Below are 236,849 nucleotides of genomic sequence, written 5' to 3'. Positions count from 1 at the left end.
ACAGATCTTCTCAAGTATTACAAAATTATCTTCAACAAGGTAATGGATAAAGTGATATTTTGTTTGTATATGCTTCAACTTTGAATGAAAAGTCGAATTTTTAGTAAGAAAAATTGCATTCTGACTGTCACTATGTAGAATGTTTATCTCCTGCTTCTTACCTAATTCATATAAGAAGTCGTGTAGTCAAATCATCTCCTTTCCAGGTTCAATTGCTACAAAATACTCAACTTACAAAGTAACAATCTTTTATAAATTTGAAACCCAAGATATAGTTGTACCACCTAAAGTAAATATAAACCCTGCAGTACTCTTTCTATAATCAATATCACCAGTAAAATCAGCATCTATATAACCCTGCATGTAGTGATTCAAAAAAATTAATTAATTAATTAATTAAAAATAAAATAAAATAATAATAATTAAATAATATAATATAATATAATAACTTCAGGAGAAGTTACTTTCAGAATAGAGAAGCTGCTCGCCCCTTTACGTTTTCTAACTCTCGCTCCTCCGTCTCCTTCTCTCTCTCTCTTCTCATCTCTTGGCGGATATTTAACTGATCGGGAAACAGAAGATAATGTTAGGTTCCTAACTCCGCCACCGACATTTCTACCTAAGCATATTTGTCGTCAGAGTGGCGTAGGCCCCATCCTGGAGAAAGGTAACCTTTTCCTATTTTCTCAATTTTTCCTTAAATCTACCGCTAAATCAACAATCGAATACCACTACAGGGTCCTAGTCGCAATCGTCATCATTTTGATTGGAGTAAATTTTCAATTTGGGTTTCCTAGGCACCACTCCAAAGCGAGAGTGAGGTTTGGGGAATTAAGTAAATTGGTTATGTTTGAGGGTATAATTATTTATTTGGAATTTATGGACCTATAAAAATTAAAATAGTATTTTATTTAAGGTTGATTTAATGGAACTAGAATTTTTATTTCAGGACTCGGGTGAGCATCGTAAATATCTTTTCGAGGTCCCTATTAGCGTAGTTCAAGAAACCAGGTAAAGGAGAAAATATATTCAATTAGATTTTTGTGAATTAATTGTAAAATGAAATATGTTATGAATATATGTGTATATGTTTTTGTATGAGTTTAAAATGTCAACCGTTTAAATTATGCTTTTTGAGCCTAGGACTGTTTTATTATATATGTATATATGAAATTAAACTGATGAAAGTGAAAGATATTTTCAAGACAATTATGTAAGAAATGAAAAATATATTTTCAGCATATAAATGTTAAATGTAAGTTGACTTATTTTACAGGAAATATATATGAATTTTATTGCTAAATAGAGTGGCATGAGTAAATAGGAATTTTGTGTGGAAATATGCTATATGTATGAGATGTAGAATATACAGGAAATGAACTGAATATGAAAATGTTACATGAAATATGCTGCATGTGAGTGTTAATGCAATTATGTAAAACAGCTGAAAGATGTTGGGTAAAACAGTTGAAAAATGTTGGATAAAACAACTGAAAGATACTGGGTAAAACAACTGAAAGATGTTAGGTAAAATAGCTGAAAGATACGGGGTATGTTATGAAATGAAATGAAAATGGAAATGAATAAAACGAAAATGAAATGTGAAATGTGAACAATATAAAATGAGAAAAAGTCCTGTAAAGTGAAACGCTACGAAATGACAAAGTTCAGAACATGAACAGATGATAATTACAAAGAAATGACAGACATAATAATGTATTATGATATTATCAGTATTTATACTAGTAGAACATGTTACGTTTGGGCGGGGCAAACTTTTTACCCGAGGGTTTGCTGAGAAAGGCGAGTACCCTGGTAAGTATCAAATGTAGCGGTAGGCTGCATAACGTACTAGGGCAAAGGGAAACTACTTGTATAGGCGAGTAGATTTCCCTATTCTCGAGGGCCTTCGCTAGTAAAATTTTGTATAAAATGTGTGAGTATGAGATTATTCTATCACTTAAGGGCTTACTGAGTAAGGTGAGTGCCCTAGTATGCTTCAGCCGTGACCTTTGGGTTGCCTAATGTATCAAAGCAGAGGGGTGCTACTTGTATGGGTGGATAATCACCCCTATCCTTAGGTAATCTTGTGGGTAAAATACCTTACATGTGTTTGAATAGGATTAGAAAATGATTTCAAAAATTATGTTAATGATTTACAAATGATGAATAATATGTTTTATACAAACCTTATGCTAACCACATACTGTTTTAATATATTGTTTCTTCTCTTACTGAGATGTGTCTCACTCGAATATGAACTTATCTTTTTCAGGACCTCCACGAGATCGAGCTTAGAGAGCTCGAGCTATTATAGTTTTTTTTAGAAAAAGGATATTATAATTTTGATGATATTTTGGGATGTATATATTTTATATTTTATGTTTTAAGTCTTTTAAGAAAATGATGGTTGTGAATACTGGAAGTTGTAGATTATGTTTTTATAGATATATGTATATGTGGATATAAGTGGATGTATGGTTTGTTTTGAATGTAGTTAAATGTAGAAAACTCTAGTATTATATTTGTTGGAAGATCATAATTATGTTTTTCTCTGCGTATTTATTAATGGAATATCAGGTACAGGAAGTGAATAACGTGGCACTCGAGTCCCACAAGGCAGGTTCGGGGCCCCACGAGGCACGGTCTATTCAGGTTTAACACACCAGATCGGGTTTTTGGGTTCGGGGTGTTACACTGCAGTTTCAAACTTGCACCTGTGAAACAAACACATGTATCTAATGAACCCCTCAGATATCTCAGAATTCACTTCACTGCCTCCCAATTCTGCTTTCCTGGCGTACTCATGAATCTGTTCACAACTCCCACTGTATGTGCAATGTATGGCCTTATACACACCATAACATACATCAAGCTGTGAATAGCCGAGACATATGGCACCTTGCTCATATGGTCCCTTTCTTCTTCTGTCGTCAGTGACTATTCTTTGCTTTGTTTGAAATGACTACCCAAGGGTGTGCTCACTGGTTTAGCTTCATTCATGTTGAACCTGCTGAGAATTTTCTTCACATACTCTGATTGCAAAAGTTTCAATGTACCATTAGCCTTGTCTCTAATGATTCTCATACCAAGGATCTGCTTTGCAGCTCCCAAATCCTTCATTGCAAACTATTTTAACAATTACTTCTTTAGATTACTAATATCCTCAATGTTAGTGTAACAACCTCCTTATAAAATAAATTCTCTACTATTTTAAATTAAAACAATTTCCTACACAGCGGAAAGCAAATAACATGAAATACAACTTTATATATATACAATACCAAAGTGTCTAAATATTCCACAAATATTACATATTTCACTGTACTCTCAAGAACTATGCTTACTAATACCAAGGCTAACAAAATTGAACCCCAAAATGCTCACGCTCAAAAAGGGCAGACTAACAACTCCTCTATCTGCGAGCCTGCTCCGCTCGCCCAACTGGCTCACTTGAAAAAAAATTCAACACTAGGATGAGCCAAAGCTCAGTAAGACAAAACATGCTATCACTAGTGTGTGGCTACTAAGATGTGGATCTGTAAAAATTAATCCGAGTTAAGAGTAGTACAAATAACTAAAATTGAAAATGCTGATACTACATAACATATTATAAAACCTTTAATTACATAATTTAACATGTCAAACTATATGAAATTACTTTTCATAATAATACTACTATTTCGGAAAATTTGATAATACTATAATATCTGAGATTACTTCCCTGGATAGTTGTATGTCATGATTTAACCCCTCATGACAGGATTGTGCAGCCCGAAGGTTAGATCTATCCTGGTTGGCCTACCAGGGTAAACCACTCTGCTCCTCAGTCAGATCGGCCCTCCTCAACCCATATCTGATGCAGAGCCTGTCCACAACTAGGCACGATCGACCTCATACCACTTACTATCTGAGTTAAGTGGTTGCACTCTGAATTGAATATCTGTATATCTATAGCTACGATACCGTGCTTTGCTATCTGATCCATCAGGGTCTGATACTATATAATACGTTTTTATATACAACTAACTGTTTTACCATGATTCTGTAATAACTATACAAACCATGATGCTGTAATAATCTGTAACTATATCAACTATATTTTTTTGAGATAACTATAAATCTACCTGTTATGGTGCTGTAAAACTATAAAATCATGGTATTCTGAAAGATACTATAAACGCATTTCACTGTCTGTATATTGTGTAAAACATATTCCTAAAAATACTTTATAAACATGTTTCTATACTGTATTCATACTCTCATGCCACACAATAATTTAAAACACTTTAACCTCAATAATAAATTGCACAAATTTCTGCTCTGAATAATAATCTGGTAAAAACATAAACTTCACACTGAAATCATACTAGGTTTTCCTAGCATAGCATATTTCCCTTACCAAACTGTCGAAAAGCCCCTATCGTATACTGGTCCTACACCTGCATGGCTTCCTATTCCACACCCTGAAAATCACATTTGTCATAATAGAATATCAATATTTCTTGGCCTACATCATTTCTTACAACTTCCATAAGGTCAAAAACTGAATAAAAGGCCTTACCCTGATTCTAAGGAGAAATTCGACTCAATCCCACCGACGATCCGCCCTAGAAAACTTGAAGAGAACTCTGCCAAGAGCGTCGTGGTGGCCTCAGATCGTCGATCCGGCGACTAACGAGGCCGAAATTGAAAAAAGTTGGAAAAAGAATCGTATAAGAGAGAAAAAGGGAAACGCGACGCTGAATTTCTGCGTTTAACTGTTTAACCGAGGTTTTGCACTATTTATACTGTGGTATTCGTCGACGAGCCACGTCACCTTGTCAACGAGTCCTGTAGAAAGTTCATCGACAAACCTACCCCTCATCGACGAATTTCAGACTTCCCAATAATCCTCTCTCGGTATATTCTCATCAACGAGACGGGACCTCGTCGACGAGATTCTAAAGAACCCTTGTCAACGAAACCCCTGTGTTCATCGACGAGTGCTTGGAAAATTTCTAGAGTTATTATATCCAAAATGTAATGTTGTCGATGAATGCGAAGCTTTCGTCAACGAAGTCTGCTGCCTCCTTTTGTTCCTGTTTCCATTTCCCTCCCTCTTTATTATTTAAATAACATTATTCTTCGGGTCGTTATAGTTAGACCCTGCAACGAGCATAACATCTACAGACAGTAGTAAAATGATGTAAGAATTGCCAAAGAACTTAACATAGCAACAGTGATCAACTTCACATCTCTTGAACCCAAATCTATGCATAAAACTGTCAAATTTCTTGTACCACTGTCGTGGAGCTTGTTTTAGGCCATACAAGCTCTTTTTCAGTTTGCAGACTAAATTCTCTTGTCCCTGAACAATGAACCATTCTTGTTGAATCATGAAATGTCTTCCTCCAATTCACCATGAAGGAATGTCGTCTTCACATCTAACTGCTCAAAATGTAGGTTTTCTACAGCCACCATTCCTAGTACTAGTCTAATTGTTGACATGTTTACAACTGGAGAAAATATTGTTGACTATACGAGTCCAATCTTGTTTTGATAATGACAAATCACTTGATATTTGATCTGTGCATTGAGTTTGTGAACAGGACTTACACTAAGCATGCACTGAAAGTTAACAAATCTTGACAAGATCCATGGAACTCAAAGAGTACGGGAATCAAGATGCAAGTGGCGAAATTCAAGAATATCTTGGGAAAGGGTATTTAGAACTCATGTATTAACATTTTCATATGATTTAATTTGAGGCTCATTATAACTTATAATGATTTTAGGATTCATGCATTTCATGTACATCATTAGAAAACTCTCATGGACCTTGAAATGTTTTCAAAATCATGAAAAATATATTTTATGAAATACCCAAGAAAAGGAGCCAAACAGATTTTATAGTTAGAAATGAAAATTTGAGAAAATGGGGATTTCAGTCGCCTGAACTCAAACCTCAGTAGCTTGAAGAATTTGTTCGGTTGCCTGAAGATTAAGTTCAGTCGCCTGAAGAATTAAATGGAGAAGACAGAACCTGGCCGAGGCTCTTTGGTAGCCTGACCTTGGAACCTCAGGCGCCTGAAGTTGACACTTCAGGAGCCAGAAGTCAAGTTCAGTTGCTTGAACTCGCGGGAAAGCCTAAAAATCAGTTTTTTATTAAAAAGACATGCAAAGTATCTTATTGATCCAATGGCTGAGATTAATTCTAAGGGTAATATAATATATATTATGAATATCTAAACCCTAGAACACAAGCTAAGAGACACAACAAGAAAGATATACATATCATTGCAAGACTTGAACCCTAGAGCCGATTTTCTGCACTTCAATCTTCTTCCATCTTCGTTGGGAAAATCTCTACTGAAATCAAAAGGGCATTCATTCATCCAACTAAACTTTAATCCAGTATTAAGGTTTGATCTGTCAAGTTATTACTTTTCAAGAACCTCTCATCTCTTTACGTGTTTATCATTAGAAAGAGGTTTTGATCTTGAGTGTGTATTCACATATAAAAACTGATTTTTGAAAAGATCATGTTTTGAGAAAAACTTGTTAGCTTGGTTGATTGATTTGCGATTCAAGAAGTACATAAACACATATTCATATATATTGTTCATTTGGCTTCTTATTGAAAAACCTACTTTGATTAAAATATTGGAACTTAAAGGAAAACTTTGTGATTTTTGATTGAGTTGTATTCAAGTCAAATTTTTGTTAAATAGCTCACTTCAAATATACTTGTGCATCTTTACAAAGTGAATCAAGAACCCTAGTGGACTCCAAAGCATTCCAAATATATTTTCACTTGGGAGTTTTGATTAAATACGAATTTGTGTGTTGACGCATATCATACATCAAACGATTGTATCGTTTTTCATACATTCTTAAGTTTCAAGTTATATCATATGTTAATGTACTAGGAAATTGAATTGTACTCACAAGCTTTTGTTAGAAGCATTGTTTTGAGTGTTATTTTCAGATTTCATTGTAAACGCAGTTCGGGTTGTGAACCGAGTGTGAGGAGGAAGCTGTACCTCTTGTGAGCAGTGGATAAGGAGGGAGTTGTACCTCTTGTAAGCAGCGGTTTGTAAGGGAAGCTCCGTCTCACTTTAAGGAGCAGGGTTTTTAGTGAATCCTTGAGTGGTTGCTCAAGGCGAAGACGTAGGCCAAGTCGGCTGAACCTCGTAAAATCGCGTTTGTCTTCTCTCTTCCTTTTACTCTTTATTTTCCGCAATATATTTAAATTGAGTATATTGCATGCATAGATAGGATTGCCACACTCACACATAATTAAGCAACTACAAGTAGTTGGTAAACTTATAAGAAGTGTGTAAAAGGAAATTAAGTGGATTATTTTTTTTTAATATCCAATTCACCCCCCCTCTTGGGATTACACCTTAATCAACAAATATTTCTGAGTAGTCAATGCCCTTCTTCTGCTGGAACTTTTTGACGACTAATTTGGCCTTATAACGCTTGCTACCATCATGCTCATTCTTTATTCTGTATACCCACTTGTTGTGCAAAGTCTTCTACCCTACTAGTAATTCAGTCAGTTCCCATGTCTGATTCCTCAACAACGAATCCATCTCATCCTTTATGGCTAACTCCCGCTTTCTTGAATTTTTATCCTGCAAGGCTTCATCATAACACTCTCACTCACCACTATCAGTCAAAAGGAGATAATTTAGAGCAGTTGAATAATGTTGTGGATGTTTTATGGTCCTGAAAGATCTACAGACTTCAGCTGCAGGTATACTCTGATCTACCTGTGATTCTACATTCTCTTTATCCTCTTCACCCCTTTTCTGGATAGTACTTTCAGTCAATTTATCTAAGTTGACAAAACCAGATTTCTTTTGATCTATCTCTGTGACATCTAACACTACAGTTGACTTGTCCTTGTATATAACCTGTTCATTAAATATCACATTTCTACTTTTGATGATTTTTCTATTTTGTTCATTCCAAAAACGATATCCAAATTTCTCATCACCATAGCCAATGAAAAAACATATTTTAGACTTTGCATCAAGTTTACTATGAGCATCGGAATCAATATGAACATAAGAAACACAACCAAAAACTTTTAAATGAGAAAACTTTACTTCTTTATTGCTCTAAACCTTTTCAGGAAGTCTGAACTTCATGGGAACTAAAGGACTTCGGTTTATCAAGTAAGTTGCAGTACTAACAGCATCAACTCAGTAAGTTTTTGGTAGTTTAGTATACAACCTCATACTCCTAGCATGCTCATTGAGAGTTCTATTCATGCGCTCAACCACACCATTTTTTTGTGGTGTCGAAGGAATGGTCTTTTCCATATTGATTCTATGTGCAGCACAATACTCACTAAACCCTCCATCTATGTACTCTCCTCCATTGTCTGACCTTAAACATCTTACTTTCAAACCTGTTTCTATCTCAACCATAGCCTTCCACTTCTTAAAATTCTTAAATACATCAGATTATTTTTCAGAAAATAAACTCATGCCTTTCTTCTTGAGTCATTATTGAAAGTGATGTAATACCTTGAACCTCAAAGGGATGCAACTGGAGAATGCCCCACAAATCAGTGTGTATTAACTCTAAATTTTCAGCCTTCGGTGTCCTACCAGTTTTCAAGAAGCTCACATTTTTCTACTTTCCTAAGATGCAACTTTCACACATGTCAAAATCAATGGACTTCAATTTTGGTAGTTTCCATTTTGACAGCAGCATCTTCATCCCTTTCTCACTCATTTGACCAAGTCTGCAGTATCATAAGCTTGTATCAGTACTTGCTTCAACAACTGCATTTGTGTCTCTAGGACTTTAGGTCATATATAGAGTACCAGTCTTTTTTCCACGAGCTAATACTCTAGCTCCCTTTGTAACCTTCCAAGTACCACCAACAAACAACATTGCATGCCCTTCATCATCAAGTTGTCCAACAGAAATCAGATTCCACCTTTGGTCAGGAATATGTCGAACCTTCTCTAGTAACCAAACAGACCCATTGGGCAACAATATTCGGACGTTTCTCATACCCACAACATCCAAGGTTATACCATCAGCCAAATACACCTTACCAAAATCACATGTAACATAGTTCTATATGATTTCTTAGTGTGGAGTGGTGTGAAACGAAGCTCCTGAGTCCAAAACCCAATCATCAAGTGGATTGTCTACTGCAAGAAGTAATGCATCTTGTACCTCTTCTGTTATAGCATTAGCAAAATCATCTTCATTCTTCTTCTTAGGACTTTTGCATTACCTCCTAAAGTGACATGTTTTCCCACAGTTGCAGCATTGTACTTCTTGGTCTGATCTAGATTTACTTATGCTCTGATTATAATTTTTGGATTTTGATATGCCCCGATTTGAATTTCTATCATTACCTTTGCCTCTTTACTTAAGGTTTAGGGCATAACCAGATCCTAAGGTTTCACCTGCATCTTTTCTGCGAATCTCCTTAGCCAGAATTAACTCTTGTATGTCATTGTACTTTAGTTTTTCTTTTCTTGTAGAATTGCTTACTATCACCCTCATTGCCTCCCAACTGTTTGGCAAGGAAGCCAAAACGATCAGTACACGGATCTCATCATTAAAATCAATTTCTATAGACGACAATTGATTTGTGATAGTGTTAAACTCATTCAGATGTTGTGCTACTGATGCATTCTCTGTCATTTTCAAATTGAACAATTTCTTCATTAGATGTACCTTGTTGTTTACTGACAACTTTTTATATATACCACACAAAGCCTTTATCAGATCTGTTGTGCTCTTACCCTTTACAACATTGTGTGCGACATACCTAAATAGAGTTAATTTGATAACTCCAGTACCTATTTGTCAAGAAGAGTCCATTCCTCATCCTTCATAGTCGCAGGTTTTTCCCCTAGAAGCGGCAGATGCAACTTCTTCCCATAAAGATAACCCTCGGTTTGCATTTTCTAGAATCCAAAGTTTGTGCCATCAAACTTTTCTATTTTAGGCGTCTTTCCTGCTTCCTCTGCCATTGCTCCCACTCAAACCTAACCCTAGACTTTGATAGCAGCTGTAGGGGAATTAGCACGAAATTCCTAAAAAACTTGTGAGAAACAAAATAGAGAAAAACACACACCGAAAGAAAAAAAGAATCACACGCACAAGATAGTATTTACGTGGTTTGGCAATTTTGCCTACGTTCACAGAGTTATGGGGATTCATTATTATCATGGAAAAATATAGAGTGCAGTCGTACAGTTTTTATGTAACGACATGTTTATCTTAACATATAATAAAACATAATAAATAAAATAGTCAACCCGAACACGTAGGTAGCAGGGACACCTGTCATACACAGCGGAACCTAGGCAGCAGTAAATGTAAATCATCAACCTCATTACCACAAAATACATAATACCAGAGTTAACTGTAATCCCAAAGCACTGTATTTATATACAATCACCAAAAATTTCCAAACATATACTCATGTCTAGGGACCTACAATATGAATTTCCTGCCCTAGATCAGAACTTACCCTCTTATCGAGGTAGTATCACTCTATCTCAATGGCAGCCTCGATCCGCTGGTCTTTCTTGGTTCCCTGAAAATCATTTAATGTTCAGGGGTGAGACACTTCTCAGTAAGAGAAAATAAACTAAATACAGTTGTGTTGCAACATGAATACTTAATAATATTATAGATATACAGTACACACTCCATACCAGAAAACATTCATCATTTAATAATTGCAAAAACGTATAGTTTCATATTTCTACTACATCATACTAATCATAACTGTATGGTGTAACTAATAATACTAAAAACATACCCAGGATGAATAGCTAGCTAATGTCATGTATTATCCCCCTTGACGGGTTGTGCTGCCTGAAAGCGGAACCCGACAATGGCTGGCCAACTACTGCCGAGTCAAAAATGTTTGTAAGTACGATGAGCCCGCCACACTCTAGTCCGGACTGCTAAGTAGACATCTATAACTCTACACTGAAAGTCATATCGACTATCCAACTCCCACCCCCTCGTGGGGTGGTTAGCACCAATCTAAACATAGATATCTGATCTATAAGATATGGTACCGTGCTCCTGAAACTGAGCTAAACTAACATCCAAGTTTTGATAACATATAGTACATGATAATATAGCACTTAACATAAATAGATTGATAGCATATCTATAATTTCATAAATACAGCCTTGCGCCGAACATTTCATAAATACGGCCTCGTGCCGAAATCATACGCAAAACACGGTCTCGCGCCGGCTATCAATCACAGGCCTTGCGCCAAATATCTCATACATATCATTCGAAATAAATAAATCATTTATCATGTACTTTAAAATCATAATGTACTGTATTCTTTCATAATCTCTGAAAAACATACTTCATCCATAACATTGTCATATCATAATACTTCTCACGTAAAGTAATATTCATGCCACACATTTGCTGTATAAAACCATACATTATATTTTAAAATCATAATTTCTGACATCTCATATATATATATATATACATTTCAACATAATAGCAGTATTTTCCCCAAATGTGCATTTCCTTCATAATATACAGATAAAATACATGTTTTCCCGAAAATAAATTTACCGACAAATAAGAATAATTTGCATGGAAAATAACTGCTTTAATTTATTTCCTTACTTGATACTGAAAGAAACTTCCTAAAATTTTCGATCCTGCACTCGTAGGATTCCTCGTTCAACTCTCTGAAAACAATAACTCGCAGAACTAAATTTCAGCTTTCACGTGAATATCATTTCCTATAATTACAGTAAAACCAAATTTGGCATAAAAAGTCTTACCTCAACTCAGGGATGAATTTCAACTCGCTTCCACCAACGATCCGCTCCGGCAGATTTGGAGAGAACTTCCCCAGGAGCGTCGTGGTGACCTCAGATCGTCGATCTGGGGAACGACAGAGCCGAAATCGAAGAGAGAGGAGAGAGAAACCGAAGGAAGAGAGAGAGAGAGAGAGAGAGAGAGAGTGAGTGATTTTTTTCTTAATTTTATGCGTTTAAATCCGGGTTTTTGCTATTTATAGGGTCGGATTCGTCGACGAGACACGTCACCTAGTCAATGAGTCCTGTAGAAAATTCGTCGACGAACTTACACCCTCGTCGACAAATTTTAGACTTCCAAAATCTTCTCTTGATTATTACTCTCAAAGTGCGATGTCATCGACGAAGTCGACTGCCTCCTTCTGTTACTGTTTCTATTTTCCTTTCTCTCTATTTAAATACCATTATTATTATTATTCGGGTCATTACATTTTCCTCTCTCTCTAAAATTGCATAAAAAAAAAAACCCTAATCACCACAAAAACAATGATTTCTATATATATCTTGCGCACAAGATTCACAATGGGTTACAAAATGGGCCTACAAAATTTTTCCACCCATGGACTAAGTCTCAGTAAAAAATCTCCCATTAAAAAACCACGCAACATTATTTCGGTTTGGGTCATCTGGATCAAACACAACTAGACTCCACAAAGCCCAACATTTAATACCCACTCTCCCTCCTCCCCCCTCCCCACCCCTTTTTTGGCAGCCAGTGGCATTCCCTCACCTGGCCTTAGAAATAATTGTAAGCAGCGGTTACCATTTTCAGTGGGATTCCCTCACCAGACCTAAGTGCATCTAGGGCTAAACAATATGTTACATTTATTTTTGGACCTACGAAAGTAGCACAGGATTCAACTAGAACCCTTGGGAGCTAGTATGTTTCAAATCCTCCATTTATTTGCAAGTTTTTCTCAACTCATCATGAGTTTTTTGGACGTGCTTCTTTGCCAATTTGACATTAGGGTTGGCTGAGGTGTAACATCAATTTGTTACGTGCAAGAGCCCCGAATGAGTTTCCCACCTTGAGTTTCAAATTGTGGCATCGGCATGATCTCCATTTTAGGTTTCGGATTTTGTTCGAGAAAATGAAAAAGAAAAATAAAGACAAAGTAGAAATTAGGTTTCATTGTATATTCTCTCCCTACTAAAGATAGAAAATTTTCTTTCTTCCGTTTCCCAAATTTGAAATAGAACTCAGAAAAGTTGGGTAGCAGCATACTGTTTTGTTTAGCTCGTGAGAAAACAAAATAGTTAACAAGCAGACAATTGAAATTACAAAACACGCGGAGCAGGTAAAAACCCAGGAAAGTGCAGTGGATGCCAATTCTTATATGTAGGGAATCCAATGAAAACTACACGCCAAAATTATATTATTATATGAAATGCTATTTTGCTCCTCTGGCAATCAACTTGTGCCAAACTCCCTGCTATGAAGTTTCCAAGTTATCACCTTTTCTACAGTCAAGCAGAAACACCAGGGCCTTCTCTTTTTTACAAACATACGTACATACCTACATACATACATACATGCATGCATGCATGCATATGTACATACCTACATGCATACATTATTCTTATAAAAAATTGTATTGAAGGGGAAAATTGATGATCAGCTGTCCCGAGTTCAATATGATGAGCTGTCGCCATTAAAATAACAAAGGATTGCATTTACGATTGGTTATTCATTGAATTGTAATGCGATTGTCGCTGAAACACAAATTCGATCCAATGACTCTACAATCGTGTAATACATTTATTAAGAAATTTGTTTCAAAATTGTACAGAAAGAAAATGACGTTTTGTAGTCTACAACAGCCCAACCCAGCTTGCACCTTCAAAAAGGTCTTTCGCCAAATTACTATAGCAAAATGCATTGAACTTGAAGGTTGAAGATGGCCTCATGCGGCAGACATGATGCAATCTATTGCTTGCTTGCAAATGCCAGTCATTGTGGCCTCAGGCCCATAAACCTGCAAAATATTCATTTACATAGTCAATAAGCAATTGAATCCACAAACAAGAGCATTGTAATTTAACTCAAAATTATCAACGTATTACAAAATTATCAACGTATTAATTACATTTCTCGAAAAAACCTATTAATTTTAGTCATTTTAAATACTTTCAGTCATCTTAGAATTTTTCATCAAACACTTAAACCCATATTTTTTCTTTCTAACAGCTCCTTTTTTCATAGGAACACCAAACAATTTTTACAACAATCTCAATCAAATCCTTTTCATCAGCTCTTTTCTAGAAGGTCCTTTTAAAAAGCTACATAGGGGCCAAACTAAGCCGAGTAGCTTAAAAGCTATAAGCTTTAAAAATTAAAACGCTACAACCTTTAACATTTGTAAATGCTAATCCTCTACCACAGCCTTTCTTTCTGGGTCAATAAATAGTTCAGAGCAAGAAACAGCTCTATATTCTCACTTCTGCCAGATTTAATCAAATTCAAGCGGCCAAAACTTTTTTTTAGCAGACTTCTATGAGATTTCAGATTGCTTAGCAATTAGCGGACTTCCACAAGGAATCCTAAATACTGAGAGAATTCAATTCAGAAAGCCCGGCAAATGTGGTTTCAGATCCAGAGAATGAACTGTCATCTATTAGTTACCTCAAGGGGAACTCCCAATTCCTCACCCAAGCCACGCATCTTTTCCAAACCAGTCTGATAGTTGGGTCCTCCTCTTCTGACATAGATGTGCATCCTAGATGCTTTTAAGTTGGGTTCCTGTAACCCGAAGTAACAGTTTTGAAAGTGGAGATGAGAGACTAAACCATCAAAGTGCAATTGGTATATTTCATGTCTACCATACCTTCTCCCGCAAAGCCTGAATAATCCCATTGAATGTGGCAGCAACATCAGTAAAATTAGCAATCCCCCCTCCAATAAGAAGGGCTCTCTTACGACCATCAGGATTGGCAGTAGCACACTGCAAAGGCAGAATATTCGATACAAAATTCAAATTATAATGTTGTTAGCTTGACCAAGGACAAAGCAGGAGCTCAAAGAAAAATAAAATAAATAAAACAAACAAAAAAAAAACAAAACAGAAAACAAAAATAAAAATTAAAACAAACTCTTTGATTTCTTACATCAATAACAACTCTGGCATACTGCAAGACTTCTTCTTCATTTGGAGCTCCACTATACTCTGCATAATTACCAAGCTCTGATGCATAGCCCAAATCTCCAACCTACTTAGAAAGAGATACAAATTACACAGATTTATAATAAAATGTCTTCTGCGTTTTTAACAGTAAATGTTAGTACCATATTCCAGACACTACGTCATCAATGATGAATGCATATATATAGTATGTCAGTGCACTTACTGTATCAGCATATATAACACTAGCACCACCTCCAGCAACCATTGTCCAGATGCGTCCTTTAGGGTTCAAAACAGTGAACTTCAATGAAGCACTTGTCTAAAATATACACAAGAATATGATAAGAGCTGTTGCCTTCTGTTGTACATAGACCCAAAATCCCAAGATTGATCTCAAGCATAGGAAAGAACTTACCAAACAAAACACATATAGAGGAAACAACTTTTACACTGGGGGTATTGGAGCTCAATCTGGTATTATCTAAAAGTAAAAGTGTAAGCTTTATAAACTAACTTCAAGAACCCCAACACTGAAGTCCAGTGTATGTTTTGTTCTTGTTGTGTTTTTGTGACTCCTATACTTGATGGAGTGCATAAACAAAGAAAGAAAACATATTTGAAATCACTTGTGTAGATGAACAGCAGTAAACCAACAACTGATTGGCCAAATCAATCAACTGATTAATCCAGAATGCAGACAATTACATTCTGTCTGAATTAGTCAACTGATTTGCTCGGGCAATGAGGCAGATTTCAAAATTTGAATGTGAGCGTTAATATGGTTGGGTATTTGGAGGGAAGGCTCTGAAGTGTTTATAAATATACCATTTTGGGTATATTCTGAGTGTGGAAGATCATTGTATTGTATTGTATTGTGTTCTTTGACATTCTCATAGTGAAAAACTTTTCCGATTGCTCCTGTGGATGTAGGTTTTGCCAAACCACGTAAATCTTTGCATTGTTAAGTTTTGCCTTCAGATATACTGCATGTATGTGCTCCATATTCGTTCTTTATTATTTGCTGCTTTTAAATTCCATTGTACAATTCCTAGATCATACATAACAGTTCTTTCACTTTAACAGATGATATTTAGTAGGATGACAAGAAGGATATTTAAGTCTTCCTCACAATCATGGAGTCTCAGCAACACGAATCAATTTTGTCCACTCAGATCCATTTAGGGCTAGTTCCATTGTTGGATTCAATTGTATAATATAAAGGCACGGCATCTGATGTTCAGCTCTACCAGAACTTGCTTAAAGAGGGGAGAGAAGGTGGAGGGGTGTCTGTGCGTGTCTGTGCATCCAGGGGAAGGGGGGGGGGGGGAAGGATGACTACCATAGACTGCTTACAATTTCCACTTAAAGAAAAATAATGAATTCATTTCTGAAAGCCGCAAGAACCTTGGAGAGTGCTCCCATGTCATAGCATTGTATGATAAAGATGTGTGGCATGTGTTCACAAGGGTCAAGAAAGAAATATTGTCTCTTTGCATGTCATAGTAGGATTAGAGTTATTTTAACCATGATTAACACTTAATAATAACAATTACCAGCCATAGATGATATAATGAAAACAAACATGAGTTATTAAACTACCTTCTCATCCAGTGAGTGAATGAAGCTTTCAGTAGGACTCAAAACTCTTCCAAAAGGTAGTGGAAACTCAATATTACCCCACCTGAAAGTATAGCAATAGTAATGAAATGAGAAACCAAACAATGTACATTCAAACTGAACAATTATTTTGCCTTTATATCTATGTTGATCAGCTATGTACTTCTTAAAGTTCTTGAAGGCAGCAGTATCATCCAATTCTCCCCTCATATCCAATGGATATGGCTCGCCATTCACCAGTGTAAATGGATTCATCTCTAGGAAACTGAAATCAAGATCTGTAAAGGCAATATATAACATTTTCTTAACTAAGCTGCTTTGATAAACTAAAAAATCATAATAAAATCGAAGTGATTAATAAAAAAATTATGGCATGACCATCCCTTTCACTTTTTTTTTTTTGGGAAAATGAAAAAAAAAATAAAATAAAATTCTAATTTTTTTCTACCCTCTGAACATCCTCCATTGAATATTTAAAACAACTACTTAAATCTGTTAGATTGCCACTTTACTTAAAAGCTTAATGGTATTAGAGCCGGTTTCTAGGAGATCTTGGGTTCTAGTCTTGTCGCCCGCATTTATTTTGTGGTATTTAAAAAAAAAATTATTGTGTTCCCTATAATAGGTGTTATTTATCACGTGCTATCAGGCTGCACGTGTGAGGGAGCGTTAAAGCTTTAAGCTTTTAGGTAAAGTGGTAATCTAACAAAATCAACCATGCATAAATTAATTGCAGTACCGTGAAATACAGTGAACACTCCTTGTATAAAGTCACCAATTTTTGCTCGAACCTGAATGAGAACAAAAGTGAAATTAGAAAAATCAGAGAAGTAGCCAAACTAAGAACAGTGCCACAGTTGAGACAGAAAGCAATCAAAGTTTATAGGATACCAAAATCCTGAAGTATGAGGGGGCAGTAACATGCCAAAATGAAATCAATATGTGGGATAGGACAAAAAATGTTTCCTTCTTGATATAAAGTGTGCATTGAAGCAACTATGAATTGATCACAAGCTACAAGGATGCAACTTAAATGACATAATTCATGGAAATACCAGAAGGTACAACAAGTTCAAGAACAATGAGACTCCTTGTTATCAAAAGTATTGTATTAGCAAAAAGAACATTCTCTTGTCTATTTATGATTTTTTTCTTACTATATATGCTCTTCATAGTTTGATTTTCCTTTTTATTATTTATAAGAATTCATTTGATTCAATTGGAAGCATGTCAATTTTGTGCCGAAGGATATATGGATGAGCTATTTTGTTTTTACATCAGAAAAAAAACACACAAAACCTGTCTTGCAATCATAAAGATCAAGATCTTTTTGGGAGTAAAGAAGCTAAAAATAACTGGAAATTAACAAATAAAAATATAACTTACCTCTAGGGGAAGTGTAGCAGTCAGGGAAGCACATTCTTCCTGGGTCATTGGTTTTTCAGTTGGAAGGAATATAGTCTTAACCTGTGTAAATCAAATATTTGAAAAAATGCCCCTTTATCCCAAGAAAATGTAAACAAATACGCTGTCAAACAAAATGAGTTCAAAACGGATAGCAAAAACAAAAAACAAAACAAAACAAGCATTCCAAAAAATGTACAAACAATGACATTTGTATTTTATGTATAAACACAACAAATTTGCTTTATTAACGTACCTTATCCCAATTCTCTTCAATTTCAATGCCGCCACACTCTGAGAAGCTAATGGTGCTACCAAGCCTTTCAGAGACTATAGAAAGGTAATATTCTTGGTCATGTGGAATGAATGGCTCTACAATGAATGTTGTTATTGGTGCCTTGCAACTACCCATCTCCACCTAAAAAAGATCCAGTTTATGTGTGAATGGACAAGTCTGATTATATTAAAAAAAAAAAAAAAAAAAGAGTTCTTCAATGCACCTCGACACCAAAGCGTGCTTTCACAAATTCAGAAACTTGAGCTAGATCCAAATTCAAAGCCACCAAGCCACTCTTTCCACGCTTCCCAAACAACATATCGGGTTTCACAACCAATCTTGTGGATGAAAGCCATGGTTCTTTGTTCGTTAACTCTGTGAAGTCTGTTGACTCCGTCACCTAAGCAACACAAAGAAACTTTCCTTCTTCAGATCAAACCACATGTTCTATTAAAAGGATAAGACTAACATTTTGAGAATCATTACTGAATAAGAAATTTGAGAATGCAACTAAAAATGAATGTTCAATAAAAGAGGAGGATCAATGCTGAGGAAATGCTACTAAAAATGAATGTGCAATAAAAAAGAGGATCGAAACTGCAATCCCCTCCAAAAAAGGCATATTTCTTTTAGATATTAAAAAAGCAAACTCACTCACAACTATAGATTCATTACTGTGATTTTAGACATTAACAATTCATTTGATGGCAGAGAAAGCAACAATAATAGAAGTAACTATCTTAATTAGGATCCAAAGGTTGTGCATAAATGTTGTGCATAATTACCTCACAAATAGTTCCCCTAAATTCAATATCTAAAGCAAGTTCATCCTAACCTAACTAGGTCAGAAATAGGAGCCATTAAAAATTTTATAAATCAAATGAAGCACATAATAATTATTAAAACTATTGGGAGATATCCCAACCCTCCCAAAAATCTTTAAAACACATGTGGTAATAATTCCATATTGATCCAAACCAATCATAGCTTCTGTTTTTAATAAGATTCCGGCTAGAAGGATACAAGTACAGTACTGTAATGTCTTTCTCCATGGGTAATACACACAGTCGCCCCTCCAAAAAAATCATTAAAAAAATCCCTCGCATTTAACGTTTTCCACAACAATATTGGAAGAGTTAAAATGTAGAATCCCAGGAGATACAAAATTGGAAACCTGAGAAAGCAACAGCCTTAATTCATTCAACTGAGCTCACTCAATGCAATGATTTTCTCCTGAGCAGTTTTCATTGTTAAAGTTCAGAACATCTAAACTACATCTCCGCACAAAATTCCAAAATTTTTCATCGCTTTCTTTCATTTTCCCAAATTTGATCCGCAGCCATACAGACAGCAGATAATTAACACACCATAGACCACATTTGGTACGCAGGAATCAACTGTGCTTCAACATTTGTAACTCGCATAATTTTTAGCGAACATTACCACTAAATTCAGACGAGCATTCCCGAAATTTTGGATTGAAGGACCCAAGGGAGTAAGAAAATGTCAATCCAGATGGAAGAACTGGGATTTCATTCTTCAAAATAACAAATATCATCCTTCTACCACAATGACCGTGTAAATTTAAAACATCTTACTCCTCCCAATGATATCGACTCCTGTTTAAATCATCCAATAAGTGCATGGACGGAGAAACAACGAGAATGGAGATAGGAGTAGAACCTGAGCAGAGCAGATGCGGAGGTCGATCGCGGCGAGTCTCTTGAGGTGCTCCTTGAGAAGCCGCTTGGAATCGTATTCTCTGATCTTCTTCCGCGCCATCTGAATTGCACCGAGATTAATCGACGGAAGGCTTCGCAACCGCGATGGCCCGAGGAGGGATTTATAGAGAACAGAGATCTCTGAGGAGGAGGAGGAGAAGGTGACTTGGGAGTGACGTTCAGCAGTTGGCTCACCAGACGATCCGAACCAATCCAAGAGACGAAAGAAACTTGAATGCGGGCAGGTGGGTCAGCGGCGGTTGGGACGCCCAGGATTTATTGAAACTAATTTGGGATGCACTGGATCACCACGTCAGCCGCACAAGTGGTGGTCGTCAACCAATGCCAATTCTAACATGTGGACAGATGGGCCCATTGGAAAAGGTCGCTCCCCTATAAAATTTAAAATCTTGAATTATAAGATTAAGGTGTGAAAACGAGTCGAAATCCGACGATGACAGTAACCCGACCGTTTAAATCGGGTATGAGTTTAATACAAGTTAACTCGTTTAAAAACATATCAATCCTGACCCGACCCATTTTATTAAATGGGTTAAATGGATTCGAGTTGGGTCACCCAATTTATGACCCGTTTAAAAATAAAATAAAAGAGTATTTTTTTTTTAAAGAAAATATGTCATTTTATATTAAATGTTTAAAACTTTTTGAAATAAAAAAATTATATTTTTTAAACCAGTGACTTGTTTATTAAAAGAATGAGTTTTGATTTATACAGTAGTCATTTGTTAATAAACAGGTCAATCTGAACCCAAACATATTTAATCCCGACTTGTTTATGACTCATCTGAATCCGGTTCATTAACCCGTTTGCCATCCTTATCTAAGATGTTACGGTAATATATGAACTTATTAGTTAATGAGGGTTTGATCCATATGATTGTGACGTAATCCCTTTTATTTAGCCGTAATGTTTCCATCGAATTTGGATGAAATTTGCCTAACAAAAAAGAAAAAAACATTGAAATAGAATTTATAGGCTAGTTACAAAAAACAAAAAAGTATCCTTGAATTTTTAGTTGACAATTTTTTTCCTTAATTGTGTAAAATGGTTTAATCCTTTGTTTTTTAAAAATTTTAAATAGTTACAAAAATATAACCTTATTTATTTTTTACTTTTTCAATATTATTACAAGAAATTTATAAAACAATTAAAGGATAACTTATAATTTTGATACTAGCACGTGCTTTTCACGAAGTCAATTTTAATAACTTTTTAAAATTTAAAATTTAAAATTTAAATTTTGAATCAAAATATCATATGATGATATTTCGAAATATTCGCAAAATTACTGCATCTATAAATGGATTTTTTTTTTGTTCATACATGAACATTTTCATAAGTATAGACATCTCAAATGATTATATGAAATTAAACAAATATATGCAATTCAAAATTAATTTTAAAATTTTATATTAAACATCTTACAAATATATAAAATATTTATAAGAGCATTGGTTATATGCATAAAACTTTTATAATCAGTTGAAAATCTAGGCCTAGCAAAACGGGTGGGCCAGCTGGGTTTGGGCGGGTCACCAACGGGCCGGGTCATAAATGGGTCGATGTTAAATAGATCATGCACATACCAACCCTAACCCGCCTGGTTTAATTAATGGGCGGGTAATGGGTCATCCATTTAAAAATATATAATTTACTTTTTAAAATTTTATATAAAATGACAATTAAAAAAAAATATTGCATTATATGTATTAATTTCTAAATAAAATAACATAAAATGTAAAAAATAATAAATACATTTTTTTAAAAATGTAAAAAAAAAAAAAAACACAAGGAGTCAAGTGGTCTGTCCATCTATGGAGTTGGGGATGACTGACAGTTGCTGTGGTCCGTGGAGCCTGGAGGAGACGACGACTCGAGCTACTTTAGGTGTGGAGTGGATCGTTCGCAGACTCACAGCACCGGCAGGTCCGGCAAGTAGCAGCGCACTAGAGGAAAAGAGAGGAGACTCGGGAGAGGACAAGTCGGGGCTGTCTTGCACGTTGCAGCGCACCAGATCCAGAGGAGAGGAGAGGAGACTCATGAGAGGATAGGTCGGGGTCGTCCGGCACGTTGCAGCGCACTAGATCCAGAGGAGAGGAGAGGAGAGTTAGGAGTTAAGAAAGAAGAGGAATCGAGGATTGAGAATGAGATTTGAGATAGTGAGAGTTGAGACGTCAAAGGTGATGAGAGGCTGAGAGCTTGAGAGCCACGGCGCGGGTTAGAGCCCTTAGGGTTTTTTTGTGTTGACTGAGAGTGTGAGACTCTGAGAATTGCTGAAGCCTGAAGGCATGTGCGACATGTGTGAGTGAGTCGTGACTGTGAAGCTGGCAGCCTGACATTATGCATTAAGGATCCAAAATAATGGGTCACCCGGCACAGCCCAAACTCAGAGAACCCATTTATAAACACGTTAACCTGTGACCCGCCCAAATATTAAAAGGATTAACTTCTTTAAACCTGAATCCATTTTAAACGGGCGGATCCGAGTGACTCGACTGGTCATGACCTGTTTTGCCAGGCCTATGAAAATCTAATCAAATAATTATAATTACACTTTATATTTAATATAATGTAAATATTGATATTCTTAACCAACATGTGCAAGTAAGGATTAAAACATATTCACATAATAAAATGATTGGTATTTTATAATCGCTCCATAAATTTGTGATTTAACTTTTGTAATATCTAATAATAATTAAATTAACCATTTATCTTAATTGAATTTATTATTAGTTTTTATCCATTATTTTTCAATTTATAATAATTTTATACTTAAGGGTTTATATGCAATACTAAGAGTACTTATGGGTTTATACATAAAAGAGTCTCTAAATTAATTAAAATTTCCATACTAAATGAATTAATATGAAAACTAAATTAAAATATTAATATTTTAAAAATCCTCATAAATAAAATGACTAATTTTTAAAACCTTCTCATAAATTTATAATTTAATTTTTGTGACCTCTTGTAACAATTAAATTAATATTTGTATAACTATTAATAATAATTGAGTTTATCGATTTATTTTTGTTCACTATACTATTATAATTTTGTAATTTATTTTTTAAATATGTAATGCAATAATTTAATTAATATATTTCATAATATCTATTACAATTGAATTAATGATTTTAGTGATCACTAATAGATGGATTAAATTTTTAATTAAAATTTTAATTTAACTTTTTAACGACTATTAATAACAAATTAATAATTTAATAATATTTGAATCAATTATTTCTATAACCAGTTTTAATAAATGAATTAATTTATGAGATAATACATAAAATAATTAATACTTCAAAAAATTTTCTATAAATAAAATACTTTGTATGTTTTAGAAATTATCTATAATAGTATCTTGAAAATTTTCAAATATGTTTATAGTTTAATTTTTGTAACAACATATAATAATTGAATTAATATCTTACTGACTATTAATTAACATTAATTGCATAATTAAATACTTAAGTCATTTATCTTAAGAAATGAATTATAACAAACTATTATTAAGATAAACACCAAGCAACTTTTGTTTTTCAAAGAGAACGTCATCTTATATATGACACAAAATTGTCCAACGTGCGTGCTCTATTGAAAGACCTAAATGCTATTAATTAAGAGAACAACATAACAAAATATAAAATAAATATAACTAGTCTAACTTAATGATCATTTAAAATTATTGATAGTAAAGTATTTTTCTTAAAATTTAAAATATATTTATCTAAAATTAGTCTTACTTATTATAAATAATTTATACAAAAAATTATTTTATAAAAATATATTTTAAATAAATACTTATTTAAATGTGAATGAAATACTATTTATTAATAAAAATGCTCATAAAAAATATTTATTTATTTATTTTTACTATTGTTAAAATTTCAACTTGAGGTATCATAAAATTACTGAAATTTTACCAACTGTAATGTCTTTTCGACAGGACGCTTCCCGCCATTTATCAATGAAGGCAAATCAGTGCTTCTTTTCCCGCTCGTTATAGATGCCACGTCAGAAGATAAAGGGCAATAATTGAATTTCACCGTACAATGCTACATTCCCTATTCACCCATCGGCATCTTCGTCATCCATTCAGCGGGAGCGCAGGACGTTTCAGTAATTTCACTATGCAAAAGCGGTGGCATTTTAAGTAATTTTCTCCGATGACGCGGGTTATTCCAAACCCGTCGGACATATATAAATCCTCGTCGAAGCGCCTCCTAATCGAATAAGCCGACTCCCTCCCTCCTCGCTTCGGCCATCTCCTCTCTCTCGCTCACTCTCCTCTCTCAATCTCTCTCGTTTAATCACCGATTTCTTCATCCAATCTTCAATCTCTCGTGGCTTTCTTTTTGAAGTTCAATCTTCAATCTAGAAAATCAGCTTTTCTTCGAAAATCTCCTGTTTTCCGTTCCATGCTCTCTCCGGAGCTCTTTTCATTTCGTCCGCTTTTGAAACCCTAACCCTAGATTTCTCGCCCCCTAGCATTTGTCATCGCCGTATGCGCGAGACCTGACACTAGCTGGCTTCGAAATTTTCGCATTTTCAACCTGAAGGTCGTCCAGAGCCTGTTTTGGAGCAGTAAGAAATGTTAATTTTCGCTTCGGTTTGATTGATTCTGGCAGTTCGTTGTGGTTTTGAATGTTCAGGAAACCCTAATTTAGCCTCGGTTTTTATTTTTATTTGAGTTGTAGTCTGAAATGTTTAGGGGTTTTGGTTTGTTTTTTTTTTTAAAGTTTTGATTTGTTTGATTTTGGCATTTTGTTGTGGCTGTTGAAGCTCAGGAAACCCTAATTTAGCTTCGAATTCGATTTTTTTTTTTTAAATTTTGAATATGAAATATTGGGTGTTTTACTCGGGAAAATGAACTGATTGTTTGTGCTTATTGTTTTAGATGATGCAGTGGCGTGAAACCTAACCCTAACTTCTGAAATCCACACCGGTAATTGGGCAACTTGTTTGCATATTTATCAAACTACAGTGAATGATTTTTTTCTATTAACATTTCTCATTAATCGTAATGCATATGCAGAATTAAATAAAAATAAAATAAAAATGGAAAACATAAATACAAAATAAAATAAAATTATTTTAATAAGAAAAAAAAATAATATTTAAAAAGGATGATAAATTGATAATAATTTAAATTCATTACACTATGACTTCAAATTAGTTAATGTGGCGTTCTTTCCGCTTGAAGAGGTTCACCATTTTTTTTATTAGTAGATGTTAGTCTGTTGAGGCATGACTTTCTTAGCTTCGGATTCTTCATTATTTTCTTCTACTGAAATATAAATTAGTCTTGTTCCTTGGAAGCATGCAAGGGGGAAGTGAAAATACTTTATAATGGATTCTTTCTGTAAGCATTTTAGTTGTTTTTTTTAATAATTATTTTCTTTTGTTTAATTGGAAAATCAAACTGAAGGTAACTCTAATACAAAGAAATAAAGGAAATGAATGAAAAAAATTGACTAATTTCTTCTGCAATAGTAGAGAGAGATTTTCAAGCTTTTGTTATGGCATGTAGAATTATTAAATTCTCTCCTAATTGGATTTTTTCCTGTGCAGAGTGGTTTAAGAACCAATAAACTCTCAATGGCAGAACGTCGGAACGGAGGCACCCAACCTGCAAATGGGAAATCTGCTGGCACAAGTCCTGCATATGCTATTGATCTGAATAATTTCAGCAAACGCTTAAAGTCTTTATATTCACATTGGAATGGGAACAGGTCTGATTTATGGGGTGCTTCTGATGTGCTTGCAATAGCGACGCCTCCTGTTTCAGATGATCTGCGCTACCTAAAATCCTCTGCGTTGAATATTTGGCTTCTTGGGTATGAGTTCCCAGAGACAATAATGGTTTTTATGAACAAGCAGATTCATTTTTTATGTAGTCAGAAAAAGGCCTCTTTGCTTGAAGTCTTAAAAAAACCTGCTCTAGAGGCCGTGGGTGCAGAGGTCATTATGCATGTGAAGGCTAAGACTGTTGATGGAACTACTGAAATGGATGCTATATTCCGCTCTATTCGTGCTCTGGCAAAGTCAGATGGTCTTGATACCCCTGTTGTTGGACACATAATTAGAGAGGCTCCAGAAGGGAATCTTTTGGAGACATGGGCTGAGAGACTGAAGAGTTCAAATTTCCAGCTTGCTGATATAACAAATGGTTTGTCCGACCTGTTTGCTGCCAAGGACAGTAGTGAGCTTACAAATGTGAAGAAAGCTGCATTCTTAACTGGTTCTGTGATGAAAAATTTTGTGGTTCCTAGGCTTGAGAATGTTATTGATGAAGAAAAGAAAGTCACCCATTCTTCTTTAATGGATGACACAGAGAAGGCCATATTGGAGCCAACCAAAGTTAAGGTGAAACTGAAGGCAGAAAATGTTGATATCTGTTACCCTCCAATCTTTCAAAGTGGAGGTACTTTTGATCTCAGGCCTAGTGCTTCCAGCAATGATGAGCATCTGTACTATGATTCTGCTAGTGTGATATTATGTGCAATTGGTTCCAGATATAACAGCTACTGCTCCAATCTTGCCAGGACTTTCCTAATTGATGCCACTACGGTTCAGAGCAAGGCTTATGAGGTTTTACTCCAGGCACATGAAGCAGCAATTAGTGCTTTGAGGCCTGGTAGGAAGGCCAGTGATGTGTATCAAGCAGCCCTTTCTGTAGTTGAGAAGGATGCTCCTGAATTCGTGGCTAACTTGACAAAATCTGCTGGGACAGGCATTGGTCTTGAGTTCCGTGAGTCGGGGTTGAATCTTAATGCCAAGAATGATCGAGTGTTGAAAGCAGGCATGGTTTTTAATGTTTCGTTGGGTTTCCAGAACTTGCAGGCCCAAACCAGTAGTTCAAAAAGCAAGAATTTTTCTCTGTTGTTAGCGGACACTGTTATTGTTGGTGAAAAGCCTGAAGTGGTGACTTCAATGAGCACTAAGGATGTGAAAGACGTGGCTTACTCATTTAATGAGGATGAAGAAGAGGAGGAAGAGCCAAAAGTGAAGGCCGAGGCCAATGGCGCAGGAGCTTTTCAATCTAAGGCAACACTCAGGTCAGACAACCAGGAGATATCAAAAGAGGAGCTCCGTAGGCAGCACCAGGCAGAACTTGCTCGCCAGAAGAATGAAGAAACTGCTCGGCGACTTGCTGGTGAGGGGTCTGGAGCGGGTGACAATCGTGCTGCTGTGAAGACTTCAAGTGATCTTGTCGCCTATAAGAGTGTCAATGATCTGCCCCCTCCCAGAGGTCTTATGATTCAAATCGATCAGAAAAATGAGGCCATCCTTCTGCCAATTTATGGGAGCATGGTACCTTTCCATGTTGCTACTGTTAGGACTGTCTCGAGCCAGCAGGATACCAATCGAAATTGCTATATCAGAATAATCTTCAATGTTCCTGGGACCCCCTTTAATCCTCACGATGCCAACTCTTTGAAGTATCAGGGGTCTATTTATCTGAAGGAGGTATCTTTCCGTTCCAAAGATCCCAGGCACATAAGTGAAGTAGTTCAACTCATTAAGACACTCCGTCGAAATGTTATGGCGAGGGAGTCAGAGAGAGCAGAGAGGGCAACTTTGGTTACCCAAGAGAAACTTCAACTTGCAGGGGCCAAATTCAAGCCATTAAGGTTGCCTGACCTTTGGATCCGTCCTGCTTTTGGTGGCCGTGGAAGGAAGCTGCCTGGTACACTAGAAGCTCACATAAATGGGTTTAGGTATTCTACCAATAGACAGGAGGAGCGTGTGGACGTTATGTATGGGAACATCAAGCATGCATTTTTCCAGCCTGCAGAGAAGGAGATGATAACTCTTCTCCACTTCCATCTGCACAATCACATAATGGTTGGAAATAAGAAAACCAAGGACATTCAGTTCTATGTTGAGGTTATGGATGTGGTCCAGACATTAGGAGGTGGAAAGAGATCCGCCTATGATCCGGATGAGATTGAAGAAGAACAAAGGGAGAGGGACAGGAAGAATAAAATCAACATGGATTTTCAGAACTTTGTGAATCGAGTGAATGATCTCTGGGGGCAAAACCAATTCAAAGGACTTGACCTCGAGTTTGATCAGCCTTTGAGAGAGCTTGGTTTTCATGGGGTCCCCTATAAAGCCTCCGCATTCATTGTCCCAACTTCCAGTTGCCTGGTTGAGCTGGTAGAGACCCCTTTCCTAGTGATTACTCTAAGTGAGATTGAGATTGTAAACCTTGAGAGAGTTGGCCTTGGACAGAAGAACTTTGACATGACTATTGTGTTCAAAGACTTCAAGCGGGATGTGTTTCGGATCGATTCGATCCCTTCCACGGCCCTTGATGGGATAAAGGAATGGCTCGACACAACAGACATCAAGTACTATGAGAGCAGGCTTAATCTCAATTGGCGGCAGATACTCAAGACAATTACTGATGACCCGCAGAGCTTCATAGATGATGGGGGGTGGGAGTTTTTGAACATGGATGCTTCTGATTCAGACTCAGACAACACAGAGGATTCGGATCAGGGTTACGAGCCTTCGGATGTGCAGTCGGAGTCGGAGTCTGAAGATGATGCCTCCGACAGTGAATCACTGGTGGAGTCTGAAGATGAGGAGGAGGAGGTTTCTGAGGAAGACTCAGAGGAAGAGAAAGGGAAGACATGGGAAGAGCTGGAGAGGGAAGCAAGCAATGCGGACAGGGAAAAAGGAGCTGAGTCGGATAGTGAGGAGGAGAGGAACAGAAGGAAGAAAGCTTATGGGAAGGGGCGAGGTCCTCCTAGCAGCAGCAGCAGGGGCAGCAGCCTCCCAAAGCGGCCAAAGTTTAGGTAGAGATTGCTGGTTTTTGGTTAGAATATGTTTCTGTGGGGTAGCATTTTACCACAACATCTGCTGTGGTTGCAATAGTTGACTTAGGTATGATGGATGAACTGTTTGTTTTTCTATTGAAAAGTTAAAAAAAATGGTGGCCTCTCTTTGTCCAGGATTTTGGGCAGAGCGAAGGAGAGCTCCTTTAGATGATATGGTAATTTCTCTTGTAAATGGTAGTGTACTAATTTTGTGAAAGAATTTTTTTTTTTTTGGGTTGTTTCTTTCTGTCTTTTAGCTCATTTTATGTTGCGAATTGAAAATTGAGTATGGGTAATGGTAGGCTAGCATAGCATAAGGGCAAAATCTAAAGCTGTTTTGTCTTGCCACATTTCAATGACGGCTAGGATTTCATCTTTTAAATTATGACGTCCAGTGTGGATAAATTGTTAAAGTATTATGTGAATTAATGTCCAAGAGTAGCAGGTTGAGTATAGACTACCAATCTACCATATATAGATTAGTTAAGAGTGTGTGTTTTTTTATATCTTCTTCTATGAAGATAATGAACCCACCTACTTGAGAAAATGTTTGGTATATTAAAGGCATGTACCTGAATTTAAAAATCTGACAATTTTATTCTAGTCTTAACCCTAAGAATTATTCTTTTCTTTAAAATTGGGAAAAAAAATAATAGCCCAAGTGGGTTGAGCCTGGTGCTTAGACCTCTTCACGGGGAGTAGGGGAAAAGAATGAGTCCTATTATTTATATGGTATGAATGTCCCATTCAAATTTTGTTGTATGTTTTTTTTTTTAAAAATTTAGTTGAGACATTTGTTTTTAAATTTAAAACCAATTAACGCAGAGTCTTTATTTGAATAAAACTAAGGAGCCTATGATTTTTTCTTTTGAATTTTTATAACAAAATGACTAATTTATTTAGTTCTAAAATATTAAATGTTATAAACATTATTTGACTATAATTCATGTGTATGATAATATCATTTTTTCTCAATATTCCTGTGTCAAGATTTGATATTCAATTAACTAGGGATTATAATATTTTAAGAAAGTGCATATACATATAAAGATTTAATTAATAATATTTTAATACTTCATAAGTATAAGACTTTAAATTTAGTTTTTCATCAAACTCTCATGTCTATATTAATCATTAATCCTAGTTTAATCAGTCTAACCTACATAATTAATATTGACTAAAATAATTAATTCTCAGTAAACTATAAATTGTACACTTATTTGATTGACTTTACGATTTTGATAGTCATATGTGTAAGATGAACGGTTAAATTAACCTATTTAGTTTAATTTTGTGAAATAGTAAGAGACGGTTTATACATTAAAAAACTTAAGAGTTTAAGAGCGTGTTTGTGCATCGAGAAGGTATTAACATTTTTGTGACACTTGTTATATTAATTACACATCGTCTCAATTTTAACTAAAAATAATTTATTTAAATTAAATTATATAACGAGTCAAATCTGACTAGCTGGTAGGTATATTTGACTCCAATATACCTCTATCAATAGTTAATATTCACACGAAAATTACTAAAATATTTTTCTATAACTTATGGTAAAGCTCATGATTTATCAAAATTATTTTGATTTTACTTTTGAGGATTTCTTAAGTAGTTTTTTTCGAGAATTTTCTAAATAATATAATATTAAAATACTAATTGTATTCAATTTTATTGGGAAAAATATATATAGAACAGACCGCATGCTTCAGCTTTCTCTGTCCTTCTCCTCTCTCGGTCTCTTCCTCTACGCTTCGTCTTGTGCTCTCTAGGGTTCGCAGAATTCTGGGCTCAATGAGTCCGGAACTGTGATTGCCAGACGCGGGGGGTTCAATTCGGCATTCGTAGGAGTTTCGAAAGCAGAGGATAAGGTCGTACGGTACTAACAGTGGCCTTGCGACGGTGGGGCTTCGGCGATTGGTTTTCGCCAGAGCAATTTTCGGTGAGTGAGGGGTGCGGTTACAGGTGAGACCTCGGTGTGTTCTCTGTTTTCGTGTTCTTTTCGTCTGGGGAATTTTCTGATGGTCGGCTTAGTCGTAGGGATTTGGAGTGATTGAGGACCTTTGGGTTGAAATGGTGGAGAATGATGAACATTGAGCTGGTAATGGGGGGTTTCTATAACGTGAAGGTTCGATGTTTGATGGAGTTTTGTGTGTTTGATTGAGGACCTCGGTTTGTTTTCTGTTTGTGTGTTGTTAAGTTTGTGTTCATGTGAAGGTGTTTGTCATTGCTTGTGTTCATATGATATGAGTGAACGTGAACGGTGAATTCATTTGTCAATGTTCGTGCCGTTCGTGCAGTGATTGTATGAATGTTTGCAAATAGACGGAGAAATGAGAAGCATTATAGCCGTAGGGATGATCGAATGGTGGCGTATACCTGTTGGACCGATTGTGTGACTCTCTGCTTGTCAACTCTGCCCCGTCTTCTCCTCCCTTAGCAGGGGCCAGCCTTGTGATTTTTCTTTTGCTTTTTGATTTTCTTGTGTTGAATTCAGTTTCCTTCTGATAATCAAGATATTTAATAAACAGGTAAAGGAATTCAATGTGTTGAAGGTTAACATTTTTGTGAAACCCTAGAGGTAAAATATATATATTTTTCAAAACAATTTATTAAACTTAATTAGGACAGGAGAATTCATTTCAGCACTATATATTCTCCAATGATGAAGTTGAGCAAATTGGACCAAGAAGATTTTTATAGCACACTCAAGTTATCTATTCAGACCCCTTTATATTATAAAAGGGCCCGACGACTCGATTTAAATTATTTCTCTTTGATTCTATGAATAAACAAGAGTAAATCTTCAAAGCTTTAGTATTAGAAATCATACTTACGGTATTTAGTGATTGAACTTAAATCCATATTTGAATTTTATCAGATATTTAACATTCGTTTTCATAATTTAATTTGTTCCTGTCTTTATGTTTACTTCTATTTGCAAACATTTTAAGTTCTTTCCATAATGCTGTTGTTAGTTGCAACTTAAGAAAGAAAATTTTAGAAGACAACATGTTGGGCTTCTGAGATTAGGGGTGAGCAAACGGTCGGTTCGGCCAAATTTGGTTAATTAACCGAATTAACCGAAATTTTCGGTTAATGAATGTTGTTAACCGAACCGACCGAACCGCTGGGCCTCACCGAACCGAACCCGACCGAATTATCTTTTCGGGTAATTCGGTTAACCGAATTTAACCGAATTAATTAATTAATTGAAGTTTGGAATAGCAAATAAATTATATTTTGTCATGTAATTGGAATAGAAAAGAATTCTTAAAATTCATTGTCATATGAATCATTGTAAGGAAATAGTTCAAGGTAAGAATGCAAAGATGGCATTCATGGCCCTATCCTCTGTCAGAGTTTAAAAACAAATTTTGCCCCAGGTGAAATGTCAACAAGAAAAGTAAGACAGCAGCAGAACTTGAAGTGGGCAAATGAAGTATCAGCAGAAGAGTTTCAGGTTGGAAGAGTAATTTCGTCGAACAGTTGCCAGTCAATGTATCGCTGTTATGTGAAAAAGAAAAGAGCTAACAACAAGAAATAGAAGGAAACCAACAGCACAAAAACAAGTGCATGAAGATTACGAATTAGGAGGTGGTGGGTAAATGGGTACTTTACAAATTCTGGTTTATCAATAATCTTGGCAGCAACTTTGGAGGCATCTTTGAGAATGTCGGAGGCAACCAGAGCGTCTACTAGGATGTTGGTGTAAAGATTCAAAGTGGGCATTATCTTCTTTCCGTTATTTTCAACCGCTCCCCTTCGGTACGCCATTAATGCCATCTCCAGTTTTGAATTTCAATCCGATCCTCTCATGGCCACCCACATCCCTTACTCTTCGTTACCCAGTTCAGTTTCAGACTCCAAGTTTGTTTCTCTGTCGCACTTCACCTGCAACCACAGAAGGCACAAATCTAAGGAGGAAGGAGCTGCCGCCTGCTGCCTTTAACAAATTAATAGATACTAATTTATATTTAAAATTTAATTAATTATTAAATTGGTTAATCGGTTAACCGAATTAACATTTCCTATTCACCAAACCGAAACCCGATTCACCGAACTTTAATGAAACATAACCGAACCGACCGAATTGATTTTTTTAACCGAACCGAACCGACCAATTTCGGTCGGTTAATTCGGGTTTCCCCGAATTATGCTCACCCCTATCTGAGATCAGCTTGAAATTATGTACTAAATAATCCTAATATTACATATATTTTTAAGGAGGCAATTGAAAAATTTACTGTAGCAGTCTGCTTTCTTCTAACAAAAATAAAACAAAGGCGAGCAAAGAAATAAAAGAAAAACATTTACATCAAAGCCCCTCTCCTATCCCTTCAACATTCCTCGAAAGAAACCAAAAGAATGATTCCAAAAGAAGCATTGATTACTAATAATATATTATTGTTAATTAGGAAATAATAATGATGAATTATGTAAGTTAGAAAAAATTAATTAAAAAGTTTAATTTAATTAATTATTAACATCATAGTATTTATTTTGTATTATAATGTATAAATTATTTTTTGCAATAGAGTAATATGATTTATATGGTAGCAGTAGTAATATAGATTCATGCACTTCTTATAACAAATTTGAGTATTAAGCACTATTAATTTTATCTAAATTCATACAAATTTAAATCAAAATCTAAAATTTACATTCTGGAATACAACTTTGAGTAAATGTTTTAAAAATTTGTAAAAATATATATTTTTTAATTTTAAATACCATTTTTTATGTCTTTATATCAATTTAAAAACAACACTTTTTATGCTATATTTAAGGCCGCGGGAATGAGGATGTGGAATTAAAAGAATTTTAGGAGGGTGAAAATGGATGGGAAAAGGAAAAAAATAGTGCAAACACATAGAAATAAAAAAAGTAAATCGATATTAGCATTTTGAATGAAATGAAATAATACAAAAGCTCTTTTAATTACTTTGCTTCTTAAAACAAATATTGAGGTTATCCCAAAATAATACAAAATGAGAATAAATAAATTATAAATATATGTTTATATGTTTATAAGTGTGTATGCAAAACTTATTTTTAGACACTACCAAATAGTAATTATGACTTTCAACACTTCTCTATTACGGTATTTATTAACAGAACACTTCTAATTGAGCACTTTTCCATAAGCGGTTCCAAACAATTCCTTATTCAGTGTAGGTTTTATTTCTCAATGTTGTGTGTAATTTAGCTGATTGTTAATTTAATTTTCAGATTTTAATCTAAGCATCAACCATATCACACCTAGCATCAAGAAAAATATGTGTTCACCTTCCCAATATTCAGTAAAGTCAACCATAAATTCAGCAAAATGTAAATAAGCCAATTACCCAATTCCAAGAACACAGCTCAAAAATTAAAATTTATCTTCAGAGACATTATATTAAATCAGTAAAAATAAATATAGGTACACAAAGATTTATTCTTTCTTGTCTTACTGATCTTCTCTGAAAATCAGCCCAACCTGCGAAGAACCTCGGTTTCTCCCTATATTCCTCCCTGAAATCCTCCCAAGAAACTAAATCTGAACTTTTACCTTGCCTTACCCTTGTGCGAACCTCCGTTGGAGATTGGAGATCCCCCCAACGCCGAACGCCCTCCTGCCGTCTCCTTCTCTCTCGCGACCCTCGCTCTCCCGCGCGGCTGAAGAAACCCTCGGCTGGGAAGACTCTCACGGCTGGTAATGAAAAAACCTCACGGCTCTGCAGGAGTCTCTCGCTGCTGGAGAAAAGAAAGCGTCTCCTCTGCTCGGGTGAAGAAGACTCGCGGTTCTGCCAGGGAAGACGACTCGGCTCCGCTGCACTTTTTCTTTCTTCCAATAAGCTGAAAACTGAGGTGTGAAGAATGGAAGAACCCCCGCCCCCTCCTGTGTTTTTTATTTATTTATTTACAACACATAAGTATCAAATTACAACAACCCCCCCCCAACAGCAGCTGTTGGATCTGAAAAGAACGGACGGCCTGGATCTCTTCAAGCCTTGACACTCCAACACTGAACAAAGCAAATCGTAATCTCTGCTTCAGAAGCTCTTCTCCAATGGCGAACAAGGATCACGCAGCATCTGTCAAAGATGCCGTTCACAAGCTGCAACTTGCCCTCCTTAAGGGCATCCAAAACGAAGACCACCTCTTCTCTGCTGGAACCTTATTGTCTCGCGGTGACTACCAAGATGTTGTCACTGAGCGTTCAATCACTAACCTTTGTGGATACCCTCTGTGTGCCAATCCCTTGCCCTCCATCCGCCCTCGAAAGGGCCGGTACCGGATTTCTCTGAAGGAGCACAAAGTTTATGACCTCCATGAAACCTATTTGTACTGCTCTTCCGCTTGTGTTGTCAATAGTCGTGCATTTGCTGCGAGTTTGCAGGAAGAGAGGTGCTCTGTAGTGAATCCATTGAAAATAGATGAGGTTTTGAGGTTGTTTGGGGATTTAAGCTTGGAATTTGAGGAGGGTTTGGGACAGAATGGGAAATTAGGGTTTTCTGATTTGACTATTCAGGAAAAACCTGAAGCAGAAGTTGGGGAAGTGTCTTTGCAAGACTGGGTTGGTCCATCAAATGCAATTGAAGGCTACGTTCCACAGATAGATCGTGCTACCAAGCCTGAATGTTCAAAAAATTGCAATAAAGGTGAGCACTTCCAATATTCAACTTTTACTTGCAATCATCGAATTAACTTATGTACTTGTACCTGCATAATCTGATTTAATAGTTTTTGTTTTGACACATAAATATTAGAATTGTGAACAATTTACATGCGCATTGATGTTACCCTCTTTCATCAAATTAAAGTAAAATATGTCTGTGGTTAAAGCTTGAATAACAAATTTCAGAGTCTAAATCTAATCGTACCAAGGAAGAGGGCATGGTATTTAATGAGATGGACTTCATGAGTGCTATAATCAGTGAAGATGAGTATAGCATTTCGAAAACAGCAGGTCAAGCAAAGACTGTTTCCAATACAAATGTAAAAGAATCAAAAGGAAAATCAGTTAAAAAAGACGTAGGAGGTCAGTTCACAATATTGGAGACGACGTCTGTTCCCTTACAAAATGAAGCAAAACAAGGGAGGCATGAATTTGCCACTAAAGAGGTGCTTAGCATTGCAGAAGTGTCTTCAGGAGCTTGCCAGAACAGTTCCAATGTGAATTCTGTGCAAGCAAGAAAGGATATTTGTGCTGAATCAGTGAACCAATCAAGTGGAATGCTGAAATCCTCTTTAAAATCTTTGGGTGTGAAGAAACCAGCTCGCACGGTCACTTGGGCTGATGAGAAAACTGATAGTGTAGGCAATGGAGATCTTTGTGAGGTCCAGGAAATGGAATTTACTAAAGAAGGTGCTGAGAGATCAAACAGTTCTGACATGGGAGGAGATGATGATTCATTTCGGTTTGCATCAGCAGAAGCATGTGCAACAGCATTGAGCCAGGCAGCTGAAGCAGCTGCATCTGGAGAATCAAATGGCACTGATGCAGGTGCATTTGTAGTTTTATTTTGGTTTGGATAGCTCAGTAAAGTGTTTTTTTTTTCTTTTTTGATTTTGATTTTTTGGTTTAGTTTTTCATTGAATATGTTTTTGTTATATGTGGTTTTCAGCATCCGAAGCTGGGATTATTATACTGCCATGCCCGCATGATGCAGACGAGGGTGAATGCGAGGAGGAAACTGATGTACTTGAACCAGAGCCAACTCCTTCAAACTGGCCTAGAAAACCAGGAATTACACCAGATGATTTATTTGACCCCGAAGATTCCTGGTATGATAGTCCGCCAGAGGGATTTTGTTTGACTGTGAGTGTCTTGGTTCCCGTATATTCAGTTATTTGCTTTCCTGAATCATTTTATAGAGTTATGCTTGAGTACATGTGGTGTTTGATGTTTCTTAGTTATCACCATTTGCAATGATGTGGATGGCACTCTTTGCATGGATAACGTCCTCGTCTCTTGCTTACATTTATGGAGGGGATGAAAGTACCCATGAAGACTTTTTATTGGTAAATGGGAGGGAATATCCTAGGAAGATTGTTTTATCTGATGGCCGTTCTTCAGAAATCAAGCAAACTCTTGCTGGTTGTCTTGCTCGGGCTTTGCCTGGACTTGTTGCTGATCTCAGGCTGCCTACGCCACTGTCCAGTCTGGAGAAAGGATTGGTACTAGCTCTGATCTGGTCATTTTGTTTGTATTGATGCATTATTAATAAAAGCATTTGACTGAGCTTGTGTGTTATAGTTTCATTAAGAAATATTGATGCTTAAATTTACATTAGGATTTAGTTATATGGTGATAGTTTTTCTTCACTAGTTTAATTAATACTGTGATAGTTCGACTTCACAAATAAATTTTTCGCATATTGACAAACTATAATTTGTAATAATGCCATTTACGTTGACAAAGTCGCTATTCCATGGATTGCATAACATTTCCTCTCCCTGTGCAAGCTTGACATATGATTTGTCATTATGTCCATTTTATAATATCGCTCCATGTAAAATTATGTTATAGCAGAAGGAAAATTGTAAATGTAGTGACTGTAAGTTATTTTCAGGCTTGTGGATTACCATAGCACAGTTTCATTTCTCATGATGCTTCTCAAAGCTCTTCTTAGTCTTGGTTGATAACCTTTAGTTGTGTTGCTTGCATACCGATATCTCACACCACGATTTTTTGGGTGTCTGTTGTGCTCAATTTCTTGCATGTTTATATTCCGTTAAGTGTCCCTAAATTCCATAATATCAATTTGACTCTAGTCTTTTGAACTAAATTCTTTATGGGCCCATGATGCGGGAGCCTTTGCATATTTGACATCGTACCCAGATGCTGACATGACACATTGCTTCAGATGACCTAGCCTGGCCTTGCCCATTTTTTTCTATACCTGAGTGGTACAAGTACAGCACATCGCTTGTAGTGGATGCCCAATGCATAATAGATTCATATTTTAGAGATCTAACAAGTTTTATGCTAGCTGTCAGCTACCTAATGTAACTCTTTTACCAAGCTTGGGACTGGTTGTGTGAAAAGATTTAGGATATTGAGTGCATCACAAGCGGAGTTTTTGATGACAGTCTATATGTCTGTTAAATGCAGCCATCTTGCAAAGGGAAAAGGGGTGGTTAATAGGGTTCTCCTAAAGATATTGTTATATGGAATTCTATGAGAAAAGGTTACAGAAGATGGCTTAGGAGTGGAAATGATGCAGGGCAAATATTAAGATTTAGATATAAAGAGAGAATTAGAAGAATGCAGGATGTAAAGAGAGAATTAGAAGAATGCAGGATGTAAAGAGAGAATTAGAAGAATGCAGGAACCTAAAGAAGAGAGAGAGAGAGAGAGTGGGGGGGGGGGGAACTACAATAGTTTGAATTCAAATCAATAATTGTACATCAACTTGCACAGCTAACACTTAAACCACTACTACAACTAGCACATATTTACAAATATGACCTAGTTAAAAACATAATTACAAAAGACTATAGGAAGTCATTAAAAGAAAGAAAAAAAAGAGGTCCTCTGTACACATTTCGTAAACCTTCTTAAGGGCGGCCTAGGGGATGTGGATGGTCCTCCATCATTCTCCCCTGAGTTAAAAGGAACTTTGCTCCACAAAGTGGGACTACAAATTTGACTCTAGCAAGTCAGGAGCGTTGTCACAAACATCATCCTTGGCAAGCCATGTAGCACCAAACTTTGGACGACCTCTCCATTGAACCAAGTAGCAATGAAATCTGTAAGGAGATGTCACAAACTCATCATCCAAGATAGACTCCATTGTTAACTGTGCTCTAGACAGAAGGAGGTTGAGGAGTTGTAGTACTTGCATGAGCATCAAATGGCAAACTAAGAGGCTTAAAAGTGCCTTAGTAAGATGTCAAAATCCTCTACATTAGAAATTGGACTAATTGTCATATGCGTAGGTAAATCAAGTAAATATGTAGGTCCAAGTTTCTTAAGGATGAGGAGAGGACCAATGGCACGAGCATTCAATTCTTATACGAGCCATGACACTATCACTTACATTAAACTCTCTAGCTCTACGATGCACATCTGTAGCAAGTTTATAATCCATATTACTGGTAGCAAGTTTTTTGCCTAACCTCAGTATACAACTCATGAATGTGATGAGCAAAAGACTCAACAAGCTTAGAAATACGGGCATATATTTTGGAGAGGGGCTTTTGTGTAATTTTTATATTATTTTGTCTTTTTGCTCTATTTAGGAGATTTTCTTATCCCCCCTTTAGTGTAACTCCTTGTCCTTTTCTTCAATATATCTTCTTTTTTCCTATCTAAGAAAATGAAACATGGGCATATGGTGGCAAACAAGCAAGATAAATGGGTGCATGGACCAAATATACACTCAAAAGGACTTTTACTCATGGACTTTTTCATAGAATTATTATAAGTACACTCAACAGTTGGTAGCACCACGTGCCAATTGCCTTGTTTTATTTCTCCCACCATACGCATTTGTAGATCACTAAGACTACGATTCACAACCACAACTTGACCATCAGTTTGGAGGCAGCAAGCAAAAGAAAACAGCAAATCCTGCTCATTTTCCAAAGTGTCTTCTAAAAGTAGCTAGAGAACTTAATATCCCTATCAGACACTATGGAGGTTGACAATCCATGCAATATGGTGACCTCCCTAAAGAACAATTTAGCTACATGAGATGAATTAGAAGTCTAATTACATGGGATGAAATGTGCCATCTTGGAGAAATAGTCAACAACAAGAAATATAAATCATCTCCCTTGGTTGTTTTGGGGAGTCCAAGAACAAAATCATACTTAGGTCTCTCCAAGGCATGTATGGCAATGGCATTGGGGTATGCCAGTGTTGTCTCTTAGATTTGACTAACTCACAGGTACGACACTAGGACACTATCCTAGCAACATCCCTCCTTAAGGGAGGCCAATAAACCATATCCTGAACTAAGGCGATGGTTTTATCACTCCCCAAGTGGCCAGCTAACTCTCTGACATGTTATTCCCAAACTAAAAGATCTCTAAAAGGAGTATGGGGAAAGCATCACCTAGTACCTCTATCCCTCATGGGTGACGAAATTTACAAAATCTCTATATGGCCCTCACTCATCTCCCGAAGATAAGCCTGAAATTAGGACAAGTGGACTATGCGTCCTTCAAATGATTAAACACAATTACACTTTATTCCCAACACCGAACAATGCTTAGGAACAAAAGTGTACTCGTTAAGGCACTCCACCAAGCAACATGCTTCGCATTCAACATCTTCTGCTTGCTTAGATATTGCAAAGCTAGGTGGTTGGAAAAGAGTAAAAACTCTTGGGTAACAAATAGTATCTCCATTGTTAAAGGGATCTCACTACAACATAAAACTCTCTATCACATCTGCTATATCTCTGTTTGGCATTTGAGAGTTTTTCATTGAAAAGTGCTATTGGATGTCCTTTCTGACTTAATACCCTATCTATACCTATCCCAAAGGCATCACAAGCCACCTCAAGAACACTTCTTAAGTTTGGATGCCTAAGTACAAGTGCTTTAGTCATCTTCTGTTTGACCTCTCTAAAAGCTCTAGTAGTTGATGGGTTCAATGAAACTCTCCTTTCTTCAAACACTCCGTGATAGGAGCCATGATGGTGCCAAAATGCCCTATGAATTGCCTACAGAAAGTAGTGAGGCCATGAAAACTATGAACTTTAGAAATGGTTCTAGGCTTAGGCCGCTCTCTAATGGCTTTAACTTTTTCCAGATTAGTGCCTATTCTTTGTGCGGAGATCATAAAACCAAGCAAGAGCACACTAGACTGTAAGAAGCTACACTTCTTGAGGTTAGCAAACAACTTTGCTTCCATCAAGGTGACAAAGAACTTATGAAGATGTATCAAGTGCTCCTCAGTTTTATTGTAGACTAGTGTATCATCAAAGTAGACCACTAGGAACTTTCATATGAATGGTTGCAAAACATGCGTCATAACCCTCATATAAATGTTGGGGCATTGGAGAGTCCAAGAGGCATGACCAACCAATCAAATAAACCATCCTAGTATTAAAAGCTGTTTTCCACTTATATCTTGGTCTAATTCTAATTTGGTGATACCCATTGCACGTCAATCTTGGAGTACCAACTAGAGCTAGCTAACATGTCAAGCATATCCTAAAGTCTTGGGATAGGGAACCTATACTTAATGGTGATTTTGTTGATGGCTGTGCTACCCACTCACACTCTCCAAGATCCATTCTTTTTCGGAGTAAGAAGAGCTAGTACAACACATGGACTAAGGCTGTCTCACAAAGTCGTCACGAAGTTCTCCTACTTGCCTATTCAATTCAACACGCTATTTAGGGTTCATTCTATAAGGTGGTAAGTTAGGTAATTGTGAACCTGGAATGAGATCTATGGCATGCTGATGTCGTGCATAGGTGGTAGCTCACTAGGTAACTCATTGGGCACAATGTCAGAGAACTCAACTAGCAACTCCCCTACCTCAAGTGGGTACTAACACGGCCTACCTTGTTCCTTAAGATCCTTGGGAGTGGTCTTGCAGGGGTCAAAATGATTGTCTTCTCTTTGTGCCTAAAAAACATTAAGTGCTTTTCTTACCATGATTGGTTACATCATGATCAAATAACCATAGTTGCTCTAACAGGACATGGGCCACATCCATTGGGAGTACATCATTATAGATCCTATCCTTATAATCTCTCTTTTAGATGGGTACAAGACATCTCTTGGTAATTGCTAGATTTGTTTTTTTTACCCAATTCACCTTAAAGGATGAGAGTGTGGCTCTCCCTTAAGGATCAATCTTCCTAGAGTTGCTGTGGAGATCACATTCATGCTACTACCCTATCAATAACTAACTTACACGTCCTATCTCCACAACGAATGATAGTGTGGGAAATAATGGTCCGTTTCCACTTCTTATTGTCCATGGCTATGGATAAGACACACCTAACCATATTAACATGGGGATCCTCCTCCCCAAAAGCGTCAACAAGCTCACCCTAATCTCTTGAGTACTCAATGACATCTACAACTTGATCCTCACGATTAGCCAGATCATTAGTTTCACGCTCTAAAGCTAATGCTCGTTGGGGACAATGGTCACAATATGACCTCTAGCATGGCAATGATGACACTACACAAATGAGGTACTAGCATACTAGGTCCACCACAGCGAACAACATAATGTGACTCTATTTGCTTTGTAGAGTTCTCTCTTGAGGTAGATTAAGGGATGGTAAGCCTAGGTTGAGGAAAGGGTTTGGAATGACGTGACTCACTTACCTGATATGAAGACCTACGGGAGAGCTCTTGAAGTACTTTTACATGGGAGGAGCTTTTTGATAAGCTTTCTCTAAAGAATTTGGAGAGAACAACTCAACCTCTCGCCTAACATCCTCCTTAAGATCATTCACAAACCTAGCCATAGTGTGAGGTGTGATTTTAACAATATAACTCCTAAGCATTAGCTCCTCAAATCGATCAATGTGGCTGGCTAAAGTAGTGGTCTGTTTATGGTTCAAAAACTCACTGAGGGATGTACTTTTCTTTCATTTGTTGTCTTATCACTTCCCATAAAGTAATATGAGGTTCACCCAACCATTCTAGGGTTTGTTCCGCAGTTTGCCTATACTTTGTTGATTCTACAAGTTTCATCTTGGCAAATCAAACTTTGTCCTTACCCCATATAACGGTACCAATTAAAGAAATCCTCCATCTTTGAAAGGAGCTCGGGTTTAATTTCCCATCATAGGCCCACACATCTACCTCGACCTTTTTGTAACATCACCAAGGGGAATGTGGAGCATGCCTAGGGTTAGGTTGATACCCTATGTGGACGCTCCATTTTATCTGGCCATTATATTGTAAAACTTTAGAGGTTTTAAAATTTTATTCTTTATTTTTAGTTCTTTTTAGCCATTAGTTAGAGGTGCCATCAAAGGCCTTCACCTAATCGGATCCCTCATTTTGACTCTCTCAACCTCACTCTGTTGAAGTGAAATTTCATTCATGGGGCTTTTTGTACAAATTGTTTTTTTTTTACATTCATTCATCCATGTGCATCACAGGTACAATATTCAAAGGGAAGAAGAAAATACAAAAAGAAAGATTGAGCTTCATTCTTGGAGCTGCTTGCAATGGACCTTCTTCCTCAGCTGCATGCACAGAAGAACTTTAATGTTAGGGTTACATATCAAGGCATTTTAGGCCCATTTTGGGCCAATTTTGTGATTTAAAACCATTGTGGGTCCATTGCTTATATTGCAACCTAATTAGGCTAATTGGTGATTTGAGACCCACTATGGGCCTGATTTTGAAATAGAAGCTCTTTGTGGGTTTATTTGGGGTGGTTAAGGCCCATTGTGAGCCTTTCTTTTGAATTGGAGCCCATTTCGGGGCTGGAGGTAGTCAAAGGTCCATTGTGAACCTTCACTTAAAGTCCCTTTCATTCCCCCATGGCTGCTCTTAGGAAACAGCTGTGTCATCTCCTTTCCCATAATTTGCGTTTTCCTATTTGGCGCTTTCCATGGGCACCCATAATCTGCACTTTCTAGGGAGCTAGTTCTCATGCTAGCTGGCTATAAATACGGCTTTGAGGAGGCTTTGGAGATTTTGGGAAAAATCATTGATAGAGAGAATAAGATTCCAGTAGAAAAGACATTAAAAGGAAGAGGCTTTGGGAACTTTGGGCAGGAATCATTGAGAGTAAGAGCAACAAAGAAGATATTCAGATTGGAGTGAAGAAGAGAAGTAGAGAGCAAATTGAAGACAGAAGAAGGGAGCAATGCAGAGTTCTTAAAGCAGAATTCAGGGGGCTGCAGAGAGAAGCTCAGTAGGTAAAAATAGTGAAAAAAAAAGAGAGGACCTAAAAAAGTAAGTAGCCCATAGGTCCCATACCTTTAGTTCTCTCTTATTTCAATAAGTACATAAATTTTTCTGATGGTTTGATTGGATGAGTGCTGTAGGATATTGAGAGTTAGGGTTTGTTGCATGATTGGGTGAGGATTTTTGAAACAAATTAAGGGGCAGTGTGAAAATGTCTATTTGAAAAATTTGCAATTGGGTTTAACAGTTTGAAACCGCCCATTCAATAATGTTTTAAACATTGCTAGTCTATAATTTGTTTAGACTCAAAACTCAAAACAAGAATCATTATTTCAGTCTCTCATACCCCAAAATTTGTCCCCAAAATACCCCAAATAGAACCCTAAAAGCGACCCAAATACTCGGGTCAGACCACCCATGACCCGAGTCAAAGGCCCCCAAAACCCAATTCAGGCTTACCTAAATGCTTGGGTCCAATGACATGCACCCAAGTCAAATCAATTTGTTGACCCGATTCAACTTAACCTTGACCTGAGCTAATTGACCCCCACCCGTCAACCCTACCTTGAACTCAAATCAAACCTACTTAAAACCTTGACACAATAACCCTAACCCAAGCCCAAGCCTTGACCAAACTCAAAACTAAATCAAACCCAATTTAAACTTGGCCCAACTCAAACCTTGTCCATCCTAATCTGAACTAGCCCATATCCCTCGGCCCAAAACCTAAGTCAGCCCAAATTGAAATCCAAAACTTGATCAAGCCCAAAAACCAACCTAAGCTCATTGACCTAACTAAACCCACCTCCAACCCAATCCACTTAGGCCCAAACACAAGCCTAAGCTCTATCCTTGACCAAACCCAAACTAAACCCAACCCAGGTTAATTTAACTTACCCCAGCCCAACCCAATCAAACCCATAATCCAAACCCAAGCCTAAAAATCTAAAACTTGCCCAAGTCAACCCAAAACTCCTCGGCCCAAACCAGACTCTAGCCTAACCCATCTTGAGTCAAACACCTAGGTCAACCCAACCCCTGTTTTTACTATTTGGCCCGTAGGAAAACTCAAGAAATCCCAAAAAATCAAAGAAAATGGAGAAAAGAGGAGAAAATGAGAGGGAGAGACAATTGGTCCATCACTAAAGTAAAAAGATGAGGACTCAAAGCAGATCCTTGATGCACACCTATGGTGATTGGAAATTCTCTAGTTTCTCCATCGATAGTCCTTACACTAGTCATTACTCCATCATACATATCCTTAATGACATCGGTATACCTACTACATACACCTTTTTTTTTTCTTTCTAAAATTCACCATAGAACTTCCCTAAGTATCCTATCATATGTTTTCTCAAGGTCAATAAAAATCATATGCAATTCTCTCTTCTTTTCCCTAAACTTTTCCATTAATCTTCTTAAAAGATAAATAGCTTCTGTGGTAGATCTCCTAGGCATAAAATCAAATTGATTTTCTGAGACCTTCATTTCTAACCTTTATCTTTGTTCAACTACCCTTTCCTATAGTTTCATCGTATGACTCATAAGTTTTATTTCACGATAGTTAGTACAATTTTAAATATCTCCTTTATTTTTGTATATAGGTATTAAAGTGCTTTTCCCCCATTCATATGACATTTTCTTAGTTTTGACAATTGTATTAAATAAATTAGTTAACCATATAATTCCGTTATCGCCTAAGCATTCCCAAACTTCAATTGGGATGTTATCTAGTCTCATAGCTTTCCCATTTTTCATCTTTTTTAGTGCGAACTTAACTTCGTTAACTCTAATTTTGCGAATAAATCTCATATTTTTAGTCTTTTCCTTATTTGACTATTCTAAGTTTAAGCCTTCTATTTGGTTTTCATTAAACAACTTACTAAAGTAACTTCGCCATCTTTCTTTAATGTCTTCATCTTTAACCAAGACAATATCATCCTCACATTTTATACATTTTACATTTCCTAAGTCCTTACTCTTCATTTTTCTAACTTTAGCAAGTTTAAATATATCTCTTTCCCCTTCTTTTGTACCTAATCTATCATACAAACTATTAAATGATCTATATTTAGCTTCCCTAACGGCCTTTTTTGCATCTTTTCTTGCCTCCTTATATTTTTCAAAGTTATCTCTGTTTCTACATTTTTGCCACGTTTTATACCAAATTCCTTTTGTCTTTATCATTTTTTGTACATCTTTATCCCACCACCTACTCTCTTTGCTATTCGAGAATCTTCCATTTGACTCACCTAAAATATCTTTTGCTATCTTTTTAATAGAGCTAACTAATCTATTCCAAAGAGTATTTGTATCTATCCCATCCTTTATGGTTCAATCCCCATCTTTAATCATTTTATCTTTAAATTTTATTATATTTTCTCCTTTTAGGTTCTACCATCTAGTTCTCTTATACTGGTTTATTTTATCCTTCTTTTTCCATTTTTTTAATACATATATCTAACACTAAGACTCTATGTTGTGTGGTTAGACTTTCACCTGGAATAACTTTACAATCCTTGCATGATAAACGATCTACCCTCCTAGTTAAAAAAAAATCTATTTGACTTCTATTTTGTCCACTTTTAAAGGTTATTTAGTGTTCTTCTCTCTTCTTAAAGCAAGTATTCATTATACTAAAATCACATGACATAGCGAAGTCTAAGATCATCTCCCCAGACTCATTTTTGTCTCCATATCCATATCCTCTATGTATCCTCTCATAATTTTTATTATCTCTTCCAATGTGTCTATTCTGATCTCATCCTATAAATATTTTCTCAGTCCTTGGTATGTCTTGTATGATACTATCCATATCTTCCCAAAATTGTCTCTTAAGACTTTTTGCTAAACCGACTTGAGGAGCATAAGCACTAATGATATTTATTATCTCTTGTCCTAATACCATCTTGATTTTTATCATTCTATCTCCTACTCTAGTTACATCCACAACGCTATCTTTCAAGTTTTTTTTTATAATAATGCCTAAATTTTCATGCTTTTACCCGTAAGTGTCCCTATATTCCAAGTTGCTAATCTAATTCTAGTTTCCTGAACTAATGTCTTTACCTGCCCATGTCCAGAATGATGCAGGAACCCTCGCATATTTGACACCATACTCGGGCGCTGACACGGTGCATTGCTTCGGGGTGACGACCTAGCCCACCCTCGCACACTTTTCGCTACACCCGAGTGGTTCAAGTGCAACGCGTCGCTCGTTGGGGACGCCTCAGTAAATATTCGATAAGGATTCATATCATAGTGATCTGACGAATTTTACGTTGGCTGTCAACTACCTAACGCAACCCTCCTCCTTTACCCGGGCTTGGGACCGGCTGTGTGTGAAAAAATTAGGACATTAAGTGCATCACAGGCGGAGTTATTTTGATGTAGAACAAATATTAAGATTTAGATATTGGGAGAGAAGAAGAAGAATAAGAACAAGAAGAAGAATGCAGGAACCAGGAGAGAGAAACAGAGGTAAAAAACTGCAGTGGTATGAATTCAAAGCAATAATTGTACATCAACCTGCATTTCCAGCACTTAAACCACTACTACAACGAACACATATTTACGCACTTATACCACTACAACTAACACATATTTACAAATCAGGCCCAACTAAACATAATTTCAAAAGACTACAGGAAGTCATTAAAAGAAATACAAAGAGGTCCTCATAGTCCATTTTGAATATTTCCTAAACCTTCTTAAACCTATGCCTAGAATGCGTGTGCCGAGTGGGTGGCCTAGGTAATGTGGATAGTCCTCCATCAGGAAGCTTTAGGAATATTCTATGAAACATGTCTGACAAAGCACCCCAAATATCTTTGCTTCCAAATGCTGATGAAATGATGTTACGGAGCTGAGGGAAATTTGAGGACGATAAGCCCGGAGAGGTTACCCGGTTGTAACTGGATTGAGGGAGAGAAGCAAGTGCATGTGTTAGGTGGAGGAAGTGTCTGCCACCCAGTGCATACAATGATTGTGCCTAGCCACCTTGTGCAGAGCATGGTGGCTGCCTCTGTGATGATAAACAGAATTTGATTGATTTATTTTGCTATACTGGGGCGTACTGCTGAGCTTTCTTTATTCTGTAACCATGGTGCTTTAACTTGGATGATGTTTTGGTTGTGTTTTGGCAATCTGAATTCGCCGACTGTAAATGCAGTTGACTTGCTTAACTCAGGCCTTGCTTTTGGTTTTCATGTTATCTTCAGTACTATGGGAGAGTATTATTAAAGTGCTACGAAATCGAGAGAGTAGTTCTGGCATATGTACTTTACCTTATAATATACTATCATCACATGCTATTATACATAATTGTTTACAATATTATGTAATATTTTGATATCAATGGCTTAAGCGGGTAATTGTATGGATCACTTTGACCCAATTTGGAGACCAAAGTTTATTTGTAGCAAGCCTATGTGTATTTAGGGCCTTTGTTTGCAATAGATATGTATTTTTAGGAGTTTATTTGTAATTTCATGTATTTTGGGGATTTAAGTGTGATCTCTTGTATGATGGACCAATTGACTAAGAGTATTCAAAAGGAGGTTCCATGATGTATGTTGTTTGCAGATGATATTGTATTAATTGACGAAACTAGGGACGGAGTAGAGGCTGAGTTAGAATTATGGAGAGAAGCTTTGGAATCTAGAGGCTTTAGGATAAGTAGAAATAAAACAAAATATATGAAATGTAATTTTAGTAATGATAGGAGGAATATTGAAGATAAAGTTAAACTTGATGATGAAGAAATAAATAGCACTTGTAGATTTCGATACCTTGGATCTATTATGCTAGCTGAAGGAGAAATTGAAGATAATGTAATGCATAAAGTTAAAGCAGGTTAGTTAAAATGGAGAAGTGCTTCAAGTGTGCTATGTGATCGTAGAATACCCTTAAAATTGAAAAGGACGTTTTTATAGGACAGCTATAAGACCAGTTATGCTATATGGATCGGAATGTTGGGCGACGAAGAAACAAAATATCCAAAAAGTAAAAGTTACCGAGATGAGAATGCTTAGATGGATGAGTGGTATAACATTAAAAGATAAATTAAGGAATGAACATATTCGTGATAAGTTAGGTGTAACTCTTATAGAAGATAAGATAAGGGAGGGACGACTCCGATGGTATGGACACTTGCAATGTAGGCCTTATAGTGCACCTGTGAGGAAGAGTGATTTAGTTATTGTGAGGGGCAGTAGAAGGGGTAGGGGTAGACCTAAAATAACTTGGGAGGAGATAGTGAGTAAGAATTTAATATCCTTAAATCTATTAAAAGAAATGGTCCATGATCAGATAAATTGGCGGAAAAGGATTCATATAGTCGATCCTACTTAGTGGGACTAAGGCTTGGTTTTGTTGTTGTTGTTGAAGTGTGATCTCTTGTGCTTGAGGCTTTCTTGTAAGTAGGGCCAGAAACCTTATAAGAGTTAGTTTTATGAATTGAATGGAGAAGTGAGTGTTCATCTCCTTCTCCCTCTCCTCTTCTTCCTGCTTCCTTCGCTCTTTTTCCTCTTCCTCCCCTCTTTCTTTATCACCCTATTTCCCCCTTGGGCAGTACCCTTACTGCTGTTCTGTTCATCTCCCTTGCTGCTGCTACTGTATTGACGATATTGTAGTATTATAATAATTCCTTCATGAAGTATGAAAAAATTGCATATTTTTCATCTATTTTTTTACACTGGCTAAGTATATTTTGGAATCATATTGAAAGACTTGGTAGGATTCCCATGTTGAACCAAATACAGACATGGATATCCTGTGTAGATTCTCCAGGTATCCTATAATGCAAAACCAAACAAAAGTGTTCTCATAGACAAATATATGGCTTCGAAGAATCGTGGGGATGTTCCAGAGAGACAGCTGCGATTCCATGAACAAGCACATTTTAAGTTTTTATTGCTTTATACACATTGTTGGCTCGCAACCTCAACCTAACGACTTAAGCTTTGAGGAAAAGTGGTTTCAGAGTTGGTTACCAGGAGGTCCTGAGTTCTAGTAGTCTTGTTGCTTGCATTTATTATGTGGTGTTCAAAAAATTTTTATGTTCACCGTAATGGGGTGTTATCTATTCTCTGTGTATCTCTTCACTTGCTGTTGGGCTGCGCGTGCAGGGGAGTGTTAAAGCTTGATATACATTGTTGGTCCACAACCTGACAGCTTAACCTTTTAGGTAAAGTAGTATTCTAACATAAGTGACTTCTGCTATTTACTCTTTTGACTTTGCTTTTGGCTATTCAAACCAAGTAACTGGCTTGCTAGTTTTGGCTTTTCATCACCAACCATGTATGATTTGAACAAATTCTATATTCCAGTTGATTTATTTAGCATTTCATTTATGTCAGTTGCTAGTTTACCAAGTTCATTGTAACATTGCAAAAAATATATTTGTTACATTTTGTGTTTGTGCGCACAGGCACGCTCACTAACAGGTTTTTATGCAGGGGCACTTGCTGGATACAATGTCTTTTATGGATGCAGTTCCATCATTCCAAGTGAAACAGTGGCAAGTGATTGACCTTCTGTTTATTGAAGCGCTTTCTGTTTGTAGGATCCCTTCACTTACCCCACACTTGACAGATAGGAGGTTGTTGCTTCATAAGGTGAGATGCCAAATTTTATTGAATTTTCTCTTTCTATATTTTTCTTTATTTTATCTATGGTGGATGTAATATTCAAATGCATCAATCTTCGTAGGCCCTAAGATAATTTCATTGATCCTGAGATCTGTTTATTTGGATTTTGGGCAGTCAGTTTGTTGAATGTCCAAAATTATGTCAAAGTAATGTGTTCAGTGGTTATTTTTTTTTATTTTTTGTGCTTGGGAATGTCGGTGAAATGTCCATTTCAAGATGTCCTTGATGTGCATGAGAAGATTCTTAAATTTAAGAGGAATCTATTTATTACTTTTTTGTTGCCTAACTTCTGCAAAAGAAAACACACTTTTGGAAGGAACCAAGTATCATGCGAAATGACTTTGGGGTGTCTGGCAGAAAGTTGGGCTATTTATTACTTTTTTGTTGCCTAACTTCTGCATAAGAAAACACACATTTGGAAGGAACCAAGTATCTTGCAAAATGATTTTGGGGTGACTGGCTGAAAGTTGGGCTATGCAATACCCAATTTGAAAACTTCAGTTTTCTAAAAACAACGACAGGTAGCTAACACATCAAACTCTGATATCGTGCAGTGTGCTTTTTTCAATGAGACATGAACAATAAATTTGTTACTGTGGAACCTAATCGCATTCCTGATATTTGCTGCATTTTCTCTCTCTGACCATCTTAATGCCCCATCTGCTTTTGCGCTAAACAGGTTCTTGATGGCGCCCAAATAGGCGTGGAAGATTACGAGGTTATGAGGGATCTCATCATCCCCCTTGGCCGATCGCCTCAGCTTTCTTCACAGATGGGAGGTTAATGAAACAGAAATCTCTGTTTCCCGATCAGGATTTCCTGAAATCAATAAATGTCTTCCAAATATTTGAAACTGTACAGAAATCTTTTTATCATAAATTATTCAATATGGTATAAAAATTGCTGTTGCCTTTGGCCTTATGTTATTGAATCTGGAGACCATTAGACACAGATTGCCATGGTGGACCAGATTTTTGCTCCCACTCTTTGATCTGTCCTAAATATTCTGTACACAAACAATTAAACATCTTCATGGGATATGTAGACTCCACTCTAGGGCATTGTGTCTAGTCTTTGTGGATGTATTTTAAGATTTTTCATATGGAAGCTTATCATTTTTAAGTTGAGGTAAAAATGCTACTCGTGCTGTTGTAGTGGAGGTTCATGCTTTATTCTTTTAGTGAAAATTTGTTCATAGGAGTTTCTTGAATCTAAGAGCATTGTCAAATCATGTAGAATATTGTTATTTAGAAGGTATTCTAACTTAAAGTTCGTTCAGGAAGAAGTTTTTGGGGCTTTACCCCCCCCCCCCCCCCCCCCACCACCAAAAAGTCGATTTTTCAATCCTGTGCGTTTCGCCAGTACAATTCTTGCGGATATTTTTAGATTTTTCATATTAGAGTTGCTTGTAGTTTCAAGTAGAGTTTTGATGGTGGAGAATTGGGCTTCCAATGGATGAGAAAAGAGTATAGTGGAGAAGTTATTACATTAATCTAATCCCCTGTATGGTTTGCGAATTAAACTAGGAATGAAATCAGATTTTAGGAATGGAGTAGCATTCTTTGGTTTGCTTTGGTTTGGTTTACAGAATCAGATCTGCACCGGAATAGTAATTCTATCACTGGGGGAAATTGTGATTCCTATCCAAATGGACTGGAATGGTTTCACTGTCCCTGGAATCAACCCTTGTGCCATGTCCGCCCATCTTTATTTCCTCTTCTTCCCCTCTCGCCATCAATGTGGGCGTTGAAAAGAAATGCCTTTGCAGCAGTAAGTATTTAAAACAGATGGTGGCATTGCCATTGCCTGCGTTCATCCCTCTCTGATCATGGTTGGCTCTATAGCCAACTTCTCGTCCAGTACCCATCTGGACTCCCATCCTCCTCCCCGTCCGTTGCAAACCTTCAATCCTCAGTCATGGTAAAAAACTTGTGATATTTCATTAATTCATTTAAGATGAAATAAATAGGATTAATTTCATGTTATGATTCATAAAAGTTTTTGCTTGATCATTGGTTTACATATAAAGATCTTACATTTCTATTTTAAGCTTCTAATGTCGTGTCTCGAGCATATTCAATTCTACAAAACAAACTTACACAATGCTTCGTTTTATGGAATATATTTATTCCTTCAAGATAAAGTGAAATATGACGGAAATAAAATTTAAAAATAATTATTTCATGTCATAGATTTATAAAATTTGTTGTATTGTCATTTTACATTGAGTTTTGTATGCTGTCAAAACTTTATATTACAAATATTTTATTAGTAAAAATAATTATACCTAATTAGACTACGAGTGTCTCAAATTGGCTCCACAAATTTTCAATAAACTCCCAACGAATCATCTTTCCTAGTTTTTAATATTATTTTTATAAGACCTTTACACGATGAGTGATGTAAATGGGTTGATAAGTTTACTAACATTAAACAAGCTTTAGTCATCTTGGACTCGAACGAACCATATATGCTAAACCAATCAAACTCGATTATGTAGATGGATGTGGAGTTGGATAAGATTAAAGGAAATGATGAATTGACTTAATTACATGAAGTATTGTCCAAAGCCTACCTGTTACTACTGCTGGCTATAATATAATTTCAGAGAGAGAGAGAGAAAGAGAGAGAGAGAGAGAGCATGGAATAGAACTAAATGCCAAAACCTTGAATTGAACTAATTCCATTAGTTTGACAAATTTATCTTAACATGAAATAAAAACTATTAGTTGCTGAATGATTGCTTCAGTTATAGTATGCGAGCTCTAGTGATTAAATAATTAATTAGGCAAAGGAAACTCTTTTCTCATGAAATTTCATAAAAAGATAGAAATTTCTTGTAAGATTTAAAAAATGTTATAGATCTCTCCTGATATGTCAAAAATTTCACATATCTTTTATGAAATTTGCCAAAAGAACACAGACTTCTATTGAAAAAAATTTACCTTTTTCAAAATATAAGAAAATATTTGTGTCTTTTTAGTAAATTTCAAGAAAGGTCTTTAAAATTCTTGAAACCTAAGGGAAAGTTTCTGAAAATTTTAAAACTTCAAAGTTATCTTTTTGTAAAACCTCAGGGGAGGTCAGCGTATTTTATCCTAATTAATTTTAAAAAGTGTTTCTACTCAATAAAATGTAAATATGACAATTTTTTTTTTCATTTTCAACTTTATGTTAAGTCTGTAATTAAATTTTCATTAATAAAAAAATAAACTCAATGTGTGTGTGTGTGTGTGAGAGAGAGAGATTAATTATATCATATATTATGATGCTTTTTTATAAGTTATTATAATTCATATATATCGATTCAATTCACTTAGTTTAATTATGGATTTTGAAAATTCAACATGAAAATCGAATTGATAATGTTCATTCGAAACTATACACCCTAAAATTGAACTAAACAACGACTAACCAAGTTTTGATTCGATTTGATTTGGATTATTGGTTGTTTTTGGCTCTCTAAATGCCAAAATGTTAACCTAATTTTTTTTTTTTCAATCTCTCTTTCATTTTGGGTAAGCCTATTTTTCAAAACGATTATCCAAAAAAATAAAACAAAGGGTGAGTCTCCTATTAGGCAGGCCCCTGACATTTACCTAATTCCGACACTGACCTTGAACTCGTAAAACCATGTGCTGTGCCCCACAGGTTTTGGGTCTTGCCTCCTTCGAGGGCCCTATTGTCATTTCATCTTATTGATTTTTATCACCTGGGGTTAGGCTTGGGCTCGTCTTTAGGCGGCAGTGGCCGAAAGGAGCGCTCGAATATTCGCATCCACTGTGATTCGGGCGCACTTTTGACCATCCAATTGAAAAATCACATAGTTACTTTAAATAAATTAGTAGAATTGACTTATTTTCATTCTTAAAACATTAAAAAAATAATTTTTATTTTTTTGTATTGCAATAGATTATTATTTTAAGGTATAAAAATCATTTTTCTCACTCGAATTAAGATTCTCGCATCCCTTTTAATGTTTTTCTGTTAAAATTTTAAAGCTCATAGCTTAAATTTACTATTAAAAAATATTTTCTATTATATCTTTTGAATATTGATTTTATTTTCATTTTCGATGCAATCTTGATCCTCATGTTTTTTAGATATTAAAAATGGCTTAAGAGTGTTTTAAAGTGGGCTAAGCTCTTTTAAATTCATATATATATATATATATATATATATAATAGATTGAATGGATTGAGGGAGAGAGGGTCCTTCCTGATGTAAATAAGTTAGAGCTAATCAATTCTTTCACTGGCCGATAAAAAGGAAAGAATTTTTTTTTTGCACAAAAGCCTAATAGTGAAAACAAAAATGTGTTCCACTTATAACTATTCCGTCTTTTATAGATGGTAGATATCATAACTATCATAATCAATTTAGTTTCATTTTTCTTTTTTAGTATAGTCCTACAAAACCTAATCCTACTAGCCAAATGTATTCCAAAAGATATTAAAGGTACTAAATTCTTCAATTACTAATACGTGGTGCTTCAACTTTTGTTTAATGGTTTGAGTGACCCAATTCATGAATGAACAGGTATTTGAGTAATTGTTCATATTTGTGCAGGTTTGAATTGACTATAGTTCATACGAGTATCCGAATCTTTTTTTTTTTTTCCTTTTTCTTTCTACATATTTACTTAGTATATATAATAAAAAACACTAACCCGATGCTTGGAAATTTCTTAAATTTGGATAAGATGTAATATAAAGTTGTATTAAAATTTATCTAAATTCATTAAAATCCAAACTCAAGGTACAAAATTCATACTCTCAAACACTACCTAAATTGGAATATTTTTTTTTCCTATTAATGCATTCTTAATTGGGTTATTATGAGCTATTTGTTTTTGGCTTGCAAACGTATGATTGTGAACAATAAATATGAAAATGTGCATTTTGAAATCACAAAGTTCATATTTGCTTCAAATTATTAAAATAAAACATTGTTTCATCCACTCGATCGTTATAATTTTTTGACTTAAAATGGTTGTTGTAACATTCAAAAACTTTTCTAGTTAATAATAACACTATGGTATGAAAAGTTATTTTATTTTTTTAGTCTTTTAATTAAGTCATAAAAATTTATGAAAAAGGGTAGCTGGGGATGAAAGGCAAAAAGGGCGTAACATTACTTAATTGCTATATTTTATTAGTAATTGTATTTAAAGATGCTTTCATTGTACTTTAAATGCCGTTAGCATCAAATGATCATACCCATATTTTATTCTTTATTAAGATCAATAATTAGCGACACAAAAGTCTTATTAAATGGTTAGCAATACTCACTATCCACACAGAAAAAAAAAAAAAACATTAGTTGCATTTCACTAAATACACACCTAACTTGGTAAGTAAATCATTTTTTTCTCTTTATTTTTCATTTGAGTGGAGAAGAATTCTTTCACCCTTTGCCTTTTGGTTAGGAAGTTTGGTTACTATACAATATTAAATTAGGTTAGAATTTATTTTGATTTATAAAACACAAATTTAATGCTTAAAACTCATAATTCAACCACAACGTAGAAACATGCAAATCAAATAGAAGAAAAAGATAGATTTTTTAAAAAAAGAAAAGAGTCATTTTAAATGCTTTAGAAAAATGATAGTAATACCTCATTAATTGACATAGTGTTTTTCAAGATATTGCTAACTTTTTTCATTTTTTTATTTAAAAGATAAAGAAGAGTCAGAGTATTGTCCCTCTTTTTCTATGTATTAATGGGAAAAACATAATCTGTTTATGACATTTTAAATCTTTTCAAAAGAATAATCCTAAATAAGAAAATACACACCCTTTTGACCATCAAACGAAACAACAAAATCATCATCCATAAAAAAAAGAGCAATAGTTGCATTCACTAAATACGCACCTAAGTAGAAGGTAAATTAATTTTTGTTTTCATTTGAGTGGATGTTTCACCTTTGTAAGGATGTTTGGTTCTAAACAAACTTTAAATTTTAATCTGTGTGAATTTAGACAATATATAATATAAAATTAAATTAAATTTTATTTGAACTTACAAAATTCAAATTCAGTACCTAATATTCATCACTCAAAACACAACTTTTGAAATATGTAAAACAACTAAAAGGGAAAGATGATTAAATAAAAGAGTCATTTTGAATGTTTTAGAAAAACTCAGTAAGATCGTAGTAAAAACATAACCGACGTATCGTTTATTCAATATTTTCAAAAAAATAATTGTGAAGAAAAGTCAACTTGATTGGATGAGTTTCAACTACTTGAATGACTATTTCATTTCTTAAATTATTTTTAAAAATTCTTCTTAAAGATCGACAAATTCTATATTAACCTAACCTTTCAGTTCTTTTCGAAAAAACCCATAAATTTGAAATCGAAGAAAGGTACTTTTCCCCTTCCTACGTAATGACGAGATTTATATCAAATTGTTGGTTTTTACTTTTGTCATTTTAAGTTTTCAATTTTATTTTCTTATAAATCTTAGCTATCTAAGAAAAGGAAATATACCCTACACAAAAAATAAGTCAAGGCTATAGCTATCTAAAAGGAAAAAAAAAAAAAAAAAGAATTAAGGAAAACAAAGTTTGTGGTGTGGCATTTGCAAATCATTGCCCTTCACCTCATACATAGATTTTCTTCCCTACCATAATAAAATGAGGGACAAAAACCAAAGTTCTTTTGAATGGTCAAAAAGTTGGACACAGCATTCACAACATTTTCAAAAAACAAATAAAATAAAAGCCAAAAACAACAAATTCAATACTCATACACAACCCCCAACGCATCATACCACCACACAACGCACAAAAAAGGAAAAAAAAAGAGAGAGAGTTAACAAAAACAAGCCATAGGTGAAAAAAATAGGAGAGAAATGGATCTCTGGTTCCCTCTCTCTCTCGCTCCTGCTCTTATCTGAGCCACCGGTCGTCGTCGCCGCGGTCGGAAGCCTCGCCGAGGAGCGTTTTGATCTGTACGCTTATTCCTTCCTCTGTTTTGATTCTCATTTCTTTATGGGTTTTGAATATAGTTGCTGCGAATTTTTGTTGTAATTTGTTTTATGTGGGTTTGTTTGAATTGGGTCGTGGGTTTTTCTGGGTTTGTCGGTTTGGATCCGTGGATTTGGTGGTGTTTTTGTTGTTTCTTTTTCTGGGCATTTTTTTGTTGTTGTGTTGATTCTTTTCCAAAAAAAAAAAAATGAAGTGAGATCTGTGTCCTCATTCCTTTTTTTTTTTTTGGGAAGTCTTTAATTCTTAAATCTTTATTTTTTCTTGTTTAATTTTGTTTCTTTATTTGTATGCGAGTCGCTGTTCTGGGGGCGAGAAGATTTGTATTAAATTTTGTACTTCCGTTTTTTTTCGTGTGTGTTTGGTAGATGAAGATATCTTCTGGGTCGATGCCAAAACAACTGATCTGTTGATCTCTCTCTCTCTCTCTCTCTCCCGCTCACTTTCTCACTGGGAGCCGGCCACAGAGAAAGCAGAGACTTATTTTGCTTTAATTTCTTGATCTTGTTTTTGGTTTTTTGCTTCATGGGTTGTTGGAATTGTGGTATTTTATTGAAGCATTTAGTATGTGTTGGGGACTAGTGAGGCGCATCAGGCAAATTATGAACAGATATTTTTAAAGTTATTTTCTGATTATGTTCGTTGTTAAATAAAATTTTGTACTTATTGAATATGGAGAAAAAGTGTTTTTCCGCGGGATTAAGAATGAGGGTAATGCTTTCACCAGTTGAGTGCGTTGTCACAGCGGAATTATCTTGTTACTAACAGTGAAAATTTTGGTTCGGTTGACACTTGCTGGTGCCTGAAAGCTATTGCTACTCCTTAGCACCTCATGTTTGTCTTACATGGGTATAGCTTGCCCTAGGGGTAAAATTTATTGCTTTTAGGAGGTGGATATAAGTCACCGTGAATTTTGGGGATTTATTTTGATCTTCAGGTCTGTTGAGTTGTCATTTTTTGATAATGTACTAAAGGGTTGTGAAGACATTGCACAATGAGGATCTTCAGGGTTGTGTTAATGAGTAAGCTTATTGACAATGAGGAAGTTTTAAAGACTGGTAGGTTCAAAAACAAGTAGGTTACTGGAGTTATTCACAAGTTTACCCAGCACCGTGTATTTGAAGTTAGTTAAATAGAGGTATCCATTTATGGGTCAATGCTTTTGCAGTGAGCCATTGAGTCTGTGGTATTATGCTGCATGAATTGGCAGTTGGATGTTGTGACAACCTTCTTTATTATCAGTGCTGTCAGCCTGACAGCTAGAACAAGATCTCATTAGACAAGTAACCTTTCGTTGGCCCCTATCAATTGTATGCTTCTGTTTGTTGTGGATTCTTGGTCTTTTGAGTCCCATATTTCAAATAGTGTTGTATGTGTTGCATTTCACGGGGTTTGGCGTACATGCACATTTTTTTAAATGTAATTTCTGATGCAGTCATTGAGGATTTTTAACTGCTAGAGGGAATGAGCAAAGGAATATTGTTAGGCCAGTTTTATTAATAGTTTTAAGCTGATTTTAATTGTATTGTTTTGATTCATTGAGTAGATGATAAATTCTGCTGAGGTAAACGAGTAAGCAGGGACATTTTTTTTCTATAAAATGGCTTCAGTGGGTCTGGCGCCTACTTCTGGTTTGAGAGAACCCAGTGCTCATAACGTTGGAGTTGATAGGTTGCCTGAAGAGATGAATGACATGAAAATTAGGGATGATAAGGTACGATGGCTGAAGTTTAGCACCTGGGTTTCTTTGTTAAATCATCCCTTCTTTCTGTGTTTTGTGTATTTATTATCAATGATTTTAGACCAGAAACTCATGGACCTTCTCCATTTTCTAGGAGATGGAAGCAACAATTGTTGATGGCAACGGGACAGAGACAGGTCATATAATAGTGACAACCATTGGTGGTAGAAATGGCCAGCCTAAGCAGGTAAATATGCTGGATGTTGACTTCTCTATTGACTCTTTTTCATCTTGTTTCATGTGAGAAGGTTCTTAGATTATTTACGAAGTTCTGAGACTGCTTGACTTGTGTGATTGTCATTCTATGATTGGTCTTGTGAGTTTATTATATAGTGTCAATTGACATGCATTGAAAAAAAGAAGTATTATGGGGTGGTACCTTAGTAATTTTATAGTGGTGCCACTCGTTTTTTGCATCAGTGTGGAGATCCGTTTGGATTCTTTATTAGCGAATGCATTATATATTTGGGCTGATGAAAGAGAGTTCTTGAGCTCACTGATCCAGATCATTTAATTGATTTATTTTTTTCTTAGTTTTTTTTTTTGGTTTGGATCAGTAAAGGTTTATTATGTTGATAAAAAATGGATATGTACAGAAACTCTGAGCATACCCGAGAGGAAAGGAAGCTAAAAACTTCCATCCAATAGAATCAAAACAAATACATCTAACTTGGGCATTCACAGGGGCACAAGGCCATCAAAACTAATCATAAGGAATAAAACCACAAAATCCATTAACTCATAATAAGCCTAATAGGGGAATCTTTAAAAATTTCAAGCCACCACCAGAAAGAAAATCATGTTGATGAAGCAAACCGGGAAGCAGCAAAATGCAGTAACATCAAATCAACAATCAGAGCATATGAGCAAATAGCCAACTCTTCAAAAACTCGAGCCACCACCAGAAAGAAAAGCCATGTTGTTGAAGAACTTTACCAATCTCGAACCACCACCAGAAAGAAAACCATTTTGATGAAGAATGTCAAACCGAAAAGCAGCAAAATCAATATCATCAAATTGGCAAACAGAGCAAACCATCAAATAGCAAGCTCTTCAAAAACCTCACTGCACTTCAAAGAAGCTCAAGCCACCATCGGGGCGGGGGGGGGAAAGCACAAGAGAGGTCCAGATGGAGACGTCCAATACGTTTCTCCTGGAAGGATAAAGTTTCACAAATTAATGTAGTAACGCTGCCTTATCATAGGTTGTATATGTGCATTAATCTCTGTTTGATCACGAAAGTTCTAGTTCTTCCCTAATTTCATGATGTTATCCCCTTATCCTCAGATGTCATCAGGTTTAATTTAATTTTCTCTTCTTGTTGTTCTAATAGACAATAAGCTACATGGCTGAGCGTGTTGTTGGACATGGATCATTTGGAGTTGTTTTCCAGGTAAATTCGTATTCATTTTTTTTTTGGTAGTGTTTTTATCTCCTGACTTGGATATAATCACAAACTTCTGCCATTAATAAGATTCCTTATTTTGCTGACTTTTGAATTTTAATTTAGGCAAAGTGCTTAGAGACGGGTGAAACTGTGGCTATAAAGAAGGTTCTTCAGGACAAGCGATACAAAAATCGTGAATTGCAAACCATGCGTCTTCTTGACCACCCGAATGTTGTGTCTTTGAAGCATTGTTTCTTTTCAACGACTGAAAAGGATGAACTTTATCTTAATCTCGTGCTTGAGTATGTTCCTGAAACTGTACATCGTGTGATTAAACACTACAATAAGTTGAACCAGAGGATGCCGCTGATTTTTGTGAAGCTTTACACATACCAGGTATGTTTCCATTTTAGATTTGGATGTTGCTTTATTAGATCTCATTATCTTTTTAATGCCAGCAATGTTTTGAAAAATCTACTAAAAACTTTTAATGAATGCAAAATCCACATTCGTTGACCTGAAGATGCTTCATACATGCAGCAGCTGAGCTAGGATCTTTCCTAGTGGGGGCAATCACATGTACTTTAAATTTTTAGTATATTAATAATTTTTTTTAAAAAATATTTATTTTCACACTCCACAACATTAATTTTACTATAATATTTGATTAATCAAAACAAATAAATACCATATGATATTGTCATTAGAAAAATTCCAAAACAAGTAGTATAAGTGTATAGAATTTAACATTTTTTTTAAGTACAAAAATTTAAAATTATAATGAATTTATGACTAGAATATTCGCGAATCTACTGCCTCTGGTGCTATGCTGGATGGTCTTCTAGCTAGTAGGCCTACAAAACACAAATATATGATTTTTATTTAATTTTTAATTACTTATACTTATATTGATCTCTATTTTTATAATTTAGTTAAATTTTTTGCTGTATCTCATATTTTTAATCTCTAATCTGTCATGAATTATTGTAATTGTTGGGAAAATGTGATCAAAGTAAAATGTAAATTATTTTACTGAAATTATAATTTTATAAGAATATTTCTAAAATTTTGGAAACTTTTAACACAACAAAAAATGCTATAGATAGTAGTTGGTTAGTGATGATATATTTGTATATTCATTGTTTGTCGTTATGAGACACCTAATATTTTCCTACATTATCCTTGGCTTTATTATTCAACCAATATTTATGCAAACATATTTTAGGAAATGAAAAGTAAATATTAAAGTGGAAAAGACATTAATGGAGGCTCCTTAATCATGTGAGATATTAAATGGGGCTGCATGTAGTAGAATAAACAAAGAGAAAACTAGATAGCCAAAAAGGAACTCATGTATTTGATCCCTTTTTTATTTTAATTTCTTTTAAAAAAAAAATATTAACTACAATGTATTTTCTGATGTGTGTTTGATCCATTCTTTCCCAAGCTGCTATTGCATTAAACATGGCAGCTTGCTATGGATATTATGTATGTCTTTCGAGTCTGAAAGATATGCGGACCCATTTATTATTGTTAAGTTATTCTTCACTGATCTTTTATACGGTGGGCTTTCCTTGTTTTATACAATCTGAAAGACAAATAATATTTATTGACGCCTTTTCATTTTAAAATGTCTAAATTTATTATAAATTCTGGAAATATTGATTATACAGAAACAATGGCAAAGCACTAATATCAACAATTTGGGGCTGTGTACATGAGATCTTTTTCTGCCCCCAGGTGGAACTATTGTTGTTGAGCCAAAATTTTTGATAAATATGTTCCTTTACTGCTGTACTCTGCTTTCTTCCTGGTTTTTCTCGGCCTTAAAGCACTCTCTGCCTCACTTAATTGGCTTGTCATTATTGGGCATTGTATTGGTCTTTAATACATATGCCCGAACCATCTTTCCTAGCTTTCTTTAATTTAATCTTTAAAGAACTGGTGCTGTCTTGTTATCTTACATAATTATCTTGGTTCCTCATCTCTGTTTGCTGTTTTAATGCTGCTCGTCTATTTCAATGTTTTGGATACTGTGTTTTTTTGGTAAACAAAATGTTTGATTGCCCCAGAGGGCAACTATAGACCATTCTTGACCCACTCAAGTGCATGAGCTCCCCAATGGAATTGCAGTAGGGATGCAGTTCGACTCATAATCCCTTGGCTTAATATTTCTGAGATATGAATTGTGATGTTCTTTCAAAGAAGAAAGTGTTAATAAGATATTTAGTTAGTAAACACACCCCCCCCCCCGGGCGGGGCGCGGGCGGGGGGGTTAGTATGAAGAGAATCAGGATAAGCTCCTTTAGAAGCATAGATATTTTGTTTAATCCTGCTGGGTGCAAATGATTCATTATGGCCATTACTGGGCTTTTGCTGTCTTGTTTACCTGATGTCATGGTGGGTGTATTGCCAGCACAAGCTAGCAGGTTAATTTATAGTAACCCCTTCTGTCACAATAATAAAAAAAAGATTATAAATACTGGGTCTGTAAGAGCAGGTATAGTTCAAAGTTGAGGGTGGCCATCATAATCTTTGCAAAATGTTCAGGTGTGTCGGTGCTAGTTGTGAAACCTCATGGAAGACAGTTGTAATTTTCCATTTCTCCTCCTATGGAAAGTTGAATCGTAGCCACCCTTTTGCGGTGATATGAGATGAGCAACTACCATAAGCACATGCTTATGGCCGCTGCTTAAATTTTCTTGTTTTTTACTGGTTGAAAAACAATGGTTGTTTTGTGAAGTATTTTTGCAGAGACTCTAACTTCTTGATGTTTTTGCAGATTTTTAGAGCATTGTCCTACATTCATCGCAGTATTGGAGTGTGTCATCGGGACATCAAGCCTCAAAATCTTTTGGTATGTTTACCATCATATCACTGGCTTGGTGAATTATACTCTGCAATCCTTTTAAGTCATGCTTCTTGATTCCTGTTTATAAAGATTGCTACAAACTGGAGTATAGTTGGGCTTGAACTGTAATTAGAACTCACCTTTTTCAGTTGGTGGTGAATCCACATTGATTAAAGAGTGAGAATTGTAACAGTTTCATATAGTACTTGGAAATTCCTGTGGGATCTCACGAGTGTTTGGGACCTTATTTAAAGTCGAGTTAATTGGGGCCTTGGTCATTGTAAGGCTAGATATGCCTTTATTCTAAGGAGTTACTGTTGGCAGTTAAATTTACTATTCTTTGTAGTAGTAGTTGTTTCTGTATTGTAAGAAGTCCTTTTAATCATATTTAGTGATAGTGAGCTTTCAAAAGCAAATAGTACTCAATTTAATTTTTTTTTTCCAAACTGATCTTTGGGGGTATTTCTGGCGTAGATATAGAAACTAGCATTTAATAGTGTTTTGTTCCTTAAAACTAATTGCTATTTATCGCCAAGAAGAAAAGGTGTCTTGATTTCTGTTGTTTGAAATAAACTTGTAATTTGTCTTCGTTGATGCTGGAGATTTTGTTTCTCCTGTATTGGAAGATAATATTTGTGCCTTATTTGTGTGTTCAGGTGAATCCGCATACTCACCAGCTTAAGCTATGTGATTTTGGAAGTGCAAAAGTCTTGGTACATTTTTTTTTCTTCATTCCCTTGTTTCTAGAATCAGTTTTGCATTTTGGTTGGAATATCTGGCAATTTTTATTTCTTCTGATTCTTGACAGGTAAGAGGAGAGCCAAATATTTCTTATATCTGCTCTAGGTATTATAGAGCACCTGAGCTTATATTTGGGGCAACTGAGTATACTACAGCTATTGACATCTGGTCTGCTGGTTGTGTTCTTGCTGAGCTTCTTCTGGGGCAGGTAGGCTGTTGCTGCATCCGATGTTTGTAATGCTTTCTGGAAGTTGTATATTCTAAAAGTACATATTCTTTTTCTTTCAGCCCCTGTTTCCTGGTGAGAGTGGAGTTGACCAGCTTGTTGAGATTATCAAGGTGACTGTAGTCCCTGTATAGTTAGGGTTCATAAATTGTGCTGTATATGTAATGATTGGATAAAATTCATATTTTTTTGACGGGAAAATGATAATCTGGATAGAAGAAAACTCTCATCTTTAAATTTGTGATCTAAGCCATTAAGGGCTTCATGATATCCAGTTTGGAATGTTACGCTTTAGAAGGAGCTTGGTAAAATGTTATGATTATTCAACTTGGTTGATATTTAATTAGTTGATTCCTTTTCCTGTTGTGGATGGAATAATTGTGAGCCATAAATGGCTTAAGGGTTTTTTTTTTTTTTAATCTTCTGATTTGAGTATTCATTCAATTTCATCCCCCTCGACTCCCCATACTTTGTGTGGTTTGCAGGTCTTGGGTACTCCTACAAGGGAGGAAATAAAATGTATGAACCCTAACTATACAGAGTTCAAATTCCCACAAATCAAAGCACATCCCTGGCACAAGGTAGTAGGAATCAGAGAATGTGAATAAGGCATTGTGTTTTGTGTCACCTTATGATGCTTAAATTCCTAGTCATTTCTCTTTTATCAGATATTTCACAAACGCATGCCTCCAGAAGCAGTTGATCTGGTTTCAAGACTATTGCAATACTCTCCTAATCTACGATGCACAGCTGTGAGTACCATTCATAAAATCATGTTTCTAATGGTGTCTTTTTTCATAGTTTGTAGTTTTTTTTTCCCCCTGTTTAAGATTCTCGTTCATTTTCCTTTTTCACATCTCTCATTTGTAGCTTTGAACTTGTGAATGATATGTTAACTTCCAATTCAGTTGGATGCCTTGATCCATCCTTTCTTTGACGAGCTACGTGACCCAAATACACGCCTACCGAATGGACGTTTCCTCCCTCCACTTTTCAACTTTAAGCCACATGGTACGTGATCATTCTAATGAGATTTTTCTCTTCTAGCAATGACCTTTTTCATATTACAAAATTCTCATTGATTGTTATTGATGGGCTGGTCAGAGTTAAAGGGTGTGCCGGTGGAGATTTTGGTGAGATTGATTCCTGCGCATGCAAGAAAGCAATGCCCTTTCCTTGGGTTGTGATATGGTATAAAAAGCACGATATATCCAGCTGCAAAGTGTCCTTGTATGGAAGTCATGTTTCTTCCTCTACTTCAGCTGCTCCTTTCCGTCATGTTTCTTTGTATTACCTTGTGTACAAGCAGATGTAGGAAAATGCGACTTAATCTTGCCCAAGCCTCAACGGGCGTCTCACTCGCCTTCTCCCTATATTGCAATACGTTGTAACACTACATTACATAGAAGACAAATATCTCCATGATCTTTTGCATGAATCTAAATGATCTATTTGTATTTGGATTTCAGTCGTGTTTAATTTTAAGGCCAGAGTGGCGCCCCTTCCTACTTCCACAGGACCCGAAGAAAAGTTGGTGGTAAGTTTTTTCTGGACTGCCCTCATGTTTTACTCCCATACCTACTTGTAATTATCATGACTCAAGAAAAAAATTTCGGGCAACAGGATTTTTACATGGGATTCACGATGTGTCAATCCCATTGTATCACCATGGTGTTCCTGCTAATGGGATTTGCTTTTTTCATATTATGGGCCCAGTTGCGCCGAATGTAGGACCATTTGTTCAAAGACACTGATGTTGTGCAACGGGGCTGGTGCACTGTAAATTTTAGGTAGTGCCTTTCACTGCATGCAAGTATATTTTTTTTTTCTCTGAAGGACTGCTGATGTGTTCGATGGTGATGGTTGGTTTGGCGAATCGATTACCTTCGTGACATAAGATACTTTCCATATATATTCCTCATGCTTGATCAGTCATAAGGAAGATCTTGTAGCTCTCCAGAAAGCAGCCCCCTGGATGGTAGGTTGAGTCCTCTTGGGTGGATGGTTTTGTCTCATGTTTTTCAGCAGGCTGCATGTTGGCTGCTAAAAAATTGATTGGTTGCATAGGTTCTTGGTTGGGTGTTTGCTAAGGCATTTTTGGAACTTGCATTGGAAATGAGTGGGAAGTTAGAAATTTCAGTCTAGTTATTTTCATTATCAAGGGATGGGGTGGTTTACTCCTTATTCTTTTATATTTATGCTATACTATAAAAAAAAAATAGGTCATTTTTTAAATATAATGTTCATTTTGCTAACACGCGTTGGGTTTTTCAATCCAAAATTTTAAATATGACAGTTTCGTTTACTTTGGGGAGTCATATTTTTGTCATAGCACTTCTGGTTGTAAATTTGTGGACATCCGAACGAAATATGAAATTGTTAACGTAGAGCCTTAACAATATGATCATTTTAGTCTCCGTTTGGAACGTTTTAAAATAAAAGTATGTATTATGGGAAGTACTTAAAACTTATTTCAACAGTGCAGGTTCTTTTAATATGGTAAATTGCTAAAACAGAGCCTGCACATGTTGCAAGAGATCCATTGAAGCTAGTGACTTTTCCCCTTTGTAGGATATTTGGCAACCCTGCCAAACCAATTCAACCCTCTTATCTTTTGTTGGATGGAGAAAAGTACATGATTAGGATTTAGAATGTGTTTTTTGGTTCTTTGCTCATCCCATATATTGAATATTGAAGCCCAAGTTGATATTAATTGGACTAAAGACTCAAATCAAGTAATCATTCTTCTAATCAAATAAAAAGGCCAATTTTTCCATCATGGTTTCACCTATTTTTTATCAACTAGTAAGTCTATCATGTGCCTTACGCGTGATTGCATGTGAATATTATTATTATTATTATTAAATATTTTAATAATTTTTAATTTGACTTAGAATTTACGAATATTAACATATGAATATTCAAAATTATTTATGAAAAATTATATTTTGTTTAATATAATACAAAAACATACATAAGGTACCATTATGACATGATATAGTTTTAGGTGCGGAATATTAAATTTAAAATTTATACATCATTACAGATAAAAAAAATTGAATAAAAATTATTTTTTATATTTTTTATTTTATAAAATATCTTAAGATACGACTTCTTCTAATGAAAGTAATTATTAATTTTTTGCAATTTTTAAAATTGTGATTTGATATTAAAAATGTTTATTATTATTACTTTTGTTTATTAATGACTTTACTTTTTAATTTAAAATACATTATTTGGGAGTATTTCTTGGCCTAAAATTTATTTCTAAAATTAATGTATGAAAAGTCTTTTTGAGAATGGTTATTATTTATCTATTCTTTTTTGTATTCATGAAAAGTTCACTTTGTTATTTGCTTTATGATAGTTATGTAATTTTTTATATAACTAATTGTGACTAACCATTATTGCTAATCTATTATAAGAATAAGTATTCCACAAACCAAACATAACCTTAGATTCTAAAGTTTTTATCCATGATTCCAACTTAGACTCTATTTCATGTTTTGTTTCATTCATCAAGACAACATTATGTGCAAACAATATAAATGACTGAATTGGCCCCACGGGCATGGCACAGTGGAAAGAAGCTGGCAATCAAATAGGAGCATCAGGAGTTCGATTCTTGGTTGATGCACCCCGATTGATGCCTTTCTGCCAAGTATCTTGGGTTGTGTCCTGGGTTTTGAGTAGGCCAAACGTTCAATCGGCTGATGGAAACCGTGACTGCATTCGGATTAACCCGAGTGCTGGACTAGGGGGGAAGGCCACTGCCCCATGGGCTTGGTGCCGCACCTAAGGGTTCGAAGGGTTCGTCGGTGGCCGGAGTTCCCACGAAAAATTTAAAAAAAATATAAATGATTGAACTACGTTCATGATAATCCTAATATGCTCATTAATTAATCAATAAAGACTTAAAGTAGCAACTTGATGTACATTTACTGTGATTTGAAATTTCCATTCTAATGATAAATATGAATGTCAATAATATTTTTAAAATTGTCAATTATGCTCATTTTTGGTCACATAAAAATTACTTTATAAATAAAAAATTAACTTAAGAAGTTTTAGTACTAGTGAAGGTTGCCTTTGGCCTAATGAGTTTTTGGCCTTGAATTCAGATTTATCTAAATTTGGATGAAGTTTAGTATAATTTTATATTAAGTTTTATCTAGTAAGACCTTAATAATAGTCCCAAAAAACATCATTGATACTATAAATATATATCTCATGTATAAAGCAATATTTTTACTCTTATCATTTTAACTTTCAAAGTGAAAAGCAAAAAAATAAAATAAAAAAATAAATACAATATTTGATTGGAAAATGCTAAATGACGCAAGTGTGTGATGACACGATCCCATATGATAGGGAATTAGTGGGCGCAACAGTGTGGGACCCACACTATTGTGCCTATGCTCTGTCACATGGACCCTTGTCATCATGGACTTGTCTCACATAATATAAATGTATTTGATTGTAAAAATTAAGGTCTTATTTTGTATTATATTTTATCCAAAGTCGCACAAATATAAATTCAAAGTCCCAATCCTATGTTCTCAAATACAAAATAAGAGATAAATTTACTATTTAATATATATATATATATATATATATATATATATATACAAGTTACCCATGATACTTCTTGAAATGTCACACAAAATTTATTTATCTAAAATTATAAATCTACAAGACCCAAACCATAATCCAAATATCAAATTACTAAATATGAGACAAATTTCAAGAATATGATAAAATTTGCCATCCAAAGATGACTTAAATGATAAACTCAAAATTTTCTTTAATTAAATAATTCGGAGGTTATGACTTTTTATTTGAAATAATATTTTTATATTTACCTAAAGGGGGCGAATCTATTATTACAATGGATTAGTTGACTGAAAAATCTTCACATAATCTTTTTTTAAAATAAATAAATAAATAAATAAAAGTTAATGGGTATAAGTATAATGTATTTTTATTTTTTCCCAATTTTAAAATCCTCAGTTGAAGAACACCCCATTGTCTGAGAGGGAGAGTGAGAGAGAGAGAGAGAGAGAGAGAGAGAGAGAGATGCCACTGGGAAAATACTACTGCGACTACTGCGATAAGCAGTTCCAAGACACCCCCTCCGCTAGAAAGCGCCATCTCCAGGGCCTTCAGCACCAGAGATCCAAAGCCCTCTGGTTCGATTCCTTCAAAGGTCTCTCTCGCTCTTTCTCTCTTTCATATATTTTTTTTTCTTGGCTTCTGTGTGAATCATTTGACAAATAGATCATCTTGGCTTTTGAATGCGAGAAAAGTACATTAGTACAATACCCAAAACGAAAATATTGTAAAATACTTCAAATTTTTTGGTATTAGCTCTTAGCTTTTGAATGCGAGAGAAGTGCCCTCAAAGGAGTTGGCTAATACTGGGCATTGGGCTATTAGCTAAGGTTAAGTTTAGATCCCTCCCGGATTGCTTCTTAATAATTAAATGAAATGATATGAAGATGTAATCCAAATTGTATATGAATAATTTTGAAAAAGTCAATTCATGTAAAAAAAATTATTATTTTACTCAATATGAAATAGAGTAGGAATATGTATTACTATGGTGAAATTTGAAAAGAATTATTTCTTATCTAGTCTATATTATGAATTCTTAAAAAAATTTCCATTGTCTTTTGCTTTTTATGGTTGCTAATTCCATTGTTTGCTATGCTTATTTTTCTATTTTAGTTATATTAGGAATTTATCTGTACTATTAATAAAAGGAAGCTGAGGTTTTTAAAATTTGTTTTATTTTTTCATGTTATTCCAAAAGCCCTTCTTTCTTAACATAGTTATGATTAAAATAAAATTTTTAAATAATGAGTAGATTAGTAAGCTAATAATCTATACATAACTCCTTGAATATAAATACTTTTATTTTATTTTGTGGTCACACTACTTTCAAAACAGGTGGATAATCACTAATACAAAGTGGATTCTTCATTTTACAGTTACTATTGACTTCATATCTTGAAAATACGTCTATAACTGCTCCTCTTTCTCTACTAAGAAAAATAGAAATCAATAAGGTTACAATTGTATAATGAAATCTAATTATCTTTTAAAATTAAAAAACTAAGGAATTTGGGAGTCAACTAGTTAGTTGTCTGTTGTTTATTTTTGGTCTAATTTTTCATGTTCCTAAAATATCTTTATAACTAATCATCATCTGTACTAAATATAAGAGTATTATAATAGGAGTCGCAATACAACTATTTTTAAACCTGAAAAATAGAAAATTTGTGAGATGTGAAGAATGCACATGGAGCGTGCCCACAGTTGGTTACAATAGAGATTTATGATGTACGACTTTAATTGAATTACTCAAGACTTGCTTTTTTTTTCCCCCCCTTTAGATAACAGAAAATTGATTAATGAAATAGTAAGGAAAATTACAGTGTAGGGAGGATAAGGCATAATGAAAGAATAAAGAAAATTACAATGTAGGGAGAATCGTGAACATTCTGCAGACCTGCTCAAACCTCACCAAAACAGGAAAACAAGTTGTTCAGCAAAAACCTCGCCATGGTTTTAAATAAAGGCCGCGACCATTACGTAAAGGTTTTTTGGGTTACCGATACCGTTACACACCGCGAAATCGGTGGGAAGAAAAATCACGGCCGTAGCGGCCGTTACGGACCGCAACCGTTACGTAAAGGCCACTACAGCCGTTACGTAATAGCTACAGGACTGTTACACCAAAAAAATATTTTATTTTTTACTTTTTCTCCTCACTTTTTCTCTCTCTTTCATATATCATTCTCAATATACCAAGTGGCAAGAGGGGGAAAAGATTATAATGAGGATGACAATGATACAAAATTTACTTTTTCTTTAAATACTCACAATAGATGCATTAATTAACAATTTCAAAATACTAACTTGTTAGGAATTTTTTTTTAATAGTATTAGTAATGTGATATTTATGTTCTTTATTTTTCAACTTCAACCTTCTTTCTTTTCTAGCTATTTTATATTTATATTATTCGTATGTCTTATGTGTCTAATAGACTAATGGAGTGTATAATGTATTTTATTTTATTAATTCATTTAGCACACATAAGAATTTATCACAGATAAGAACAATGAGAAGTATAAATACGCGCACACACGTAATTTTCTATCAATGATGGTTTAAAACAAATGTAAACTTGTTGCCCTTACCAAATAACTTAGTTACTCGAACTAAAGGGTCCAAAATACACTAAAACCCTTTCTAAGATTGGCCAAAAGCTTAAAACATGCAAGTATGCTAATATGCACAAGGTTGTGCGTGCTTCAAAAAAATTCACGACCGTTACACCCGCTTCCCGTTATGTAACATCCGCTACTCCTGCTTCCCGTTACACCTGTTACCGTTACGTTACGCTACCCGCTACCGCGATTTAAAACCATGAACCTCGCCTAACAATGAAGAAAAAGATGACAATTAGTTTTGTTTTCTTGACTACAGATCACTTAAATTTGCCAATAATTTCTCGTCTTTCTTATCTCACACACATCTAAATTCATTCCTGTTTCTCTTCCTCTCTGTCTCCCTTGCTCCCTCCTTTCCTCTCTTCTTCCCTTTCCCCCCTCTATTCTCTCCTTTTCTCACTCTCTTCTTTTTTTTCGAGGGCTAGCCCTCAATTTGGAGATATTGTGTTTGATTCTTTGCAGGGTCAAATTTTTATTTTGGGTTGTTGCATTTAGATGTCCTAAAGGTAGCTAAAAACGTTATGCTTGGCACTTACTTACATTATAAAAAATAAAAATAAAACTGTTATTCAGAATGTATATTTTTTGGATTTTTCCATTCCCTGGTCGATTTCCTTATTGATGTACCTTCTATTACAGATCCATATCAGACTTACCCAGAGAGCTTTACCAAAGGAGTTTGTAATCGATTTATCCGAACGGTACTTCCTATTGCTAGTTTTTTTGTTAATTTTGTAATTTGAATCTGGTATTGCTACAACATGAATGTGTACTTCTCCTTTATGCTTTTTATTATTTATTTATTTATTTATTTATTCTAGGCGTGTCTATGATATGTGGCATTTCGCTTCTTTAGCAGTACTTGATTTTCTTCGTGACCAAAAATCATAGAAGTTTTTCTTTTAGAGACAACTAAGGGCTTGTTTAGTTGTGAAAAATAATTTTTATTTTATATTTTAAATTTTCTAAAGAATCACAAAAATGCCACCTTGTTTTCTAGTTTTTCGATGGACTACTTGAAAAACAATAAAAAGATGTTTTCTAAGATTCTCTTATAAAATGTTACAAACTTATAAAAATAAGGAAGCATTTTTGTAGCTATATAGAAATCTAGCAACAACATGAAAACTGTTTGCGACAAGTAAATAAGCCCTATAGTACTTCCAAACAATGGCATATGTAATTTTTAAAACCCACCATTCTCTTACTAGTTAGCTTGTGAATTTGGGATAGATATAACTTGATAATCATGCACATAGATTTTTGTTGGTTGTTCAATTCAATATTTTGGTGAGTCATTGAGTCCTCACGTGGGCAAGTCAACAATTTGATGCCTTTTTATATGTAATGACACTTGAGTGCTCATGCAACTTGATATACATGGATGAGCACCAACTTGACCTAAAAGTATCCATGTATACAAGCCACTCGTCCTCAGCTTGGTTTTCTGATGTCAAACAATTTGCAAGTGGAATTTCTCAAGAATCTCGACAATATGATGGCCGCCCTTTTATATGTACAATGAACTTGGCTATCAATTTTACGCAACTTGTGAATAGCCTAAACTTGTTTTGTCTATAGCTTGTTTGTGCTTATTTACTAGCCTATGCAAGCCAAGCTTGAGCTCAAATCCTAATTTTTGTTGGACCTTTTGAGGCAATTATGGCTTTGAATTAAAGCAGGTTGAATAATTTGGCCTTGGCTACGTGATTCTAAACACTAAATATAAATTATCATGATAATTTTGGTGTTCCATAATTTCAAAATTGTAAAATTTAATTAATGTCCTCCTTCTTTAGTCAAATGTGTTCACATGCTAACAAGGTATAGCTAGCATTGTCGATCTATGAACATTTCTAGACATCTTCCTTTTACTTCTGTTCCTTTTCTTTCATCTTCTTCTTGAAGGTGATGTGTCTGTGAAATAGGTTGGACTTGTATCAAGGAGATCTTAAGACCACCTCATCAACCCCTCATTCCCCCCTTACAAATTTTGTAAATGCTTCTAAATTCATACTTGGTCGGACCAAGCTAAGTCAACTTGCTTGGATTTTGTGAATCCAACTTTTTGTGATGTTGGCCTCATTTGCATTAATCCTAGGCTTGAGGTAAACTCTATTAGTGCATGCCTAAAGTCAATCAGCCAAACACTTGGTTTGAGGTGAATGGTTGTGTCTTGTAGAGCAATTAGTTGATCATTTGTCCATGGCACTAATGAATGTAATTGTTTTGTGATGTACCATCTAAGCTTCGAGCATCATTGTTTATAAACTCATCTCCTATGGAACTATGGGGTTATTCATTGGCTTAGTATGTATTTTTATTAGGTTTATTAGGCATTGAACTACCTTCTTAATAGTTGCGGTTCCTAATCCAAACCAATAATATATTGGTTCTTGCACTTAAGTTAAGTTGCTCTAATTCAAATTGGTGGCCTGTCAATTAATTGCTAATTGTTGGTGGATAGTCTAGTCACAGTGTTCCTAATCTTGACCTAAAAGATTGCTTGTGCTTTTTATACAATTTTGACCTGAAAGAGAGGGCCTTAAGTGTGATTGCTGTGATCCAACGACTTGGATTACCCTTTTCACTTATTGTTATTGTCATGCTTTGAAGGGATTTTGTCAATATGGAGATTCTTGTAAATACTTACATCCGAAACAGAACTTACAAAATGCGAATACTGAACCCATGAGAGGTAAATTGATTCTATTAATTTCTTAAATTTTATTTGATAAAAAATTCTTATCTTCCTTATTGTTCGATATCATGAACTAATTTCTTTTGATTTTGTTATATCGCCCAAGAATTGAATGAATGCAAATCTCTTAGGGGACATTTTTAGTGCCATCTTTTAACGTTCATAGGAATGTGTCATGGGCCGAACACTTCATACCTTGTGAAGGGTTGTGCGGCATTAGTTAAAGCACTCTTGTTTAACTAGTCAGCTGATTTATACTAGCAGTTGGATGAAAAGAAAATGGAAGTAGTAAGCAATTCATGTGAACAAATGACGAGTACACGGTATGCATTGAAGCAGTGTAATTCATTAACAAAACCTCCATAGACAATGTGTTTTTAGTGAGGGAGACAAATAGGCTAAACACATTTACAAATGCTAGTTAGTTTTACAAATCTGATGAATCCACACCTTTCCCTAAAGAGCTTTATATGTTTTTTTTCCTTTGAAATTAGAAAACATCAAATTAATCGAGTCATGATCTCACTTTAACTAAGGCATAAACATACTCAAAGCATAAAACTTATATTACTATTTTGATGCTAAGTACTCTTCAACTTCGTCCACGAACTACTTCATGTCTTCCATTGACATCCAGCTGATTTCTTTATCTTTGAGGCCTTTCCACTTCACTAAGAACTCATGTTGCTTCTTCCTTGATTATTTGAACTCTTTGTCTGCAAGAATGATTTCAACTTCTCTTCTTTTAGGTTGCGCTGCCTTCAATGGTGCTGTGGTTGACCGACTTTTATTTGGATCTTCAGTGTCAGCGTTGAATGACTTGTAGCAATTGATGTGAAACACATGATGCACTTTTATCCAAGCTTGATGATCAGCCTGACTTTAGCGAAGATAGGATTGGTCTTTTGCATGTGCGGCAGTTTCCCATTTCGACCTTATAGTGACTTGATTTGTTCTGGATGGTGCTTGAGAAGCACCAAGTCACTCACGTTGAAGTGCAACAATTTTCTTTGTTGATATATCCACTTCTTTATTTGTTTGGTAGCTTTGTCTTCATTTTTTGGTGAATATGTATCCTCTCAATCTCTTTCCTCTGCACGACTTTTCCACAGTGTGAGCTGACAGAAGTTGTTGACCTGTAACAAGCAAAAAAGGAATCTTGTTGGTTGTGAGCTCTTTAGGCATTGAAATAGAACTAAACTACGTTACATAGCTGCACCCAATTCTTCTAATTGGCGGTGACGAAATGGCGCTAGTACTCCTCTAGTAGCCTATTGAATCTCTTCATTTGATTATCTATATGCGAGTGGTAGCTCAAAGAGATGTCAAATTGTGAATCGATGATTCTAAAAGATTATGTCCAAAATTTGCTTGTGGATCTTGAGTCTTGGTCATTGACAATGTCTTAGGAAGATCCTAATATTTGACCGAATGTTTAAAAAACAATTCTTCGGTGCAGGTATAAATGTTCCATACTTCGCAGGAAAAAATGTACCATACTTCGAAAATCTAATTATAGCCATGATTATAGTCTTATAGACCCAGCTTCTTCATCTCTCGACTGGTTGGTGATGAAGTCATGCGAGACACTCTGCCACAGTCTCATTGGTATTGAAAGGGGCTCCAATAGCCTTGCAATCTTCTTTTGCTCCACCTTGTCTTGCTGACAAGTGAGATAAGTTCGGGTATACTTGACTACCTCATCATGCATGTGTGGTCAATAATACCTCTGCTTCAATAATGCCAAAGTTCGATGCCATCCTAGATGGCTTGCCCACATGGTGTGACATGACACTCTCTTTGTAGTGTGTTCTTCATATCCCCAACTCGAGGTAGAAGGATTCAACTACCATTTACCATCCATCTTCTAATCAAAATTAGTGTTCTTTGTCTTTTCCACCAATTTCATGGGGTTTTGGGCAATTGGATCTTTGACAAGCTTCTCCTTAATACGCTCCCGCATTGTGATGGTAACCTTACTTATTGTTAAGAGTCTAAGGCCGTAAGCTTAGCCTTTTTGCTCAGTGCATTTGCGACTTAGTTCATATGCCCTGCCTTGTGTTGGAATTCTTTGCAACGAGCTTGTTTAGGTGATAACTTTGGTTGTGTAAAGAAGTGATTGACAATTGAGTTATCTGTTTCCTCAACGAACTTCGACCCAAGTAGGTAATGCCACCACGGCGAAGGCAATGTATTATTGCTAGCATCTCTTTCTCTTAAGTTGTGTACTTCCACTTTGCTTCACTAAGCTTACAACTCTTATATGCAACAGGATGTCCATCCTGTAACAAGACTCCACTAAGGGCATAGTCTGATGCATCCGTCTGTGCCTCAAAGGACTTCATGCTGTCTTGAAGAGCAAGTATCCAATCTCGTGTCATAACTTCCTTTAAGTTGTCAACACTTTCATAGATGCTCTTCATGTTCCTATAGTGTAGAACTATAGACAACAATTTCATTTAGGTATACTATAACAAACTTGTTGGGGTACTCATAAAATATTTGGTTCATCAATGTGCAGAATGTCATTGGCGCATTCGTCAACCTAGAGGGCTTCACCAAGAATTCATATGCCTTGTACTTTGTCATGCAAGTGGTCTTTGGCTCATCACCATATGCTATCCTCATTTTATGGTAGCTTGACCACAAGTAAAGTTTGGTGAAGTACTTGGCCTAATTTAGCGGATCAAACAATTCAACAATTAGTGGAATGGGATACTTGTTGTGCACATTACCTTGTTGAGTGTGTGGTAGTCTACAAACATTCGCATGCTCCTATTATGTTTCCTCTTAAACAACACAAGTGCTCTAAACGGTGTATTGGAAGGACGCATATAGCCCACTTCCAACAACTCATCAAGTTGCTTCCTTAACTCTGCTAATGCTGGAGGCACCATCCAATATGACCCTTTAGAAGGCGGCTTCCCCCTTAGTAACAACTCAATCTCATGCTCCACACCTCATCTTAGAGGCAAATTGTGAAGTAGCTTGTCTGACATCACAACTTTATACTCATCTAACAAAACTTGGATGGCAGTAGGCACTTGCTCTTAACCCACTTCTTCATCTACCAACAGTGTAGCAAGAAATGTGTGTTCACCCCTGCTCAAACCCTTCTTGAGTTGCATGGTTGAGAGGAACTTTTCATAGTCTCCTTTTTTTTGCAATGGCTTGCACTATGCAAGGGTGGTCTACATTAGACAAAGGGAATTAGCAAACAGCATTAGTACTGCCTTGGTCTCCCTCAAGATTTCCATTCCAATTATCTCTTGGAAATCATCCATTTGAACGACTATGAAATTCGCATGTCTCATCCATTGTCCAAGTTTCATAGTCACTTGCTTGGCTACTCCTAGAGTAGGCTGAGCTGCAGAGTTAATTGCTTGTATGCGCCCGGAGTCCTTCTCCAAATACAAACTTAGTTTCAGGGTGTTTTCTTGTAAATCATTTTATTCATTTTTTTATTGTACCTTTATTTCCTTGCCCTTGTTAATCATGTTTGGAAAGTAAGGTTCTCTCCTAGTTAAGGATTTTGTTTTAATAGTCATTCTTAAATCTTAATAGAATCAATGTCAACAATATGCCTAAGATTGTTGTGTTGGGCTTTATCTTCATATGTACGTCATTTTATCATCTTTTCTTGCATTGTTTAGAAGCTTGGGTGATGCAGGGTCAGCATAAAGGTTTTGCAGCCATGGGGAGAAAGATGAAGAAATTGAAGAGAAGAAAGAAGGAAGAGAGGAGATACAAAGGGAAATCTCATGTTCACTTCAAATTCAAATTCAACAACCAACTTCTACATGGCTTTAACACACTATTTATAAGAAAGCCTCTAGTACATGAAATCACATACCCTAAAACTAAAATTACAAACTCTCTTAAAATACAAAAATATTACAAACCAACCCCCAAATACACATAATTCTATACTACTTAAACTAAACACACAATTAACTACTAACTAAAGCCAATTATCCCTTGACCAATTCTTATTAATTATAGTCCAACAGGGATCTTCCCAAGGTCTTACTTTTGTCCTACATCAAATCTCCACCAATTAGAAAAAAATTGTCCTTGAATTTTGAAATGCTAGAGGATCAGAAGTAAGAAGCAAACTTGGACTCTTCGAAAGCTGACGCTTGAGCCATATTCCACACTTCATTTACAATGCCATAGAGTTGAACTGAGAATCGGCATAAATGAACTCATTAGGGATGACAAACTATATAATAAGAATATCTGAATGACTTTGGATGCCTTCAAACACATACATTTTCTTCCTTCTTGTATCTTTTGTTGTGTCTTCAAGTTGAGTAACTCTAGAAATTCTTTGTTTTGGTTGGTTGCTAGAGCAGGCTTCAAGATGATCTTCTTACCACTATAGTGGAAGACTTATGTGTTCCCATGTCCTTGAGTCACACCCAAATCATCTAACCAAGGAGAACCAACAAATACATGGCCAATGTACATAGATATAATATCACACCAAACATTAGCAAAATATTCACCCATTTGGATAAGTTTGAATCTATCAAAAGAAATGGTCCATGATCGCATAAATTGGCGGAAAAGGGTTCATATAGCCGACCCCACTTAGTGGGACTAAGGCTTGGTTTTGTTGTTGTTGTTGGATAAGAACCAAACATCTTTTGCCAACATATAAAATAGAGTTATCAACTGAAGATATCTCATAAGGCTCTAGGTGAGGTTTTGGATGAAGTTGCATACAAGTGGCTCCATTTCTAGAAACCGCGTTCATAGGGCATCTTCAGTCAATGATGATTTTGCAAATATTTCCTCCAAACTTGAGAAAGGTGTGAAAAAACTTGAAATTATGTCCAAGGTACAATAAAGAGCATTCCTTTTTCCAATAATTTGTCACCATATTGCTGGATTTATATATGTATATATATGGCATCTATATGTAACCAAAAGTCATTAACACAAATTAGCCACAATTATCAATCTATTCATGTAAAATCACAAGTTTAACTCTCAATTTTCAAGAACTATCTTCAATTTACCTTTGATCTTGAGTATCGTGCTGAAATGAAGCAAATTCACAAAAATGCAGCAATAAAATTTTTGATGGTGGCAACATCATTTTCTCACTTTTTGTATCAAATTATCAAGCTTGCAAGATATCAGGTCCACACTCAAAATATCACACTGTATATCAAAATATCACAGAAGAAACCCAAAAATATCGTGGCTGGGGCAATTTCTCGCAAGTCTGGCAACTGCAGGGTAAATCAAAAGACAATCTCTTTTCAGAAAACTTCTAGTATTCTGTTCCAAACAAATTTCCCATAAAACATCTCAAAGAGCACACTTCCACAACCTGCTAACATCCTTAGCCGTTCTACAACCAACAAAATAAATACTGAAAGCTCTTACACTGATATCGGACATGCACATTTCACAAACCCCAAGCAAATGGAAAAATCTAGAAGCAAATGGGAGACATTCTCTGACCTGCTCGCACACAAAAAACACGTACCTGGAGACAAATTCTTAGACGTCCTCCTAACTTTGCAGCAGGTTGCTGATGTTAACTAGACCACCGGCCAAACAAGCCACTTTATGTTAGTAGGCACATTAGCCTCCCTTATGCAACAATAAAGAGGAAAAAAACATACAGCCTTAATCAAGTAAGGGAAAAAAAGACTTGATCTATCCATGGAGCGTCCAACCACCACTTCTCAGTCCTAGAGATATGACTACCCTCGTGTACAATGAGCAAAGAAGAAAGCTCCTTCAGCTCCTTATCATTTATTTCCCTTCTAAAATGAAAAGCCAGAGAAAAACAGCCACCAATATTATTTTGAAAGGAGGAATCATGCCATTATGACAAGAAGAACGACGATACAAATAAGCAAAGTAATGAGACGACAATGCAGCACTCCCTGCCTCCAAAAAGGGAATACAGTTACCTGTAGTCCTTTACCAATTGAACCTTTGTTAGAGAAATAAAGAAAGGTTAAACATGTGATATGAACCTCCAAGGACTCTTAGATGACCATCTAAGACCCAAATTTAAGATCTCTCCAATTTTCTTGTAAGCCAAACTTACTTTCATTGACTTTGTGCCTTTGGTAATTTGCCTCCACGGGAAACCACCACAACCATTTGTCGTGTTTTAGTCACTAAATTACCAGGACCCAACCCTCCCTCCTTGTTAGAATTGCGCACCACCTCCCAGTCAACTAAATGCTCCTCTCCTCTCCTGTACGCCCAACCAACTAAAATCCCCCATAATCCTCTCAAGCTTTTGAACTACCCTACAAGGAATCCTAAATAAAAATAAAAAATACGAAGGGATTGTGGACAAGCCAGCTTGTATGAGGGTGATACAGCCCCTAGAGAAAATAAAGCACCTTACACCCACCCAATCTCTAAGCTACTTTAGAGACCACATGATCCCATAAAGCTAAAGAGTGAGGCTACCCTCACAAAGGGACTTCTAAATAAGTCAAAGGACAATCTAAGACACTTACCTAGCTAAGGAGATTAGCTCCAAAGTGCTACTAAGATTAACAGCCCCAATTCCACTCTTACCCTAATTAATTTTAGGGTAAAAGACGCTTATCTTCTTTGAGGCTTGGCAAAGAGATAGGGACCTCCCCAGAGGTTCCAAAAATTATATTGACCTCCTTTGAAGTTTCAAAAATGTCACTGGCCACCCCTATGATTTGCCAAAAAAAGACATAAACCTCCCCTCAAAAGATTTTTTTTTTTGTAAAATATTAGGGGAGGTTTGTATCTTTTTGACCATCTTCAGTCTTTAGGTGAGGTCCTTGGAATTCTTGAAAACTCAAGGGAGGTCCCTGGGATTTTTAAAACCTCAGGGGAGACCTTGTCTTTTTGACAAACCTCAGGGGAGGTCAGTGTCTTTTTTTGCCCTTAATTGTAAGATTAGAGACCTTCTAAAAAATCTGTAAAATAGGAGAATGTTGACAAAAGGCTCTACACAATCATATAAAAATATTCATCGTTAGCAAACTACAAATGAGAAACATCTGCTCATCCCTCCCACTTTAATACCCTTGACTAGCCCCAATCCACAGCCCTATCTATCTTCCTAGCCAACTCATTCACCACAGGGACAAACAAAAATAGGGATAGAGGATCTCCTTGCCTTACCCTCTATAAGACCTAAACCAATTTTTTGGCTGTTTATTTATAATCATTGAAGAACAAGCATTAGATAAACACCCACTCATCCAATTCTTCTACCTATCTCCAAGTCCTTTCCTTCTTAACATCTTGTCTAAAAACTCCCAACAATTAACAAAGCCTATCATATGCTGTCTCAAAGACCAACTTGAACACAATGTCTTTATTACTATGACGAACACCCTCTACCACCTCATTAGCAACTAATATAGCATCCACAGTTTGCCTCCCTTTGGCAAAAGCACTCCAAGCAAGAGAAATAGTGTCACTAAGTGCGAAACTCAACTTGTTATCAATAACCTTACAATGATCTTATGTGCACTAGATATAAGCTAATAGGTTGAATATCTGACACCTTAGTCGACCTACCCTTTTTTTTTGGGCACTAATGTGGTAAAGGTAGAATTTACGCTCACTCTCAACTTTCCATTTTTGTGAAACTCGTGAAAAACCCTCATTAACTCCTCCTAACCACATCACAAAGCACCTCCAAATTCCATTTCTTTAGGGGTCATTTGGCATCATTGTTGAAAATTATAAAAACGAAAACTAAAAATCAGTAACAAAAATTAAAAACCAAAAACCAACAACTTGATTTGTTAATATTTATAAAGCTGAAAGAAATTAAAACTTGATTGAACAAATTCTAATTTTTGTCTTTGAATAAAATAGCAATTTAAAAAATAATAAAATATAAATTTTAAAATTATAATAAAAATTGAAATCATTATAGTTACTTTTGCTTATTTATTATGTTTTTAAATTCAGTTTACAAGAATAGTATTATTGTGCATGACAATTGAAAAATAATAAAAATATTTTTAAATGGCTTTTGGTTTATAAAATTTTATGAGTACTTTTTTATTTTTATTTTTTAAATTCACTTCATTTAATTTTAATTTTAGTTAAAAATTATGTGTAAAAAAATAAATGATTTAATCCACAAAAGTTAATTTTTGGATATTAAAGTATTGTGGCAATAGAAAAACTGAAAACCATAAAATCAGGTGCTGAAAACTGACAATAGAAACACAAAACTAGCAATGTAAACAAACACATTTTTCTATTCTGTTTTTCACTATATATAAACAAAAAACCAAAAAGATACGAACCCGTAGGCAATTTTAAGCGACTTCAACCTCTTCATGGACCTGACCAGAGTAGTAATTCCTAAAAAAAAAGGGAATTTTTCATAAAAGACTGGAAAAATGGATAGATAAGTGATGTATTTTGAAACAAAATGAAGTAGGGCCCCACCTAACTCTAGAAAAACAAGGGGAAAATGATCAGAAATTAGCCTAACGGGTACCTTCTGGGGTTCCTACTGACCTGGTTAACATTGCTATCCTAGTCTTAATTGATTGTCTAGAATCCTGTCCCAAATAGTTCGAGAGAGCAAAATAAATAAAAATAAATAAATGATCACTGTATTCCTTTTGATCCCCTTGTATTTGATTTGACAAGAAACTCTACCATATGCTTTGTTAGTCCCCTTAATATTTTATTTGATTGTATTGGTTTTATATGTTTCCCTTGGCCTTCGTTTGAGGAAAATTTATGCTATATTCTTAGTTGACCCATATCCTGAACTGATTAGGTTTGATACTTCCCACAGCACCGTCTCCAATGTGTTTTGAAGCTCATGACTTAAAAAGAAAAAAGAAAATAAAAATTATATGTTGTGACCAGTTGGAGAACTATTTGAAATAATCTGTTTTGCCTTTTTTTGGGTGTTCAATGATGATATTAACGTTCGGCTTTGAACAAAGAAATGTGATGATTCAATTTTGAAATCTAATGCGGTTCAGTTTTCAGGGACTAGTGTCACAGATAATATCCAGTCACCAGTTCCCGGAAATCAGTTGGTTGGTGGATCAGGCAAGTTTAAAATAGTTTGTCATTGCTGCTGTTAGTGGTCTTGTGGAGTATGTGGGATATAAAGCCATTGTTACATTTTATGTATGTATATACTTGTGTATATGTGTGCATGTGTGCATATATGCATCCGTAAATACTCAATTTTGCATTTACTTCAATTTTTTTCCAACTCCTTATCTTTCCTCATTCTGAAACACAGGCAATGTGGTCAGAGAGAGCATTGGGATATCATGGGGTAATCTTCCTCCCTCACTGAAACCTCCTCCAGAGGGTGGATATCCGCCTCTTCCCTTTTTGGATTGGGGATAGGTATGTTATATTTTCCAGGGCAGGTCATCTTGTTCCTGTTACCTTCTGCATGGTTGGCATATGCACATTGCATATTAGGGTTTGGGATGTCATAGACAAATGAAGGGTATCACTTATGACAATTGGAACATGTAACTGTTTCAGTTGCATGCACTGAGTGGATGTTACATTTCTTTGTTCTAACAAATGCTATCTTTGTTCTATGCATGCTGAGCTATATTGGCTGCTTGTTTTTCTGATATATTCTTCTGAATCTGGTGGTTGAAGGTCATTAGCCGAAAATAGGCCTAATAAATTCCTTGCAGTAGTGGAGTAACTAGAACAGAAAACAATAATTTGAGAAGCCATACATTACTCTTTTTTTTTCTGGGTTGAAGCCGTACATGGTACAATAATTTGAGAAGCTATTTCTTTTTTTCAGGTTGAAGCTATAGATGATTGGAGGCATCAAACACCACAGAATCCTTCATTTTATTTTATTTTTTCAATCTTGAACAATGAGTCATCAGAGCAATCACAAGAAGCAGAATTCAAAGAGGATTTCAATCACATGCATTTTAATCCATTGGAGCATCTGATCAAACAAAACTTCAATCAATATTCAGATTGGTGCACAATAGATCTTGAATGTTAACATGCCCCTGGAGCTATTCAACCTACTCACTGAGAGCTAAGAGCATTGTTATTATTGTTTTATATGCATGTGCACATTACAAGAATGTTTGCAATATCAGTATCTTGTTTAGGAGTGTTTTTACAATCTTATTGAAATAACATTAGTATACCATTATACTCATGTTATGCCCAACACTATAATCTTTATATTCTTAGGAATCCTGATGAGCAAACCAAGCAAAAGATACTAATCTTACTCTCAGCTTAAGATAATCAAAAGTAAAGAAAGTGGCTCCCGAAGGGCATTCACTGTAACCTGAGCCAAATGCCTCCTTGCACTTTTATCAGAATCTCAGAGTGCTGTCACCTGCACCCAAACCAAGGTCTGTAGGTTTCAGCAGTTGGCTCTTTCAGTCCCATTAATATGCTCTTCAATTTAAAGTGGTAATAACATTGGAAGGCATGTGTTTCATGATTTTTGATGGTCTTCTCTCACCCTGTCAGGTGCCAAACTCGACCCCTACCTTTTATTGAAATGTTTTTGTTGAAATATTCTGAACTCGGCTCTTTTAGCTTTGTTAAGTATTGTCAATCTTGGCATTGGCAATTCCCATGCCCAACTTTCAAACAGAACACCACCCAACGCATTCATCAAGCATTTGGACAATGGTATTCAATTTAAAACATCGTGAGGCAGATTAGGGGCTTTATGTCGGCTGTATTTCGGGAATATTCGCATGGACATTGTTCGGTCAATTACTTTGTTTAGGTATCCCTTGGATGTTAATCCTACTGTGGATTCATACCTAGGGGCATGGGGAAGCCAAGCTCCCAATCAGAAGATTAAATCAAAACTAGACAATAGTTAGATACAGATCAACTTGGGCATACCCAGGGGTCAAGAGGCCAACTCAATCAAATGAGTACAATCCAAATTTATCATAAATGGCTCTATAAGTGTAACTCTGAATCACTTTAAACAGCTCCTCTAGTTCAATTGATTTGCTTTCAAACTTTCTTTTGTTCCTAAAATGCCAAAGGAAGTACACAATAACAACCAAGCAAATCTTCTTTCCAATAGATTTAATTTTCGTGCCCTTTGCATCCTTATGCAACTACTTCAGAGCAGCTTTTAGGGATGACATAACTCTAGTGAACCCCATCCAGTGTCGGACATGTTCCCACACAATTGTGAAAAATTTACATCTAAAAAGATATGGTCAATAGTCTCAATATTAGTTCTACAAAATACACTGGTCAACTCGTTCAATAAGCAGTTTATTGCTTGTAAAAAGTTTCCCTTTTATTACCAGCCACAATGATGGGGATCAATATTCCTCAAGCATAACATTCGCTAAGATGGTGTCACATGGATGCATTCGCTAGGATGAAGGCAGCTGTGCACCTATACAAGAAAATGCATAACTTCATCTATAGAGGCCCAAAAAACTCGATTCCAATTGGGCTAGAAAGAAGACTCCCATACCTTTCTTTTTTTGGGTATAGGGAAAACCATGAAGTTCAAATTGTGCAAGGCTTGGCAGCTCAATAACAGTAGGTATTCGTCTAGAAATTCTGCATCACATGGACAGCTGCACACCTTCACCAAATATGTCATAACTTTCTCAAGAAAAGTTCAAATGGAGTGGTTCAAAGTGTGTTGCAAAGAGGACTTCCATATCTTTAATTTGGTATATGTTAGGTGAGCTAATTCAAAGTATGGAACGTCCAGAAGGCCGAAGAATGAGACTATTTGTTTTGAGAATTTTACATTTTTGACTTTTTGGTTTCACTTTATCATTTTCCATTCAAAGTTTGTTATATTTTATTTACTTATGGTTGGAGGGTTGTTCCAACATTTTATATATAGCTGGACATGTAAGTTATTAAGGACATCAAGCATTTTGAATTGAATCAAGATTTATTGCCTTGTGCTTAAGCTTTAAGCTTGTTCCCTCTTTGTGAGTGAGTGGTGAGAGACCACATCCCTTCTCCTTTAAAGATTGAGTTGTGAGAGGCCACGAGATTATCATTATCCGTTTTCCATATTACCATTCTAGTAGCTGCTTTGTGAGATTATTACTTCAACAGTCAAGCAGATCAATCACAACCCCAAGAAGCGCCGAAAATCACCATTCGGGATATCGAGCAAGGTTTGAGTGTGTTGTGTTCATCATTCCGAATAATTTCAGTAAGCTCATTTCAATCACTTTCAAAATAAATCCTAGATAGCCAATATGATATTTACCTTTCATTAGCCTCTTCAAAATATTCATTACATATCTTTGAATAATCTCTGCAGACAAACTCTTCAAAGTCCAAAAGATTTTCATACTTGAATGCTTGATTGTGTCTTATTCTAAGGATATATAATGTGCATGTTTAGGCTTAATTCTAAGGCTTGAATTTACCATCTTTCAAGTAATTATCTTATCATACTTGATTAGGTCCTTAAGGACAAGTCTACATGAATCCTATAACTTTTTGAATTTTCCACAACCTGTAGTTTTCGCATATAATTTATATTGGTAATTGTGGTTAATTAAATTCTCATCTTAAAGTGTATCTGGTGTGTGCATTTGTGAGAGGGTCTTTGGTAGGACTAGGGTTCCTAGAATTGTCCTACATCATATTGGTATTAGAGCCTAGGTTTGGCTAGGTTGGCTAGTTTACATAGCTCGACTAGTAGATTGACCCTCCTTTTCATTTTGGCTGAATGCCCCATTGGGTGTTCCTTGTGTTGGCCTAATACCCATTAGATGGCAACTAGGTCTGGAAATGCATACCGAGGTCATAGATCTAATTATGAACGAGATAACATCCTTGATGACCTCCAAGAACAAGTCCTTAGATTGAATAGGGACCTAGAAGAGGCCTTAACTAGAATTGAGAGGTTGGAAACACAAAACCCACAAGACCCACCTCAAGGAAGCATAGAGCAACCCTTAGAACAAGAAAATGAAGGCCAAAAGAGGCCTCCATCTAGGGAACAACCTCTATCCCCGAGGATTCGACCTCACTCTCCAAGAGGACGACCTCCTCCTCCACCAAGACGACCTCCTCCCAGAGCTAATTTTGGGAGACCCCAACATCGTGATCCTTATGACCCATACTGGGATGATGAAAAATATTACTTGGATGAATTTCAAGGTCGAAGACCACACCGTAAGGACCGACATGATCCTTATGAGGACATGACTAGGAAGGTGAAGATAGAAGCCCCTACATTTGATGGTCAAATGAATCCCAAACTTTTTCAAGATTGGTTAGCTAAGATGGATGCCTACTTTGAGTGGTACAGGATGATTGACCCTCATCGGGTCAAATTCGCTAAGATGTGATTAATTGGACAAGCGAAACTCCATTGGATGAATGTGGAGAGGCAAGAGGCTTGCCTACGTCATAGGCCCATTAAGCATTGGGATTTGATGAAAGATAGACTCACTGAAAAGTATGTGCCTATTAGCTACCAAGAGCGCCTTATGGATCAACTCTACAGCTTGCATCAGGGTAATATGACTGTTTCTGAGTATATGACTCAATTCGATGAGTTGTCTATTAGGTGTGGAATTGATGAGACAAAGAGCCAACAAATTGCTAGGTTCCACACTGGGTTAAGGCCTGAATTAAGGAGAGAGATGTTTCCCTATCATATAACATCTCTTGAACAAGCATTTAATCTAGCTCATGACTTTGAGCAAATGAACAAAGGGCAAATGGGAAGGCGGTATGGCAACCCCTCAAATGAAACCTATCCTAGGAAAATCCAGGGCACTGATAAGTCTAAACAAGCATCTGCAGGACAAGTCACTTCTCGTGGGAGCAACCCCACAGTCCAACAACTAGTGGACAAAGGGAAAGCCCCGATAACGGGATCCTCTTACCAAAATTCTGGCACAGAAGTATGTTTCAAGTGTCCCAAAAAGGGACACTTTGTCAGGCAATGCCCTAATAGGAATTTAGTAATTGAGAGAGAAGTAGAAGAGAAAGAGGAAGAAGATGATGCACCATATGATGCTGCAAATGAAGCGGGTGAAGATGTGCTAAGTAGTGAGGATGATGAGAATGTGCAACTAAATGTGATGAGATGCCTTATGGTAATGCCTAGGGGAGAGGAAGATTGGCGTCGTACTTCTATTTTCTACACTTATATCAAGTGTGGGAGTAAAAGCTGCAAGATGATCATAGATGGTGGGAGCTGTATGAATGTGATTTCAAAGTTAGTAGCTGAAAAGTTGAGGTTAAAAACAGAGCCTCATCTCAACCCATATAATGTTGCATGGGTCAATGCAACCACCATGCCAGTAAGCCATAGGTGTTTAGTCCCCATTAAAATTGGAGAGTATGAGGACCAAATTTGGTGTGACGTGCTCCCCATGAACGTTGCTCATATTCTATTTGGAAGACCTTGGCTATTTGACATGGATGTCTCACATAATGGGCGTGCCAACACCTACTCTTTTAAGTGTAATGGCAAAAGAATCATTCTCAGTCCACTTGAGCCCAAGAGTGAGAAAAGCAAGAAGAAAGAGGAGACAAAAGGAAAACAAGTTGGTCGATCCTTACATATTCTAAACAAGAAGGACTTTGAGTTTGAGAGTCAAGAAACTCAGGTCGTTTATGTGGTTGTTGCCAAGGAAGCTAAGCAGAAGAGTCTTGAGCAAGAGACACCTCCAGAAGTGTTCCCTATACTTTCTGAGTTTGAAGATGTCATTTCTGAGTCACCGAGTGAGTTGCCTCCGATGAGAGATATTCAAAATGCTATTGATCTTGTTCCTAGTTCATCTCTACCCAATTTGCCACATTATAGAATGAACCAAAAGGAACATGACGAACTAAAGAGGCAAGTAGATGAACTAAGGGAAAAGGGTTTTATTCAGGAGAGCATGAGTCCATGTGCATGTCCTACCCTTCTCACTCCCAAAAAGGATGGCACCTGGAGGATGTGCATTAATAGTGGAGCTATCAACAAGATCACCGTCAAGTATCGATTTCCCATACCTAGACTTGACGACATGTTTGATCAGATGGTGGGATCCAAAATATTTTCCAAGATAGATCTTAAAAGTGGATACCATCAGATTAGAATCCGACCAGGGGATGAGTGGAAAACTGCTTTCAAGACAAAGGATGGGTTATATGAGTGGTTAGTGATGCCCTTCGGCTTAACTAACGCACCAAGCACTTTCATGAGAGTTATGACCCAACTTTTAAGACCTTTCATTGGGCACTTCCTAATAGTCTACTTTGATGATATCTTGATCTATAGTCAGACTAGGGAGGATCACCTTCTCCACTTGAGAAGCGTCTTTGAGGTCCTAAGAGAACATAAATTGTATGCAAACCTAAAGAAGTGTGTCTTTATGACCACACAAGTCATCTTCTTAGGGTTTGTACTCTCTGATAAGGGAGTTTCTGTTGACCCTGAAAAGGTCAAAGCCATCAAGGATTGGCCCACTCCTAAAAACATTCATGAGGCAAGGAGTTTTCATGGGTTAGCCACATTCTATAGAAGGTTCATTAGAAACTTCAGCACTATCATGGCTCCTATTACAAACTCTCTCAAGAAAGGTGATTTTTCATGGTCAAAATCTGCAACTAAAGCTTTTTTGGATATTAAGGATATGATGACTAGAGCACCGGTGTTACGTCTCCCCAATTTTCAAAAACTATTTGAGGTTGCATGTGATGCATCAAGAGTTGGCATAGGAGGAGTGCTTAGTCAGGAAGGTCACCCAATTGCCTTCTTCAGTGAGAAGTTGAATGAGGCAAAACAGAGATATTCCACTTATGACAAAGAGTTTTATGCTGTAGTGCAGTCATTGCGACATTGGAGATATTACCTTCTTCCCTAGGAGTTTGTCTTATACTCTGACCACCAGGCCCTTAGGCATTTGCATACTCAAAGGAAGTTGGGGCATAGACACATAAAATGGGTTGAGTACATACAACAGTTCACCTTTGTGCTCAAATACCAAGCTGGTGTCGAGAACAAAGCAGCTGATGCTTTGAGTCAGGTCGTAGCCACATTGCAGACACTTCATATTAAGGTTATTGGCTTCGAAAGCATCAAGCATGAATACCCTTAGTGTCATGACTTTTCTGGTATATTCTCTGATCTGCTTCAGGGTACTTCTATTACTCACCCTGATTTTGTCATTCATGATGGGTTCCTCTTCAAGGGAACGAGATTGTGCATCCCATCCACGTCTCTACGTGACCAGTTGATTGAAGAGTTACATGCGGGGGGCGCCGCAAGTCATTTTGGTAGGGACAAGACAATTGCTATGGTAAAAGATAGGTTTTATTGGCCTAGTATCAAGAGGGATGTTGCCAGAATTGTTTCCCACTGCCGCACATGTCAGACAGCTAAGGGCAGGAAACAAAACACTGGGTTATACACTCCATTACCAGTACCACACGTACCTTGGCTACACATTAGCATGAACTTTGTGCTAGGACTCCCTAGGACTGTGAGGGGAAATGATTCATTATTTGTTGTTGTGGATAGATTTTCCAAGATGTCACATTTTATTCCATGCAACAAAACACATGATGCATCTAAAATTGCCACCATATTTTTTCGAGAGGCAGTGAGACTTCATGGTCTTCCTAAGACTATTGTTTCTGATAGAGATGTTAAATTTGTTAGCTACTTCTGGAAAACTTTGTGGGCAATGCTAGGTACCAAGCTCAAGTTCTCAAGTGCATACCATCCCCAGACCGATGGACAAACTGAAGTGGTAAATAGGAGCCTTGGTGACCTACTGCGCTGCTTGGTTAGAGAGCATATCACCACATGGGATTTATGTCTTCCTATGGCAAAGTTTGCATTCAATAGCTCAGTGAATAGGACCACAGGACTTAGCCCTTTTCAGATCGTCATTGGTTATAGTCCTAGGAAGCCTATAGACCTCATTCCATTGCCACCAGAGTCTAGAGTTAGCGAGTCAGCTGATACTTTTGCAAAACACATACATGACTTACATTCTAAGATCAGAATGAAAATTAATTTGAGCAATGAGCATTATAAATCTATTAGTGACATACATCGCAGGTTGCAGGAATTTTCAAAAGGTGATATGGTTATGGTTCAAATTCGTCCCGAACGAATTCCTTCAGGAAGGGTAAGAAAGCTTCATGCTAAAAAGATGGGACCATTTAAAGTCCTAAAGAAAATAAGCTCTAATGCATACATGTTAGATGTTCCTCTTGATTATGGCATAAGCAATGTATTTAATGTTGAGGATCTAATCCCTTTTCTTGAAGCCAATTCTTTTTCAGAGCCTAGTCATACTAACCCTGCAGGTGATCTTTCCCCATTTATAGACATAGATACTATGAAAGAGCCAAAATTGCCTTTGCCACCACCATTAATTCCACCCAAAAAACCTGAGCAAATTGAAAATATTTTGGATGATAAAACAACACACGCACGGGCTGGATCATATAAAAAATTCTTTTTCAAATGGAAATGCAAGCCCCTATCAGAACGAAGTTGGATCTTAAAGGAAGAAGTTCTGCCCCTCAACCCAGAATTATACGCTGAGTATCTTCAACAAAATTCTTCGGGGCAGAATTCTTCTCAGCCAAGGAGAGATGATGGGGATCAACATTCCCTAAGCATAACATTCACTAAGATGGTGTCACGTGGATGTATTCGTTAGGATGAAGGCAACTGCGCACCTGTACAATAAAATGCATAACTTCATCTACAGAGGCCCAAAAAACCCGATTCCAATTGGGCTGGAAAGAAGACTCTCATATCTTTCTTTCTTTGGGTATGGGGAAAACCATGAAGTTCAAATTGTGCACAGCTTGGCAGCCCAATAACAGTAAGTATTCGTCCAGAAATTCTGCATCACATGGACAGCTGCACACCTTCACCAAATATGTCATAAATTTCTCAAGAAAAGTCCAAATGGAGTGGTTCAAAGTGTATTGCAAAGAAAACTTCCATATCTTTAATTTGGTATATGTTAGGTGAGCTAATTCAAAGTATGGAACGTCTAGAAGGCCAAAGAATGAGACTATTTGTTTTGAAAATTCTACATTTTTGACTTTTTGGTTTCACTTTATCATTTTCCATTCAAAGTTTGTTATATTTTATTTACTTATGGTTGGAGGGTTGTTCCAACATCTCTATATATAGCTGGGCATGTAAGTTATTAAGGATATCAAGCATTTTGAATTGAATCAAGATTTATTGCCTTGTGCTTAAGTTTTAAGCTTGTTCCCTCTTTGTGAGTGAGTAGTGAGAGACCACATCCCTTCTCCTTTGGAGATTGAGTGGTGAGAGGCCACGAGATTATCATTATCCGTTTTCCATATTACCATTCTAGTAGCTGCTTTGTGAGATTATTACTTCAACAGTCAAGCAGATCAATCACAACCCCAAGAAGCGCCGAGAATCACCATTCAGGATATCGAGCAAGGTTTGAGTGTGTTGTGTTCATCATTCCGAATAATTTCAGTAAGCTCATTTCAATCACTTTCAAAATAAATCCTAGATAGCCAATATGATATTTACCTTTCATTAGCCTCTTCAAAATATTCATTACATATCTTTGAATAATCTCTGCAGACAAACTCTTCAAAGTCCAAAAGATTTTCATACTTGAATGCTTGATTGTGTCTTATTCTAAGGATATATAATGTGCATGTTTAGGCTTAATTCTAAGGCTTGAATTTACCATCTTTCAAGTAATTATCTTATCATACTTGATTAGGTCCTTAAGGACAAGTCTACATGAATCCTATAACTTTTTGAATTTTCCACAACCTGTAGTTTTCGCATATAATTTATATTGGTAATTGTGGTTAATTAAATTCTCATCTTAAAGTGTATCTGGTGTGTGCATTTGTGAGAGGGTCTTTGGTAGGACTAGGGTTCCTAGAATTGTCCTACATCACACAATGTCAAAGCATATTTAGGCAAGCTACCACATTTCCAAACCTTTTTTGCGCCATGTGACTTTGTTTCCCTTGTTTCTCCATTAATTGTAAATTTCTAAAGAACTAATCTGTCATCTACAACCCACTAATTAAACAAACTGTCTACAGTTACATGACCCTCGCATCTTCTCAAGATCCGTTTTTTAATCTCAATAATCCTCTTGAATAAAGGGGAGTCATCATGTCATATTACTCTTATCCATCCTTGTGTTTCTTCATTCTCCTTTCAAAATTCTGATGTGAATGGCTCATAGATTAGCAAAATTGATTAGAGATTTTTAGTGGTTGGGAGTAGGTGAGCAAGATAGAGATTATTGGGTGAGGTGTGGCAACTGTGAATAGATTTGAAAGGGTGTCAAGGTTTGGATTTAGGTAATTTGGTGTTTAAAATCATCTCCTTGGTGGGGGTGGTTGTCCTTTATTCTTTAATTTGTGAAGGTAGAGTTCTTTATAAGATAATGACTTTACTTGGACAATAATACTTTAGAAAATCAATACTAATGATTCGCTTAAAGCGAAGGCTTCCTTCATGGATGAGAAAGCATGCTCACATTTGTTTTTGCATTGCCCCTTCACTTTGGATTCTTTGAATGATTTGTTTGGTATTCTTTTGGCAAAAGCTAGGTTTGACCCAATACTTTGTATGTATGTGCGCCCCAATCATCTGAACAAAACATGGTCACATAGAAGCTTAATAATTGTGCATGATTGAGTTTGGGTTCAAGACCTAATAGATGAGGGTTTCATCAAGTCTTTTTTTTTTCCCTCTGTGAAAGCTAATAATGAAATTCATTTTTCCCAACTAGTATAGCTGAGACTGAGGTTCCTAAATTACTTAAACTCAATTAAAGTATGGTAGGTTGAGATTCCTGCCATTGACCCAATGATGCATGACATGTACCCCATGATGATGGGGTGCATATTACATTACTATATATTTTTTTCCTTGCTAGGCATCACATTACTAACTGTTGCATGTGTAAGTTTTAGATACATGCTCATGAGATATTCCCTCCCTCATAAAGCTGTGGGGCCCACTACGGGACCCCACAAGTGGGCTCCACTGCGGTTTGTGGCCCTTATATGGGAGGTCGGGATTCAAATTTTTTTGAAAAACAAAAAAAAAAAGAGTTAGTGACTAGGGGCAAGTTGTAAATTTTGACTTGACACTTGTCAATAGTCAAAATTAAAGAGGTAAAAACCACATTTATAGTAAATTTGTTTTCAGTTACGAGTTATGATTGATCGTGTCCTTGCTCATGTACGAGCAAAATTCTTCCATGTGCTGAATAATGTATCGGACACATCATCAATGCGTTACATATATTTTTGTAAGTATGATTTACCAAACTAATGATGGTAATTTACATGGTACATATTTTCTTGACCTAAGCAAAAAATTCTCTATGCATAAAAGGTGTCCTATGTCCTATGCCATAGTTGAGAAAATCAACTCTAAATGAGTCACTATACCTATCACCAGCAAGCTCTACACAACTCCAAGGAGCCAAGACTATGTCACTGAAAATACCCTATATATATATGACCTTTTAAAACCAAAGCAATCATTTATTTGATTTGTAGAATGTCTTTTTAAAAAAAATGAAATAAGATGAAAATGTTAGAAATTATATAAGAATATAATAATTTAAGGAGAAAAAAAGAATTAAACACGTAAAAGCTTTTGTTATTTCATCAATAATTTGGGAATAATTATTTCTTGTCTAATATATAATATAAATTAATGAAATTTTTTTTCATTGTTATTTATTTTGTAATGACAACATATTTTCTTTATTAAATTTTTATAACATCTCTCTTTTGTTCTTAGCAGTAGACATACAAACCAAACATATCTCAAAATTATTGGACATTGTAATAAATTAAATATATCCAAATTCTCACAACATTTACTATTTGTTTGAAACATAAGAATGAAATACGAGTAAGTAAACAAATAGAATCAGTTAATCAATCAATTATTTTGTTCAAATTTCATTTCTTTCTCACCTATCTTGCAAATCAGTCTTAACGTCATCAAGGCATGATGTTTGAATCTACTTTATAATTTCCTTATTCTCAAATTTTCACCTTCCCCTTTTGTTGGTTACTTCAAAGGCATGACAAAAATTGACAATTTTTTTTTTAACTAAAAATGCATGATCTTTCATATCAAACTTATTCCCTTTGGCTTTGGGGGTGACGCTTTAGCTGCACAGCTCAAATTAAAATGCATGGGCATGGGTGCAAATAAATCTCAATTTCTTTGTACTCTTTCCTCTTCCTAATCAAAACTTTCAAGAGATAAAAGAAAACGACAGTTTTCTATTTCGAAAAAAATAATAAGAAGAAAGAAGGAAAGAAAGGCTTAAATGAAGCATCTGGCCTTGGCAACACCTGATGATCAAAACTATGTCAAGCACTCAGTTATAAGAACTCCCAATATAATTATACATCACCTTTTGTGCTGAGATCAGTCCAATTTTATGTCTACAATATAGGAGCCAACTGCAGTATGCAAGAGTTAATATCACCAAATATGAGAAAGGCTTAAGAAAGCAGAAGCAAACTGCAGATTTTATTCACAAAGCAACATGGATGATTGCTTGGAAACTTCAAACATGGCTCAAAACCTTCCTAGGAACATGAGTAGAAATACATGAGACGTGCAAAACATTCGTTTATCATTCACTAGCAAGTTCATCGAAGTATCTGAATCAACAAGGAACCTCTCCCCTTCGCGTACATGGCCAACAGCAATCAACACTCATAAGCTTTCCCGCATAAAGATGTGACTGAAGGATGGGCGAATGCTAATTCAAAGATGCAAGCGCCTCCAACAAGGAAGCTGCAAATTGCATTTGTGTTTCCTCGTCGATGGTCAAGAAGAGGGGCACATGCACAAAAAGCGATTTGATTCCATTCTGCTCTGCAAAGCGGAGGGAATGATAGTACACATAATTGCATACAAACCGACCTGCATCATCGGAATTCATCACCTCGAAACCCACCTTCACCAAGGCCTTGGTAATCTCCTCAACAGGAAGAGAAGTCTACATACAATTAGAACAGGAAATCCTTTTAGAATGGGCGAAACTGTGGAAAGAAACTAGTAGCATACTAAAACAATATACAGCCTTTCTTTGGCTCCCAGAGAGTTTAATTTTGATTTGTTGTTGAAGCTTTCCAAAAATCATAGGACAACAAAATTTCAGAGAAGTTGCATTATTTTTCAACATGCAAGTGTCACTCACCTGAGAATGTAAAAAAATTCAGATATGGTTACTGAAATTTTGGAATTTTAAGAATTATTACAGACTAGGAGCAGGACTGAAAACTCGGCAACATTTCTCTGTCATCATAAACCAGTGGGTAGCATGAGTGAACCGCCTAGCTGGAAAAGGCGTATATTATCTTCACAGTGTCAAGCATGTACAGGAAAAACACTTAACATGCAAACAAACCATATTCACAAATAGTTACTAGAGAGCCCACCAAAATTATGAGGAAGTCACAAAATTGGTTGAGAATAGAGATCCAGGTCTCAGAAAATAAATACCCATGTATGTCCCACATGCATTTTTATTTTTTTATTTTTTTAGGGTAAGTAAATTCACCCACACACTTAATACCGCACATGCACACAAACCCTTTGAGGATCAAACCCTATTACGAATCAGCGGACCACAACCCATATCTCAACCATGGAACCCAACCAATGAGGCTTTGAGCACGCTTGAAAGGAGAAAGGAACTGAAGATTGTCTGCATCTCCAGGAATGCCCAATGACTGCCTTTGGAAGACACTTCAAACCTGATTTCAGGGTACTCTAAGCTTGAATGGCCTTAGTTTGCAGATATATTAAATAATGCATACTTTGCTTGTGCAAAAGCCACAGGGATAGCGGAAATGTGACAGTTTTTTTTATCAAAGCAAAAGCATGACAGTATGCCTCAAGAAGTATCAAAACATAGCGTTCAAAACCACATTAAATAAAATCCATGAAAGAAACAAAGTGCTTATCCTGGTCAGTCCCTGCCGCTGAAGGTTGGCTGAGCTGACTTGATTGATCAATAGATTCAAAATGCAGCAGCTATGGGAACTGAAAACACTCTCAGACAAATTACACAAGTTGGCACCAAGAAGGGGAAGTGTTTGATGTGCTTTAATTTACAGTGGAAAGTTGAGGGCTTAACGAAGCTAAAAAAAACTCTTCACTTCCACTTGTTAGTTGGAACTTTGTTATTTCTCATTCACACTCTGCCTACTTCAATTATGTCTATGTTTGATCATGAAGAAGTCGAAATAAAAGAGAACCTGCTGAAAATTTTTCATTTACCAGCAGATGCACCTTCCTATAGGAGGACATAGTCTGTAGACCATAGAGCAAATGAGGAAAGAGATCGCAAAATGGAACAGCAGATGGACAGAAGAAACTCCATGTCCATATAGAATTGCAATTAGGTAAGCAAAGAGCGAGTGGGATGTTTTGAAACAGCGTATTATCTTCACACCCACACACACTTCCCTTCAAGCTGAACCCATAAAGCACATTTGCACAAAATTCCAGACTGGTACCTAGCTATCTTTCATAATTAAAAGAAAGAAAAATTTTTCCTAATGCCTTCTAAATTTAGGTGGCAAATTTTTACACCAAGGAAGAAAAACAAAATAACATAGAGAACAAAAAGACCACTGCAAGCTAAGCTATTACAATTGAGCCTATGATATATACTGCATCTTAGTGGTGTGAACAAATAAGTATACACTCCACAAGTGGTCTCAGGCACCACATTTACTGCACATTGATTGATCATTAAACCTTACAGTTCACAATTACAGTTCCATCAAATCCATATAACTGTAAACAAATAACGGTGTTGAATGTAGTGTCCATAAAAAAATTAACTTGGGAAAAATATGGAAGAAAATAAAAGACCCACGAAATAAAATTTACCTCTCGTGTTCGTGAAATTCCACCATCTGCAGGAATAATGGGGACTTTCTACAAACAATAAAACAAGGAAATAAACAGTAGTATGGAAAATTGAGCCAAAATGAAATCACATGTGCAAAAGGAAAGAATGAAGGGGCTGTATGCCTATATCTAACCTGTGGTTTCCATCCCATCTCGTCAGGACAGCGAAATGTAGCTTCATTGACAGCTTGATGCTCAATTGCAAACCTTGTTGCACCACTATTAACTCCAAAGTGCAGCTGAAGAGATGTCATCAGGAAGTGCACAAAAATGCATGAACATGGAAATATGATCAGTTTAATTGGGCTGAACAACTTTTAAATTTTGAGAAACAGAGATTAAAATAGATCTTAAAAATTATTCGAACTTTGGTCTACAATCTACATCGGACTTTAGGCATCTATGAAGGTTTTGAATGAGGCTCATTAACAAAGAGATAAATAACTAAAGTCCAGTGGGCATAATCTAGGATGGAGATTTGAAATATAACTGTAATAAAGAATCTTATAGTCTAATAAATCATCTGATCTGTGGTTCATAGGTAACATTAAGGCATTTTACTTAAGATTTTCTACAAGCTAAGATAAATAACGCTGGCATAGATGGAGTAGATCTGCAAAGGTAGCTTTCTACAAAATATAAAGTGTACTGAGTACTAGCTGCTGCACCAAAAGCTATAGCTTAGGGTGAGAGTTTTAGCCAAATCTCTTAAACTACAATAGTCCAACTGTCACAGTTCAACTGTGACTTGACCGACAACCCAGCCCTCCACCACGCAGGTCAATTGCGGCAACTCCTAGGGCAACAAAAAGGAACCTGCTTTTGTGCACTTACAAAATTAAGCATCTTTATAGACACAATGCACACTTTTATGGGTAGGGGGTGATAAGGGGAAACAATTATATGGTTGGAAAGTGATTGTGGAAACATGTGAGCAACTAACCCATATAATTTTTCCCAAATTTGATGATTCAGAATCCTTCTTGCTCACAGCGGATTGCAGCGTCTGGTATAGAGAAACAACAGCACCCTGTCCCGCAGTCTCTAGAATGCTGCAACTCCCAAGAATCAGGCCTTTTGGCAAACCCTTTTTCTTCGTGTATTCTTTCAGATTACCAACAATTGTCTCGGTTGGGTTTTCTGAAACCCCATGAAATTTCTTAAATCCTGTCACATGGATCGTCAATGGAGGAGGGCCTTCAGACCCCATTTATTTACCCAATTGAGATGAGATTGACAGCGTATTACAGCATCAAAATAAGTACTAGCATCTCAAAGCCTGCATCAAACACCCGGAAACAAATGAAGCCGTCACAAAACTGCAAAACATATAAAAGAATGATGGAATTGGAAGCTATTATATCGAAGTACACAAGAACTCGCTCCCCGTATTTATAAAATATGGGTGTCATAAAATTATTTCAATGATCTCTTAAGTAACAAAGATTACTAGCTACTCCCCGAAGGAGATGAAGCTGGAGATGAACACTCATGCTTGTAGATGCTAATATATCGATACTATTCCCCGGAAATTTTCAACATTTTTTATTCCATCACTTGCTGAGATGGTGCATCAAGGCAATAAAAATAAGATTTTTTCAAGAGAAAAATATGAAGAATTAAGAGCAACAAGACACAGTAGAAATGACTAAACATGAATAAGAATAGAATACTGAAGGTGAGAAATCTTGAGAAACAAAAACACAAAGAGCAGAAGAACAGACAAGAACCCAATTTCTAAAACACCCTGAAGAATAAAATTAAGATGATGAATATCTAATCCAAACACGCACACGCACACACAAAAATGCACATATCCAAACAGATAAAACATTCTCAACAAGAAGAAAGAAGAATGAACGCATTAATCACAACATCAGAGTCAAAGCATCACATGGGACCAAATCAAAACTCAGAAAACCCAACTGAGATTAAAGGGTTTATCAAACACCCAAATGACCATAGACGTCAAAAACCCAGAAATCGACTGAGAAATTGTCAGTCGCGACTTAAAATCGAAGCATGTAGCATAAAAATTAAGAAGAAGAAAGGCCGTACCTCGCCAGTAATTATCGCGAGACAACAAAAAGAAAAGTGATGGCTTGACAACCAGTCTTCATCCGCTCAAACTGATTAACAGAGGACTAAAATGATAAGATTCCGTATTAGGAGAGGAAAAAAATAAATGGAACGTGCAAGTGGTGGGTCACTTTCCGACGACTAAATTTGCAAAAATCATAGATAGAATATGTATATGTTTCTCTGTTTTTTGCTTTTTCTTTTGGGTACAATTCCACCAAACACAGATGTATGGAGGCTTTTCTAATACTGCATACAGATCTGTCACGGACATAAGTTGGGTGAACAGTTCATGGATGGCCTTGATTTGATCTTATCTGATGGTGGTCCCCGTCCATGAATTGACCACATCAATTTTGATAAAATATAAAATAAAATCATAATTTTTTTCTTAAATTCTAAGTTTAAGATATAAAATGTATGTTATTAAATATAAAATTAATTAATTGAAATTGTTCAAAATGTAATTAATCTCATAAGGTAGAATGAGAAGAAGGAGATGAATTTTTATCTATTTTTGTTTAATATATGTTTTATATATTCCAAAAGATATATGAAATGTGTGGATACTTTTACTAATAAAATTACTAAAAAATTATTTATTTTCAAATTATTTTTACATAAATATAAAATATAATAATATATCAAGCACATGTAATGAAAATATAATTATGTTCTTAGATGAACCAAATCACCAAAATTATTAAATTATTCAATTTTAAATTGTAATCTTACTTTATTAAGTACAATCACTAATTACATATCTAAATCTTATTTCACAAGTTGTTATTATTATTATTATTATTATTATTATTATTATTATTACTTTAGTAATTGAAATATTATTAAAAAAAAATAATTTTCCTTGAAATTGGCATGACATGATTAAAGGGTGGGATTCTCTTTGAGGGCCACTAGCCGACCATTAATGAGGCCATAGGCCTAAAAAGTGATTAGGTATTAGATAAAGAAAGTGATTAGGCACATTGAATTTACAATGTGAGAAAATTAAGAGCTATAATTGTCTCTTTGTGAGACGCGTATCGTTCTAGATGAGTTTGAATTCTAATTGGGTAATATTAATTTGATTCAAAATAGTTTTACTCATGGTAGGCCTATAATGATTATGTATTTATATAAAAGATACATTGAGCAAATCATTAGTCTTGTCTAATTTCCTCTTTATGTTAATTTATGATCTTTCGTGATCAATAGTACGATTTAGTTCGATTAGACTGAAATTGAACTTTTAGGACATGGGCACTCACATAAAACTATGATTAAGATATTCGACACTCACATAAAACTATGATTAAGATATTCTTTAGCAGAGCTTTAAAAAAGTAAATTAGGAAAAAAAAAACAAAACTTATAGTTCCTATCATAGTCAATAAAAGTATTTTTCTTTTTAGAAAAAAGTGCTTATTTGGAAAATTACTTATCTAAAAGTATTTTAATATTGATTATTGTGAGTATTTTTTAGATACACACTTTTAAAATATATATATATATATATATATATATATATGAAATTACTTATTTTTCTTTAAAAAAATAATTTGAATCTTTTTTTTTTTTTTTAAATATGTGCTTATTTTTAAGCATGAAGTAAGTATTACTTATTATTGTGCAAATCAATATGCAGCAGAAACAAACAATCTCACAATGCAACACTTAATAGTGAAATGTATAGAAAACACAATCACACATATTATAATGAAAGCAATAAAACAATGACACGAATAATTACGTGGTTCGACAATACATTTACAGGAGCAAATGACAATGAATGTTTCACTATCTTGTGTCTAAAGACACTGAGTTACATCATGCAACATGTATAACTTTTCGAGATTTTTCTTCCAAAACCCAACCTGTCAAACTTCCGAATTCAAAATTTGAAAAACAGAATTAGTAACCAAGCCAAATCGTCGACAGTTTTAGACATTCCGTCGACAATTTGAAGCCAAGAACAAACAGTCGATATAACAACACCAAAAATAGTCGACTGTTTCTATGCATCTGGTAAAATCATTGACAGTTTCCTTTTGTATGTCAGTTTCAGTGTTTTCTATCATATTTTCCTTTTGTACATATGTTCCACTCAATATATGAGCTACATATCACAACACTTATTGATACAATTACTTAATTTTAAGTATTTTTTCATAGTAAGACCTAATTTTCTATGACATTTAAATGGGGGCTAAATGAGTGTTTGTGCAAAAAGGAAAAAAAAATTGTTGTTTAACATGTCCCCCAAGCACTTATTAAGAAAAGTGTAGGTAAAAAAACATTTTTTAGGTAAATTTGAGGAGCAAACAAAGATTGCTTTTGCCACTTAAGAGTACCTACTTCATGCATAGTGGCAATTTTGTAATATTACTAACAAATTTAATAATAATATATTACTTTATATGTATTATAATATATTATAACTAATTAGAGAATAGTAATGATGAATTACATTAGCTAAAAAATTATTACTTAAGAATGTTAGTTTAAGTATAATATCGCTATTAACACAAATTAATAACCATATTTTAGTTTATTATGTACAATAACAATGAAATATATTATTTACCACTTTCAATTTAATTAAAAGTATTATTAATGAACTATTAATCATATACTATTTTACTACGTAACATAACTGTAAAGGAATAAACAAACACACGGAAAATTTCCAAAACACAAAACCTGTGAGAAACAAGATGGGGACAAGCACACGCCAAAGAAAATAATCACATGTACGCACAAGACAATATTGACGTGATTTGACAATTTTGTCTACGTCCATGGAGTTGCAGAGATTTCACTATTATCACAAAAGTATACAGAGTGCAGCAATTACAGAGTCTCTCACTCTTAACAAGGAAGAAACAACGTGCTCACTCTCTAAACACCAAAGCGAACACCTTTGGATCGTGCACACAAGAGCTCACAACACTCTCCACGCTGCTGCACACTTCCACGCCGCTCATCGCACATAGACGAACATTAGAAATATATATCTTAGGTTTTACAAGATCATGACTTTAGAAATAGGAACTTTATGCCGAAATCTCGCACAAAAGATTGTCATGTTCCTCATGGTCGTGACCTGGTCAAGCCTCGAGGAAAATCATGAATTTTGAACTTCAGCATCCTCGACCTAGTCACACCATTAAGTCTTGCTGGTCGAGATGATGGTCGAGCCTCTCAGGATCTCGTCCTTCACAGGGCTATGCACAGGGCTAGTCTCCCTCTTCCGACCTCACGTCAGGAATGCAAAAGATAATCAAATTTGTGTACAAACAAATATGCTTCTTACACTAAATAGATATGTACCACTATGCTCAATCAATTAATGCACTCACATATGATAAGATATTAAGTTCAAGCGAGATTTTGTTAACCAAAGTGTTAACTCTCAACACTATGTATGTCAATGTGTATACGTGAGAGTGAGACAAGCAATATGCTTGTGATGTGAATAGTAAAACAGTCTCTACAACCCTAAACAGATATCACAATAATATTTCTCAAATGTAAAGCACAATAGATATTAGGGTTTAAGTTTGCTAAAAATATTTTTGTCAAAGCACAAAGTAAGCTTATGAACATTGCAATGAGGATGCAAGATCTTAAGCCTAGTAAGAGTTTTTCCCAATATAATATTTATGAGTGAAATATTATAGGAAAAATCTTAAGCTACTCTCCAAAAATCAATACACAATCAAATATAAATGAGGGAGAGTTTAAGCTTATAAGATGAATATGAAACACAAGCATATGCTACTACTTTGCCTTGCTACATAAGCACACATCCCAGACCCTTCAAAAACGCGTCGCTATAGATCACAAAACCATCATCCCCAGAAGGAATGGTCAACACTGGAGCAGTGACTAGTCGGTACTTCAACTCCTGAAAACACTACTTGTAATCACTGGTCCACTCAAACTTCACTCCCTTCCTGGTCAATCAAGCCAGAGGCGTAGACAGTTTAGAAAAACCTTCCATGAACCGACTATAATAATCCTCTAGTCCTAGAAAACTCTGAACCTCCTGCACACTCTTCGACCTTACCCAGTCGACCACCACTTCAACCTTGCTAGGATCAACTGATATACCGTTACTAGTCACCACATGGCCTAAGAATGCAATCTGATCCAACTAGAATTCACACTTCTTCAGTTTAGCATACAACTTCTTCTCCCGAATAATCTGTAATATTAACCTCAGATGATTTTCATGCTCTTCCGAACTCCTCGAATATACCAAAATATTGTCAATGAATACCAACACGAACCAGTCCAAGTACTCATGGAAAACCCTATTCATAAGATCCATAAATACTGTTGGAGCATTCGTCAACCCAAAAGGCATGACTAAGAACTTGTAGTGGCCATATCTGATTCAGAAAGTAGTCTTCGCAACATCCTCAGATCTGACCCTCACCTGAAGATACCCTGACTGTAGGTCGATCTTCGAAAAGACCCGCATCTCCTGCAACTGGTCAAAGAGATCATTGATATGAGGCACTCGCCCTTGTGCCATCTGTGGCATCTGGTACAACGACCACTAACCTGGTCTCTTTGTGACCCCTAACGCTCGGTATTCTGACGGTAACCCGAGCCCTTGCTCTTCTTCTTCCATGATCCCTGACGAGATCCTGATTGAGAACCAAAAGGTACTGTCCTCTTCTTTGATTCCTGATCCGCCTCATCTTCTCTGATACCAGTCTCAATCACCGTGGTTTTATACACCAAAATCGGGAACTCGCGAATCTGAAGCATACCTACTAATCTGTGGATATCCTTCCTCAGGCTCTTCTCGAATCTCCGAGTCTTCTCATACTTGGTTGAGATCAAACACAGTGCGAATCGGGATAGCTCTATATGTCGAGCCGCATGTGTAATACCCCAACCCTGAAGGGTTTGGGATATTTACTTTTTTCTATTGATTTAGAGCGGAAGTAAATAAATTCAATTATTATTAAACCAGAGCACTAATTATCCATATTACAATCATTTATTTCAAAAGAAGAAAATTACACAAAATAAATATCTCACATCATAATAATATTTCTAATCATTCTTTATTTTTCTAACCACACCCGCATGCTCGCTAAGCTTGATTTTCGACATGCCTTTCAGAGTTATCTGAAATAGAAATATGATTGGGGTGAGACGACGCTCAGTAAGTAAATAAGATTATTATTAGTGTGTGGCCAAAATGAGCTTTTAAAAAATTTCGTAGAATAATATTTAATACTATAACTTCAAAATTGCTTCTAGAATAAATATAAATTTAAAAATTTCTGCATAAAACTTTTACCATTAACTATAACAGTAAAATTTAATAACCATATACTGTGACCGTTAAATTAAACTTTTAACTTTAAAACAACATAAATATTTAACTATATACATACATATATTTTTCCTTATACGTTTCATTTAAATCGTCATTTAGGCACAATAATGACCCTTTTCATATAAACTTATATTTTTCCTTCAACTCATTAATAACTCTATACACGTAATTAAATATGTATAAACATATATTGTAAAAATCACCCTTAGGCCTGTTTGCCTGAAGTTATGTTTACCCTCATGACTAGGTTGTGCGGTCCGAAGACTAAACTTAGCTGGTTGGCCGACCAAACTAAATCAACGTACGTAAACATTAAGTGAGATTTTCCTTATTAAATTCTGGTCTAGAACCAGGTGTGCACTCAAGAGAAATCCACTAACATAAATAACCACTCTGTAAACAGTGTGCATACACTCTGATCCGTATAAACTTTAAGTTGCAGTACCAAGTATCTGTAACTTTGAACTTGCTTTGCCATAAGGGGTTTTAAAACCATCTTATTATAATTTATGCAATTTAAAATAATCTTTTGAAAATCTCATCTTTATTTATATTTTCATAAAAAATGCAACATAAAAATAAATTTATGCCACACAATTTTTGTGTTAAAAATATATATAATTTTTTTTTAATAAAAAGAAATGCTGAAAATTTACTTAGAATATTTCTTAACTCAAAAATAGATGCACGTATATTAAATATAGAACTAATATAATTGAATATGCGTAAAAATAAACTCATGAAAATTTTGTGGAACTAACTAACATAATTGAAATTTACTTATAAAATAAACTCGAGAATGAATTTTAAATAAAAAAAAAAACTAACATAATCAAATTTACTTACCTTCTTCTTTTATTTTGTGCTACGAACACAATAACTATCTCTAAGAAATGAGATCGGAAAAAGTGGGTGAGTGAGAACTTACTCAAAAATTCTATTTCCACCACAAATTCTTTTACTCACTAATCCTTCTCTTCCTTGGAAAATTGTTGTGAAAAATGAAGATTGAGAACTTCCTATTTATAGGAAAATTTTGAGGAAGAAATAAAATTTATAAAAGTGTGGGGAGATTGGTGAAATTATAATTTTTTAAAATTAAAGAATGAGCAAGAGATGGGTAAGGTATGGGTTCAGTATGGGATGGGGATGGAGGTCATATGAGAGTGCTTGTCACCACTCTCATTAAATAAATTTTTAATTAATTACTTACCTAATTAATTAATTAATTAATTTATTTATTTATTATTATTTTAATCATTATTATTATCATTGTTATTACTTTTAAACTATTTATAGTATTTATTTATTTTATTATTTATTTTTGAAAAAGAATTAAATTTGAATTTTGAAAACTCATGTGGGCCCCACACAACTTCGAGACTCAAATGGATCTGTAACTACCCAAAAAAATAAAAAAATTATTATTATTAATTAATTTATTATTATTAAAAATTTTAATTAAATTAAGAAATTTGAGGATTGTGGATATATATATATATGTATATTTAATTATTTATATATATATATATATATATATATATATATATATATATAAAAGTATATGATAAGGTTAAAGAAAGGAAAAAAAAAACTTAGTGTTTAAGTTTTCTGCTGGAACAAAGGGAAAGAAAAAAAAAAATAAAATTTCACACCCTGAATAAGAAAGGAAAGAAAGAGAGAGAGAAGAAAAAAATTAAATATATTCTCTCACGCTCTCTACTCCTCTTCTTTCTACGATTTTACGGCGAATTCTCGCCCAATTAGAAATTTGAGAATACCACCGAACTCCATTTTCCGCCACCGACATATCTACCGAAGTTGATTTGTCGTAAGAATAGCGTGAGCATATCTCTTGGGGTAAGCCAAATTTTTATTTTTACCTCAATTTTTCTTAAATTTTAAGTCAAATGGGCGATCAGACACCACCACGAGAATCTAGGGATGATTCTCTACAAGTCTCGAATTTCTCGTGGGGTCGTTGTAGAAATAACCCAAAATTAGGATAAATAGGTTATTTAGAAATTAATTGGTATTTAATTATTATAAATTAGGAAATATTAAAATAATGTTTTATTGGGGTTGATTTGATTGAATCAGGGTTCGGGTGAGCGTCGCGGGTATAAGTTTGGGAGCCCTGCAAGCGTAATTCAAAGAATCAAGTAAGGGGGAATAAAATTATATCAGTATTTTATTAAAGTGAACCAATTATTTATGAGCATACGAAATTTATTATTTATCTATATGATTTTCAAAATAGTTTGATTACTGGAAAAAAATGATGATTTGGTTTAAGGTTATATTTGGGATAATTTTTTATGATATGAAATTCGTGTGACATGGGAGTAATTTTTCCTAATAAATTGAATATGAATTACTGTGGTATTTGAGTTTGCATGTAGAGGTGTTTGAAATGATTATGACATGATGAATGAGTTGTTATGTTTGACTCCTGTGTAGAAATGTATTGATCTGTTGGGATACTGTGTGAAAATGTATTAATCTGTTGGATTCCTGTGTGGAAATGATTTGATGCATCTGTGTGAACTAACTGGTTTGGTTATTCGTATGCATCTCAATATAACGTTGGCATGAGGAGGTTGTTATATTGCCTATATATAAATGATGATGTGACGTTGGCAGGTCGAGGAGCTCGTCGTATTGTTATTTATATAGGGTAGGACATTGGCAGGTCGAGAAACTTGTTCTACTGATGTATGACGGGTAGGTCATGGGGATTGGATACTAGTGAATAATGGCACCTGTGTGGGCCACGTTATATACCCTGTGTGGGTAGTGGTGCCTGTGTGGGCCACGTTATACCTGTGTGGATAATGGCGCCTGTGTGGGCCATGTTATATACCCTGTGTGGGTAGTGTACCTGTGTGGGCCACGTTATATCCTGTGTGGATAATGGCGCCTGTGTGGGCCATGTTATGTACTCTATGTCGGTAGTGGTGCCTGTGTGGGCCACATGTAGATAAGAAGTACGTAGGTGCCTGTGTGGGCCACGTATTGACATGTACGCAGTTGCTCTGTGTGGGCCACGTACTGAGAACATTGAAAGATGAAGTATGCATGATTCCCGTGTGGTATCCTCAGAACCACTTCCTAAGTCATTATCCTTGGGCTCCATTTTGAAACACAATAAGAATCTATCAGTATCCCTACAACATGTACGGTTAACACAATGATCTAATCATGTTAACTACCACTTGCTAGGTCTCAGTTTGTCCTATCACACTGACATGAAAGTCATCAATGGTCTGTCCGACTTTTACTGAAATCGTCATTCCAGGAAAAATACGAAATACCGCCGACAAGTCCCGGTCTAGCAACAAAACACTCCTCAACCAACTCTACCCATATCCTACATCCTATACTCTGGTATGTACTCACAGCTAAGCCTAACCAAGTCTACAAGACCTAACAACCTGGTTAACTCTGATACAAAGCTGTCACACCCCAAACCCAGAAAAGGGACTCAAGGGTAAAAATGTAACCTAACATGTCCCTGTATGCAACAAAACATCCAAAGATATAGTACAATGAATAAGGGTCCGACCCCATGGGGTTCCTAGGCACCCTATACACATTTATACACAATAAAATATACGTAGCAAAAAAAGGTCATTCTATACATATATGGTACCATATCAGAGTCTATACAATAGGAGTCCAAGCTCCATAGCACAAAATACAATTCGATTATCAACCATACTCCAAAATGACATCCCGAGCACCAAAAGTCCTAACACTTACTCAAGCGCTATCCGCGGTACACCGACCACTACGCTCCTACACCCAGAAGCTAGCTCCGGTTATCCGAAGGACCTGAAAAAAAATATGTACGTACAGTAGGGGTGAGACACCTCTCAGTAAGGAAGAATGCATGTTATATAGGTGTGTGGTATTTGAGTGTTATCATAACGCAACATACACACAGTTAAATGCAGTTCCAGTACTAATTTCACAACAGTGCATACACGCACACACACATGATCAAGCAATCCCGATGTCGTCACACCCTTCAGCCCGAAGCTGGCTCACGATAATCCAGCGTTAGCCCATAGCCAACCAGCAAAAAACGGCGCCATTGGCACATGGCTAGTCCCAAACTCCCATGGCATCGTACCAGCGCAAACTAGTCGATCCACACCCTTCGGTGATCAACCGATAAGGCTCACGCCCTTAGATATAGAGTCAGACACTCTCAGTACCTGGAACAAATTCGGAACGCCATTCCTACTTGCATTTCAACCAAAATACAACATATGCATGCTCATATAACCAAAAAAACCACACCCATTTGGTAATCTAAAATTATGGTTTTCCAAACACATACAGTTTAGCAAGTCAAGGCATGACCATCCCTACAACACAGTATAAATCATCATATACATTCGGTTTTCAACAAAATCAGGGATGCAACCCGATACTCCTTTTTTCCCAAAACTGTAATCATGAAAAACCTATAGTTTTATCTGTTAGATCCTCCTAAATGAGTAACCAAAATGCACACAAGACCTCGAACCACAGCTCTACCGAGTCCGATTTAAAAAATAATCAATATAAACACAATTCCCCTTACCTTTCCTCTAAATGGAAAATTCCAAACTCTAAGGCCCCTAAACAACGAACCGAGTTCCAAAACCTACAACCAACAGTATAGAATATGCTCACGACTCCGTTCTCTACAAAACTACTGGAATGGAAACGAAAACCAAGCCTTACCTCGATTTTATGCTGAAACCCAAAAACATTCGAAACGAGTTTTCGATCCGCAAAACTTGTAGAGAATCCTTCACTGATCCCCATGGTAACTTCGGATCGTCGAATCAGACAATAAACGACAAAGAAATCTAGAGAGAGGAAGTGTATGGAGAGTTTCTAGAGAGATAGCGAGAGGATATTTAGATTTCTTAGCTGAGAAGTAATGGAAATCCCTTTTTATAGCCCTTGACCCGGCCGCCCTCGCCGACGAAATAGCGTCCTCGTCGATGAGGTCATATAGACAGCTCATTGACGAGACGGTGACCTCGTCAACGAGCCTGAGATTCCTAGTTTCCCAAACTCGACTTCTCCTTATCGAAGAGCCTCTGAACTTCATCGACAAGTAGAACAAAGCCTTCGTCGATGAAATTTGGCTTTGTCGACGAAGCCTACTCAAATTCCAATTTTACCCTTCTCTTTATTATTTAACCCACATATCACGGTTCGGGTTCTTAAAAAACAGACCCATTAGGCAATGACATCCGGACGTTTCCCCTACAGACAACATCCAAGGTTGTACCATCAGCCAAATACACCTTACTGAAATCACCTGCAACATAGTTCTGTATGATTTCTTGGTGTGAATTGGTATGAAACAAAGCTCCTGAGTCCAAAATCCAATCATCAAATGGACTGTCTACTGCAATAAGTAGTGCATCCTGTACCTTCTCTGTTACGGCATTAGCAGAGTCATCTTCATTCTTCTTCTTGAGACTTTTGCATTGCCTCCTAAAGTGACCCGTTTTCTCACAATTCCAGCATTGTCCTTTTTGGCCAGATCTCGATTTGCTTATGTTCCTATTAGAATTTCTGGATTTTGATTTGCCCCGATTTGAATTTCTATCATTACCTCTACATCTTGTCTCAAGGTTTAGGGTAGAACCAGTTCCTAAGGTTTCACTAGCATCCTTTCAGCGAATCTCCTCAGCCAAAACTAAATCTCGTATGTCGTAATACTTTAGTTTTCCTTTCCCGTGGAGTTACTTACAGTCATCCTCATGGCCTCCCAACTGTTTGGCAATGAAGCCTAAACGATCAGTGCACATGTCTCATCATCAAAATCAATTTCTACAGACGATAATTGATTTGTGATTGTGTTAAAATCGTTCAGATGTTGTGCAACTGATGCATTCTTAACCATCTTTAAATTAAATAGTTTCTTCATTAGATGTACCTTGTTATTTGCAGATGACTTTTCATACATATCTGACAAAACCTTCATCAGATTTGATGTGGCCTTCTCCTTTACAACATTATGTGCAACAAACCTAAACAAAGTTAGTTTGATAACTGCAAGTACCTGTCTGTTAAGGAGAGTCCATTCTTCATCCTTCATAGTCACAGGTTTTTCTCCTAGAAGTGGCAAATGTAACTTCTTCCCATAGAGATAATCCTCAATTTGCATCCTCCAAAATCCAAAGTCTGTGCCATCGAACTTTTCTATCCCAGGTGCCTTTCTTTCTTCCTCTGCTGTTGCTCCCACTCAAGCCTAACCGTAGGCTTTGATACCAGTTGAAAGGGAAATAAACACACACACGGAAAATTCCTAGAACACAAAACCTATGAGAAACAAGATAGAGACAAGCACACGCCAAAGAAAATAATCACACGCATGCACAAGACAATATTTACGTGGTTCGAAAATTTTGCTTACGTCCACAAAGTTGTAGGGATTTCACTATTATCAAGGAAGAATACAGAGTGCAACAATTACAATTTATCTCACTCTCATCAAGGAAGAAAGAACGTGCACACACCCTAAACACCAAAGCATACACCTTTGGATCGTGCACACAAGAGTTCAAAACTTTTTCCACGCTGCTGCACACTTCTACGCCACTCTATACACATAGACGAACCTTAGAAATATATATCTTAGGATTTACAAGATCATAACTTTTGAAATAGGAAAGTTCTGCTGAAATCTCACACAAAAGATTGTTGTCGTCGACCTAGTCGCACCCCTGTTCCCCAAGGTCGCGACCTGGTCAAGCCTCGTGGGAAATCAAGAATCTTTAACTTCAGCATCCTCGACCTAGTCGCACCATTAAGTTTTGTTGGTCAAGATGATGGTCGAGCCTCTCAGGATCTCGTCCTTCAGGATATCTCAGAATCTCGACTTGGTCACCCTTCAGGGTCTTCCTGGTCGAGCACTAGGGCGAGACCCTCAGTATTTTTGGTCAGGCCTGGGCCTTCGCTCCATGGATCAAACATAACTAGGCTCCACAAAACCCAACAATAAAATTGTTGATTACAAGATAATAAAGATGAATTATATTAACTAAAAATATTACTAAAAGATGTTAGTTTAATTAATATTATTATTAATAAATTAATATCATATATTATTTTATTATGTAGTATAATATAATATTACTAGTTAAAATATAATAATGATAAGATCTGTTAATTAAAAATATTGTTTTAGAAATGTTAGTTTAATTAAAAATATAATTAATAAATTAATAATCATATGCTATTTTACTATGTAGTATAATATGTAACACATCATCGTTAATTAAAAGATAATAAGATATTAATTATATTAATTAGAATATATTAATTAAATTACTAGTTTGATTAATAATACCATTATTGTCATAAATAATAATCATGTCTTTTTTACTATGTATTATAATACATAATTGTTAACTAAAATATATAACAATGAATTATATTAATTACAAAATGTTAATTAAAACAATAATATCATTAACATAAATTAGTACTTAATCATATAATATTTTAGTATGCATTATAATATATGATTGCTAATTAAAAAGTAATAATAATGATAAATTATATCAACTAAACACAAGTGACTTTTTTTAGTAAATTATTATATTTCATTTAGGGTGACCATCTATATATATATATATATATATATATATATATATATATATATATATATATTCTTATTTGCATTAATATTTGCTATAATTAATGTTGATGATTAAAAAGCCTAATATAATGATTTCTAATATTGAGCATCAACCAATCAACAGATTGTAAAAGAATGAAGACTTGTTTTTCAACACTGGTTGAATCTTTGCAATATGATTTGAAGGAGTTGCCAATAGTGAAAGTTAAGATGTTCTCCACAAAGTGATGTATGGTTCTTCATTAAAAGTCTCTTTCCTAGAAGTCAATAGGAGCTTCTATAGAAGGGACTAATTAACATAAAATAAAATCATTTATAATTTTAAATATCTCAACATGTGAAATACTAAATCATACTTGTTATTTTATATAAGTTTAATTCCATTTGGAAGCACTTAAAAAAATATACTTGTAGCATTTATCATTTAAAATAAGTGTTTTTATAAAATAAAAAAAAAAGTGGTGTTTGATTTGTACTATAACAAACACTTATTGTAAAAAATATTTCTTAAAACTCTTTTTTTTTTTTTAAACTATTGAAGTAAAATTTGAGAAGCAATTTAAAATATTTTTTAACCATTTATAATTTGCATTTTTCACAGATGGGGTCAATTTCGTAAATATAAGAAAACTTAGTGACTATTTTATCATTTAAAAAAAAAACATATTAGAAGATAATCATGTTTTATAAAATTTGGATTTTAATTTTTTTAGCAAACAGTTCAAATTCGACAATAGAAACAGAAAACTAACAACATAAACAAACACGTTTTTATAATATGTTTTTTCACTGTGGAGAAACAAAAATAAAAAACAGAAAACAGAAAACAGAAAACAATAATAGTACCAAACAGACTCTTTATTAGCTCAAATGAGATTGATAAAGTAAGATTATTAAATGAGAGTGGCTCCAAACTAGCTATATTTTCAACAAATAATAATGAATGTTATGCTGCTGAACTTGCTAAGTTGGATGCATGCACATGAGCTAGCATTCTTGAATTGAAAGAAAAAATTAGATCAAAACTCTTAAAAGAATTTATAGAATGCGTTTACTTCTCCATGTCCATGTACTTGTTATGTTGATATCTGATACATAGTGAGCGAATCCTACTTCTTTTAATATCATGCTTATCATGAGCGGAACCCATTCTTTATGTCTCTATTATTAACATAATAAGCACATTGACAAGAAAGAGGTACAAAAGTAAAAGTCTCAATCTGCCTCCACAGCAGCCTCCACGGCATGCCGCCATGGAAAGGCATCAGTAAGTAAGAAGGAGCATCGGGGGTTCAATTCCAGGTAAATACACTCACGGAGCGAGCGGTACCTGTGGATGGTGAGAGTTTACTCTGTAAGCCAGCGGGGATCGTGGATGGTGAGAGTTTGCTCTATGAGCCAGTGGGGACCGTGGATGGTGAGAGTTCTCTGTGAGCCAACGGGGACCGTTGATGGTAATGGAGATGTGTCCCGAGAGTTGGGTTGACCGAACGTCTAACTGATGTACAGAAATCGTGTCCGCATCCGGACTTTACCTTGATCAGTGAGACCTGGGGGTGGAGGATGTTGATCAGTAGGTTTGGTGCCGCACCAGGGGGTCCGAAGGGCTCGTTGGTGGTTGGAGTTCTTACGTAAATTAAAAAAATAAAAATAAAATAAAAATAAAAGTCTCAATCTAATATTGTAGGTGGGTTTACATTTACTCAATTCAATACTAGTCAAAAAAAGACAATTAGACTATGATGGACATGTGGATTGTTGTCCTTTATTTATTAGGGGAGGAGGGGATGTTGGTTGGGAAGCCCCATTTCTCTTTAGTGCCATTGAGATGTTGAATGGGAAAGAGTGTTGGGTTGGAAGGACAAAGATAAATTGCCAAATTAAATGCATGCACTCTCCTTTTGTATATTTCTTGGTTTCTAAAAGTTGCAAGAAGGATATATGACAAACGCTTACTGCATATGAGTATTTTTAAAATTCTCCATATTTGTACTTATTATTAAACATAAGTATTCTTATTAAAAAATAAGTGTTGTTTGATTTGTGCTATATAACAAATGCTTGTTGCAAAAAAGTACATTTTAAAATTATTTTTTTAGAACTAGTTAAGCAAAATTTTAGAAGCATTTGAAGATAGTGTTCCACTAGCCCTATGTTTCAAATGTTCTAACCATCTAAATAACCACTTCCTTATCTTATTTTTGACCGATTTTATGTCTAAATTATTATGTATATGCTAATTTCTTATTTTATCTTTTAATGTTATATCACCCACCTTGACATTCACATTTAAGTAACTTCTACTTTTCGTACATGTTATATTTTAGTTGTCCAACATTCTAAATCATAAAGCATAGCCGACATTATAGCCATCTCATAAAACTTTGTTTTTAATTTTAGGGTATTCTATGATCACACAATATACTTGAAATACTTCTTCATTTTACCCAACCTAATCTAATTCTATGTATTACATCTTCTTCAATTTACCTTTTCAATTTCATAATATATCCAAGATATCTAAATCTATTTGTGTTATTAATATTTTGATTACCAAGTTTAATCTTCTCTCCATTGCTACTCCTTACATTACTAAAATTAAATTTCGCATATTCTGTCTTATTTCTATTTATCTTACACCTTTTAGACTCTAATGTGGCTCTCAAAGATTATTATTAATAAAATAAAAAAATATACATTAATAACAAGATTATTATTAATTAAAATAATTAAATAACACTCTATAATAAAAGTAAGACATTTAGATGAGTTTACTTTTCATGAGTATGGGGTCTAAGTAGTTGGAAATCAAGTTAAGTTTTTTCCTGTGTAATGTGATCTTAAAAGAGTAGGAAAGGTTATGATTCTAACACTCATACATTCAAATGCTCTTTGTTGGTAATAATGTACTGAACTAGCTAATTAAACATCATTGAGTTTCTATATATTTTGATTAGCATTGCTAAATTTGTCACTAAAGTTCATGTCTTATAATCTTTGATCTTAGGCATTATCGATATACTCAAAGTTAATAAAATGGTTACGAAACCACCATTAATACCTTTGCATAACCAATATGCTAAAATCAATATGCTCATTCATGAGGGGAAACAGTTATAAAACCCCGACATAAATGCCCTTAGATTTTTCATGACCTTCATAAGCATAATAATGCATGTCGACACCCCAATTTTAACCAAGTCTTCCCAAGAAACCCGGCCTAATAAATTTTGATTTCAAATCTCAAGCAAAATCCCTTTTTTTCTAAAATTAAAAACTCCAAGTCCCCGTAATGTTCAAATCTGAGTCCTTTTGATGTCAACCCGAGTCCTATAATTTCATTTGAGTCATTGATAAAGTCTATTAAGTTGTTAGATTCTTCAAAAAAATAAAAAAAGTAATGTTGAACCCTAGGTTCATTATCCTAGTGTGAGTCCTTCAAGTTGCAAAGTTAATTTCCATGACCCCAAAATTTTAAACCCATTTCCCCTTAGGCTAGGTATTATATTTCGAGCATAAAAAACTCAAAATAGATTCCTTTTAGATTACAGTTCTTTCACTTTAGTTAATTTCAAAATTTGTTTCATTTATTAGGTTTTCAAAAATTTCTGAGTCCCATAATTAAAGTCTTCGAGTTATCTAAATGCTAAAATTCTAAAAATCTAGTTTTCCCTTTCTTCAATTTAAATCTAGGATTTGATTTCATTTCTCATTTCTTAAACCAAGTCATTCGAACTTGTAGTCCTTAAGTTAAAGTGTTTAAATTTTAAACCAAGATTGGCAATTTCAGAGTCAAGTCTTTAATTGTGGGGGTTTATTTAATTTAGAACCGATTTGTTTGGGTATTAAAGTCATATACTATTAACCATGTTTGTTTGGTCAAAATTGGTCAACTCCAGGGTCACAATTAAGAAGTGCATACATCATTAATCTTGTTCAGGAAAAAGACACGTATGTACACGTGAGTGTTTAAGCATACAGAGAATGTCATAGAGAAGGTAAAATAAAAGTTACAGATGGAAATACAAATACAGGGAGAGGTTACAAAAGAAAAGTACAAGGAAATGAAATGTACAAGATACAGAGTTACATTACAAGTTACAAAATAATGGTTGCGGTACAAGGGGGAGTGGGGGTACGTCAGCATACAAAATTACAAAAAAATCAAAACAAAATACAATAAAGATGCCATGATTGCTAGTTCGGAGTTGCCACCTAGACCTTTAGGTTCACCTGCTCATAAAAGAGCCAGGAAATTAGTTAGAGTAACATAAATTCAAAAAAAAAAAAAAGGGGGAAATAAAATGAAATCACATGGGGAATAAAATATTCCCTGCCAGCATAGGGAATTCTGTTAGAGGGAATTGGCGCCAAATTGAGCCCTGAGACTCCCTATAAATAGGGAGCCTCGCGTTGTAGCTCAGGTTACACAAAAAAAAGCATAGAAAAATTCTATAGAAATTGAGAGAGGAAGGAAGCTCTACGGAGAATTAGAGAGAAAAAATTTGTACTGCGTAGTACAGAGAACAGAGAGAAGCCCTGCATTACCAGAGCAGAGCAGTAGTTCATAATCAGACACAGAGGCAACAGAGAAGTAGAAAGCAGAATACACCCGAGAGGCAATTAAAGCTTCTCGCACATTCGAAGCCTCAATCAGACACTTGGAGCGGATAACCAGACTCAACAGCAGGAGGGAAGACAGGAGGAGATAGGAAGAGGAGGTAAAAGCAATTAGTTCCCTTTTTGTTTCGTTCAATTCATTATTGACTCTATGTGTATCAAGGTACCCCCATCCAAGTCTCAGGTTCAGTCCTGAGCTGAGCTGTTTCTGAATCAAATCAACCCTCAAACCTCACAGACCTGAACATGAGTTCAGGTTAGAACCTTTGATCCCTTGATGTCCAGCTCGAACCCGAATCTGAATTTGGGCTTGAATCAGTCTTGAGAAACTACTCGAACCCGAATGGGCATACGAATCTTGGAAACAAACCTTTCACATCCGAGTTTGAACTCGGACCTAAGTCATGACTGTTTGAACTCAAACACCCAGCCCAACTTTCTAACTAAAGCCCTAGAGCCCAAACCACTTTTAAAATAAAAATTGTGGGCCTATTTTTAAATAATGACATTCTAGCCCATTCGTTTTAAGAAGTTAACCAGGCCCCCTTTTGAACTCAAACCCTCAGCCCAATTTCATTTTTAAATTCCCAAAACATTCTTCAAAACCCACAACCCAACCTCCTTTTAAAAACTCCCAAGCCCAAATTATTTTCAAAAGAGACCCGACCCATTTTTAAAAATAGCTAGCCCATTCGAAAATCAAACCCCAAAGCCCATTTTAATGTTTTATCTCGTAGCCCATTTTGGAAAAAAAAAAAAAAAAGAAGTTAAGCCTGTTTTAAAAATCCATCTTGGGCCGGCCCATTTTTACCAAACTCAAGCCCATTTTATGATTTCACCCAAAGCCCATCAAGCCAACACTTGACTTACCCCCCCCCCCCCACATGTGCCTGTAGGCATGTGACTCATTCAGACCCATCCGAGTTCGCCCGCACAAGCGAGTTGACTTGCACGAGTCAACCCTGCTCCCACCCATTGGATTCAGACGAGTTACACTTGTCCTTGGACCCAAACCTGCAATAGAAACCCTAACCGAGCACGAATAATACCAAATAGACACAACCAATACAAACACACCATTGGGAAAGCAATCTGGGCATTCACACAGTCAAAATAGAAATGGGAAAGAGATCACTTATCTTCTTGGCCATGACCTCTAAAGTTTTGCCAGTTAGAATTTCTCTAGTGTCTCACCTTCGAGCTGCTTCATTCGAAACGTCCTCGAAGATTGACTAATCGTTTGTGAGTGTGCTAAAGTAGGGAATTGGGTTCAGGTCCTTTGGATCTCAAAAGGACAGGAGGGTAAGAGGGGATTTGAATCGAGGTTCAGATCATGCGAGGACTAAATAGAAGGTCTAAAGAGTTGCAGAGATCTGAAAAGAGAGAGAGATAGTTTGAAGAGAGCTCAAAATAACTCATGGAGTGAGAGAGGGATTATAGGGTTAGGGTTTTTCGACTGGAAAGGGGAATAGGAAGCTTGCAGGGATCTGAGTTTGAGGCCTAGATTTTCAGGGATAGAGTTGGAAATTTGAGAGAGAAGAATGGTGTTAGACATTAGGGTTTATTAGCAGTCAGAGATTTCGAAGAAAGAAATGGTTTAGAGATGAAGGTCTTTTCGAACAAGTAGAAGAAAGAGAAGAAGGATTTCAGAAGAAGCTAAGTTTGGATCTTAGGGTTTTAGAGGAGAGAAGGAAGGGGATAGTCTAGGGTTTTTGAGAGTATTCGGGGAAGGAAGAGAAGAGAGAGGAGAGGGAGAGACTCGAGTGAAAACAGAATGAAAAAATGAAAGAAAGAAAAAAAATGGAGTTTAAGTATCAGCAGCCTTGAAGCCGTAAAATTACGGCACGTGTCAAGTCTCTGGTCATTTGATCAAAAGGCTACGTAGCCCTTTGAGCACTGTTGAATATGTGCTCTTTGCCTATGCTCGGGATGTTTCCATGTCGACGATCCATGCAGAATCACCTTTCACCATCAAATCTTGGACCCCCATCAACGACAGCAATTGCCTTGTGTCAGAATCCTTCGTAAATGCCTGCACGTGTGCCACCTCGTGTCAACACGTGGCATCCTTGTTCCTTTGCCATTAATGTTGGTGGCAGCCCACTGAGAGTTGTTGGATCCTGACCCTCCATGGACGTTCAGGAGGTTGCCACATCAGCTATCCTGGCCCATCAGACCCCTCCACTCATAGCACGCCACGTGGCATATGGCCTTGACCGGCCCTAAACCAGTCCCCCTCCAGACCAATTAATGTTTGACCGGTTGACCCCCCTGAACCAGTTTACACCGGTTTTCTCTTTTCGTTATCTTATTTTATTTTAAATACTCAAATAATTCATTTAAAGGCCATAAAATTCAAAAAAATCACAATTTTTTTTAAAAAAAAAATCAGAAAAAATTCTAAGACTATTTCTAAGTTGGTTTTCACTATTTGAAATAATTCTTATGATAAAAACCACATAAAAATTAGGGAAAAAAAAAATACAAAAAATCAATTTTTTTTTTTGCGAATCCAAAGTTGTTTTTACAGTTAGAAAAATCACATAAAATCAAGAAAATGTTTTCAAGTTCCAATTTTCATTGCTTTTGGCTTAATTACCTCTTTGTTATTTAATTAGCATTCGGGAAAAATATTGAAAAATCACAAAAATTGCAGAATTCACAGAAATGTTTTCATACTTAGGGAAAAATCATAAAAATCATAAAAAATACTCTTGAGGCTCCATGAATGGTTTTTATCCTGAATTAAGTCCCAAAACCTCTTGGACTATTATTTTTTCACACAAAATATTCTATAAAAATTTCAAAAAATTCCAGGAGTGCATTTTCTCAAACTATTTTCTCGATTTTTCGATCCTGATGATTCAAAAGGGAGGCATGAGCTCTTCGGAGCACGATATGCCTCAGCACCGAGGGAATACCTACATAGTATTTTATTTTGCACATTTTCTTTGATTTTTGGTAGGGAGTATTTTCAAAGGTTTATTGAATTTATTTTGGAATAATTTTTGATTAATTAACTACCGTTCGTAAGAACGGACGCATAGGGGGTGCTAATACCTTCCCCTTGCATAACCAAACTCCTGAGCCCGACTCTGATAGCGCAGACCGATTCTACCCTTAACTTAGTAGTAATAAAGTGTTTTAACCACACTCCAAAAGGTCAGTGACAACTCCATCATACCATATTTTCCATGAAAATATCATTATTTTAAAATTCACCTTTTCCAGTTCACGTATCTCGGGGCAACACACTTTGGTGCGTTCCGCGCCGTGTAGGAGCACATCGCGACAATGCGTCCATCAATACCCAATTGAAATAGAGTGAACCTCCACCACTATAAAAGGGTACTCCGAAAGGAGGTAAGCATCTAATTCTTACTTTCTTTTCTATTACTGTTGCAATTTAAAGCCTCCTACAATCTCTAATTTAAGCATCAGAGTGATCCCCCCGAAATACACCCCGGGTTCTTCAAGCCATTTACGTTTGGTTCGTTTCAGGTGGTTGCAATCAAAGGACGATTCACAAAAACTGTTCAATTTTCAACAGCAACAATTCTATATATTAGTTTTATAATTTTCTAATTTATTTCTTATTTATGTTTAGTTTTTCATCTAGGTATGTGAAATTACTTTTGGTTTAATGTGGTAGTTTTAATTTTTATCATAGGGATAAATAAGAGCTATAACATGAAGTCAAGTTCTAGATATGAAAAATGGGAAGGAGTAAAAAGTTAATGCAATGCATAAAGTACGAGAGATTTAAGGGTTGTTTAGTATTACTTTAAAAAATTAAAGAAAATAAAAAACTAAATATAAAAACTAAAAACTAGAAACTAGCAACCTATTTGGTTAATATTTACAAAACGAATACAAATTAAAATTTTGATTAAAAAAATACTTATTTTCATATTTAAATAAAATAATATTATAAAAATATGATTAACATTATAAAATTACAAATAATATATATTAAAAAAATTACTATAATAAAAATAAAATTTATTATAATTATTTTACTTAATTGTTCTACTTTCAAAATTTACTTTATAATAAAAAAATTATTGAGTTTGATAATTAAAAAATAGTAAAAACATTTTTTAATTGACTTTATTATTATCTTTTGAAATTTATGTATATATATTTTAATTATATTTAAATTCATATGATCATTTAATTTTTGTTTTAATTTAAAAGTGTATAAAATGAATAATTTAATCAAAAAATTATTTCTAGATATTAAAATTTTTGGCATTAGGTTGTCAAAACAATTGAAAACCATAGATTTTGGTTTTCATTTTTTTGGAAAATAGCTAAAAAGGCCCCTAATTAGTTTATTGTAGAGAAACAAAAAACAGAAAACAGAAAACATAAAACAACTATACGAAATAGACCCTTAATTAGTTCAAATGGGATTGAAAAAGTCAGATTATTAATCAAGAGCGGCTCCAAGCTAGCTATAATTTTGACAAATAATAATGAATGATTTGAACTCCATGCTAACTATAAATATAATATCGACAAATAATAATGAATGATTTGAACTCCAAGCTATGCATGAACTTGCTAAGGTGGATGCATGCACATGAGCATTCATGAATTGAAAGAAAAAAATTAGATCAAAACTCTAAAATAGAAGAAATTATAGATTATGTTTGCTTCTCCACATGTCTCTGTGCACATTATATTGCTGTCAGACACACAATGAGTGAATCCTACTTTTTTAAATATCATACTTATCATAAGCGGGACTCACTCATTACATCTTTATCAATAGCACAATAGACGCATTGACAACAAGGAGGCGCAGACACATTCTATAATTTTTCTTAAGGAATGAAGGTCTCAGTCTTCAACCAATACTTGTAGGTGGGTTTTAGTTACTCAATTTTAATACTAGTCAAAAAAGACAGTAAAGAAAAATTTTGTGCAATAAAATATTTTGAGGTCAATTTTAATTAGTTGAAATTTCTAATTAATTTACTAATAGTTTCATTCGATCTAAATGTTAATTGGAGCCCCTTCAATTATGGGACGGTGAACAAAATGACAATTTAACTATTGGCCACCTCCTTAGGACAACCTTACTAATATTTATTCACATGACAAATTTAATTAACATTCTCTTTTATACATTCTCATTACAACACATAATAAAAAAAAAATTCAAATCTTTATAAAAAAAAAATTCAAATCTTTTTAAACAAACATTCTAATCATTAAAATTTGAGATATTTCAGTTTCAAATTTTGAAAATGAGTAAATTTTATATATGCACTTATATATGCTTTAAAAATTATCTCTATTTTAATGAAGGAGGAACACGTGGGTAGCACGTGCTTCACAACGGAGTGTTCGTTAAACGTGTGGTTATGAGCTCAACGGCCCAGGTCCTAGACCACGTCGAATTTCCTGAAAAATCCAAAGCGATGATTAGTTTTGAACACGTTCTTTGTAAGAGAACCCCCGCGCTTGTAAGCTGCCCGGAGGAATATCAAGCTTGTAAAACCCTAAGATCCGGCAGATGTCTCTGCCCTTTTCATCTTTTCCGACACCCTTTTCCCAACTCTCCACCAGGAGACCCGTTTCGCATTGCCCCGGTGGCCGGAAAATCTCAGCCCCCTGCAGGTTTCCAGTGAGTTTATTTTATTTTATTTTATTTTTAAAGTGAATTTGCTATTTTAGTTATAATTGTTTTTACATCGACAATTTTGGGTTCAGTTCTTTTGATGCATTTTCTTCGTTAGAAGGGCTTTGGTGGTTTGATAGATAGTGCTAGAACAAGTGACATTGAGCAGTATAGGCTTCGATTTCTGAATTTGTTGAGTCTTTGGTTGGTTGCTGGGAAAGTGTAGGAAAATAAGAAGTGAACTTTGAATCGCGGTGCGTTGCCTGTCACTCTGGACTGACCCAGTTCCTTGATTGTCGGTTTTATTTTCTTATTCGTTAAATCAAATTGAAGTCATCAGTGATGGGGAACTTTTTGAGCCAAAAGGTACTTGCTTGAAATTGAAGTTGTAACATTTTGTTTGGAAGTTTGCAGTGTCAGCTGACACTTCAGAGTTTGAGCTGCTGAATGCTGATGTTCTTTTAGAAGATGGTATTGGTAATCAACTTTGGTTTGCGGAATATCTATTCCTAGGAGGAATAGAATGGTTGCAAATGAAGAATTTGATAGCTTACACAAATATGCTATCACTGCAGAGAAAATAACCGTGGAAAATTTTTTATGAATCCATAACAAGAAGGAATAGATAAGAAATAGTTACTTCCAGTTTATTTGTTTGGAAGAATTAAGCACCATTATATTAGAGAGGGTGGCAAAATAGGCAAAACTATACAAAGAGAAACAAAAGAAACTACCTAACAGCAAGAGCCCAAAAGTCAGGAAAGAAATCAAAACCTTTAAGGACTATACATCTATTTTTTACATCAAAATAATCGGCTAGTAATTATGTCAGCATTTATAGCCTCCCCTTAAAAAATAAGTAGATTTCTTGCTTTCGAATTGTTAGACATCCACTTCACCTAAAAGCTTAAGTTGTTAGGTTTTGTGAGCCAATAATGTATATCGGGCCTTAACACTCCCCCATCCATGCAGTCCAATAGCTTGTGGAGAGATGAACAAACGATGAACACCACCCATTATAGGGAATAAGATAATTCTTGACAAACAAATAATAAATGCCGACAACAAGGCTAAAACCTATGACCTCTTGGCAGCCTAACTCTGATACCATGTTAGACTACCACTTCACCTACTCCCCCTCAAGTTGGAGCGCAGATATCATATGCTCTGAGCTTGTTACAAATATATTTAACATGAGCACCCCCCAAAGCTTTAGTAAACAAGTCAGCAAGTTGCAGATTTTACTTCACATAAGTGGTTGTAATAAGCTTCTACACAAGTTTCTCCCACACAAAGTGGCAATCAACTTCAATCTGTTCTGCCCGCTTATGGAAGATTGGGTGGGAGGCTACATGAAGAGGAACTCGATTATCACACATCAATTCCATAGACCAAGAATGTGGAAAACCCAATTCTTCCAACATGTTTTTCAACCAAACAAGTTCACAAGTAGTGTGAGCCATGACCCTATACTTTGACTCACACTTTAGTATCTTTCGCATAGAGAAAGAAACTTCAGTTAGATTCAAATTTATTTATTCTTTATCCATTCCTTACACATTCTTTGTTGGCTCAATAGGCATCCGAGGAGGGGGTAGGGATGATTGTGTTTATCAAAATTTACATAAAGTAAATTTAAAGAAATAGTGCATAAAGAATCAAATTAGTTATACTCATAGTTACTAGAAAACACTAATGGCCTAACAAATGACTATTGGTACAAACATTCCAAAACATGGTACACTTTTGTTCTACAGGGCTAAATCTAACGATCCTAAGTTTAATTCAATTTTGTTGACAACAACAAGCAGCCAATTGTTGTTAAGTCCCACTAGATGGGATCAGTTACATGAATCCCTTTTCTCCAATTTGCATGGTCGTGGGCAATTGCTCCTGACAACTTAAGGGCTCTTAAATCCTTAGTAACTATCTTGTTCCAAGTTATTTTGGGTATACTTCTCCCTATTTTACTGCCACTAACAATAACTAGCTTACTCCTCACTGGTACACTATTTGACCTATGTTGCAGGTGTCCACACCACATTATAATTCCATCTTAATTTATTATTTATCTATTTCAAAAAAGAAAATCTCTTTTAGATTTTGAAACACATAACCATGCTCCCCAAACTAAACAAGTGTCGTTATATATTTTTCACCAATATGTCTATTTAACTTTAAACCCAACGTTCCACATTTTAGAGCATGTGCTATACCCACGATCCTCAACCTGTTCCATGAATCCGAACATTTTGCGTCAAGGTAGCATTGATTACACTACAAGAGCACAACTATGCTATAAAACCAAGAGAAAAGGAGAGAGAAAGACAAACAAAATTTATAGTGATTCAGCAACCAACTAGCACCCATCATTCCTTAAGGGACCTTGTGCATGTCACATCCAACAAGGGAAGTTACAATGAGTACTCCACGTGGCACTTGAGCAAGGGTTCACTATTATTATACAAGCTTTTACAATTCAGTTGGGTTCATTGCCTACACAAACAAAGGGGAACTTCTTTTTTACTTTTATAGAAAACCAAACACTTAGGGACAAGTGTACTTTACAAGTTATCTGTCCTTAATAAAATACACAATAATGCATGGGGGATGATTAGAGAAAACACACCCTACATATGGTCCATGTTCACAAAGGGGATGTTTTATAGTAAGATGGCAAATGAGAAATCTCAAGGATAGCTAATGTTTTTCTCCACCCCCTAAAGGATGGTACAAAACATTTGAACTTTCTTTTTCCACCCCAAATATTTGGAGCAATAGCCATTACCATTTTTTCACTTGCTGATTGATCACACATCGTCCTTCCCTCTAAATGAAACATGACGGCATTAATTTTAGCTCTCTCCCATCTCTTCCAAAACACAATCACCTCTCTTTATCTCTCAAGGATCCCTTGTGACAAGTGGCGTTGAGAGTCGAGACAACCACTTTACTCAACTACTATTGAGGATGGGTAACGACAGATGATCTTGGGCCTTATTCCCCTATTCCCCTCTCTCTCTCTCTCTCTCTCTCACACACACACACACACACACACACACACACACGCACTGATGTATTCCATTGTGCTCATATAGGTGCTCCAAGATGGAGTGCACTTGACGGGCAGCTTGATGTGTCCATGTGTTATTTTTTTGGGGGATGGACTCATTCACAATGGATTTCACACTCTTTGTTGCTAGATTTCTTCCTCATTACTATTTGAAGAAAATTGTTTAGCATCCATTTTTAGATGGCCATATTACACATTGGTGCATAGATTGATATTTTTTGAACCTTATTTTTCTTTTTTATCCTTTTTATTTTTGCTGTATTTCCTAAGATGATATATAATGCTCCTTTGAACATGATTATTGGACCTATATTATCACTTCAATGTTGTAGCGGGTATTAGGCCAACGAACTCATTCTCGTTTGTAACCAATGATGTAGGTGGAGTTGATAACATTATGTTCACATCTAAAGATTATACTAACTTTTTTTTGCATTAATGAAAATCATAAATTATTAATTATAGTTTGTAGAAGATGCACAAAGCTTAGAAAATAGATTTTTTTTAGATGAGGATAATTCCTTTAATAATACAAAACAAAATGTACAATATATGGAGGATAAGACACAAATAAACTAAAAGTAACTAGGAAATTGCTACCCTAGTCCCTTTGGACCATGAAAATATTATTTTCTTTTGACATCATAGAACTCCAACTTGAACTAGCCCTTTGGACCCCCCTCCCCAGGCGGCACCAAACTGGGGAGGACGTGACTGCCCCATAGCTCCCTCTTGATAAATTAAGGATTCAATTATTTGATGTTTTTTTTTTTTTTTTTTGAGTTTATTAGTAACCGAGCACCAAAAACCATTTTCGTCAACTGTGTTCAGGCAGTGGAAACTGTCATAGCAAAGGCGTTTCCAGGAACTCTTAACAGGTATTGTGTTTGTGGCACATTAGGAGAAATGCAAGCTCAAACATTAAGGTTCAGGTTTCAATCTTTGTTTTACAATTTTGCACAAGGTTTTCATAATGTAGCCAAGTTTGAACCCACATGGAAGCAAAAGCTTGAAGATTTTTAATGTGTATAATGTATATAATGAGGGAATAAGGGATTATTCTTTTAAAAGCTGAGAATCAGATAGATGCTGCTGCGCATTTAGCTTGGATAGGTAGGGACAAAATCCACTTAGATGAGTTAGAGCACAAACAAAATTTCCAATTAAATCTAAGGGCAATGTCTCTCACATTCTTTGTGGAGCAATATGAAAATAAATAAAAACAATGGAAAGATATAGAGCCAAAAAGATGATGTAATAGTAGAACAGTGCTTCCATTTTTTTTGTTTTCCTGTTTTGGGGGGGGGGGGGGGGGGGGGGGGTTATGGGGGTTACTAGCACAGACATCCTGCATTTGCATGGTTATGTTTTTTAGATTGTTTGATGATGAGTTCTACAAGTTTGTGGAATTGGAGGTGAATAACACTAGTAATGTTGAAGGGATGATTATCTATATTGTTCTTGAGGTTGACTGCGAATTTCTGAATGTTACTTTTTACTATGCAATCATCCATAATGTTATGCACATGAAAAATGTTTGAGTCAATGGGACTTCTGTGTTGCCACGCCTTGAAAATACTTGATAGGGTGAATATGGATGGGATTCCAAAACCAATATTAAAGAGCAGAGCCAATAAAGCTAAATTTGCATTAGGATCCCAATTTATGGATGTCTCGGTTCAAGAAATAAAAATAAGAGGATCAAACCATTTCTTTTGGCCCTTTTTCAAATTGAGCATGTTACTGCATGTAGTGAAGGCAGAAAGTTGCATTGTATTGATTAGAAATTAGGCAGTGGATCATACCATACAAAATTTGACCAATTGAGGTAATTGTAGGAGATTCAATCATATCTTAATTTATGTTATGTTGATTTGAAATAGGGCAGTGGATCATGGCAGACTAGATTGGACCAAGTGAAACAATCTTGAGGTGAAAGTGTTATGTGTGTGTATTTGTGTGCGTGTGTATGTGTGTGTGTGTGTGAGAGAGAGAGAGAGAGAGATTTCAGATGGATGGTTGGTGGAGAGGTCTTTTGATTGGAGAATGGAGGTTTGGATGCATTAACATCCTCCATTTTTTTTGTCGTGTAGCCTTTACCTTGAATTAGCGCAATTATGAACCCCAAGGCAATCAAATTGTAACAGACCAAGTTTTTGTTGAGATAAAATGGAAATGGAGCCTTGATGAGCAGTAGAGAGCCAACTTTGATGTGCTGGAGTGTCGGTGCTAATCCGTGTCGGTGCCCATCCCATTGAATTGCATTAACACTTTCCTTTACTATCCATCCCCATCCAACTATATAATGGAGATGTGTGTGCGTGAATATATGTGATGTGTATGTGAGTGTGATAGTAATTGTGTTGAAGGTGAGAGAGAGAAATGTGTGAGAAAGGGTGAGTTGAGTTGAGTAGTGCCTCCTCCTCTTGTATTTTCTCCCAAGTTATAGTGAAATTTGGCGTGCTTTGTGGACGTAGATCATATTGGACCGAACCATGTTAAATTTGGTGTTCCTATCTTGCTTGTTTATTTTAATTGTTGTATGATTGTTGTTCCTAGATTCCTAACAATTGGTATCAAAGCTAGATCGGAGCAAAATCGCCAGATCGAAGTCATTGCCCAGTATCTCAAAATCAAGTTTTGAGCAAAGCAGCTTGTTCCTCTCGACAAGACGAAGTTAACGGTGCAAACCGAAGCTCGAACGGAGGTCCCACGAGCCTGCATGAGCCCACATACGCCTCTGGTAGTCCGCCATTGTCACCACGTGCTTTCACGCGCCTTCTAGTTGCCGGCACGTGATCAACGTGTCCCCGTTAGCTAGCCACATCAGCGCATGTCAGTGGCCTGTCAGTCAGCCGGTCACCTTACGCGCCACGGCAGCAGCAGCTGCCACGTCAGCAATTGGGACCCACTCTGCACCCTCAGCAGCCAGAATCCCACATTGCCACGGTAGCAGCCACGTCATCATCTTGGCCCTACCTTTGCCATGTCAGCAAACGACGTCAAGTAATGACGTTAGAATATTCTGTTAAAGAGGAGAATATTTCGTTAAGTTTAACGAAAGGTTGACCAGTTTGATCAAACTTTTCAGAGTCATTTCAGGTCCGTTTTTCGAACGAATCGAACCATTTCCAAAGTTTTTGGCCATTTTGGATCCAATTGTGCTGCCATTTGAGCTAATTCCTTCTCTAGATAGGCGAATCGAGATGTCAAACAAAAAGAGTTCAAAAGGCAGAATCCATAAAGGATGATGAGTGGGAGTTGCTTGATCGGAAAGCTCTTGGAGCTGTTAGTATGACGCTAGCAAAGTTTGTTGCCTTCAACATCAAGCACATGACAACCACCAAATCACTTATGGATGCGCTTTTCAATATGTACGAGCAGTCATCAGCTGCCAATAAGGTACACTTAATGAAAAAGTTATTTACCATGAACATGTCCGCAGGTGAAAGTTTTGGTAGACATCTGAACAATTTTAACGAGCTGTCGGATCAACTCTCCTCAGTTGAAATCACGTTTGACAATGAAATCCGTGCCTTGCTGATTCTTAGTCAGTTGCCCAAGAGTTGGAAAGGTATCGTTACTGCGATTAGTAGCTCCGTAGGAAAATCAAATTTGAAGTATGACGAGGTCATCAGCATGATTGAGGAAGAGATCAGGATGCAGTCAAACAATGCTTCCACTTCAAGTTCAGCCTTGAATGTGGAAAGCCGAGGGGGAGATTCATGGAAAGGAAGCGGGCATGGATGATCAAACAATTGCGGGAGATCTAGGTCCAGGCGGTCTAGATCCATAAATCCTAGAGGTTCTCAGGGCACAAAGAACATTGAGTGCCGGAAATGCGGAAAGATTGGGCATTATAGAAACCAGTGCAAAGGTCCAAAAAAGATAATACGAGGCGAAGACGGACATACACCCGTACCCCAAAGAAGGAGAGACTTGAACTAGTCCATTTAGATGAATGGGGACTGACGACCGTCTCATCCACAGGCGGAAGGAATTATTTCGTGACATTTATCAACGATCATTCTCGGAAGGTATGAGTTTACTTTCTGAAATATAAATCAGATGTCTTTGATGCTTTCAAGATTTGAAAAGCAATGGTCGCAAATGAAATTGATTTAAAGTTCAAGAAGCTAAGAATTGACAACGGTGGTGAGTATGAAGATACCAAGTTCAAGAAATTCTGCTAAGAGCATGGTATTAGGATGGAAAGAACTGTGTTAGGTACGCTATAGCATAACAGCGTAGCCGAGTGGATGAACCGATCGTGATGTAGGACAGGTAAGGGTGGCCTAGTTCTACGATTCAACCCTCATTCAAGCAAGCATATACACTCAATACACTTTAAATTAAGAATTCAATTATCTGAATAAAAACATCATAAATCATGCTATAGCTCACATGTTGTTGAATTTTTAAACGGTGTATGATGCTGTCTAGAAAATAAGTCCCATGAGTTCTTTCACAAAGGAATCAAGTTAAATGCGGAAAGATACTATTTTAATATTTCAAGAATAAAAGTTCTATTATTAGCACAACAATGTTCCCAGAATTGATTTAAAGCTAGCAAGTAATAATATTGCAATCAATGGATTCAAATGCTATTCAAGTTTTGGAATTCAGAATTTCAGGCAAAGGGTTTATCAAATATGAAAGTGTAGAATTTGAAACTAAGGTTTAGTAATAGCAGGGGCTGTAAGATATAACGGGGGTTCAAGCAAAAATTCAAGTTACCCCGAGAATCTATGGATGCTTGACGTTGTTCAACACAAGTCTTAGACCAAGCCAGAATATTCCTTGGAACAAGCTTTAAAACACCGAGAGAAACGCAACAATGTAATGGAGGGGAAGTGGAACTGCTGTAAGTATGTAATGATCCAAATGAATGCTGAATTTACCAATCAAAATGATGGTTGACTTGACAATATTCTACACAAGATAGAACTCTCCTGAAGTCCTTCGTGCAAACTTTGAAATGTAATATGTATGCTGCAATGGAATGGTGGATTGTTGGCCTTGGTTGTAACTTGGTGGTGGCCGTGTGGGTGGTGGAGGGAAGTCGTGAAAGTGGGATAGGGATGGAGTCGCTGGATAGAATAGTGGTCTCTCACCACCTAATCTCCCGGGAGAATGACGTAGCCTCACACTACACAATCACAAGGATTGGACAAAGCTAGACTAACTTCAACAAAGCAATTTCCTTTCAATATCAATACTTTTCTCTCTACATAGTTCTTACAATGAAGGGGTATATATATTGCTAGCATGGGGGAACAAAGACATTAAACAACTAACAATTCCCACACAAATATGAGAGACACAAATAATAAAGACACCAATTTACTAGACACATTAATTACTCTTACAAGTTACTAACAGAATAAATGCTTAACTTTCTAGACACAATAAATACTAAGCACAACTTACTAACACTCCAACTCACTAAACATACTCATACAATTTCCTAACATACACATGCAAGCAAGTTGTCTTGCATGTTTACAAATTAAATACAAACAAAAGTCAAAGGGAGACCCAATTTTTGTGGGCCCAATGGAGCCGTGTGGGGCCCCACATGGGTATTGAACTCGGACTTGCTTCGACATCTCTACTTGGGTCTTTCTCACGCAGAAAAGTCTTCAAAACAATTCTTCAAATAATCTGTTCAAAATTTACAAATAATTATGAACCGATGTGGACATTGGGAGGTCATCCATGTGTCATCATGTCGGCAAAGGAAATGTGAACATCGGGAGGCCGTCCACGTGTCACAACATCTGAAAATGACATAGGTAGGTGTCACGGGCCGACTATTTTCACACCGTTGTGAAGGGCCGTGCGGCCCTAGTTAAAGCACTCTTGCTTAACTAGCCAGCCTATCGTTTACCAACATTCATCCACGAAGCACTTTCATTAAAATTCATTTAGATAGCAGCGGAAATAGTAATCAATTCATGAAAGTCGTGGCAAGCAAGTAGTAAACATTGAAGCAAACTTAATTCATTAACAAATCCTCCGTTGACATGTTGTACTTAGCGAGGGAAGCAAGTAGGCTAAGCACGTTGACAATTGCTAGTGAGTTTTATAATGACTGATGAACACTCACCCTCCCCTAAAGAGCTTTCTGGGCCATTCTCACTTTGGCACTAGGAAACATCAAAGTGACCGAGGAGTCATACTGCCTTATTTGGCTTACAATAAAATAAATATTGGAAAATAACCCTACACTAGTATTTACATGATGGAAACCCATCCCAAACACACGAGGCAAGCGGTCACAGGCAAGCATAATGCCCTGAACAAGCTTAGCTCGTGACAGTAGGGCATGCTGGTCCCCATCAGATCGTTGATCGAAAGAGTCAGAAGCATGCGTATGCAGTCAGGCCTACCAAAGCAGTTTTGGGCAGAAGTAGTCAACACAACAACATACTTGATTAATAGGAGTCCATCAGTACCATTGGACCACAGACTACCAGAAGAAATATAGAGCGGAAAAGATGTGAGACTTTCATATTTGAAAGTTTTTGCTTGTGTTATATATGTGTATGTTAGTGATCATGTCAGAAATAAGCTTGATCCAAAGCCCCAGAAATGCACCTTCATTGGCTATGGTGAAGATAAGTACAGGTATTGCATTTTGGACGATGAAAACAAAAAGGTAATCAGAAGCAGAGACGTGATCTTCAATGAAAAGGTGATGTACAAGGACAGACACACAACAAAACTAGTTCAAAATAAAACAACCTATGTAGACTTGGATGATGTCCTAGAAGGTGTCGGGACACGACAACGAAACATTGAGAATCCTCAAGCAGAGGAGACACAACAGAAAAACGCCGAGAATCCTTAGGTGGAGGAACCTGTGGAGCAGATCTTCGCACCACTGCCTCCTACTCCAGCTTCGGAGTTTAGGAGATCTTCTTGGTTCCATGTATCAAATAAAGGTATATGAATTATTTACTTCTTACAGATGGAGGAGAACCCAAATGCTATGATGAAGCATGTCAGGCGGGAGATTCGAGCAAGTGGAGCTTGCGATGAAGGATGAGATGAAGTTCCTCACTTTCAACAAAATGTGGGAACTAGCTAAGTTGCCCAAAGGTAAGAAGACTCTTCACAAGTGGGTGTATGAGATCAAAGAGGACCATGATGGATCGAGGAGATACAAAGTTCGGTTGGTAGTCAAATGCTTCGAGTAGAGGAAGGAATTGACTGCACCAACATATTTGCACCAGTTGTGAAGCTAACAACCATCAGATCAATCTTGAGCATTGTTGCCTCGAAGGGCCTACATCTCGAGCAGTTGGATTTGAAGACGACACTTCTTCACAGTGATCTTAATGAGGAGATTTACATGCAACAGGAAGAAGAAATCTTGTGTGTAGATTGAAGAAAAGCTTGTATGGTCTCAAATAAGCTCCCAGACAATGGTACTGAAAATTCGATGGCTTTATGCGCAGGAAAGACTTTCAGAAGTGCAATGTCGACCACTGTTGTTACTTCAAGAGGTATCAGTCTAGGTATATCATTCTATTTCTATATGTCAATGACATGTTAGTTGCAGGACCAGATATAGAAGAGATTAGAAAATTGAAGCAGCAATTGTTAGAGGAGTTTGACATGAAGGACTTGGGTTCAACAAAGCAGATACTTGGGATGCGGATCTCTAGAGATAAGCAACAAGGAACGTTGCAGTTATCTCAGTCGGAGTATATTAGCCGTGTTTTATTGAGATTCAACATGAGCAGCGCCAAAGCGGTAAATACACCATTGGCCGGTCACTTCCGCCTCTCCAAGGATCAAACTCTCTAGACAGATGAAGAGAAGGACTTCATGGCTAAGGTACCTTACGTCTTAGCCATTGGAAGTATTATGTACGCCATGGTTGGTACCGGACCAGACATTGGCTAAGCAGTTGGAGCTGTTTGTAGGTTTATGTTAAATCTAGAGAAGATTCATTGGGAAGCAGTGAAGTGAATCTTGAGATATCTATGTGGCACTATTGATAAGTGTCTATGTTTCGGTAAAGGAGACTTGAAAATTTAAGGGTGTTTTGATGCCGATTTTGCTGATGAAATTTATCGCCGCAGAAGCACCACCAGATATGTGTTCATTGTTGGCACAACAACTGTTAGTTGGATGTCACAGATACAAAAGATTGTTCTCCTATCCACTACAGAAGTTGAGTATGTAGCTATGACAAAAGCCAGTAAAGAGATGATTTGACTTCAAAGTTTGTTGATAGAGCTCAGAATAAAGTAGGAGAGAAATGTTTTGCACAACGACAGTCAGAGTGCGATACATTTGGTAGAGAACTCTGCATTTCATTCTAGACCCAAACACATTGGATTACGTTATCACTTTGTCAAATCTATGTTAGAGGACAATGTGTTGACACTTGAAAAAATCTAAGGTAGCAAGAATCCAGTAGATGTGTTGACAAAGGTGGTGACTACAGAGAAGTTGAAGTTGTGCTCAACTTTAATTGGTCTTCATGCTTGAAGATAGATTTGAGCACATCATTTATCTATATACTAGTTGAGATGGTGTCTCTGTTTCCAAGTGGGAGATTGTTGAGCTAAAATGGAAACAGAGCCTTAATGAGCCCTTGATGAGCTGTAGAAAGATAGCCTTGATGACCTGCGGAGACCCAGCTTTGATGTGCTGGAGTGTCGGTGCTTATCCCATTGAATCCCATTAACTCCTTCCTTTACTATCCATCCCCATCCAACTATATAATGGAGATGTGTGTGCGTGAATATATGTGATGTGTATGTGAGTGTGAGAGTAATTGTGTTGAAGGTGAGAGAGAGAGAAAGGTGTGAGAAAGGGTGAGTTGAGTTGAGTGGTACCTCCTCCTCCTTTTGTATTTTCTCCCAAATTATAGTGAAATTCGGTGTGCTCCATGGACGTAGGTCAGATTGGACCAAACCACGTTAAATCTGGTGTTCCTATTTTTCTTGTTTATTTTAATTGTTGTTCCTAGATCCCTAACAGTTTTCTTATCAATAAAGTTCCCTTGTGGCCTGTGGGTCAGCATTCTCTATTCCTTGAGATGTAGAAAATGTTTTGCAGTCTTTGTTGTGTAATTGTGGTAATTGCTGCTAAGGGAAGAACAGATCTTTCTTTTAATTGTTTATCCTTGTTAAATCTTGATATACTCTGTTGGCTGATAGCCTAACATCTTAAACTTTAGGGTAAAATCATTGTTTAACATGCTATCAGAGCCATGGTTCCCAGGAGATTCTAGGTTCTATTTTTTTTGCTCGTGTTTAAAGTCAATTTGTTAAAATTATCTTGACATCCGTAATGGGTGTGATATTTGTTTACTTTGAGCTGCATGCGTGAGGGAATGTAAAATCCTTGATGTACATAGTTGGTCCACAACCTAACACTGGTTGCTTAACAGTAATTTTCTGAGTATGTGTGCTTGTGCATGTCTAAATTCATAAGGAAACATCTAAGAATTTTTTTTTTTTTAAATGTGTACTTATAGGTAGCAGCAAACTGCTTATCTTCTGGTGCATACAGCCATATTGTTCCCTATGGAGCTTCTGCAAATTTTTGTCATGGCTTTTGTGGCTTAAAGCTTTGGATACTTGAGAACCTTAAGCATAAGATGCCCAAAAGAAAATGTGGACAAGTGAACAAGCTCAAGAGTCTGCAATCTGAAGATAAAGATCGGTTGACACAGCATTTGGAAACAAGTGTGTCAAATGAAGGTGGAGCTCCTGAAAGAAGTTCTGTGTCTAATTTCCATCCTACTGATTCCACAAGAATGGCTGCTACCATGAAATCTACTGCAGCTTTGCAGCAAACCCTTGCCTCCAGTTTTTCCATTCAGGGAGGTAAACCCCCATTGCTTTGCATTGCTGTCATTGGGGCTACTGGTGAGCTGGCAAGAATGAAGATCTTTCCAGCATTATTTGCTCTATATTATAGTGGCTTTCTTCCTGAGGTAGACCACTTCTAAATTTTAGCATTTATGTGTTTGGAATTGCTTTTATTAGCATCATTTTTTCCTCTCATTTTTAGATCATTATATGTGGTTTATTGTGGGCTTTTTTTTGTTGGTAAAACTTGTATACATTGTTGGCCCACAACCCAACTGCTTAAACTTTTTGCTGAATTGGTAATCTAACATGGTATCATAGCTGGTTACAAGGAGGTCCTGGTTTCTAGTCTTGCTGCCTGTATTTGTCGTGTGGTGTTTAAAATATTGGGTTCCCTATAACAGTTGTAACTGTATGTGTTTCTTTTTTCCTTTTTAAATTTTTATGCCAGTTTGTTTTTGTAGCTTACATCAGCAAAGTTCATTCATGGCATTGACTTTGGTTTTCTTGTGTAGAAAATATAAATATATGTGAAACTGAACGAGTTTTGAGAGAGACAATCATGCGGAAGAAATTGAAGTTTTAAGGAGTGTATGTCTGTACTTAATTACCTGTTAATAACATGGTGATGTAGGACCAATTTCCATCAATTTTATTTCTCCATTAAAGCCTGCATAAAACTAATATATAGGGGCCTTTTATAGGCTTAAAATGCTTAGAGGATAAGAAAACAATTTTTAGGAACCTAAATACAGTAAATATCAATTTCCTAAAGAAAATATCCTAGAATCTTATGGATATTGCCTAAATAAAAATAATAATAAATAAAAAAAATAAACTAAATAGATTAACCTAAATAAATAAAACGAAAATAAAATAAATTTAACCAAAATAAATATAATGAAAATAAAATAGAAATTACAATTATACACTTTGTCTTGGTTGTTTACAGCATCAACTGGCATATTAATTTTAAACCAATTTAATGAACCATAGGTGTTTGATTGAAAATTTTAATATACTTCTTTTTAATGCCAATGAATCTCTAAGACATCACCTCTCTTTTGATGCCTTCTTAATCTCTTATTTATTCAAAGACAAATTCCCAAGTTCAAAACTTGATTTGGTGATCAACACTTTAACACTAATTTTACCAAACAACTGCTTGGTTCAATTTCTCCATCTTTTCTTGAAGTCCACTATCCTCTGCAAATATAGAGGACATATCCAATTTATATGATCTTTTGCTTTCTTGATGCCCAAGTTGCAAATTAAACTAAGAATCTCAGTCCTTCATCCTGAATTTGCACATATGCTGGAAAGGGTCAGGTTGACGATACTAAAGCATTTTAGCAAGCTACCAAACTAGTCCTACAACCTTTTTCTTTTTCTCCATTACATTGTAGATTGACCTATGTGCACTGGCTGTGAAACTAAATGTTTGATTTTGATAATTTCTAATCCCTTCTTAGGGAGCAGAGAAAGGAATATTAGATTCAAAATTTTCTCCAAATATCCCTGTTCGTATAAACTCTGCATCAGATCACCCTTTGGTCTAGCTTTGTGCTTGACATTAATGGGCTGAAGTGGGTGTCTATGCTCCTTATATAAATCAATTCTCCCATCTTTTTTCTTATTGTTGGACATTTATAGTTGAATGAGGTTGTGACAAATATGCTTCCAATCTGACCAGTCACTTGGTCCACTTTAATCATCTTTGAAACCCCAAGGCAAATATTTCTTGTAACTCAAGCCAGTATAAATCATCAACTAATACTGTGTATCTGACAATTAAATGTTGGAAGGACAAGAAAGAACGAAAGATGAAGAGAACATGCACAATTAGCCAAAAAATAATGCCCGCAAAGAAGAAAGGTAGGAAACTGTGCGACCATAAATAAAGGAGAATTATAACCTATCAATAAATTGAGCAACAAACTGTTTCTCCAAGTATTAGACAGATTAAAGGAGAACTATAACATATCAATAAATTGAGCGACAAACTGTTTCTCCAAGTATTAGAAAGATATCTGAACTTGCTGTAAATCTTAACTATGGCATAGTCTTCTCTAAGATTTGCTTTTCCTTGGCTGCAGAATGTTGGTATATTTGGTTATTCAAGAAAGAATTTAACAGATGAAGATTTGAGATCCATAATAGCGTCAACGTTGACCTGCCGAGTTGAGCATGAGTATGATCCTTTCCTCGCCTCATAAACTACTGCTTTAGGTTTCCTCACCAATTTTTAAAAAAATTCTAAATCCTCAGTTTTTAAAGTCTTACATTCTAGAACCTTCTTTTTCTTTTTTTCGCTGAAAGCATATGGATGTTTGTGTGTACTTTTCTATTTGAGAGAGAGAGAGAGAGAGAGAGAGAGAGAGAGAGAGAGAGAGAGAGAGAGAGAGAGAGAGAGAAAGGGCCTATTTAGTCGTGGAAGTTTTCATTTTCTACTTCTAGTTTTCTAATTTAGAAAAATGCCACATTGTTTCACAGTTTTCTAACTTTTTTTGCAGAAAACTTGGAAAACATCTTTGTGTTGTTTTCCAAGTTCTCCATATGGAAAACAAGGTGGCATTTTTGTAATCCTTTGAAAAAGTGAAAATGAAATATGAAAATTATTTTTTACTATTAAAAAGCCCCAACTTTTTTGAACTATGAGCATGATGAGTTGACATGTATGTTGAATTTTTCGCTTATTGGTTATTTCTTATAATTAAATGGGCTTTTGCATTACCTGAACTTCAAATAGCCTGAAGTTAATGGGAGCCTGTATTTCTATCTGAGCAATTGACTCATTAAAAGAATTTCTAACATAAATTTGTTGTCAAATATGATATGGAATGGCTTGACTGTATATTTTCTTTATGTTTTTATTGTATATTCCTCTAGTTGTCATATACAAAATGCATTCAGTTTTGAATTAATTACCAATGGTACAAGTACTCTGCAGACAGAACTGTGATGATAAAATGGATGCTTTTCTTAGTAGAACTTTCTACCTCAATGGGGAATTTGACAACAGAGAAGGGATGTCAAAGCTCAATGCCCTGATGGAACATATTGAGGTGAAAATGGTGCAAGTCAGAATAGTCTGATGATCTGAAACTATAAATTTTTAAATTAGAGCTCGGATACTGTTGATAATTGATTCTATGCAGCTAACCTACCTCAGGGGGGATCCAAAGCAAACAGGATATTTTACCTTTCTGTGCCACAAGAAGCGCTTCTAGATGTTGCATCCTGTCTTGCTGATAATGCTCAAACCCAGAGGGGCTGGAACCGTATAATTATTGAGAAACCATTTGGTTTTGATTTAGTGTCTTCTCGCCAGTTGACTCAATCTCTTCTTTCAAAGTTTGAGGAGAAGCAAATATACAGGTATTTTTCTGCAGGACTAATTATACATTGATCTTATTGAAAATTTTTTAATTCATTGACTTATGACATATATATATCAATTTTATTTAGGATTGATCATCTTCTAGGGAGGAACCTTATTGAAAACCTCACTGTTCTGAGGTTCTCTAATCTAGTTTTTGAACCCCTGTGGAGCCGAACATACGTAAGGAATGTGCAGGTAATCCTTCTTTCACTGGGATGACGCCTCAATGTGGCTTTAGAGTACGTCTCCTCATCTTACAGTTTCATTTAACAATCTTTGCAGATCATTTTGTCTGAGGAGTTGGGTATGCGGACGAAGGGAAGGTGATAAGAATGTTTGTTTCAAATATTTTTAACCTTATTGCTGCAAGCAGTCAACTTGATTGCATTGGTATTTTTATTCTTCATACAGGTATTTTGATGGCTATGGGATCACCCGTGACATTGTACACAGTCATATACTCCAGACAATCGCATTGCTTGCCATGGAACCACCTATAAGTCTTGATGGGGAAGATATACGAAATGAAAAGGTATAATTGCTTTCCTACAAACTGCATGCATCTTATACACAGTGACTCTGTGCACCCAGTAATGGTGATGAGAAGCCTCTTCCAGGTCAAGGTTCTAAGATCAATCAGGAAAGTGGAACTAAGTGATGTTGTCCTTGGCCAGTACAAAAGTATGGCTGAAGACAAGGTTGATGTCAATTTGAGCAATCTGACCCCTACTTTTTGTGCTGCTGCTTTGTATATTGACAATGCTCGATGGGATGGTGTGCCTTTTCTTATTAGAGCTGGCATGGGACTCATCAAACACCGGTATGTCAGCTACGTTACATTGTTTTAGCAAATTGTCATTTGTTTGTAGTAGTTTATAGGGTATTACTGTCTCTATGACTTAATGCGTTGGAATTTTGCTTATTTGTGTCCAACCTATGATATAGGGCATGTTTAGTTTTTGAAAACAGAATTCATTTTTCCATTTCCAATTTTTTAAGGCACCATTCAAATCAAGGTTTTGTTCATTCTGAAAAAAAAAAATGGGGAATGAAAGTAGGCTGGAAATCAAATTTTTATGGTATTTTCTCACTATATCAAATACTATTAAGAATGCAAATATGTTCAAATATGATTAAAAATCAAGAAAAATCAATGTTTGTTGGTGTGTAAAATAAAAATGTATTCATTAATTTACTATGTTCTGTCGCTTTCCTTTATAAGCAAACACGAAAAAGTAAAATGAATTCCTTCATATGTTTTGTCATTTTTCCTAATATTCTCAAGTTCCAAACAAGGCCTATAGAATTACCAAAATGCCACATTTTCCAATTCTTGAACATTTGTATAGGAAACTTGTAATACACAAAGCTGGTAAAAAAAGTAAATTTTGGTAATTCTTTACGAAAATGAAAATAAAATATGAAAATCATTTCTTACGACTAGAGAGACGCTAGAATTTCCAAGGTCCACATTCCACATTGAAACTACATATATAATGCAGGGTGGAGATTCGTATACAATTTCATCATGTTCCTGGAAACCTATACCGCGAAAGTATTAGTCATGATGTCAACCTTGCCACCAACGAGCTAATTCTGCGTGAAATGCCTGAAGAAGCAATCCTAGTCAGAGTCAACAATAAGATCCCCGGACTGGGACTGCAGTTGGATGCTTCAGAATTGAATTTGCTCTATAAGGACAAGTAAGCCCTTCAATTGCTATGTTGTTTTTCTCCAGCTTCGTGTTCATATCTTCGCATCCCGATGCGGTCTGCATTCAATAGCGGCAGCCCTGAAATTTTCTTTCATTGGGGTGCAAAGTATATCCATGAACATTCAACAGGAGAAATTTTGGAAGAACTATGTGCTTTGGGTTTGTAAGAAAAACTAAGCATTGTGCATGAATAGCCTGATATTTAGGTTCTTAATGGAGAAATTGTTTGATTAAAAATAGGTCTCAAAATAGTCATTTTTTTTGTGATATTACAATGATGATATAGGAGAATCAATTTTTATTTTTTTGGAGAACATTGGCCGAGTTATCATCGAACTGTAGGAATTTTCTAAAATTCCTGGTCCATTGAAATACACAAAGCTTCTTATTCTATAGGGTCAATGGATTCCAATGTCATAACCTGCTTGCCCTTGTATAGGTACAATGTGGAGGTTCCCGATTCATACGAGCATCTTCTTCTTGATGTCATCGATGGAGACAGCCATCTTTTTATGAGGAGCGACGAGGTTGCAGCAGCATGGAACATCCTAACCCCAGTTCTGAAGGAGATAGACAAGAAGAACATAGCACCAGAGCTGTATGAGTTGGGGGGTAGAGGTCCTGTTGGAGCCTATTATCTCTGGGCAAAGCATGGGGTTCCCTGGGCAGAGGACTGACTACTCCCTGTGCCTTGAGTTTTGCTGTTTGATACCTTTACCTTTGGTGTTTGGTAAAGGAACAGGTAATTCTCCCATGGGGACTGAAATGTATGAGAGTTACCTGCAGCTGCCACCATACAAAAAAATGTCAATTTTAGTGTAGTTGCCTTCATCTGAAAACAAAAAGAAAAAATGAAATGTATTTTGGTGTCAAATGTCAATTCTATGTTCTTTTTGTGGGTTTTACGATTAGATCAAAGATTTTACTTGAGAAAGGGAAAAGGAGGAAACTCATTTTCCATTCTATTTATTTTTTTTTATGTTAAATATTATTGAAAATAAAAAGTTTATTTTAATATGATTGAAAATATGAAAAAATCAAATACTAATGATGAGTAGAAATAAAATTTTGTTCATAGATTTGATGTTTATTTATTTATTTACTTTTTCCTTTTTTGGATAACCAAACATGAAAATATGAATTCGATCATATTTTCCTTTCCTTAGTATTTTTCAAATTCCAAACATAGTCTATGCTGAACAAAATATTTTTCTCACTCTTGTTCCTTTTTAGTCTCCTTCATTTTAGAAATTGTTTTTATTTTTGTATCTGTTTCTTCCTCACTCTCCCTCCCATTCTAGAGTTTCTTTTTCAATTTCTTAGTAAGAATGAGTGGCTGTATTCTGCCTAAATAGTAGACAAAGATAATAAATAGGAGAATACTAAATCTTAGAACCATTGAATGTCTCACTTTTGACACAAGTTAATTGATTGATCAATTGAGTCGTGTCAGATCAACACAATGGGATACTCAACATGACTCAATAAAATGTATCTATAAAATATATAGTATATAACTTATATAATATTAAAATAATAAAAGGACAAAACTAAATTAGTTTAATAATTGGTATTAAATAAATCAGAACTCCATTTATCAAATTTCTCAAATATCTTGGGCTTACCTTAATTCATAAGCTCAATTCAAATAGAATCATGTGGATTCAAGAGGGTTGTGCCCAGATAGCTCACTAATGGCTTCAGGCTATGTCCTATCAAACCTTATCCCTCTCACAATCTTTCTTGTATCCTTATACCTTTATCCTACTGCAACTCTTTAATAGTCTTAGGTGATTGACTGTACCTGTTTTTGTGATATTTGGAAAACTCTGCAACATCTGTTTGCCGCTAAGTCCTTGGCTCATGTTGTTCACACTCGGTACCGGCTAGCAACGCTCAAGAAGGGTCCTGAATCTGTCTCTGATTACTTTGATTGTGCTAAAAACTTGGCTTCGACCTTGTTTGCGGCTAGCCATCCACTCATTGACTCTGAGTTCTCTATATACCTCCTTGCTGGACTTGGTACTGAGTATGAGTCGCTTGTCACCTCCTTGACTACCCGTTTAGAGTCTCTTTCTCTCCATCAGATTTACAGTTATCTCTTAAACCATGAGTCTCGCTTAAATCATCAAACTCAAGCTCTCTTATCTTCCACACCGCCGCCAACTCCACTTCTGCTCTACCTCCCTCCCCAGGGCATTCCCGTGGCCGTCACTTTAATTCATATCGTGTGGGTCGGCGAGGTCGTGGCTTCGGTCGAGGTTTTCGTCCCTCTCACAGTTCCTCAGATTCCTCTTGTAAAGATCCGAAAAATTAAAATGATTGAAATAATAATAAAAAAATAGATAAAATAACAAATAAATAAATAAAAGAAATGGAGTGGAAAAAAGAAGAAAAAAAATTAAAATTAAAGAAATTAAATTAAATTAAGATAAATTAAATAATTAGTTATTAAATTAAACATTTTTACATTGGATTAAAAAAAAAACTAATTGAAATAAGATATATATATCTACATATGTATAATAAGTATAAGTTAAAGTTTTATATATATATATATATATATATAAAGTAACTGAAGAAGAAGAAGTCAAATTTTTTTAAGAACACAGAGGCGGCCAACCCCCCCCCCCCCCCGAAATTTCTTCTGCGAGCCTCAGCTCGCTCCGTCTCCGTTTCTCTCTCTTTTTCAATTTCTTGGCGGATTTGCAGCGAATCGGGAAACGAAAGGTGTCGTTAGATTTTTGGTTTCGCTGCCGACATTTCTATTGGAGCATATTTGTCGTGGGAACGGCTTAGGCATTGCTCCTGGGAAAATGTAACTTTTCTCCATTTTCTCAATTTTGCTTTAAATCTGCTGTTAAATCGATGATCGGGTATCACCACGTGGTCCTAGTCGCGATTGCTGTCATTTTGACATGGATAAATTTTCACTTGGAGTTTTTTAGGCCCCACTCCAAAGCGAGAGTGAAATTTAGGAAATTTGGTAATTTGACTATGTTTAAGGGTATATTTATTTATTTAAAATTTATGGGTTTAGGAAATATTAAAATAACATTTTATTCAGAATTAATTACATGAAACTAGAATTTTTGATTCAGGGTCCGGGTGAGCGCCGTAGGTATTTTTTTTGGAATCCCTTTCGGCGTAGTTAAAGAAATCAGGTAAGGGAAAATTATATATTAAATCAGATTTTATGAAATTAAAGATAATAATTTATGTTATATTATATGTATGTTTTGGTGTGAATTATTAAAATGCCAATCATGTAAAATTATGATTTCTGAACCTAGGACCACTTATTTAGTTACGTATTTGTGGAAATAAACTGAACAAAGAGGAAGGAATTTTCTGGATAATTATGTAAGAAATGAAAATTGTATTTTCAGTAATTAAATGTTAAATGTGGGTTGACCTATTTTACAGGAATATGTATGAATTTTACTGTTAAATTGTGTGGCATGAGACTCTGTGCAAATATATGTTAAATGTATAAGATGCAAGTTAAGTAAGTAAAGTAATGATAATAAAATATGATATGAACAATGTTGCCTGTATATGTTAAATGCAACCATGTAAAGGTACGACAGCTGAAAGCCGGGTTAGCAGATTCTAACGCATTTCTATGTGGATTAACTGTAGCAGATTCTAGTACATTACTATGTGGACTAACTGTAGTAGATTCTAACGCATTTTTATGTAGACTAACTGATGACGACTAAAGAGTAGCTGTAGTACAAAGGAATGAAATGAAAATGTTATGAAATGAAATGATAAGGAATGACAATGTAATGAAATGAAATGTGAAATGTGAATGATACAAATGAGAAATAGTCATTTGAAGTGAAACCTAATGAATTGTTAAGTTATGAACATGAAAGAATGTGAATGATTGAATAACGATGGAAAGAATGATGTATTATGATATTAGAAGTATCTATGTATGTAAAACATGTTACGATTGGGCGAGCCATACTCTTCGCTTGAGGGCTTGTTGAGTAAGGTGAGTGTACTAGTAGCTTCAGATGTGGCAGTAGCTGCATAACGTACTAGGGCAGAGGGAACCTACTTGTATGGGCGGGTAGAATTCCCTATCCTTAGGGCCTTTGCCGGTAAACTGTTGTTGAATGCGTAAGTACGAGATCAAGTTAACACTTGAGGACTTACTGAGTAAGGTGAGTACTTTGGTATGCTTCAGTAGTGACCTTTGGGTTACTTAAGTATTAGAGCAGAGGGGTGTTACTTGTATGGGCGGGTAATCACCCTTATCCTTGGGTAATCTCGTGGGTAAATCTTTGCATGTGATTGTTAGGTTCAGAAAATGATTTTTAGTATTATGTTAATGATTTGCAAATATTATAAATGTATTGTTTCTTCCCTTACTGAGATGTGTCTTACCCGAATATAAATGTATTTCTTTTTCAGGACATCCTCGAGGTTGAGCTTTGAGAGCTTAAGGTTTTTATAGCATTTTTGGGAAATAGAAAAAGAAAAGGGTATATTTCTATGTTAATTTTGGGGAATGTAAATATTTATGTTTTAAGACTATTGAGTAAGGAATGATTGTGAAAATACTAAATTGTTTTGGGAGTTATGCATTTATGGAAATGCATGTGATGGATAATTTATTATGGATTATAGATAGATTTTAGAAAACTCTGGTATTATAATTGAGGGATTATATTTATGTTTTCCGCTGCGTATATGTTAATTATGGATTATCAGGGATTTTATCAGGTATAACGTGTCGGACTCGAGTTTAAGGGTTCGGGGCGTTACACCTCTCGTCCTCAATGTCAAGTGTGTAACAAGTACGGACATATAGCCCGAACCTGCTATTACTGCTTTGATTAAGCATATCAGTCACCACCTCCACCTTCCTTGGTGGCCAACAATACCACCTTCTCTGCGCCTTCGCCTCCAACAAATACCTAGTTTCCTGATACGACTACCACGCACCATTTCACTTCAAACTTTGGGAATCTCAATATGGGTTTGGTTTTGTATCAGGGGCCGGATCAAGTCAGCATTGGTGATGGATCCTCCTTTGGCAATTTTATTCTAACCAATTTATTTCATGTTCCCACTATTACTCACAATCTTCTCTCTGTTCGTCAACTTTGTCGTGACAATAATGTTTTCTTTGAATTTCATCCATCTTGTTTTGTTGTGAAGGATTCACGTTCTTGGGAGGTGCTTCTCAAGGGTCTCGTTAAAGATGGCTTGTACACGTTGTCAGTTGATGCAGCGCCTTCAACCTCTCCACCTCAAGCATTCCTTGCTCTCTGATCCATTGCTTATCTATGACACTCATGCATCGGTCATCCCTCCCCTCGCACTACGTCCCTGGTTCTTCGTTGGTTTAATCTCCTGTTCTCTTCCAGCATCAACTTTGGGCACTGTCGAGCTTGCTCCTCCGCCAAAGCTCATGCACTTCCACACCCAGCCTCGCCATCCCGATCATAGCAACCGTTTCAGCTCCTATTCATGGATGTATGGGGTCCTGTGCCAACACCTTCTACAAATAACTCTCGCTATTATTTATCCATTGTTGATGATTTTTCCAAATTTCTTTGGCTTTTTCCCATCCAATCAAAATCTAATGTATCTCCCATAGTGTTAGCTTTCCTTTAGTTTGTTCGTAACACCTTCAATGCTAATATCATTGCAATTCAAACTGATTGGGGTGGTGAATTTCGCCCTTTAAAATCTATTTTCCAATCTCGTGGCATTTCACATCGAATCACATGTCGTGGTTCTCATCAACAAAGTGGAAGTGTCGAACGTCGTCACCATCACATTATCGAAACTGGATTATCATTATTATCCCATTCATCCGTTCCACAATCATACTGGGTTGATGCCTTTTAAACCACAACTCTCCTCATAAATTACATGACCACACCCCTCCTAAAGAATAGATCTCCCTACAAAATTTGTTGCACAAGGTACCAGATTACGCATTCCTTCGTGTCTTTGGCTTAGCTCGTTGGCCCAATCTTCAACCCTACAATAAACACAAAATGGATTACCGTTCAACTTGCTGTGTCTTCTTGGGATATAGCCCAGATCATAAAGCTTACAAATGCCTACATATTCCATCAGGTCGACTGTATTTGTCTCGGGATGTTATCTTCAATGAACACGAATTTCCTTTTTCCAAGCCCACGGTCTTACCTTCACCTTTTGTTCACTCTCAGCCCAATATCCCAATTCCAATTCCCGCCCCTGTTGTTCGGCCCAGCTACTCCTCTTGCCTCTCCTGGCCCATTAATCTCTTTCGCGCCCGCTCTGCCTAGCCCACCTTGCCCTAAGCCTACTTCCATCTCTCCCATTCTCTCATCGTCACCCACCGCAAACCAAATCCCATCGCCCCCTTCCTCCCGTACTTCCGCTTTTCCTTCTCATTCCATGGGACCAGATCTAAGTCTCAGTCCCTTCGGCCACTTTGTCATACCGATGGTACCATTCCAGGGCCATCTAAACCCTCTATCTCCCTTACTGTGATGGCTGCCTCCTCTTCAATTCTCGAAGAACCCCAGTCCTTCACCGAGGCATCTAAACACTCTGCTTGGCGCGCTGCTATGTCCGCTGAAATTGCTGCGCTTCTTCACAATCAAACTTGGGATCTTGTTCCATTTTCTTCAAATTTCAATCTTCTTGGCTCAAAGTGGATTTTCAAAACTAAGTGCAAAGTTGATGGCTCCCTTGAAAGGCGTAAGGCTAGCCTTGTAGCTCAAGGATTTCATTAGCGGTCAGGTTTTGATTACCATGAAACCTTTAGTCCGGTAGCTAAGCCAACTACAATTCGCCTTCTTCTCTCCCTTGCGGTCTCTTCACATTGGGAGTTGCATCAACTTGACATTCAGAACGCCTTCTTGCACGGGGATCTTGAGGAAGCTGTCTACACGAAACAACCCCCTGGATTTGTTAATTCCGAATTCCCCTCATATGTCTGTAAGTTAAAAAAATCTATGGTCTTAAACAGGCTCCTCGAGACTGGTTTGCAAAGTTGTGTGATAAACTACTTTCTTTTGGTTTCACATGCTCTCACTCTGACTCTTCTCTTTTTATCATGCGTATTGCTTCGACTAGTTTATTTATTTTAGTCTATGTCGATGATTTGGTGATTACGGGCTCCAATTCTTCCCTCATTTCCAATCTAATTCAGTTTTTACAATCTCAATTTCCCGTCAAAGATCTCGACTCACTAAGTTACTTCCTCAGCATTGAAGTCCACCGCACCTATGAGGGGTCGTTTATGTCTTAACAGAAATATAACACTGATTTGCTTTCACGTACCAATATGCACCTTTCAAAACCCGTGTCCACACCAATGTCCACCTCTAACAAACTCACTGCAATGGATGGTTGCTCATTTGATGGTCCTTACTGGTATAGAAATGTTGTTGGAAGCCTTCAATACTTAGCTTTCACTAGACCAGACATTTCTTTTGCTGTCAATCGTGTCTGTCAGTACATGCACTCTCCTCGCATTCCCCACTGGACTGCTATTAAGAGGATCCTTCGCTATCTTAATCACACCCGTCACCATGGCTTATTCTTCTCTGTTTCCTCCTCTCCTTCCCTATCTACCTTTTTTGATGTTGACTGGGCCGGGTGTCCTGATGATCGTCGATCCACGGGTGGTTTCTATGTCTACTTTGGATCTCATCTCCTCTCTTGGGGCTCAAAGAAACAACCGACTATTGCTCGGTCATCCACAGAAGCTGAATATAAATTTGTTGCTAACACCACCCGTGAGCTCCTTTGGTTGCAGTCTCTCCTGTCTGAACTTGGTATCTCACTCACTCACCCACCCACCAACTCTTTGGTGTGATAACATTGGCGCCACCTATCTTTCTCTAAACCCAGTAATGCATTCAAGAACAAAGCATGTAGACTTGGATTATCACTTTGTCCGAGAGCGTGTTGTTGCCAAGTCTCTCCAAGTGTCCTTCATTCCACTAAAGGCCAAATTGTTGACGTTCTGACCAAGCCTCTCACTGTTGCTCGCGTTGCCTTGCTTCGATCCAGTCTTACTATGACACCAGTACCTTCTGGATCGCAGGGGGATGTTGGAGATACAACCGTGTCTCCATCTCAGCACACCAGCATGGAACTCTTGGCGCACAGCAAGGAAACCACCCAATTGCCCCATATTCCATTGGAATCTCAAGCTAACAAAATGGCTGAGCTGGCAGGATAAAGTTGTAATTTTTAGTCAAGTTGTTGTCCGCCATTGCCTATATATTTGAGCCTTTTCACTATGTACATATACCAAATATAATGAATTGCAGAGATGAATTTATTCTTCCGTATTTCTCTTTAGCCTTTTATCATATATCCTTCATGCATTTCTTTTCACTTTAACACAGTTGCACCCTTATCCTCTCTCTCTCTCTCTCTCTCTCTCTCTCTCTCTCTCTCCATAAGAAGAATAGGAAAGAAACAAAGAAAGGAAAGGACTATCAAACCTTATCCCTCTCACAATCTCTCTTGCATCCTTACACCCTTATCCTACTGCAACTCTTTAATAGTATCAGTTGCACCCTTGTCCTCTCTCTCTCCATAAGAAGAATAGGAAAGAAACAAAGAAAGGAAAAGAATAAATAGATGAAAAATTGAACTGATGTAGTAGGTTTTTTGTGTTACCGTAAATTGAAAGCGTTCTTGCTTGATGAGTTTTTCACTTTGGTGGTATCTACCTTAAATTTTCATAAGGAAAATAGGAGTTGAACCCAGTTGATTGAGTGTGAGCATGATTTGTTTATTGGTTTTGTTTGGCAGACAACATGAACCATGAGTTGGATTTGTCCACACCTTATGATGTAGAATTCATGTATTATTGGAATCCATCATATGACATTTAGGCTCCACATTGTCTGATCACTCTCAATTCATGTCTTATCATAAACATTTATTTGAACCCATAAAAAAATACGAAGAAAAGAAAGAAAAACACAAGAAAATTCACTTTTTCTTGTTTAATTCTCAAGAAAAAAAATGAGGAAGAAAATTGAATATCATCTAAGTCAACGAATAATTATTTTATTTTAGCCGTATCGGTATTTGAATACATATTTTTAGTGGTATTTGAGGAAGCAAGAAAATACAATAAAAATTAATTTTATTATGATTTAAAAAAAAAAAATTCCCTTTTTGCTTACAATACTTGCCTTGGGCTTTCCTTGAATGTTTGGAAAACATGAAAATAAATAAATAAAAGAAGAGTATAAAGAAATTGTTTTTCTTATTTGGTACAAAAGAAAGATGAGAAGAAAAATAAAAAATAACAAACTATGAACATACTTTTTAAAATTTTACTGCCATTAACTAGGCGTGGGCATGGTTCGGTTAATCGAGCCATTATTTCTGAACCATTAATTGAATCGAAGTTTAGGTTCGCTAAAAAATGCGAATTGTAACCGAATTGTTTAAAACGGTTAACCGATTTTTAGACTAATATTCATTGGTTAACCAAATTGAACTGTTAAGTATAATTTTTAATTTTAAAGTTGAGACGACTCGAAAATTTCACCGCTCTGATACCACCTGTAATAAATACCCTAGCTCTAGCGACGACGATGATGGGACCCCCAGCCCTTGCGACGATGGCAACTTGGTGCTGTTCGGGGTTTCACAAAGGAGACTTAGATGGCAGTTTGCGCCATTTCCGGGATGTGCAGAGGAGAAACTCTCGTGACGACGATGTCGAGACGACGGTGAGTTCGGGAACGTGAGGGAGCCATTCGGGGATTTTGAGAGGAGACTCAGATGGCGGTCTATGCAGTTTCGGGTTTTGCAGAGGAGATTCAGAGCTCTCACGACGACAGTCTAGATTCAAAACTAAGGGGAAGTTTGACACCAACGGGGACTTCGAACTCTGCCTCTCTCCTGCTCGCATCCCACATCCACATCCCTAGCAACCTCCTGCTATGCGTGTTTCGCCAGAGAGCAGAGTCACTAGCCGCAACCACGGTCGCCCATCTCGTCGTGTAGTGATCCAAAAAAAATAAAAATAAAAAATTAATTAATTAATAAATTAAAATAAATAAATAAATAAATAATTAAAATAAAATACAAATAAAAATAAATAATTAAATAATAATTATTAATTAAATAATATATATATATATATATATATATATATAAGGATAATGGTATAATAATATATATATATAAAAGTGACTTATCAGAAACAAGGATCTCAAATTGAGATTTGGAATTTGAAACTCATCTCTTCACGCCTCTCTGCCTCTAAGCGTCTTTCTCCTGTATTATCTTAGCTCGCTCTTCGTCTCCGTCTCTTCTCTCCTCAATTTCTTAATGGATTTGCCGCGGATCGAAAAATGGAAGGTACCGTTGGATTTCTAACTCCGTCACCGACATTTCTACTGGAGCAAATTTGTCGTGGGAACGACTTAGGCACTACTCCTGGAGAAAGGTAACTTTTCCCTATCTTTCCTATTTCTCTTTAAATATGTTGTTAAATCGACGATCGAGCACCACCACGTGGTCCTAATCGCGATTGTCATCATTTTGACGTGGGTAAATTTTTAATTAGGGGTTTCTAAACCCCACTCCAAAGCGAGAGTGAGATTTGAGAAATTTGACAAATTGACTATATTTGAGGATATAATTTTTTATTTGAAATTTATGACTCTAGGAAATATTAAAATATTATTTTATTTAAGATTGATTTAATGGAATTAGAATTTTTAATTTCAGGGTCCGAGTGAGCGCTACAGACATCTTTTCGAGGTCCCTGTTGGCGTAATGTAAGAAATCGGGTAAGGAGAAAAATATATATATTAAACTAAAATTTTTATGAATTTAATGAAAAATAAATTGTGTTATATATATGTGTATATGTTTTGGTATGAGTTTAAAATGCCAACCATTTAAATGATGTTTTTTCGAGTTTAGGACTGTCTATTAGATATATATATATATGCAAAAATGAACTGATGAAAATGAAAAATATTTTCAGGATAATTATGTAAGAAATGAAAGACATTTTTAGTATATAAACATTAAATGTTGGTTGGCTTATTTTACAGACAGTGTATGAATTTTATAGCTAAATTGTGCGGTATGAGTAAATGTAAGTTCTGTACAAATATATGTTAAATGTATGAGATGTAGGTTAAGTAAGTAAAGTGTTAATAATGAAATATGATATGAACCATGCTACTTGTGTGTGTTAATGCAACCATGTAAACAACTGAAAGATGTTGGGTAAATATATGATAGCTGAAAAATGTTAGGTAAAATACCTGAAAAATGTTGAGTAAATGTATGACAGTTGAAAAATGCTGGGTAAAACTGCTGAAAATGTTGGGTAAAATAGCTAAAAGATACTGGGTAAATGTATGACAGCTGAAAAATGTTGAGTAAAACAGTTGAAAGATGCTGGGTAAAACAGTTGAAAAATGTTGGGTATGAAATGAAATGAAATAAAAATGGAAACGAATGAAATGGAAATGAAATGTGAAATGTGAACAATGAAAAATGGGAAAGAGTCACGTATAGTAAAATGAAATGAAAAGTAAAAGATGGAAATATGAAGTATTGAGAAATGCAGAAAAATAGGAAACAAAATAATGTATTATGGTATTAGCAGTATTTATGCTAGTAGAACATGTTACGTTTGGGCGAGGCAAACTCTTCACCCAAGGGCTTGCTGAGAAAGGCGAGTGCCCTGATTGTATCAGGTATAACAGTAGGTTGCATAACGTGCTAGGGTAGAGGAAAACTGCTTGTATGGGTGAGTAGATTTTCCTATTCTTGAGAGCTTTCGCCAATAAACTTTTGTATGAATGGTGTGAGTACGAGATTAACTTATTACTTGAGTGCTTACTGAGTAAGGTGCGTACCCAGGTATGCTTTAATTATGACCTCTGGGTTGCCTAATGTATCTGTGATGCACCGATTTTTGTACAAATTTTTTATAAATAATCAATAATCAATAAATATTCACTCCTCATCAGCAACATCCAAAAATCGGTCATGTCAACCACCCTATTACCATTCATATGACCCGATCCGCATTGGGTACTGAGTTAAAAATTATTTTATTATACAACCTAACAGCGGGACAATATATACATATCAGTTAGAATACAATACCCAGAGTATCAATATACATATATATATATATATATATATATATATATACACACACACACACACACACACACACACATCACCATCACAAACTCAAAAACAATTCAACTCTAGGGGAATTATATCTCCCATAGTTCAAAAACTCACCCTATGTGTTAGGGTCCCAGTTCTCTATGATCACAGAGCTCTATCACCTAGCATATCCCTGTTCCCTGAAAAATTTAGATAATTTGGGTGAGATATATCTCAATAACAAGGAATAAATTATTTATAGTGTGTGGCCATAAAAGTTCAGTTATAATACACTTTACTTTTCAAATCATCATTTCATCTAAAAAAATACGTTGATATACACATTCTCATAATCATATATATATACAACACAAACTTTTATAAGTTTTAAAACCATTTATCAAATTCAATGATTTCCAACACATATTTACCCACAAAGTTCTTGAGAATAGGGAAGATTACCCGTCCATACAGGTAGTTTCCCTCTGCCCTAACACGTTATGCAGCTAGGTATGGTCACATATGATACCTATCAGGACACTCATCTTATTCAGTAAGCCCTCAGGCGGAGAGTTTCACTTCGCTTCAATTATTTATGTTATTAACTCACACGGTTCCATTTCTCAATTTTTTCATTCTCTATTTCTCAATTACCATTAATTCTTTTATTTCTCATTTTAGCCAATTTTATCATTCTTTCACTTTCTGTTTCTATTTTACTATCCAGCTCATGAGTATCCTTGGTACCTGGTAACAACATCGCATCTGTAACTCATGGTTATCTTAATGATCTTTCTTTCCACGCCATGCTTCCTCCCATGGTCAAGGTTGTGCGGCCCCGAGGCTGGATGGCAGTTGGCCGACCCGGTTAGATCAAAATATCATATCACATATCGCGTCTGTAGTACGATTGTTCGGCCTATAGCCCTGATCCGGACTTAGGGGGCTCAACAACCCTACAAAATGGGTTAGTCGACTGTCACGCCACACGCTCCAAGAGTTCGTGTAGTTGCACTACACCACTAGTAATGGTACCGTACTGAATATCACAACCATCCATCAGGGTTCACTACCACATACCCGCAATCATTATGCGGTATTGACATTTCATTAATCACATTACAATTCCATATTGTAGTAATCATATTTCCCATTTTCACATTTCAATATTTCCATATCAATATACATCATTAATCACATATCAGTATATCTCAATTCATCTCAATATAGCTGTTCTCATTATTTTTTGTGCACATTTCATCATCTCATAATAGTATATATCATGTTTCACGTGTTTCAACATTTCTTAAAATACTCATATTAGTAATTTGCAAAATCTCATTTTTCATGCAAAATTATTTCTACTCACATATAAATACCATATTTCATTATTTTTCACTAATTACATCAATAATTCTCATTTCAATATTTTCTTAGAAATTACTCATCATTATATTTCACATTTTTCATCTAATATTCAAAATATATTAATTTCACACTCCAAAATATCATAATTTAATATTGCTCAAATGCCATACAATTTATCTAATATTTATATCATAATAATTTTCAGACAAAATACCATATGCTCATTTTCACATATTAATTCAAGCAGTAATTCTAAAAATACTGTTATAATTTATTCCACTTACTTGGCTTACTGATAGTCTTGTTAGAACCCAAATCCTACCCCCTTGGTGCCCGAAACTCAAATCCTGCAATTTGCATTTTTCCTAGATTAATTACCTCATTTCCCCAAAATAATACCCATTTAACATTCCCTAGACTCCATATACCTTAAATTAATATTTAAACTAATATATAACACCCTCACTTAATTTTCTAAACTATGCCTGCGGGTCCCGAAATTACACCCGCAACACTCATCCGAGCTCTAAATTCTGAAAATCCTACTTCAACCCCAGATGCTCAATATTCTAGCAATTCTAAATCAACACCAATTAAACAATAATAAGCCCCTTAATAACCCCTTATCCCAAATTTGGGGTTGTGCCTACGACGACCCCATGAGAATTTCGCTCCACTAGACTTGTAGAGAATTATCCCTAAATTTTCGTGGTGGTGTCCGATCGTCGATTGGACTTATAATTTGTAAGAAATTGAGGTAAAAACATAAATTTGGCTTACCCAGGAGTTACGCCTACGCCGCTCCTACCATCAATCTGCTCTGGTAGAAATGACGGTAGCAGAAAATGGAGCCCAACGGTATTTTCTGATTTTCGATCGGGCGAAAATCTGTCATGGAACGGAGGAGAGAAGGAGAGAGAACGAGAGGAGAGAGAGACTCCTGCGCGTTGAAGAAAATAGAAGGAAAGGGGCGGGGGGGCTCTCTAGATTCATTGATGCTTCCTGAAGCTTTAAAAGCTTCAGCAAGCTTTGTTTGGTTTTTTTTAATTATATATACACACACACACACACACACACACACACATATATCTAATGTATATTATAGTATTATTATTTAATTAATGATAATAATAATTTATTTAATTTAATTAATAATTGATTATTTTTATTTTTATTTTATTATTATTTTTCATTCCCAAGCCTATCACTTTCTGGGGTGTTACATTCTCCCCTGCTTATAAAAATTTCGTCCTCGAAATTTGCTATTCATGTGCTTCCCATCCTTAGAGAAACACCTCAATTTTATTAATTACCCTCGCTTATGAAAAAGGAATACCATGGTTACAACGAGGGTTTTGAGAGATTACAACTATTCAAAATTCTCCCAAAGCCATTCATGTTCTAAAACTAAAAACTCTATCTATCTTATGTTACACTATACAAATAAAAATACACAATATTATTCCTTTCATTCTGATTGGCTTAACTCTAAACTCCATTGAATAAGTGTGGATATCTTTGGCGCATCTGATCCTCCAATTCCCAAGAAACCTCCTCAACGAAATGATTGAAACTTTTACTAGTGGAATCTTCTTCGTGCATAACTCATGTTCCTTCTAGTCAAGAATCTGCACTGGCACTTCCTCATAAGCTAAAGTATCACCCAACTCCAGTACTTCATAGTTGATCACATGGGAGGGGTCTGGGACGTATTTTCTCAGCATAGAAACGTGGAATACGTCATGGATCGTAGATAGAAACCGATGGTAATGCCAACCGATAGGCAACTGGACCCACTCTTTCAAGAATCTCGAATGGTCTAATATATCTAGAGCTCAGCTTATCCTTCCTCCAAAACCTCATAACTCCCTTTATCGGCACTACTTTCAGGAATACGTGATCTCCTGCATCAAATTCCAGTTCTTGTCGGCGAGTATCTACATAACTCTTCTGCTGGCTCTGTGTTGTTCTGATCCTGTCTTTGATGAGTCTGACTTTATCTTGAGTCTGCTGTATTAGCTCTAACCCCAATATCTGTCTCTCCCCAATCTTATCCTAGTATAACGGGAATCGGCTCCTCCTGCCATACAACACCTCATACAGTGCCATTCCAATGTTGGCCTAGTAGATGTTGTTATACGCAAACTCGACTAGTGGCAAATACTGCATCAAACGACCTCCAAAGTCCAGCACACATGCTCACAGCATATCCTATAGAATCTGTATTGTCCTCTTTGTCTGCCCGTTTGTCTAAAGATGAAAAGTTGTGCTAAATGACAATTGAGAATTCATGGCCCCTTGTAGACTCTTCCAAAAATGAGATGTGAACCGTGGATCTCTATCTGAAACTATGGACACTGGGACGCCATGGAGCCTAACTATCTCCTGAATATATAACTCAACCAATCTGTTCATGGAGTAGTTAACTTTGACCGGCAAAAAGTGGGCTGTCTTTGTCAGTCGATCCATCACTACCCAGATAGAGTCCTGTCTATGTAACGCCGACGGTAATCCTGTGACGAAATCCATTGCTATATGCTCCCACTTCCACTTAGGAATGTGGAGTGCTACAATGATCCCGCCGGTCTCTAATGCTTAGCTTTCACTTGCTGGCACGTCAAACACCGATCCACATACTAGGCTATCTCTCTTTTTATATTGCTCCACCAGAAGGAATCTTGAAGATTCCTATACATTTTAGTGCTACCTAGATGTACAGTATACAAGAACCGATGTGCTTTCGCCAGAATAACCTTCTTGATCTCAAGGTCGGCAGGAACACATAACCTGGTACAGAACCACAAGGCTCCATCATCTGAGATGCTGAACTCTGTTTCTTGACCATATTGTACCTTCCCCATAAGCTCTATTAGTTCTGCATCACTTCTCTGAGTTACTTTAATTCTCTCATGTAGAGTTGGCTGCAAAACTATGTTAGCAATAAACGTCTGGTGATCTCCCTCTACCAACTCCACACTGAGCCTCTTTAGATCCATCTGAATCGAATGCTGAATCTTCACTGTAAACACAGATGAATCCACTAATTTCCGACTCAAAGCATCAGCGACCACATTAGCCTTTCCTGGGTGGTAGCTGATAGTGTAGTCGTTATCCTTTATTAGCTCCAACTATCTCCTCTATCTTATATTCAATTCCTTCTGCGTAAAGAAATACTTTAAACTCTTATGGTTAGTAAATATCTCACACCTACCCTCATATAGATAGTGCCTCCAAATCTTCGGCGCGTAAACAACCGCCACCAATTCTAGATCGTGGGTAGGATAGTTCTTCTCATATTCTTTCAACTGTCATGATACATAGACTATCACTCTCCCTAGCTGCATCAACACGCATCACTGTAAATTACGAACCTCTCTTCTCCTGAAGGAATCGTCAACACAGAGTCGCTATTTCAATTCTTGGAAGCTCTGTTCACATTCATCAGACCACTCAAACTTCACTCCCTTCCTGGTTAATCTGGTCAATGGATCTGACAGTCTAGAGAAGCCCTCAACAAACCTGTGGTAGTACCCAACCAATCCCAGGAAATTCCTAATCTCGTGCACATTCTTTGGTTGTACCCAGTCTACTACCACCTCAATCTTACTCAGATCAACAGAAATACCAACCCTGGCTATAACGTGTCTAAGGAAGGTAACCTGTTCCAGCCTGAACTCGCACTTCTTAAGTTTCGCGTACAACTTCTTTTCTCTCAGCAAATGAAGCACTATCCTGAGATTTTCCTCATACTCCACTGGGCTCTTTGAATACACCAGTATATCATTAATAAATACTACCACAAATTGATCCAAATGTTGGTGAAATACCCTGTTCATCAAATCCATAAACACTGTAGGAGCATTCGTCAACCCAAACGGCATAACCAGAAATTCATAGTGTCCATACTGTGTTCTAAATGTCATCTTCATAACATCTTTCGCCCTGACTTTTACCTGATGGTACCCAGAGCATAAGTCTATCTTCGAACAAATCAACGATACGTGGGAGTGGGTATTTATTCTTGATAGTTATTTTATTTATTTCCCGGTAGTCGATGCACATCCTCATCGACCCATCCTTTTTCCTCAAAAATAAAACCGGTGCTCTCCAAGGTGACACATTGGGCCGAATAAACCCCTTATTTAACAGTTCTTGCAACTATTCTTTCAATTCTTTCAGCTCTACCGGTGCCATTCTATATGGCGCCTTCGAAATCGGCGCTATTCTCGAAACCAAATCAATAACGAAATCTACCTCACGATCAGGAGGTAGTCTCGAAAAATCCTCAAAAAATACATCAGGAAGATCCCTCACCACTGGGATATCCTCCACCCTCAGCTCCCCTTCTAATACTGCCTTCACACAGGTCAAATATCCCTGACAGCCTTCTAATAGCAATCTACGTGCCTGAATAGCAGATAGAAACCGAGGTGGGGTGCGCACACGTGATTTCACGAATCTGTACTCCTGTCCCTTTAGAGGTCTAAACACTATCTCTCTCTAATGGCAATCAATGCTGGCATAGTGGATAGCTAACCAGTCCATTCCCAAGATTACCTCAAACCCATGCATATCTAGAACCACCAGATTAGCTGACAAAGACCTCCCCTAAATACCCACTAGATAGTCTCTGAATACCTTTCTGCATATCCCTATAGCCCCAGCCAGCGTAGTAACAGACAAATGAATATCTAACTATTGAGGTTCAAACCTACACAATTTCACATATTCTCGGGTGATAAAAGAATGAGTCGCCCCTGAATTAAACAAGACAGTAGCTTTAAATGACGGTATTGAAATAGTACCTGTCACCACATCTCCTGCCGCCTCGGCATCTCCCGACGTTAGTGCATAAACTCGTGCCGGAGCAGTATTTCTCTGCTGTCCACCTCGAGGTGCCTGATAGCCTCCTCTAAATAGTCGAGGAGTAGTCGCTACTGTTGGTGGTACCTGACAGTTCCTCGTGATATGCCCAGGCTGGTGGCACTAATAGCAGACAACTTCCCTCGCTCGACTTCAGGGTGCCTCCTCAAACATCTGGGACAAGGAGGGGGCATCTGTTTGCCCTGTACTACTCAATCTCCTCCTCCATATCGTTGTCCCCCTCTGCTATCATATCTCCTCCATGGCCCTCGACTGGACCCTACCTGAAAATCAGAAGGCGCGGGCCTCTTCCTCTGGCTTTGTGTTGCTGCGCCTCTCTATAGGCCGCTCTCGATCACTGCAACCCTATCCACTATCTCTGAGAAGGTGTGACCTCGGAAACCTACCACCTGCTCATACAGGTTCTACCTTAGGCTCTCCTCAAACTTTCTTGCCTTCCTCTCTTCATCTAGCACCAGATACAAGGCGAATCGAGACAGCTCAACAAATCTCGCTGTGTACTGCTGCATCGTCAAAAACCCCTGTGTCAGATTTAAAAACTCTGATGCCTTTGCACTCCTGACTGTAGCGGGAAAGTACCGCTCAAAGAAAATCTCCCTGAAGCGACTCCACGTCATCGCTATAGGATCCGGCTTCTGTTCCTCCAGTAATCTCACTAACCTCCACCAACGCTTTGCTTCCCTAGTCAATTTAAATGTGGCAAATAACACCCTCTGTTCGTTTGTACATAAGAGGTTTGCCAGTATATCCTCTATGTCTTGAACCCAGTTCTCTGTTACTAGTGGGTCCGCTCCTCCAGCAAAAGACGGGGGTCGCATACGCGTAAACTACTTGATCGTGCAGCTTCGCTCCCCCGAGCTCCTAGCCATCTCAGCCATCACATGCTGAGTGATGCTATGCAAGACCGTGTCAGGGTCTCCACCACCCATACTAGAAGGTCCTACTCCATCACCTCCCGCACTCGTGTTACTGTTTCCTGGATCCATCCTACAAAGGGAGCAACTAATCTTAATATACAAATACTATCACACAACTAATACGTTGCTATAATTCATAAATTATTCTTCTATGACCATTTATCTCCACATCCTTAACCCCCATTTAGGATTCAACTGTACCACTCAGAAACAAGACCCAGCGATAGTATCCATGGTTTTCCTAAAATCGTCACCCTAAGAAAAACATAGAAGCAACCCCGGTACTCCTGTCTTTAGGCCGTAAGATAGAATCCTAAATTCTCACCTCATTCTCTAATAATAACTCAAATTTCAATCTACCCATCTCCTATTTCCCTCAAAATCCACTCCTATACTCTGATATTGTATTCCACTATCCACTAAAGTCTGTAGAATCTAGTAACCTAAGCTCTGATACCAAACTGTGACACCCTGATTTTTGTACAAATGTTTTATAAATAATCAATAATCAATACATATTCACTCCTCAGCAACAACATCCATAAATCAGCCACGTCAACCACCCTATTGCCATTCACATGACCTGATCCGCATTGGGTACCGGGTTAAAAGTTATTTTATTATACAACCTAACAGCGGAAGACAATATATATATATAAGTTAGAATACAATACCCAAAGTATCAACATACATAAATATACATCATCATCACAAACTCAAAAACAACTCAACTCTAGGAGAATTACACCTCCCCTAGTTCAAAAACTCACCCTGTGTGTTAGGGTCCCATCTCCCTATGATCATGGAGCCCTATCACCTGGCCTATCCCTGTTCCTTGAAAAATTTAGATAATTTGGGCGAGACACATCTCAGTAGGAAGGAATAAATTATTTACAGTGTGTGGCCATAAGAATTCAGTTATAATACACTTTACTTTTCAAATCATCATTTCATATGAGAAAATATGTTGATATACACATTCTCATAATCATATAGATATAAAACACTAGTTTTTATAAGCTTTAAAACCATTTATCAAATTCAATGATTTCCAATACATATTTACCCATGAAATTCCCGAGAATAGGGAAGATTACCCGCCAATATAGGTAACTTCCCTCTGCCCTAACACGTTATGCAGCCAAGTATGGTCACATTTGATACCTATCAGGGCACTCGCCTTATTCAGTAAGCCCTCAGGCGGAGAGTTTCATTTCGCCTCAATTATTTATGTTATTAACTCACACAGTTCCATTTCTCAATTTTATCATTCCCTATTTCTCAATTACCATTAATTCTTTCATTTCTTATTTTAACGAATTTTATCGTTCTTTCATTTTCCGTTTCCATTTTACTATCTAGCTCATAAGTATCTTTGGTACCTGGTACCAACATCGCGTCTATAACTCATGGCTACCTTGAGGATCTTTCTTTCCAAGCCACACTTCCCCCCATGGTCAAGGTTGTGCGGCCCTAAGGCTGGATCTAACCGCGATTGGCCGACTCGGTTAGATCAAAATATCATATCACATATCGCGTCTGTAGTATGACTGGTCGGCCTATAACCCTGATTCGGACTTAGGGGCCCAACAACCCTACAAAATGGCTGAGTCGTTTATCATGCCACACGCTCTAAGACTTCGTGTTGTTGCACTACACCACTAGCAACGGTACCGTGCTCAATATCACAATCATCCATCAGGGTTCACTACCATATACCCGCAATCATTATGCGATATTGACATTTCATTAATCACATTGCAATTCCATATTGCAGTATTCATATTTCCCATTTTCACATTTCAGTATTTTCATATCAATATACATCATTAATCACATATCAGTATATCTCAATTTATCTCAATATAATTGTTCTCATCATTTTCTGTGCACATTTCATTATCTCATAATAGTATATATCGTGTTTCACGAGTTTCAACATTTCTCAAAATACTCGTATCAGTAATTTGCAAAATCTCATTTTTCATACAAAATCATTTCTACTCACATATAAATACCATATTTCATTATTTTCCACTAATCACATCAATAATTCTCATTTCAATATTTTCTTAGAAATTACTCATCGTTATATTTTATATTTTTCATCTAATATTCAGAATATATTAATTTCACACTCCAAAATATCACAATTTAATATTACTCAAATACCACACAATTTATCTAATATTTAGATCATAATAATTTTCAGACAAAATATCATATGCTCATTTTCATATATTAATTCAAACAGTAATTCAAAAAAATACTGCTATAATTTATTCCACCTACTTTGCTTACTGAGATTCTCGTTAGAACCCAAATCCTACACTATTGGCGCCCGAAACTCAAATCTTGTAATTTGCATTTTTTTGAGATTAATTAACTCATTTCCCCAAAATAATACCCATATAACCTTTCCTAAGCTTCATATACCTCAAATTAACATTTAAACTAATATTTAATACTCTTACTTAATTTTCTAAACTATGACTAGTCCAGAAATTACACCCGCGGCGCTTACCGAGTCCTAAATTCTGAAAATCCTATTTCAACCCTATATGCTCAATATTCTAGCATTTCTAAATCAACACTAATTAAATAATATTAAGTCCCTTAATAAACCCCTTATCCCAAATTTGGAATTATGCCTACGACGACCCCACGAGAATTCCGCTCCACTAGACTTGTAGAGAATTATCCCTAGATTCTCGTGATGGTGTCTGATTGTCGATTGTGCTTTTAATTTGCAAGAATATGAGTTAAAAGCATAAATTTGGCTTACCCCAAGAGTTACGCCTACGCCGCTCCTACCATTAATCCGCTTCGGTAGAAATGACGGCAGGGGAAAATTGAGCCCAATGGTATTTTCTGATTTTCGATCGGGCAAAAATCCGTCACGGAACTGAGGAGAGAGGGAGAGAGAACGAGAGGAGAGAGAGACTCCCGCACGTTGAATAAAATAGAAGGAAAGGGGCGGGGGGCTCTTTAGATTCACTTATGCTTCCTGAAGCTTTAAAAGCTTTAGGAAGCTTTGTTTGGTAATATTATTTAATTAATGATAATAATTATTTAATTAATAATTAATTAATTAATTAATTATTATATTATTTTTTTCATTCTCAAGCTTATCACTTTCTGGGTGTTATAGTATCATAGCAGAAGGGTGCTACTTGTATGGGCGGGTAATCACCCATATTCTTAGGTAATCTCGTCGATAAAATACCTTACATGTGTTTGAATAAGATCAGAAAATGATTTCAAAAATTATCTTACCGATTTTTAAATGTTAAGTATTATGTGTTATATAAACTCATGTTGGCCACACACTGTTTTAGTATGTTGTTTCTTCCCTTACTTAGATGTGTCTCACCCGAATATGAATTAATTTTTTCATGACCTCCACGAGATCGAGCTTAGAGAGCTCGAGCTGTTATAACACATCTGAGAAAAAAAGGTATAATTTTGATAATATTTTAGGATGTAAATATTTTATGTTTTATATTTTAAGTCTTTTGAGAAATGGATGGTTGTGAAACATACTGGCGTATGTGAATATTAGAAGTGTAGGTTATGTTTTGAAGATATGTATTTATGTGAATACAGGTAGATGTATGATTTATGTTAGAATGTAGATGGATGTAGAAAACTCTAGTGTTATATTTGTTGAAAGATTTTAGTTATGTTTTCCGCTGCATAAATGATATTAGAATTTGGATTATTAGGTAAATGAATGAATTAGTAGCACTCCGGGTCCACGTGGAGGGTTGAGGTGTTACAAATGGTATCAGAGTCAGGTCTAGCCGGAAGTGTGATTAATTTCACATCGTCTGGATATGGAAATATTAGAATATTAAGTTACTGGAAGGCCCTGCATCATCACCTCCAGTATGTGCACTACTACTTCCAGGCTCCATCCTGAAAATGATACAAAACAATCTTAGAATTCTATCCTCTTAATACCGCTAATATACTTAACAAACTAGGATCCATAAAATATTCTGCTATAACCATTTAACATCCTTAATCCCAATTTAAGATTCAGTCCTACCACTTAGAAACAAGAACCGATGATAGTTTACTATGGTTTTCCTAAAGTCATCACCTTAGGAAAATCACAGAAACAACCACGAAACTCCTACCTCCAAGTCGCAAGATAGAACCCTAAATTTCAATCTTATCCTCCATAATGACTAACTTATATCCAAGTCTACCCATACTCTACTCTCATCAAAATTCATTCCTAAACTCTGGTATTATATTTTGCTGTTTACTAAAGTTTGCAGAACCTACTAACCTAGGCTTTGATACCAAACTATGACGCCCCGATTTCATACCATTTTTTTTTCATCTCTAGTAAATAATAAATATTAATTCAACATCTGCAACATCACAACTCTGATACCATATCAACATAACCCGACCCGAAGTGGGATACCGAGTAATCAGTCCATCATATAAAAACATACTTAACAGCGGAAGTCCATATATACATATTATCCAGAATACAGATGCCAGAGAACTATCCATCCATGTATACGCATATCTAAACACATTCCCAAAAATAAACAAAATACTTTAGGGGAATTACACATTCTTAGCACATAATACTCACTCTATTTATCAAGGTAACAACTCCCTTTTATCTTGAAACTCTATTTACTCATCTGTTATAGTTTCCTGAAACATTTAAATATTTGGGTGAGACAACTCTTAGTAAGACAGAATAAATTATTTATAATGTGTGACATATGAGTTTAGCTATATCATGATATACTTATTCAAATAATTATATCTTTTGAGAAAATAAAAAGATATGTATGCATAATCATATACTTATAAAACATAATTTTATAAACTTTAATACTATTTCTCAAATTCATACATATACAACCAATATTTATCAGCGAAAGTTCCGGATGATAGGGAAGATTACATACCCATACATGTAGTGTCTCTCTGCTCTAATATCGTTTGTAACCTTGTCCGAATAGTTCGGGTGCGGCTACAACTGATACTTATCAAGGTACTCACCTTACTCAGAAAGAGCTTAGGCGGAGAGTTTTATTTCACCTTAATTATTTATACCATTACATCCACATTCTTCCATTTCTTATTTTCCTTTCATAATATAGCTCATGAGTATCCACGGTAATAAGTACATATCATGTCTGTAACTTATGGTTGCCTTAAGGATATTTTCCACGTCATGCTTCCTCCCATGATCAAGGTTGTGCGGCTCGAAGGCTGGACCTAACCGTAGTTGGCCTACCTGGTTAGATCAAAACAATGAAACCACATGTCTGTAGTGCGATTGACCTGCCTATGCCTGGTCCAGACTCCAGGGGCATCTCTACCCTTCTCACTGGCCTAATCAACTACCACGCCACACTCTCCACGAGATCGTGTGGTTGTACTAACACCTTGCTAGCAACGATATCGTACTCTCAATTAACAACATTCCATTAGGGTTCTCATTTTCACATTTCCATATTCACATTCTCGTATTCACATTACAGTAATCACATTGCAATATTCATATTTCAATATATTGGTACATTTATCACATCAATAATATTCTCATCGTTTTTTGCTTCATTTCATCATTTCAGTTCATATTTCATCTCATATCAGTATAAAACTCAATTCAGTATTTCTGTATAAAAGTACCAACATATCTTTCTATTACATATATCATTATTTCAATGAAAATGCATCTGTATCTCATATTTTATCATATCACTGTAAAAATATGTTTGTATAACATATTTCATCATTTCCTAGTAAAAATATATTTAGGCTTCACATTTCATCGATTCAGTGTATAAACCTCGTATCTTCATACTTATATATGCAAATATTACTAGGTTTCCATTTCCTCATATTTGTATAAAATAGTTCGATATAATCATATCATAATCTCATTTCTTAGTACAGTTCACATATTTCAATTTCAATCACATTCTTAGTATTAAACAATCATTTCATATTTCCTCATGCCACACAAAATTTCACCTAATATTCATAATATAATAACCACAAGTAAAATATCATATTTCATGTTCACATACTTTAAATCAACAATTCATTTCCCAAAATAATTGTTATAATTTTTCCCTTTACCTGACTTACTAAGAGGCCTGTTAAAAACCCAAATCCTACGCCTGCGGCGTTCGAAACTCAAAACCTTAAAATTCACATTTTTCCCAACTCAATCAACACATCTCCCAGAATATTTCTCATTTAACACTTCCTAAGCTCTATATACTCCAAATAAACACTTAAACCCTAAAATACCTTACTTACCCTAATTTTGGAGTGGTGCCCAAGGCCTCTAAATCAACAATCTGCTCCAACTAAGTTGTAGAGAATCTCCCTATGAACCCTGTGGTAGCTTCTGATCGTCAAAACAACAAAACAAGAATAGAAGAGAGAGAGAGAGAGAGAGTGAGAGCGAGAAAAGGGAAAAGATTTTGCTGGAAAATGACGAAAGACCTATTTATAGGTCAGGCTTCGTCAACAAGTTAAAGTGATTCATCAACGAGCCAATGAAGACACTTCGTCGACGAGGAGGCTTGTTCGTCGACGAACTTTAAATTCTCTGAAATTCCTTGACTCTCGGTATCTTCTCGTTGACAAGACCTAGAAGGACATTTGTCAACAAAGATTCTGGGTTCGTCGACAAACCCCTGCTGATACCCCTTTTAAATTTCTTTCCCCTTTTCTCATTCCTTTCCTTTCTCTTTCTTTTCTTTTATTACTTTCATAAATAAAATTTTTCCGAGTCTCTACAAGTATGCCCAAGGTGGGGACATAGGCTGCTAGTTTGGCCAAACCTTGATAACAAATATCACGCGCGCACGCGCGCGTGTGTGTCTCTCTCCTTATCTTATTTACTTTCTGCACTTTAATTTCAGTATGTGTATATCTGTTCATGTTTTGTTATAACCATCTTGCATGCACACATAATTAATTTAAATGAGATATGCAACACACGTGTATATATGCACACATTACTCACTTTACATACATATTTTATTTCGAATGACATATGAAATATGGTGAATCAGCGTAATTGTTTAAATTAGTGAAAAAATTTTAAATGTCCAATTCACCCCCCCTCCTGGGATCACAACAATTCCAATATTTTGAAAAATTATGAAGAAACATAAAATTAAAATACTATATAAGTATTTTCTCATAATCGGGATATATCGTACTCCGAAGAGCTCATGCCTCACTTTGAAATCATTGGAATCGAAAAATTGAGAACATAAGGTACAAAATAAAACTCTTGACATTTTGAAACTTTGTAGGGTATTTCTAATTATAAAAGTAATATTTCGGGAGGTGTTGAATTTTTTCAGGATGCAAAGGGAAAAGAAACAATTTCCCGGTCTCGAAAAACTTTTTTGGAATTTTTCTATGATTTTTCTATTTTTTATGATTTTTCTAAGTGCAACAACAATTTTCTAGCCTCGAAATAATTTTTTAGATTTTTTCTACGATTTTCCTAAATTTTTTGTGAATTTTTATACTTTTCTCAAATTTCAATTAAATAACAAAAAGACAATTAAGGCAAAATAATGAAAGTTAAGTTTAAAAATATTTTTGAAATTTTCTTCTGATTTTTTCTGAATTTTTTGTGATTTTTTTTGAATTTTTATATATTTTTGGTGAATTTTAAACCATTAAAAATAATAAAATAAAAAGAACACAAAAACTGGAATGGTCCAAGATCGGTTCTGGAGACCCAAATTGGTTTAAGACGGAACCGGTCACCAAAGGGGAGGTCAACCTGTTTAAGGTCTGGTCAAGACCATTGCGCCACGTGTCACGCTTAAAGTGGTGAAGAACCTGCGGAGGGAGTTGGTTATATGGCAGCATCACGACCGTTGTTGGGAGATGATGATCGTCGGGTGGAGAGTTGATTCCTTTATATTGATGACGTCGTTGGATCGTATCCATTGTTCAAAGAGAGACGATCAGACGGCTCTCAGAGAGCCGCGTGAGGTTGGGCGTGTGGGAAAGTGTAGATGCCACGTGTTACAGGTCGAATGGAGGAGCGTACATTGGGTGAGGCGATGTTATCGTGACCGTTGAAATGCAACAGGGATTGGACGGTTGAAAAGGGGGCACTGAACGTAAGAATGGTGGTGACGCCACATCTTCATAATTCCGTTGGGGGCGGGGTGTCTTAATGATGACTCCTAGTACAGAGCGATCGCCACCATTGACAAAGATCAGGGATCCAACGGTGTGGGGCAAAGCGAACACAAATCACTGATGTGGCTTGATCTCGTATGTCCAATGGGACCATGATTCGACGGTTGTGAGAGGGACACTGGGATTGCTAATGTGGCCCTGATCCTTATTGTTCCGAGAAAGCACAAATCGTGTAGTGGGAGCTGGGGCATACGAGCCCTTGATGTGGCCTAATCACACTCGTTGCTGAGCTTCCACGTGTCATGATCCTACGAACCCAACACCGGACATACTGAAACCTAATTTTTATATTTACTCTCATTTCCCATTCTCCCTTTCTCGAGCAACTCCCTCTCTTTCCTCTCTTCCCTCTTGTCTCTTTGTTGTTCGACCACCCGAGAAACCTTAGGGTTTCTTTTGAATCCTGTAACTCTCTCCCATTCTCTCTCAATCTCTCTCCTTTCTTCCCCTCTATTCTCTGCAAACAAAAGCCCCAAAGTCCCTCTTTTCTCTCAACTTTTGCTCTTCCCTAAGGATTCTTACCTCTCTGGAATCTTGACGTCCTTTGAGTTCACTCTCTGGGATCAAAAACCCTAAGCTTCCCAAAACCCTAGTCCGTCCTCTCTTGCTCTCTGTATTCACACTCTCTGAGAAGAACTTATATCCTTAACCCTCTCTGTTTACTATAGAACAGAGCCCGAAGGTTCTAACCAGATCTCTCCTCGAGGCTTAAGTTCGTGGCTTGGATGCACTTTGAGGAGGATCGCAGATCCCAAAGTTTTTTAAACCTAAGATTTGTTGGTAAGAAACCTTCCCCCCAAAAGATAAGTATATATTACTGTTTCTTCATTCCGACTGTCGGTGGTGCTGTTTGTAAGATTTGGAATTTGGATGTCTAATTCATATCCGAGTGAATTTGTTTTGAAAACAAAAAATTGTATTCTTGTTTGTGATCCAAAGTTTGAGGCGATGATGATGTTGTTTGGGTGCTTGTGTTTCTCTGGTTAGGGTTTCGGGCAAAGGGAGAACGACAAGTAATCCTCATTTCATCCCAGATGTGTGAGCACTGGGTTGACTCGTAGGTCGTGTGAGCCGACTCGTGCGGATCTAGATGAGTCATGTGCCGGGGTGTCTTAGAAAATGGTTGTGGGCCTCAAGGTTGTTTCGAAATGAGCCAGAGTTCAAATTTTCAAAATGGGCTCTGGTTAAAAACTAGACCGGGCTTTGGGGTTGTTTTGGAATGGGCTTGGTTAAAAATGTTTTTCGTGGGCTTCAGGTGGTTTCGAAATTGGGCTTTGGGCCTTAGTTTGAAAACAACCTTTGGGGTTTAAATTTAAAACAAAGGGCTCTAGCTTTTTTTTATTATTATTAAAAAAAGACAGATGGGCTTTAAATTTGAAAGTGGTTTGTTTAGACTTTTAAAGCAAATGGGCTTCTATTTTTAAACTCAAATAGGGCCCAAGGGATTTTTAAAATGTGAACTGGGCTGGGGTGGGGTGAGTTTTAAAAGCAAGCCCGGTGTAATTTTGAAAATGGCCTCGGTGAGTTTCAAAAAGACTATGGGCCTCGGAGTTTTTGAAAACAGATCCAAGGTGGGTTTGAAAAGGTTGTGGGCCAAGTTGGGGTTCAATACGTGTACAAATCAGATGGGTTCTAGTTCAAATTAGAGGATCTGAACCCCGATTTGGGTTAGAGATTCAGGTAAGGGTAGTTTCTTAAAACGAGTTCGAACCCAAATTCGAATTCGGTTTAGTGGTTAGGGCTTGAACCCTGTGATGCCTAAGCTCAGGTTCAAGTATGAACCTGAGCTATTTCTTGTATTCACATTCACACGCAACCATCAAATAAATTGAATAATACTAGGGATAGTGGTTTTTCGATTTTACCCTTATCCTTTATCTCCTCCGGTCTTCCTCCTTTCCTCTCTATGTATTCATCTATCTAATGATCTGCTCCGGTAATCTACTACTTCAGTTCTCTTGCGAACAGAAACCCTAGGGTTTCTGGTTCTTGCTCCCTCTGAGTTTCTCTGCTTCTGTCTTTGAATTGTTACTCTAATGACTTTTAATTTGTAGAGCTTACCCTCTCAGAAGCTCTTTGATTTAGCAGAGCTTCCTTCTCTCTGTTTTTTCTCTCAATATCTCGAGAGGTTTTCTAATACTTTTAATTCTATTTCTAAATGTTGGCAAAGTTCTACAGAGGCTCTGATTGTGTGTGTTTGCTACAGTGCGAGCCCCCTATTCATAGGGGGTTGGGGGTCTGATTGGTGTCAGTTTTATCCCCCCTCCAATAGAATTCCCTAAGTTGGCAGGAAATATTTACTTTTTAGTGAACTTTTATTCCTTCTACGCTCATGAGATTTTGCATTTTTCTAATTTTGCTAATGTGTTTCCTCCTTTTTTTTTGTGCACAGGTGAACATAGGAGGTCCAGCTGGCAAGCAGGGATTTGGTGGGGGGGGGGGGGGGGCTTGTGTTTATTATTATTTCTTTTTGTAACTTCTATGTGTATGTACCCTCGAGTTCAATCCTTGCAACATGTGTTTGTACCACTTATCTTTTCCTTGTAACATTTCCTTTTTTTATATGCTTGCATTTTATTTTCTTGCATTTTGTTTTTTTTTTTTTTTTTTTTTTTTTTTTATTTCTTGTATTTTTTTGAATTTTTTTTTGTAAACTTCTTGCACGTGTACCTGTACCCCATTGGAGGCGTGTGTCCTCCTCCTCCTTTTTCTAATAAAATGTGACATCATGTATTATTTTTAATTTTCTGGCTAAAATACCCATGTCAACACTAACCCGCCCTGCCAAAGAATACCCGGTAACAAAACTTGTCCTTAAGTCTCAAAAGAAAACCTGGTTTTGAAATTAAAAGACTCACTCAATCTAAAATACTTGATTAACATTTGAAAGATCCAATTCAAAAATCTAAGGACCCAAATTAAAAAATTATTACAGGACTTAATTTTTTAAATTAAAAAAAAAAACAAACATCATTTAATAAGGAATTAATTACGGGTGCCTCAACTACAAAAGGAGATTAATTATGCAACTAAAAGAACCTATACTAAGATTATTAAAACTGGGTTTACAACTAAAATCAAGAGGACTTTTAAAAAAAAAAAAATCTAGCAACTTGATTTGAACATTCTGGAGACTCTATTTTGAAAAATCAAGGACTCTAATTAAAAATTACAAAACTCAGTTTCCAAATGAAAAGAGAGAAGAAATCAATTTTTGTTGAAGTTTTGAAAGAACTCAAATCAAAGAGATTCAATTTTTTGAAAGTGGGGACACAAGGTCTTGATTTTGGACAAAGGGTTTCATCCAAGACTCAAAGTCAAACTTTATTTCGCCCGGTCTTCTTAGGTATGCCTGATTAAATTGGGGCATCTACTATCACATACCCTTATCACTAAGCATTTATTTTCTATGCTTAGTTGCACCTACTGCGTGGATCCGTGTCACCATGACGTGTACCACTATATAATTTTATTTATTTATTAAATTCATAAAAATTAAAAATCTAAAAGAACCTTACTTTATTCCGTGCTAGTGTTTAAAAAAGGAAAAAAGAAAAAGAGACGGGGAATGCTAAAAATGGAAAAGAGAGATGGGGGGATGGGTGGGGATACCCTGATGTGAAGCATTGCCAGCAAAAGATAAAGACGCCAGCATAGATGGACGCACCCATGACAATAACCTCACGCCAACGGCACGTACTGACACACAACCCTCAGGCATACCACATTACGTTACGGACGCGATTGCTGATCTCTAAATCTAACCCATAAAATGATTCTCGTCCATCACTCTGTCTATCCCTAAATAAAATAATCATAATAATAGTAATTTAAGTGGTGTTCAGCATGCACACCTTTTCAGTTCGAGATCTTGTGAATCGTGAATTTAAACTTATATGGGTTTTGACTAAACTCAGAGTAAGTCTAAGTTAAATTCTTCATATCGTAATGACGGCTATATAATAAATATTTTTAGCTATTGTCAACTTCTTTTAGGTGTGAAAAAAGGAAGAGTCGACTTCATCAAGGTTTTTTATAACTAGGGACTAGGCTCATCAAGACACCTCTCTCTCTCTCTCTCTCTCTCTCAGAAGAATAGTATGGAGGGAGAAACAAAGAGGAGGACGATGGTGGGTGAGGAAGATGAAGATGAAGAAGAGAAGATAGAGAAGTTCTTTGCTATCATAAGGAATACGCGTGAAGTGCAACAACGACTCGTCGGAAGCCGGCCGAAGGAGGACGAGAAGGAGGAGGCAAAGGAAGAGAAGCCAAGCGGCGGCAAGTGGAACCCAACATTCCAGCTGGAGGATTTCGCGGAGGATGCTCTCTCCAAAGGTTCTTCTTCAAAGGGAGCAGGACCTTCCAGGAGGGAAGAAAACAAGGAAGGAGAAGGGGGAGGTGATGGTTTAGACCTTAAGCTTTCCTTGTAGAGGGTTTGGAATCCAAGAATGAGCATGCAGTGAACTGTTCAACAGAGAACTGTAGTATGTATGCCATCTAAGAATATGAAGAGGGGGACTGATGAACACTTGGGTTGTCTGATCCCCTAGAAAATCCCTGTGATTAGTTAGCAGTTTCATTCTTGAAAGCAAATGAAGCATCTTGCCTTGTATGAGAAACAATCATGGCCTAAAGAGAGATAATTCTTCTTTTCAGGATTAAAAATCGAGTCAAGTTTAATAAATATGATCAAGCAGCCCATTGCACTGCTACTATTGAGATTGTGCCATCAAATTTAACAAAATGAAATATTGCAAAAAACAAAGTGTAAGTGAGTGCATACCATGATTTCATCATTAGCAATCCAGACATGATTAATCACACCATAACTGCCCATCATCAATCATCAAACCCTGGATGATCTTCAGCGAAAATAGTCACACAAGCAGCTCTAAGTCCATTCTTGAACCCGAATATGGTATTGGAAGCAGGTTCAAAACTCACACTTCACTCCAGGCAGCCTGCAACAATCACAAATAAATTGTGGTTGCCCATTCGATCTAGAACCCATAGTCCTTATATATCTGCTATGGTGTATTGGTTTTTTCACAATGGCAGCCGTCTTCAATCACTTCAGTATACTTCCAAGTTCCAATTATTGAACGCCTCAGTAAAACCTCTTCCTGTTACTGTACATGCACAGAATAGGAATAGAAAACTTATGGACAATGGAGAATTTATAGAATAAAAATTATACTGAGTTAAAATAGGGAAGGAAGAGGGGGCGGTGGTGGTGGTGGATATTTCTAAGGCAATGGAAGTTGGCAAGGATCTTGAATTTCCACATGTAAGTAGGGAAGATTATCAGAATTGGCATATACACAGACATTGTCACCATCCATTATGTGCTGCAACTACTCAGTTAATTTCACAGCCCTTCAAACATATTCCTAGAGAGTTGATGATACCAGGAAAACCATGAGCAAGGCATGAGTAGAGCAAGTTACAAAGAAATCTCAGCAGGGCATCCCTGAATGGTCAAACACATCAAGTGCATCGTGATTATCATCTCAGAAACAGAGACCACATTCTGTTAACGTTGTCAAATGGCAATACCCAAGTCAAGCACTTGCTGTTTCAAATCCTCCAATCCAAGCACAATATACTGATTTCTGATGCAGATGATCCAATATTTGGACCACACAGAGTGGATATGCTCGATATCAGAACCAGTCTATCCTCAGGATACATGGCTAAAATTAGATACTGAGCATTCACCAAAAATCCCTACAAGAACAGTAGCCATCCTTAAAATGGTGGAATCTATTTGCATCCCTCAATATGATATCTCGTCCAGTTACTTTTGCAATTAATTTAATTGCAGAATGGCAATCGCCACAAACCCGAAGGTTCTTCATCACCCGAATGGGCATCCCCTCAGGCAGCTTCAGAAGCCCATATGCCACAGCCAGTTTCTCGCTGTGATAACCCAAGCTGTGTGCCTTCTCTTCCTCATCCACATCATGCAGCACAAAGCTACCATCGGGACAATACCCAACTTCTCTTAACAATCCACTTAACTTCTCCAACATCCTTTCAATCATTGTATGCTCTGGGTGGCAGACACTTTCCCCACCTGTAAACATATGCACTTGTTTATCTACCTCGATCCAGCTACAACCCGGTGATTTACTCACACTCCTCGCCCTCATTGTTTTCCTCAGCTCTGAAACATCACCCCATCTTCCTTTTGAAGCATAGATATTTGACAGCAAGATATAAGGCCCAGCATTCTTTGGCTCAAGCAGTACAAGTTTCTTTGCAGCAACTTCAGCCAAATCCAAGTTCCCGTGAGTTCTACATGCACCTAATAAAGAACCCCAAACAATGGCATCTGCTTCTACTGGCATTTTAACAATTAAAGTCATAGCCTCCTTTACATGGCCTGCTCGGCCAAGGAGATCCACCAAGCAAGCATAATGCTCAGTTCCTGGCTCCACTTGATATTTAAATTTCATTGACTCAAAAATTTCAATGCCTTCTTTAACCTTTCCAGTGTAGCTGCAAGCTGAGAGAACACCAACAAAAGTAACATCATCTGGTTCAATATCTAAATAGCGCATTTCAGAGAATACTCCTAAAGCTTCCTTTCCTAAGCCATGCTGGGCATAACCAGTTATAATAGAATTCCACATAACAATGTCCTTGGAAGAAAACCTATCAAACACCTGTTTTGCTTTAACAAGATCACCGCATTTGACATACATTGTCATCAAAATAGAGGCAACATACACATCATTATCAAATTGGGATTTCACCAGCTGTGCATGAATCTGTTTACCATGATCAAGACTTGCCAGGCTGGCACAAACAGAAAGAACACTGATCAGAGAAGGGAAATTTGGCTGGACCTTTTCTCTTTGCATCAAAGCAAACAAATCAAGTGCTTCCAATTCACATCCATTCCGTTCATAGCATTTGATCATTGCACTCCATGTCCCATCATCCTTCTCACGCACTTTATCAAAAACTTCCCTTGCTTTAGCTACCTGCCCGTTCTGACCAAACCCAAGGATCATTGCATTACAAGCAGGGACCGACTTCACCAGCATTGCATCAAAAAGCTCTGATGCCGCTTCTATCCGTCCACATTGAGTGTACCCTATCAACATAGCAGTCCAGGACACCTCATTCTTCTCCGGCATCACCTCAAAGAGCTTCCGAGCAATATCCACCCGTTGATTCTGTGCATAACCACAAATCATGGTAGTCCAAGAAATCACATTTCGGCGAGGCATCTCATCAAAAAGCTCACGCGCTTCAGCTAAACGACCTTCTTGACAATACCCAGTTATCATGTTAGTCCTAGCAACCACATCCTTTACAGGCATCATATCGAAAAGTTGGCGAGCCTCGTCAATCCGACCTTCCTGAATTAGACCACCTAACATCACCGTCCAAGAAATGACATTCTTTTCCGGCATTTGCCAAAACAAAGATTCTGCCTCTGAAATCATACCCACTTCTACATAACCTCTAACCATTGCAGTCCACGAAACCACATTGCGCTCCGGCATCATGTCAAATATTTTACGTGCCTCACTCACCATTCTGTTCTTAACATACCCAGCAATCAAACCATTCCAAGAAACTGTGTTCCTCTCAGGCATTTTATCAAACAGAATCTTAGCTTCTCGAGGCAAACAGTTTTGGAAATACCCAGCGATTATTGAGTTCCAAGAAACAATGTTCTTACTGGGAATTCTATCGAACACCCTTCGGGCGTGGTCAATTTGGCCAAGGCGAGCAAACCGAGAAATCTGAGAGTTGGGGGAAACTGCATATGCAGCATATGTGCAGTGAGTTCGACATGGGATCAACGAAAACCGCATTGATGGGAGAGAACCCAAATGACCCAGATGAGAAATAGCTTAAATTCTGAGATCCTGGTGAATAATTTGCGATTTTTTTTTCAGCTACCCATTAATCAAACTCAGTTTTTTAAATTGATATTTGACCGAGAGTCTTCAAGCGTAAGCTTGAAATGGGTTTTCGCAGCAAGAAGACAACCAAAAGCTTCTGAGATTATTTCTTACCAGCCCATTCCGACAAAGGGCTGAACATATGGATCAAAGTATCAAACGGCAGGGGGTCTAATGCTTCCAAGCGGCAGTAGTACCTCTCCAAGTTTTTGTTTTCTTCGCTTTCTTTGCCTTTTTTGTTTGCTAGGTAGCCATTTGCACGAATGAATTATTCTCAACCCTAATTTTGAGTGCGCTAAGGCAAAAAAAAAAAAAAAAAAATCCTTGTTTGAGGGTTTAAGCCTAAGCAAAATTGAGTTTAGACTTGTAAATAATTTGACTGTAAATTTTGTAGGGATCTTCGCTATAAAACAAAATCGAAGACTCGTCTTTATGCTATGATTGACCTCCACGTAAGCCTCGCAACCATAGCGCTCTCCTCAAGGTCATGATCGAGTTCTACATGGGTCTCACGATCGAGGTGGTCTCCTTGAGGCCATGACTGAGCTCCATGTGAGCTCCACAACCAAGGTACTCTATTAAATTTATACTTGGCTTCAGGACACAAATCGTCGATGGTTATAGCTATTTCGTCAACGGTTTGTTCTCTGGTTGTTCTTTGCCTCAAACAATTGCACAAACAGTCGAGAATTTATCGACTGATAGCTTTCTGTCTCAAACCATCGACTGATTGCCTATATTCGTTGATGGTTTCTTGCTATTACGATTGGTTTATTTTTCTATTTTTCAACGTTTATTTCTTGTTATTTTAACATTTAATTGTTTAGTTATATACATGCAGAATTCCAACTAACTAATTTATGATGTACATAAAAAGAACACACAAGAAATAAAATACAAATTGGAGATTTGAGTTTTGTCTCCAAGATTTAGTTTTATTTCCTTGTTTTTCTGCTATATTATTCTTGTTTTCAATTTTAACATGGTATCAAAGCAAGATGCTCGATTCTTGATTGAGGATTTTTCCAATCCATATTTCCTCCATCAAGGAGAAAGTCCTAGTTCAATCTTGATTTCTTAGCCTTTGAATGATGAGAATTATTATACATGGAGCAAATCAATGTTGACAACTCTCAATGCCAAGAACAAAACATATTTTGTGGATGGAACATTTTCTAAGCTTGAAGATCAAGCTGATCCATTGTATATTATGTGGTTTTGTTGCAACAATATGGTGCTTTCGTGGATTTTGAATTCTCTCACACGGGAGATTTGTAAAGACCCAGAAAATTTAATTAATAAAAATAATAAAAGAAGAGAAAATAAAGAGAGAGAGGAAAAGAATAAGAAAAATGAAGGAAATTTAAAAGGGAGAATAGTAGGGATTCGTCGACGAACCCAGGGTCTTCGTTGACAAATGTCTCGTAGATTTCGTCAACGAAGTACACGTATTTCGGCGACGAAAAGATACCGAGAGTTTGGGAAATTTCAAGAAATTTCAGGTTCGTCGACGAACTAGCGTCATCATCAACGAAGTACCTTCATGGGTTCGTCGACGAATCACTTGAACTCGTCGATGAACGTCGGCCTATAAATATGAAAACCCTCATTTTTCAGCGTATTTTCTCTCTCCTCTCGCTCTCTCTCTCTAAACCTACGATTTTCCCTTTCTCTCTCTCTCTCTCTCTCTCTTCGATTCCGATTTCGTTATAGTCCATATTGACGATTGGGAATCGCCACAAGGTTCATGGGGAGATTCTCTACCAATCATTAGACTGACCAACTGTAATCCTTCCTAGACACGATACTGATATCTACCTCGTCAAACCGGTCTCCTCAACCCAAACTTCTGGGGAGCCTGCAATCCCTCCATAGGCACGGTTGACGGAAATCCACACACTATCTGAGATATGTGGTTGCACTTTGATTTAAAATAACTAAGGTACCGTGCTCTGCTAATAACTAATATGATTCATCAAGGTCTGATACTATATAATACTATTATATATATTATATATATTACCTTGCTGTTTTACCATGATTATGATATATCTAAAATAACCATAACATTATAATAGCTGATCTGAATGTGCTGTATAATTTGAATAACTGAATACTGAATAACTAAATGTTATGGTTCTATAATCTGAATATCATGGTATATTTGAAAGTACTGTAAAATATCTATCTGAATGTAAACTGTAAAAATATCTGTTTGTATATATATTTATTCTGTAAAACATGATATCTATAAACTGAATAAAATTCATGCTGAATCTGATAATTACTCATGCCACACAATTAAATAAATATTAAACCCATTTACTGAAATCTAGATTTTTCCTGATAATAAAAGTAATTTATATCCTATAGAATTTTTCCCTGTAACACACATATTTTCTGATAACATTTCCAAAATTACTAGCATAGCATATTTCCCTTACCTAACAAAATAGGTTCATCTACTAATTCTAATTCACGCCCACGGCGTTCATAATTCCATAATCATGAAATTACACACACACACACACACACACACACACACACACACACACACACACACACATATATATATATATTACTGTCAAATGAATTCTCAGAATAATTTTCATACCTACATTACCTAAATCATAAACTATTCATCATCTAACCTGGATTCCTAAGAACACCCACTAGGTTCCCTAACCCGTCTGCAGTAAAAGCCTCAAATCCTGAATTCACAACACCCATATAAATCATCGCAAACACCAGTATAACAACATCTACTACGAAATCTGGGCTCAGAAAAACTTACAAACCAAATAACCCTTAAATAATCTACTTACCCTGTGTAGTGACCCAGATAATTACGGTATTTAAATAATGGAAGAAGGAGAAAGGAATAAAAGAAGGTAAATAAATAGAGTCTCATCAACAAACACAGGGGATTCGTCGACGAGAACACATGAGGGACTCATCGACGGGGACGTGTTTTGTCGATGAGAAGATACCGAGAGGGAGTTTTGGCGATTCTGAATTTCATCGACGAGGGGTGAGAGTTCGTTGACGAATTGCCTTCTTGACCTCGTCGACGAAGGTCAGTGTATAAATAGCCCTAAACTCGATTTTCTCTCAGAAATTTCACGCAGAACGCTCACTCTCTCTTTCTCTCCTCTTCGATTTCTCCCCCTTCTCTCTAAGATCTCGGGCTAGATTCTCGCCGGTTCGAAGATCTGAAGCCACCACGACGCTCCTAGGAAAGTTCTCTACAAATCTATCGGAGTGGATTGTCGGTGGAGCTACTTTGGAATTCTTCCCTTTTTTAAGGTAAGACTTTTTATTCAAAATTTGGTCTTTCCATAGTTATATGAAATGTTGTACATGAAGAAATATTGAAGTTTAGTTATAAGAAATGTTGATTTTAGGGTGTTGAACAGGGAACCTTGCAAGTACAGGACGAGTGTATTTTAGGGGGTTTCTTTGCAAAAATCAGGTAAGAGAATAAACTAAAATAGCTTTTTTTTCCATGAAAATTATTATGAAACTATTAATAGATTTATTTTCAAAAAACATGTATTTTATGTGAGTATCATTGAGAAAATGTTTATTTGGCAAAATATTGCTATTATATTGAAATGTATGTATTAGTATGAAATGCTAGAAAATATGATTTCAGTATAGAATATATGGTCTTATTCAACATTGTGTGGCATGAATATTATTTTATGTGAAAAGTATTATGTTAAAGCAATTATATAGATAAAGTATGTTTTCAAAAGATATGGAATAATGCAGTACATTACGATTTTGCAATACATGATAAATAACATGTTTATTCATATTATTATTTATGAAATGTTCGGTGCAATGCCGTGATTGATAGGCGGCGCAAGGCCGTGAATTATGTATGATTTCGGCGCAGAACCATATTTATGAAATGTTCGAAGCAAGACTGCAGATGTGAAAGTAATCGGCGTAAGGCCGTATGTATTTATACTATTATAGAAAATGATATCAATCTATTTACGTTAAACTGTATATTATCATGTATTATATATTATCAGAATCCGGATGATAGTTCAGTTCAGTTACAGGAGCACGGTACCGTAGCTATACAGATGAGATTATTATGTTTTAGACTTGTGCTAACCGCCCCTACATGTAGAGGGGCTGGGAGATGGATAGTCGATGTGGCTTTCAGTGTAGAGTTGTAGACGTCCAACTGGTAGTCCGGACCAGGGTGTGGCAGGCCCATCGTACTTACAGATATTTTTTACTCGGCAGTGGTCGGCCAGCCATTGTCGGGTCCCGCCATCAGGTTGTACAATATGTCATGGGGGGTAATACATGACATCAGCTAGCTATGCATCTTGGGTAAATTTCAGTATTATTAGCTATATTAGACAGTTCATGAACAGAACGATTTATTAGAAATATGAAAGTATATGTTTATGCAGTTATTAAATGATTAATATTTTCTAGTATGCAAAATGTATTGTATATCTATAATAGCATTGAATATTCATGTTGCCACATAACTGTATTTAGTTTATTTTCCCTTACTGAGAGGTGTTTCACCCTAACTTAAATAAATTTTTAGGAAACCCAGATAGACTGGCGGACTGAGGTTGCCGTTGAAGCAGTAGTTATTACCCCGTTAGGAGGGTAAGTTTTGAACTAGGATCAGGAGATTTTTTATGCAGGATCCTAGATATAGTTATATTTTTGGATATTTTGGGGATTATATATGAGTACAGTAATATTGTGGATTGTAATTAACTCTGGTATCATGTATTTTATGGTTTGATGAATGTAATTTATATTTACTACTACCTAGGTTTCCTCTGTGTACTTTAGGTGTGTCCCCGTTACCCACGGGTTCGGGTTGACTTTATTAAATATGATTAACTATATGATAAGTTAAGCAGGTCGTTACACACTGATTTTGGGATAGTGCCCAACTTCTCAAATTGAAATTATGCTCTGGCTAAGTTATAAAAGATCTCCCCAGGATCAACGTTATAGCTTCTAATCTTCGAACCAAGAAGAAACGGGGCCAGATTTGTAGAGAGAAGTTAGAGCAGCCAAAATTCTCGAGAAAAAAAATAGTGGAATATAGGTTTTCTCGCCAAAATTTGATTTTTCGCATATTTATAAACAACTTGACATGTGGCTTCGTCGACGAAGTGAAGAAGGGAGTTCGTCGACGAAGGTAAGGATTTCGTCGACGAACCAATGGGTTTGAAACACCCCCTCTCGATATCTCTTTGTTGACAAACACTAAACTTCATCCACAAATCCTTTAGGGAGTTCGTCAACAAAACCAGGGCATTTGTTGACGAACCCTGTTTTGCCCCTTTAAATTTCTCCTTCTTCTCTATTTTTTAATAATTATAATTTTTGGGTCTTCACATTCTTCCTTCCTTATAAAATTTCGTCCTCGAAATTTGCTATCTGTATTATATATCATCCTCTAAGAAAAATTGACTACTTATTTTATTACTTACTCTTACTTATAGCGGAGGAATATCATGGTTACATTCAGGGTTTTGGGAGATTACAAATATACACATAGAAGAAAACTCTCTCAAAACCAAAAACACTATCTATCCTATAATCTAACATACAATTCATACCTCAACTATTGCACTGAATTTAACATTACTGATTCAATCTAATTTATTATTTCTAACTACTACCGATCCCACCGAATAGGTGCGAGTATTTCTGTCATATTTCGTCATCCAACTCCCACGAGGTCTCTTCTACTACATGATTCCTCCACATGACTTTTACTAATGGAATTCTTTTAGTATGCAATTCATGTTCCTTTCTGTCTAGAATCTGCACTGGCGTTTTCTCATATGCTAGTGTATCTCTGAGCTCTATCTCCTCGTAACTAATCACGTGGGAGGGATCTGAGACTTATTTTCTTAACATAGAAACATAAAATATGTCGTGTATTCTCGATAGAGCTGGTGGTAAAGCTAGCATGTAGGCGACTAGACTCACTCTCTCAAGTATCTCGAATGGGTCAATAAACCTAGAGCTCAGCTTACCCTTCCTCCCAAATCTCAATGGTACTACTTTTAAAAACACCTGATCTTCCAATTCAAACTCCAATTCACAGCGGTGAGTATCTATGTAGCTTTTCATCCGACTCTAAGTTACACTGATTCTATCTTTAATTAGTCGGACTTTATCGTACGCTTGCTGCACCAATTCTAGTCTCAAGACTTGCCTCTCACCCATTTCATCCCAGTACAATGTAGAATGGAACCTCCTATCATACAATGCCTTGTAAGGTGTCATGTCGATGCTGGCCTGATAGCTGTTATTATACACGAATGCAACCAGCGCCATATACTGGGTCCAATTACCCCCGAAATCCAGCACGCATGCTCGCAGCATATCCTCAAGTATCTGGATCATCCCCTCTATATGCCCATCAGTCTGAAGATGAAATGTCATGCTGAATGATAACTGAGGCCCCAAGGCCTCCTGCAAGTTCCTCCAAAATTGTGATGTGAAACGTGGGTCACAGTCTGAGACTATAGATACTGGCCTTCCATGGGGTCGAACTATCTCTTGAATGTAGATCTACGTCTGTCTGTTCATAGGGTAGCTAACTTTAATAGGTAGGAAGTGGGCAATCTTCGTCAGTCGGTCAATAATCACCCAGATAGCATTCTGACCATATAGCGCCGACGGTAAACCTATGACGAAATCCATGGATATATGGTCTCACTTCCACTCAGGGATGTGGAGTGGCTGCAACTGTCCTATAATAACCTAAGGAATTTAATCAGGGCCTCGTCGACGAATACAGGGGACTTGTCGATGAGGGTACAGAGGATCCCGTTGACGAAGGCACGTTTCATTGACGAGGAAATACCGAGAGATTGCTTTTCCAGTTTCTGAATTTCATCAACTAGGAGAAGGCATTCATCGACGAACCTCCTTTTTGACCTCGTCAACGAGGTGATGTGACTCGTTGACAAAGGTCAGAGTATAAATAGTCCTAATCTCGAATTTTTAGCGAAATTCTCAACTAAATCTTCCTTTTCTCTCTCCTCTATGGTTTCTCTCCCTTCTCTCTCTGATTCTGGCTCCGTTAGTCGTCGGATCGATGATCTAAGGCCACCACGACGCTCCTGGGAAGGTTCTCTCCAAGTTTGCTAGAGTGGATCGTTGGTGGGACGAAGTTGAATTTCATCTCAAATTCAAGGTAAGGCCTTTTATTTAATATGTGGCTTTCCAGCAGTTGTAGTAAATGTAGTAGTAAAAGAAATAGTGATATTTTGTTATGGTAAATGTTGTTTTCAAGGTGTTGAGTGGGGAACTCTGCGGGTGTAGGACCTGTCACAGTAGGGGACTTTAGCAGGAATCAGATAAGAGAAATATGTTATGTTAGGCAATTCTATTATGATTAAGTACAAATCATATGTTTTTAAAAAATTATTATTCAGACAGTTTTCAGAGCCTGATAATATTGATATTTAGTTGTGTGGCATGAGTTTAATATTAGATTAGCACAGGGTTTATATAATTTTCATAATACCATGATTTACTGTAAAGACCCGAAAATTTAAAAGGATTAAAATAATTTAGAAAAAAAAATAAATAAAATAACAAATAAATAAATAAAAGGAATGACGTGGGAAAAAGAAAAAAATTAAATTAAAAAAATAAAAATTAAAGAAATTAAATTAAATTAAGATAAATTAAATAATTAAATAACTAGTTGTTAAATTAAATATTATTGTATTGGATTTAAAAATAATAATAATTAAAATAATATATATATATATATATATATATATATATATATATATATATATATGTAAAGTTAAGTTATTGACAGAGAGATAAGAAGAAAGAAGAAAGAAGAAAGAAGAAGAAAGACAGGAGCTGCACGCCCCCCCCCCCTCTGAAAAATATTTCTACGTGCCAGCAACTCCGTCTCGGTCTCTCTCCTTCTCTCAATTATTCGATGAGTTTGCGACGGATCGGGAAACGGAAGGTGCCATTAGAATCCTAGTTCCGCTGTCGACATTTCTACTAGAGAAGATTTTTCATGGGAACAGCTTAGGCACTGTTCTTGGGGAAAGGTAATTTTTCCTCATTTTCTCAATTTTGCTGTTAATATGTGATTAAATCGACGATCGGGTACCACCACGTGGTATTAGTCGTCGTCGTCGTCATTTTGACGTAGGTAATTTTTCAATTGGGATTTTCTAGATCCTACTCCAAAGCGAGAGTGAGATTTGAGAAATTTGACAATTTAGCTAAATTTAAGGGTATTATTATTTATTTGGGAATTATGACTCTAGGAAATTTTAAATAATATTTTATTCATGAATAATTTATTGGAATTAGGAATTTAATTTCAGGGTCCGGGTGAGCGTCGCAGGTATTTTTCGGAGTCCCTATTGGCGTAGTTCAAGAAATTAGATAAGGGAAACAATATATATTAAATTAGAATTTTTATGAATTTAATGGAAAAATAAATTGTGTTATACGTATGTGTATATGTTGCAGTATGGGTAAAATGCCAATTGTTTAAATTATATTTTTTTTCGAATTTAGGGTTGTTTATTAGATATGTATGTGTGAAAATGAACTGATAAAAGTGGAAAAATATTTTCATAATATTTATGTAAGACATGAAAGGTATTTTTAGTATATAAACATTAAATGTTGGTTAGCTTATTTTACAAACAGTGTATGAGTTTTATTACTAAATTGTGTGGCATTAGTAAAATAGAATTTTGTGTGGAATTATGTTATATATACGAGATGCAAGATATATAGAAAATGAAATGAGTATGAAAATGATATATAAAATATGCTGCATATGAGTGTTAATACAATCATGGAAACAATCACGACTGAAAAGATGCCGAAACTAACCAATCACGGCTGAAAGATGCCGACCACGACTGAAAGGATACCAAAGCTAACCAACCACGGTTGGAAAGATGGCGAGTATTTATGAATTAAAATAAAAATGAGTATGAAATGAAAATGAAATAAAAAGGGAAATGAATGGAATGGAAATGAAATGTGTAATGTGAATGATACAAATGAGAAAGAGTCACTTAAAGTGAAACGAAATGCAAAGTTAAGTTATGAACAGGAATGAATGTGCATGAATGTATAATGACAGAAAAGAATGATGTATTATGATATTAGAAGTATATATGTACGTAAAACATGTTATGATTGGGCGAGGCGTACCTTTTTCCTAAGGGTTTGCTGAGTAAGGTGAGTGCACTAGTAGCTACAGATATGGCAGTAGCTGTATAACGTACTAGGGCAGAGGGAACCTACTTGTATGGACGGGTAGATTTCTCTATCCTTAGGGCCTTTACCGGTAAACTTTTGTATGAATTGTGTGACTACGAGATCAATTTATCACTTGAGGGCTTACTGAGTAAGGTGAGTGCCCTGGTATGCTTTAGCTGCGACCTTTGGGTTGCCTAAATATCAGAGCAGAGGGGTGCTACTTGTATGGGCGGGTAATCACCCCTATCCTCGGGCAATCTCGTGGGTTAAACATTTGCATGTGTTTGATTAGGATTAGGGAACGATTTCAAAAATTATGTTAAGGATTTTCAAATGTTAAATATTATGATATATATAAACTTATGTTGGCCACACACTGTTTTAATATATGGTTTCTTCCTTACTAAGAAGTGTCTCACTCGAATATGAATTTATCTTTTTCAGGATTTCCTCGAGATCGAGCTTTTAGAGCTCAAGGTTTTTATAACATTATTGGGGAATAGAAAAAGAAAAGGGTATATTTCTATAATTTTGGAGAATGTAAATATCTAAGTTTTATGTTTTTATGTTTTAAAGGCTATTGAGTAAGGAATGATTGTGAAAATACTGAATTGTTTTGGGAGTTATGTAGATTTAAGGAAATGCAGGTGATTTATGGATTATAGTTAGAATTAGTAAACTCTGGTATTATGTTATATGGAGATTATGATTATGTTTTTCGCTGCGTATGTTATGGATTATGATTTATCAGGATATGATCAAGTATAACGCACCGGACCCGGGTTTAAGGGTTCGAGGTGTTACATTTACAGTATGCGTACAGAAGCTTGTATTTTACAGTATTTTCATAATACTATGATATACAAACCACAGAACCATAACATTCAGTTGTTACAGCTAATCAAATATTTCAGTTATTCAGTTATGCAGATATCTCAGATATTCAGTTATTATAGTTTATTCAGATTAGTTTATATAATGTTATCATGGTAGAAGCAGTATTTTAGAAATATCAGTTATATATATATATAGTATCAGACCCTGACGGACCATATTCAGCCAACAGAGTAGGGTACCGTAGCTATATTCAGTTTAGAGTGCAACCACTACTCAGACAGTATGTGGTATTTAGAAGTCGATTGTGCCTATGTTGTGGACAAGCTCCCCATCAGATATGGGTTGAGGGGCTGATCTGACTGTCGAAGTTCAGTTGACTTACCCTGATCGGCCAGCCAGGTTAGATCCCGCCTTCGGGCCGCACAACCTTGTCATGAGGGGTTAAATCATGACTTTCAGCTATCCATCTAGAGAATCTTTTCAGTTATTATATATATGTATTATCAGATTTACAGAGAATAGTCATACCTATAGATATTAACAGTATTATGAATAAACATTCAGGAAAATTAGTTTATATTAAGCAACATAGTTATGATTTATATTGTAACAGATATACATGTTTGACTTAGTTTTGTTATTTATGGTATTTTCTAAATCAGCTTTTACTAGCATGTAGCTCACTTGCCACACACTAGCAATAGCATATTTCGTCTTACTAAGCTTTGTCTCATCCCAGTGGTTTAATATTTTTCAGGTGATCCAGTTAAGCGAGCAGATCAGGCTTGCAGATAGAGGAGGTTACAATGCAGGCCTGTTAGTAGGGTGAGTCTTTTTGGGGAAGGGAGTATTGTTATGTAGCCTATTTTAGTTATATATGTGTAATTTGAGAATAATCTAGCACTCTGGTATTGTATTGTATATATATATATATATGTGTGTGTGTGTGTGTGATTATGGATTTATGTGAAGTCAGATTCTCGTTGCTTAGGCTGTAGTTAGATTTAAATTAACAGGAATCATAGTAGTGTAAACTTCAGTTTATATGTATATAAAAAAAATTTAGCAGGCCATTACATGTCCTGCTGGCCTTTGGTGCTCAGCCTTTACCTACTGGCACGTCAAACACTGCTGCACAAATTCAACTATCTCCTTCTTCATATCACTCCACCAAAAAGACTCTCGAAGATCCTGACACATTTTAGTACTGCCAAGATGAATTGTGTACAGGGATCTGTGAGCTTTCTCTAAGATAGCCTTCCTAATCTCAGCATCCGCAGGAACGCACAGTTTGTTACGAAATCGTAGGACTCCATCATCTGATATACTTAACTCCTCCCATGATCGTCCTGCACTTTCTCTATCAACTCTACCAACTATGCGTCATTCCTCTGTGCAACTTTTATTCTCTCATGCAACGTAGGTTGCATCATCAGGTTGGCAATGAATGTCTAGTGCCCTTCGTCTACCAGGTCCACACCTAACCTCTCTAGGTCCATCTGTATCGGATGCTGAATCTCGACTACTAACATCGATGTTCCTACTGCTTTTTGATTCAGTGCATTAGCCACCACATTTGCTTTTCCTGGATGGTAGCTAATGGTGCAATCATAATCCTTAATGAGCTCTAGTCATCTCCTTTGTCTCATTCAAATCTTTCTGTGTGAAAAAATACTTTAAACTTTTATGATCAGTGAAGATCTCGCATTTCCCACCATAAAGGTAATGCCTCCAGATCTTTAGAGCATACATTACGACAGCTAACTCCAAATCATGTACTGGGTAGTTCTTTTCATATTCTTTAAGCTGTTGAGATGCATAGGCAATAACTCTTCCATGCTATATTAACACACATCTGAGTCATTTCAAAGATGCATCACTATATATAACAAATCCATCCTCCCTTGATGGAATAGATAGTACCGGTGCAGTGAGCAGCTGCTGTTTTAACTCCGAGAAGCTTTGCTCACAATTATCGGTCCATTCAAACCTCACATTTTTCCTTGTGAGTCATGTTAGTGGATCCGATAATCTGGAAAAACCATCTACAAAGCGTCGGTAGTAGCCTACCAGACCCAGAAAACTTCCGACCTCCTAAACATTTCTCAGTCTCACCCAATTCATTACTACCTCTATTTTCTCGAATCAACTAATATTCTGTAACGCCCCAACCTGGGTCTGCTAGGGATCACTGTGTCTCTCATTCTCCACCTAGACCAAACAATAGGAGGGCAGACCTTATCAAACTAATGACTAGCCCCATGGACCAACATGTGTCATTTTCAGTGTGTTTTGTCCTCACTCACACACTTCCTGAGAAAACTTCCCAAAATGTCACCCATCCTAAGATTACTCCAAGCCAAGCACACTTAACCGTGGAGTTCTTATGAGAAAGCTCTTGAAAAGAAAGGTGCACCTTGTTAATATGGGTAGTAACATCTTATCCTTTTTAAGCCTTTCTTCCACAGGGAATCACAATCTCCCTCACTTACGAAACACAACATCCTCGTTGCGAACCCACATTTTCAAACCCAGGCGATGTGAATCTCATCACACTTTCGACTAGGTAATTGCTCTGAGACCATTTTGTAGCGCCCCAACCTGGGTCTGCCAGGGAGCACTGCGTCTCTCCTCCATCTAGACCAGACAATAGGGGGCAGGTCTTATCCGACTAATGACTAGCCCTACAAACCAACACGTGTCCTTTTCAGTGTGTTTTTTCCTCACTCACACACTTCCTGAAAAAACTTCCCAGAAGGTCACTCATCCCAAGATTACTCCAAGCCAAGCATACTTAACCATGAAGTTCTTATGGGAAGACTCTTGAAAAGAAAGGTGCACTTTGTTGATATGGGTTGTAACATCTAATCCTTTCTAAGCCTTATACCAAGCTATCACGCCTTGAACCCGGAAATGGGCCCCAGGGTGTGATGTAGTAACCGAACATGTCCCTGTATCATACAAAACACACATGATACTATAATGAATGAGGGTCCGACCCCGTGGGGTTTCCGTACACCCTATACACATTCACATACACAACATATACACAACGAAAAAGTTTATTTCATACATACATCGTACTATACCAGAGTCTATACAAACAGAGTCTAAGCTCCATATTACAAAACATAACCCAGGGTGCCAGCAATACCCAAAACGACAACCCTGTTACAGTCCAAGTACTTACACAAGTACTTTACGCAGTAAACCGACCACCACGCTCCCAACACACGAACACTAGTTCCGATTACTTGAAGGACCTGAAAACATATACATATGATAGGGGTGAGACACATCTTAGTAAGGCAGATTCAGGTTATATCGGTGTGTGGAATATGAGTGTTATCGTGACATAAAACATAACACAGTTCAGTTCCAGTATTTCCACAATACAGATCTTGTATAATTCTCAACACACACATAATCAATCAACCCAGTGTCGTCACACTCTTCGGCACAAAGCCGGACCATATTACACGGCATCCCCAGCACATGGCCTAGCCCTAGGCTCCCATGGCATCGTACTGATACATATGGTGGATCCACACCCTTCAGTGATCAACCGATAAAAGGCGATATTTCACGCCCTCGAATATAGAGTCGGAAACTTTTTCCATTTGCAAGTGGTATTTCACACTCTTGGATATAGAGTCGGATACTCTTTCATAACCTGGACAATTCGGAACACACGTTCCTATACCTCATTTCAGCATATCACAACTCAATGCATATTTATAAAACAGTTCATTCCACACTTATTTGATAATCACAAAATCATGATTTTTAGAATACAGTTTAAAACAAGTCAAGGTACGGCCATCTCCATAACACAATATACTTGACAATATATCCACAGTTTTCCAACGAAACCATAGATGCAATCCGACGCCCTCTTTTTCCCCAAAACTGTAAGGTGAAAACCCCGTAATTTTTACCCGTTAGATTTTCCCAAATAACTAGCCAAAACATACATAGGATCGTGAACCACAGTTCTACTAAATCTGATTTTAAAAATAATTGATGTAAATAGAATCCCCTTACCTTTCCCGAAAATCCAAACACGAACTCTACGGCTCCTCCACAACGAACCGAGTTTCTAAAACCTATAAATCACAGTACAATAATTACTTACAATCTTACTCTCTATAGATCTACCGAAATGGAAATGAAAATCGAGTCTGAAATAAAAATCGAGTCTTACCTCAATTTTGGGGTCAAAACCCGAAGACCTCAAAATGAAGATCAGTTCCATAGAACACGTAAAGATCCCTTCCCTGATCCTCGTAGTAACGTCGGATCGTCAATTCTAATGATGAACAACAAAGAAATAAATATATATATATATATATATATATATATATATATATATATATATATATATATATATATATATATAGTGGAACTTCGAGTTCTAGAAAGAGGGAGGGAGAATTTTGATAACTTAGCCAAGAAGCAAAGGAAATGGATATTTATAGAGCCTTTGACCCGACCAACCTCGTCAACGAGGCGGCGTCTTTTTCAACAAGCCAGCGAAGGAAATTCGTTGACGTTGCGGTGGCCTCGTCGACGAGCCTAAGCTTTCAAGATTTCCCAAAATCTCTCGGCTTCTCCTCGTCGACGAACCTCTACACTCGTTGTCGAACAATAGAAGGGCCTTCATCGACGAAACACTGGCTTCGTTGACGAAGCCTGCTCAAATCTCACGAGTCTTGTTCTTACAACCTCCCCTCCTCACAAAAATTTCATCCTTGAAATTTGTAATCTTTCATTTACGAATTGATCCACACAACCAAATACACATACCCGACTCTAGGAAGATTCGGCGGCCACTTATAACGCAGCCCCACCACAATACATACATACCCTCACTTATGGTGGAGGAATACCGTGATTACATACATATACTGTCTCGGTAGTTCACAATAAAACACACTCCCAGAGACTAACCACCTATCACAATACAATAGCAGCATTATTCACACGTACTCAACCGACTCTACTATCTAAACTACCTCTCAAAACAATTGTGGATACTTCCGATGTATCTCCACTTCCAATTCCCAAGAAGCTTCCTCAACCTTGTGATTCTACCACAATACCTTCACTAACGATATATACCTGGTACGTAGCTTCTGAACTTTATGGTCCAGAACCTGAGCCGGTACATCCTTATACGCTAAAGCATCCCCAATTTCTAAGTTCTTGTAACTAATAACATGCGACGAATCCGACATGTACCTCCTCAACATAGATACGTGGAACACATCGTGGATCCTCGAGAGCGCTGCGGGTAGTGCAATCCTGTAGGCTACCGGACCCACTCGCTCAAGAACCTCGAATGGTTTGATATACCTCGGGCTTAGCTTGCCCTTCTTCCCGAGTCTCATCACCCCTTTCATCAGAGCGATTCTCAGGAATATCTTTGTAATGACCCGAAGAATAATGGCATTTAAATAACAAAGAGGGAGGGAAATGGAAATAGAAACAGAAGGAAGCAGTAGACTTCGTCAACAACATTGCACTTTGGGCTCGTCAACGAAGGACACTTTGGGCTCGTCGATGAGGGTGTCCTTCGTCGACGAGCAGATACCGAGAATATATCTGGGTGACTCTAAATTTCATCGACAAAGGGCGAAGTTCGTCAACAAGTTGCCTTCTTGACCTTGTCAACGAGGTGATGTGGCATGGCTCGTCAACGAAGGCCAGTGTGTAAATTGTTCTAATCTCAAATTTTTACACAGAAAATGGTAGAAATTCTCTCTCTCTCTCTCTCCTCCCTACGGTTTCTCTTTCTTTGCTCTTCGATTTTGGCCCTGCCGTTTACCGGATCGACGATCTGAAGCCACCACAATGCTCCTGGGAAAGTTCTCCCTAAGTCTACTAGAGCGGATCGTCGGAGGGACGAAGTTGGATTTCATCCCAAATTCAGGGTAAGGTCTTCTTGCTAAAATTAGACTTTCCAGCAGTTGTAGGGAACGTAGTAGACGTAGAAATAATGATATTTTGTTCTGAGATATTTGGTTTTCAGGGTGCTGAGTGGAGAACCCTGCGGGTGCAGGACCCGTCTCAATAGGGGATTTTTAGCAGGAATTAGGTAAGAGAAATATGCTATGCTAGACAAACTTATTATGATTTAGTATAAATTATATGTTTTCAGAAAATTATTATTCGGATTATTTATGTAGTTTTAGAGCCTGATAATGTTGATATTTAATTGTGTGGCATGAGTTAGTATTAGTTCAGTACAAGATTTCCATAATTTTCAGAATACCATGATGTTCAGTATAAGCGCAGAAACTTGTATTTTGCAGTATTTTCGAAATATTATGATATACCTATTTCAAAACCATAACATTCAGTTCATACAGTAAATCAAATATTTCAGTTATTAAGTTAAGCAGATATCTCAAAAACTCAGTTATTACAGTGTACTCAGCAATTTATATGATGTTATGATTATTTCAAATGTTACAAAATCATGGTAAAAATAATATTTTTTTTTAGAAATACCAGTTATGTATATAGTATCAACCCCTGATGGACCATATTCAGCAGCAAAGCACGGTACCCTAGTTATATTCAGTTCAGAGTGAAACCTCTATTCAGATAATAGGTGGTATTCAGAAGTCGATTATGTCTATGTTATGGACAGGCTCCCCATCAGATATGGGTTAAGGGGGCCAATCTGACTGTCGGAGTTCAGTTGACTTACCCTGGTCGGCCAGCTAGGTTAGGTCCCGCCTTCGGGCCGCACAACCCTGTCATGAGGGGTTAATTCATGACTTCAGTTATCCATCACGGGAATTTTTACAGTTATTATTTATATATATTATGATCAGATTTATAGACGACAGTTATACTTATAAGTATTATCAGTATTATGAATAGAACGTTCTGAATAATCAGTTTATGTTAAGCTATTTAAGCATTTTTTATATGATAACAGGTATTCAGGTTTATCTTAGTTTGTTATATATAGTATCTTGTTTTAGATCATATTTTCCAATTGTATGACTCACTTGCTACACCCTAGTAATAGCATGTCTTTTCTTACTGAGCGTCGCCTCATCCCTTTTAATTAATATTTTTCAGGTGATCCAGTTAGGCGAGCAGATCAAGCTCGCAGGTAGAGGGGCTATAGTGCTACCCTGCTAGTAGGGTGAGTGTATTTGGGAAAGAGGGGTATTTTTGTGTAGCCCTAGTTCAGTTATGTATGTATATCATTTGGGGGTATCTAGCACTCTGGTATTGTATTGCATATGTATATGGTTGTGGATATTTGACTTCAGCTTCTCACTGCTTAGGTTTATGTTTTATTCCATCAAGAGTTATCAGCGCAGTTTAACTTAATATATAAATATATAGAATTTGAGTTGGTTGTTACAATTTAATATCAGAGCCTAGGTTGCTAGGTTCTGTAGACTTTAGGGTGCAGCGGAAGTAATACCAAAGTATAGGAAATGATTTGAGATTTGTTTCGTAGTCTGGGTATAGGACTTTCCGTGGTGGTTTCTGTGTTTTTCCTAGGGTGACGATTTCAGGAAAATCATAGTAAACCATCGTCGGATCGTGTGTCTAGGTTGCAGAACTGGATTCTAAATTAAGATTAGGGAAGGTAGTTAGTTATGAATATGGGATTTGAGTGGAATAAAATAGATTAGGTATGTGTAGGAGATAAGATTCTTAAAGTGTGTTCTTTGTTTTCAGGATGGACCAAAGAAGGAGTGGCACGAATGTTGGGGGAGACAGGTCAGGACCTTCCAGCATGGGTGGTGGTGATACGGATACAGTACTACACAGCGTCACCCAGTAGGTGATGGTTAAGATGGCAAGAAGCTCAAGGGAGCGTAGCTGCACGATTGAGCAGTTTACGCGGATGAAGCCCCCACCCTTTGTTGGGGGAGATGACCCGATTGTAGCTAAGAATTGGGTCTAGGACATCGAAGAGACGATGGATGTGCTTCCTTGTATGGATAAGCAGAAGGTGGTATTTGTAGCATTTAAACTGACAGGAAAGGCGAAGCGCTGGTGGAGATCAGCACGATTAATAAAGGAGCATAGGCCTGTTCCGGTGCCAGTGACTTGGGACCAATTCAAGGAGCTGTTCTTTAAGCGATATTTTCCCTCGGTTGTTCGGAGCGCAAAGACAACAGAGTTTATGCACCTAGTACAGGGGCAGATGACTGTATCTCAGTACGCAACTCAATTTATCGAGTTGTCACATTTTGCTGCACAACTAGCACCTGATGAAAATAAAAATGTAAGAAAGTTTGAAGTGGGACTGAGGCAGAACTTTTTTGAGCAGGTGATTGATTTCAGAGCTTAGACATTTACGGAGGTTATAGACAGAGTTGCGATCATTGAGAGTGGTATACAGAGGGGTATAGCGGCTCAGACTCAGAGGAAGAGGCCTGCGCCTCAGGGTTTTCAGGCTGGTTCCAGTAGAGGTTCATGGAGAGGAGGTTGTGATAGGGGAGATTAGTGGCAGAAAATAGAACCTCGCAAGAATCAAGGTACGCTGACTTTTTCGGTATGTTAAACATGCAGGAGACGTCATTTAGGGAAGTGTGGGGTAGGGAGAGATGTGTGTTATCACTGTGGGAGACCCGGCCACATGGCACGTGCATGCCCAGGTCCGCCAGACCAGGTCCCAGCTCCGCCAGACCAGGTCCCAGCTCCGCCAGACCAGGTCCCAACTCCTTGGCCGTATTGGGGAGGTTATCAGGCAGCTCGGGGAGGTCAACAGAGGAATGTGGCCCCGGCGAGAGTTTATGCTTTGACGCCGGGTGATGCTAAGGCTGCCACAGATGTGGTGACATGTACTTTTACTGTGTTATCATATCCAGTTATTATCTTATTTGATTCAAGTGCTACACATTCATTTGTCTCTATATCTTATGTTAAATTATCTAGAATTGAGACCCAGTCATTAGATATAGAGTTGTCGGTAGTTACACCGTCAGGGTCAGTGTTGCGGTGTCAAAAGGTATTCAAGGGTTATCCAATAGAAATTCAAAGGAGAGTGCTACTAGCAGATCTGATTGTATTTTATATGTGTGAGTTTGATGTAATAATGGGAATGGATTGGTTGGCAATTAATCACGCCAACATTGATTGCCATCAGAAGGAAGTAATTTTCAGACCCCTAGTGAGCAAGAATTCAGGTTTGTTGGTTCATGTCTACATGCTCCATGACAGATAGTATCAGCTATATAGGTAAGCAGACTACTCCGGGATGGAAGTCAGGAGTTTGTGATTTTTGTAAAGGAAGCGTCAGATAATGAATCGAAGCTCGAAAGTACCCCAGTCGTACGAGAATTTCCAGATGTTTTTCCAAAGAAGCTACCAGGGTTACCTCCCGAATGCGAGGTGGATTTATACGACCTAATGTATCGTCATAGGGAGCTCCAGTGTTGTTTGTAAAGAAGAAAGATGGGTCTATGAGGATGTGTATTGACTGCAGGGAAATAAACAATATTACTATTAAGAATAAATATCCTCTACCCCGTATAGATGATTTGTTTGATTAGCTTTAGGGTACACGGGTGTATTCCAAGATCGACCTAAGATCAGGTTATCATCAAATGAGGGTAAAAGCATAGGACGTCGCGAAGACAGCCTTCAGGACCAGGTATGGGCACAATGAATTCCTCGTTATACCGTTTGGTCTAACGAATGCCCCTATGAATTCCTCGTTATACCGTTTGGTCTAACGAATGCCCCAACTGTGTTTATGGACTTGATGAATAGAATTTTTCACCAGTATTTAGATCAGTTTGTGGTAGTTTTTATTGATAATATACTGGTGTACTCGAGGAGTTTTGAGGATCATGGGGTGCATTTGGGGCTAGTACTGCAAACATTTAGGGAGGAAAAGTTTTACGCCAAGTTTAGTAAGTGTAAGTTTTGGCTTAAGCAAGTTGCGTTTTTGGGTTATGTGATTTCAAGAGACGGTATTTTAGTGGATTCCAGCAAGATTGATATGGTGGTGAATTGGGCTAGGCCGAGAAATGTGCAAGAAGTCGGAAGTTTCTTGGGACTAGCTGGTTATTACCACCAGTTTGTTGAGGGGTTTTCAGCTTTGTCAGGGCCTCTCACACGTTTGACCAGTAAAAATACCAGGTTTGTGTGGGATGACGAATGCGAGTAGAGTTTTCAGGAATTAAAGCAGCAGCTCGTCACTACACCAGTATTAACGATTCCATCAAGAGGAGATGAGTATGTGATTTACAGTGACGCATCTTTGAGAGGGCTCAGTTGTATACTGATGCAGCATGTTAGGGTGAAAGCGTACGCTTCTAGACAATTGAAAGAATATGAAAAGAACTATCCTACTCACAATCTAGAATTGGCTACGATTGTACACGCACTGATGATCTGGAAACATTACTTATATGATGAGAGATGTGAAATATTTTCTGATAATAAAAGCCTAAAGTGTTTCTTTACAAAAAAAGAATTGAATATGCGACAAAGGAGGTGGTTAGAACTCATCAAGGATTACGATTGTACCATCAGTTACCACCCAGGTAAAGCAAATGTGGTGGCTGATGCTTTGAGTCATAAATTAGAAGATGCAACACAACTAACAGCAATAGTTCAGCACCCAATTCAGATGAACATTGAAAGGCTCGGTGTGGAATTAGTGGAGGATGATCCTCAGGCACTTATTGTCAGTCTGGTTGTACAACCCGCATTATATGAAAGAATTAAAGCTGCTCAGTGAGATGATCTAGAATTAGAAAAAGTAATAGTTAGAATACAAGATGGTCAGGGAGAGGAATTTAGCATTTCTAACGATGGGCCTTTCAAATTTCACACCAGATTGTGTGTGCCTGCAGATGACAGCATCAGGAGGACGATTCTAGAAGAAGCACACAGATCCTTGTACATTGTTCATCTGGGCAGTACGAAAATGTATAGGGATCTACGGGAGTATTTCTGGTGGAGTGGCATAAAGAGGGAAATAGCAGAATTTGTGCAACAGTGTTTGACGTATCAGTAGGTTAAGGCTAAGCACCAGAGGCTGGCTGGTCAGTTGCAGCCACTTTTCATTCCTGAGTGGAAGTGGGACCACGTATCCATAGATTTTGTTACTGGGCTACCACTGGTGCCGCATGGTCAGAATGTCGTCTAGGTGATTTTTGATAGGCTGACAAAGACGACGCATTTTCTGCCTATTAAAGTTAACTACCCTATGAACAAACTAGTAAAGATTTATATATAGGAGATTATTCGACCTCATGGAGTGCCGATATCCATAGTCTCCGACCGTGATCCACGTTTTACATCGCAATTTTGGAGAAGCTTGCAGGAGGCATTAGGGAATTAGCTAGCATTTAGCACCACTTTCCATCCTTAAACAGACGGTCAAACAGAGAGAACCATTCAAGTACTTGAGGATATGTTACAAGCATATGTATTGGATTTTTGGGGTAGCTGGACTCAGTATATGTCATTGGTAGAATTTGCCTACAACAATAGCTACCAGGCTAGCATTGGCATGGCTCCTTATGAAGCACTCTATGGTAGGAGGTGTCGTTCCCCTTTATATTGGAGTGAGCTGGGTGAGAGACGAGTTTTGGGGCCAGAAATAGTACAACAGATGTACGATAAAGTTCGACTCATTCGAGATAGAATCAGTGCAGCACAGAGTCGATGGAAAAGCTACACAGATACTCGCCGTTGGGAACTGGAATTTGAAGTAGAAGACTATGTATTTTTGAAAATAACTCCGTTAAAAGAGGTTATGAGGTTTGGGGAAAAGGGTGAGTTGAGCTCTAGGTTTATTGGCTCATTTGAGATACTCGAGAAGATTGGGTCGGTTGCTTATCGGCTAGCTTTATCACCATCTTTATTTAGGATTCATGACATATTGCATGTTTTTATGTTAAAAAAATACATCCCAAATCTTTCCTATATTATTAGCTACGCAGAATTGAAGCTCAATGATGTTCTAGCATATGAGGAAGCTCTAGTGCAGATCCTAGATAGAAAAGAATAGAAATTGCGCAATAAGAAGATACCACTGGTAAAAGTCCTGTGGAAGTATCATGCGATAGAAGAAGTCTCGTGGGAGCTTGAAATGAGGTCAGACGAAAATATCCCCACTTGTTTAGTGAATACAGCAGTGATGTATAATTAAGGTAATAGTGATTTTATTTGGTTTAGCACAGTGGAATTGTAATTTAGAGTAGAGGATAGGTAGTGTTTTGGTTTTGAGTGAATTTTCTTCATGGTTGTAATCTCCCAAAATTACCCATGTAATCACAATATTCCTTCGCCATAAGTGAGGGTATGTAATAAAATAAGTAGACCATTTTGCCTTTAAGAGATGATGAGTTATATGAATAGTAAATTTTGAGAATGAATTTTATAAAGAGGGGAGAATGTAATGACCCAAAGAATAATGGTATTTAAATAATAAAGAGGGAGGGAAATGGAAATAGAAACAGAAGGAGGTGGTAGACTTCGCTGACGAAGTTGCATTTTGGGTTTGTCGACGAGGTTGTCCTTCGTCGACGAGTAGATACCGAGAATATATCTGAGCGACTCTAAATTTTGTCAACGAGGGGGGAAGTTCGTCGATGAGTTGCCTTCTTGACCTCTTTGACAAGGTAACGTGGCTCGTCGACGAAGGCTAGTGTATAAATTGAACAAATCTCGAATTTTTACGCAGAAAACGGCAGAAATTCTCTCTCTCTCTCTCTCTCTCTCTCTCTCTCTCTCTCCTCCCAACAGTTCCTCTTCCTTCTCTCTTCGATTTCAGCCCCACCGTTCGCTAGATCGACGATCTGAACCCACCACGACGCTTCTGGGAAAGTTCTCCCTAAGTCTGCCGGAGCAGATCGTCGGAGGGATGAAGTTGGATTTCATCCCAAATTCAGGGTAAGGTCTTCTTGTTAAAATTAGGCTTTCCAGCAGTTGTAGGGAATGTAGTAGACGTAGAAATAATGATATTTTGTTCTAGGATATTTGGTTTTTAGGGTGTTGAGTGGAGAACCCTACAGGTGCAGGACCCGTCTCAGTAGGGGATTTTTAGTAAGAATCAAGTAAGGGAAATATGTTATGCTAGGCAAACCTATTATGATTCACTATAAATTATATGTTTTCAGCAAATTATTATTCAGATTATTTATGTAGTTTTAGAGCTTGATAATGTTGATATTTAATTATGTGGCATGAGTTAGTATTAGTTCTATACAAGGTTTCCATAATTTTCAGAATACCATGATGTTCAACATACGCGCAGAAACTTGTATTTTGCAGTATTTTCAGAATATTAAGATATACCTGTTTCAAAACCATAACATTCAGTTCATACAGTAAATCAAATATTTCAGTTATTCAGTTAAGTAGATATCTCAGAAACTCAGTTATTACAGTGTACTCAGCAATTTATATGATGTTATGGTTATTTCAGATGTTACGAAATCATGGTAAAAATAGTATTTTTTATTTATTTATAAATACCAGTTATGTATATAGTATCAAACCCTAATGGACCATATTCAGCAACAAAGCACAGTACCGTAGTTATATTCAGTTCAGAGTGGAACCCCTATTCAGATAATAGGTGGTATTCAAAAGTCGATCGTGCCTATGTTGTGGACAAGCTCCCCATCAGATATGGGTTGAGGGGCTGATCTGACTGTCGGAGTTTAGTTGACTTACCCTGGTCGGCCAGCTAGGTTAGGTCCCACCTTCGAGCCGTACAACCCTGTCATAAGGGGTTAATTCATGACTTCAATTATCCATCCAGGAAATTTTCACAGTTATTATTTATATATATTATGATCAGATTTATAGACGACAGTTATACTTATAAGTATTATCAGTATTATGAATAGAACATTCTGAATAATCAGTTTATGTTAAGCTACTTAAGCATGTTTTATATGATAACAGGTATTCAGGTTTTTCTCAGTTTGTTATATATAGTATCTTGTTTTAGATCAGAATTTCCAATTGTATGACTCACTTGCTACACCCTAGTAATAGCATGTCTCTTCTTACTGAGCGTCGCCTCATCCCTTTTAATTGATATTTTTTAGGTGATCTAGTTAGGTGAGTAGATCAAGCTCGTAGGTAGAGGGGCTACAGTGCTACCCTGCTAGTAGGGTGAGAGTATTTGGGAAAGAGGGGTATTTTTGTGTAGCCCTAGTTCAGTTATGTATGTATATCATTTGGGGGTATCTAGCACTCTGGTATCATATTGTATATGTATATGGTTGTGGATACTTGACTTCAACTTCTCGCTGCTTAGGTTGATGTTTTATTCCATCATGAGTTATCAGCGCAGTTTAACTTAATATATAAATATATAGAATTTAAGCTGGTCGTTACAATCTTACCCCCCACCTCGAATTCCAACTCACGGCGGCGAACATCCATATAACTCTTTTACCGAATCTGAGCCGATTTAATCCTATCCCAAATCAAACCCACCTTCTCAGATGCTTACTGCATGAGTTCAGGTTCTAAAACCTGATGTTCATCAACCTCATCCAAATACAGAGGAGATCGACACCTCAGACCGTATAGAGCCTCGAACGGTGCCATCTTGATACTAGCTTGGAAGCTATTTTTATAGGCAAACTCTATTAGTGGCAGAAACTACATCCAACCACTACCAAAGTCTAACACGCAAGCCCGTAACATATCCTCCAAGATCTGCATTGTTCTCTCCATCTATCCATCAGTCTGGGGGTGGAATGCAGCACTAAAAGTAAGCTTCGTCCCTAGTAAATTTGTTTATTTCTTTATAATTTATGCACATTCTCATGGTCCTATCTTTCTTTTTCAAGAACAAGACTGGTGCTCCCCAAGGTGACATACTGGGCCTGATGAATCCTTTGTCCAGCAACTCCCGCAACTGATCTTTCAATTCTTTCAATTCAACTGGAGTTATACGGAACGGTGCTTTAGATATCAGTGTCGACCCTAGTAGTAGATTCACTGTAAACTCAATCTCTCGGTTTGGTGGTAAGCCAGGTAATTTTTTTGGAAAAATATCTGGAAATTCTCGGACTACTAGAATATCAATATGTTTCAATTCTTATTTTGGTAGCTCTTTTATGTAAGCAACGTACCCCTGGCAACCACCCTAAAGCAGTCTCCTTGCCTAAATGGTTGGCACTAACTGTGGTGAGGCATGCACCCGTGAACCCACAAATCTAAATTCCTGTTCACCTGGGGGGTCTAAAGATCACTTCTTTTTTATAGCAATCTATGCTAGCGTAATTAGCTTCTAGTCAATCCATATCCAATATTACATCAAATCCCTGCATATTTAGTACCACGAGATCAGCTGGTAGTACTTTCTCCTGAATGTCTACTGGAAAATTTCTAAGTACCTTCTTACATCTCATAGTAGATCCAGTCGGCGTGGCTAGAGACAACTCGACATCTAACATTTGTACCTCTACCCCAGATAGTTTAACATATCTCGACGACACAAAGGAATGGGTGGCACATGAATAAAAAAAAACAACAACTTTATATGATAAAGCAATAAGTGTACCTGTAACAAAGTCTCCGGCAGCCTTAATGTCTCCCAACGTCAATGCATAAACTCTCGCCAGTGCTGTGTTCCTCTGCTAGCTTCCACGGGGCGCCTGGTATCCATACCGAAATGGTCTATGAGCTGGTGCGTGAGTTGGCAGTCCTTGACATGCCCAAGCTCTATAACCAGGTCTCCCACAACGATAGCAGACATTCTATCCTCTTCTACACTTTCTCAAATGCCTTCAACCACATCTAGGACAGATAAGGTAAGTCTGCTCACCCTGAACCCCTTGGTGCCCTATCTTCTGCCTCTGACCACCACCAAATTGGTCTCCTCTCCATGGGCTCCAGCTGGAACCCGCTTGAAAATCTGGAGGCGTAGGCCTCTTCCTCTGGCTTGGTACTCCTACACTGTTTGTTTACTCTCTTCTGCTACTGTGGCTTTATCAAAAAGTTCAGTAAAGTCCTGCATATTTAGAACCGTCACCTTCTTGTATATTTCTCGCCTTAAACCCCATTCAAACATCCTGGAATTCTTAGCTTCATCTGGTGCTACATATGGAGCGAATCGTGACAGCTCAATAAATTTTTTCGCATAGTACTGAACTGTCATCGGTCCCTGGGTCAAACTTAGAAACTCCTATACTTTAGCCTCTCTAATTGTGGTTGGAAAGTATCTATCAAAAAATATGTCTCTGAATCGAGCCTAGGTCATAGGCACTGGTATGGGTCTCTACTCCTCCAGTAATCTAGTAGCCATCTACCATCTCTCGGCCTCACCCACCAACTTATACGTGGCATAAAGAACCCTCTGCTCATCGGTGCAATGGAGCACCGTCAGTATTTTCTCTATCTCTTGCACCCAGTTCTCAGCAACTGTAGGATCAGCTGCTCTTGAAAATGCTAGAGGGTTCATCTTCGTGCACTTCTTTATCATACACCCCTGCGCTGTAGATAGACCTCCCTACTTCCTGGAGTTTTGTGTAATCTCAGCCATGACCTGCTAAGCAACATTGCGCAAAACAACATCTGAGTCCCCACCTCCCATGTCAGATGACCCTATTCCATCATCGCCGCTAGCGTGAGCACTACTACCTCCTAGGTCCATCCTGTAATAATAACAAATTATTCTAAGAACCTGAATCTCATAATGTTATTATAACCAAAATATCTTTAAACTACCTATTACTAATTTAAGGTCTAGTCCTACCATATGGAAATAGAAATCAATGATAGTTTACTATGGTTTTCCTAAAATAGTCACCTAGGAAAATCACGGAAACCACCCTGAAGTTCCTGCTTTTAGACTGCAGAACAGAACCCTAAATTCTCACTTAATTCCCCAACTTTGACTCACTGATATTCTGTTTTATCCCAATTTCTATCTTTCCTCAAAACTCATTCCTATATTTTAGTATTGTTTTCCACTGTATTCTAAAGTCTGCAAAACCTAAGAACCTAGGCTCTGATACCAAACTGTAACGACCCAAAAATTCATACCTTTTTTTTCATAAAATATACTGCAAAATAAAATATTCTAATACCCGTATATTATCTGCTATAATATCTCAGGCCCCAAGAGGGCACTGAGGAAAATCTTGTTCACAAAATAACATACCTATGCAGCGGAAAACATAAAATCATCCCTCCATGTTTACAATACCAGAATCTAGTATTTTTCTAAAATATACATACATAATTACACATCATCTCAGCATCTTCTACCCAAAAAACTCCTGAATGCTATTAAAAAATACAACCCCCTAATAACACTTACCCTAGAGACAGGGTAGTGTAGACGACCTCTCTACTTGCGAGTTTGATCTGCTCATCTAGTTTGATCACCTAAAAAATGTTAAATCACTAGGATGAGACAACGCTCAGTAAGACGAAATATACTATTACCAGTGTGTGGCAACTGTGTTCACATAAATAATATGCTAGTAATTTATTGAAACCGAGTTATCTGGTAAAAAAAATATACAATACAACTCACACCTATATAATTTAAAATACAACTGTAATATCTGAGTTTTTTGTTTATTCATACTTCTAGTATTATAATATATCTGCTATTAATTTGTAAATCTGTATACATATCAATAATTGTGATAATTACCCTGAAAAACGGTATGTTATAATTTAACCCATCATGATAGGGTTGTGCGGTCCGTAGGTGGGACTTAACAGTGGTTGGCCTACCAGGTTAGTCAACTGAAACTCTACCAATCATCAGACCAGCCAACTGCAATCCCTTCAAGGCATGGTGTTGATATCTACCTCATCAAACCGGTCTCCTCAACCCGAACTTCTGGGGAGCCTGCCATCCCTTCATAGGCACGGTTGATGGAAATCCACACACTATCTGAGATATGTGGTTGCATTCTGATCTGAAATAGCTACGATACCGTGCTCTGCTGATAATTGATCTGATTCATCAGGGTCTGATACTGTATAATACTGTTATATATATTATCTTGCTATTTTACCATGATTCTGATATATCTGAAATAACCATAACATTCTAATAATTAATCTGAATATGTTGTATAATTTGAATAACTGAATACTAAATTACTGAATGTTATGGTTCTGTAATATGAATATCATGGTATATTTGAAAGTACTATAAAATATCTATCTGAATGTAAACTGTAAAAATATCTGTCTGTATATATATTCTATAAAACATGATATCTGTAAACTGAATAAATTTCATGCTGAATTTGATAATTACTCTTGTTGTGACGCCCTGACCTTTTATACGACCCCGGAATGCTACTACACTTGTATAATACACATGTCTCTGATAAACATACATATGCCACCCGCCTTGAATAAGGACATACAAGTGTTTCATACTGTTCTGAAATCTCATGTACAGCGAAAAACATAAACATTCACAGGGAATCTAATAGACATAACCAGAGTTTTCTAATTGTATCCTCAAATACATACATCCATACTTAAAACATAATCTGTTCTTACAATCTCAAAAAATATATTCTGTAATGCCCCAATTTTTCATACCATTTTTTTTACATCGTATTTATCAAATCGATCACGTCACCACCCTCATATCATACACATAACCTAACCCACTTTGGGTACCGGGTATACTAGTCTTATCTTAATCCAAATACACATACTAGAGTATCATCCCACCACCATATGTATACACACATTTACATAACCCAAACAAATCATCCCCCAAAAACAACAAAAACCTAGGAAGACATACATCCCTATATCAAACACTCACCCTGTATCACAGGGCTTCTACTCCATTCTACCTCGGAGCTCTATCACCAGGCCGATCACGGTTTCCTGAAATGTTTAATACTTGGGTGAGACACATCTCAATAAGATGGAATAAGTTATTGACAGTGTGTGGCAGTATGGGTGTAATTATAACAATATATATAGTCTCAATCAAATCATAAAACATCTAAGAAAACAACTGGTACGTGCATATACTCATATAAATATAAAACACAATTCTTATAAACCTTTAAATTCGTTCCCATTTTTATTCCTTTCCCCTTTTTGTATCTTCCTTTCATTTTCTTCTTTTCTTTATTTTACATATATCGTTTGCTCGGCCCATGAGTATCCTCAGTAACCATAATCATGTCGTGTCTCTAACTCATGGACATTACCATTCCACTATCCAGCCCATAGGTATCCTCTATAACCATTTCATATCGTGTCTATAACTTATGGCTGCCCTGAGGATTTTTCTCCATGCCATGCTTCCCCCCATGGTTAAGGTTAGGTGGCCCGAAGATTGGATCTAACTGCAGTTGGCCGACCTAGTTAGATCAAATAATATCATATACCTATTTGTAGTAACAAATAACCTACCACATACCCTAGTCTGGAATCCGAGGGGCAATAAACAACCTTACTCTAGCCCATTTGTACTGCCATGCCGCACGCTCCACGAGCCCGTGTGGTTGCCCTTTTCATCCGCTAGCATCGGTACCGTGCTCAATATCATAACCCATCGCTGGGGTTTACATATCCATCCATCAGGGTTTACAGTTTCACTATTCCATTCTTCTCATATTAGCATTGCTTATTTCCAGTATTTACATTTCCATACACATATACCCATTGCAGTTGTTACGCTGCAATGTTCACATTCCTAGTATCCACTTTCATCATTCATAAATTAATTCTCATATTCCAGTATTCATATTATAGAATTTCCTATTGAACTAATTTCCATATTCGTATTTCAAACTCACATATTCAATGTTCACATTCAATATTCCTAGTAGATTTTTCTCATTTTCTACTATTTCATTCACAACATCTCAATTTCACAGTTCATCCCATAATAATATGCGCGCACACACAAACACACACACACACACACACACACACACATATATATATATATATATATATATATATATGAAAACATATCATATTTCACGTGTTTCCACCATTTCCTGAATACGCATATCAAAGTCTTATATTTCCCATTTTATAAAAATCATTTATATATCTCAATTTCTACATTTTTGAAATTTGCATAATACATTATACATTTCATCATTTTTAGAAAATCACATGCCGCACAATTTCTCAACCATTCGTATCATAATAATAATAATTTCAAGGAAAAATACCATAATTCATTCCACATATTTTTCAACTAGTATTTCACAAAATACCTACTATAACTTATTCCCCTTACCTAACTTACTGAGATGTTCAAACAACCTACAATACACGCTCCTTGGCGTTCCCAGCTCAAAAGCTTGAAATTTACATTTACTCCAAATTACTCAACAAAACCTCAAAATATTCTTCATAAAACACTTACTAGGTTCCTGATACTCCAAATAACCATCAAACTCTAAAACACCAAGCTTTTCCAAGTTTTGGGATGGTGCCCCAAAACTCCAAACTGAAATTCTGCTCCAGTAAGGTTGTAGAGAATTCTCCTACGAACACCGTGGCTGTTCCTGATCGTCAAATCGACCAGAAACGAGGCCGAAATTGAAGAAAGAGAGTGGAACCACCGTTTCTGAAGAGAGAAGGAGAGAAAAGACGAATTTCTCTTGAAAAATCCCAGTTCTCGACTATTTATAACTGGCCATCCACGTGGCCTCGTCGACGGGCCACAGAAGGAGGTTCATCGATGATATCTTAACCCTCGTTGATGAAATTCAGACCTTGAAGACAGCCTCTTGGCATCTCTTCGTCGACGAGACCCTCCTGAAGCCTCTTCAAATTCCCTTTTTCCTCTCCTTTCCTTATTATTTTAATTACTATTATTTTCTGGGTCTCTACATATTCTGAGCTATGTCTATTACATATACAAACACTTACGTGAGCTAAAAACAAAACGACCCTTCAAGTCTCTCTAGCAACTAGAACCGACATCATGTAAGACCTGAAACAAAGGTTGTATGTTGGGGTGAGACACTTCTCAGTAAGGTGGAAGATATTACATCAGTGTGTGACCATACATATTCAAACCATTAGAAAGCAATTACATATATAGCATATTGTCAATCCTGTAATATAGAAGATATATGGATATAATCCCTACAATAGATAATTAAGCATAGTTGCAAACGAGAGTTCCTAAGGTTAGGGTAGGGTATAGGCTCATACACTGTACGATCCCTCCACCCGGTACTCAAACCTATGACTTTGCCCATTTTAGTTTTCAAATCATAAATATTCATATTTAGAACTCTGTCCAACTTAGATACAATAATAACAAATGTCAACACTACCCCTTGTATAACGCCCCAGAAAATGATATGCTTAGGAATGTAAAGTAAATAAATAAATAAATAAAAATTTAAAATTAATTAATTGTTAATTTTAAATAATAATTAATATAATTAAATAATATAATATTATAATAATATATATTACATATTATATATAACAATCCTGAAGGATCCTAGATCCTTCAGGAAATCCATTTATAGAGAGCCCCTTCCCCCTGCGCATCTCCCACTCTTCGTCACTCTCCTCGTCTCCTCTCCCTCTCTCCTCAATTTTTCGGCAAATATTCGGCCGATCGAAAACCAAAGATATCGCTGGGTTCTAATCTCCGCCACCAACATTCCTATTGGAGCAGATTTGTCATGGGAGCGGCATAAGCATATCTCTTGGGGTAAGTTCAATTCTCACTTTTACCTCAATTTCGTATTAATCTTAAGTCCAATTGACGATCGGGCACCACCATGAGAATTTAGAGATGATTCTCTACAAGTCTAGTAGAGCGGATTTCTCGTGGGGTCGTCGTAGGCATAACCCCAAAATTAGGCTAAGAGGGTTATTAAGGGGCTAATTATTATTTAATTATTGTAGATTTGGAAATGTTAAATATTGGGCATTCTGAGGTTGAATTAGGGTTATTGAATTTAGGGCTTGGGTAAGCGCCGCGGGTGTAATTTTGGGACCCTGTGGCCATAGTTCAGGAAAACCAAGGTAATTTGATTATTTTGGAGTTTAACAATTTATTTAGGTTATTGGGGAGCCTAGGAAATGTTTTATGGAAATTATGTTGGAATACTGCTGAATGTTCTAGGGAAATGGAAATTGTAGGTTTTGTGTTGGAAATGTCACGGGCTCAGGATTAAACTGTGTGGGCATCTCAGTAAGTCAGGTAAGGGAACAAATTAAGTCAGTATTTTTTATGGAAATATTTACTATTTTACAGCATTTTATTCTAGAAAATTATGTATAGCATAGAATTTTGTTTAGGAAATTTACCGCTATTAATAGGAGATTGTTTTAATACATTTAATCAGGTAAAATGATTTCAATGCAGATTTTATAAGTAGAACATGATTTACTTTTGTGTGGCATAGGTATAGAATTTTATGATTTTATGTAATGGCAAAATGTTATGTTTTCAAAATAAGCATGCTATCACTGTTTTAGGAAATTATTAAAAACAGTACAAAAATATATTTAAAATATATTATAATGCAACGGTGCAAGGGCCGTAATTTATGATATGTCGGCGCAAGGGCCGTAATTTATATGATACAGCGCAAGGACCATAATTTATATGAAATGGCGCAAGGTTCATAATTTATATGATATGATATGTCGGCGTAAGAGCCGTGATGTATGATATACTATTTTCATGAAATTATTATTATGTCAGATATTATGATGAAACAATTATGTTCAACATATGAAGCATAGTATATGATATCAGAACCCGAATGACTTAGTTTAGTTTTTCAGGACCACAGTACTGTAGCTATATATATATATTCAGATTATGATAGTGCAACCACACGATCGGAGTGTGGTAAGGTGGCAGTCGATGTGGCCTTAGTGTAGTTTGGAGATGTTCCTTTGAAATTCCGAACCAGGTGGCGCAGACTCATTGTACTTACGGATCAGAGTTTTTGATCTAGCACGGTCGGCCAGCCATTGTTAGGTCCCGCCTTCAGGCCGCACAACCCAGTCATATGAGGGTAATACATGAAACCAATTAGCTATCCATCCTGAAATTTATTTCGCATATTATACAGTTGTATAAGATAATTTATACGTACAGAGATATAGCATGACATGTATGTTACTTTTAAATATGTTTATTCAGTAAATTATCAGACAGTTTTCACAGATTCGGTTTATATACAGTATATGCTTATGACACATGAAAATACCCATGTTTCCACACACTAATATTAGTTTATTATCCTTACTGAGAGGTGTCTCACCCCAGCATTAAACATTTCAGGATATCCGGGCAGAGGAGTAGATAAAGCTCCGCGACAGTAGAGTTGGACTGTGCTACCCTGTCAGAAAGGTGAGTTGTTATGCTAGGGTCAAATTTATTTTGGGAATTGGTCCTAGGATACTTTCAGTCTTTTGGTGGATGATTGTATATATATAATTAGTGGATTTAATAGAACTCTGGTATTGTGATTTATTGGATGGTTGTATGTAAATTACGTTACCTGCTGCTTAGGTGTCAAGTTGTTTGGCAGGTATGTCCCAAGTACCGATGGGTCTGGGTGGTCCATGTTTATATCAGTATAACGGGGACACAGGGTAATTAAGAATGATGCTATGTTTTTAAGTGAAAAAAAAAAATATATGGTAAAATACGTAGGTCGTTACACCTTGGCTTCAAGTTATGCGATTTACTATAGCTCGACTGGTACCACCTGGTCCATTAATCCACCAGTGGCCACTCCAAATCCAGCCAACTATCTCAATACCCATACTGAAAATCATGTGTGGTTGCACTGTATCCAATATATAAAGCAACGAAACCACACTTAATGTTGAGCTTTTTAAGGCTCTCTTATAACGGTGAGCTTTTTAGGGCTCTCATATAATGGTGAGCTTTTTTAAGGTTCTAATAGTAACAAGCTACGGTTTCAAATATCATATATAAAATTTATGATAAAACGAATTAACTTGTCTCACATTCACAAATCACCTGTACAGTTCCAGTATTTTTACAAACTCATTCAATCATACTGTGGTATAAACTAGCACACACCCTCTCAATTTAACCTTCTTTTTTCTTTTTACATACAAAGCTCTGTATATAACCGGCACTTGTTTTCCACATTTTCAAATATCAAAATGGAACTTCAATTCCCATGGTTCATATACGTATTTAAACAAATTCACATATTCCATTTCATATCATGAGATGAAAATTTGTATTGAAATTATGAAAATATCATCGATATGATGAGATGAATTGCGAATATTGAAAATGAAAATATTGCAATGTGAATTATGCAATGTAAATCTTGAAATGTGAATATTGAGATGGGAATACTGCGTTGTGAAAACTGAAATGAGAATACTGAAATGTGAACATTGCAATGTGAATAATGCAATGTGAATGATGAATGATGATTGTGAATAATGCAGTATGAATAATGAATTATGAATATAGAAATGTGAAATGTGAATAATGAAATGTAAAAAATATTTTCAGGGCAGTATAACCTCGACCATGGGGTGAAGCATGGCGTGGAGGATATTCTCAGGGCAATATAATTTTGACCATGGGGTGAAGCATGGCGTGGAGAATATTTTCAGGGCAGTATAACCTTGACCATAGGATGAAACATGGCGTGGAAAATATCTTCAGAGTAGCATAACCTCAACTATGGGATGTATAACCTTGACCATTGGGCGAAGCATGGCGTGGAGAATATCTTCAGAGTAGCATAACCTCAACCATGGGGTGAAGCATGGCGTAGAAAGAATATTCTCAGGGCAGCCATGAGTTACAGACGCAGATGTATTGGTTACCGAAGACACTCATATGTTAGATGATGAAATGAAATTGAAAGTGAAAAGAAACTGCATGAATTTAATAACATAGATAAATAAAGCGAAGTAAAACTCTCCGCTTGAGGGCTTACTAAGTAAGGTGAGTGCCCTGATAAGTATTACTTGTAGTCGTACCCGAGTTAATCGGGTAGGGTTACAAATGATATCAGAATAGAGGGAAGCTACATGTATGGGCGTGTAATCTCCCCTATCCTTAGGAAATTTTGCTAATAAATATGGGTTACATGTGAATAAGATGAAAGATGGGAATAAAGCTTATAAAAGCTTGTGCCTCATATCTATATGATTATGAGAATGATTGGTATATTTTCTCAGATGGTGTTATCACTAAAATGTATATGTATATTACGATATAATGAAACGCATACTGCCACACACTGTAAATAATTTATTCCGTCATATTGAGATATGTCTCACCCAATTATCTAAATATTTCAAGGAACCGTGACAGGCCTGGAGATAGAACTCTGAGATAGAGGGGAGCTGATACCCTGATTAGACAGGGTGAGTGTTTTGAACTACGGATGGAGGATTCCCCTAGAGTTTTGATTGATTTTGGGAATGTGTTGGATATGTGTGTATATATATGGATGTATAGTACTCTGATTATTTGTATTCTGGATGATTTGTATATATTGACTTATGCTAATAGGGTTGTTTTATAAGTTTGATTGATTACCCGGTATCCCACTTTGGGTCGGGTTGTTCTAATACGGCATCAGAGATTCTGACGTAGCCAATGTGTGATTTGAATATTTATTATTTATGGATGTTATAAAAAAAATTATGAAATCGAGGCGTCATAGTTTGGTATCAGAACCTAGATTGCTAGATTCTACAGATTTTAGTAAATAGCGGAATACAATACCAGAGTATAAGAATGGATTTGGAGGAAAATAAGAAATAAGTAAATTGAGATGTGAGTTAGTGATTGCTAGAGGATGAGATTGAGAATTTAGGGTTCTATCTTGCGACTCGGAGGCAGGAGTTCCATGGTTGTTTCTATGATTTTCCTAAGGTGATGATTTCAGGAAAATCATGGATACCATCGCCGGGTTTTTGGTTTTGAGTGGTAGGATTGAATCTTAAATTGGGTTGAGGATATTGGAAATGGATGATTGTAGAGGAATATTTTATGAGTTTAGTTTGTTGAGTGTGTTAGTGATGTTGAGATGATAAAATTTTAACACTGTTTTATACTATTTTCAGGATGGACCTAAGGAGTAGCAATGCACAGGCTAGAGGTGATGATGTAGTGTCTTCTAATATGAGTGGCGGAGACCCTGAAGCAGTGTTCCGTAGCGTCACCCAGCAGATGATGGCAGAGATGGCTAGGAGTTTAGGGGAGCAGAGTTGCACGATTGAGTAGTTCACGCATATGAGACCCCAATCGTTCTTTGGAGGGGCTGACCCACTGGTAGCTAAGGACTGGGTCCAGGATATGGAGGATATGTTAGCAATCCTCCCATGTACAGATGAGCAGAAGGTACTGTTTGCGACATTCAAATTGACTGGGGAAGCTAAACGCTGGTGAAGATCGGCAAGACTACTAGAGGAGCAGAGACCTGAGCCTGTAGCGGTGACGTGGAACCGCTTCAGGGAGATATTTTTCGAGAGATACTTCCTCGCTACTGTTAGAAGTGTGAAAGCAGCAGAGTTCTTGCACTTGACGCAGGGGCTGATGACGGTACAGGAGTATGTAGCTAGATTTATTAAGTTGTCCCGGTTTGCCCCATATTTGGTACCGAATGAGGAGAAGAAGCCGAGAAAGTTCGAGGGGGGCCTGAGACAAAGTTTGTTTGAGTAGGTTATAGGCTTCCAGACCCAGACTTTTGTAGAGGTAGTGGATAGAGTTGCAGTGATTGAGGGTGGCTGTTGGAATTGGTGTATTCCCAAAAGAGGGGGTGAATTGGAATTTTATATTTCTTCCTAGGTTTAACCAGATATAAGCAGTATTTCACAACTTAGGGTCTTTCTAAGCATATACCAATTGTGCAAATAAAAGTAATATGCGAAAATTAAATCATGCGCAACATTCACAATTTATCGACTATAACATACATGTGCAAAAATATAAAATGCTGAAAATTAACAATAGACACACGATATGTTATCGGAGTTCGGCCAATACTGCCTACGTCCCTGCCTCAAGTTCACAAGTAAGAGAATTCCACTAGTTACTCACTTCACAGGTGGAGCGACACTGTTTACAACACCTTACCAGGATGGTGCGCTTAGTTCTCTTAACCGGGTCTAAACCAATTTGGAACTTTTCACAAAACAAGTCTCCCTCTTATGACCATACGTCGGGAATACAACAGATAATCAAATAAAATATTGTACAAAATATGCTTCTAATACAAGCAGATGGGTACAACACTACAGCTCAAAATATACTCACGTATGATATGAAAATAAACTCAATGTGAGAATGGTGATTTTTCTCAAAATAACTTTCCAGAATCTTTGAGTAAAATGTATGCAGTGAATATTTCAAAGATTCAACCCCAAAGATCTCTTCTCAAAAGATTTTCAAAAACTTGTTCAAAGGAAGTTTGGGTTTTTTGCTTTCTAATGATTTACAAAATGATGTACATCAATGTAAGCATAAATACAGGCAGACTTTCCTAACACAAAATATATGTGCTCAAGTCTTTTAAAGTGACAAATATAAATTTTCTCCCAATAATATTTATCAATGAAAATATATGGAGAAAACTTAGGATTTACTCCCAAGATAATGATTTTTAAAAAGAATGAGTTATGAAAGTATAAGTAATATGATTTGTAAAAAATAAAATGCCCAAGATAAAGAATACTCTCTTGAAAATGATTTTTCAAATAAATAACAAATAGAGGATGAAAAACAAGCTTAGGAAGATAAAAATATGATATGAAAATTTGAGAAGATTTTCTAACTAATCATTTTTTCTAATTTTGAGTTATGAAGGGGTATATATAGACTTTGGAAAATTTATGACCGTTGGGGACACACTAGGTATTTTTAAAAATGATTAAACATGTTTAACAAAAATCAACCCTATTTAATTGCGGTAAAAATTTTACCAATTCGAGAGGTTCGATCGACCAGATTTGAGATTTGGTCGACCATGTCACTAGGTTCGGTCGACCGGGGCATTTTTAAACTGAAGTTTTGGTCGACCAGATTAAGGCGATTTTGAACCCTCCAAGGTTCGATTGACCAGCTCAAGTTCCATTGACCAATTTCATAAGTTTTGTTGACCAGGTCCTTTTATAACTAGGAGTTCGGTCGACCAAGGCGTTAGGAAATCTTAACGTACCAGTTCAGTCGACCAGAGCGTTGATATTCATTTTAAGATTGGTCGACCAGATGGTCAACTATTGACCCTGTGAAGGTTCGGTCGACCAAATTTACTCTGTGTGTTAGGGTTCGGTCAATCGAACACACTAACTTTGTGTATTTAATTCCTAACTTTCTTTTAAAGACACCCCTCTAGTCACATAACTGTTACTTCTAAATTATAGGGGGCTTGTTCATGCAATAATTTAGGACCTAAAGTCAGTCTATGGTCTTTTGAGCTAACCCTAAAAATTTGGTATCGGTCGATCAAATGATGGTTTACGGTCATTTGGTTCCCTATGGTCAATCTACTGTCATGTTAAGCTTATCATTCGCATCATGCATGTCATGCATTATTACAGATCAAATATAAAACAAAATGCATTACAAATTAAAAACATAAGTCTTCTTCTTCATCTTTGCTCTGCTGCCTTCTTAGAATAAGCCAGATGATGTGAGCTTTTAAGTTCTATTTTGGTTTCCATTTTCCTTTTCCTTATGTGTTCTGAAATTTAAGTCTGTTTACATACTAAATACACACATAAGATACTGGTGTTTTGTCAACATCAAAACAGAGATCGGACTCAAAAAGCCAACAGTGGCCTTTAAAGAGACACTGCAACGTCGAGCCAAGGAAAGAGGCTCGTGCCTCCAGATTTTTAAGCAGGGTCCAACCGAAAGTCTCGGAAGAGGCAGGATAAGAGAGGAGGACGGAGACAAGGAGTGAGAGATCGAGCAGTACAGGGCAGATAGATGGCCCCTCTTTGGCCCATATGCTACAGGAGACAACTAGGGGAGCGTCGAGGCAGGGAGATTGAAAACGAATAGGATTGGAGATAAGAAATTAACAGAAAGGGTTTTCTAGGAAGGGTGTAGATAGTTGAATTTAACTTTGCCATACTCATCTTGTTGACCTTATCGGTCACGCCCGATTTTGATTATGACAAATACTTTTTGTATCTAATGGGTGTTTGAGGTTTTGTGTAGGAACTAAGATTGTTAAGATCAAGATGGGCACAAAGCAAGTAAAGCCTGAAGACCGATTATCGATCTTAATTGTAATATAATTCATTTGTGAAAATCGGTCTGTAATAGTAAGTAGGGCTTTGGTTTGTAATAAACTCACACACATCACATGTATAAGTTATTACGTAAGTTCAAACAAACCGTAAATGAAAAGTGACCATAGAATGACCTTAGGGCTTTCCCTTCCAGTCGACCGATACCGAACTTTTTCGGTGTATTCATAATCATAAATGACCCTAGGACACACATATTTGCACCCATGTTTGTTAGACACTTCATTAGGATTTGTGTGTTAAAACGGGACTGAAATGCACACTTTGTGCACTTTCGATCGACCGAACGAGGTAGTTCATTCTGCCCTGGTCGACCGAATCGGGCCTAGGTCAACAGTTGACCAAGACCCTGGTCGACCGAACTAAGTAGTTCAAAAAGTCTCAGTCGACTGAAACCTCCCTGGGCCAACATTTTGACCATCTAGTCGACCAACCCCTTTTTGTACTCCAACTACTTGGTCGACCAAGGGTTCTCGAGAGAAATTCCAACGGTCTGGTCGACCGAACCAACCAGTTCAAAATGATCCAGTCGATCGAACCTCAAAAATTTGAAAAGTTGCATTCTCCTGGTCAACCGAGCTTTTAGTTCAAAATTCCCCTAGTCGACCGAACCATATAAGACTTGGTCGACCGAAACATTTTTGGTTGACCAGACCTCTCGGGTTACCCTGATTTTTACCACAATTAAATATTTTTTAAACAGTGTTAAAATGCTAAAAACATCATTAAATTTTCTTAATAATACCCAATAGGTCCCCAACGGTCATATTTTCTCTCATGCCTATATATATGAGATTATTTGTGAAAATGAAGTAGGGATTAGCCACTTTGATTAAGGGAGAATATTCTAAAAACTCAAAAGCCTATGCTACTCATTTTTTAGCCTCATTCACTCATGTTTATCGTTTATTAATGCCTACATCATTCGTAAGTGGATTGAGTGTTGTTTCCATAGGTTTGCTCTTTTTGCTCTAATTGCTTGGTATAATTTTGTTGAGAGTTAAACCTAAGTATTCTTAGGAGACTTTGTTAATAAGTCTCTCCTAAGAAAATTTACATATAACTTCTGAGTATTGCATAGTCATTGCAATATCTTGAAAAGTTTGTATTTGTTTTTGGATTGCAAAAACTTTTCAAACACTTTCAAATATCTATTGTGCTTTTATCTTGGAAAATATTTGAAGAGGTATTTGTTTGTGTGATAGTGATCTTTGTTACAATATTTACTCACTCATATATATCATTTGCTGAAAAACAAAGATTACACATCATTTGCAAACCAAGCATATACATTATTTGATACTTGCATGCTTGAGACATCCTACTGATTGAAATACTTGAAACTTGACATCTTTGTGTGAACTTATTGGCTGAATATATTATGAAACCAAGATTGCTTGTTTGACACTCTCACTAAGCATTACACTAATAGAAAATATCTTTGAGAGTTGAACCATCTTAAACCACACTGAGCTTACATATTGAATCATATTGTGGTGTATGTTATTGCGCATATTTGGGTACATATCTATTTTACACGAAAACACAATCACTGTACCATTTGGTTGTAATACACATCTATTGTATTTTCAGGCATGACCCTGAAGAGCGAGACTAGCCCTGGAATAGTCTCGGATTGGCTTAAACCCGGTTAGGAAAGTTAAGTGCGTTGTTCTGTTAAGGCGTGTAAGTTGAGGTCAGTCCTGCTAATTGACCTGGTTAAGGTTGAGGTCAGCCCTGTGTTAATTTGACCTGATTGTAAATAGTGTCGCTCCACCCTTAAGTGAGCCTTTAGTGGAATTCACGAGCTTGCGAGCTTGAGATGAGGATGTAGGTACAGTTGGTCGAATCCCGATAACATATCGTGTGCCTTGTTTATATTTCTGTACTTTATATTTACCGCACATGTATGTTATGGTGTGAATGATGCGTTTGATTTAATTCCCACATTATTTTTATCTACGCATTTGGAAATTGCATAGACAAACCCTAGGTCGTGCATAAATCGCCATTGGATAGATTTACCTAGGAGAAAAAGTTTAAAATTTCAATTCACCCTCCCTTTTGGGAATACACCAATTCTAACACATCCTAACTGCATTGAACATGAGATTAGCAGGGCTCATTTACCACAACATATGCCTATACTAAAATAATCAATTACAAGATGAGTGAAACCAATATTGGTTTACAGCTTATTGCATGCAATATATAATCTTTGTGAATAATGATCAGTTGCAGAAGAAATTGAAGGGGATCCGTGGTGTAGAATAAGCCATGGAAAGTATTTTTGAAGCTATGATGGTGTTAGCAGCTTCAGTGTAATGGATTCCATCCCAACTTATAAATTTAGACCCTTCGTCGCAAACCTCGTATCCGGGGTGACCACAGGTCACCTTGATATTGTAATTGTATGGCGGTCCTCCAAAGCCGCAACATGCCATTAATGGACGGGAGAAACCTGCACCGTAGAATCAGTGATCAAATTAGTGTAGGTATAATGCCTATTCATCAAACTAAAAATAGCATCAGATGAATTCCAATTACACTAAAAACTGTCATTTTTATTCTCAAATGAATTTCCAAGAATCCAGTCATGTGAAGCTCAGATACATCATTGCTTTGATTTCGTTGAACCATACATCATGCAGAAATTGGAGGTCAATAATGATTTTTTCTGCAATAGGACAAACTATGGTTTGATCAATGGAGTTTTCTCTTCATTCCAAAAATCATTTAATAAGATGGAGTAAGGCTTCAATGCGGTATAAAGCATTTAGATCATCGAAATTTTGGAAGTCTCTCATAGGTGACTTCCTAGGAACAGTTTGCGTTTATAACTCAGATAGTGGATGTCAATGAATCAGATCTAGATCTTATATATTTTACGCATAGCCCTGGTTTTTCACATTGTCAGCAATGTCAAGATTTCTAAACATTTCTTCTATGTTTTTTCTTTTTTGTTTTGGCATTTAACTAACTGTCATGATAATTGATAAATGCATTAAAAACGGGAAAACAATTCATCAACTGACACGAAGAGTTACCATATTTGATTGAGTTGGCGATAAGATCGTATTTGATGGCATATATATCTACATAGACAATAGTTGCATCCCTAAGTTCCAATCTCATCTCTTGGCATAAATGGCTCAGTGCTTCATTGAACAATCTTGCAGCGGCATTATAACTTGAAATACATCCATGGGAATCAAGATCTCTAGGATTCTTTTCAACAACTAGTGAAAGTTTTTGAGGTAGACAACCCAATGGCCCTGTACTGTGAATCCAAAATTTCCTGCCACCCGCATCATATATGACCTGCATTTGAAAAATGAAATGATTTAAAAAAAAAAAAAAAAAAAAAAATCCCCTTATTGGACAGACAGTAAGGTTTTTCTTCATTGTGATAAATCATTAAACCAGAGAAGAAAAATCCACAAAACAGTAAGCAAAGTAGGGTATATCCAAAATATTACTACAAAAACACTCACCTTAACTGCAGTTTTTATTTCTGTAACTATGACGGGAATTTTTTTGACAACTTGAGCATATGAAAAGTTTTTGGAGAATGAATCGGCAAGGTCATTTTGTCCAATATCAATCATATACAGTGCATTGCGAAAACCTTCATCGTTGATCAAATTTGTCGAACCTGTATAGAAGTTTGGTGGCATAACAAATAAACTTATAAATTATAAAAACCAAACATTGATGGGTTGGGTCAACCATCTAGACTTTAAAATTGACTTAATAAAGTGCATGAGCTTGTATATATGAAATTTCACACTAAGAAAAAAAAAATTAAAATTAAAGCACTGAAAACAAATATAGTATATTACAAAATACATACCAAGAAAAATATAAAATAGAGAACATACACTCATCTCTTGAAAATATCTACCTAATGCATTATAACATCAAGGATAGCTTTATTTAATTATAAAAAAATGAAAAACATGTGCAAAGATGAAAGTCATGAGCATAGAACAGCATTTTTATTTAAGAGACATATTAGCTTCATGTTCCTTATCTTGTGGTTGATAAAATTGTAATACATTATCCTATTCATAGAACATATAAAACATATGCGTAAGTCCATTTGGGGCTTTGAACCAATTTGTCAACAATACACTCATAAATGGGACCCAATATCATGATACCAAATAAACTCTAAACGTCAAACACGCGTGATAATTTGTGGAGTTCTGTTGAGTTAAAGAACCATATTTTAAACTTTCTCCTACACTCTTAAAAAAACTCAAAGTCATGCCACAAACTTTACATAAATAACTTTAGGTGGCATAGGGAAACTTTTGATATTCCAAATAAACACATGGATGGACACTATTTTCATTGGTGTTTGGGTTCATTGACTTCTCAAAGAGAGGTGGGATACGAATTCTGGGATGTCTATTTTCTTAAAAGATACATTAATATGATTCGAGATATATATTAAAAATAACTAATTAACATGATATAAATGGAAAGTGGGCAAGAATGGTAGGTACACACCTGCAGCAGTAAGCTCAAGAGACCTTGCCCTAAAATGGAGAAACTGCATAATCTGAACATCCAAAGCAAAAGGGACATATTTGGGGAGAGTAGAGGCTCCCACCACTGCAAAGTTTGCACCATGCGTGAACTTGGGCTCCAGGGAGTCCATATATGGGCCCAATAAACTTGTGTTCAAGCTTAGGCCTGCACAAATAATAATTTCAAACATTATGGGTTGGTGGGCCCAACTTGGGTAGATAGATCTGAAGTTGTTTCAGCCGTACACGTGGCAAGATGGGACTTCACTGTGCCCGTGTCGGTGATTGGATCAAGGCCACGGACCACGAGACTTGAGATTGGAAGAGGGAAATTAGGCCCACCGAAGATACGCCCTAAATAGGCTAAATTACAGGGTACAACAAGCTAGACCCACACGCATCATTTCCGTGGGAAAAAAATAATGAAAATAGGATGAAGTGCAAAATCTATGTATTAAGATTTTTATATTTGACATATATTTCCTCTCCAAGATCTTAAAAAATTCATATTTTCTTGAACATTTAATTTTAAATACGCTCATATCTACTTCAGAACAATCATAAATTTATTAAATCCATGTGTATAAACTTTAACAAAATTAAATATTTAAAAAAAAATTTGAAATTTTTAAAACTTGTTTAACTTCAGATAGGGTGAATGATTTTATTAAAATAAAACTGCATTTTCATAAATAAAAAAGTATTGAATTTTCATAATAATAAATTTTATTTCACATACAAGAATTTGCTACATCTTAAAAGCATTTTTCTTAGTTTTCTTATAAATAAAAATTAGATTTAGTATTTGTATTGATATTAAATTTGAATAAGATGTAGTATTAAATTATATTTAAATTTAAATTTAAAGTTCAAAATTTATATCTTTGAATTTTTAAGCAATAATTTTTAGGCAGAAAATTTTCAGGCATTGTTGAATTTACAAAAACAATCAAACTTAAAGAGAGAATTAACTTCTTTACCTATTAAAAGAAAATTTTTTACAAAAAAAAAAAAGGGAAAAAGCATGAACTTCAGAGATTCCAGGAAAGGAATTTCAAAATGAGAGCTCGAAGGCACAATGCCATTTGCGCCGTTCGATACGCATACTTCGACCAAACCGGTCGAACGAAAGGACGGCGATAGCAGATTAAAGAAAGGGGAAAACGAGCACTACTGAGCGAGAGTGACCTGTGAGAGTAGAAATGAGATCGAGAACTTACAGAGGAAGTCGATGACAAGGCGACCGTCGCAGAGACGGCCAGTGGATCGGCGGAAGAAGGAGCGGCCGTTGGGGAGGTTGATGATGAAGCCGAGTCCGGCAGCGAGTCCTCCGGTGTCCGAATTGGAATCGCCGAAGTTGAAAATGACCGGCGATCTCTTGCTGCATTGGTCGGCTAGAACTCGATCAGAGAGAAGCAGCGGGAGTAGCAAGAAGAGAGAGAGAGGGACCATGGCCATTCTCTTCTAAGTTCAATCTTCTTTTTGTTTTTTGGGCATATATTTTTTTTTCATGGGTTCTCTGGTTTTATTGGGTTGCAAAAGTGGGGCCTGGAGTGGGCCCGCAGGAATTGGGTCCAGAAACAAGGTCGCCCCACTCCCACTAAATGGTTTGAAACTTCAAAGATTTTTAAATATATTTTTTGCATTTGATTATCATTTAATATATATATATATATATAATGAAAATTTACAAAAAAAAAATAATTTTGTACATGTTTAAAATTAATCATTTCTTAGTTTTAATTATATTATATTATATTATAATTATTAATAATATTTGATATATATAAACAAAAAATGCAATTAAAATATTTTTTGTATTTTATTTTCTTTTTATTTTGTTAAATAAAAACTTTAATTTAAACACGATCTTATGCTTAGGTTTAATTTAAATGCGAAAAATAATTTTTGCTTCTAATGTTTTGAAGAAATAAAAAATAATTTGATTTTCTATTTTTTAACATTTGTTTATAAAAGATTCAAAAATAATAAATATAATTATTTTAACAGCCAAAACCATATAAATAAATTTATTTTTCACATTTAAATTTGCCCTTTAATTTTCTCAACAATATTTTCATCATTTATATTGTCATCCTTTCCTTTTAAATTGATTGATAACTCTCACGAGAAAAGTGTAAGTGGAGCCTTTTAAATTACATTTTTATCCCTCTATAATTTAAGGTATTGCATTCGAGTTTTACTTGTATTATCATTTAATATAATCATTACAAAAATACAAAATAGAAATGTCAAAATGCGTGAAATAAGAATTTTTAGTAAAGAAGTATGTCACGCCCCGAACCCCGAAATGGGACCCGGGGGTGAAAATTGTAACCCAACATGTCCCTGTATCATACAAATCATCACAGATACAGTACACTGGATGAGGGTCCGACCCCGTGGGGTTCCCATGCACCCTAAACACATACAATCATAATCATATACGCAGCGGAAAAAGTCATTTTATATCAACATATGCAGTACCATACCAGAATCTATACAAGAGCAGAACAAGGCTCTAACAGAATGTACAAACTGGGTGCCCAAATACAACTCAAAATGGCAACCTAACAAAACTACAGTCCTAACACTTACCCAAGCGCTAACGCAGTACACCGGTCACTACGCTCCCTACACCAGGAGGCTAGTTCCGGTTACTCGAAGGACCTGTAAAAATATACGTACAGTAGGGGTGAGACACCTCTCAGTAAGGAAGAACACGGATTATTTCGGTGTGTGGCATTTGAGTGTTATCATGACACAACATACAAGCAGTTGAATGCAATCCAATACTCATACACACAATGCATATATGCACGCATACGACGGCCATTTATACACAGTCCCGTCACAATACACACACATGATCAGTACATAGTGTCGTCACACTCATCGACCCGAAGCCAGTCCACGACAATCCAGCGTCGACCCGAAGCCATCCGTGAAGCACGGCGCCACTGGCACATGGCTAGTCCTCGACTCCCATGGTATCGTACCGGCGCTAACTGGTGGATCCCCACCCTTCGGCCTGATCTATCGGAAAAGGCTCATGCCCTCGGATATAGAGCCGGTCACTCTTGCCTACGTGGTAGGCAATAAACACACACCCTCGGATATAGAGCCGGACACTCTTAGTACCTGGAATCATTTTGGAATCGCAGTCCAATCAGCAATTCCAGAACTGCACTCCTATCAGCAGTTCTGCATATCACACACACATGCATGCTCATATAACCAAACAAACCACAATCATTTGGTAATCAAAAACATGGTTTTCCAAGAAAATACAATTTAAACAAAGTCAAGGCACGACCATCCCAATATCACAGTATAAATCACAAATATACTTGATTTTCAACAAAACTCGGGATTCAGCCCGTCGCTCCCTTTTTCCCAAAAACTGCAATAATGAAAAACTCATAGTTTTCCCCGTTAGATCCCCCCAAATGAGTAGCCAAAACACACACAGGACCATGGACCACAATTCCACCGAGTTCGATTTCAAAAAATAACCAATATAACACAGTTTCCCTTTACCTTAACCTCGTAAGCAAATCCCGAACTCCACGGTCCCTAAATAGCGAACCGAGTTTCAAAACCTACAAATCACAGTACAGAATATACTCACAAGACTGATACTTACAAAACTACTGGATCAGAATTAAAAACTGAGCCTTACCTCGATTTTACGCCGAAACCCAAAAATCTCCGAAACGAGATTCCGATCCATAGAAGTTGTAGAGAATCCTTCCACGATCCGCAAGGTAGCTTCCGTTTTTCGATTCCGTCAACGATCGGCGAAGAATTCTAGAGAGAATGAGAGAGCAGAGAGAGTTTAGAGAGAGAGAGAGAGAGAGATAGGATTGAGTTCACTTAATGAAGAAGTAATAGAAATTTCCTTTTATAGCCTTTGACCCGAAAATTTCCAATTTTGCCCCTCTCTTAATATTTAAACCCATTTTTCATATTTTGGGTTCTTACAAAGTATAATTTTTATGCTCAATTTGTAAACTCGTTGAGTGTGAGCATAGTCGAACTCAGCTCGTGAGGAGCTCGATAACTAGCTCGAATGGGCTCGTTCATTCGATTTGTTAAGAAAATCAATGATGAGTTCGTTAATTGGCTTATTAGGTTGGTCCAATCCCAAGAGTTCAATATTGGCCCCATTGTCCAAGGAGAAAGGCAGGAACTTTCACCCAAACAAGTAGGTAGGTGAAAATGTTATTGTTAGATCATTTATAAAATTTCAGCTTGACTTCGAACCTAAACCATCAAATTAGCCAAACTCGAGTTCGAGCTCAAGCTAATATGTTTAATTTTTTAATCTCAAGCTTTTTAGCTAGAACCGAGCTAAGCCCGAGCCTGAGCCGAGCCTAAGCATGCTAAAGTTTGACTCATTTGCAGCCCTAGTGATGAATACAAGAAGGGCAAGAAAAAAAATAAAAATAAATGAATACATAAAAAGAATAGGCCCACAACCAAAACAGTTGGGCTGGTTGAAGTATGTAACTTGTTTGGGCCATGTTGGAGGCTGGAAGCTGGCTGAAAAAGCCCACGAACTCAGCCCACCAATCAATTGGGCTAGGCTAGGGACTATGTATAACGTACTACTCACTTATTGACTCTAGCAAGCAAAGCTTTGCATATGGATTGGGCCATATGCTTGCCTTTAACTGAATTTAAGTAGGCCTAAGTATAATAACCCCAACAAAGGATATAGAAGATTAATAGAGTGATTCTAATAATAATAATAATTGTAACGTCCCTCATTAAAATATAACAAAATACATCAAATGGTCAACCCGAACCCATGGGTAGCGAGAACACTTGTCAAATATAGCGGAAAAACCTAGCAGCAGTAAAATAAAATCACAATCATCCAACTATATAGCATAATACCAAAGCTTTCTATTAACATTAATATACTGTTTATATGTACAATCTCCAAAAAGGCAAAATGATACTAGGACCATACAACAAAAATCTCCTAGTCCTAGTTCAAAGCTTACCCTTCTAGTAGGGAAGCTTTACTCACTCAACGGCGGCCTTGACCCGTCGGTTTCTCTAGATTTCCTGAAAAATATATCAATGTTGGGGGTGAGACACTTCTCAGTAAGGGAAAATAAACTAAATACAGTTATGTGGCAACATGAATATTTAGTGCAATAACTCGTAACTCGTAACGTACATAAACATCTGCTATAACTGTAATATTGAAAATCAACCCAAGATGAATAGCTAGCTAATGTCATGTATTACCCCCTATGACGGTTGTGCAGCTCGAAGGCAGGACCCAACAATGGCTGGCCGACCACTGCCGAATCAAATATGTCTGTAAGTACGATGAGCCCGCCACACCCTGGTCCGGACTGCCAAGTGGACGTCCACACTCTACTGAAAGCCACATCGACTATCCATCTCCCATCCCCTCGTGGGATGGTTAGCACTAAGACGGCCTCGTGCCAAAATCTGATCTACCCATAGCTACGGTACCGAGCTCCTGGTCTAAACTAAACTAACATCCTGGTTGCAATAACATATAATACATGAACATACGTAACATCAGTACGACCTCGTGCCGAAAACATAGATACGGCCTCACGCCAAAATCATACGTATGGCCTCGTGCCAAAATCATAGTAAATATATATATGGCCTCGTGCCAATAACATAAATACGGCCTCGTGCCGATAACATAATAATATGGCCTCGCGCCGATAACATCAATACGGCCTCGTGCCGAATCGTTTAAGGTATTTACATTCTAAAAATAACTCTTTTATCATATATTTGTCAAACTCAATATAGCATAACTCGTCTTTCCAAAATACCTGAAAATGTGTTTTACACGTAAAAGCATACATATCATATCTCATTTCATGTAAAATAATATTCATGTCACACATGCTCTGTTAAAAGTCATACTTCTTATTCTAAAATCGTGCTTTTCTATCGTCTCATACATACATATACGTTTCATCATAATAGTAGTATTTCCCAAACGTACATTTCATCTATAATATACAGGTATATCATATGCTTTTCTGAAAATAAATTTACTCATAATCAATAATAATTTGTATAGAAAATAACTGCTTTAGTTTATTCCCTTACCTGGCTACTGAGAAAGCCCCTACAATTTCCTGGCCTAACCCCCGTAGGATTTCCTGATAAATATCTTGAAACTGAAAATTCTCAGTATTAAACATCAATATTTTCATGCGTATATCAATTCCTATAACTATCACAAAGTCTAATTTGGCTTAAAAAGCATTACCTCAACCTAGGGATGATTTCCAACTTTGTTTTCCCGACGATCCGCTCCGGCAAACTCGCAGAGAACTTCGTCAGAAGCGTCGTGGTAGCCTCAGATCTTCGATCTGGCGACTGGAGGGACCAAAATCGAAGAAAGAGAGTGAGAGAGCCAAAGAGGAGAGAGAGAAGAAAGAGAGAGGAGCGTGGAAAATGAATAAAAATCGGATTTTTGATATTTATAAACGGCAGAATTCGTCGACAAGCCTGACCTTCGTCGACGAGTTCTTCACAAATTTCGTCGACGAAGTTTGGCAGCTTCCTACTTTATTTTTGTTTTCATTCCCCTTTCTTTATTAGTTAAATTTCATTTAAAAATTCAGGTTGTTACATCCTCCCCTCCTTATAAAAATTTCTTCCTCGAAATTTACTATTCACATAGTTTATCATCCCTTAGATAAAATGGTCTACTCATTTTATTACTCACCCTCACTTATGGTAGAGGAATACCGTGGTTACAACTCATGTCTTGGGAGATTACACATATCAAAAGAAAACTTCTCCCAAAACTAAAATACTACACTACTAAAACCGTACATGTACCTGTCAAGAAAACTACATACTTATTCACATTTTCTAATTACATTTAAACTTCCTGAAATAATTGCGGATACCTCTGTCTCATCTGCTCCTCGGACTCCCAAGAAGCCTCTTCTACCGCATGATTCCTCCATAGAACTTTTACTAGAGGAATTTTCTTACTACGTAACTCTTGTACTTTCCTATCCAGACTCCGCACTGGTACCTCCTCATAAGCTAGCGAATCATTAAGCTCCAACTCATCATAACTGATAATATGAGAAGGGTTTGGGACGTACTTCCTCAACATCGATACGTGGAATACGTCGTGAATTTTGGATAATGAAGGTGGTAAAGCTAACCTATAGGCTACCAGTCCCACTTTCTCTAAAATCTCAAACGGACCAATGAACCTAGGGGTAAGTTTACCCTTCCTACTAAATCTCATAACTCCCTTCAATGGAGCTATCTTCAAAAATACGTGATCGCCCACGTCAAACTCCAAATTCCTGCGGCGATTGTCGGCATAACTCTTCTATCGGCTCTGTGCTGCACCAATCATGTCCCTGATAAGCCGAACCTCATCATATGCCTGTTGTACCAACTCTGGACCCACAACTCGCCGCTCACCTATCTCATCCCAATATATAGGAGATCGACATCTCCTACCGTACAGTGCCTCAAATTGTGCCATGCCAATATTGGACTGGTAACTGTTATTATATATGAACTCTACCAGTGGCATGAACTGCGTCCATCTACCCCCAAAGTCTAGTACACATGCACGGAGCATATCTTGTAGTATCTGTATCGTCCTCTCAGTCTGACCGTCTGACTGAGGGTGGAATACCGTATTAAACGATAATTGAGATCCCAGAGCCTCCTGCAAGCTCTTCCAAAATCGTGACGTGAATTGTGGGTCTCGATCTGACACAATGGATACAGGCACCCCATGAGAACGAACTATCTCCTGAACATAAATCTCCGTTAAACGGCTGAGGGAATAGCTGATCTTGATAGGAATGAAGTGGGCGGTCTTCGTCAACCGGTCAACAATCACTCAAATGACATTCTGGCCATGTAATGCCGTCGGCAGTCCTGACACAAAATCCATCGATATGTGATCACACTTCCACTCCAGGATAAATAACGGCTGTAATTGCCCTACCGGCCTCTAGTGCTCAACCTTGACCTACTGGCACGTCAAACACTGGGTTACATATTCAGTGATCTATCTCTTCATACCACTCCACCAGTACTACTCTCGCAGATCTCTATACATCTTCGTACTACCGGGATGAACCGTATATAAGGATCTGTGAGCCTCATCTAAAATCGTCCTCCTAATGTCAGCATTTGCAGGAACACATAGTTTGGAACGAAACGGCAAGGCTCCGTCATTTGAGTTGCAAAATTCCTCTCCCTGACCACTCTGTACCCTGTCCATCACCTCTACTAACTCTGGATCTTCCTTTTGAGCAGCTTTAATTCTTTCCTGCAAAGTAGGCTGTACTACAAGGCCGGTAATACACACTAGAAGATCACTCTCCCCCAACTCTATGCCGAGTCTCTCCAGATCCATCATGATCGGACGCTGGATCTCCATAGCTGCCAACGCTGATACTCCAGATTTCCTGCTTAGTGCATCAGCTACCACGTTTGCTTTCCCTGGGTGGTAACTGATAGTATAGTCAAAATCTTTAATCAAATTTAACCACCTTCTCTGTCTTATATTTAATTCCTTCTGGGTGAAGAAATATTTCAAACTCTTGTGGGCAGAGAAAATCTCGCACTGCTCGTAGTACAGATAATGCCTCTAAATTTTTAGTGCGTGTACCACTGCAGCCAACTCAAGATCATGAGTAGGGTAGTTCTTTTCGTACTCTTTCAACTATCTAGATGCATACGCTACTACCCTGCCATGCTGCATCAACACACAGCCAAGTCCCTTCAAGGACGCATAACTGTAAATAGTGTAACCTTCACCCCCAGATGGGATAATCAATACTGGCGCTGTGACTAACCTCTGCTTCAGCTCCTGAAAACTCTGCTCACAACTGTTGTCCCAGTCAAATCTAGCATTTTTCCTAGTTAGTCGTGTCAAGGGCCCTAACAAAGCTGAGAACCCCTCAACAAAACGACGATAATAACCGGCTAACCCCAAGAAACTCTTGATCTCCTGGACGTTCCTTGGTCTAGCCCAGTTCACCACCGCCTCAATCTTACTGGGATTTAGAGAAATTCCATCTCCTGAGATGACATGCCCCAAAAACACAACTTTCTCAAGCCAGAAATCACACTTACTGAATTTGGCATACAGCTTCTTCTACCTGAGCATCTGTAAAACTCGCCTCAAATGTATTTCATGCTCCTCATAGCTCCTCAAATAGACCAGTACATCATCAATAAAAACAACCATGAACTGGTCTAGGTATTGGTGGAAGACTCTGTTCATCAAGTCCATAAATACCGTAGGAGCATTCGTCAGACCAAATGGCATAACAAGAAACTCGTAATGCCCATACCTGGTCCTGAAAGCCGTCTTCGATACATCATTTGCTCTCACCTTCACCTGATGGTAACCTGACCTAAGATCAATCTTCAAATACACCCGTGTACCCTGGAGCTAATCAAACAAGTCATCTATACGGGGTAGAGGATACTTGTTCTTGATAGTCACTTTATTAATTTCTCTGTAATCTATACACATCCTCATAGACTCGTCCTTCTTCTTCACAAATAAAACTGGAGCTCGCCACGGAGATACACTAGGTCGTATAAAGCCTTTATCAAGTAAATCCTGTAACTGGTCTTTCAATTCCGCCAACTCTGCCGGTGCCATTCGATACGGTGCTTTATAAATAGGCACTGTACCTGGAAGTAAATCAATGGAAAAATCTACTTCACGATTGAGCGGCAAACTCGGTAATTCATCTGGAAACACGTCTGTAAATTCTTTCACCACAGGCGTATTAATAAGCTTCAATTCATTTTTTGACATTTCCTTCACCAAAGTCATGAATCCCAGACAACCACTCTGGAGCAGTCTCCTCGCCTGAACTGCGGAAACTATCTGAGGTAAGGATTGCACTCGTGACCCTGCAAATCTAAATTCTGGTTTCCCTAGAGGTCTGAATATCACTTCTCTAGCACGACAGTCTATAATAGCAGAATTAGCCACTAGCCAATCTATGCTGAAAATAATGTCAAACCCGTGCATATCTATTACCACCAAATCAGCAGATAAAATCTTCCCCTGAACTGGACAACCACGAAGTACCCTACTACATCTCACTGCTGACCCGGTCGGTGTAGCCACTAACAGCTCGACATCTAATGATTGCGTTTTCGCCCCACATAACTTAACACACTCCAAGGACACAAAAGAATGTGTGGCACCAGAATCAAAAAGTGCAATAACTTTAAATTAAAACATACTAATAGTACCTGTCACCACGTCGCCGACTGCCTCAGCGTCGCCCGGCGTCAAACCAAAAACTCTGGCTGGGGCCGTATTCCTCTGTTGATCTCCCCGTGGTGCCTGGTAACCTCCTCGTGCATGTCTAGGAGCAGGAGCCATACCAGTCTGTGTCGGACACTCCCTCATCATATGCCCTAGCTCCCTGCACCTGTAGCAGACACCTTGCCAGGCACGACACTCCCCCAGGTGTCTCTTCCCACAAGATGGGCAAGCTAGAGATGGCTGTGCACCCTGAAAACGGCGATTCCCGATCTCCTGCCTCTGGCCTCTATAATAGCCATCTCTCTTCCATGTACCACGTCTACCCACCTGTTAGGAACCAGAAGGTATGGATCTCTTCTTCTGTCTCTGCTCCTCAGCCTCCAACAGATCACCAATCTCTGCTATAGTGGCTCTATCCACTAGCTCAGCGAAGTCCTGCAACTTCAGTATCGATACCTACTTGTATATTTCTCTCCTCAGACCTCTTTCAAACTGTCGTACCTTCTTCGCCTCATCTGGAATAATGTACGGGGCGAAGCGAGATAGCTCGATGAACCTCGCCGCGTACTGCTGTACTGACAGCTGTCCCTGCTTCAGATTCAGGAACTCTACAATCTTAGCCTCCCTGGAAGAGGCTGGAAAATACCTGTCGAAGAAAATCTCCTTGAACCACTCCCATGTCATCTCCATAGGTATAGTCCTCTGCTGCTCTAGAAGTCTCACTGCTGACCACCATCTCTCGGCCTCCCTAGTTAGTCTATAGGTGGCAAACAGCACCTTCTGCTCCTCTGAGCACTGCAGCACTGCGAATATCTTCTCCATCTCCTGCACCTAGTTCTCAGCAACTGCATGAAACTTTTCTATCGAACTACCGTGGCCTGCCGATGGACCACCATGTTCCCTTAAACTCCTAGCAATTTCTGCCATAACCTGCTGTGCTACGCTGCGTAAGACTGCATCTGAATCACTACCCACAATGCCTGAGGGTCCAGCACCCTCACTCCCACTAGCGTAGGCACTATTGCCACCAAGGTCCATCCTGAAAACAAGTAACTTAACTCAAAACCTCCTTCTATATACTTATCACTCAACTCATATAGTATATTCTCCTAATTAACTTATCACTCCTGATCTTAATTTAAGGTTCAATCCTACAACCTAGATACCTAACCCGATGATAGTTTACAATGAATTTCCTGAAATCGTCACTCCAGGAAAATCATACAAACCACCACGGAAGTCCTGCATCTAGCCTACAAAAGCAGACCTCAAATTCCCTTATCCTATACTTTGGTATTATTACTGCTGCACTCTAGAGTCTACAAAATCTAGTTACCTAGGCTCTGATACCAAATGTAACGTCCCTCATTAAAATATAACAAAATACATCAAATGGTCAGGTAGCGGGGACACCTGTCAAACACAGCGGAAAAACCTAGCAGCAGTAAAATAAAATCACAATCATCCAATCATATTGCATAATACCAGAGCTTTCTATTAACATTAATATACTGTTTATATGTACAATCTCCAAAAAGGCAAAATGATACTAGGACTATACAACAAAAATCTCCTAGTCCTAGTTCAAAGCATACCCTTCTAGTAGGGAAGCTTTACTCACTCAACGGCGGCCTTGACCAGCCGATTTCTCTATATTTCCTAAAAAATATATCAATGTTGGAGGTGAAACATTTCTCAGTAAGGGAAAATAAACTAAATACAGCTGTGTGACAACATGAATATTTAGTGCAATTATACATATACTGTACATTTCATAAGTCAGAAAACATTCGTCATATCATTCGAAATAATCATACATTTTCATATATGCTAATAACTCGTAACGTACATAAACATCTGCTATAGCTGTAATATTGAAAATCAACCCAGGATGAATAGCTAGCTAATGTCATGTATTACCCCCTATGACGGTTGTGCAGCCCAAAGGCGGGACCCAACAATGGCTGGCCGACCACTGCCGAATCAAATATCTTTGTAAGTACGATGAGCCCGCCACACCCTAGTTCAGACTGCCAAGTGGACGTCCACACTCTACTGAAAGCCACATCGACTATCCATCTCCCATCCCCTCGTGGGATGGTTAGCACTAATACGGCCTCGTGCCAAAATCTGATCTACCCATAGCTACGGTACCGAGCTCCTGGTCTGAACTAAACTAACATCCTGGTTGCAATAACATATAATACATGAACATACATAACATCAACACGGCCTCGTGCCGAAAACATAGATACGGCCTCGCGCCAAAATCATACGTATGGCCTCGTGCCAAAATCATAGTAAATATATATATGGCATCGCGCCAATAACATAAATACGGTCTTGTGCCAATAACATAATAATACGGCCTCGCGCCGATAACATTAATACGGCCTCGCGCCGATAACATCAATATCGTTTCAGGTATTTACATTCTAAAAATAACTCTTTTATCATATATTCGTCAAACTCAATATAGCATAACCCAAAATACCTGAAAATGTGTTTTACACGTAAAAGCATATATATCATATCTCATTTCACGTAAAAGAATATTCATGCCACACATGCTCTGTTAAAAGTCATACTTCTTATTCTAAAATCGTGTTTTTCTATCGTCTCATACATACATATACGTTTCATCATAATAGCAGTATTTCCCAAACGTACATTTCATCTATAATATACAGGTATATCATATGCTATTCTGAAAATAAATTTACTCATAATCAATAATAATTTGCATGGAAAATAACTGCTTTAGTTTATTCCCTTACCTGGCTACTGAGAAAGCCCCTACAATTTCCTGGCCTAACCCCCGTAGGATTTCCTGATAAATATCTTGAAACTGAAAATTCCCAGTATTAAACATCAATATTTTCATGCGTATATCAATTCCTATAACTATCACAAAGTCTAATTTGGCTTAAAAAGCATTACCTCAACCTAGGGATGATTTCCAACTTTGTTTTCCCGACGATCCGCTCCGGCAAACTCGCAGAGAACTTCGTCAGAAGCGTCGTGGTAGCCTCAGATCTTCGATCCTGCGACTGGCAGGGCCAAAATCGAAGAGAGAGAGTGAGAGAGCCGAAGAGGAGAGAGAGAAGAGAGAGAGAGAGAGAGGAGCGTGGAAAATGAATAAAAATCGGATTTTTGATATTTATAGACGGCAGAATTCGTTGACGAGCCCGACCTTCGTCGACGAGTTCTTCACAAATTTCATCGACGAAATCCACTCTTCGTCTATGAAATTCAGTCAGCTCCGAACCCCTCTCGGTATTTCTTCGTCAACGAAACCCTGTGTTCATCGATGAAATCCTTTAAGCCTTCGTCGACGAAACCCTGTGTTCGTCGACGAAGCTTGGCAGCTTCCTTCTTTATTTTTGTTTCCATTCCCCTTTCTTTATTAGTTAAATTTCATTTAAAAATTCGGGTTGTAATAATAATAATTATTATTATTATTATTATTATTAATTAATTAATTAATCAGATTTATAAAAAAAAGAAAAAAATAATTAAATTTATTTTTATTTTTATTTATAAAATATATTATTAATAATATTAATTAAATATATTATTATTATTATTATTATTATTATTATTATTATTAGTTATTATTCCTGAAGCTGGAAACTTCAGGAATACTTTGAGAGAGAGAGAGAGAGCCGCCCCCCTCCTTCTTCCATTTTTGTTTTGTTTTGCATAGGAGACCTGTGCAGTCTCTCTCACTCCTCTCATTCTCTCTCCCTCTCTCCTCAGTTACGTGGTGGATACTTGCCCGATCAAGAATCAGAAGATATCGATGGACTCCATTCTCTGCTGCCGTCATTTCTACCGGAGTGGATTGGTGGTAGGAGCGGCGTAAGAGTATCTCCTGAGGTAAGTCAATTTTCCCTTTTTCTTTAATTTCTTGCAAATTATAAGCCTGATTGACTAACGGATACCACCACAAAAATCTAGGGATGATTCTTTACAAGTCTAGTGAGACGGAATTCTCATGGGGTCGTCATGGGCAAAATCCAAAATTTGGGGTACGGGGGTTATTAAGGGGTTTATTTTTAATTAATTAGGATTAATTTATAAATGCTAAAATATTGAGCATCTGGAGTTGAAGTAGAATTTTCAAAATTTAGGGCCTAGGTGAGCGTCGCGGGTGTAATTTTGGGACTTGTAGGTAAAATTCAGAAAATTAAGTGGGAGTGTCAAATATTGGTTTAAATGTTAATTTAGAGTACATGGGGCATAGGGAAGGCTAGATGGGTATTATTTTTGGAAAATGAATTAATTAATCTGAAAAAAATGTAAATTGCAAGATTTGAATTTCGGGCGACAAGGGCGTAGGATTTGGGGTTCTAACGAAACTCTCAGTAAGTCAAGTAAGTGGAATAAATTATAACAGTATTTTTAGAATTACCATTTGAATTAATATATAAAAATGAGCATATTGTATTTTGCCTGAAAATTATTATGATATAAGTATCAGATAAATTGTGTGGCATTTGAGTAATATTAATTTGTGATGCTTTGGAGTCTGAAATTAATATATTATGAATATTAGATGAAAATTGTATGGCACATGACATGTGTTGAAAAATGTGAAATATAACGATGGGTATTTTTTGAGAAAATATTGAAATGAGAATGATTGATGTGATTAGTGGAAAATAATGAAATGTGGTATTTATATGTGAGTGGAAATTATTTGCATGAAAAATGAGTTTGTACAAATTACTGATATGAGTATTTTGGGAAATGTGGAAATACGTAAAATATGATATATATTATTACGAGATAATAAAATGCGCATAGAAAATGATGAGAATATTTATATTGAATTGAATTGTGATATATTGAAACATGATTAATAAAATGTCAATACTGCATAATGATTGCGGGTATGTGATAGTGAATCCTGATGGATGGTTATGATATTGAGCACGGTACCATTGCTAGTGGTGTTAGTGCAACCACACGAACTCTTGGAGCGTGTGGCGTGACAGTCGACTGAGCCCATTTTGTAGGGTTGTTCGACCCCCTGATTCCGGATCAGGGTTATAGGTTGGTCAGTCGTACTACAGACGCGATATGTGATATGATACTTTGATCTAACCAGGTCGGCCAACCGGGTTAGATCCAACCTTCGGGCCACACAACCTTGACCATGGGGGGAAGCATGATGTGGATAGAAAGATCCTCAGGGTGGCCATGAGTTACATATGCGATGTTGGTATTTGATACCAAGGATACTCATGAGCCGGAAAGTAAAATGAAAACGGAAAGTGAAAGAATGATAAGATTTGCTAAAATGAGAAATGAAAGAAAGAATGGAAATTGAGAAATAAAGAATGTTAAATATAAGAAATGAATCGTATGAGTTAATGACATAAATAACTGAGGCGAAGTGAAACTCTCTGCCTAAGGGCTTACTGAGTAAGGTGAGTGCCCTGATAGGTATCAGATGTGGCCATACCCGGCTGCATAACTTGTTAGGGCAGAGGGAAGCTACCTATATGGGCGGGTAATCTTCCCTATTCTTAGGAACTTCACAAGTAAAAATGTGTTGGAATGATTGTTTTTTAAAAATGGTTTAAAGCTTATAAAAGCTTGTGTTGTATATCCATATGACTATGAGAATATATTTGCGAGTGTATTTTCTCAAATGAAATGTCATTTTGAAAAGTAAAACATGTTATAACTGAACTCATATGGCCACACACTGTAAATAATTTATTTCTTCTTACTGAGATGTCTCTCACCCAAATTATCTATATTTTTAAGGGA

At 36.7% G+C, this 236,849-nt stretch overlaps 11 protein-coding genes and 1 long non-coding RNA gene across 24 annotated transcripts; 6 read left to right on the top strand and 6 right to left on the bottom strand.

Annotated features, from left to right (window-relative positions):
* Window positions 1–13,502: 13,502 nt before the first annotated feature.
* Window positions 13,503–20,221, bottom strand: LOC131154391 (ATP-citrate synthase alpha chain protein 3). The gene is made up of 12 exons (XM_058107120.1): window positions 19,938–20,221; window positions 18,478–18,654; window positions 18,234–18,395; window positions 17,960–18,040; window positions 17,313–17,364; window positions 16,737–16,851; window positions 16,556–16,637; window positions 15,180–15,275; window positions 14,940–15,041; window positions 14,660–14,776; window positions 14,458–14,574; window positions 13,503–13,810 (listed from the first exon to the last, which is right to left on the bottom strand). Exons 1-12 carry the CDS (start codon window positions 20,034–20,036, stop codon window positions 13,739–13,741), a joined length of 1,272 nt encoding a protein of 423 aa, XP_057963103.1. The 5' UTR covers window positions 20,037–20,221; the 3' UTR covers window positions 13,503–13,738.
* A 4,007-nt stretch (window positions 20,222–24,228) lies between these two features.
* On the top strand, window positions 24,229–29,072 carry LOC131154390 (FACT complex subunit SPT16-like). Of its 2 annotated transcripts, XM_058107119.1 has the most exons (3): window positions 24,229–24,587; window positions 24,901–24,948; window positions 25,575–29,072. In XM_058107119.1, the coding sequence occupies exon 3, from the start codon at window positions 25,602–25,604 to the stop codon at window positions 28,812–28,814; it is 3,213 nt and encodes a 1,070-aa protein (XP_057963102.1). In that variant the 5' UTR covers window positions 24,229–24,587; window positions 24,901–24,948; window positions 25,575–25,601; the 3' UTR covers window positions 28,815–29,072. The 2 variants fall into 2 exon arrangements, with proteins under 2 accessions (XP_057963102.1, XP_057963101.1); XM_058107118.1 differs by lacking the exon at window positions 24,901–24,948.
* A 1,479-nt stretch (window positions 29,073–30,551) lies between these two features.
* On the bottom strand, window positions 30,552–34,707 carry LOC131154388 (uncharacterized). The gene is made up of 2 exons (XR_009136430.1): window positions 34,386–34,707; window positions 30,552–32,725 (listed from the first exon to the last, which is right to left on the bottom strand). It is a non-coding gene; the product is annotated as an uncharacterized LOC131154388 (long non-coding RNA).
* Window positions 34,562–51,448, top strand: LOC131154387 (putative RNA polymerase II subunit B1 CTD phosphatase RPAP2 homolog). Of its 3 annotated transcripts, none has more exons than XM_058107115.1 (7): window positions 34,562–34,684; window positions 34,784–35,478; window positions 35,682–36,323; window positions 36,445–36,638; window positions 36,734–36,997; window positions 50,122–50,280; window positions 50,993–51,448. In XM_058107115.1, the coding sequence occupies exons 2-7, from the start codon at window positions 34,887–34,889 to the stop codon at window positions 51,095–51,097; spliced, it is 1,956 nt and encodes a 651-aa protein (XP_057963098.1). In that variant the 5' UTR covers window positions 34,562–34,684; window positions 34,784–34,886; the 3' UTR covers window positions 51,098–51,448. The 3 variants fall into 3 exon arrangements, with proteins under 3 accessions (XP_057963098.1, XP_057963100.1, XP_057963099.1); XM_058107117.1 differs by lacking the exon at window positions 50,993–51,448 and adding an exon at window positions 49,792–49,850 and having other exon boundaries at window positions 50,122–50,257; XM_058107116.1 differs by having other exon boundaries at window positions 34,564–34,684; window positions 34,781–35,478.
* A 5,604-nt stretch (window positions 51,449–57,052) lies between these two features.
* Window positions 57,053–65,719, top strand: LOC131154386 (shaggy-related protein kinase alpha). Of its 2 annotated transcripts, XM_058107114.1 has the most exons (13): window positions 57,053–57,271; window positions 58,916–59,019; window positions 59,141–59,233; window positions 60,380–60,439; window positions 60,557–60,829; window positions 63,216–63,290; window positions 63,941–63,997; window positions 64,093–64,233; window positions 64,314–64,364; window positions 64,737–64,832; window positions 64,920–65,003; window positions 65,160–65,262; window positions 65,356–65,719. In XM_058107114.1, exons 2-13 carry the CDS (start codon window positions 58,990–58,992, stop codon window positions 65,436–65,438), a joined length of 1,146 nt encoding a protein of 381 aa, XP_057963097.1. In that variant the 5' UTR covers window positions 57,053–57,271; window positions 58,916–58,989; the 3' UTR covers window positions 65,439–65,719. The 2 variants fall into 2 exon arrangements, with proteins under 2 accessions (XP_057963097.1, XP_057963096.1); XM_058107113.1 differs by lacking the exon at window positions 57,053–57,271 and having other exon boundaries at window positions 58,854–59,019.
* A 3,525-nt stretch (window positions 65,720–69,244) lies between these two features.
* Window positions 69,245–84,347, top strand: LOC131154385 (zinc finger CCCH domain-containing protein 3). 2 transcript variants are annotated; one of them, XM_058107111.1, is made up of 6 exons: window positions 69,245–69,457; window positions 72,127–72,188; window positions 74,104–74,185; window positions 83,180–83,242; window positions 83,442–83,551; window positions 83,973–84,347. In XM_058107111.1, the coding sequence occupies exons 1-5, from the start codon at window positions 69,328–69,330 to the stop codon at window positions 83,549–83,551; spliced, it is 447 nt and encodes a 148-aa protein (XP_057963094.1). In that variant the 5' UTR covers window positions 69,245–69,327; the 3' UTR covers window positions 83,973–84,347. The 2 variants fall into 2 exon arrangements, with proteins under 2 accessions (XP_057963094.1, XP_057963095.1); XM_058107112.1 differs by lacking the exon at window positions 74,104–74,185 and having other exon boundaries at window positions 83,173–83,242.
* Window positions 84,348–95,671: 11,324 nt separating this feature from the next.
* LOC131154384 (uncharacterized) lies at window positions 95,672–100,465 on the bottom strand. 2 transcript variants are annotated; one of them, XM_058107108.1, is made up of 5 exons: window positions 100,158–100,465; window positions 99,043–99,378; window positions 98,234–98,338; window positions 98,079–98,126; window positions 95,672–96,174 (listed from the first exon to the last, which is right to left on the bottom strand). In XM_058107108.1, exons 2-5 carry the CDS (start codon window positions 99,307–99,309, stop codon window positions 95,935–95,937), a joined length of 660 nt encoding a protein of 219 aa, XP_057963091.1. In that variant the 5' UTR covers window positions 99,310–99,378; window positions 100,158–100,465; the 3' UTR covers window positions 95,672–95,934. The 2 variants fall into 2 exon arrangements, with proteins under 2 accessions (XP_057963091.1, XP_057963093.1); XM_058107110.1 differs by having other exon boundaries at window positions 100,026–100,403.
* Window positions 100,466–111,443: 10,978 nt separating this feature from the next.
* On the bottom strand, window positions 111,444–115,474 carry LOC131153983 (uncharacterized). The gene is given in 4 exon segments (XM_058106428.1): window positions 111,444–111,481; window positions 111,484–111,750; window positions 115,013–115,110; window positions 115,467–115,474. Coding segments are annotated over 4 exon segments (411 nt in total).
* Window positions 115,475–123,205: 7,731 nt separating this feature from the next.
* LOC131154382 (inactive glucose-6-phosphate 1-dehydrogenase 4, chloroplastic) lies at window positions 123,206–142,319 on the top strand. 7 transcript variants are annotated; one of them, XM_058107101.1, is made up of 11 exons: window positions 123,206–123,446; window positions 136,048–136,474; window positions 138,446–138,540; window positions 139,300–139,414; window positions 139,522–139,727; window positions 139,818–139,926; window positions 140,014–140,054; window positions 140,143–140,263; window positions 140,349–140,551; window positions 141,234–141,434; window positions 141,885–142,319. In XM_058107101.1, exons 1-11 carry the CDS (start codon window positions 123,241–123,243, stop codon window positions 142,120–142,122), a joined length of 1,962 nt encoding a protein of 653 aa, XP_057963084.1. In that variant the 5' UTR covers window positions 123,206–123,240; the 3' UTR covers window positions 142,123–142,319. The 7 variants fall into 7 exon arrangements, with proteins under 7 accessions (XP_057963084.1, XP_057963087.1, XP_057963089.1 ...); XM_058107104.1 differs by having other exon boundaries at window positions 136,013–136,474; XM_058107106.1 differs by having other exon boundaries at window positions 123,208–123,446; window positions 136,013–136,474; window positions 139,339–139,414.
* Window positions 142,320–165,162: 22,843 nt separating this feature from the next.
* On the bottom strand, window positions 165,163–177,218 carry LOC131154380 (pentatricopeptide repeat-containing protein At1g56690, mitochondrial). The gene is made up of 2 exons (XM_058107099.1): window positions 173,765–177,218; window positions 165,163–165,435 (listed from the first exon to the last, which is right to left on the bottom strand). Exon 1 carries the CDS (start codon window positions 176,811–176,813, stop codon window positions 174,696–174,698), a length of 2,118 nt encoding a protein of 705 aa, XP_057963082.1. The 5' UTR covers window positions 176,814–177,218; the 3' UTR covers window positions 165,163–165,435; window positions 173,765–174,695.
* LOC131154381 (protein NIM1-INTERACTING 3) lies at window positions 172,766–173,693 on the top strand. The gene is made up of 2 exons (XM_058107100.1): window positions 172,766–172,899; window positions 172,978–173,693. The coding sequence occupies exon 2, from the start codon at window positions 173,082–173,084 to the stop codon at window positions 173,409–173,411; it is 330 nt and encodes a 109-aa protein (XP_057963083.1). The 5' UTR covers window positions 172,766–172,899; window positions 172,978–173,081; the 3' UTR covers window positions 173,412–173,693.
* Window positions 177,219–218,256: 41,038 nt separating the features above from the next.
* On the bottom strand, window positions 218,257–222,272 carry LOC131154379 (GDSL esterase/lipase At1g09390). The gene is made up of 5 exons (XM_058107098.1): window positions 221,992–222,272; window positions 220,752–220,937; window positions 219,731–219,891; window positions 219,284–219,557; window positions 218,257–218,697 (listed from the first exon to the last, which is right to left on the bottom strand). Exons 1-5 carry the CDS (start codon window positions 222,227–222,229, stop codon window positions 218,468–218,470), a joined length of 1,089 nt encoding a protein of 362 aa, XP_057963081.1. The 5' UTR covers window positions 222,230–222,272; the 3' UTR covers window positions 218,257–218,467.
* Window positions 222,273–236,849: the final 14,577 nt, after the last annotated feature.

The sequence above is a fragment of the Malania oleifera genome, chromosome 4 (assembly GCF_029873635.1).
Source record: "Malania oleifera isolate guangnan ecotype guangnan chromosome 4, ASM2987363v1, whole genome shotgun sequence".
Classification (NCBI taxonomy): domain Eukaryota; kingdom Viridiplantae; phylum Streptophyta; class Magnoliopsida; order Santalales; family Ximeniaceae; genus Malania; species Malania oleifera.
The sequence above is the reverse complement of the archived record's forward strand: the minus strand, read 5'-3'. Positions and strand labels throughout refer to the sequence as shown.

Coding starts and splice junctions, on each gene's coding strand:
- LOC131154391 (XM_058107120.1), bottom strand. CDS start 20,036: ATGGCGCGGAAGAAGATCAGAGAATACGATTCCAAGCGGCTTCTCAAG. Junction 15,042..15,179: donor GTGTTATATATGCTGATACA/GTAAGTGCACTG, acceptor CTTTCTAAGTAG/GTTGGAGATTTGGGCTATGC. Junction 14,575..14,659: donor TTCAGGCTTTGCGGGAGAAG/GTATGGTAGACA, acceptor TTCGGGTTACAG/GAACCCAACTTAAAAGCATC.
- LOC131154390 (XM_058107118.1), top strand. CDS start 25,602: ATGGCAGAACGTCGGAACGGAGGCACCCAACCTGCAAATGGGAAATCT.
- LOC131154387 (XM_058107115.1), top strand. CDS start 34,887: ATGGCGAACAAGGATCACGCAGCATCTGTCAAAGATGCCGTTCACAAG. Junction 36,639..36,733: donor CAGAGGGATTTTGTTTGACT/GTGAGTGTCTTG, acceptor GATGTTTCTTAG/TTATCACCATTTGCAATGAT. Junction 50,281..50,992: donor GGAGGTTGTTGCTTCATAAG/GTGAGATGCCAA, acceptor TGCGCTAAACAG/GTTCTTGATGGCGCCCAAAT.
- LOC131154386 (XM_058107113.1), top strand. CDS start 58,906: ATGGCTTCAGTGGGTCTGGCGCCTACTTCTGGTTTGAGAGAACCCAGT. Junction 60,440..60,556: donor CATTTGGAGTTGTTTTCCAG/GTAAATTCGTAT, acceptor ATTTTAATTTAG/GCAAAGTGCTTAGAGACGGG. Junction 64,365..64,736: donor AGCTTGTTGAGATTATCAAG/GTGACTGTAGTC, acceptor TGTGGTTTGCAG/GTCTTGGGTACTCCTACAAG.
- LOC131154385 (XM_058107111.1), top strand. CDS start 69,328: ATGCCACTGGGAAAATACTACTGCGACTACTGCGATAAGCAGTTCCAA. Junction 69,458..72,126: donor CTGGTTCGATTCCTTCAAAG/GTCTCTCTCGCT, acceptor CTTCTATTACAG/ATCCATATCAGACTTACCCA. Junction 74,186..83,179: donor GAATACTGAACCCATGAGAG/GTAAATTGATTC, acceptor TTCAGTTTTCAG/GGACTAGTGTCACAGATAAT.
- LOC131154384 (XM_058107108.1), bottom strand. CDS start 99,309: ATGGGGTCTGAAGGCCCTCCTCCATTGACGATCCATGTGACAGGATTT. Junction 98,339..99,042: donor ATTTGGGAAAAATTATATGG/GTTAGTTGCTCA, acceptor ACATCTCTTCAG/CTGCACTTTGGAGTTAATAG. Junction 96,175..98,078: donor GAATTTCACGAACACGAGAG/GTAAATTTTATT, acceptor AATTGTATGTAG/ACTTCTCTTCCTGTTGAGGA.
- LOC131154382 (XM_058107101.1), top strand. CDS start 123,241: ATGATTAGTTTTGAACACGTTCTTTGTAAGAGAACCCCCGCGCTTGTA. Junction 138,541..139,299: donor ACCTGCCGAGTTGAGCATGA/GTATGATCCTTT, acceptor AGTACTCTGCAG/ACAGAACTGTGATGATAAAA. Junction 140,552..141,233: donor ATGGGACTCATCAAACACCG/GTATGTCAGCTA, acceptor TATATAATGCAG/GGTGGAGATTCGTATACAAT.
- LOC131154381 (XM_058107100.1), top strand. CDS start 173,082: ATGGAGGGAGAAACAAAGAGGAGGACGATGGTGGGTGAGGAAGATGAA.
- LOC131154380 (XM_058107099.1), bottom strand. CDS start 176,813: ATGCGGTTTTCGTTGATCCCATGTCGAACTCACTGCACATATGCTGCA.
- LOC131154379 (XM_058107098.1), bottom strand. CDS start 222,229: ATGGCCATGGTCCCTCTCTCTCTCTTCTTGCTACTCCCGCTGCTTCTC. Junction 219,558..219,730: donor AAATAAAAACTGCAGTTAAG/GTGAGTGTTTTT, acceptor TTTCAAATGCAG/GTCATATATGATGCGGGTGG. Junction 218,698..219,283: donor CGCCAACTCAATCAAATATG/GTAACTCTTCGT, acceptor TCTACGGTGCAG/GTTTCTCCCGTCCATTAATG.